The sequence below is a fragment of the Danio aesculapii genome, chromosome 5 (assembly GCF_903798145.1).
Source record: "Danio aesculapii chromosome 5, fDanAes4.1, whole genome shotgun sequence".
NCBI classification, from domain to species: Eukaryota; Metazoa; Chordata; class Actinopteri; order Cypriniformes; family Danionidae; genus Danio; species Danio aesculapii.
In genome coordinates this window covers 68,230,796-68,486,727 of record NC_079439.1, presented here as the reverse complement: position 1 = coordinate 68,486,727, position 255,932 = coordinate 68,230,796, and the positions used below count along the sequence as shown (strand labels likewise).

The 255,932-nt window shown below is 35.4% G+C and overlaps 8 protein-coding genes across 13 annotated transcripts; 7 read left to right on the top strand and 1 right to left on the bottom strand.

Annotated features, from left to right (window-relative positions):
- Positions 1–20,990: 20,990 nt before the first annotated feature.
- Positions 20,991–37,008, top strand: rsrc2 (arginine/serine-rich coiled-coil 2). The gene is made up of 10 exons (XM_056458779.1): positions 20,991–21,105; positions 21,556–21,682; positions 26,231–26,271; positions 28,700–28,875; positions 30,063–30,200; positions 30,286–30,402; positions 31,781–31,860; positions 33,031–33,284; positions 35,264–35,356; positions 36,669–37,008. The coding sequence occupies exons 1-10, from the start codon at positions 21,100–21,102 to the stop codon at positions 36,855–36,857; spliced, it is 1,221 nt and encodes a 406-aa protein (XP_056314754.1). The 5' UTR covers positions 20,991–21,099; the 3' UTR covers positions 36,858–37,008.
- Positions 37,009–39,918: 2,910 nt separating this feature from the next.
- si:ch211-110p13.9 (uncharacterized protein LOC562347 homolog) lies at positions 39,919–44,802 on the bottom strand. The gene is made up of 4 exons (XM_056458778.1): positions 44,530–44,802; positions 43,273–43,402; positions 43,039–43,172; positions 39,919–41,060 (listed from the first exon to the last, which is right to left on the bottom strand). Exons 1-4 carry the CDS (start codon positions 44,650–44,652, stop codon positions 40,317–40,319), a joined length of 1,131 nt encoding a protein of 376 aa, XP_056314753.1. The 5' UTR covers positions 44,653–44,802; the 3' UTR covers positions 39,919–40,316.
- A 390-nt stretch (positions 44,803–45,192) lies between these two features.
- On the top strand, positions 45,193–64,251 carry zcchc8 (zinc finger, CCHC domain containing 8). 2 transcript variants are annotated; one of them, XM_056458777.1, is made up of 14 exons: positions 45,193–45,388; positions 47,647–47,687; positions 47,784–47,858; positions 48,215–48,314; positions 48,419–48,496; positions 50,822–50,925; positions 51,057–51,122; positions 52,296–52,356; positions 52,487–52,611; positions 53,598–53,734; positions 55,335–55,444; positions 56,923–57,009; positions 59,090–59,204; positions 63,109–64,251. In XM_056458777.1, the coding sequence occupies exons 1-14, from the start codon at positions 45,212–45,214 to the stop codon at positions 63,906–63,908; spliced, it is 2,076 nt and encodes a 691-aa protein (XP_056314752.1). In that variant the 5' UTR covers positions 45,193–45,211; the 3' UTR covers positions 63,909–64,251. The 2 variants fall into 2 exon arrangements, with proteins under 2 accessions (XP_056314752.1, XP_056314751.1); XM_056458776.1 differs by having other exon boundaries at positions 59,087–59,204.
- A 3,320-nt stretch (positions 64,252–67,571) lies between these two features.
- Positions 67,572–141,701, top strand: clip1a (CAP-GLY domain containing linker protein 1a). 4 transcript variants are annotated; one of them, XM_056458771.1, is made up of 31 exons: positions 67,572–67,695; positions 77,312–77,543; positions 79,799–80,298; positions 82,971–83,095; positions 83,293–83,527; positions 84,197–84,394; positions 91,843–91,946; positions 93,317–93,377; positions 99,757–99,861; positions 105,056–105,946; positions 108,785–108,880; positions 111,903–111,960; positions 112,037–112,120; positions 112,222–112,378; positions 113,749–113,914; positions 115,272–115,487; positions 116,261–116,401; positions 118,704–118,789; positions 118,958–119,078; positions 120,569–120,621; positions 121,461–121,578; positions 123,279–123,364; positions 123,849–123,969; positions 125,760–125,812; positions 126,161–126,278; positions 128,610–128,662; positions 130,204–130,321; positions 130,401–130,548; positions 132,109–132,161; positions 134,352–134,482; positions 139,434–141,701. In XM_056458771.1, exons 2-31 carry the CDS (start codon positions 77,453–77,455, stop codon positions 139,660–139,662), a joined length of 4,716 nt encoding a protein of 1,571 aa, XP_056314746.1. In that variant the 5' UTR covers positions 67,572–67,695; positions 77,312–77,452; the 3' UTR covers positions 139,663–141,701. The 4 variants fall into 4 exon arrangements, with proteins under 4 accessions (XP_056314746.1, XP_056314748.1, XP_056314749.1 ...); XM_056458773.1 differs by having other exon boundaries at positions 67,572–67,824; XM_056458774.1 differs by having other exon boundaries at positions 67,572–67,828.
- A 3,993-nt stretch (positions 141,702–145,694) lies between these two features.
- On the top strand, positions 145,695–155,055 carry cdca5 (cell division cycle associated 5). 2 transcript variants are annotated; one of them, XM_056457101.1, is made up of 5 exons: positions 145,695–145,997; positions 146,169–146,245; positions 148,840–148,902; positions 149,376–149,876; positions 153,492–155,055. In XM_056457101.1, exons 1-5 carry the CDS (start codon positions 145,943–145,945, stop codon positions 153,570–153,572), a joined length of 777 nt encoding a protein of 258 aa, XP_056313076.1. In that variant the 5' UTR covers positions 145,695–145,942; the 3' UTR covers positions 153,573–155,055. The 2 variants fall into 2 exon arrangements, with proteins under 2 accessions (XP_056313076.1, XP_056313075.1); XM_056457100.1 differs by having other exon boundaries at positions 146,169–146,248.
- Positions 155,056–167,841: 12,786 nt separating this feature from the next.
- si:dkey-273o13.3 (uncharacterized) lies at positions 167,842–178,132 on the top strand. The gene is made up of 7 exons (XM_056457170.1): positions 167,842–167,938; positions 168,178–168,725; positions 169,808–169,836; positions 171,219–171,380; positions 171,488–171,554; positions 171,650–171,757; positions 177,257–178,132. Exons 1-7 carry the CDS (start codon positions 167,842–167,844, stop codon positions 178,019–178,021), a joined length of 1,776 nt encoding a protein of 591 aa, XP_056313145.1. The 3' UTR covers positions 178,022–178,132.
- A 7,899-nt stretch (positions 178,133–186,031) lies between these two features.
- Positions 186,032–200,641, top strand: rom1a (retinal outer segment membrane protein 1a). Its single transcript, XM_056457099.1, has 4 exons — positions 186,032–186,181; positions 190,840–191,270; positions 197,113–197,359; positions 200,429–200,641. The coding sequence occupies exons 1-4, from the start codon at positions 186,032–186,034 to the stop codon at positions 200,639–200,641; spliced, it is 1,041 nt and encodes a 346-aa protein (XP_056313074.1).
- A 7,924-nt stretch (positions 200,642–208,565) lies between these two features.
- On the top strand, positions 208,566–254,847 carry rps6ka4 (ribosomal protein S6 kinase, polypeptide 4). Its single transcript, XM_056458770.1, is given in 23 exon segments — positions 208,566–209,405; positions 213,758–213,829; positions 217,111–217,158; positions 217,161–217,177; positions 219,696–219,846; positions 221,955–221,974; positions 221,976–222,003; positions 222,006–222,070; positions 222,201–222,285; positions 222,288–222,307; positions 224,616–224,696; positions 227,922–227,937; positions 227,940–228,024; positions 228,166–228,316; positions 233,564–233,725; positions 235,802–235,927; positions 236,044–236,177; positions 238,359–238,452; positions 239,579–239,749; positions 242,721–242,918; positions 244,740–244,899; positions 247,001–247,164; positions 249,902–254,847. Coding segments are annotated over 23 exon segments (2,349 nt in total). The 5' UTR covers positions 208,566–209,314; the 3' UTR covers positions 250,112–254,847.
- The last annotated feature ends 1,085 nt before the right edge of the window (positions 254,848–255,932 follow it).

Below are 255,932 nucleotides of genomic sequence, written 5' to 3'. Positions count from 1 at the left end.
AATGATAAAAACTAGCCTAGAGCGCCATCTGCTGTTAAAAACTAGCCTAGAGCGCCGTCTACTGATTAAAAACTAGCCTAGAGCACCATCTACTGATAAAAACTAGCCTAGAGCGCCGTCTACTGATTAAAAACTAGCCTAGAGCACCATCTACTGATAAAAACTAGCCTAGAGCACCATCTGCTGATAAAAACTAGCCTAGAGCGCCGTCTGCTGATTAAAAACTAGCCTAGAGCACTGTCTGCTGTTAAAAACTAGCCTAGAGCGCCGTCTGCTGATTAAAAACTAGCCTAGAGCACCATCTACTGATAAAAACTAGCCTAGAGCACCATCTGCTGTTAAAAACTAGCCTAGAGCGCCGTCTGCTGATTAAAAACTAGCCTAGAGCACCATCTACTGATAAAAACTAGCCTAGAGCACCATCTGCTGATAAAAACTAGCCTAGAGCGCCATCTGCTGATTAAAAACTAGCCTAGAGCACCTTCTAATGATAAAAACTAGCCTAGAGCGCCATCTGCTGTTAAAAACTAGCCTAGAGCGCCGTCTACTGATTAAAAACTAGCCTAGAGCACCATCTACTGATAAAAACTAGCCTAGAGCGCCGTCTACTGATTAAAAACTAGCCTAGAGCACCATCTACTGATAAAAACTAGCCTAGAGCACCATCTGCTGATAAAAACTAGCCTAGAGCGCCGTCTGCTGATTAAAAACTAGCCTAGAGCACCATCTGCTGTTAAAAACTAGCCTAGAGCGCCGTCTACTGATTAAAAACTAGCCTAGAGCACCATCTACTGATTAAAAACTAGCCTAGAGCACCATCTACTGATAAAAACTAGCCTAGAGCACCATCTGCTGATAAAAACTAGCCTAGAGCGCCGTCTGCTGATAAAAACTAGCCTAGAGCGCCGTCTGCTGATTAAAAACTAGCCTAGAGCACCATCTGCTGATAAAAACTAGCCTAGAGCGCCATCTGCTGATTAAAAACTAGCCTAGAGCACCTTCTAATGATAAAAACTAGCCTAGAGCACCATCTGCTGTTTAAAATCTAGCCTAGAGCACCATCTGCTGATAAAAACTAGCCTAGAGCGCCATCTGCTGATTAAAAACTAGCCTAGAGCACCTTCTAATGATAAAAACTAGCCTAGAGCACCATATGCTGTTAAAAACTAGCCTAGAGCGCCGTCTGCTGATTAAAAACTAGCCTAGAGCACCATCTACTGATAAAAACTAGCCTAGAGCACCATCTGCTGATAAAAACTAGCCTAGAGCGCCGTCTGCTGATAAAAACTAGCCTAGAGCGCCGTCTGCTGATTAAAAACTAGCCTAGAGCACCATCTGCTGATAAAAACTAGCCTAGAGCGCCATCTGCTGATTAAAAACTAGCCTAGAGCACCTTCTAATGATAAAAACTAGCCTAGAGCACCATCTGCTGTTTAAAATCTAGCCTAGAGCACCATCTGCTGCTAAAAACTAGCCTACAGCGCCATCTGCTGATTAAAAACTAGCCTAGAGCACCGACTGCTGTTAAAAACTGGCCTAGAGCACCGTCTGCTGTAAAAAACTAGCCTAGAGCGCCATCCACTATTAAAAAAATAGCCCTAGAGTGCCGTCCGCTGTTAAACTCTAGCCTAGAGCACTGTCTGCTGTTAAAAATTGGCCTATAGCACCATCCCCTGTTAACTAGCCCTAAAGCATCATCTGCTGTTAAAAACTAGTCCAGAACGCAGGATGCTAATAATATCTAGCCCTAAAGCGCAGTCTGCTGTTAAAAACTAGCCTAGAGTGCTGTTTGCTAATAAAAGCTAGGCCTAGAGCACTGTCTGTTGTTAAAAGCTAGCCTCGAGCACCGTCTGCTGTTAAAAGCTAGCCCTAGATCACCATATGCTGATAAAAGCTAGAGCACTGTCAGCTGTTAAAAACTAGCCCTATGTGCTGTCTGCTTAAAAAAAAAAACTAGCCTAGAAAAATGTTTAACCCACAAAACTGAGCACATCATAAAATTAAAAATAATAATAAAGACCACAGGATCTTGAAAAGAAAATGATGTAATGTCTATTCATTGCAATGTGCTGAAAATCTTTATTGGCATGATTTCACAATGCGTGATGTCGTCAGTGTACAAAAATAAAATTGCTTGAAAGCAAGCACAGAGATACAGATCTTATTACACATCACAGGCCTTTTCCCCCAATTTCCTCGACGTGCACAAACCTCCTGACGCAATAGTTTCCTTCTAATAAAATCATTCGTGTGCAAATAAATAATATGAATGTAATAAATAAAATAAAACACAAATAAATAATGACTAAAAATAACCGAACCAACAAAATGGAATTTATAAATAGTAAAAGGCATCTGTAAATAGTGGAGCAGCAGTGTCATCATGCCTTGGTGTGTTTATTAATCCATAGTACGAAGAGCTCGAGCAGACTTCTCAACTTCTCTGCATTCCTGGATGCTTTTTTACTGCTGTGGAAGGCTGATTCGCAGATGTTTGTTGAATTACTGCTGCACTTTCTGTTCCTCCTCAGGTCCTCCACGTGCTGTCTGATGGAGAGCAGGGTTTTGTTCAGTTTTTCGTCCAGTCCGTCTAGATTGGTCGCCGCCTGCAGGTAAGAGCTGAATGTGGAGATGTGAGAGCAGTTCAGACGCTCGTGTTCCTTTGGCTCTTCAATGCACCCGAATGAATGAGCTCCTGTGTGATTCCTCAACACCAAAGCAGCTTCAGTCTTCTGGGAAAAACACAAGCAGATAGTCACGTTTTAGGACAACCGGAAAAAAGTTTGTTTTTGAATGTTTTCAAGACGCGTCGTCAGTCCGCCATGTTGGAAAGCAGAACGTAAATGGCGCCTATTGTGTTTAATATTGCCGCAAAAACCAACTTAAACCAGCCTAGGCTGGTTGGCTGGTTTTAGCTGGTTGACCAGCCTGGTTTTAGAGGGGTTTTGGCCATTTCCAGGCTGGTTTCCAGCCATTTCCAGCCTGGTCTTAGCTGGTCAGGCTGGAAAATGACCAGCTAAAACCAGCTTGACCACCTAGCCAGTCTGGGAGCCCAGCCAAAACCAGCTATATCCAGCTTAAACCATGCTGGTCAAGCTGGTTTTAGCTGGATTTAGCTGGTCATTTTCCAGCCTGACCAGCTAAGACCAGGCTGGAAATGGCTGAAAACCAGCCTGGAAATGGCCAAAACCCCTCTAAAACCAGGCTGGTCAACCAGCTAAAACCAGCCAACCAGCCTAGGCTGGTTTAAGCTGGATTTTTCAGCAGGGAAATGGTCAATTATTGTCATATTTTGAGTTTTACAACAACATTTAGTGATCTATAGAGTGCAAAGTTATAACTATCGAGCAAAAGAGAGAAAGAATTAATTGTCTGCAGGAACTAAAATGTGTTTTTGGTTGGTTGAAAATACAGCTGGGAAAAACAGCCTGGTTTTGGCTGGTCAATCAGGCTAGTTTTTGTTGGTTAGATTGGGAGACTATCTAATTTGACCAGCCAAATTGGATGGCTGGTCTTAATTGGTTTTAGCTAGCAATTTCAGCTGGTTTCCCTCCTAAGACCAACCTGTTATTGCTTAAAAGCCATCTAAAACTAGCCAACTACCTTAGGCTGGTTTAAGCTGTTTTTCCTTCTGTATTTTCACCAATTGGCCAACCACAAACACCTTTTGTTCCTCAGACAGCTGTTTTTTTGCTCGATAGATAACTTTGCAATCTATTGTACCCTAAATGTTTTAGTATATCTCAAAATATGGCAATAATTGATCATTTTCAGCAGCACAATAATACCCTAACCTGATTACACCAAGTAGGACATGTTCCTGGAACAACATTCCAATCAGCCAGTCAGAATTAAGGGATACTTTTACCGTTTATGTTAAGTTTAGGCTCACGGTCAGGTTTATGCACTTTTGCGTGATTGATATGCAACTATTATTCCCCTCTGATTTTGGAAAAATTCACAGTTATGGTTGGGTTTAGGGGTAGGGAACATTTAGTGTACTATAGTGTGCTAAGTTATAACTATTACTGTGTTTGTGGTTGGTTAATTAGTGAAAATGCAGCAGGGGAAAAACTGGTTTTGGCTGGTGAACCAGGCTAGTTTTTGCTGGTTAGGTTGGGAGACTAGCTAAAACTTGACCAGCCAAAGTGGTTTGGTGGTCTACGCTGGTTTTAACTGGCAATTACAGCAGGTCTCCCCCCTATGACCAGCATGGAAGTGCCCAAAACCCATCTAAAACCAGCCAACCACCTTAGGCTGGTTTAAGCCATTTTTTCCTTCTGTATTTTCACCAATTGCCCAACCACAAAAGTTGCTTTTTTTTCCTCTTTTGCTCGATAGTTATAACTTCGCAATTTATAGTACCCTAAATGTTTCAGTACGTCTCAAGAGATGACAATAATTGATCGTACAGTTTATGTTAAGTTTAGGCTTACAGTTATGCACTTCTAGATGATTGTCATCCAACTATTATTCCCCTCTGATTTTGGGAATAATTTACGGTTATGGTTGGGTTTAGGGGTAGAGAATAGGTATGGATTACATTTTCAAACAAAAATGATGTTCCAGGATCAACATAGATGTCAATCCAGGATCGCATTGTACTTTGCAAAATCATCCAGTGCCACCATTATATGCATTATTTACATTCTGCTCTCCAGTATGGTTCAGTTTATAGTGCTGGAAGGAAAAACAGCCTGAGCTGGTTATTGCTTGAAATAGGACTTTCAGTGGAAGAATCTTGATAACTTTCAGGTTTGTTCTTATAATTTCTGGTAAAGGAGGCAAAATATTAGGCTAATATCTTACATTATACTGCTCATACATATCTTTTACCATCCATTCAATTCAGTTTTGTCCAAATATTGCAACCTTTTCTGTATACAAAGTGCTATATATCAGTGTTTCTCAACCACATTCTTGGGGCACCACTAACTCTGCCCATTTTCTAAGTCTCCTTAACCAAACACACCTGATTCGGATCATCAGCTCATTAGCAGAGGCCAAAAGACCTGAAATGGGTGTGACAGACAACTGAGACATCCAAAACATGCAGTGCTGGTGTTCCTACTGGAACGTGGTTGAGAAACACTGCTCTAAATGAACCAGGTGAAGTGTTTGCAGACCCATGGCCATTTAAGAGTTTCAGACTCTTGTAAATGTTTCATGATCAAGAATAAAATTGGAAGTTCTATGAATGAAGATTTTAAATCATGTCTTCCCTAGAGATCTAGAAGGCACAGACGCAGCCTCTGCCCCACCATGTTGTCAGATCTAGTTATTGTAAGCATCACATCATAGCTAATTATTGCATTAATAAAGTAAACACGGCATTATTAAAGTGAGAAGAGAAGGTTTAGGGTTAGAGATTTCGTAATCTATTTACAAAATATAACGTTTAATCTTATTTGGTGCATATTTCAGGGATATACTTCAGTCATATCACGCAACACTGCTTCACCAGGACTTAAATGGACAGGAGGAAATCAAAACAGAAGCTTTCTGGTAATTCAAAGCTGAGGAGACCACATCCGGTAAGACTAACACAATGATCATAATGATATTATCTTTATGAAACTATCAAACTTATTAAAACAGTATTATCATAATAACCATATCAAAACTAGTATAAGCAATGCTACTTCATTTACGTATTTAGTATTGTTAGTTAACTACAATATTAACCATAAATATTAACCATTTAGAGCAGAAGTCATGCTAAAATTCATAAATATTGATTTAACATTCATTTCATGTACAGAATGAGTTGTCAGTCATCTTTGATACACCATTTGTTATTAATGGAAATGGATACAACAAATAATTAATTAACGTATTGCTGCATTAAAACAAAACTAGATGTATATATTTAATGTCTAGCCATTAATATAGTTGAGTTTTTAAATTAAACCCCAGACCTCATTAATTTGCAACCCCTAACTATGGACATGACAGTTTTTATTTCTGCATTTCACAACGCTGTTTTCTTACTCTCATGCTAGGATGATCTTTATCAAACCAACTAGATGCTGATTGCACAATAAGAATACAGTCAGCTAATAGACCAGAAACCAGTTTAAAAATATAAATATGAACCCACCAAATGTGTCAGTGCATCTTCACCCAACTCCGTCATTTTTCGTATAGCCAGAATATAAACAGATTCACTGGTTTGTAGTAAAGACAGCAGCAGGAGTAAACCTACAAATACAAGAGAAACATTGAATTTAAACACAAAAGTAAAAAGTGCTTGACCCTTGTGAGTGGATTTGATCGAAAATAAGAATATATTAAATCTTTAATCATCATTCGCTTCTACATGAGCTCTATAAATCTGTAAAGTTTGTACATCGTTGTCTTTTCCTATTACAATAAGAGTTAATAATATTCAGCCGCTACTAAATCATAAAGCAGACTCACCAGCAATGCAAAGATGTGTTCTGTTTGCCATGTTGAGACACTTTGTTGATGTGTGTACATGTGTTTAGCCATATTTAAGCTGTCAAATGCCTCATCAATTGCTTATCTTTAATCAGTATTTACTAATGGGGATTTTACAGTGCTGATTACAATTTTCCAATAACCCTGATTCATGAAGCCCCTAAACTGTAGTTAAATTTAGGAATTTGTTACACAGCTTAATAAGGTAGCAGTTAGAGTCAATACAATTTTAATACATAAAAATAAATAACTTAAATCTTGATTATAATTTATACTTTAGTTAAAAGTGTAGTATAAATATAGTTTATACTTTAGTGAAGCTTTAGTAAAATATGAATAAATGTTTGCATGTGTGTTTTTGTTGAGTATCATGTTTGATTTATTTTATATGGCGCAGAAAATATGATATTGTGAGCAGTGTTGGGTGTAGTTGCTTACAGAATAGGTAATTATTATTAAATGAGTAAATTATTCATTTATTGATTAAATTATTTGCTGAAAAAAAGTACAGTATAAGGGATTACTTTAAATTTTTAGGTAATTTATTCACAGTCGCTTATAATCTTGTCTTAAATACTGTACAAAATTCGACCGTTCTGTTTAAATCGGTTCAGAGAGAGTTTTATTTTTTGGTGTTACAAATATATTTTGCAAATATAAATCTATTTTTTAAACAAAAAACAATAAGACAATAGCACATGCTTAAGAAACGATGAGATGACTTAAAAATAAATGACAGTGTGTATGAAATATGGTGTCATTGCTTTGAATCTATTTGTGTCATTTTGTTTCATTTTTCTTAATGAAATGTGTTTAATATAGCTAAAGGGCCCCGCTTGACTCAGATTTAAGGAATTTAATTTCAATTGTCTATGCACTGAAAATTAAAGAAATTTTAAGTAGCACTGAGTCAAGTAATTATAGTACTAATTGTGTAATTACATTTATTTTCAGAGAAGAAAAGTTCTTTAAATAAAATTTTAATGAGATAATTAGTAGTAAAACTTTTTTCCAAGTAATTCTTTGACTCTCACTGATATAGTGAGTCTACAGTGGTGTGAAAATGTGTTTGGCTATTTGTTTTTGCATGTAATTAAATGTAGGAATTTATGTTACACTGATTAATTAGGTAATAATTAGAATCAATACAATTTTAATATACAAAACAAATAAATATTGAGTATAATTGTACAGGTAGTTTATTGTATATGAATAGAAAATCAGGTTTATACTTTAGTGAAGTTTTACCAAAAAATGAATAAATGCATGTGTGTTTTTAAGTATCATGTTTGATCCATTTTATATGGCACAGAAAATATGATATTGTGAGCAGTGTTGGGTGTAGTTGGTTACAGAGTAACTAATTATTGTTATTTAATTACTTTATTTGCTGAAAAAAGTACAGTATAAGGGATTACTTTTTAGGTAATTTGTTTACAGTTACTTATAATGTTCTTGCCTTACTGTACAAAATTCGACCGTTCTGTTTAAATCGGTTCAGAAAGGCAGAGTCATTTTATTTTTGGGTTATACAAATATGTTTTGCAAATATAATTCAATTTTTTTAAACTAAAAGCAATCAGACAATCGCACATGCTTAAACAATGAGTTGACTTAAAGTACAGTATATAGTGTGAAATGAAATGTGGTGTCATTGCCTTGAATCTTTTTGATGCATGTTTTGTTTCAGTTTTCCAAATGAAATGTTTTTAATATAGCTAATGACCCCTGTTTGACTTTTAATTTCTATTTTCTATGTGGTGAGAGTTACAAGGATTTATTGAGTCAAGTAATTCAATTACTTAAGTAATTATATTTATTTTCAGACAAGAAAAGTAATTTAAATTCAACATTAATGATGTAATTAGTCATTAATAACTTATTTGAAGTAGCTTACCCAGCTTTGAATGCTTCAAATTTATTTAGACGGAGAATAATTATTTGGTCCAGCTGCTGATATTAATATGGACCAGATAAAATACTGATAGCTTGTAAATCGCATATACATCAATGGGTTCTTTATGACTTTCACTGATATAGTGAGCATACAATGGCTTGAAAAATAATTTCTTTTTTTTTTTGCATGTTTGTCACACTTTAATGTTTCAGATCATCAAAAAATATTAGTCAAAGATAACACAAGTAAACACGTTATGCAGTTTTTTTATTATTAAGTTAAAACAAAATCTAAAACTAGATAGGATCTGTGTGAAAAACTGTTTCCCCCTAAACTCGTTAACCGGTCTGGCCATTCTCAGCAGCAACAATGGCAATCAAGCGTTTTCGATTACATGCAATGAGTCAGTTACAGCACTGTGGAGGACATTTGGTCGGCTCATCTTTGCAGAATTGTTGTAATTCAGCCACATTGAAGGGTTTTCAAGCATGAACCACCTTTTTAAGACCTTTTTTCACAATATCTCAATAGGATTGAGGTCAGGTCTTTGACTACGCCACTCTAAAGTCTTCATTTTGTTCATTTGTGTTATTTTTAGCCATTCATGAGTGGACTTGCTGGTGTGCTTTGGATCGTTGTTCAAAATTGACCAAAATTCAATGTCTAGCATGCGTCTAAGGACAGTGTTGTTTTGACGTCCAATAACAACATCAAATGATGTTGATGTTTGGTTGATTTTTAGGTTGTAAAGTGACCAAAATCCAGCGTCAAGCCAACATCTTCTCAAATACTGACATTTATTCGACAAGTATGGCAACCGAAATCCAACGTCTGATAGACAACATAGTGGTAACGTCTTTAGACATAGATATTTGGTTGATTTTTAGGTTGGACATTGGACATTGACATCAACTTGACATTGGGTTTAGACGTCAACCCAATTTACATTTTCAAACAAAATGCAGCGTCCCCATGATGTTGGGGTACAACGTCAATCTGACATCATGTTGATGTCCTGTGCCTGCTGGATAATTTATACATTCAAAGGATTAAGACACTGATTAAGAGATGAACAAATAAATAAACATTCCTAAAAAAGGGCATGATTTTAACAAAAATTGGACTGAAACTTGATCTAGTTAAGTCCGTTGCATAAATTTAACACCTATAGCTTTCCACATTGCATTGGTTAGTGTTTTCTTTTCTTTTTCTTTTCTTTTTGAATGGGAAAGCCTGCAGCACTGAGAATCTAAAGTATTTTGAACAGAATTTTATGCATTATTATCTTATATTAAATTATTTTATTCTTGTTTAATTATTTTATTCTTGTTTTTATTCTTGTAAAATATAGTGTGTGTGTGTGTGTCATTTTGGGATTTGTGAATGAATCCCATCACGGAGTTGCACAAAATCCCTTTCCAGAACATTATCTGTCACTGTTCCCAAGTGGTGTAATTACCATAATAATAACCAGAAAGACATCCTTTCCTGGAAAACTAAAAGCTTCACACATGCAATTACATTAAACACATGTAAAACATTAATACAAATGATTTTTCATTAGCATTTGTTCTGGCCAGAGGATTATGAAGCCATGTAAGATAAGGCTTGTTTATAATCTTTAAAATTATCTCTTTTTTTTCCCCAGACGTCAAACTTCATGAGAGTAATTAAAGATTAGAAAGCTTGATGATGTTGAACTTTAGGATTTATCTATTTGGATGTCCCACATTAAAAGCTAAAACCATGATGCAATAAGAAGAGTTTTTCCTCTTTAATATCTCTCCATCTTTGTTTATTCATCACATGTAGTCGTAGAATCCAGACTTTGCTGGTGGACTTTTTTTAATCTAATAATGAAGTCATAACGAGGAATAATGCATTTTATCTCAGCTAGGTGGTTTGCTGTGCATTATTATTTCGCTTAACTTGTTATAAATGCTAGTCATAATAAAGCCACAGCTCTGACTGCGGGCTTTCCTGACATGATTTTAGCTTTTTGCTCAATCTACTGACGTGATTTGACTCACAGCTGCAGAATTCAATCTTGTTGCCTTTAAAGTCTTATTTTACATCTCCCCTATAGAGTTAAACACTTCAGTTTTACCGTTTTTTAATATATTCAGCCCATCTCCAGGTCTGGCGGGAGCCCTTTTAGCTTAGCTTAGCATAGATCATTGAATCAGATTGGACCGTTAGCATCTCACTTTAAAAAAATCTGAAAATTATAATTATAAAAATGATAATAATCAATTTAAATGTAATAATAATGAATTTAAATGTAATTATAATCATTTAAAAATCCATGATGCGAATCTCTTATTTTACCACCACATCCATTGTGGTCCACATGAATTGAGATTTGGGTACAGTGAACTCATTGTCATGTTCAAGAAATCAGTCTGAGATGGTTCACGCTTTATGACATGGTGTTATCCTGCTGGAAGTAGCCATCAGAATATGGGTACACTGTGGTCATAAAGGGATGGAAATGGTCAGCAACAATACTCCGGTTGGCTGTGGTGTTCACTGGATGTGCAATTGGTACTAATGGGCCCAAAGTGTGGCAAGAAAATATCCCCCTCACCATTACACCACCAGCCTGAACTGTTGATACAAGGCAGGATGGATCCATGCTTTCATGTTGTTGATGCCAAATCTGACCCTACCATCCAAATGTTGCTGCAGAAATGGAGACTCATCAGACCAGGCAACGTTTTTCCAATCTTCTATTGTCCATTTTTAGTGAGCCTGTGTGAATTGTAGCCTCAGTTTCCTGTTCTTAGCTGACAGGAGTGACACCCGGTGTGGTCTTCTGCTGCTGTATCCCATCTGCCTCAAGGTTCAACATGTTATGCATTCTGATAACATTTATTAATATGAACTTTTTCAAAATTCTTTTTTTTTTTATGCAAAATTAGTTTAAACAACCCGTTATGCCTTAAACCACATAATTAAGAAACTTGAATATGCCTACTATAATAAAGAAACCCCACTCTAAAAGCAAAACTAAATAAATTGCTAAATACTCGACACACGAAAGTGTAAAGCCTGCAGCCCAGAAGGGTATAAAGAACAGACCCCAGTTTCCAAGTGCTAAATAATAAATTTCAGTGAGATGCTAATGGTCTAATCTGATTCAATGATTTATGCTAAACTAAGCTAAACGTGTTCCTTCCAGACCTGGAGACCGGCTGAACAGATTCAGAAATGGTAAAACTAAACTGCTCAGATATTTAAGCCCAGGGGTCCCGCCCTGTCAAATAAGCTGGAGATACGAGAACAGGTAAGTCTCGAAAGCTCCCCCTTTAGAAAAGGGAGGAAAAGGAGGAGATGGGGTGGAAGGGGGGATTCTTCCAAACGAAGATAGAACAGTAGGGAGAAAATGATCCATTTATAGCAGGGGTGTCCAAACTCGGTCCTGGAGGGCCGGTGTCCTGCAGATTTTAGCTCCAACTTGCCTCAACACACCTGCACGGATGTTTCTAGAAAGCCTAGTAAGTGCTTGATTAGCTAGCCCAGGTGTGTCTGATTGGGGTTGGAACTAAACTTTGCAGGACACCGGCCCTCCAGGACCGAGCTTGGACATGCCTGATTTATAGTAAACTAGGATCACTCTGATTGGATTATTACTGATTACAGATGAGCGGCCAGTCGTGCTCAATCATATCACGTGCTCCTCTCGAAATTAGTTTATGAAACTTCACTTAAATCTGTGGGAGCAATAAAAAAGGCCTATTTTCAAGAAGTTTTCTTTTTTCTTTTTCTTTCTTTCTTACATTTATTGTGTTCAATCCAATTAATTGGGAAAAACAATTAAGTTAACTTAATTGGTTTGAGTTGGGACAACATGAAGGTATTGTGTGGAACCCTGCATTTTTACAGTGTTCTTTCTTTTTTTCTTTCTATCTTCTGTTCGTGATGAGACAGAATGATTCCACTGTGTAGTCTATTGCAACAGCACAGGAAATCTCTCACAGAAATATCTGTGCATCATTGCAAAGTCTTGAACATCAGAACTGCACTCGATGACAGAATTGGTGATTTCCCTTCTGTCCGGTTATCTAGATCTGAGTATTACCCGGGGAAGACCTTTCTGATGATTACTTTACAGTGGAGACCTTTGCATTGAATTTTGCAATGTCCCTTTGTTGACATTTTTCAGATGATCACTCATTCTCTTATATGCTTTAAACTTCTATGCGTTTATTTACACATGTTTCTTAGCTGGCTGAATCTAATCACACACTAAAAAGGAACAAAAACACTACACTTTCTCAATAAAATGACATCAGTTATATTATTCATCCCACACAACTGATGTATTTATTATAAATATCTAAAAATTAGGTTGATAAAAAGTAATAAATGAGGTTGGGAATACTTTATATTTGGTGTTAGCAATAGAAGTATTTGTAGTTGATCCATCTGCTTTTTTTATGCTCTACACTTTTTAAGCGAGGTGTATTTAAAGGGATATTTCACCCAAAAGTAAAAATTGCTCAGTCATTTTCCACTAGTTATGATATTCTGAAGAATGTTGGAAAAAGCAGCTATTGACTTTCAATAACTTCATATAAATGATCAATATTATTACATTTTCAAAAACTGTCATTATTTTTGGTAATTTTTAAAAATATAATATTTATTTTTATAGTGTTTTTATTTTTTCAGTATTTTTTTCAATAACTTTCAGTATTTTTGTTGTTTTTTTATTATATAATATTTATTTTATAGTGTTTTTGTTATTTTTATCATATACTATTTATTTTATAGTGTTTTTGTTATTTTTCAGTTTTCTTTTCAATAACTTTCAGTATTTTTGTTATTTATTTATGATATAATATTTATTTTATAGTGTTTTTGTTATTTTTCAGTATTTTTTTTCAATAACTTTCAGTATTTTTGTTGTTTTTTTATTATATAATATTTATTTTATAGTGTTTATGTTATTTTTCAGTATTCTTTTCAATAACTTTCAGTATTTTTGATATTTTTTTATTATATAATATTTATTTTATAGTGTTTATGTTATTTTTCAGTATTATTTTTTTTAATAAATTTCAGTATTTGTTGTTATTTTTTATATAGTATTTATTTTTTAGTGTTCTTGTTATTTTTCGGTATTTTTGTCAATAACTTTCAGTATTGTTTGTTATCTTCATTTCTATAATTTATTTTATAGTGTTTTTGTTATTTTTCAGTTTTCTTTTCAATAACTTTCAGTATTTTTGTTGTTTTTTTATTATATAATATTTATTTTATAGTGTTTTTGTTATTTTTCAGTTTTCTTTTCAATAACTTTCAGTATTTTTGTTATTTATTTATGATATAATATTTATTTTATAGTGTTTTTGTTATTTTTCAGTATTTTTTTTCAATAACTTTCAGTATTTTTGTTGTTTTTTTATTATATAATATTTATTTTATAGTGTTTATGTTATTTTTCAGTATTCTTTTCAATAACTTTCAGTATTTTTGATATTTTTTTATTATATAATATTTATTTTATAGTGTTTATGTTATTTTTCAGTATTATTTTTTTTAATAAATTTCAGTATTTGTTGTTATTTTTTATATAGTATTTATTTTTTAGTGTTCTTGTTATTTTTCGGTATTTTTGTCAATAACTTTCAGTATTGTTTGTTATCTTCATTTCTATAATTTATTTTATAGTGTTTTTGTTACTTTTTAGTATTTTCAATAACTTTCAGTATTTTTTGTTATTTTTTATTATATAATATTTACTTTTATACTGTTTTTATTTTTCAGTATTTTTGTCAATAACTTTCAGTATTTTTTGTTATTTTAATATAACATTTATTTTATAGTGTTTTTTTTTTGTCTACAAATTTCTGTATTTTTTGTTACTGTTATTCATTATAAATATATCATTATAAATTTTTTATTATAAATGTTTAGTATTTTTGTTAATAACTTTCAATATTCTTTGTTATTTGTTTGATATATATATATATATATATATATATATATATATATATATATATATATATATATATATATATATATAAATATATATATATATATATATAAATATATATATATATAAATATATATATATATATATATATATATATATATATATATATATATATATATATATATATATATATATATATATATATATAAATATATATATATATAAATATATATATATATATATAAATATATATATATATATATATAAATATATATATATATATATATAAATATATATATATATATATATATATATATATATATATATATATATATATATATATATATATATATTATTTTATAGCGTTTTTGTTATTTTTCACTAACTTTCAGTTTTTTATTTTTAATATTATTTTTATTATTGTTTTACAGTAGTTCTTTTGTGTATATATATGTGTGTGTGTGTAGTATTTTGTTTCGTGCTATGGATGTCAGTGGTTGCTTTTTAACAACATTCTTTAGAATATCTTCATTTGTATTCAAGAGAAAAATAAAACTCATGAATATTTATGAGGAAATGGTGAGGGAATTTTAATTTTTGGGTGAACTACCTCTGAGTTTTATCCAAGAGATAAATAAAACTATGACATCATCATTTGTTTTTAACAAAGTCATCAATAAAAATGAAATGAAAAGCGCTGTACAGATGAACTTAAATTGAATTGGCTGTCTGAGATTGTTTGGTTGGTAACAGTGAGTTGATTAGTTATATTTTTTATTAAAAAGATCACTTGTTTGTACTTGTCTTGGATAAAACCAGGAAACCTCTTATGCCTCATATGGGCCTTTACGTTAAATTCATAGACCTGTTTCAACCATAGACTATATCAAAATAAATGAACTCAATGACTTGTACCAGTAATCCTCCTAAGAACATGCGTGCACCAGCCACGAAACGACACGAGATATGCTCTGTTTATTAGATGAAGATTAACGGTGCCAGGTGAAAGAGGATGGGTTTGAATATTTGGTTTTAATGTTTAAAAGAAATCAAAATGGAAAAGTACCTGAAACTACTCCAGCTGTTTTTATATAACAAACTTTATTCTTTGGCATCTGGAACTCCTAGAAGCGTCTATTTGTAAAGATAGAAGACTTTTTTTTACAACACTGACAACTTCTGTGGAAAAGACAAAAATAAATACGACCTTAATGGAAAGGAAATGTTATAAATAAAGTGCTGAATTAATAAGTATTTACAATTTAGTGGGAAAAACACTGCAGTGATTTTTTAAGGTAATTTCAAGCAAACTGAAAGTTTAATATTAGTTTTTTTTGTGTGTGAAGAACTTTGTTTCGGAACTCTTCATTGAATAATATAATAGCATGATTTATGTAAATTTATTAAAAACTGAGTTATGTTTTTGCAAATTAACTCATTATTGCATAATATAAAAGCATAATTTATGAAAACTAATAAGTAATCTGTACGTTTGTGCAAAAAATCTTTTCATTGCATAATATACAAGCAAGATTTATGAAAATAAATAAGAAATTTATCTGTTTGTGCATAAAACTCTTCATTGCATAATATAAAAGCATGATTTATGAAAATTTATTAAAATGAGTTATGTTTTTTGCAATTTAACTCATTATTGCATAATATACCAGCATGATTTATGGAAATCATTAAGAAATCTGTATGTTTGTGCACAAGAACTCTTCATTGCATAATAGAAAAGCATGATTTATGAAAATTATTTTAAAATTAGTTATGTTTTTGCGAATGAACTCATTCATTCATTTTCTTTTCGGCTTAGTCCCTTTATTAATCTGGGATTGCCACAGGGGAATGAACCGCCAACTTATCCAGCATTTGTTTTATGCAGCGGATGCCCTTTCAGCTGCAACCCATCACTGGGAAACACATACACACTTATTCACACACACATACACTACGGACAATTTAGCTTACCCAATAAACCTGTACCATATGTCTTTGGACTGTGGGGGAAACCGGAGCACCCGGAGGAAACCCACGCCAACGCAGGGAGAGCATGCAAACTCCACACAGAAACGTCAACTGACCCAGCCGAGGCTCGAACCAGCGACCTTCTTGCTGTGAGGCGACAGCACCACCTACTGCGCCACTGCGTCGCCCCTGCGAATGAATTTATTATTGCATAATATAAAAGCATGATTTTTGAACATTTATAAGAAATCTATAAAATAACTCTTCATTGTTCATAAATCATATTTTTGTATTACGCATTCATAAAATCTCAGTTATGATTTTGCGAATGAACTCTTTATTTGCAGTTTGTCAGTATGAGGTGGTTTAGGGTAGCTCATGACTGAACATTTGAAATGAACATTTAATTCCTTCATATAGCGTCTATAATGCTATTTGTTAAATGTTATAATGCAGTGCTGCTTTACAAAGTCGATAAAATCACTGAACTCACTGTTTCGATGTGCAAAAAACTGGAAGTAATCCACACATATTGCTTCCATCTGCTGCTCTCAGAAGATATCCTAACATGTTATCCATGTAATCAAAACTGTGGCTTCTCTTACATTCACTAGCATCTATATACTGATTAAACACACTCCATCCAGTGTCAAAACATGGGATTACAGGAGACATTCAGAGTACACACACATGCACACCCCTAACTAGGCATCACGGGCACACAGAATCAGTGAACAGTAACTAAGTATTTCCTACTTCACCACTGTGCTTAAGGTCGTATTTTAAATATCCATGTACTTTATCTCAATAAAATACTTTATTTTTGTATTTTAATAAACTTTTATTTTTGTTTCACAACATTTTACAACAAAATATTGTTCTTTTTACTTTACTTTATTTTTAGAGGTTAAAATGGTGACCTGGAGTTATTCAGAGTGATTCTCCGGTAATTGACTCACTGATTTAGATAATCCATTCAGAGTGAGTTTTAATAAATAACGCTTGACAATAACATTAAAAAACATTAAAAATTCAAATTCGAGTAGTTTAGTTAAATTCAAGAGTGTAAAGTAACAAGTTACAAATACTCAAATTACTTTAATTGGGTCGTTTTTCTCAGGAATTATTTTCTAAGGTGTTTTAAAAATGTGTGCTTTTACTTTCCCTTGAGTACATTTTTATTGCTGTATTGGTACTTTTACTCCATTACTTTCCTTCAGCCTGCAGTCACTACTTTATTTTTTCCTGTCAATGGGGATTGACTAAGAAGTCTTGTGATTTCTGTCCAATCAAATCGCATTATTCATTATACTGAACAACCTCAATACATGAGTGATTTAGAATTGCAGCAAACTGTTTGGAAGCATTAAAAGTGTCCAAGAAGATGTCTAAAATCTTGACACGCAATGACCCAGAGACTGTTTAGATGCATGTTATTGATGAGAATATGACGGATGTTTACTGCATGATGACCAAAATGGCCTTTACCACCCAGCAGGCACAAGGAGAGGGGTCTGGCTGCAGATTTGATGCACATGCAATCCGAGCTGCATCCAATGCTTTTTAATGTGCTCACCTAGCCCCAACCCCCTCACAGTGACGTCACTAGCTCTATGAGTGCATTGTGTGTGACATTGCATCTCTGAGCGATGCAATCTCAGCTTGCATCATAAAGGCTGCATTCAGATACTATTGGGCACAAGACGTCAAATTGACGTTGTACTCCAACGTTGTGCGGACATTGCATTTTGTTTGGAAATAAAAACTGGGTTGACATCAGAACCCAACGTCTGACCTAAAATCACATCAGAACCCCAATGTCCAAGTCCAATCTAAACTCGCATTAGAACCCGAATGTTCAACCTAAAATCAACCAAATATTAGCGTCTAATGATGTCACAGCTTGACATTGTGTGGATGTTACCCCTATGACATCTATTAGACATTGGATTTTGGTTGCCATACCTGATGAATAAATTTCAATGACGAATGATTTTGACGTCAATGTGATATCGGTTTAAGATGTTGGCTCGACGTTGGATTTGGGTCACTTTCTAACACAACCTAAATCCTTAGACACTAGCTAGACATTGAATTTTGATCAACCTAAATCTAACCTAATATTAACGTCTTATGCCGTTGTGTGCCTGCTGGGATATCACTAAATGCACTACAGAATGTTACGTTGACACACATCAACAAATTACATGTAAACACAGCTTTTTACATGTAAACATCAGCTTTTTACAGCGTAATACTCACTACTCTTCAGTACTTTTAAAAGGTCTACTTTTTACTTTTAGTAATATTTACAACAGATACTTTTACTCTATGTGCACTACATTTTTAGGCAAGTAATGGTACTTTTACTTGAGTATGATTTTTCAGTAGGCCTATTCTTTCCATTACTGTTCATATAATTAGCTCTATACTGTATAGTGAAAGTAATCATGACCTCCGTACTGAAGTGTTTTTCCAAACAGAAGTGCTCAAAACTGGCCACTTTGAAGGGTCCTTTGGAATGGAGGATTTTGAGGGATTTGCAAGGAATCACACCAATGTTCTGATCTCATTAGAGCAGGGGTTTCAAACTCAATTCCTGGAGGGCCGCAGCTCTGCACAGTTTTTATTTTCAACCCTGCTTCAACACACTTAAGCTGCGGTCACACTGGGCTTTTCCTCACTCACATAGACTTCCATTCATACGCACGCGAATGCGTCAGACCGGAAATGCAGGGTCATGCGTTAAGTTTCGCAGTTCGCTGCGGTGCAAAGTTCAAGCTTGGTGAACTCTGACCTGTGAAATCGCATCACTTGACTGCGTGAGACCAATCGAAGATCAAAACAGGACCTCTCTGGACAGAAATTTAAAATATGGAGCAATCGCTGGCTTTTTTAAAATGTCTAATCATCTTGTTTAATCCCGCCCCTTTTCGCAGCGCCACGCGACAGAATTTCGCACACACAAAGCCCAGTTTTACATGTAGGTTTCAGGTGTGTTTAATTAGAGTTGGAACTAAACTGTGCAGAGCTGCGGCCCTCCAGGAACTGAGTTTGACACCGGTGCTTTAGACCTGTGCTATGAAGGGATTAGGGCAGGCATGGGCAAACTTGATCCTCGAGGGCCGGTGTCCCTGCAGAGTTTTGCTCCAACACTAATCAAACATACCTGAACACCCTAACTAGTGTCTTTAAGATCACTAGAAAGCTACAAGCAGGTGTGTTTGATTAGGGTTGGAGCAAAACTATGCAGGGACACCGGCCCTCCAGGATCGAGTTTGCCCATCCCTGGATTAGGGCATAGAGATGAACCCTTCCAAATCATAACTTTTACTTCACTACTTTCCTTTAACCTGCAGTCACTATTATTATTATTTTGTCTATGGGGATAGGCCAAAGTAGAAAAATCAGTCCTGTGATTTCAATCAAGGGTTAAATGTAACACAGAGTTTTCCAAGATTTTCACCACAGTGTCGGCAGACGTCTTCATGCCAATTATTGAAAAACTTTGGTGAAATTTGGATGAGAAACACAGGAGAAACCATTTTTGTAGCACAAAAGTATTTTTTTTATTTAAGTCAATATTTTTTATTTTAAAGAAATCTGTGAAAGGATGTGTGTAAAATCGTATATTGTTGTGATTACCGTCTTCTAGGCTAAAAGATGAAACCATTTTGAAAGATGTAAAAAAACACAGTGACTGCCAGCCAGTTTTGAAGAAAACATGACACAGCGGGGTTAGTTGAATAATGGGATGTTACAATGAACCAATTAAACAAACACAATATATTTTTAATTTGAGTATAATGTTGAGAACTTTTTAAATAAAATTATTTTTAATAGAATTTCTTTTTTGATATCAAAAATATTTTATTGCCAATACTACAAATAAATGCATTGTATAATAATGCATAATAATCCAAATGTGTTTATCCAATAAATAAATAAACATACTGTACTATGTGGAATAAGAAAATAATAATAATAATAATAATAATAATATATATATATATATATATATATATATATATATATATATATATATATATATATATATATATATATATATATATATATATATATTATACTATTTAAAGTAAACTAAATTTAAATTAACTGTGTGTAATCTGCCTTTTAAAGCATGTGTTACAACTAACCCTCTGTCTGTTACAACTTGCTCCACATGTGGGGTAAATATTAACATTTTTACTCCTGGCACTTTGGCAACACTGCACAGAAACCATAAGTCCAGCGATCATACTTTCATTGCTCATTTGTTGGAGAGGGTTGTGTTTTGTTGGTAAAAAACAAATGGTTTGTCTAACCCCAATACTTTGTTTATTATTTGACCAAAACCAAAAAGTGTTACTTCGTGCCCCGCTCTCCCCTACCTAACAATCTCAAAACATGAGCACTTTATAAATGCAGCAAAGCATTTGGAAGCATTAAAAGATCAAAATCTTCACACGCAATGACTGATGCTCTTTATCCTGCATATCACTGATGAGAAGATGGCGGATGTCACCAAATAGGCTAATTTTAACTCATACTTTGTGTAATTTTATAACAGATACTTATATTCTACCTGCACTACATTTTTGGGTAAGTAAAAGGACTTTAATTTTGGTACTCTTTCCATCACTGAACAATGCATTGACATTGGTTTAATTTTAACCAAGCAGAGTGCGCAGGTGCGGCCGCCAGGGCAGCGCTGTTTCCTTCCAGTCATCGGCAGAAGCACATCCGGGTATTTCTGGTCCACCGCTAAAGAAGCGAATGATTGAAGACGCTTTAGGAGTGCGACCGCTAACTATAGATATACAGCTTGTTCTGTTATTTATTTGTTGACATGGCGGTAAGTACGCAAGTTTGACTATTACATTTGGCTATAACCATATTGGACAGAAGCACATTAATAACGCAAGAGTAATTGATTTGCTGCATTCTCTATTTGGAAAATGGCGGACAGCGTATTCTGAGCTGCCCAGTAAATAACTAAATCTTAAGATTCAAAACAATGCTGTTAACTAAAACGCCAAACTTCTGCTTTTACAATTACAGTGTATATTTGAGATGTCAAATAATACAGTTTTACTAGGATTTGTTGTCCACCATTGTTATTCATGCAAATGGGCGTCGATTAGCTCTTTCGCGGCTAACGTAAACTTAGACAAACCAGACTAACACTCCCAACTGAATGTTTATAAAAGGATTGATTTTGATCATTTGTATTTCGTAATCAAATGGTAACAAATCAATCAGGCTTAAATGTTATGTTTTGGCTGTGTGGCTTGCTTTCTATTAGGCAAATGATGCCGAGTTACACGACTCCTTTGGAAAATCGCAGCCAGGTGAAGATCGTAAAGCCTCCAGGAGCTCGAAGCATTGTTCACGGTCCAGATCACGCTCAACCGACCGAAAGCGCAAGTCAGGTAAACATTTATTACTTAATTTCATGTTAGAGCAACTCATGCGCTATAATAAACGTCTATTATAACAAATACAAACATGTTTAAAATGATAGTTCACCTAAACATGACAATTCAGTCATTTAATCATCAGCCACTTATTCCAAACCTGTTTGAGTTTCTTCTGTTGCACCCAGAGAAAGTATTTGTTCCTACTATTGATGTCAATGGCTGAATGTTTTGTGTTCCACAGAAGAGAGAAATTCATTAAAGTTTAGAACCACTGAAGTAAATTGCAAGTATTTTTTGGGTAAACTATTTTTTTAAATGGCCTCTGGTGTATCCATCTCTGTTGCCATACGTGTTGGAATTTAACTTAACAATTAAATTTCAAGTTTACTTAAAGAGTAAAACATAACGCAATAAAAAAAACCCCTCAATTTTCATATTTTTTTGTTTTGTTGTAGATAAACTTAAAAGCACAATCAAAAACAAGATTTTTGAAAGAATAAAAACTATCATTTGTTAGTATAAAGTAATTATTAAAAATTAAGTTGATATCAAGTAATTGGAAAATGTTTATTTAATGTTATTAAACATATATACATTTATACAGGGTTCATATGGGTGCTGGAAATCCTGGAAAATGCTTGATTTTTAATATGGTGTTTTCAAGGTTAGAAAAGTGCTTGGATTTTGGACAAAGTGCTTGAACCTGCATTGCATTGCTTTCATAATAATTCGTTATCTTACAGAGTAGTTTTTCTATTAGCTTAAAATGCATTTTGCATGTAACAAACCATTTGACAGGTGGGACATTTGCCATTAAGTTAAAACAGTACCTCAGTCCTAACCTAAAGTAATATTGACAATAATTAAAAGTAATATTGATGAAAGCTTTCAAACTGTAGTTTCCATATTTGGTGACTGATTTTTGAAACGGTTGACATACTTCATTAATTTGCAGAAGGAATACTCTCTGACTCATTTGATTTGCTACATGACTTTTGAATAGCGGTGGACATGAATGTTTGATACTACACCTAAACACAATCTGACTGTAAGCTCATTTTTTTGAGAAATCAACTTTAGGTAGAAAGAGACCAAACTTAAAAAGATACTTCATCCAATAACTGAAGTTTTTAGGTGAAATATTTTAATAAATCTCTGCTCCAAAGTATTCAACAATTTAAGTTGAAAGGTCATATTGTATTTTTTAAAATAGCACAATGGATTTAAATGTAGAAAAAGTACATACAGCAAATATAAATGTAATTTATCGTGGTTGTTAGGTGCTGAAAAAACATAAAAATGCACTTTGAAAGTGCTTGAAAAGTGCTGGAATTTGAAGATTTAAAAGGTGTAAGAACCCGTTTATATAATGTTATCAATATAAGTATTTTTAGTTTATCCAACTTTGTATGCTCCACACCAGGGGTGTCCAGACTCAGTCCTTGAAGGCTGGTGTCCAGGAGAGTTTAGCTCCAACCCTAATCAAACACACCTGAGCTAGCTCATCAAGCTCTTACTAGATATGCTAGAAACTTCCTGGCAGGTGTTGTATAGCAAGTTGGAGCTAAACTCAGCAGGACGCTGGCCCTCCAGGACCTAGTTTGGACACTCCTGCTCTACACTCTTAAGCAATATGTATTTAAAGAGAACGTTCACCCAAACATGCCAATTCTGTCATCATTTACTCATGTTCCACTTGTTGCAAACCGTTTTGAGTTTATTTCTTCTCTTGAACACAAAGGAAGATATTCTGAAGAATGTTGGATAAAACAGCTATTGACTTCCATAGGATTTTTGTTATTACTTTGGATGTCAGTTTCCAATATTCTTCATAATATCTTTGAGTTCAATAGAAGAAATAAATTCTATGGATGCTCTGATCAATCGGCTGGAGACTGATATTGGCTGATAACCACATTTCATGACTCTATTGGTACCTCTCCAAATCCTCATGAACCCTTCACAGGGGTTTGCTTATGAGTTTACAAGCAGAGGGAGACGCACGTCCGCACCCATATTACGTATTCGGTAGAGTTGTCGTGATACCATTAATTCATGTTACGATACTATACCAGCTGATGTATCGTGATGCCAAATAGTATTGCAATACTGTAATTCATAACTCAAATCCATGAAATAAAGAAAATTGTCAGAAATACTATATTTTATGTTATAATTGGCCTAATTGAATTGATGGTTTCCTTATTATTGAAAAAAAGTATTTGCATGTCACTTCACCTACAATGTATTCATTTTTTTTGCTTATTTTTTTAGATAACGGACCAACAAAAAATACCTTAAAATAAAGATACAAATTATACCAAATGACATTACTTACAAAAAGAGCATTTTTCCAACCAAATTAGGCTTTATGAAGTGGTCAAAAATTGTTTTGATGTTTCCTGTATCTATTGTTTTTTTTTTTTTTCCCCCAGTCTCATCAAGTAAGATTTGAGATTGGCGGTGGTTGTAGCTACTAAATCCTATTGGCAGGAGCAGAAATTAACTGATTCAGATTCGAACTGAAGCATCAGAAAACGTACAATAGGCTACCATAAAAGGCATGAATTCTACAGTTTTGCAACCTTAAAGGGCTCCACAGACTATTCAGATAAAATGGTCTATTGTTGCACAAACGTGTGAGCATTTTAGTGACTTTTCCACATGCAACATTATGTATTGTAGATAGACCATTAATGAAGATACTACCGTCTACAAACTACAATGGCACTGCCAATATTTTGGAGTCATAGTATCACAATACTCCCATTGTACCGGTAAATCCTGCATCCCTAGTATATGGGTATATGAGGGAAATGATGTGTTGGGGCATGAGCGATCGCTGTGCATGCGGCACAACAGCTAAATAAAATGTATACAGATGTGGTGGAATCTCTGTTTATACAGTTTATTTGTAGCTGTTTATATACAGCTCTTTGTAGCAGCCATTGAATATCCAGTGTTTTGAGTTGCAGTGAGGCGAACGAAGCTAGTCTCGCGCATAGTGGCTCCGTGACACTTGCAAATGAGATAAAATACCCTACAAATCTTGGCGACTAGAGTGAATGAGCAAAAGAACAGATCGAGAGAGGCACAGTGATGTTTTTAAGCATTACATTGGTTAGTTTAAATCAATAGAGCATTTTTAAATCTGTTTTATCTATTAATTTCTGTAAAGCTCCTTCTGACCATTACATGTCCTCACTAAATGGTTATAAGAGACGTGTTTAAGGGATTATATGCAGCATCCTTAATTTATTCACTTAGGGTAAGGAGAAGTCAACTTGGAATGCAAATGTGCTAGAGCTGCACGATTCTGGCTAAAATGAGAATCGCGATAGATTTTTGACTTAAAATAAAGATCACGATTTTCTCACGATTCTGTAGATGTAAAATACAAGTTAATATGAGTCTGCAATAATTGTATTTTTCTCAAACATGGTAAAACAACAATAATATTGTGTAGGCCTAGTGGTTTGTGTAAATAATTCTATTCTTCTTTATAATAATTCTGATGTTGAATTATGTTTGAGATATAGGCTTATGCTTGCAATCTGTCATTGACAACATTATTACACCATTTAATTCACTGGTAAAATCAACATTATATAGGCTAGAGTAGTTATACTGACACTGTAAACATTTATTTTCATGCACAACTGTGTGTTCGCTATGAAAGAAAAAAAACATAATGCTTGTCGCAATTATAACTCTAAAGTGCGATATGATCGTTTAAATGATGTGGACGCTTTCGGTTTCATTTTCACTGCTAAGTGCTGTTCATACCTCGCACGCGGCTCTCAAACGATCACTCTGTGCCACAAACTGAGTATTATTTACAACTGTATTACCTGTTACTTGCAGCCTATGCAGGTTCTGTTCACTAAAGTAGACGCGCCTATCATTAAGTAAGAGTAACAGCTCACGGTCAGCAGCTCACGTCATGTGTGATTTCCCGGCTGCGAATACAGCATTATATGAAGACAAAAATGACATTGTAGGTGAATTATACCCTATAAATACAGTATGTGACTCTTTCAACATCATTTGGAGGTGTCCATGTCACTGAGCTATGTATGTGAAACAATGAAAAGACTCGTGTAGCCTCCTTTGCTTCTCTCCTGAACTTGAAAATATGATTGGCAGAATCGTAGAAATGCTGGATTAAGATCGTCTAGGGGGTCGAATCGAGATCGCAATCTTTTTTTGATTAATTGTGCAGCTCTAAAATGTGCTTTATGCGTTATAAAGCTTGAAGCATCAGAATTGGTACTTTGTGTCGGCTGATGACTGTGACAAGAAATCTGTACTTGTTATCGGCTGCAGAAATCCTGATCAGAGCATCCTTAACGAGTTCATAAAAGTGTAGAACCATTGGAGTGCGAGTAAGCAATGAGAACATTCAAATGTTTTGGTGAACTATCGTTTAAAGGCTATATTACATCTTATCCTATATATCCCAAAGAAAATAGTTTGTCAGAACCTTTTTAAGTTTCAAATAATATGAATCTGCCAGTGTCCATTAAACATTTTTAATTGTGTTTTTTTTTGGTCATTTAGGAGACAAGAGGCACAAACGAAGCCACAGCAGAAGCAAAGAGGTAACTAATTTTAGCCCATTGATGTCATGTAGACCTAAATTAAACTGGTCACATCATCAGTAGTTATACAGCTGGCATTTCTAGCTTTAGTCCAGGGTAAGTATGAAGTTTAGACAAAAGAACGAAATGCCAGACTGAGAAAAAGAGCACTGAGATAATCACAAGTGCATGTAATCTTACATTCTTTGTAAATATTAATTACAGATGAAGAGAAATGTCTGTTTGGGAGATTTTTGAACGTCCTGTATTTTAGATCATATGATAACATTTCTATAATAAATTATACTCAGCGTGCTAATGCACGAAGAGACACTCTGAACAGAAGACGCTGCTGACAGATAGCAAAATTATATGCCTACTACCTGGACAGGTAACTATCTGCCATTTAAACTTTTTTTTTGCCTATAAAAAGATCTCTTTTTGTCTCACAACCCCAGTTACTGCCTTTTTTTGTAGTCACAAGCTCAGAATTGCTATTGAAAAGTTGAGTGGATATTCCCCATGTGAATGCATGCAGATGTGTACATTATTGAAATCATTTTTAAAGCCATTAAGCTGAATTTTATTTGTTCAAATTGGTTTCAAAGTCTTAAGGGCATTTTATGCTGTACATAGCCATGAGTTAATTTCAGATGGGAGAACATAAGAGTAAGCAGAAGGGGATCCTTCTTATAAATCATGCCACTTTGTTGTGTATGAACACAGCTTAAACATAGTGATAACACATTTGACTGTGATGATTGGAGTAAAAAATGAATTTAAAATAATGGACTCAATACAAACGTTAGTTCTTATTTGTTTAATGTATTATGAAGTTGATGAGAAATAAATGCTGGTAAACCTATTCTAAGAGACAGGGTGTCTGTGGAGTCTTAAATAAAAATTAAATTAGGCCTTAGTCTTAAATTGACTGAAACATAGAGTTGTAGTTGTTTATTTTAAACAGGTCTTAATTCGTCTTTTCCAGCCTCCATGTAAAGCAGTAGTTCTTAACTTGTCTTTTTCTTAAGTTATGCTGAAAAAAAGTTTCTGCATATAACTAGAGTTTGCTGGTGTTGACACATTTAAAACATGTGGCTAAGAATTAACTAAATTGTAATTTTATTAGGGCAAGTAGAAATCTTTTCTAATGGGATTTAATCGGATCCCGTATAAGTCTAAAATTCTTCATAGGTCTTATAAAGGTCTTAAATTTGACCTGATGAAACCTGCAGAAACCCTGAAGTCAAAGATTGGAAGTCATAATCTTCTCAGTGTTAAGGCATAATGTTTTGCTATTTAAATATTGCGCTTATTTGCCTGTACACACAAAATGTGGCAAGATTGCAAGAAAAAGAAAGAAGCTATATCATGTAAAATGCCCTTTAAAGTCATAATGAAACTGCATTTTCAACCCATTGTACTTGCAGCATAAAACACATTTCTAGAAAATATTTGAAGGAATTATATTTCTTTCTAATTTTGTTTGGAACTTAATGTATTTTCGTAGGTCATTTCATTTAAAACCTACATGAACACTGCAGTCACTACAAACAAGCAATCTTAGATCACCTGAAAAAGGTGGTCTCTCACCCCAAAGAGAGGATATTAATGATTAATTAGTGGTTAATTATTCATTTATAATGTGAAATGTTACACAAAAAACAGCAGTTTCTTAATCTACATGAATTATCGCAGTTTATTTTCACCTTAAAATATTGTTAACCTCTTCAACATGTAATGCAAGAATGGTAACTATTATAAATTAAATATACAAATAAAGTAACAGTCAGTTATAATCATACATGATACGCATGCTTTATAATGGCTATAATGAACTTATAAATACATCTTGATGGATTTTTCTGACTGTTATTTTGAATTCCCATCTTGAATGTACTCCATTTGCACAAGCTTGCTGAATTGACAGCACCTACAGTGCTTTTAGAAGGTATTTAGATTTTCTTTTTGTAGTTTGTACGCAAAAATGCCCTAGATGAAGCCACACTTTAGAGTTTGAGAGTTATTAGTTTTGATCAAAGATGAAATATTTCTTATATGCACAAGTGCAAGATGTAACCAAGTGAAAATGGGTTTTAATGTCAGTTTCATGTTGACTCGTTTATCTAGTAGAAAAACAATGCAAACAAGAAATCTAAAGGCCAATTCTAAGAAATGATGTGCTGCAGATTTTGAGTTGTTATAGACCAATGGTAGAGCTGCATTTTTTCATACTGATCTGGGTGTAAATGTGCTGGGTATACACACTCTATGCTTAATGGAAGTGTACATGCTGCACTCGGATGATGATGGTGGTGGAAGTTTGTAGTGAAAATAAAAAAAGTGTATTTCTTGTCAGATTTATTTTGGCAAGTTTGTTCTTAGACCATTTTACTAACTCTCTTTGTTGCACTATTTTCCTGAAAGAGACCAATTCTTCTTAAAACAGGCACGGAAGAAGGACTCTGAGAAAGCTCTGAAATGTCAGAGCGGATCAGAGGAGCGGCTGGAGTTTTCAGACAAAGGCCGAGAACGGTTGTCTGAAGACATGGAGGAGAGACACCGGCGAAAAGACAAGAAGACCTCCAGACCAAGGAGCCAGTCGAGATCGCGCTCTAAAGAAAAGTATTTGCATTTCACCTGGCTAATTTTGAATTGATTTAGCACAGGGCTGTTCAATATAATGATATACAGGTGAAGTCAAAATTATTAGACCTCCTGTGAATTTTTCAAATATTTCTCAAATGATGTTTAACAGAGCAAGGATTTTTTTTTCACAGTATTTGCTATAATATTTTTTCTTCTGGAGAAAGTCTTATTACTTTTATTTCAGCTAGATTAAAAGCAGTTTTAAATTTTTTAAAGCCATTTTAAGGTCAATATTATTAGCCCAATAAGGCAATATTGGTCTATAGAACAAACCACTTTAAGCGGATTACTAGTATCTTGAAAAATATCTAGTCAAATATTTACTGTCAACATGGCAAGGAGGAAATAAATAGTAATTAAAAATAAGTTATTAAAACTATTATGTTTAGAAATGCGTTGAAGAGAAAATCTTCTGCATTAAACAGAAATTGGGGGAAAAAATAAACAGGGGGGCTAATAATTCAGGGCGGCTAATCATTCTGACTTTAACTGTATATTGTACGGACTAAAGTCAATCGTTTCATATTATCGTTTATTTTGTGGTGTTACAAAATACATTGTTTACAGTAATACTTTTTTACAATTTATGAGAACAAAATTAAACGACTTAACGGGGATGCAGACAAACATGAATTATGAACAGTATCGTGAGAAAGTTGCAATCTTGAAAGCATAATCATTTTGTATTGTATTTAGCAGTATTTTTATGTTTTGTTATGGTCATGTGACCTACCTGCGTCAGTTGCGTGTATTCACACCCATTCATGAATTCGCTCGCAGGGCATCATGGGATAGCGCAGCATGCATGGGACGCGTAGTTCAGAATCTCGCCGAAAGTAATAAGTCATCCGGGTACTTCTCGCATACTGATTTTCGAATTCTATGAATTCGGACGTACTACTCTGCTAGCATACTGTATAGTATGGAAGTATGCGGTTTCGGACGCAGCCCAAGTTTGGGCATTCCTGACATATATTCATTGATTGCATGCACTGAAATGGTTCTATACCTTGACCTGTATCATTATCAGGATGTGAAATGACTTGTATCATATGAGACTTATGTCATATCACACAGCCCTAAATTAGCATAGTATAAATTCATGTAAAAAGTGAGTATGCTAAGGTTAAATGTGCTAAATGCGACCTCCTGTTTTACTGTAGGCGGCACCATAATAAAAACTGGGACAAAAAAAGATCTCGCTCGCGATCAAGAAGTCGTGAAAAGAAGAGACGGGCCAGGTCTCGGTCAAACTCCAGAAGCAAACACAGACATCGCAGCAGGAGCCGTAGCAAGAGCAGGTGCACTTAAATGTGTTTGTGTGTATTTTGCATAAAACTGAATGAATTTGTCGTTAAACTATGAGATGGTCCAATTGTGTCTTAGGGAAAAGAAGAAGAGGACAGAAAAATCACGGAAGAAGAGTCGTAGTCCGTCAATCAGCCCCGTGACCTTCAGGGGCAGAAACACAGCTATGGATGCTCAAGAAGCATTAGCCAGGAGGTCTGTATCTTAAGAATACTGTATTTTTGTATTACTTCTAGTGTCCTATAAATCAATCAATCAACCTTTTATTTTATTACTACAATTAAGGTTTGCCAAAGTGCTTTACACCAGTAAAAAACAATCATGCGACACAACTAGAAAGCAAACAATGACAAAAAGTTGAAAATAAATAGCATTGTTTAATTGGTCTGTATTATGATTGTTATGAAGTATGAAAAACTCTTATAACATTAATGCTGTTATTTGAAAACCTGTTAACCAAAAAAATGTATTCAATTGTATTGGTAGAAATGAAATGTTTTTTTATGTAAATAAGTTTTTTTTTTATAAGTAATTTACAAAAATGTTTGGGTAAAACAATCAAATGAATTTATAAAAGCAACATGTTTATTAGTATATAAATACGTGACGATGCGTATCACAGATATTGACCTTGTTTTATCCAAGAATGAGCTTACTGTATTTATAAGGTAAATTCACCAAAAATTTAATTTGTCGTATTCTACTACATCGCTTAATGATGTATTTGCATTTATGAAATCACACTTAAGCTGATGCATTTGGTTATTATTCAACATTTTTATAATTATCATTATTGTGTTACTAATGTATAACTAATAATAATAATATTATTAGTAAACTTTTTTTTTTGCATACAATATCGAGATATCATATCAGTATCTTGATGCGTATCAAATTTTGACATGAGTGTATTGTTACACCACAAGTGTTTGTAGTACAAAATGAATGAAAATGCACCTGTGTTAATTCCCAGTAAACTGACAAGCCATTATAAACTCACCATGTTTAAGTTTTGCCTTGTTCAAATAAGTGAGCAACGCTGCTCAATTCAGATCACATTTAAAGTGAATCACACACCAGACAAGAAGCACTGCTTTAAATTGCATTGTGCTCTGCCACGTTGTATTGTTTTTCTGTAAGTGGTAACATATTGGAAACTGTAAGGGTCTGTATGTGTTCATGTATGTTCATTTATTTATTTATATAATTGCAGACTTTACAGTAGGCTTTTTTACACTGTCATTGATCAGCAGTTATAATCAAATCATGTTCATAGAAAGGTTAAGAATAAACATTTATACACAAGTATTTGTGTATAAAGCATCTGTTTTGTGAGAAGTGCTTCTCATATGATATGTGAACGACCCGTACTGCGTTATTAAAAATGACGTCGTCTGAAACTTTGTCATACACCACGCCCACCAAAAGGGGTAGCTTGATAAAGGTGACCCGTACTGTACTCTACCTCTCAGTGGAAACGGGCCATTAAACCACTCCATGCATAAGGTTTATTGATGGTTCAGTTGCATTCTAATCGGCACTGTCTCTAAATAGATTCTCTTTGCACTTCTAGGTTGGAGAGAGCAAAGAAGCTTCAGGAACAGAAAGAGAAAGATATGTTGGAAAAATGGCAGCATCAAGAGAAAGCAGCAGGCAAGTAACCACCACAGAGAGTAGGGCCTGTCTGCGGACTGCAAGACGGGGCATAACATGATGGGGTGTAACTTGTAGAGGCGTAACTTGAAGTTATGGAGACCTACATGTCAAAACTATGTTGTCTGCAAGATGGCGCTGTGCCCATCATTTAATAACATCTACACCTACTCCACACCTAAACCCAACCATCACAGTTATTAACATCTATACCTTCCTCCAAACCATCACAGTTATTAACATCAACACCTTCCCTAAACCTAAACCCAACCATCACAGTTATTAACATCTACACCTTCCCTAAACCTAAACCCAACCATCACAGTTATTAACATCTACACCTTCCCCAAACCTAAACCCAACCATCACAGTTATTAACATCTACACCTTCCCCAAACCTAAACCCAGCCATCACAGTTATTAACATCTACACCTTCCCCAAACCTAAACCCAACCATCACCGTTATTAACATCTACACCTTCCTCAATCCTAAACCCAACCATCACAGTTATTAACATCTACACCTTCCCCAAACCTAAACCCAACCATCACAGTTATTAACATCTACACCTTCCCCAAACCTAAACCCAACCATCACAGTTATTAACATCTATACCTTCCTCCAAACTCAACCATTATCGTTATTAACGTCTAAGTCTTCCTTAATCCTAAACCTAACCATCACGGTTAGTAACATCTACACCTTCCTCAATCCTAAACGCAACTATCATCGTTATTAACATTGTCGCGAGTTGCGGAGGCGTTCATACTTGACGCCTTTGCCATTGTATTGTTATTTGCAACCACAGAGTAGGCTAACTGTTATGAAAAAACTGATGAAGTCAGCGAGTGGCATGGTGGAGTTGCTAAATGACTGAATATAATAATATATATCAAATGAATTGGTTGTGGGTAAATTTGGAGAAAATTCATGAAAACATTTGGTGAAATTATTCTCTGGCAAGTATTTCCGCCATCTTGCCAAAAACACCCTGTTGTGACATCTCGCATGGTTCAGTGGGATCTCGATAACTACAAGTTACGTCATATTACGCCCCTGTCTTGCAGTCTTACAGATGCACTTGACCACTGATCCTCTGGCTATTGCTTCAATATTTCCCCTGAATTAGCCAACCCATCTGATAGTTTTGCTGGTTGTCTGTTTACAGCTTCAACACCACAGAGTGATCCAGCAGCTGCAGCACCCAGTCCTGCCCTGAACGTGGCAGCGCTGCTGGCGTCCGGCACACAGGTCACACCACAGATTGCCATGGCCGCTCAGATGGCGGCGCTTCAGGCCAAAACGCTGGCAGAGACTGGCATCGCTGTGCCAAGCTACTACAATCCCTCAGCAGTAAACCCAATGAAGTTTGCAGAGCAGGAAAAGAAGAGGAAGATGTTGTGGCAGGGGAAGAAAGAAGGGGTACAGACAAGTCACTATTACATAAACTTTAAGTCTAATGGTATCACCATATACAGTTGAAGTAAGAATTAGTAGCCTCTTTTTTAAAATTTTATTTATTTATTTATTATTATTTTTTTTTTCTCAAACATTTTCCAAATGATGTTTAACAGAGCAAGGAAATTTTCACAGTATGTCTGATCATATTTTTTCTTCTGGAGAAAGTCTTATTTGTTTTATTTTGTCTAGAAAAAGACCATTTTAAGGTTAATATTATTAGCCGTTACCATGCCTAATTGCCATAACTTGCCTAGTTAAGCTTTTAATTGTCACTTTAAGCCGAATACTAGTATCTTGAATAATATCTAGTCAAATATTATGTGCTGTCATCATGGCAAAGATAAAATAAATCAGTTATTAGAAATGAGTTATTAAAACTATTATGTTTACAAATGTGTTGGGGAATTTGGGAAAAGTGTATTCAGGAGGGCTAATAATACTGACCTACCGCTTTTGTGCAGTTGGAGATTAAATATGGTCATTTTCCTGGCAGAAATTAGCCTCTGTTGATGCGGTTTTGTAGGCTTTGTATGTAAGTTTACTTGTGAGAATACACTTTTACTGTGAATCAGGCATTAGTGGTCATTAGGTGTCAAATATTATGTACTGTCATCATGACAAAGATAAATCAGTTATTAGAAATGAGTTATTAAAACTAATATGTTAAGAAATATGTTGGGGAATTTGGGAAAAATGTATTCAGGAGGGCTAATAATACTGACTTTAACTATATATTGTTTGGATAAAAAATACAAAACCAAAACATTCTAACATTAACATTTTTTTCTACCGCTTTTGTGCAGTTGGAGATTAAATATGGTCATTTTCCTGGCAGAAATTAGCCTCTGTTGATGCGTTTTTGTAGGCTTTGTATGTAATTTTACTTGTGAGAATACACTTTTACTGTGAATCAGGCATAAGTGGTCATTAGGTTATTCAGCTTTTTGATGCAGCATTTTAGACACCAGAAAAAGCTGCCTCTGATAGCCAATTGATTATCATTTTACAATCTCACGTGAATTAAGTCAAGTTAATCAGGGTGTCTGCTGGGTCAAAAACTAAATTTCAGGCCTTAAAGTCTCAAATTCACTTAAATATTGTCTTGGAGGTCTTAATTTTTTTTTTAACGGGTCTTAATTTTCCATTGTTTTTGTAAAGTTATCCAACCAACACGCATCCAATCACCAACAAATACATCTCAATAAAACGTTTAGCAAAACTCCATTCATAACTATTATAACTAAAAAAAATTTGTTATGTTGAAAAAAAAAATGTATGTAAACAACTAGGGTTTGCTTGTTTTGACACATTATTTAAAATCTGCTGCTAAGAAATAACTAATTATTTTAGTTTTTTGATGGGGCAAGTACGATTGTTTTCTCCTGGGCCAAAAAAAAATCTTAGCATTTAGCCCTATATAAGTTTGAAATGTCATTCGTGGTCTTAAAGCGTCTTCAATTTGACTTGGTGAATCCTGCAGAGACCATGTTTATTGTCATTCTGCTACATGTGTGGATGTACAGTGGAAAGAAATGTGTGTTGCAGGATCAATATGAACACATTGGATGTGTTAGCTACTTTGTACATAACATAGTGAATCAGTAATCTAACTACAATAACTATACATGCTATATACATAACCTAAGATGGACTGTACAATTACTTTTACATAAGACAGAGCAATATTGTGTCAGATAAGTGTTTATTTAAAGGTTGTAGAAAACAAGTAGTTCAACATGGTTTATGATAATGTATTTAGTATTTGAAAAATGTAAATTGTCTAGTGCATATGGAAAGTGAGTTTTTACTGGTGGTTTGTCAAGCCCACTCACCTGTGTGAGGCACACTCAGCATTGCACAATGTTTTGAGGATTTCCTGTGGTGTGTAGAGTGGGTTCTTATTTCAGAGGTGTCTTTACTAATAAAAGTCTCTGTTGTAGGACAACAAGTCACAGACGGCTGAGCTTTGGGAAAAGCTGAATTTTGGCAATAAAGACCAAAATGTGAAGTTCCGGAAACTTATGGGCATCAAAGTAAGCGTTCTCCTGTACTAAATACTCAAATATCATCACTATAAATTGTTCTTTGAACACTTATTAACCCTTGTGTACTGTTCAAATTGAGCCGCCTCTTATTTTGTTCATGGCTGTTTTTGCCCCATTGACTTCCATTATAATCACATTTTTTGATTGCAAAGCCATGACAGCATATAATCATGCATACTTCATTGTTGCTGGGTTTCCCTGTTGGAGGGTCAAATGTGTCATTTTCACTGTTGATCATCAGTTGGGAATATTAACTCTTTAGATAGGCCTGTGCAAAAAAATTTCTGGCTTTTTAATATAGAGAAAAAAGCAGATTATAGTGTGTGTGCATAAATACTCCTAGTATGTTCTGTGGGCTGAGCTGCATATTTAGATTTTCTCAGACATATCGAGATAAGTGTGTTAAGTACACACACACACACACACACACACACACTAAACTCCCTATAGAAGCCAAAAACTAAGCTTTTTTTGCACTGCAACTGATGATCAACAGTAAAAATGACACATTTGACTTCCCAACAGGGAAAACCACCAACAGTCAAGAATGCATGATTATATGCTGTCAAGTCTTTGCAATTGTTGGACTTTTCCTAGTCCTCCCAGGTTAAAACATCAGTCAGAGGCTTTAAATAAGTTCAGCGTCTGTGTCAGTTTAGCTCACGCACATTTCCTCTCCCCCCCAACACCACCCATATGTATCGCCGTCAGTTCAATCATCAGTTGTTAGGCAGAACAGCTAATCTGCACAGAAAAGGTTACACATACACGTAACAGAGCCCACGAGAGATTGAGCCTGCGCTCCTCCCGTCTGTGACTCTTCCCTTAAACGAGCACACTCTGGAAGAAGAGTTGTAACATTTTGCTGATAACAAGTACCAAGGAGTTAACTTCTTCTTAGTTATCAGTCATACAAAGGCACAGCTGTTATGGAGCAAGGTTATATGAGGATGAACACATCAGCAGAAGTCAATGTAATTAATTAAAAACAGAATTATACTATTAAAAAAATGTCTTTATAATGGAAGTCAATGGGGCAAAAATGGCGCCGAACATAACAAAAAGGTAGTCTATTTGCCCAGAGTGTATTGTTTGGTTAAAAAAAAGAAATTCAAAGCATTTCCCAAAATATGTGTCAAAATTAGATTTGTCACCAATACTCATTCTCAATAATCATTCTATCTGCTGAAACTCAGAGAATGTTGTTGCCAAATTGCCTTAAAAGTCCCCCCAGAGTGAACGAAAACCTCTCTTACAGCGCACATGGGTTAATGTAGATGTGTCTTCTGACCGACTGTAGGGTGAAGAAGAAGCTGCCACTTCAGCAGGGGTGACCGAGGACGGTCTGAAAACCTTGCAGCAGCAGGAGGAGATGTTTCGTAATCTGGACGTCCAGTATGAGATGGCCCGCTCGCAGACGCACACACAGAGGGGAATGGGCCTTGGCTTCTCCTCCTCGTTTTCTTCAAGGGGCATGGATGCCGTCTGACCGGTGTGTGTTTGTGCTTCTCGTTTCTGTAAAACTGGTGTGTGTACGTGCTTGTAGAGAATGCTGGTGCATTAGCTTGCATGTAATTCATCAGTTCTGTCGTTTTATTCATTTTTGAACATTCACGTGTAAATACAGTTTATTGCTCAAACATGTTGTCGCTTGGTCTCTGAATATATGGTGTTTAATAATGCACAACTTTTGTTTAGGTGTTTGGGGTGTGGGATTTGTATAAAACATGTCAATTCCTGATATTTCAATGAAAGCTTTGGGTACTCTAGATGCTAATTTGCTTTTAATAAAATTGTTACTACGTATATATATTGAGAGCACAGGATAGCATGGCAAAACGCCTCCTAAAAAAAGACCAACGCCATTTCATATTTAAACATTATCATTTATCATACAAAATGCATACCATCATGTTTTATTACATAAATAATAGTTCAGAAAAGGTTTAAAAGAACAATGCAGTGTGTTTTCCAGCACATCAACTATGCAAAAAAAGCTGGACTGTTATATACTGTAGTAGAATTAAACACACTCAGAGTTTAAAAAGATGGCTCATTAAAGACACACATGATTAGATTAAAGGCAAGGTGATAATTTGGCCCAAAATGTAATCAAGTATCTGCATGTAATTAAGGGTAAATTGATGTTTATAAGCAGAGTAATAATGTGAAACCCTGGATCTGTATTCATGCATGCAGAACGCGCGCACACACACACACATAAAGACGTTATGATTAGTCGTCCTGCGAAATTTGAATTATTTTTCATATATTTTTCCCAAATGCTGTTTAAAAAAACAAGAACATTTCCTTGTCTGTTTATATAATATTACATATTATATATATTTTTTCTTTTATATATTTTTCATTCTTTTTACATAATATATAATATAAAACTATATATTTAACCCCTTTCAAAGCAGGGGCCCGTTCACGGTCCGCTGGGGGCGTGGCTGGGCGTGTCTATATGATTTATGACCTTTGTTCCGTAAATATATACAACCTTGTGTCAAAACCTATGCATCGTTAGAAAGCTATAAACCTCGAGATTCATGTTCTGAGCTTGTTTTTCAAATCAATGTACCACAGAGGAAAGGGTTAAATGAAATCACGAAGCACCGCCCATTTAAACACGTGCAAAGTTCGCCGCAATACTTACGTTTTATCTCCTGTAGTTCTGATCAGCGAGGACGACTCTAAAAAACAACTACATCCCTGATGGTTTAAGGGTTCACTGTCCAAAATGCATCTCAGCTTTTGATCCAAAACAATGGAAAAATTTGGGAAAAACGAAAAATATAAAATATAAAAATATATTTTTAGGGTCAACATCATTCCCCCCCAACATTATTAGCCTTTTTTTTTTTTTTTTTTATACTTCGATTGGCTGCAGAACAAACCACTGTTGTACAATCATTTGCCTACATTAAAAAAAAGATTTTTGCTCATTGTTTAAACTAATTTAAAATGAGTTGAAACACAATTCTTGAGATTTATTTGAGGGACAACTTAATTGTTTTATGTTCGATCCACTTAAATAAGTTAAGTTAACTTAATCAATTTGTGTTGGGACGACATGAAGGTATTGTGTGCAACCCAGCATTTTTTACTGCAAAATTAACCTAACTTGCCTATTTAACCTAATAAACCTAGTGATTTATCCATTAAAATACAGTTTAAGCTGAATACTAATATCTTGTATAATTAATAGTAAAACATTATGTTCTGTCACCTTAACAAAGACAAAAAGAGATTAGTTATTGAAATTTCTTTAATAAAAAATGTTGAAAAAATCTCCATTTAACAGCACTTGGGAAATATTTTGAAAATAATTACAATTTCAAAGGAATTTAATAACATCTTAAATTTATTGATCTCGATTAAAACTCATTTGCTCTTCATAATTTTTTTTTTTGGACAAATTGTTATACTTGTGCCCTCAACAGCAAGTTTTGGAAAAGACATTTAAAACATTTGAGTGAGCTTTAATAATAAACTATTTGTAATTATTATCTTCATGACTATACACATGGTAAACTCCCCTCATGACATGCCAATCCACATTTAAAGGCATAGTTCACACACAGTGTTTGTTTTTTCTATGTTGAACACACAAAATTTTAAATCAGTAACAATCCAAAAAAAAACACAACATTGAAGTCAATGGTCTTTGGTTGTTGCTAGAAGGGATACAGCTGTGGCTGGAAGTTAATGAGAATTATTTATATTTATATTATTTATTAAATTACCCATTAATTGTATTAATGTCTACCCCCAACCCTCACGTTACCATTAAAAATGGTACACATACAGAGTATTATTCATATTAATAAATTATCCATGAAATTGTATTTAATTAAGGTCTACCTGCAGCCCAAACCCAACTATCAAAGCCCAAACCCAACTATCACAGTAATGTCTAAAGAGTGATTATACCAAGTTTTATTCATATTATCTATTAAATTACCCAATAAATTGTATATTATTAAGCCCTACCCCATCCCAAACATAAACCCAACCATCACAGCAATGTAAAACAGTATACAGAGAATTATTGATATAATTGATGAAATTACCCATTAAAATGTATTTTATTAAGGTCTACCCGCAGCCCAAACCTAAACGGAACCATCACAGTAATGTAAAAACAGTAATTATGCTGACTATTATTCATTAAATTGTATTTTACTAAGGTCTACCCGCAGCCCAAACCTAAACCCAACTATCACAGTAATGTAAAAACAGTAATTATACCAAGTTTAGTTGATATTATTTATGAAATTACCTATTGTATTTTATTAAGGTCTACCCTCAGCCCAAACCTTAACCCAACCATTACAGTAATGTAAACAGTAATTATACTGAGAATTATTGATATAATTGATGAAATTACCCATTAAATTGTATTTTATTAAGGTCTACCCGGAGCCCAAACATAAACCCAACTATCACAGTAATGTCTAAAGAGTGATTATACCAAGTTTTATTCATATTATTTATTTAATTACCCAATAAATTGAATTTTATTAAGCCCTACCCCATCCCAAACATAAACCCAACCATTACAGCAATGTAAACAGTAATTATACCAAGTTTAATTTTTATTATTTATGAAATTACCTATTAAATTGAATTTAAGGTCTACCCTCAGCCCAAACCTAAACCCAACCATTACAGTAATGTAAACAGTAATTATACAGAGAATTATTGATATAATTAATGAAATTACCTATTAAATTGTATTTTATTAAGGTCTACCCTCAGCCCAAACATAAACCCAACCATCACAGTAATGTAAAAATCTTCATTATTGTTGAACAGTGCTATGTTGATGTGACTATCCACAGCTGTATCCCATCTAGACTCTACAATGTCTTTAAAATGTCTTTCATTGGTGTTCATCAGCAGAAAGAGACAGGTTTGAGGTATTTTGACTTCAACTGTACACTTATTTGCATATCAGGCTGGAGTACAATACATGGGCGACTCCCGTGACCAGATTGTGATTGGCAAATTCAAGTATAAGCAGCAAAATGGGGTATTCGCTGTGTCTTTTCCAGTCCTCGGCCTCATCACTCAGACCCATCCAGTGTGCAAGAAGATTCCTCATTGCTTCTGGGAAAAGCTGGGATGCCAGTTCCTCTGGAGGAGGCAGGTTTGTGATATGTTCAATGTGCTGGGCCTTAAAGCCTTCCACCCGCTGGCTAATAGTGCTGTTTGCGGAGTTAAACTGCTGACCGAGCCAACCTGCGACAGCCTTCAACAGACTGCTGGAGTAAATGGAGAAGCTCTGAAGATGAGTCTGAAACAGAGCCATCACTGTATCTGTCAATATTTCCTCTTCAATCATCCCATTAATACTGTGTTCAATATACTCCAAGACCTTCATTGTAGTCTCCTCATCCATATTTGAACACGACTTCACTTTCTCTGCTAGATTGTGAAGCTTGTGTGTGAGTAAAGTGGACTGGTTTGGGTTTGCGTGCTCTGTTGAGGAACAGTAGTCGTGGTCTGTGGATGAGGATGTGTCTGGAGGAAAGTCTGTTTGCACTTGGTCATGGTGTAATGAACACATGTGGTTGTTTGACACTATTGTTGGTGGCTCTTGATCACTTTGGGGTTGATAATCGTGAGCACTGAGATGATAGCTCATGTTCAGGTTGTTGTCATTTATACGGGATTTCCAGAGATCCTTTTAAACAGAATTGTTCATGGATTAAAAAACGTAAACAATTTATTAGAATTTTTGAGGATACAAAGACAAATAGGTATTAAGGCCGTCAAACAATTAATCGCATCCAAAATAAAATTATGTTTACATATAAATTATATAGAATTTGTATTAGATCTAAATATTTAATTTATAAATTTAAATAAAGTTTCTAAAAAAAAAATAACTACACACACACACATATATATATATATATATACATACACATACACATATATATATATACATACACATATAGTGCATCCGGAAAGTATTCATAGCGCTTCACATTTGTTTATGTTACAGCCTTATTCCCAAATGGATTAAATTAATTAATTTCCTCTAAATGCTACACACAATACCCCATAATGACAATGTGAAAAAAGAGTTTTTGAAATTGTTGCAAATTTATTACAAATAAAAAACCTGAAAAATCACATGCACAGAAGTATTCACAGCCTTTGCCGTGAAGCTGTAAATTTAGCTCAGCTACATTCTGTTTCCACTGATTATTCTTGAGATGTTTCAGCAGCTTAATTGAAGTTCACCTGTGGTCAATTCAGTTGATTTGACATGATTTAAATAAAGGCATACAACTGTCTATATAAGGTCCCAGGGTTGACAGTGCATGTCAAAGCACAAACCAAGCATGAAGACAAAGGAATTGTCTGCAGACCTCTGAGACAGGATTGTCTCGAGGCACAAGGCTGGGGAAGGTTACAGAAACATTTCTGCTGCTCTGAACAGTTGCCTCCATCATCCGTAAGTGATGATGAAGGCCTTAGTCAGGGAGGTGATCAATAACCTGATGGTCACTCTGTCTGAGCTCCAGCGTTCTTCTGTGGAGAGAGGAGAACCTTACAGAAGGACAACCATCTGTGCAACAATCCACCAATCAGACCTGTATGGTAGAGTGGCCAGACGGAAGCCACTCCCCGCCTGGAATTTGCCAAAAGGCATCTGAAGGACTCTCAGACAGACTATAAGAAACTAAATTCTCTGGTCTGATGAGACTAAAATTGAACTCTTTGGAGTGAATGCCAGGCGTTACGTTTGGAGAGAAAAAAAAATCACCAGGATAATACCATCCCTACAGTTAAGCATGGTGGTGCCAGCATCATGCTGTGAGGATGTTTTTCAGCAGCAGGAACTGGAAGACTAGTCAGGATAGAGGGAAAGATGAATGCAGCAATGTACAGAGACATCCTGAATTAAAACCTGCTCTGTGAATGTCCTTGAGTGGCCCAGCCAGAGCCCAGATCCAAATCCTATTGAACATCTCTGAAGAGATCTGAAAATGGCTGTACACTGTCACTTTCCATCCAACCTGATAGAGCTTGAGAGGTACTGCAAAGAGGAATGGGCAAAAATTCACAAAGACAGGTGTGCCTAGCCTGTGGCATCATATTCAAAAAGACTTGAAGCTGTAATTGCTGCCAAAGGTGCATCAACAAAGTATTGAGCAAAGGCTGTGAATACTTCTGTACATGTGATTCTTCAGGTTTTTTATTTTTAATAAATTTGCAACAATTTCAAAAACTCTTTTTTCACATTGTCATTATGGGGGATTGTGTGTAGAATGTTGAGGAAATAAATTAATTTAATCCATTTTGGCTGTAACAAAAAAATGTGGAAAACTGAAGCGCTATGAATACTTTCCGGATGCACTGTATGTATGTATGTATGTATATATATATATATATATATATATATATATATATATATATATATATATATATATATATATATATATATATATATACACACACACACACACACACACATTTCTCTTTATAACAGTTATATTTATTTTTAACTTTTTTATTATATAGAAAAAGTCTTGAAGTTTGGTTTCTATGCTCACAGCTCTTAACTGCACCTTCGGTTCATTCTGGTTTCGATTTTGACTATTTCAAGACTAATAAATTGTTCAAACTTACGTCAAACTCATCATTTTTACCTGAAATGACTCCATAACTGAGAGCTGGTCTTGTCTGCCATACAGCTCAAAGGCCACTCGAAAAACTCCTTGAACACTGTAAAACCACAGGCTGTTGTGGGAGCAAGGAAGCCGCAGACCTTGAAATCTGCAGTCTAGACATCAATAAGGGGTATATTCATTTAATAATTACTAATTAATGAAAATGTTGTTAATCAGTTGCTTAACTCCAGAACAGATCTCCTCGTATTGTACCTGAAGAGAAAACCAGTTTAGTCGCCAGTCCTCGTTTAGCATATTTGGCGTGGTATCTGGGCTGGTTTTCACCACGAACATCAGTGTCGGAAAATAGATCAGCTCCAAGAAAGAGCGGGATCATCTGAGCCTACAAAATAAATAAAGAGTTGATTATATAATATAGATATCATATTAAATTGTGAAATCATCTGACCGTACAAAGTAAATCAGCATTGCACTGAAGATTTATTGAATGTGTTCTTTTTGAATGAACTGCTATAAAAATGTGTATACAGCAGAAATCTTCACTTTTTATAAAAAAAAAATTAAGAATATTCTGATTTTCCCTAAAAAAAAAGAAAGAAGACAAATTCTATCAAATCTGGCAACCTTTCATAGATTATTTTAAAGCCATAAATTCTACAGGAAAGAGTTCAAATGAAGGGGATAAGATTAATTTAGACTTAACCTGAAGGTCAGTATTTTATTTTTATTTATTCTTTTTTGTATTTATATTATTTACTTAAAATTTACTTATTGTATTTATCTATTATTATTTTACTTTTGCATGTATTGTTTGTGGTGGCATGGTGGCTGTTGCTTCACTGTCACTGTCATTTCACAGCTAGAAGGTCGCTGGTTTAAGTCACGGCTGGGTCAAGAGTTTCACAAACTCCTGTGTGGAGTTTGCATGTTCTCTCCATGTTGGCGTGGGTTTCCTCCGGTTTCCCCCACAAGTCCAAAGACATGCGCTAGAGGTGAATTGGGTAAGCTAAATTGTCCGTAGTGTGTATGCGCGTGAATAGGAGTGTATAGGTGTTTTCCAGTGACGGGTTGCAGCTGGAATTGCATCCGCTGCGTAAAACACGTGCTGGATAAGTTGGTTGTGGCAACCCCAGAAAAAAATAAAGGGACAAAGCCGAAAAGAATATATATATATATATATATATATATATATATATATATATATATATATATATATATATATATATATATATATATATATATATATATATATATATATGAATGAATAATATGCCTGACGAGATTTATTGGTGTATAAAGTATTGATAGACTGATATTATGGAGAATTTATATTGAGTGACAGTATAATGAATGTATTTTAGTCATAATTTTTACTCAGATAATAAAACAAACAGGACTCTTTCTAACAATGTATATGGGGAAACAATTGAAGCCATATAACATTTTAGTTTCATATTTGAGCCCTTATTTACGTCTTTAACCCATGTGTAATGCTAAAGTTACACTTACCTCATGTCTGCTTCCTTTAGTAACGTTAAACGAGTTATTATTTGTTAAATACAAGAATCTTATCCTCCTTTTGCCACTCTCCCAGTAGGACATATTGATGAGAGAAACTCCTCCAGACGACATGATGCGGTCAATAGTTCAGAAATTAAGGGTTTACTGAAAATATCTAACCAAACAGAGTCATCTTCAACGCGATAACAATACAGTCCCAAAGCCACCTCTAATTTAGCATTTCCAATCCGCCGTGCTATTTGAATGTTGGAGTTTATTTACTTCCTGTTTCTTCCCTATTAGCCAATCAGCGATCAACCCCCAAAACGATTGTTTCTAGAAGGGATACAGCTGCGGTAGGAAGTTAACAAGAAGTATATATCATTATTTCCTAAATTACGCATTAATTGTGTTTTAGTAACGTCTACCCCAACCACAACTCTAAATCTAACCATCAACCTAATGTAAAAACTGTAATTAAACCGAATATTATTCATATTATTTATTAGATTATCGATTAAATTGTATTTTATTAAGATCTAAACCTAAATCCAATCCTCACGGTAATGTAAAAATATTGTTTATTGTTGTACAGTGTCACAAAAATAATTCTATATTGACGTGAGTATCCGTAGCTGTATCCCATCTAGATTTTACACTTCGAACCGGACGCGCATTGTGTTCATCAAACATGGCTGCGGTGGAGTTCGGAGACACCGAATTATTCGAGCAGTTTGAAGATAAAGCTTCAGCTCGTATAACAGATGAAGGTGAGGATGAGGAGGGCGAGGGTTCAGACCGGCTTCATGAGCTTCGGCAGACATTAGGAGAGTGCGAAGAAACCATTGGCCGTCTGAACGCTGAGAATATCCTTATGTCTTATATCACGTACTGCCGCCGCTTTCACATTTTACACTGAAACACAACAGTAGACTGCTTTAGTCATTGCTCTTATTGGCGTTTCTGTCACTGCATTTCTGAATATGTTCATTAGTTGTTAAATGGCCGAGTTGAGAAATCAAATGTTAGATGTTTGTGTTGATCTACACTGTTTACTACACCGATTTCTGCAGGTTTGATTTGTAGTGGTACAAGATCCATATGTAAACACTGGAGCTTTCTTTGAATGTTAGGAAAATCATACCAAAAATCTAGATTTTAACATTATGCAAGTGACTCCAGACATCAAGAGAGATAATTGTAACGTTATGTGTATTATATTAAAAAATATATCAATGTAATATTGATTTTATTTGAATTCTTTGGCATTATCGAGGTCTGACACTGGACTAATCACACTCGTGCTAAATGCTGTTCAATGTTAGTATAAAATAAATGAGACCTATGACTTTAAGTCAATACAGTCTGATATATACAGGGTTCATACGGTCCTGAAAAAGTCATAAAATTACAAAAAGGCATTTTCCAGGCCTGGATTAAAAAATTAAAAAATTAAATAAAAAAAAAAGCAATAACTTAAAAAATCAAAAACAATTTTAGCTTTGCCTCTCTTTCACTCGCTTTTACTGTAATTCAAGATTTTTGAATGTCGTGTCCAGAAACAATATCTAAATTTGGAGGTAAGATACTGTAGGTGCTAAAGGCTAATTTATACTAATCTTTGGTCTTGTGAAAACACAAGCCAAAATTATAAAATTTTCACACAAACAGCAAGATGCTTTATAAAAACTCATTTATAGATATAAAAATAAATATAAACTGGCAACTGCATGGATTGTCTCATATTTTTTGATTTGCTGCGATTTGAACATGCATTTTTTCTTACTTACAATGTTTATGTAGACATTACATGAAACAAGAAACGCTATTTGGGCTTATTGGAACCTAATTGGAATTAAAAAATTAAGTATCATCTTTTGATACAATGTACTTTTAGAGAGAAATGATGTCCATATATGCGGACTCGTGGTTTGAATTTACATAAAACACTTTTTCCTGAATGTTTTTTAATGCATATTTAACATAGCATTTTTTTTTAACTTGCTTTGACTATCAGAGAGTAAAAACAATTTTTTTCCCATTTTTGGTCAGTTAAAAATTGGGTTTGGGACATTTCATATGCTGCAAAACAGTTGCAGGATGACAGTATGTCTGTAAAACCGTATGTCTATAAAACATTCAAAGTATTTTAAATAGCCACCTAAGGGCTAAAATATGCTGTGCACGTATGTGGACTCTTAAGCCCTAGGAGGTTATAGTTTTGGAAAAGTCATGGCATTTTAGTAGTAAAAATGTGTATGAATCCTGTATATATATTTTAGTATATGGTGTCAGCAGGTCTTGAAGTATGCAAGTATATAAAGTATAGTTCACCCAAAAATAAATAAATGTAAGGCATCAATTACTAATAAAATTTATTATTATTACTAATTTATTATTATTTATTAATTATTATTATTATTACTTATTGTTATTTATTAATACTAATTTATTATTATTATTATTGTTATTATTATTATTATTATTATTATTATTATTATTATTATTATTATTATTAATACTTATTAAATTAAAAAAATCCTAACCATTTAATCATACTCAAGAGTTTTTGTTAAATGCATTATGTATTAGTGCTGCACGATATTGGAAAAATCTAACATTGGAATAGTGTTGTATTTTGCGATGTATATTGCGATTATGAATACAGTTTCACCAGATGACTTAATATCTCTATTCGGAAAGAATTCATAATGTTAGCTCAATCGGTATGATTCTGCTGTGGGAGTGCATCTCCAGAAAATCTAATAAACAATCTAAATACAATCAAGAAAATGATACAACTGAAATAAAGTGATTTATTGTTTTCCAAGTCTAACAGTATTCATGTACACCAAATAAATGATACAAATAATTCAATAAAATTAGTCTTTGTTAATGTCACAAATGGTACAATTTCTTATGCATGAATGCTTGAAAATCCATCAAAAACATGATAAATGATAAATTAAAAAACAAACTTAACATTGCAAATCCTGCGATGTGACTATTGCGAATGATCACATCGCCATATCGATGCTGAATTGATATATTGTGCAGCCCTATTATGTATGTTGTCTTTGTCTTTACATTGAATGTCAGGTTTTGTACCTTAACTTTGATCCACATGAAGAACTGAAGAGAAAGTTAAACATATTAAGTCGTCCTACGTGAGTAAATCTTTATTCATTTAGTTTTTTTACACCTTGTTTCAAACTAAATTTGTTGTTGTTACACTGATTATCAATGGTAATTTCCCATGCCAGGGGGATAAAAATAGAAGACTCTAAAACCAGCGGGCCAGTTTGTCAGATCAATTATGGAAACAACATCATATCCAGGTAGATATACTCTGCATCACCATCGATTTTCATATTTAATAATTTAGTGTTGTCAAAAGTTTCATCACATCCAAAATAAAAGCTGGTATTTGATTTAGAATGTTTATTTATATTTATAAATTAAGCAGATATATCTAATATATATATATATATATATATATATATATATATATATATATATATATATATATATATATATATATATATATATTAGTGTTTAAGATTATATATAAAAATCAATAAATAATGTTATAACTGTTGTTTAAACATTAAGTTATGATTAATTGCCTCTTGTTACAGTTATGAAATAGTTATACTATATTTATTATTTAAAATGTGATTTTTGTATTGTTTAGGCAGTGCCGGAACGAAATCGAAGACTTCATCTTCTCTCTTGTCCAGAAACAGCTGTATAACAATGATCGAGAAGCCTCTACTCCTCATGTCGTCCCACATGTACATCTTTAATTTTACTGGACAGGAGATTTGTTGAAATGGTTTAAAATCAGCAAGCATTAATGCTGTTTCTTTGTTTGTTTGTTTTTTTGTCGTTTTTGTAGCCCTCAAGTTTTGTCATGGCAGAGAGCTATAAAGTGAAGACTTCCAGTGACTCCAAACTTATTAAAAATGCATTCAGTGTGAGTTTAAAAACCCAGCCGCATAACAAACATTGCGTCTCAATCACTTATAATTGCGTATGTTTTTCATATTTTATACGCTTTTCATAAACTTTCCGCCTAATTTCCAACACATGAAAACGTTTTTAAATTAATTCTTCTGTGAGTGAATTTGGAATCTTCTAAATGTGTGCCTGCATGCACAATGTTCATAATTTGCATAATACACGCCCAAACTAACTCCATATAAGGACTTTCTGCAGAGAAAGAGAAAGACAATTATGGCATTAAAACAAAACACAAAGAAAATCATCTTTAACGATAATAAACCTGAGTTTTGCTGTTGGAGGTGGAAGCCGGGAAAAAATGTGCCATTTAAAAAAACTTGCATGAATCAATAAGAAATTCTCTGGGCAAACTAAAGTGACTCAATAGCCATTGGTGACTTTCAGCAAAATAAATATTTGCTCTCTAATTATGGTGCATTTCCATTATCATATTGCGAGCACAGCATAATCAATTTATTCATATGAACGTGTATGTGACTGTGTCAGGAAAAGCGCACTATTAGAGCTCATGCCGCAATGTCTTTCATTTATTAGGGCTGCTAATATATCAAATATATCCAAATTATGGCTATTGCGATAATAATCATAATAATAATAAGCGATGATCATCTTCTCTCAGTTAAACAGAAATTAGGGGAAAAAATAAACAGGGGGGCTAAAAATTCGGACTTCAACTGTACATGCAATATTCATATCAAAGAAAGGTGCAATATATATATATATATATATATATATATATATATATATATATATATATATATATATATATATAATGTATATGTATGTATATATATATATATATATATATATATATATATATATATATATATATATATATATATATATATATATATATATATATATATATATATAATGTATATGTATATTTATTTGTGTATATATATGTATATTTATGTGTGTGTATATATATATATATATATATATATATATATATATATATATATATATATATATATATATATATATATTTGTATATATATATGTATGTGTATGTATATGTATATATGTTTATATATTCATATTTATGTTAATATTTTAGGTATGCATTATAATGAAAATTCCGGGCTGTAGTGCAATGTCGGCGCACTGACTGTTTATCTAAATTTGATTAATTACATGGTCAAACTTTCATTATATACCTGCATGCCCTATTCTGCTATTGGCTAGAATGTGAAACGCTAAACATTAATGACGGGAGTAGATACAAGAGAGGAAAAGAACAACAGCCAAAAAGAGCCAGAATATCTGCCCAAGTTTTCAATCATTCGAAGTGTCTAAAAGATCAGAAAGTTTTATTATATCAGAAAAATATTCATTACCTGTTTATTTTAGTTGGCAAATAAAAATAGCTTTACTCTGGGGAAATGTTATATCGCAAAGAATATCGCTATTGCAGTATTAAACAGCAATATGGCATAGGCATGGGACGATAACCGTTTTCAAGGTATACCGGTTTTAAAAATTGTCAAAATGTTCTGTAATACCTTTCCTCTAAGATTTTTTATTTACATTAAAAAAGTAAATAAATTTTAGGACAACAGTAGAAAAAAATATCCAAAGATTTAAATAGTAAAGAAATCTGTGTATTGGAAACCAATGAAGACAGCAGAAGTCAATGATTCATTTGAAATATTTAACCTGACTTGTTTACTGCTGCAAAATAAATCATAAATCTTTCAAAAAAATCAAACATATGGTGTTCAAAAGGGAAAAAAGTTTTAGTTTTTACCCAGATATTTAAAAGGAATATATTTTACAGCAGTAATCACAACACAGTGAAACCGTGATATTTTTATCCAAGGTTTTTATACCGTCAGAATCTTACACCAGCCCATGGCTAATATCGCATATGTTCCCAGTATTGTGCAGCCTTAACATACTTTTTTCATATAATTGAACATCTAATTATATAGTATTATACTTTTTTAACGAGTACTTTTTGGCCACCCTCTAAATAACATTGAATAATAGTGTTCTTCATAGATGTTTACAAGGCCCAGACATACATGCTAATTGCGTACGTGTTATATAAGTCATTCTTGAATTTTTTATTTTTTTCATACATTTTAGAGTATTTTTAGCACAAATGTTTTTGATGAATCATGACTTATTTGTGAAAAGGCACATTTTATATGCACATTTCACGCAAAAAATAGCACGTACATGTTTAGTGAATGAGACCCATTATTTGTATTCAGTTTCTTGACTGTTGACACTACTCTAAAATAAACCAGCACGTCTCGTTTTTGTTCTGCAGGTAATCGGGAGTGTTTTATACTTCACCGACTTCTGTGTTGATAAACTGGGTCAGCCGCTGATGAATGAAAACCCTCAACAGACCGAAGGATGGGAGGTTCCCAAGTATCCTAAACGTTGATACCCGGCTGTGCATCTACACACACTGCGTTCTTAATCATTTATAGTTTTGTGCTCTTTAAGTCTGTTTTACTCTCATCTCTGTGCATCACTGCTCCTGAATCATTATTGCAAAGATACCAGCAGGTCTTTGGTCAGATCATTGCTCTTGAAGGCCAGGATGTGGAGATAAAGCAGAAAAGGTATGGCAAGAATTTACGATAACACTTTAGTTTAAGTACCAATTCTCATTATTATTGAGACTAGTGGCTTATTTTTTGCCTAAAATTAAAATATTGGCTGTTTATTAGTACTTATAAAGTGTTTATTCAGCATTATCTTATTCTACATCCCTAATCAGACTTAATATAAACCCCCAACTACTCCCTTAACCCATTGACTTCCATTTATAACAATATTTTTTTATTGCAAAACCGTAACACCATATAATCATGTGTTCTTGATTGTTATTGGCTTTTCTTGTTGGAAGAGGTCATTTATTTTGATTATTTTTACTGTTGATCATCGGTTGGCAGCATTAAACCTTTAGATAGGCCTGTGCAAAAAAGTGTCCAGCTTTTATGTAGTAAAACAGCAGATTATAGCGTGTGCAGAAATACACTTCTGTGTTTACCGTTTTGAGAGCTGAGCTTCTTATTTAGATTTTCTCAGACATCTCAATGTAAGTGTGCAAAGGTCTCTCTAACACTTTCTCTCTCATACACATGCTATACTCCATATAAAAGCTGAAACTGAGCTTTTTTTTGCACCGTATCTGATGATCAACAGTATTACAAATTTTGCTTGTTTCCAACTTCTAACTAACAATGAAGAATTCATGATTAATCTAAATATGTGGTTATAATGGAAGTCAATGGGGCAAAAACAGCCCCGAACATAATGAAAGGATAGTCAATTTACCCAGTTTATAAAAATTTTAAAACATTTTCATAAAATATTTGTCAAAATAAGATTTGTCACCAAAATCATTGTATTTGCTTAAGTACAGAGAAAGTACTGGCAAAATGAAAACTCAAAATAACCCCAGAGTGGATAAAAACATCCTTAACAGCATGCAGGGGTTAATAACTAATAATAAGCAGCTAGTTATTAGTTTATTGAGGCAATAAACATGGCTGTTTTTATAGTTAATGGTTCATAAATAGTGAGAGCTGAACCTTTAAAATAAAGTGTGATCTCTAATTTACAATAGCAACTATTGGATATTGACGCTTTTCTGGTATTGCAAGAATAATACATGTCTATTTTTGTAGTTCTTACACCATTGTAATTCTTAATATTTATTTGCTTTTCTCGTATTATTTTTATTTAACTTTTTTCTAAGTTATTGAAATCTGCTAATGTTGTCTTTTCAGACCGAAACCTTGCTGTTTTAACTGCTGTTCTGAGGACCATCAACTACGAGACTGTCCGAAGGTCTTTCTCATTGCTTATAGAACTCATTTCTGTTTAAACAAGATCCATATTTATAAATGCATTCTTTTGATGGATATAAATCATCAGACTTTAAGTGTGTTTATATTTTTGCCTTTCACGTTTTATCAAGCCCAAAGATATGGCTCGCATTAATGAAAAGAGGAAGGAGTTTTCCCAGAACAATCAGAGCAACCAGCGCTACCATGCAGAAGAGGTGGAAGAGCGATTCGCAAAGTACAAACCCGGAATAATGAGGTCAGCCATATTGTGAACTATTATATTGTTTTATTTTGTTTTCATAATTTTTTTTCACGTCAAAAACCATCAGAATGTTAAATATTGTTTTTCATACATATATTTAGTATATGTCTCACTGTAAATACAGTCAAAGTCAGAGTTATTCACCCTCCTGTGTATTTTTTTCAGATATTTCCCAAATGATGTTTAACAGAGCAAGGAGTTTTTCACAGTATTTCCTATAATATTTTTTCTTCTAGAGAAAGTCTTATTTGTTTTATTTCGGCTAGAATAAAAGCGTTTTTTACATTTTTCAGAAACCATTTTAAGGTCAATATTATTAGCTCCCTTAAGCAATATTTTTTTTTCCCGATTGTCTACAGCAGGGGTCACCAATCTCGTTCCTGGAGGGCCGGTGTCCCTGCAGGGTTTAGCTCCAACTTGCCTCAACACACCTGCCTGGGTGTTTCAAGTATACCTATTAAGATCTTGATTAGCTCATTCAGGTGTGTTTGATTAGGGTTGGAGCTAAAATCTGCAGGACACCGGCCCTCCAGGAACAAGTTTGGTGACCCCTGGTCTACAGAATAAACCATTGTTATACAATGAGGTGCCTCATTAACCTAGTTAAGCCTTTAAATGTCACTTTAAGCTGAATACTAGTACCTTGAAAAATATCTAGTCAAATATTATGCACCATCATCATGGCAAAGGTAAAAGAAATCAGTTATTAGAAATTAGTTATCATATATATTTAGAAATCTTCTTTCTGTTAAATCGATATTAGGGAAAAAACATTCAGGAGGGCTAATAATACCGACTTCAACTGTATGTCAGATTGTGACTAGTAATACGCCTTTCTAATAGCATAATATGTTCAACTTTATAGGTGATTTTTGTCACTATTTACATTTTTTTGTAACCATGCATCAATCGAAAGCTTGTCTTTTAGTGTCATTGGAATTATAAAATTTTTATGCATTTTTAAAACATTTTGTTTTTAGTCAAGACCTTCTTGATGCTCTTGGTATGACTACAAACACTCTTCCTCCATTCATCTATCGCATGAGGGAGCTTGGCTACCCGCCGGGATGGCTCAAAGAGGCAGAACTGGAAAACTCAGGCCTGATGCTGTATGATGGTAAGAGTGAGTTTTGGGATTCACAAGGCCGGTGTTTCACCATTTAACAAAAAGTTTAGGTTAATACTGCATACCAGTTTGCCTACTTATAATATGTCCTAAAATACGTACTTTTTTGGTGAAGAAACTTTGAGTGTGTAACAAGAGAATTCACACTTTGCGATATGCTACCATAGTCCCTTTAAGGCAAGTCATTACACTCGGCAGCCATCTTTGAAATGCCACTTGGGCTCTCAAACATCAAATTCCCCACAATTGCTTGCCAAGCTAAGATAATTTTTTTAATTAGGAATCACCAAAAAATTCATTAGCAACTGCTTCTTTAGTTTCATTTCTAAACATTCGATCACACAAAATATGCAGAAGCTAACATGTAGTCTGAGCCTCTCCCTCTAAGAATCTTCCCATCTATAGTGATCGATGATTGGCTCCTGTATTAGAAGGCGGGGCTTCATTCACTATATTGACTGTTATACTTTTCCCCATTCAACTATATGAGTGACACGTCTTGTGTATTCTAGAGTCTTTGAAACGACTTCCTCGTTAAAGGGCCGGTATGTTCCTTAGTTGCAAGCCCTGTCAATCTTCTCAACACATCATCCTTATATCTTTCATATTTAACTACCTACCTTATTGGAGATTCTGCATCAGCTGGTTAATTTACCAGTCTTTAATGCAGAGAAATCTCCTCAGGTGTTTAGATAATTCTGCATTCAGAAGTTAATGTCCAAACACAGCTTTATATAAGTTCACATTGTTGTTGCAGATCAAATATAACACGGAAAATGTAATTTAAATATCTAGTTGGCTAGATATTCATTAATAGTCATTCAAACAACTTAACCAAAGCCGCTCTACTTGATGGTTGGGCTCTTGCGACCTCCATGTTTGTAGTTTGTTTACACTTTTTACCTGAGTATGTAGTTCTAATCGAATTTACGTCCAATGCGAGATGTATTGTGTGCAATATTAGAGTACGGATGGTTCCACACATTGAATTTCATCCAGAAATAGTAGACCATCCGGGAACCTTTGGCATACTCTTTTCAACATACTACGGTTTGGGACATACTAATTCTATTCTCGAATGCTATTTAGGACAGATAGTATGCGAATTGGGACACAGCATAAGACTTTATTGTAAGGATTTGCAAATTATTCAGATAAAGGTTTTCTTACAACAAGGTTCTGTCGTAGCTTGCTTCATATACATCATGGTTTCCGCTATATTCATTCTTCCATGGCGCACTACATCGCACTTCAGCAGCGTTTATTTAAGAGCGCACATTCGCACAAGAAGATCTGCGCTTGAGCAGCGTATATTTGAGGGGGCGTGCAGGAAGTTTTGTGCACGAGCAGAGGAAATTGGCGTGCAAGCAAAGAGATCTGCATCCTCATAGGCTATTACATAAATGCGATCTTGTAATACTGCGCTCATGACATTTGTCATTGAAATAACGCCACAGGTAGTTGATAGATCTGTGTAAAAAAGGCGCACAGCTGGAAGAAATCCTAGAGGAAACACTGTACATGATTACAAATGATGGTGTATTAAAAATAAAACTATATCACCATTGACTCTTTAACTCTTCTTTGCAAGGATCTAATGATGAAGATGAAAATAACCACAGCCAAAAGATATCCTATGATGTCTCAAAGCTGGTCGATTTTCCAGGGTTCAATGTCAACGCACCACCGAACATAAGAGACGTAAGTTTGCGATCAATCTCATTACGTATACACCAGGGATCACCAAATTTTGTACATGAGGTCTGGTGTCCTGCAGATTTTAGCTCCAACCCTAATCAAACACACCTGAACAATACCTAATAAGGTCTTACTAGGTATACTTGAAACATCCAGGCGGGTGTGTTGAGGCACGTTGGAGCTAAACCCTGCAGGGCACCAGACCTCCAGTAACGAGATTGGTGACCCCTGATATACACACACACAAATAAAAAGAAACTCCTTAAAGGTGCAGTATGTAAGTTTGTCACTCATTGGTTGAACTAGGTATTGCATGCCTGGTTCAAAACACACGCAAGCACAGGTTGCCAGATTGACGACATTAACAGTAGTGTGCCAGACTATTTAAGGCTGATTTAAGTAGGGTTCTATATAAAGGCACACGATAGAAGGAATATTTCCCATACTAAATAGAGTTTTTGTCTTAAACAATATCTGAAATTTATATTTTAGAAACGGCTTCTTTTTCTCGTAGCTGAACAGCAGTATAAACTGACAATAATCACCTCAGCTATGCCTCATGTGCTTTATTCAGCGTTAAATGTTAATAATGTGAGTCTGAATGCCATGTTACATGACATTTATTGCCATATTCTGAAGGCAGCAGCAGATATTTCACCTCAGATCTTGAAAATAAAATAAACCGCTTGAAATTGAACTTCAGAACCGTGAATCTGTACAAACGCATATCAGTTTTAATAAGGTTTAATATGTATTAAATAGATTATAAACCTTACCATTTCGTTGGAGTGCAGTAAGTGCACTATTCTGTGCTTCTCAATGGCTGTATTTACATTTCTGTGGTGATTCGTCTGGTGCAAACAGCCCAATTGCTTATCACTGCAAAACTCGTCCTGAAGCGTGTTGTTAGGACACGGGGTTACAATGTAACCTGCTCATCTAATGTTTACGTCCGTAATATTTATATTATCTGCTAATTAACAACCTCACGTGGAACTATGAATCTGCAGCTCATTTCGGAGTCTGCTACTGTCTACCAGAAATCGCATTTCGGTCGTAGACACACACTTTGAGAGCCTTCCTGACTGAATGAAATGCAAGGTTTTTCATCAAGGCAACCGAGGGTGCTGAAATATAATTGGCTAAACTGGCTTTGGGCGGGTTAAAAGAACCAAACCAAAGATATCCGTTTCAGCACATAACTCACATTTTCAAAGCAGAATATCTGACTTCAGCATTGTTTTTCAGATAAACAAGAATGTTCACTTAGCATGTTTCTTAAATATCTGCAAACATATTATTGTTTTTTTAATGCTTTAGATGAGTCAAAAACTTACATACAGCACATTTAAATAGATATATGTAAACATATCTGTATGCAAGATTATCTGAGCAAATATTTTTCTCTAATTAGGTTCGTAATTTATTTAAATCGATCATAACTTTGAACATTAAAAATTTGTTTGTTTCTTAATATCCAGGATTTCAGGTCCTTCGGCTCCATTCCAATGCAACCTCAACACTGGAAGCAAAACTTTGCAGCCTTTTTGAGCAATACTTTTCCAACGGTAAAAAAAATGGTATATTTCAGTCCAGAAATGCGGGTACATTTCAACTATATTTCATTTTTCTTGAACTGGAATTCTTGAATTCACATTAGAATTAAATCTGTATTAATTGCTGTATTAAATGATGTAAAATGCTGATAGGCAACATTTAGTTCTGTTACTCATTGTTTTTGTAATTATTGTTAAATGTTTTAAACCACGATAACAGATTTGATATTTTCTGCTTTAGCTCCCGATGCTAACCCCAAGTGAGATACCACATGGCAAATATAAAACTGAATTTTATGCATTTTTTGTAATGTGGTTTTCAGAAAGTGAATGAGAAATTCATCTATATATCACAATAACAGAGTTCACAAATCATTTATTTACTATCATTTCCATAACCATCAATTCAATCATTTTTCTTTGGCTTAGTTCCTTTATTTATCAGGGGTTGCCGGCAACTATTCTGGCATATGTTTTACACAGTGGCAGCAGCAACCCAGTACTAGGAAACACCCATACACTCTCACATTTACACACACCCACTCATACACTACGGCCAATTTAGTTTATTCAATTCACCTATAGCGCATGTGTTTGAACTGTGGGGGAAACCGGAGCACCCGGAGGAAACCCACGCCAACACATGGAGAACATGCAAACTCCAAACAGAAATGCCAGCTGGCCTAGCCAGACTCAAACCAGTGACCGTCTTGACCCCCTTTCCATAAACATTTTTTTACAAGTTAATCAGGGTTCGCAAAATCTGGTAGCCGGAAGTCCCAGAGCTACTGTTTTTTTTTTTTTTTTAGTCGGGCTACGAAAATCTATCTACACGTACACCAATTTCACTCGTTTTTGTCTTGCCATTCAGCGTGTGTTATTAAATTTTATAACACTTTCACCAGTACTTACTCCCTATTTGCGTCTAATAACCCAGTTTGTCAGGGGGGAATGAATGAAATGTTCACTCTTCAAAGTGAGTGAAAGATCCAGAAGGGCATCCTGCTGATTTGATTCAGGAGGGCACTTTATTGTCAGACAGCTCAACGGTTTGACTTTCATTCATGTCATTCATTTTAAAAAGCACCCGGTCCATTTCATTTGTATATGTTTTACTCGAACCCATTAACTCTACAGGTGCCTGATAGTTAGATTCGGAGCTAACATTAATCAGATTCACTCTAGTGAACACATAAAAATCGTCATCATAATTTACCTGAGTGCACGCCTCAATGTCTTCCCCTTCCCTTAATAGCAGTTTGAAAACCCCTAATCTAGATAACCCATCGGGCACGGTGTAGATGGATTTTAGTAGCCCGACTGAAAAAATTAATGATAGAAGTTAATGATAGAACAATAGTAACATGGCTCAGTGCCTTCCTGAGTTTCCCGCCAGAGGAAGTGACATCATTTGGAGCGAGTCACATGCTTTATCTTTCAGTGCTTTACAGCAGTGTTTCCCAACCCTGTTCCTGGAGGCAAACCAACAGTACATATTTTGGATGTCTCCCTTTTGTGACCCATTAACTTCAGGTGTTGGAGTCTCTTCTGATGTTATAAGTTGATTCAGGTGTGTTTGATTAGGGAGAGGTTGAAAATGTGTACTGTTGGTGTGCCTTCAGGAACAGGGTTGGGAAACACTGCTTTACAGATTATTCTGCCTTTTTTATAACCAATGTAACGGAGTTGACCAGAACATACACTAATTGTATTTTTGAAATTGATAAATAATACAAAAATATAGATGTTTCATCGATTAACTTAAAAACATTAACACAAAAAGATAAAAGTTTGACTGAATTATTTGATAGTTGCATGATAATTACAGCTAAATGTAAGATTCAGCAGGCAGACACAAAGTTAAAGTGGGAGTCTTTAAGATATTTTCCAGACCAAATGACAACATTATTTTTAGAGATAACTTAAATATAAACATAATTAGTTTTCTTATTCAAAACCACTTAAAGTTTTTGAATTAGTAATAAAATGTTTGATTCGCAGACATAAAATGTACCCGCAATTCTAGAATCATCCATATTTGTATATTTCCCTGGTGATATTATAACCTTGTGTATGCGAACGTGCACAGCAGGACAGCGGCAGCAGTAAGAGGCCTCATGAGTCTGATTCCACACCCCAGAAGACAAAGAAAAGGAAATCTGGTTCAGATCAGGCTCTCCACGCATCAGATATGGAGATCGAGTCAGGTACGCAACTCTGAACTTTTGAAATTAAATTTTCCATATCAGTGAGTATGTCAGCCGTGTTTTTTTTATGCTTTACTACACTGTTTCTCAACCACATTTCTGGAGGACCACCAGCACTGCATGTTTTGGATGTTTCCTTTGTCTCTCACAGCCATTACAGGTCTTTCAATCTCTGCTAATGAGCTGATGATCTGAATCAGGTGTGTTTGGTTAAGGAGACGTGAAAAATGCAGAGCTGGTGGTCCTCCATGAACGTGGTTGAGAACCACTGACTTTGTTTACATGGGCATCAGTAATCAAATTATTTGCCTTAATATAAATAAAAGACAATAACTTGATTAAGGTGTTTATATGAGCTGCTTTTTAAACGTTCCTTCCATGATCGCGTTTTACATGTTATAGCAAATAGTTTGATTAACGTCATTGCTATTCACGTTTCCTCCGGAGTTTCATGTAATTACAGGTGTTTCATTTTTTGACTTTAACTGCAGTCCGGCAGTTTCACTTTCATTCAGAAACATTTCATGCATGCCCCCGCGTGACAAACTGAGGTATTGGATGCACATATGAAGTAAGGACTGCTGGAAGAGTGTTGTTTTAATGACACACGTTTGATACAGGTGTCTGTGGTCCTTCACTGACTCAGTAGGTGCTGAGAATAGTGTCAAAAAGCTGTGTGTGTATGGAATATCCTTTCGCAAAATGCGCTGAAAAGTCCTACACGACAATAATAGTATGATTGCATTGTTTACATGTCTGTACTGCTCTTCAATAATGCCACTAAAGTTGGCATACTCCACATGTCTTAATCCGATTTCTGTTTAATTTATGACCTTAATCTGAATAAACTAATCAAAAATCGCTGTTTACATGGTAAACCCTTAATCGTGTTAAAATCGGATAATTGGTGTCCATGTAAACGTACTCACTGTTTTACCACCTGGTGTTGGATTTTGGGAAATGGCGTACATTGGATCTACACTCAAAATCAGAGTGGATTGTATATCATTCTGTGGCGGTGTTTGAATTCTGAGTGAACTACTGCATTTGCTATGTTTATGCTGGAGTGCATGGCTTGTTTCCACTGATTGGAAATTTCCGAAAGTATAGCAAACCATAGCGCTTTTTTTGAGATGTTTTTTTGTAGGGGGTACCTTACCACAGTACAGCCAAAATGACTTTTATTATCATGTCATTATTTTTTTTATTGTTATTTTCTATATATACATTGGAATCTAAACTTGGAAACAGTAAAAATCAAAATCGATGTTAAACCATGTTAAAGATTTTTAGCTAAACACACAAGACTGTCAACTTGATTAAAGGTCTCGAGAAGTGCTTTGAAATGTGCATTTTATTCAATGTTTGATGTAATCTCAACCGAAACACGAAGAAAGGGTGGGGCATACTGTAGCTCCTCCTCCTTTTTAAAAAAACAGCCAATAGCATTTTGCTTTATGGGAGCTCTGCCAGTGAGAGTGGTTGAGCTCAAGCGCATCAAATGAGAAGCGTTTTGAAGGGGGCGGGGAATGTCAGATGATAGTGAGCGTTTGATTGGTCAGAAGATTTGATGAGAAACTGAAGTATGATGTAAATAAAACTGATAGTCCATTTATGCGGAAGTGACAAACTGCAAGCTTCACATATTTATATCAGTTTATATCTTCTAAATGTGAATTTTGTCACTGTTTTGGAGCACACTAGATTATAGATATTCTTGAAAACTAACAATACTGATACTGACATCTAAAAAACTACTGATACTAAAATCTAAAACAAAATATTTTCATGGGTCTGTGTCTTCTGTCAACATGACTGGCAAAACAGCTGAATCTCAAATATTTGGTTCATTTTGTAAATAAATGTTGTCTGTATTAGTAATGGCTCATTAGCATACCGATGACAGACTCTTTGTGATGGAAGCTGCGACCATTTTTTCCCAACTTTTTTTTTCTACTATGAGCTGATTGGATGTAGTAAAGTAGGGATTTCATTCAGGAAAGATCGGGAAAAGGGTTTCGGGAGAGTTATTACCGCCTAAGTGGCTGATCACACCAGACGCGCTTAATGCGTTGAGAGTCGCCTTTTTCGAATGATTTACTAACGGCAGCAAGCGTTTTGCGTGCTGCTTATGCGCCCTGCGCGCCTCATGTTTTAACCGCCTGCTGCGCCTCACGTTTTTGTCCTTGCACGCCGTGCGCTCGCAGTTGAAAAAAGTCAACTCTGAGCGGAAAAGGCGCATTACGTCAGTCACGTCTTTTTCATTCTACAATCAAATGAAAGCAGAGGTGGGGTTTCTGTAGATGTGCCAGCAGTGTTTGTGTTGTCAAGACAACAACTGAGACTTTTGAAGATGAAGGAGAGATTTGTGGCAAAGAGCATAGAATCACCAAGAGGCGACACTCTGTTGCTATTTGGGAAACAGCCACTAGATGTCGCTAGTGTCACGTGGCAGCCATTTTGGAATGAAAATTGCAATAGAAAAACAGCATGGATAACTAACAATAGACAGAATGAATTAAAATACTGAGTTAAATATGAGTTAAAATGAGTACATCCCCTTTGAAAAGTAACATTTCAAAACAATATTCCAATGAAAACAGACAATTTCCAAAATGTTGACAAGACTAAGTTTAATAGATATGATATCTATAATATCTGTTTCACATATAACATAAAAGATTAACAAAATAACTTAATTACTTTTTTTGTTTGACTGAAATTAGTGTGAAGCAAAAATGAGTATACACAACAAAAACATTATTTGGTAGTTTGTATGGCTTCCATGATATTTAATGACAGCATTAATAATCATGACTAAAAATATATATAAAAATAAATAAATTAGGAGAAAGTAGCTTTTTAAGTAAAAACTTTATTAGTCTTTTTTAACAGACAACACTGGAAAAATACTATGTACTATTATAATATAACACTCCAACAAAAAGTACTGTTAATCTGCTATCAATATCCCATTTTGAAAGCCATGTTAATTTAATTAACGTGTCAGTACTTATGCATTATGCCAGTGCGTAAACTATTAAATTAAAGTAATTTCAACTTAAAGTGACAGTTTCAAGAAAACAAGTATGATTAATATATTAAACATTAGGTCGGTAAAATTAACTATTAAAAGTGCTGAAAATCACCAGTCTATGATTTTAAGTGTTGTATTGTTGAATTTCAGCTTTTATGCGCTTTTTAAATTAATAAATAAAAAACAAAGCAGCTGCTTGCCATTGTGACGGCAATAAGATCCAATGGACGGCCAATCGATTTCACTCCATGATGGCGGAATCGCTGGGCGCTGCTGTTGCAATGGAATGTTCTATTGAGTGTCGCCTCTTGGTCATTCTAAGCTTTTTGCTGTCCCTCAATTGACCACGCCCTTAATTATGCAGACTTAATATAACTTAATAAAAACGAAACTGATGAGTTATAAAAAAATTCGCCCCCTCACAGTTGTCATGAAGGCTAATATTAGCTATATACATCAAAACCATCTTATGTACCAGGCTGTAAACATGTTTTTATCAGCTGTAAAATTGGCCAATTTAGTATTGTAGTCAGTGAACATCGGGAGTTCCTGGAGCCAGCCCCTAAAGGCGAGTCGAGGAATTGCAGTTTCAGTTACGTCCGTATTGGCTTCACGAGGGAGAGCGGGAGGTTGCCGATTAGAAGTGACAAACAGTTTCACACACATTTTAGTAAGTGGTTGATGGAATGGGCCATAATCATGCATGGGTAAGTGCTGTGCACACCCTTCCCTTACCCCCTTCAAAAAAAGGGAGCTGATCAATGTTGCTTTGGTAGTAAAAAAATTGTGGAGGTAGTAAAGAAGGAAGTAAATTCAACTTTAGGATTCTTGATTAATTCTCTATTGTTAATTTTTGTCATTCTACAGATCCTGACATGCCTCAAATGAGATCGGATGGCTTCCAGTTTCACCCGCCTCTCCCTCCCGGCACTTCATCTTTGGGAACTCCTCTTCCTCTTCCACTGGGAACGCCTCCATCAACCCCTCCCATCCCTAAGGGAACTCCACCAGCAACTCCACCTACAAACGAAAATCCATCCACCCATGCCAGAGCTCAGACGGAGGGCGAAGAGTCTGAGGACGGGCTCACTTTGGAGGAACTAGAGGAGCAGCAGAGGCTTCTTTGGGCAGCCCTTGAGAAAGCAGACACCACAACCAACAGCGATTCTGAGACCCCCGTCCCGAGCTCCCCCAGTGTGGTCACTTCTCTTAAACTCGACACTGAAGACGAAGGAGAAAAGATGGAGGACTCCATCCATACGTTTGAAATCAAGAGCACGCCCTCTTCACCTGCTGTGAGTAATGTTTGTGAGGATGAGATGACGGATAAAACCACCAGTGATGAAAAACAGGAGATCGATTTGCAAGCGGAAATGAGCGATATTATTGTCCTGGATGAAGTTTATGGGGAGAACGGGAATCCTGATGCTTCAGGCGCTCCACAGAAAAATGTGCAAGAGTCCAGTTCTGAAGTGGCAGGTGATATTGAGGAAGGCGGTGTAAATAAAGTAACTTTCGTCCCACACCGTAGCAGATTTGCAGCTGGCATAATCCCCTTCGAGGACACTCCTGAGTTTACGGAGGTAGCTGAAGCGACAGGGGTTTACCTTAAAATTCGAGATTTACTAAAAGGCTCGCCAAGAAATCAAGCCAAAAGCAAGAAGTGATCTCGAGGTTGTCTGTTTTTACTTGCGCGTCTGTCGACAACATGCATTGTTTTCTCTAATCTTATCGCAGTCCTTTTGTATGTAGTTTTACTTTTGGGTGCTTTGTATCTTTTTACTGCTGTCGTGCGATTTTTAAAGGCGAAAAGGTTACGTTTGTTTTGTACATGAATATTAACGGATCGTGGGAATGCATTCTGTGTACAGGCGTTTTTTATTCTTCTTCCTCCTGTTCCATCTTCTGTTATTACAGTTTGCCTTCACTACTTTTCGTGGCATGTAATTAATTGTGAATATTTTTTCCATTCAGATTTCTTAAGACGAAATTAAAAAGTTTTAACTTGAACTTAGTTGTAAAATGTAATCGTTGCACTTCTGAGTCATTTTGGGGATTATTTGCTTTTATTTAAAGAGTTAGATTAGAGATTAGAGTTAGATTATTACTGTTATATTTCCTGTGATTAAAAAAACATTTAGCAGATCTGTCTGCACTGACATGTACAACAGAATATAATTTTCTTACCTCATAGTTTTTAATAGTGCATTGAAAGAGGAAGGCTATGGTGAAAGGCATCCTGCAGGGTTTATTCATTTAATAATTTTCCTTCGGCTTAGTCCCTTATTTATCAAGGGTCGCCACAGCGGAATGAACTGCCAACTATTCCAGCATATGTTTTACACCGCAGATGCCCTTCCAGCCGCAACCCAGTACTGGGAAACACCAATATTCACGCACACTACAGCCAATTTAGTTCCTCCAATTCATGTCTTTGGACTGTGGGGGAAAACGGAGCACCCGGAGGAAACCCACGCCAACGCGGGGAGAACATGCAAACTCCACACAGAAATGCCAACTGGCCCAGCTGGGGCTCGAACCGGCGACCTTCTTGCTTTGAGGCGACAGTGCTAACCACTGAGCCACCGTGCTGCCTCTGCAGGGTTTTAGTTTATAATCTGTTTGTCTGTGGTGAAATTTCATCAATCTTTAAAGAAAAGCAGTCTTTGCTGTTTGTTTGTTACACTATACTACACACAGGTTTATTATTGATTTGTTTGTTTGGAATATTAAATAGGGGGATCCACCATATGCATATTATGGTTGCTCAAGATTCTTCATAAAAATCACAGTTCATCCCTGGTAGTTTAGCTTAAAGGGAACCTATTGTGCAAAAAACACTTTTATAAGGGGATTAAACACGCTTATGAATGGCAACAGTGTGAATATAACCAGCTGCTAAAGGTAAAAATGTATTAATACATTTTTTATGATCACACTTGATATAAACGGTCTGCAGAAACACTTTGACATTCTCCCGTTGTACGTGTCATCAGAGGGGGAAAGCCCCGCCCATTAGTGACCATCTCTCCCTCATTAGCATAGAAAGTTAGTCTTGATTTTGAATTTGCCACTATGTTGACACATTTGTAGCCCCGCCCTCTTTTGAAAATAATCTTATTTGAATTTAAAGCAACAGTCATCAAAATGACACAATTTGAATCAAAGCCTAAATTGGCAGTTATAAAGAGTTATAAAACATTATTTCTGTAGTATTTTGCGCTGAAACTTCACATACACACACTAGGACATCAAAGACGTATTTCACATCTTATAAAAGGGACATAATAGGTCCTAAGCTAACCGTAGACAGAATATCTCGCAGTATTTGTATTATCCAAATACGTGGCAGAAATCCACCTTATGTTGTGTTGCCAACTGCCATAAAAAAAGAAGCACCATCATCATCAAGCTCCATCAATACTTGGAAATGGTGCAGTGGTTAAACATGTTTTACACCAAGGGAGTGCAGTCTTTGTCCTTGAGATTCTTCCTTTCTTCAAAGCTGCAATGAACAAAAATAATGGCTAAGGCAAACAATCCTTTTTTATTTCAAGATTAACCACATCCAAAATAAAAGATTGTATTGACAAAAATGTGTAATGTGTATATATATATATATATATATATATATATATATATATATATATATATATATATATATATATATATATATATATATATATAAATAAATAGTTATATATATATATATATAGTTATATATATAGTTATATATATTCATTTATACATATATACAACAGTTCTGTCTGATTCTCTAATCTGATTGGCTTGTAGCCGTGCAATATTCCTGTAAAAACAGCACTCATACAGCTCATAGAGTAACAGCAGATCTATGAACTCACTACCGTTTAAAAAATATTGCAGCTGTTGGACAACAATAATATACTTTTGAGGCTTTTTAGGATGTAGTTGTTTAGATTATAACTATGCAGTTTGTTTATAAGGATAGTGCCTATTTTAAAATTGTTATAATTTCTGAGAGACATCCATCAGCCTGTCATACTGAACAGAGCAAAGACGGTTGATGTTCCGTCACAAGATGGCAACAGAGACCGCGTAATAAGTCCTTAGAGGAGAAAACGTACATTTCAAACCACAGCTGAAGAAGTCATTACAGAACAGGTAAGTGACTTTCTAAGTCGACCTCTCTCCTGTGTTTGTTGTTATCGCAAAAACAACAGTATTCTGGTAGTTTGCTTTACCCTGGCTTCTTCGGGGTTAATTATTGTGATCTCCCGATTGCAACAGAAATGCTGGGAAATCTGTAGACTGAAAGCATTTCGTGCCGCTTAGTTTTAAAATCTTTAAATGTAAGCGTTTTGTCATCACTTTAGACATTACACTAGAGAATCATTCAAATACTAGCTCTAAAGTTCTGATATCAGCTGCAGATGTGAATGAATGGCAGAAGAAAGTAGTTCCTCTTACAAGAGGATTTTTAGACTATGTTTGATAATCTTTTTTATATACACGATTATCCTGTCAAACTAGTGTAAATGCAATGACACACAGTGTATCAGTGCGATATGGCTGTATATCGTCACTGGTCGGCAGGGGCGTAGCAACCGAGGGGTGGGGTGGGGATACGTCCCCCTCACTTTTAGAGGCAGACCATTTAGAAACAGGTGATTAATAATTATATGAACTTAACCTTTTGGATCTCATACAGCTTCGCTCTGGGAGGGAGGGTGGGGATTTTGACGTTTGCCGGAATCACGCACTTTCTGATGGATCCAGGGGGGTTGAATTCTGGGAGTTGGCCGGGAGATGGGTTTGAAATAAGGGAGACTCCCGGGAAAAACGGGAGTGTTGCTCATATATGATATTGCTCATGTATTACACATATACAAAACTGAAATGTTGACATATATGCAACAATATGTAAATATATTTTTACTATATATGTGTATATATATTTTATATATAGTAAATATATGTATATATATATATATATATATATATATATATATATATATATATATATATATATATATACACAATATGTATTAGATATGAGGATTTTATATATAAACAAACATTTTCACAAATATATACATGCATGTGTACATGTGTGCATAATATAAAAAGTACACATGTAAAAACTAATTTTGGATTAATCGTTTAGTTAACAATAAAGCATTCCAATTAGTAGTGACAGCAAGGGCAGTATTTTTATTAATTCCTTTATTTTTAATACTGAAGAAGGGAGCTCGAGCACGTTTGCTTTTCCATCTGCCCGCCTCTTAAGGCTTCCCGTTGGCCTGGGGCGGAGCTACGAGCGCCTACGTCATTACGCCACTCGTGTCACTACAGAAGTGGGTGCTTGAACGCACCAGGTTAAATCCTTCGCCAACGCGGGCGTCAAGCTAAGTAGATTGAAGAGAATTCAGCGCTGTTCATTTCTGACAGCAGTTCGCAGACTGGAGACCGCAGGTGAGCTCGCGATCTGCCGGTTAAAAGTGCTCGATTCACCGGGTGTCGTGGATCCATCGCCTTTTCCATCGGAAGTTGCTAAGTCAGAATTTCCCGTTAAAACAGGTTGCTTCTCGGCCTCGCTCAGCAGTAGGTAACCTTAAAGTCCTGCTTTAGTAGGTTTGCCATCAGCTGTTTTTCCTCTATACTCAAAGGCTGTGTGTTAAATGCGTTGTTTGTGTATGTGCCAAGACTAGCACTGCTGCTTTATTATCACTGACTGCGGCTCTCTATTTTGGTTCGGTTAGTCAAGATGTGACATTGCGGAAAGTCGTCATACTGACTGTAACTTCGTGAACTTTCTCCATGTCCAACTTGTGTTTACTTGAAGGAGAAAGTCCTGTGAGGACATTAAATACAGTTTAATCTTTATTACATACGTCATGTGTTGTTTTCTGAGACACTTTTTTGTGTTGTTGAACTTTTTATTAAGTATCTCTGATGAATAACTCTAAACCTGCTCAGTTTTATTTTGAGTCTGTCAAATAGTCGTCGACAAACCTCTAGTTTATGTATAGGTTTAGTAAATCGATATCCTGTTCTTCATATCGGGTAGTTGTTTTGGTTGGAAATCCTAAACCATGCTTAACTGGTCAAGCTGTAGCGCGCAAATCGGCTCAGATTTTGAAGCCCCCAGATGTGGCACCTGATTACATACAGGACTGCAGTATAAGTTTTATGCCAAAATAAAACAGCTCGTGTTTTTGATTGAAGCCTGTAAACTCTCAGCATGTTAAAATGGTCGTAGCTGGGTGGCTTTTGAAGATGTTAGTTGCTACTGTTGAAAAGACGTTTGTTAGTTTTTCTGCAGGTTTGTCTTGTTTGTGTCGGTCAGTTTGACAGAAAAATGTCACGTTGAGGAAAGTACATTTGTGTTTTGAATTGTTATCTTGTTTTAGTCACTAAAAGTTGTTTATAACTATATAGCTAAAAATAGTTTGCAGTGTACTTTCAATATTCATCTTGTAGTCTAAGCACTTTGGCTGTTTTTGAGGTGGGGTGGTTAAAGGTTAGTTCACTCAAATGAAAATTTGTATCTGCCTCTTCACATTGTCTATGTTCTAGAGTCTATTCCCAACTTCCTCTTGAAATACACAAAACATCAAGCAACCCAATAGTTATTAATACTATGAAAATTTGGCAGCAGTTTAGAACACATTTTGGTCTTCATAGTGCCAATTATTAATGCCAATTTATTCCCTGCTTCTATATTAGATCATATTTTTGGTACTTGGTCAATAAATGGTCTAACCACCTTGAACGATTTGTATGATAACAATGTTTTTTCCCTTCTTTTCACTCCTATCAACTAAATTTCACCTCCCTAATAACCATCTTTTCTGTTTCTTTCAAGTGAGACATTGTGTTCAAAAACTGTTCCCTCATTTTCCAAATCGGATATATATATATATATATATATATATATATATATATATATATATATATATATATATATATATATATATATATATATATATATATATATATATATAATCAAGGTTTCACGGTATTGAGATTACTGCTGTAAAATATACTCTTTTTAAAGATCTGGGTAAAAAACAAAACCCTTTTCCCCTTTGAGCACATTATATCATATAGCACATATTTTAATTTGGGAAATATTTATAATATTTTGGAACAGTAAAAATGTCAGGCTAAATAATTCAAATGAATTATTGACTTCTGCTTTCTTTTGTTAAAAAAAACACAGCTTTTTTTACAATTTAAAACCGCATCTTTGGATATATATTCTGCTGGAGATACTGTTGTCCTAAATAAAATGTAAATTAAAAAAAAATCGTACTCATAAAATTTAAACAGTTTTAAAACCTTGACGTTTCCAAACCGCGGTATACCTTGAACACGGTTATCTTCCCATGCCTAACCTCAATCCGAGTTAAAGACAGCTGATATCTACAATTTACGTTAGAATAACTTCTTTGCTTCCATCTCCAAATGGTTTACTTAAACAAACATGGGAGCAAGATCTGGATATTGAAATTTCTGAGGACCAATGGAAGGACATTCTCAGTTCAGTTCACTCTTCATCTATTTCTGCCAGGCATGCCCTATTACAATGTAAAGTACTTCATAGAACCCATTTCACTAATGCCAAACTTTCTAGAATATTTCCGGACAGAAGCGATGCCTGTAACAGATGTAAGCAGCTACCGGCCGATTATCTTCACATGCTTTGGTCCTGTTCAAAATTAACAAACTATTGGTCTAATATTTTTACAATTTTTTTTTTCACAAGCCCTTAATACAATCCTCACTCCTGACCCTCTGACTGCCCTTTTTGGTTATCTTCCACCCCAACTACACAAACATCAACACGCTGCATCCTTGCCTTTACCACCTTGCTCGGCACGCAGTTATCCTCAAATGGAAACATGTGTCCCCTCCATCATCAGAACACTGGATTAAAGAGGTTCTACATTGCATCTATCTTGATAAATTTAGACATTGTTTTAAAGGGTCACTGATCATCCTTTAACAAAACATTGAGTCCCATACTGTCTGTCATTAAGAACCTTAACTTTTTTTAGCATCTGCTGACTAGAATTTCAAAAGGGAGAAAGAGAGACTTTTAGTATTTTTAAAAATGTTTTTATTTTCTCCTACTATATTTACCAGGGCTGGAGTGGGACTCCTTTTCAGCCCTGGAGTTTCAAGCCTTAGACCGGGCCACCTCAGTTCACAACTGACTATATTAAAATAACGTAATTTCTAATTCATTTTCTAATGACATCTTTCTATCACATCTTTTTCAAGGAAACAGCTGCTTTAGAACTTCAAATGTTTTTTTTTTTCATAAATATGAGAACATTAAATCTAGCTAAATCTCCAACACTATTCTTTAAAACTTCACAATGTCCTTTCCTGCAATATCTGAATATATATTCTGTGCAAAATTCTTTATAGATGTCCAGTCCTTTGTAACGATGGTCACACAAAAAAATAAAATAAAATACAAATTCTTATTAAATGACAACTTATTGTTTACATTTTAGGACTTAAAAAAACAAAAACAAATGTTGCACACGTACTGTTTGCAAATCGTGCAAAAAAAAACAAATCGTGAATCACATTTTAGCCAGAATCGTGCGGAATCGTGCAGCCCTAAATGCTGCATCAGATTGGTCTGATTTGGATAAACAACCTATGCTTGCAGCAAACAAATGCTTGACACATAAAATTACATTTAATTGCACTTCGCTGCAATATAAATATTGCATATACTAGTATTCACAATTTTCTAAATAACCAAGAAAAATAACCAGACATTATTACGGGAATTCAGAAAATGTTGTGCACTCTATCAGTGCCCATACTGTATTTATATCTGTTATAAGCATTGTTTAAACAATACAGCTCATATTATCATGTACAAAATAGATTTAACATAAAAAATATTGTTGATTTTTGCCTGCACGAACACCAAACACTAAATTGAAATCGCTGAAGACACTAGATTTACAACTACACCGTTATGAAAATGAGTCAATGCTGAACTAACTTAAGCCAAATAATAACAATTATATAACAACTCTATCAATAATAATAACTAATAATAATAATAAATAATAAGAATAATAACTCTATCAGCGCCGATCACTCGACGCAGAAGTATAAACTGGGCTTTACTGGTGTTATTTGAAGTAAATGTGGTGTTATTTAAAGTAAAACCATGAATAGTTGTCATTAGAGAATGTAAAACTTTTATATTTGCACAATAATTCCCTCAAACGATAAATATAACGCATATTTACGTATAATATAATTTAAAGGACGTAGTTGCGTGCACTTATAAGCAAAGTATGAAAAGCATTTTTTTTTGCATTGTGATTATTCAATTTCTGTACCTGAGTCCTGTTAGACTCCCCAGAAAACTGTCAATTAAAGACCGATTCAAACTATTCAAAAAGTGAAACTGTATTCATATCGCATTATTTATTGCAGAAAAATAAAATCTCACAATATCAGATATCTTCAATATCGTGCAGCCCTATACAGGACACATTGCTTCTAAACGGCTCCTCATTTAATGAACCAGAAAGCGACACTTCCAATGTTGGTAAATTCATCAATTATTTACCAAATTGAGTTCCAGCTGTAAAGCTGCTCTGCAGAAGATAATAGTGTCATCATTCAGCTCAAATTAGTTCAGCGTTATTTAATATTAATATTCAATAGCTGTCTTGTGTTGCAAAGTTGATCAGTTGTGAAACAGCAGCTCAGCAGAAGGCAGTAATGTTATTATTCGGCTTAATGTAGTTCAGCATTGACTCATTTTCATAACGGTGTTGGTGTAACACTACGTACAGTCAAATCAACAATACTTTTTATATTAAATCTATTTTGTATATGATAATATGAGCTGTATTGTTAAAACAATGCTTAAAACAGATATAAATATGGGCACTGATAGAGTGCACAAAATTTTCTGAATTACCATAATACTGTCTGTTTATTTTTCTGAAATCTACATGATAGGATTGCAGAATATTTAGAAAATTATTGCGAATAATAGTATATGCAATATTTATATTGTAGTGAAGTGCGATTAAATGTAATTTAATAAATTTTATTATATGTTGTTTATCCAAATCTGACCAATCTGATGCAGCATTTACTATCTAGAGCTGAAAATAAATACTAATCGAGGGATAAAAAAAAGAGAGAGAAATAACAACAGCCAATAAGAATCCGAATTTTGAATAATTTGTGGTGTTTTATAATCATTTTTTGTTGTTGTTTTTTTTTTCAGATTTATTTAGCTCAGAACAATATCTAATTTAATAGGTTCTATATTCTATAAAATAGCCTTATTGCAATACTTAACAACAATATTGCATATTTTCTTAGTACATACAGGTAGTGGTGTAACGGTTGGGATAACATTATGGTTATTTAGTCATGGATCGGACCATTTTTCAGATCAGACAAAAAAGGTAGGAGACAAATGTAATTTGCTTTCTTTATACAAAAACAGTATGGTTTTAGCAAACAACTTAGAAGCTGTAATTGTATTAAAAATAATAAAATGAAGAAATAATCAGCTGAATAAAAAATAAATAGTAACATATTCAGTACTGTGAGCAATTCACTGTTACTATCACTGTTGCTGATAACGCTAAATGTAGAAAATTTGCACAACCCATATTTATTTTTAGTCTCATCTTAAATTAATGATTCAGTGATTCAGTCATAAAACTTCATGTTTCATTGCTGACAGTGTCATTTTTGAAGAATTATTCAGTGGCGTATTTTTGATGGCCACCTATTGGTTAAATAATGTGATAGCTGATTTTAATCTTTACCATAAACATCAGTGGTTTTATCTAAGCTATAAACCGTTTGTAACTTCATAACTAACTCAAAAGACTAAAGGCTGAATCTCTTTCTTGATTTTTGTGTTTTTCAAACATACATTTTAATGGAGCGATTCGAGGGATTAATAAACATGCAAATCCCCATCATTTATAATTGAATGTTGCGTGGGTGTTGAGATCCCGATCTTTTAATGATTAATCATGCCGCTTACACTGAATGCATTAATGTAGGCTAAACAAACAGTGACAGAAAACACCTTTAATAACCTAAGAAGCCCACCACATCCTAAAGAACTTACCACAATTTCTTCCGTCATCATTATATCTTACAGGAAAGCCTGAATGCTTTCATACATGTGATTTGAAATACGCGAGAGGCGATCTCTCTGTGATCTTTCCAAATTTAGGATTAATCTACAAGTAAAAAAATGCATTAGCCTAATCTACATCATGTGTTCCGAACTGTGTTGTTATCTGTATGAATCGCAGATCAACCATGATCCGTTACAGCCCTACATGCATGTATGTGGAGAACCTATGATAAATCTCTAAACTATTATTTTTGCAAAACACATTTCATGTTTCATTATGCTACATATCTGAAGAATTGAAACAGAATTTAACATTTGATTTGTTTAAAACCTTTTAAAGTTTGATTATTGGTTTTTATGCGCAGTATAACACGTTTTTTTTTACAGATTTGCAGTCCTTCCCAATATACCAGCAAGTTTATTAATCACGTTAGTGGATTCTTGCCAGTACATGTATGATGGATTAGGATTAGTGAATGTAGGATTAAGCTCTGTGCTAATTTGAGATCAGAGAAAAGGGTTTCTGGTCTCTGTTAAGGGTCAAATCCAATTAGTTTGCAAGTAACTTTTACTCTAATCTATTTATTTGGCCCCTGCACCCCAAGAAATATGGGAGTTGTGTGGGAAAAAAGGTCATGCGACTGAAACTTTTTTTATTGAGCTCTCAGTATGAGATGAAAATCTGGGTTTTGAAACCAAAACGGGTCATTTGTATGGTGGCTGAGAGAGCCCAAACTCACTGGAAGTTAAGAAAACACATGCAAATAGAAAAACATGAAAACGTAATCAATTTGATAATGCGCACAGACAAATTCTCACGACACATGCAAATACAGAAACGTGCTGCAAATAGTGCAGACCAGTACAGAAATGTGTTGGGGACCGATTAGAACCACTATTTTAGGGTTGTTGAAGGAGAATAGTCCAAAATGGAGTGTAAAAAGTGCTCAAAAGTGCTAGTCAAGTCAGCGCCGGTGGCCTTGTGGTTGATGCGTCGACACATAGTGCCGGGGAGCTCACGGCAACCCGGGTTCGATTCCCAGCTTGGGGTCCTTTGCCGACCCTTCCCCTGTCTCTCTCCCCACGCTTTCCTATATGTAAAAATCTCCACTGTCCTATCCCAATAAAGGTGAAAACCCCTAAAAAAAGTGCTAGTCAAGTGAAATAAGTGCCTACAACAGTTAAAATGATCAAGTTAGGACTGCATGAGACTGGGAAAATATGTGGTAATGCGATATTGCTGTTGAGTATTGAGATTGTGTAATGATTTTATATTATATTACATTATATGTGGACTGGGTATGAAAAAAAGATGATTTCATTTTTCAGCTCATTTTAATTTGACAAGAAGCTAAAATATGATTTGAGTTTTTCTTCTTGCCCATTTGAAATCTTTACAATAATGATGTATGAAAAAAAGTTTGTTAAAGAGTAGAAAATAATTGGTTCACATTTCTTGAATTTCCCAGATTTATTTTTAAATATCTGTTTGTTGGCGTTAACTAACTCAATTGGTGTCATTAATGCTTGTCAAAGTCAAGCACGAAAGCTAATTCTCCAGTTGGATGACTGCGCTACAGTTTAAAGTGGGAGACCGTGATCTCTAAAGTGCTGGTCAATGACTCACAAAACAATAGTACAACTGACTCAAAGCATCATTGCTTTATTTCAGCACAAGCTCATCGAATGAGTTTTATTTTCAGTGGTTAAATCCAAATAACCATTTAATTATACAGTTGAAGTCAAAATATGTTTTTTCTTTTATAAATATTTCCTAAATGATGTTTAACAGAGCAAGGACTTTTCCACAGTATTTCCTATAATATTTTTTCTTCTGGAGAAACTCTTGCTTGTTTTGTTTTTTCGGCTAGAATAAAAGCAGTTTTTATTTAAAAATTTTTTAAAACTATTTTAAGGTCAATATTATTAGCTTAAGCAATATTTTCTTTCTTTTTTTTTTTTACTTTTATTTTTATATATTTAAAGCATTTTACAGAACTAAACAGTCAGAGACAGCAGCAGTTAATTAAAAAACTAAACTAAACAGTAACTCTACCAGTAAATAAAAACAAATTACAAAAAGACACGTACATCATTTACACATTTCAATACAGCTTGTAATACTATGTCCTGTTGCCATGTTCAGATACATAATAATGGATGCCCCTCTTTAAAAATATCCAATTTCAATTGAAGTTGAGCAGTCATGTCTTCCATTTTATATATTCACTCAAGTTTTTCTATCCATTGTGCTATTGTTGGAGGGTCTGGCTTAATCCAATATATTGGTACAGTCTTTCTTGCGCTTAGTAAAAGTATATGTAGTAAATATCTCTGGTTTTTATTATATACATCTTGGGGTATTCCTTCGAGCAAGAAAAACAGGTAGATCTAACTGCATAATTTCCATTGTCTCAATCTTTACCCCTTGCCAAAATGCCGGTAACTTCTTCCCAAAATATATGTGTGTGATTACCTACATTCCCACTCCAGCTTTCCTCTGATTGTGGACTAACATATTTTGACATCCAATATTTTTTCCAGCTGTCTACAGCAGTGTTTCCCAACCCTGTTCCTGGAGGCACACCAACAGTACATATTTTGGATGTCTCCCTTTTCTGACCCATTAACTTCAGGTGTTGGAGTCTCTTCTAATGTTCTGATGAGGTGATTCAGGTGCGTTTGATTAGGGAGAGGTTAAAATGTGTACTGTTGGTGTGCCTTCAGGAACAGGGTTGGGAAACACTGGTCTACAGAACAAACCACTGTTATACAATGACTTGCCTAATTACCCTAACTTGCCTAATTAACCTAGTTAAGCCTTTAAATTTCACTTTAAGCTGAATACTAGTGTCTTGAAAAATATCTAGTCAAATATTGTTTACTGTCATCATGGCAAAGATAAAAGAAATCAGTTATTAGAGATGAGTTATTAAAACTATTATGTTTAGAAATGTGCTGAAAAATATTTCCGTTAAACAGAAATGGGGGAAAATATATACAGGGGGGCTAATAATACTGACTTCAACTGTATGTTATAGCCTTTATTTTAAAGGACTACTCGCTGTAAAAACTCAAGCATTCTGAATACATTAACAACTCCGTCACACAGCAGAAAACACTTGTCAGCACATCTATTACACATTGCTTATGTGTGCATTTTGAAATATGGTTTTACACTTTCAGCTACTAGAGCAACAAATGGTAACACTTTAGCTTAGGTCACAATTCATGCTATTAACTACTGGGTTATTACCTGCCTATTAGTTGATGCATCTCTTGAAGACAGCATGATGGGCACGATGAATATTTTAATCCTCGAGTTTTATATGAGAATTGTGTCCTCAATCAGGTGGAAAGGATTGTAAACGATCCAACTCATTTTTTGTTTCCTCATTACGAACTGCTTCCCTCTGGTAGAAGATATAGAGTCCCAAAGTGTAGGTTAAACCGTTATAAGAAATCCTTTGTACCTGTATCAGTGGGTTTATTTAATAAGAGTCTATCTTAATTACCATTATAAATTTTGTAGCTGTTGTATTTTGTATTATTTTTATGCTTGTTTTTAGTGAATGTCTGCAGCAATATGGCGATGCCCATAACAAATTTCCTGTCAAGGACAATAAAGTTTTACTACTACTACTACTACTAACAGTTCATTAATAGTAATAAAGTATGATCTTATTCTGCATTCCTAATACTACCCAAAACCTAAACCCAACCTCTACCTTACTAACTATTAATAAACCGCTAAATAGTAGGTTATTAAGCTACTAGTGTTGGTTTATAGTTTGTTAATTGTGACTTAAACTAAAGTGTTACCCAACAAACGAATGAAACAATGTTTATGTTGCATGAGCACAGTCATATACCAAAATGCTTACCAGTTTAGGTTTGGTGATCTACATCTCTCTCTTTTTTCTTCTCCAGAGTCATCGCTGCACAGCTTTATCCCTCCTTTATTTTTATTTATATAATTTTTGTTTCAACACTGCTGCTCCAACCTTGACAGTCAATGTTTGTTGGAGAGCAAAAGTGCAAGTATAGACTGACAGCGATTCTAGAGGAACAATGAGCACATCAAAGCCCAGTGGACTTAAAGCCCCCAGCAAAATTGGTAGACCCGCCAATGCTGGGCCCACGAAGACATCACCTTCTGCTGGTAAGACCTTCTTGTTTTACTAGATGTACAATATATAAGAATAATATTGTGAAATTTATAGTGGTAATAGTAGCTCACAGTTTTTAAAGGGGGTCTATTATGCAGAAATCACATTTATAAGGGGTTTAAACACATTTGTGTGGCAACAGTGTGTGAATATAACCAGCTTCTAATTTAAAAAAAATGTATTATACTTTTTATCATCACGCTTGATAAAGACTCAATTTGAAACAATTTGACTCAATCAGAAACTTTGACTCAATCAAAACCAATTTGATTGACGTTCTCCCTTTGTACGTGTCATCATAGGGGGAAAGCCCCACCCATTAGTCAACCTCTCTCATTAGCATAAACAGCCCTGAGTGAGAAGCAGCCATTTTGAATCTGCTGCCATGTTAATGCATATGCATTTTAGCCCTGCCCCTTTTCAAAATCTCATTTGAATATATAGCGACAGTCAATTGGACTTAAAATTGTAATGTATTTCTTTTAAAAGTCAATTATTTTGCAACACTGCTGCTAATATGGTAGTCTGGAATTCTAAACAAGGTCTATTTTTTTTTTTTTAGATTTTTCTTTTTTAATAATGGGTACATCTAAAGCAGAGGTGGGCCAACTACGGCCACTGAACACTTTCATCCAGCCCGTGAGGGAGTTTTTAAAATGCTGCTTCTGAGTAACGTTTTGGTTCAGAAAGTAAATTAATGCTGCAATTACAAGTGAACGCCATGTGATGGCAGTATTGCACGTGATACAGTTAGCGCAACCAGTAGAATTAGAACACTCTCTTGGATATTAAAATACACTCGACCGTTAGTGACTGAAAATGAGATGGGCAAAAAAAGAAAAATTTACTCTGAATGTCGTGTGTTTAAGGAAGAATGGACAACAAAATACTACTTCACCAATATCGGACAGAAAGCAGTATGTCTAATATGCCAAGAAAGTATTGCTGTTTTTGACTGCAACGTAAGGGGCTGATCACACCGAACGCACTTTATGCATTTGAGCCGCCTCTTTTGAATGGTTTACTAACGACTGCAAGGGTTTTGCGCGCTGCTTATGCACCTTGCGCGCCTTGCGTTTTTGCCGTAGCAGACTCCAGACTTTGACAAAGAGCGAAGAGAGGGGACCAGGCTCGTTGTTCACATTAACACACTCATAATAACATGACTTGGAATAACAAAGACTAAGATTCTTCCATCTTATCTCATAGTTTTATAATGATTGGTATGAGCATGTTTATAAAAGCTCAAATATAGTCGGCAAACATGGTTGGTAAAAAAGGTGCACAACCAACAGTATCTGGGGTTTTTTAAGTACAAGCGTGAAAGTGAAAGATTGAAGCAGTGCACTGACGCTGTGACGCGTTACCTGATAGATTCAAAAGACTGAAGAGTCGATAGAGAGAGACAGTTTAATTTAATATCACGTTTAACAACTATAGTGAGATGCGATCCAGCGATACATCCTTGATAAACTGTCCGACGTGCACTGCTCTCTGGAGCTCAGATGAGCGCATGACAGTGTGTGTGTGTCTGTGTGTGGTCACGTGATGTACGTTTTCAGCGGACGGAGGGATGTTCAGAAATGCTTGATAAAACGCCAGTGTGGATGTGGATCATTTTCGTTCCAAAATGGCATTTTAAAACTAAGACGTAGTGTAAACGGAGCCTAAGTGTGTATTTTTCGCGTGCGGGTTTGCGACGGGGGCGGGGCGGAGGACCGCCGACGCCTGCTCAGCGTCGTGATGTCAATCGACTATCCAACACAATCTCACGGCAATTCGTAACTTTTTGATTTAGTGGCTAATTCATACGAATTCGTACGATCTAATTCGTACAATTTAGTACGATTTGTTCATACCCCAATGACAGTTGGGTTTAGAGGCGGGGTTAGGTGCCACGCCTCCTTTTTGAAATAGTACAATTTTGTACGACTGAACTCGTTCGAATTCGTACGAATTAACCACTAAACTGACAAAACGTAAAATACTTACGTTTTCTCGTGAGATCAGGCTGGACTATCGGCGATGGACGATGGCATCGTCTATCGAACCAACCCTAATTCTGGGGACACAAAAGGCTTATCTTAAATCTTGAAAAAGGGGTAAAATAGGTGCCCTTTAAAAGTAAATGTACTAAGTGTATTATTTTTAAAAGTCACATTTTTGCAACACCGCTACTAACATGACAATCTCTAATTATGAACAAGGGCTGTTTTTATTTACAGATATTTCTTTTCCCCCATGACAGGTGCTTCTAAAGCAGCTCAAAGTGAGAAATCCTCAGCTGAAGCCCCAGATGCAGGAGAGCAGTTCAAAGTTGGGGATCGTGTCTGGGTGAACGGCAACAAACCTGGTGTTGTTCAGTTTTTAGGAGAGACGCAGTTTGCTCCAGGGCAATGGGCTGGCATTGTGCTGGATGAGCCGATCGGGAAAAATGACGGCTCTGTGTCAGGCGTGCGCTATTTTCAGTGTGAAGCATTAAGAGGTATTTTCACACGTCCCTCCAAGCTTTCAAGCACAGAAGGTGAAGCAGACGGTACGACAACAGCTCCTCCATCCCGTGCTGCGTCACCCACCCCATCCACCACATCAGTGTCTGCTTCGTCCAAAAAACCAGCATCACCTACTAAAACAGCAGCGCCCGCCTCAGATCTGGTGCGGTCCAAAAGTGAGTCGGTGTCCAATCTGTCTGAGAGCGGTTCTGTCAAGAAAGGTGAACGGGAGCTGAAGATCAACGATCGAGTGCTGGTGAGAGTGATTTGATCTTCATTAGTGCATCAGATAATTCAACATTCATTGCTTTAGGGGTGCTCAGTATGTCAGCCGCCATATTGATATTGGCCAATAAATGCTGTTTTTAGGCCCAATCCCAATTCTACCCCTTAGCCCTAGCCCCCTAAATTTGGCTATCTATAATCCATAATAATAACTCCTATATATAATTATCCCAAAACTTACATTCACATCTGTCACTCGAATACCCTTCACACATCATAACACTCGAATACCCTGTCACAAAAGCCTAGTCTCTGGGAATGAGCTTTTTACAGTGTCTGCTTTAACGTTAATGTTGTTTTCGTGTGTTTACGTAGATGAATATGGCCACGGTGTAAATACACAGTACAGTTACAAGCTTATTATATTATTAGGATAAGATAATATCCTTGCATTTGGTGGTTTCCTAAAGATAAATACCAAAAAAATAATGCAACTACAGCAGCCGGCTTCGGTATGATTTGAGCGTTTGACGATATATGATGACGTGTGCTGGTGTTGTAGTGCTGTCCCATTCCTTAGGCGTATGTTTGAAGCCCTTTCCCTTCACTCTCTGTTTTAAGGGCTAAGGGGAAGAGTAGGCGTAATTAAAATAGAACTGGGATTGGGCCTTAATGTTATCAGCAGCAGTTCAATAACTAAATTCGGCAATATCTTTACAGTTTCTGTAAACTTTAGTGTCCCCTTTTGGTTCTACTTGTCCTCTCTTCCCATTATTAATCAGATCAAAAACATGAGAAACAAATGAAAATTTTAATCTGTTGCCTAAGGGAATTTAAATTGAGATCCCAAGAAGCTTTTTTTTTTAATTAGAATATGTAAAAAGGTATACAAAGACAATGAAACCAACAAAAACAACAATTTAGTCAGGTACTGGCAGGTGCGTTTGTGTGGGTAGCTTGGTTTACAGATCAGACTACATGCATAAGGGACAATAGGGTATATGCTGAGCTAGTGTTGTTCCCATTCTGATAAACGTCCGGTGACCTGTTATTGTGAGTTTTTTTCTATTTTATACGGTTTCTTTTACAGCAGCGATGTTGTAATGTAATTCAAGCGTAAAAAGAGACAAAAAGCCGTTTACTCGCACGCGCCCGTCAGAATCGGCAGGCTAGCACCAAAGCTCCATTGAATATACTGGGGTAAAATAAATGCTCATATTATTAAGACATGGCGTGGAAAAATGTAATTTAATGCAGTGCTACTTGTACAATCCGAGACCCACTTTACATCGGATATCACTCAGCTAGTGGAGGTTGCTGATTTTTAAAGAAAACAGACCTTAAACTCGCGGATTTTGCATTGGCATACAATTCACCGGAAACGATTAACGCAGGTTACTGGCAAATTAAAAGTCCTATTAGCACGCTTCGGCATATACCCTATAACAGTCAATAAATGAAGCAAGTATCATAGATATAAATAAAACAAAAAGAAAGCAGACAGTGGTAAGGAGTGCTTGTAATGTATGATAGTAATACTGACAGTAAAAAGAAAGGACAACAGCTCACAACAATAATAACTCACAACAACAACAATAAAAAATCACAAGTACTACACCAACTACTACTACAGAAGTTACTAATATTACAACTACTACTGCTGCTACTACTGCCACAACCATGACTACTACTACGAGCTTTCTTTACCACCTGAATTCCATACAAAACGATAACCTTTCTATTTCCATTGGTACTAACAAACTTTAGTTAGATAGTTTCACTATTTATTTAGAGACTAGTAATGGTCCAACTACAGGATGCAGGATGAGCACCAACTTTGTATAACATTGTTATTCAAATATATTCATTATATATTATTCAAATAAGGCAGGGGTGTCCAAACCCTGTTCTGGAGAGTTCAGCTCCAAACCCAATTAAACACACCTGAACCCGCTAATCAAGCTCTTACTAGGTATACTAGACACTTCCTGGCAGGTGTGTTGAGGCAAAATGGAGCTAAACTCAGCAGGACACCGACCCTCCAGGACCAAGTTTGGACACCCTTCCATGTGGCTGTGATGATGAATTACATAACGATTTTACTGTTTTTACTTTATTACAAACATACACTGTTTTAAAAACGTTTTAAACTCTTTCTTGAGGTGCAGATGATCACAGAGAGCTGAACAGATCTTTTAATCCCAATTGCTTTGCGCTAGTTTGGACACCCCTGAAACAAGGGTAGTTTTTAGGACTTGGCATGTCTTAAAGTGCATTGTCTATTAAAACATTTCCATGCAGTGTTTGGAAGGTCTATAATTTACAGACCGCATTCTCCAAGTCATTTGTGCCTGAAGTGAAAGTAAAAACATCCCTGCGAAAATCCAAAGCCTATAGCCTTCTGAAAACAAGAACTGCCATTCGGTAATATTCAATCAAAGTCTGAACATTTGCTTTACGTTTGGTGTGGTGGTCCTGTCAGTTTGACCAGCCACAATATTCTAAACCACGCCCCTCTTACTGTTAATTTGCTATTAGGGAATGATCCACAAAAAGAAAGCCCCGCCCCCTACTCAATATTCCATTTCAGTTGAAAGTACATTAACATACTGAAATAAAAGTTTCTCTTAATGATTGGTAATTTAATTTCAGAAGACAATCACATATTGCTTAAGTTCTTTTCTCTACACATCTATATTATAGGTTGCTGGCTCAAAAGCTGGCGTGGTGCGTTTCTTAGGCGAAACCGATTTTGCCAAGGGTGAGTGGTGTGGAGTTGAGCTGGATGAGCCCTTGGGAAAGAACGATGGAGCTGTGGCTGGAACCAGGTATTGTGTCCTGTTCTTACATCATAATCTAAAGGTGAATTGTGCATGTATACCCCATTGTTCATAGACAGAGACGTTTCATTTTTCGTCAGCCAACTCAAGCGCTCCCAGCGAACTTTTTTCGTTGGCCGAAAAACACTAGCAGTGCTTATAGTTTAATGCACGGATTATACATGAATGCATTTGTTTATGTTCAGGTATTTCCAGTGTCAGCCCAAGTATGGTCTCTTTGCACCAGTGCACAAGGTGACCCGTATAGGTTTTCCCTCCACTACCCCAGCAAAGGCAAAAACCACGGCGCGGAAGACGACGACCACCACCACCACCGCCGCCACCCCGTCAGGACTGAAGCGCAGCCCGAGTGCCTCCTCCATCAGCTCCATGAGCTCTGTAGCCTCCTCTGCTAGTTGCAAGCCAAGCCGTACAGGACTGGTGAGTCCTCACATACATATTTTTTGGTTATTTGTTATGTCTGGATTCCAGGTTATATGGGTCTTCGAACGTATGTTGACGTATGTCTTTGTGGTTTCACAAAAACGTAGGCAGAAGTATGCATTTGATATGAGCCTGTGTTGAACAAAGGCGTGTTTGCTAACGGCTTTTGTATCTTGTTCAAATAGACTAAATGTTAAACTTGTTTTCAGTGAATATGTCAGATCTGGATAGTGGGGTCAAATATTTCATCATACTCCTTTGGGTTGAGTTGACATGTAAGGCTTCTTTTGAAGTCTTATTGGGCGTTCACACCGGACGGGCCTTATGTGAGTAAATCATGTGAGAATATCCCACTAATCAAGTGTAATTAGACTGTTGAACATTTTGAGCCCTATCATACACCCAGTCATTCATCCGCGTCTGATGTGAACGCACCATAACAGTTCTTAAGATTGTGTGAATTTTACACGCATGATAACTCTGTAAACATTTCACTTTTGGAAAAGAAATCTAACAGTAATGTGCATCTAAGTTAACTTTTTGAGTAAAGGTCATGTCTGAAAAGCCGATTATCATATTACTGAACATATGTTGTACTAGTAAAATCAGCCAGTGCGGTGTATTTGTGTGTAGTTTTGAAGATCCTAAATGAGTTTCTCTCTGAAGCTGACAGAGACGTCCACGAGGTATTCGAGGAAGATCTCGGGCACCACAGCACTTCAGGAGGCCTTGAAGGAGAAACAGCAGCACATCGAGCAGCTCCTGGCAGAGCGGGACCTGGAGAGAGCCGAGGTTGCCAAGGCAACAAACCATGTGGGCGAAGTGGAGCAGGAGCTTACACTACTAAGAGAAGGCCAGGAGCAGGTCAGGATTTTAATTTTTATTTAATTGAGAAAGAAAAAAGTTACAATAGACTGTCGAGTTCTAGAAGAATAATGCACAGCTGAGGTGGTAATGCAGGCACATTGTAAAGAAAGTTTGCTTTTAGTTTTCTATAACTAATCAGACAGTCATGATGCTTCAAGACATTTATATGTGTCTTTTTAAAAGGGTGTGCTGTAATCCAGAATCTGACAGATTGATTAGCTATAGAGCAGTCATCTGAAATGTTGTCACGCAGTGTTATGCCCATAGACTGTAAAAGATATGGACGTAGTATCCGTTACGTCACCCATAGGTTTCTAAAGAACCCAAAAGAAGCTACCATTAGGCGTGGCCAACTGTCACCATTTTGTTCGCGCATCATCAAACCAACCAGGGGATACCAAACAAGGGCAAAGAGGTGGAGAGTGAGCGGAGCTACAGACGCATGCTAGCATTTTGCTTAGATGGGCTTTCCTATGGGAGAAACGCTTAATACTTCATTACCTTCGACTCGTTTGTGTTCTGACCACATGTGCTTGGTTGTACACTAATTGTAAGAAATGATTCCAAGAGGAAACTGTGTTAAGCCACATAAAACAACACAAAAATACAACGTATATGTCGAGTTCAGCGGCTAATCAGCCGGAATCATCTGAGATGAAGTGATTGTGACCAGCGAGACCTAGCTGTTACTCAATTGGCCACGCCCTTAATTATGCAGAGGTAATATAACCTTATATAAAGGAAACGGATGAGATACAAATAAAATCACCCCCTCACAGTTGTCATGAAGGGTAATATTAACTATATGAACCAAAATCGTTCTTTGTACCAGACTGTAAACACCTTTTTTTCTGTTGTAAATTTGGCCATTCTAACAGTGGGGTCAATAGAAATCTGCTCTTATGTAGCCAGGACCAGCGAAATTTCGTTGAATTGTAGTTTCAGTTATCTCCGTATTTGCTTCACGAGGGAGAGCGGGAGGTTGCCGCTTGGTTATGTCTGGATTTCATCATTAGCCTTGCATTTACTAACACAGACTATATTTCATGTATTTGGAAGTAATTCATATTTTCCTCCTGAAGAAAAACATCATAAGAACAATGCTTGGTGGCTCAGTGTATTACAATAGTGTTTTTTTAAAGTCTAAACACTTTATTGACATAGTATACACAACCAAGCACATGTGGTCAGAACACAAACGAGTCGCAGGTAATGAAGTATTAAGCGTTTCTCCCAAAGAAAATCCTGTCTATGCAAAATGCTAGCAGGCATCTGTAGCTCCGCTCATGCTCCACCTCTTTGCCCTTATTTGGTTACCCCCGGTTGAAGCAATGACATGCAAACAAAATGGTGCCGTTTGGCCACGCCCACTTGTAGCTTCTTTTGCGCTGTTCGGAAACCTATGGGTGACGTCACTACGTCCATATCTTTTACAGTCTATGCTTGAAACATGCCAGAGAAGTTGACTGTTCATTCCACTGTGGCAACCCCTGATAAATCAGGGGCAGAAGGAAAATCAATGAATGTATATTAAATGATTATAAAATAGACCGTGAACTTGATCAAAAACAGTGTAATTCATATATTTATATTTTAGATGGGGAAATCTTGCATGTGTGCTCAATACCATGATCGTATTTTTCACAAATAAAGAAATACACTCCAAAAAAAGCAAGGAACAGTTATAATCAGTGGCTGCTTGCATAAAGCAATTAGACTGGTCTTACAGGTTAGTCATCTAATTAATTTTTTCTTGCATAAGCCAGTTACATAAAACACAGTCTGGTCTAATCTAAAAGTTAAAAGTAACACTGATTCCCTCCTGGTGAAATGTTCTTAGGTGCTTTTAAATGTGAATTTTTATTTGATGTTTGACGTAATCTCAGAGTGTAGCTATTCCCCTTTTTAAAAAAACAGCCAATAGTGTTTTGTTTTATTAGCGCTCTGCCAGTGAGAGTGGTTGAGCTCAAGCGCATCAAATGAGAAGCGTCTTGTAGGGGGCGGGGCTTGTCAGATACTGGAGAGCATTTGATTGGATGTGATTTGATGAGAAACTGTTGTGTGAGGTGACCGTGATAAAATCGATGATCCATTTAGGCGAAAGTGACAAACTGCAAGCTTCACATGTTTTTGTATCAGTTTTATAAATTCTAAACGTGAATGCTGTCACTGTTTTGGAGCACACTAGCTTATAGACTAACAATTGTTAAACTAATAATACTGATACTAACATCTAAAACACTATTTTAATTTCATGCGATCTTCAAGGCACAGTCTTAACAGTTTGTGGTAACTTTGGGTAACAATAGATACAGACAGTGTATAAAACAGAGGCTAATATATGAAGTTCAGATGCAAAAGCCGCTAAATGCCACTTCTGCCAAAATGAGATAATGACATTGAGTGAATGCTTTAGGCACGTACCACACCATCAACAAATAGATTTGCTTCAAATTATCTAAATCACAACGTCAGCACATTCAGAAATAACAGTTTGTTGGCAAAAGCCTCTAAACACCACTTGCCTTTGACAGCAAAAGCCGCTATATCCCGAGAACCAATCAGAAGGCGTGATTAGAATCATATGTTTTCAATGTAGCAGCGCGCTGATACGCCGGCTTTTATGGAGAGCATTTTATTCTCCTTTTGAGTTCGATTTTATTAGACTCAGTTTGATGAACTGGATGAGCCTGTCCGACTGTCAGTGAATGGCAAGTGAAATCGTCCCTTACCTCAAAACTCTGTGCATAATACTCTCAAAAAAATATTTTGTTTTGCTCGTTCAGACTACTTATTTAAAATGAGCTGAAACGACACAATTTTTGAGATTTCATTGGGACAACTTATTTTTTTTATGTTCAATCCACATAAATTTGTTAAGTGTTAAGTTAACTTGATCAATTTGTGTTGGGACAACATGAATGAATTGTGTGGAACCCTGCATTTTTTTACAGTGTAAGAAAAAGAAAACACAATGTACAGTCAGAAGTGTAGCACGCATTCACAACGATTTTTGCACACGACGCTACATTGAATGAGTCCGATTTACTATGCATTTAACGGCAACTGCGTTTCATGAAAGACAGAGTGAAGATGCCGTTCTTTTATCCCACATGGATGCTGTGAGGATAAACAAGAGACCAAGACCTTAAGTATGGTGAGGATGAATGAATGACAGCCTCTAAAATTATCTGAGAGACATTCCTTTATGCCCAGTTGGCCTACCTTGTGTTTTATTAGCTACCTTAAGCTATTTTTACAAGATAAATATAATTTATAAAACTATATATTATTTGTGTATTACTTCATAATACCTATATATCTGATAAGCTTTTTATATTAATGGACTATGCACAGATATTGATGTTTTATAAGGTTTTACACTACATTAATTGAATCTACCAAGCTTAGCTTACAATGTTTGCAGTGTTTACATTGCTCTACTTGCATTAAATCTAAATCCCAATGATCAGAAATGACGATTGTTAAGATTTTATTAATGTCAGTTTTAATGTTATTGATTTAATGCACTTGACCGATTTCATTCATTCATTTTTCTCCTGCTTTTTTTCTTCCGGAATGAACCGCCACTTACTTGCCAGATGTATTTTTAACCGTAGGTGGTTTTTGTAATGTGTGTTATGTTTAGTACAATAATTTGTAATTGCAACTTTAGTGATTTTTCAAGTAATTACACTGTCTTGTCCCAATAGGAGGATTTAGAGGTTTCTGCAAAAAAAGCACAAGTGGATTTACTTGGTTTTGACGCAAATGGAAAATCTACCTTGTTAAAAAACAAAGAATTGCCTAAAGTGACATTTTTTGAGGAAAAAAAGGTATTATTTACTAGCTAATAACCTTTTCATCATCTATAAAATGAAACTTCTGAACCTAATCAGAGAAGCCTGATAGAAAATGCTCATTTACAAGAAAAGAGGTCTGATGGATTTAGAGGGTTTTGCATCTGAACTCTTCATATGTTCTGCAGCACAGTTTATAAGTCACTGCTATATAGAGATTTTCTTTTATTAATGTTGTAACATTTGGCTTTTAAAAATATTCTAGCCTTGAGCTTTCTGTTGTCATACAGAACTGTGATGAACTAATGTAGAGGAAATATCTGTGCTCGGGCACTGTGGTTCTAATTAAAGCCTCACTTCCTCTCCATGTTACTTCTGCTTGACACTTTTTCTTTTAGTTGTGTGTAGTGTGTTTATAGTGGTTGCTTTGCCTTGCAGTCAGGGCGGGGACTGAGTCATTTTAACCTGCAATATTACTGTCACATTGTTATGGCCACAACATGTTAACGTGTGGTAATGTTGAAGTAACAACATCTTTATGACAGGGTTAAGTGATTCCATATTGAGGGAATGATTTAATTTCATGTGCCAAGGGTTTAAAAGGATACCAAAATTGAAAATCATTTCAATCATTTACTCCCCTTGTTTCAAATCTCAGAGTATCTTTTTCTCTGTTGAACACAAAATAAGATACAGCGGGGAAAATACGTATTGAACACGTCACCAATTTCTCAGAAAACACATTCCTAAAGGTGTCGTTTACTTGAAGTTTTCCCCGGATGTTGGTTACAACCAAAGAAATCCAGATATGTATACAAAACTAAACTAATTAGTTTACAAATTCAGTTATGTGTAATACAATAAAATGATGCAGTGACAAAGCATTGAACACATGAAGAAAGGGAGGTGTAGAAAGGCAGTGAAAGCCCAGACAGCAGCTGAAATCTCTCAGCAGTTCTTCAGCAACCCTCTGCCCTTCATCAGTGTAAATGAATATTAGCTGCTTCCAACATCTACATTAGCAGGATGATGAAGATGAATCCAGAGTGGACATTTGAGCAAGACAATGATCCAAAACACAGCCAATGAAACTCTCAAATTCTTTCAGAGAAAGAAGATCAAGCTGCTTGAATAGTCCAGCCAATCACCTGACTTGAATCCAAGTGAAGTGAAGTCATTTGTCTTATTTTCTTACTGACTGTGTACCTGTCTTTTTTGTAAAATTCAGTTTAAGATCAAGCGTAAAATAAAATGTTAGAGAAGAGCAAATAAGAAAAATAGTGTAAAATATGTAAATAAAAGGCTAAATTTATTCTTAAATTTATTATTTTATCATACACTTTAATTAAACTCTTTAAAGCTTGAAAATGTTGTTTAAAAATGGGCAAAAAGTGTCTCGATGGCCTTAAAAGTATGTGGTAGTTTTGCCAGTGCTATTGAAAAAGATTCATTGTCATGAAAGGAAAAATCTTTAATCTAATGACTTTTATTCAAAATGTTGACAGAGGTTTTGTGAAATAATACTAACAGCGGAGCATTTATTAAATGCATATTTCCTGTGGAGCGATCGATCTGAGGTATTTTATTTGATGGAAGATAAAAGCATGATTGGACAAGACCCTCAGCCTCCTACTTTTACCTAACCCCTGTGATATGAAGGACACCACATCTTCATTCCCTCCATTAGGTTACGAGGGTTGGTTACAAAAGTAGGTTGAACACACTCTGGGTCCCTGTACTGAACGGCCCAATTACAGCACTGCGTTTTGAGTTCAGGTGGTGCAAATACAGGCAAGCTGAAGCGTGTTGGGTAACATACATTCTGCCCATTTGGTAACCTTCCAGTGCACTTGAAGTCTAATTTAAGAGTCATCTAAACAAACTAGGTATGCATGTTTCTAGGTAAGCCTTCACAGGCAGCTGCATCAAGCCATTATGTGCAGTGTGGCAGTGGCCTGGACTTGGGACGTTGGGATGTGTAGTTTTTTTTTTTTTTGAGGCGTGCATCAGGGTACGTCGAAGGGTATGCTACTTTCAAAGGCTAGGCAAGGCAAGGCAGGGCAAGTTTATTTATATAGCACATTTCATACACAGTGGCAATTCAAAGTGCTTTACATAAACAGGAATAAAAGAAACAATTATAAGAGAAATAAAAACAAACAGAATAAAAATAAAATAAAATAAAAGCTGATAAAATGTGTTATAAAAGAGTTAAAAAGAAGAGAAAAACATAGTAGTTCGATCTGTCGGACGTAGCACAGTGCTCATTCAGTAAAGGCACAGCTAAACAGATGTGTTTTCAGTCTTGATTTGAATGTGCCTAATGTTGGAGCACATCTGATCATTTCTGGAAGCTGGTTCCAGCAGCGAGGGGCGTAGTAGCTGAAAGCCGATTCACCCTGCTTTGACTGAACTCTTGGAATTTCTAATCTATTTGATCCTAAAGATCTGAGTGATCTGTTAGGTTTGTATTCAGTGAGCATATCTGTAATGTATTGAGGTCCTAGGCCATTTAGTGATTTATAGACCAGTGATAATACTTTAAAATCTATTCTGAATGTAACTGGGAGCCAGTGTAAAGACCTGAGGACAGGTGTGATGTGCTCTGATTTCCTGGTTCTGGTCAGAATTCTGGCCGCAGCGTTCTGGATGAGCTGCAACTGTCTGACTGTCTTTTTGGGAAGGCCAGTGAGGAGGCCGTTACAGTAATCCACCCTGCTGCTGTTTCTCTAAGGCTTCACTGGAAACAAAGCATCTAATTCTTGCAATGTTTTTAAGATGATAGTATGCTGATTTACTAACTGCTTTGATATGACTATGTTGAACCTCAGATCATTTATTTGTAATTGTTTTATATTTGTTAATTTTGTTACATTTATTTTTGGGAATTTTCTTTCCTTCTTTCTTTTCTTTTCTTTTCTTTTCTTTCTTTCTTTCTTTCTTTCTTTCTTTCTTTCTTTCTTTCTTTCTTTCTTTCTTTCTTTCTTTCTTTCTTTCTTTCTTTCTTTCTTTCTTTCTTTCTTTCTTTCTTTCTTTCTTTCTTTCTTTCTTTCTTTCTTTCTTTTTCTTTCTTTCTTTCTTTCTTTTTCTTTCTGTCTTTTTCTTTCTTTTTCTTTCTGTCTTTTTCTTTCTTTTTCTTTCTTTCTTTCTTTCTTTCTTTCTTTCTTTCTTTCTTTCTTTCTTTCTTTCTTTCTTTCTTTCTTTATTTATTGAGTCTTTTTATTTATGTGTGTAAATATGCATTTATTCAGTTTTTATATTAATTTCAGTAATATTTTTGGATAATATGCAAAAGTTTATATGATTTATTTACAATACAGATTGTAATGTAATATTGACCGTCTTTTAGAAGATATACCATGTGAAAGATTTGCTTTGTTTACCAAACTTATTATTTGAAAGTTATTTTTTATTGTATTTTAAGATTTTAGTTAAGATGCTCTCAAAATTACTTGGCAAAAATCGCATATATATATATATAAATACACATACACATATAATGTATATGTATGTATGTGTATGTGTGTGTGTGTATGTATAATAAAATAAATGTGGTTAATTGTTAATACAGCTCTGCATATCACTGATACAACATGCATTATTTTCTATTAAATGTAGTTGTGTTGTATTGTTTTGTTCGTGCAGTATGTGTCGGAGGTCAACGACAAAATGGACCAGCTGCGAGCGTTGGTGGAGGCAGCAGACAGAGAGAAGGTTGAGCTGCTCAACCAGCTGGAGGAGGAGAAGAGGTGGAGTATCGTCTCATCCACTTCAAATCTAATCCTGATTAAAACCTCATCAAATCAATTAGAAATCATTTCTGTAATGTTGAGTTTGCATACAGACGACTTTAGACTTCAATATTTTTATGCGAGCACTTGCTGTTTCCGTCAAGCATTTCTTTATGCAATAATGCAAAATGCATATAAAAGTAAGTGGATGTAAACATAGTTGATGAGTACATGACGAAAGAGTTACGTTTTTATGGAAAATTATTTTTTGACTATTTAGTTTACTTGGCAGTAATTAAATTTTTGACCGGTTTGTTCTTTCTTTACTTTAATTTTTTCTTTCTTTCTTTCTTTCTTTCTTTAGTTTTCTGTACTGTTCTTTCTTTTTTTTTCTTTTTGTTCTTTCATTCTTTTCTTTCTTGTTCCTTTTTTCTAAAATATTTTTCTTTTCATTCTTTGTTTTTCTTTTTTCTTTTATTTCAATTGTTTTTTTTCTTTTTCTTTTGTTTCTTTGTTTCTTTCTTTCTCTCTTTTTTCTTAATTTTTTAGCTTTTTTCTTTTGTTTCTTTCTTATTCTTGTTTTTTCTCTTTTTTTCTATTTTTAATTCTTTTGTTTCTTTTTGTTCCTTTTTTCTTTCTTTCATTTTTTTTATTCTTTTTTCTTTCTTTGTTTTTTGTTTCTTTCTTTTCATTTTCTTTTTGTTCTTCTCTTTCTTTTTTTTCTTCATTTTTGTAATTTTTTTAAATTCTTTTTTGTTCTTTTCTCTTTCTTTTTTCTTTTTTTGTTATTTTCTTTCATTTGTTTTTTCTTTGTTCATTCTTTTTGTTCTCTTTTAATTTTTTAATTTTTATTCTTTTTTTGTTATTTTTCTCTTTCTCTTTTTTTAGTTATTTTCTTTCATTTGTTTTTGTTTTTTCATTCTTTTTGTTGTTTTTTTCTTTCTCTTTTTTTGTTCTTTCTTTGATTTTATTTTTTTCAATTTCTTTCTTTCTTTCTTTCTTTTTTTTACTTCATTTGTTACTTTTTTCTTTTTGTTTTCTTTTTTTCATATTTTTTTCTTTCTTTTGTTTTTCTCTTTGTTTTTTCTTTTCGTTCTTTCATTCTTTTTGTTCCTTTTCTTTTACTTTTTTTACAATTCTTTTTTCTTTAGTTTTTTCTTTTTCTTTCTTTTCTTCCTTTTATTCTTCATTTTTTTCTTTTCGTTCTTTTATTTTTTCTGTTCTTTTTTTCGTTTTTTACTTTCATTCATATTTTTCTTTTGTTCCTTTTAGTTTTTCCTTCCTTTCTTTCTTTTCCTGTAAAAACATTGCAGTTCGAGCGATGTAAGCATATGGATATAAATTACACGTGCAATCTGAAAATGATTAAGATTTATTGTCCCGAACAGGAAGGTGGAGGATCTGCAGTTTCGAGTGGAGGAGGCTTGCATTACCAAAGGAGATTTGGAGGTATTTACAGATTTTTGCTCTATTACAACATTTAGCCCTTAATCTGCAGTCATGCTAGATTTCACTCAATTGAATTTGCAGACAGGAGAGCAGAAATACAAGACGTTCATGCAAAGAAATGTTTCACTCTTCTGCATGTAAGAATTTAATGTTCTAAATATCACAGAATAAACTTTAAACATTTGCGATCTTTTCATGGTTCTTCAGAGAACACACAATTGAAGTAGTTTTGCATGTTCAAACGTCTAGTGCGACCGCAGCTTACTGTAAGTCAACTATAGTGTCACATGATCAGTGTGACATCATCCTTCAGAAATGATTGTGATAAACTAATGTTGTGTGTGTGGTTTATTTTATTGTTATTATTATTTTCAACCAGTGTTAAAAACTCTTGTGCTGCTACTTTTATATTTTGTGGAAACTCAATACCTTTCAAAAGTTTGGAGCAAAGCAATGTTTATGAGAAAATATAGACGAATTACTACTTTAAGTTATGAAGGACATCTTAATTTCATTAAAATTGTGACTAAAGACATCATCAAGGAAATACTATTGTTTTGAACTTTATATTCATTGAAAAATCCCGATAGAAATGAGCAACTGATGATAATAATATAATAATAAATCATAATTAATTACTGTGCTTCAAATGAGCAAATAAGAAGAGGATCATATGTCACGAAAGACTGATTACTGCTGAAAATGTAGCTTTGCTGAACATTCATGAATAAACTACATTTTTAAATCTAAAATTATTAGTGTTTTACTGCCCCCCACCCCACCCCCCCACTTCCATTATATTACTCTGGTGAGCACAAGATACAAAAAAAAAATCTTATTTAAATTATTATTATTATTATTTTATATTTGTTTATTGATTTTCAACATTTACAACGATCAAATAAATAAACAAAGCATATAGGATAGGAAAATAAAGCACACTCAAAGAAAATAAAAAGGGGCTAGATATACAGTTGAAGTCAGAATTATTCGCCCCTTTTGAATTATTATTATTTTTTTATATTTCCCAAATAATGTTAAACAGAGCAAAGAAATTTTCACAGTATGTCTGATATATTTTTTCTTCTGAAGAAAGTCTTATTCAAAATTAGCATTGTTGTAGTATGCCTGTATTCGTCATGAGTTTATGCACAATCTTTTACTTTCCGTTGTGACTTTAAATCTATAGTTTTGATTCAATAAACTTCTTTTAAATGGAGTTTGAGCCATTTTGCATTTCCCAAAAATATGTGCAACTCTTGTTTTTGGTGATTTTAAAAATGCAATAAAGCCCTTTGCTCAGTCATTACAGGTTGAGCTATATCAGGTATTTCTTATTTCTTAAACTTATTGTTTTTTTAAACATTAAAACACAATGACATACAATATACGAACAGTACTCACACAAGTACAATAATAATAGATAAATACAATGAATTAAAAAAAATAATAATACAGAAATAAACAGCAAAGAATAATTAAGAAATAAAAACAAAACACTGACCTTCGGTTTTAATCTAAATGACTCTAATCCTCTTCAATTAAAATTTTTCCTGTAGAATTTATGTCTTTTAAAATAATCTATGAAAGGTTGACAGATTTTTAGAAAGAGAATTGAGTGATATATTTTAGTCATGTTACACATAACACTCAAAATATAATACATATTATTGGCATCAGTGTATTAGAGCAATGTCCAAAGTTTACTTGTTTTTAAAAGCATATATTTACAAAAAAAGGTCTTGTTTTCTTCTTTTGGTGAATCGAGCACTCATGATGGGTTTATTGATTGTTTCCACATCTCATTATCATGCATTTGAGTTGCATTCATCTCCTGACCTACTTTTCCAAAAATAACTCTTAGACTGTTTTTATCCATTCAAAGAAACTTTGAGAATAATCATTTCAAGTTGCATCCTTGACTATGCATTTTAGTGCGCTACATACATTTCCTGAGGCTCTTTAAAACCAGAAGTGTGCCGTTTGTTAGGAACCATGCAGTTTTACAGGATTCTAACTCAAACCAGCTAATAATGTTTCTGTCCTCTGATCTTTGTAACCATACATTGCCTTCTAAAAGTATTCAGACTTCTTTCTTCCCATTTTTAAAGGCTTAGTTCATCCAAGAATTAAAATTCTGTCACTGTTTACCCCATCGTTGTTAAACACAAAGGAATATATACTGAAGAATTTTGACTTAATAGTATTTTTTTGTTTTTACTATGGATGTCAATGGCAGCTCAACATTCTGCAAAATATCTTGTTTTGTGTGTTGTTATAGTGAATTTCTGGCTGAACTATCCTTTAAATGTATTTTGAAGACTTATGAAGTGTTTATTTTCTTCTCATCTACACTCTTTTATCCAATACAGATTTGAAAGTATGAAAATATAGCTTGAAACACTGGAATGTCACATTGGCCTGGGCTTTCGAGCTGTGAAATATGAACCACACATTTCTACAGATCATTTAATCCTAAGTGACTTTGCATTCAAGGCGCACACATTTACATTTTATCTGTTCTGGCTTGTCATAGAAATTGTTCATGGCCATGCTTTACTGTTTCAGTTAGGGCAAAGGGGAAAAGTGATCCAAATAATATTGTTTTTCTAAATTGTTATTGTTGTGGTTTAATTTTTCTAGAAAATGTAGAAATATATACACTACCTGACTAAGGTTTTGTCGTCCATCCCAGTTGTAAGAGCAACAAATAATAACTTGCCTTCTAGTTGATCATTTGGAAAAGTGGCAGAAGATCGGTTCCTGATGAATCGTCTGTTGAACTGTATCTCAGTCATCACAAATACTGCAGAAGACCTACTGGAACCCACATGGACCCAAGATTCTCAGATAAATCAGTCAAGTTTGGTGAAGGAAAAGTCATGGTTTGGGGTTACATTCAGTATTGGGGTGTGCGAGAGATCTGCATAACATCAACAGCCTGAGGTATCAAGACATTTGTGCTGCCCATTACATTACAAACCACAGGAGAGGGCAAATTCTTCAGCAGGATAGCGCTGCTCATCATACTTCAGCCTCCACATCAAAGTTCCTGAAGTCAAAGAAGGTCAAGGTGCTCCAGGATTGGCCAGCCCAGTCACCAGACATGAACATTATTGAGCATGTCTGGGGTAAAATGGAGGTGGAGGCATTTAAGATGAATCTAAAGTATCTTGATGAACTCTGGGAGTCCTGCAAGAACGCTTTCTTTGCCATTCCAGATGACTTTATTATTAAGTGATTTGAGTCATTGCAGAGATGTATGGATGCAGTCCTCCAAGCTCATGGGAGTCATACACAATATTCATTCTTTTTCCACTGCAGCATGACTTTATATTCTATACTGGACATTATTTCTGTTAAGTGACAAGACTTTTGTCGAAGTCAGACCTTACTGTCTTAATTAAATAATTAAAAATCAAGGCATGATCGTATTATATTTTGGTAAAATAAGCGTAATCTAGAGGCCTTTGCCTTTCATATAAGCCACTTCTGATACAAAATGATCAACTAGAAGTCAAGTTATTATTTGTTGTTCCTAAAACTTGGATAGATGACAAAACTTTTGTCAGGTAGTGTATAATTCATTATAGTTAGCAGCTAGTTTCCATCCTAACATGTTGAAAATCTTTCCAAAAAATAAAAGCCAAACATGAATTAGGAGTCACATGGGTGTAATAATCATAAATACATGCAAATACATTTCCACTCACATTATTCACTTGAACCCTTTTTCCAAAACCACATCACACAAACATACTGTAAAAACTTCATTAATGTGACTTTTATTAATGAGGTTATTTGGCTTTTCATGCTTTAAAATGTGCATTAGCACAAATCCAGCTACTTCCCTTAGGGCAAATGGGCCTTAAGATTGATACATCACAGAATGTGAAACTATTAAAGGGTTTGAATACTTTCAGAATGCTCTGAATGTCAGCACACACTTGTGACATTTCCAGCAATGTAGAATTTTAATATGCAAATTTAGCAACATTTTTGAAGCCAATCATCAAGCTCTTGCAATGTACAACATGGTCTCAAACTTTACTCTCTTACTTTGGGGCGTAATTTCACTTGTATTTATGATCACACTTTATTTTGATGGTCCGTTTGTTTAATTTAAGTTACATTGCATCTACATGTCATTCTCATTAGCTTATAAATAGACTGTTAGGTTAGGGTTAGTGTTAGATGACATGTACTTGCTAAGTTTCTTATAGTCAGTTAAATGTCTGTTGAAGGAGCAGTATGAGCAGATATTAAGCAGAGAGTCTACTGATACTCAAATGGACCATCAAAATAAAGTGTGACCATATTTATTTATTTGTTTTTGTGCAGGTGCAAAAAAAGGCAGTAAGTTTAGTCTTGGTTGACTATTTTATATCACAGAACCTAATGTTACAAAAAGGAGGAGGAAATGATATTGTTTCGACCTGATTGGACAACTTTGATGCACGTTGCTGTATATCTACTTTTTTAAACATTGTTATACGTCTAAACTAAAGAGCTTAAACAATCTGCAAATGCATAAATGTAAGGGTGTGAAATCACTCTTAAAGGAACACTCCACTTAGTTTGAAAATAGGCTCATTTTACAACTCCTAAGCAGCTGAGTTTTACTATTTTTATTTTTTATTATTTTTTTTTAATTCATTCAGCCGATCTTTGAATCTGGTGGGAACACTTTTAGCTTAGCTTAGCTTAGCATAGATCATTGAATCGGATTAGACCATTAGCATCTCACTCAGAAATGACCAAAGACAGGGATCATTGGTGTCTTAAAGTTTAAAAAGTCTAATGTTTAAAAGGCCTTAAAGTCTTAATTCTTTGAAATGCTGTGTTGTAGGTCTTAAATCGTTTTAAACGGGTCTTAATTTTTCTTTATGTAAAGCTACCCAATCGATTTAACACGTATCCAATCACCAACAACACATCTCAATAAAACTTTTAACAAAACTATCCATAACTAATATTATAACAATCTGTTGTGTACACATTTAGTTTAAGAGTTTTAAGTTACTGTATGTTTAAAAAAAAAAAAAGGATGTAAACAAATAAGGTCGGCTTGATTTGACATTAATGGAAATATGTTGCTAAGAAATGACTGACTAATTCGATTTTTTTTTTTTTTTTTTTTTTTTTTTTTCCCTGCCGGCCCATTTTAAAATCCTTAGCATTTAGCTCTATAGAAGTCTGAAATGTTATACTTCATGGTCTTAAAAAGTCGTACATTGTCGGTGCCAATAGGCTAGTTGGTATTTGCACCGACATATAGCACCATGGTGCTCACGGCGACCCGAAATTGATTCCCGGCTCGAGGTGCTTTGCCGACCCCACCCCTCTCTCTGCTCCTAATGCTTTCCTGTCTGTAACCTCAACTGTCCTATCTTAATTAAAGGTAAAAAACCCCCTAAAAAAATCGTAAATTTTATTTGGTGAAATTTGCAGAAACCCTGCAAAGAGTTTTTATAATTTTACTATTTAAAGCTTGACTCTTCTGTAGTTACATCATATTCTGAGACTGACAGAAAATTAAAAGTTGACATTTTCTAGACCAATATGACTAGAAACTATATTCTCATTCTGGCGTAATAATCAAGGAACTTTGCTGCCGTACCATGACAGAAGCAGGCACAATGCTATTATGCAGATTCTAACTCTTGGTGCAAGTGTAGAGCTTGCACATTTGGTGCTGGGGATTATTTTAAGGCACTTAATATAATATTATCGAGAGAGATGCTAATGGTCTAATCTGATTCAATGATCTATGCTAAGCTAAGCTAAAAGCGCAAGACCTAGTGATCGGCTGAATGGATTTAAAAATGGTAAAACTCAACTTCTTACCTCTTGACTGTTCCTTTAAAAGTATTTTGAGGTATTTTGTAGGGAAAGAGATTATAAATCGATCTATTCAAACAAATCAATAATGTATAAAAGTTAATATTTTTTAGATCAGTACAGTCATGTTTTATTTGCTTTAGTTCTCGGTAATCAAGAATAAATCAGTTCTCAGATTTCTCCTATTGTTCCTCTTTCTCTCTTTATGTGGTCAGTATTTTTTAACCATTATTTTGTTACTGTTCCTAACCCTTATTCACATTTAATGCTGCATGGTGTCTGGTGTTTTTACTCGTTTGGCCATCGTCAGCATGTTTATACGCATTGACCCGGTGCTCTGCTACAAAATCCACACCTTTTTCCCCTCATTGACCTGACTAGCTTTTTATCACACCGTTTCCTTCTGCTTTTTTTTTATTTTTAATTCTGCGTTACGTTCTCACTCCTTCCCCTGCTCACCCCTCATCTCTCTGCATCAGGCTGGCATGTGATGGTGGCACTGGTTGTGTTTTTTCCTCTACCCTTTCTGTACTAACAGACGCAGACGCAGCTGGAGCATGCCCTCCTTAAGGAGCTTGAACAGAGTCTTCTCTTTGAAAAGACCAAAGCTGAGAAGCTCCAGAGGGAGTTAGAAGACTCTAGGGTAATGGATCTTCACCTGGGCTATGGGTCAAGGGTCACTGGAGACGTGCCACAACGCTTTTTTTAATGTCAGGGTGTTAATGGGGGGTCTTCACTGCATGGTTTTCAATTATTACAAATAATAACTCATTTGACGAATGATTACTAACACATACTAAATTGTGTCTTTATGTATCTTTAAATACGCATTACAAATTTCACACAGTCGATTTGTGTTGGGACAACATAAAGAAATTAAGTTAGCATATATTATTTTTTACAAATTTAAGTGGATTGAACATAAAACGATTAAGTTGTTTCAGCTCATTTTAATTAAATGGATTGAACAAACGGCAAACACCATTTTTTGAGTGCATACAGGTGTTGGAGAAGACATTTTTTTTATACCAGGGTTCCCACAATCATAGAAATTCTAAAACAAATAAATAAATAATGAGGTTTTGCTGTTTTTATATGAAAATGAGTTCAACTTCTGTAGGAAATGTGTTTGTTGTTGTACTTTTTTCCTCTTTATTTAAAAATTTCTGAATCTTCTTTTGTTTTTTTATGGAAAAGATGTGTGGGTGAACTATCCGTTTAAGGCCTTCCACGATTTAAGGGCTTAGTGATGGTTTGCTCATCTGTTTTTTTCCATTGAAGACAAAATAATAAGTGTAAAAGATTACCCATTGGTGGCCATTAATTTCCCTTGTATAAAATTAAAATTACTATGGTGGACAATGGCTACCAGCTTACAAATTTTCCTCAGAATATCTCCTTTTGGGTTTAATAAAAGAAAGAAACTCAAATAGTTGGAAGATGAGTAGATGATAACAGAATTAAAATGTTTGGGTGTATCCCTTTAAAATTTCTCAAAGTCTTGACTTTAAATGCACTGCCAAATATGAATATCGTTAATCAGTTTTTTTTTATTCCCAGAACAAAAATCTATACATGCTTAAATTAAGATTTATTTACTTGAGATGCAAAATAAAGCCTTTTTTTTGGTCATATTTTCTGAGAAACTAAACCATTTTACATTTATGCTAAATGCAAGGACAGATATGACTACTCAATTTTTTTGAGTGCAGATTACTTTTAGTGATGTGTGCTTGATGCTTGTTGTTGATTTAATCAAAATTTCACAACAGAAACCAAAACTTAAAAAAAAAAAAAAAAAAACTGAAAAACTTTACTAATAAATATAGCCAGACGGAATCTGCGGATGTTTTTTGCTATTTCTGCAGAGAATTTTGGTAAAAATCTGTGGATTTCTGCGGAATTATTTTGGGAGTATCATAACTAAATCCTTAATATCTGAAATAAAAAATAATGTCTTTTAAACTTTTATTTAATGTTTAAAATGCAAATCCAATTAGATTCACTTTATCTGGTAAACAAAGCAGGCCTTTCATATAATATATCTACTAAAAGACAGAAGATATTACTGTACAAACTGCATTGTACATAAATCAGATGAACATTTTCATATTAGTCAATAATATTACTGTACTTAAATTAAAAACTGAATAAATATAGATTTACACAAGTAAATAAACAGAATTAATGATGGGCTAAAAATCTGTGGAATTCTACGTGCGCAGATTATCCATTTTATGTAAAATTAAAATAAAACGTAGAGAGTGCCCACTCTGCTTTTTTTAGATTAATACAACTTTCTTTACTTGGTCTAAAAAAGGTCATTAAAATTAATTAATGCTTAAGTTTTAAAGCTTGACTGTATTTTTAATGATTCATAAAAGATAGTTCACCATCTTTGGTGACCACTGATGTAGTGACAAAGCTTTAAATCTATTATTACCGCAGTGTATAGAAGTGCCAGTTTTATACGTTTATGATAAAGACCTTGCATCCAGAAACCATTATAGTAGACTATAATCAATGTGGGAACCCTGTTAAAGGATCATTTTGTGATTGTTAAGCTATTATAGGTGGTTGCTAAAGTATTAACTGCTAGTACTTGCGAACATTTAAGGAAATAGGGCAGTGTTCTGTGTTGTTTCTAGGGCGTTGTGAAATATAATATACAATTAAACTATAAAATAGATGGGATTAATAGTTGTTCCCCTTTAGTAAAATTCATTATCCCACCCCAGTCAATCCTAGATTTCTAATTTTAGTGCTTTTTTTTTATAAAAAATTGAAATAACCATATTTAAATGAACCTTTTTAGTTTAACAATCCCAACAAGCATTTAAAAGATATGTAATAGATGTCTAAACATAGAAGTGTTGGCTAAAAGAGAGCTAAATTTGGACTGTCAGTCAAAATCTAATAGATTTCTAACAATAGTCCAAAAAAAAGTCTAGAAAGTCATTAAATAACAACGTTCACTTGTAGTCATTAGTCTCCGTGTGTTTGTTGACTAGTTCAATGGTTCTTGAGATCACAAAAAGATAGATTTTGCCATATTTTTGTGCATTTTCACAGTAAAATACAATAATTTAAACAAATTATGCCTTAGATTTTAAGAAAAGCTGTGTATATTTAAAATAAAATGTCCCTGTAAAATCCCGAAGGCACTGACTACTAGTATATTTATGGACTATTGTTAGATGTCTATTAGATTTTGCCTGACAGACTAAGTTTAGCTTTGTTTTAGCTACGACGACTATGTTTAGATGTCCATGAAACATTGTTTAAACAGCCCCTATTATGCATTATAAAAGATCATATTTTGGTTTTGGAGGTCTCCAACAACAGGCTGATCTGCATGCAAGGTCAAAAAACACTTTTACTGTCTTATAATCAACCCAGGCTCATTCTGAGAACGTAGTCCCGGGGACGTTTCTGGAGACCGCGAAATACGTCCCGGGAGGTACGTATTTTTGCAGTTTTTGTTTTCGCGAATCCGCGAGAGGCCGCTGTGCGCACTTTTTCCCCGCGCCGTTCTCGCGTAAACCCGCTAGAGGCCGCTGTAGAATGACCTTCTGCCTGTCTGTCTGGATGACAGGATGATTGGCCGGTCGCACGGTTGACCCACCCTCCTCCGTCCCTAAACCCAACCAACAACGATTCACAAAAGCCGTCGAGAAAAAGAAAAGCCCTCGTCTGATTTTTACCACGTTTTCGGATTTTGACCACATTCTCACCCTGTGACGAACTTGTTCGCTTCATTTTTTGGATTTTGTTTTTGTTTTCTTACCTGATTTCTGGAACCGCTCTTCCCTGGACTCGAACCCGGCCGTCGTCGTGGTCAGCCCCTCTCTGCGCCTCGAGTCCGCCAGAGTACACGAAGAGCTAACCGGACAAACTGGTTGCAGCGGGAAAGCCCTCCACACGGAGGCGAGCGCCCGGCAAGCGCCGAAAGGAACGGCGTCACACCGCCCCGCAGCGTTCGCTTAAAAAAATGAAATGCAGCCGTACCCCCGGCTACGTAATTCGCGGTCTCCAGAAACGTCCCCGGGACTACGTTCTCAGAATGAGCCTGGGTTGCTTATAATCTGCGTTTATTTTTATCTGATTAGCCCAACGACTCCTGTATGATTCGTTCAGCAACTCATTTGTTACCAAGCCAATGAACCAGTCTGTTGTGATTGATGGACTGGGTTCAGCGCCAGACAGAGAGAAACGCCCGGCACGGTTATGAAGTAGCGGAGTACGTGTGAGCCCAATGCAGGAATGCAATAAAGCAATGCAGTTAAACATCAGCATATTACTCTACTCTTAACCACAACCCCAAGTAATAACAATGACACACATTTAGTATTAATTCACACAATGGCAAAAGTAGAGCTATTTGAAAATTCACCACGCTGCAAGTGTGAGGAACAGCTGATGGTGACCATAGCAACAAAAAGCTGGCTATCGCAAACACAAAACGTATTTAAATCGGTAAAGGAAGAAGCAAGCGTCGGGTTTTCAACGTGGTTTTGGATGCAATATTTGGATAGCCCCATACATATTTAACCTGAGAGATACATAAGCACTGATCTGGTTTTCCGGTTTGGCGTCGACACGTGTAGCAGCATAGAAAGAGCGCTCCCATACACACTGGTATTAATCTTCCTTTTTACATCATATATGATAACCTAAATTATACTTAAATAACATGGAGGGGGACAAAAACAAAAAGGCTTAGACAAAACAACAATTGAAACCTGAAAAAAAGAGAAATCAGCAGATGAAAAATCCGAGACTGACAGGACCGCCTGTCAGCTAGCATTGCAGCAATGCATACGGACATCAGGGATTTCCTGATGGATATTAAAATGGGTTTAACCGCCTTATAAGATTCTCTCACAAAAGACGTGAAAACTAACCAACTTTAAACAAGAAGTCAATCAAAAACTAGATGGCCTTAACATGGACCTAAACGCAAAGGCAGAAAAGGTCAACGAAGCAGAGCAGTGAGTTGGAGAATTGGAGGAGAACGTTGCTGAGTTGAAAGAAATTCTCGATCAAACCAACCAAATTCAAAAAAACTTACAAGAGAAACTGACCTACAAGCACTGATCTATAATAGATACGTGATTACAAGCAGTACAAACATGCTATTAAATACATATTTTGCAAACTACAGAAAACGAGGCGACAATTTTAATCACACTTACATGTTATGATCCGGAGGAAGAAGAAACTGGTCCATGCGAACTGTAACAGTTACTGACAAAGTCCCATACATGATAGTCTCTGCTGCTCATTCCTTTAATTGCAAATGGCCGACGACTCTCGCGCTTTAGCGTAGATTGTTGTATCAAAAATCAGAAAAATGACAGGAACAAACACAGCATTGGTCGGCTATACTCTGGTGTTGTTGTGAAAATGAACTTTAACCCTCTATTCCCCGCAGTTGAGTCTCTCGTGATCCCCTGCGCTCCACTAGTGTCTGAAGGGAAAGGCACGTTCACGTTTTACCGGATCCGGCACTGCATATTTGATGTACCGTATCAACGTCGACACATTCAGGCAAAAGATTTGAACTCAACTCGATTTGTTTAGTCGACTATTTCGTTAAAGAATCAATTGTTTTAAACACAGTGCACTTTCAGATGTAAATCTGGATATTTCCATTCACCGAGTGCTGTGTTACACACTGCATGAAAGCTCATTTTCAAAAACTCATGATAGGGGCTCTTTAAACACAAAATTGCTTGGTGGGATGTCTTTTTAGCCTGAAAAGATGATCATATCCATATACGTTGTTCACACATCCATACAGCACATATAGTTTAGTCATTTATTTCTTCTTTCAGGTGGCTACAGTCTCAGAGAAGTCCCGCATCTTGGAGTTGGAGCGTGATCTTTCTTTGAGGGACAAGGAGTCGGCTGCTCTCCGCAAGTCATTGGAAGCGCTTTCAAGTCAGGATGGGGTTTGTGACTCTGCTGTGGCCGCTCTGCAGGAGCAGCTCAGTTTGATTCGTTCCCAGCAGGCTGAGCAAAGCCACAGTCACCAAGCAGAGCTGTCCTCCATGCGCGAGAAGCTTGAGGCGCAAGAAAAAGCACACAGCGAAGCCCTGATGCACCTCCAGTCCTCCTCAAGTCGCCTGTCTAAGGATAACGAGCAGCTTTTAGCTCAGCTTGCAAAATCTAAAGAAGAGAACTCTAATGTTGTTGAGCAGTGGAGCGATAAACTTAAATCTGTTGAGGCTTCGCACCAGCAAGTTTTGGAGGAGCTCAAAACCTCCCATGAAGCAAGCAAAACTGAATTGTCGGATGCTCTGGAACGGCTGAAATCAGCACATAAACTGGAGTTGGAGGAGCTCGCTAAGAAGCATTCTTCTGAAGCAGTGGGATGGATGGGTGAAGGTATGGAGCATAAAGCACAGCTTCTGAAAGTCACCGAAGAGAACGAACGGCAGGTTGAAATGCTCCGCAGCGGTCTGGAGAAGGCAGAGGAGCAGCACCTGGTGGAGCTGGAGGACGCCATAGGGAAGCTTCACGCCGCGGAGCTCAGGGTCAAAGAGCTGGAGGACACCGGAGTCAAGATAAACGAGCAGTTAAAGGAAAAGGTGCAAGAAGCTCTGGAGCAAAGTACAGCTCTTCAGTCTTTGCAGACACAGCAAAGTCAAGGGAACCAAGAGATGCAGAAGTTATTGAGCCAAGTGGAAGAGGCGAAAAGCAAAGCCAGATCTCAGGAAGAAAAGGTAAGTCTGTTTAACATGGACGACATAGAAGGGTTTGTCTGCTCTGCAAAGACTCTGAAATGAGACCTCCCTTATAAAGATAATTCGCCAAAACAGAAAGTTACCCAATTTATTCTCCCTCGAGTGTTTTTAAACCTTTAATAAGTTTATTTTTTCTGTTGAACACAAAAAATACATATGAAGAATGCTGGTTGCTGGACACCATCAACTTCCAAAACAGGGAAGAATATTACTATGGATGCCAATGGGTCTCACTATCTTCACTATAACAAGGCCGTATAAATGACGACATAATTTTCAGTTTTAGGTGAATTATCTCTTTAACTCTTATGCATCAATCTAAAATAAGTTACCCATAGGTCCTAAGAGGACAACAAAGTTGGCAGATGCCACTTTCACTGATATATTGTTTTTTGCAGACACCAGTCCTGTAAATAATGTATTCATTTAGACCGTTTTAACCCTTTATATTACAGTTTGTTTACGTATTGCCACTGCAGATTTTCTTTAGTGTTGCAGGAAAAAAAACATTTCTTGGTATATACATGCAAAACAAAAACTCTGACATTCATACCAACACAACCACATTAATCTAGTTAATTATTTCTCAATTCATCTTTATTTCTAGAGCGTTTTTACAATGTAGATTGTGTCAAAGCACCTTAACAGAGAAGTTCTAGTAAATTGAAACTGTCAGTCCAGTTTTCAGAGCTGAATCCAGGGGTTAATGCTAAGGATTTTTCCACTGGCCCAGTTGGCTTTTTGCGACTTGCCCTGCCAATATTTTCACTGGCCCCACAAAAAAAAGAAGTTAATAGCTTTTTTTTGGCCACATATTTTAAATAATGTGTCAAAAGCCAAACAACCATATACATAGACTTTTTATTCAGCATAACTTTTCTTTAAATACGACTGACAATTAAAGAAAAATTACAATTTAGATCTAACTAAATTTGAAAAAAAAAAAAAAAATATATATATATATATATATATATATATATATATATATATATATATATATATATATATATATATATATATATATATATATATATATATATATATATATATATATATATATATATATATATATATATATATATATATATATATATATATATATATTATAAGTAAAAAATGTGCACTTTAATTTTGACACCTAAAGACATAGTCACCAAATATAAATCAGAGAGGTAAGACTTTTTTCATTTATAGCCTCATTTCAGTTGTAAAAATCTAACTATTGAATTAGTCTATTTAAAAAAAGTTAAAATAACAGATGAAGCAAGACTGCAGTCAGATCATGAAGCAGATCAATGTTGATCATTCTGTCGAGGTGTCAGTGCAGAAATGAACAAAACAATAGGCCTAATACAAAATATTATAAGACTAAACTATGGAAAAAATATCCGATGGTAATTTCTGTCAATTTTCCTAACGGATAAACAGCACTCGTGAATATTTTAGCATGCTTTCTCTTTCATATTTGACATGAAATGCACATTTACCAGTAGGAATGACATCCCGCCCTACTCATCGTTCTCTCTTCATATAGCCATATATATTTCTAATACACAACCATATTACACTGTGATATAGCCTGGTTCGTTGGATCATTTTCTTTCTCACTACAATTGATCCGCTCCAGAATTCGTTGAAATCGAGCCGAGACCACCTCATTCAGGCGATCTCGCACTGATTGTTTTGGCGCGGTGTATTCACATACACCAAACGAACCGCGCTAACTGGGCAAACGAGACCGGTTCCGAAACAAACATCTAGGTGTGAAAGCACCCTAAGACTGTACTTGCATGCATTTGACACAGTCGCAGCCAAATTAAACTTTAGTTTGGGTCAGTAACAATCCTGTCTACTGTGCCAAGCGTCTCGCACACTGGCCCCGGGCCATCAGGCAGTTTTTATTGTCGAGCCCTGGAATCTAGTCTGCAGTGCTCAAAAGCGGAAAACAGGAAAAAGAGAAAATGGTGCGAAAAAGGACACGTTTTAAATGACTGATCAAATTTTGATGCCAAAGCAACAAAATATTTATTATTATTTTTTTGGTTAAATGTGACTAGGATTCAATATTAGAGTTTTAAATGGGTTTTAATGGGGACGTCTTTGTTTTTAAAGTCCACTTTCTAATTTTTGTACCTATTTATAAATCTATATATGAAAAAAAATGTATTCACAAATCTATGGAATATTAAAATATACCTACTTGGCTTATTTTTCATTAACCAAAATTATTTAAAAAAAAAATAGTACTATCATAGTTAAAATAGGTATAAAAAATATATCTGTTTTGTTTCAAAACAAATACCCATGCATAGCATCTGCAAATAAATAATAATTTATTAAATCAGAATCAAAAATTATTTTACTCCAGGTTTGGTCTTAAGAGTGAAAACTGAATCTATTCATTCATTCTTATTGTTGGATCATTTCATTTGTGCGTTATGCATACTTTAGTGCTGCATGACTATTTAAAGTGTTAGTGTAGTTGTGAAATAGCAGAGGCTGTCTTAATTAATTAAACTCATTTGTTGCATATTTAGTAAATGCACTTTAATGTTTGACGTTCACCATTCTTGTTATTAAAAGCAGTTATCAATAAAACAGAAGAGCACTTTATGATCATTTAACATTTCGTAAAGGAATAAACTAGTTATTATTGTCAAGTCATGCAGCCCTAGTGCATAATACATCCATGTAAACATTACCAGTGTTCTACCATCACCTTTCATTTAAGTTTCTGTCTTTTTGGGTTTGTGTGTGTAACCACTCATGTTTTTCCCCTGTCATTTCCCTCATTTATGGTGGTTCACCGTGTTTTAGGTCACTGAGTTGAATTCAGCACTAGAGGTTAAACAGCAGGAGTTGAGTGGCCTGTTGCAGGAAAAGAGCTCTTTGGAGCAAGAAGTTAGTGTGCTGGTAAGTTACTGTGATGGCAGCTTTATGGAAACCGTGAACTAGTTTAAAGTCTGCTTAAAATTACAATGTTTATTTTACAATGTTTATTCTGCATTGTTAATCTTAAGGTGAATAATTAATGAGTGCAAGTTAATCCACTAAAAATGGCTTGTTTGGTAATCTTCAATGAAAATCTGATTATTCCTTTCTTCTGTTGACGTCCAACTGAGGGTTTCCATGGCTTTTCCAGACTGCTTATTAATACTCTCCTCACCAGGAGGAAATAAAAAGAAAGAAAGCTCCGGCCCTGACTCAATATAGGTTTTCACAAGACATAATTGATGACGGAAGTGATTCTTCTACATAGAAATCGCTATCAGAACAACATGTTTCTGTTTTGTGTCGTTTATAATAGTTTAAATCAGCCAAAATAAGAAATACCAAACAGCTTTTATAGACTTCCAAAAGTTTTTGCTCATAAAGTGGGGAAAGTTCAAGAAACTGGCTGAAAAACGGAAGAAAAGGCAGCATGTAATAAACATTTATTCAATACATCCATGTGTACAAACTTTTCTTGAATGCATTAATTCGTTTGACAGCACCAATAAAGATTATATACAGGCCTAGCAATGTGTATAAATATGTTAATGTGTTCTATAAAAATCAGATACAAACACCACCTCACTTCTATAAAAACCAGGAGAATATAAATAACGTAGCCTGCCATGTAATCGCTGCAATGAAATCTTCATCCCGTTTTGCTGTAATCCAAGTCTTTGTTTGTTTCGGCGGAATAATCAACCGTAACGTGAACATCGAGATGCGCAGCAGTGGTGAATGTTTGTTGATGGTAAGTTCATCGACAATAAAAAAGAAATGCAAACCTTGCGACAAAACTAGACGTTATTATTGTGGAGTTTTTCCCCTGACAAAAATAAGTAAATAATTATGTAGACTATGCGTTCACGCTTTTGTATGCTTTTCATCTGTTATTTCGTGATGTCTGGAAAATATCCGAAGGGTGAAAAACTAGTAATTTATAATAACCATATTTTTGAACCACATAGTAAAGTGTATAATCCGTACAACTTTTGGTTAATGAATGCTACAGAATACTGTAGTATAAACTAACGTTACAGTATTTATTACAGTTTATTAGTGTAAACTGTGGTGCATCGTGACGGTGTATAATTATAGCGTAGAAAACTGAAGCCTATTGAATAATTTGTTTACTACCGTTGTGTTGTACCACAGCAATAATATAATTACTACGACAGTTTAAGTAATTATCTATAGTATGTTTCCAAACACTAGTATTTACTATAGTATTTTTCATGTAACATAATGGCTTGTACAGCATATACCACCTTGATGACAGGCATATATATATATATATATATATATATATATATATATATATATATATATATATATATATATATATATATATATATATATATATATATATATATATATATATATTAGATCAGTAGAAAACTCAGCCCTCCTCATGATATAAGGATCATGCCCAACTTTTGTGGTTATTTTCTATTTAAATCTCCATTGAAATATGGGTTAAATCACAAAAATACGGACTTTCCCCTCTACGGAGTTTCTTCTATGTCTCCCATTCAGTTTTTTACTACCTGCCCTCCTGAATTTCACACGTCACCAGAACCACGTGATTGCAAACAACCCATTCTGTTTCAGTTAGTAGTGCATCAACATTGATTCATTCATTCATTTTCCTCCGGCTTAGTCTCTATTTCAGAGGTCGCCACAGTGGAATGAACCGCCAACTATTCGAGCATACGTTTTATTCAGTAGATGCCCTTCCAGCCACAGCCCAGTACTGGGAAACACCTATACACACTCATTCACACACTCATACACTATGGCCAACTTGGTTAATTCAATTCACTTATAGAGTTTGGACTGTGGGGGAAACCGGAGCAGACGGAGGAAACCCATGCCAACACGAGGAATAAATAATGATAAATTGATCAGAAACCATTTAAACTTATTTGTCTCCACATTATGAGTGTATTTGATGTGCCAAAACTTTCTTTAGTTAAACAACTGAAAACTGAAGTGATTGCGTTTGGGAACAGAGATGAGGTTCTCAAGGTGAATGCGTACCTTGGCTCTAAGGGTCAAACAACAAAAAATAAGGTCAAGAATCTTGGTGTGACTCTGGAGTCAGATCTGAGTTTTAATAGTCATATCAAAGCAGTCAGTAAATCAGCATACTATCATCTCAAAAACATTGCAAGAATTAGATGCTTTGTTTCCAGTGAAGAAACTTGTTCATGCTTTTATCAGCAGCAGGGTGGATTACTGTAATGGCCTCCTCACTGGCCTTCCCAAAAAGACAGTCAGACAGTTGCAGCTCATCCAGAACGCTGCGGCCAGAATTCTGACCAGAACCAGGAAATCAGAGCACATCACACCTGTCCTCAGGTGTTTTCACTGGCTCCCAGTTACATTCAGAATAGATTTTAAAGTATTATTACTGCTCTATAAATCACTAAATGGCCTAGGACCTCAATACATTATAGATATGCTCACTGAATACAAACCTAACAGATCACTCAGATCTTTAGGATCAAATAGATTAGAAATCCCAAGAGTTCAGTCAAAGCAGGGTGAATCGGCTTTCAGCTACTGCGCCCCTCGCTGCTGGAATCAGCTTCCAGAAATGATCAGATGTGCTCCAACATTAGGCTCATTCAAATCAAGACTGAAAACACATCTGTTTAGCTGTGCCTTTACTGAATGAGCACTGTGCTACATCCGACAGATCGAACTACTATGTTTTTCTCTTCTTTTTAATTCTTTTATAACACATTTTATCAGCTTTTATTTTATTTTATTTTATTTTTTTTATTTTTACCATTTTTATTATTTGTTTTTATTTCTCTTATACTTGTTTCTTTTATTCCTGTTTATGTAAAGCACTTTGAATTGCCACTGTGTATGAAATGTGCTATATAAATAAACTTGCCTTGCCTTGATAACTCTGTTCACATTCTTCATTTTCTAGAAGCAGAATCTTGAAAAAACGACGAACGATCAAGCCAAATCATCTCAGACAAATCAAGGTATGTGTATGATTTACACTGATTGATCTGATGTTCAGAGCCTTGAAATATGACTATCAATATGAATCTTTCTCAGAGTTACAAGAGGAGCTCAGGAACAAGGAGGACAAATGCACATCACTTTCTGCTGAATTACAGGACACGAAGAGTCAACTTGCTGGTCAGTTTTTAGACAAATATGAATCATGGATGAAACAAAATGTTGTTGTTTTTTCTTTCTTTAAATGTATTTATGCATGCTTAATGCGTTTGTTTTTTAAGGTTTACAAAGAAGTTTAAAAGCAAGTGAGGAGCGGTGTGTGCTGCTGACCAAAGACAAGACTAAACTTGAGAATGACATTATGGACATGACGAAGTCGTCAGGAGACAGTTCGACACTCATAACAAAGCTGAATGAGGAAAACAAGCGGAAAGAGGGGTCTGTTTTAACATATTCATGACAAACCAAACAGAAAGTGTTAAGTGTAGTTTACAATAGCGGTGGAACATTACACTAAATTCATAGTTTGCATCATAACTGTTTTTAAGTCACGATTCAGTTCAGTGTCGAGAACGTTTAAATGAATAGTTTTTAATATTATTAACATTTGTTAAATTAACAGGTTAAATAAATTTTTTGTTAATATTTTTCTCAAACACAAAAATTGTGTACTTCTTTTTGGACCACTATAAGTTATTTTGTTAGATTAGCTCCAGATTTGGCTTGATACTGACTAATGTAATGTATATGCAGAAATATAATATTGTGTAGCTTCCTATAGAAAATATGAAGTTAAAAGAAATAGAATAATGGTATAAAAAATAGAATTAAGCATTTATAAAGTTGTCCAATACATAACAAAACTAAATCCTCGAATAAATGAAACAATATGAAAGTGTAAGTGAAAGTCAGTTCTCCTTTGAATGATATATAAATATGTTAAAATTAGAAAGTATAAACTTAGGATATTTCAGTAATAAAAAAAGCTGTTTTTAAAATATTTGCTTTATGGATGAAAACATTTGTCAGAATTAAGTTGTCAGCAAAACTGACTTTTTTTATTCCTGTGTTTTTTTCCAAAAGGCAAGGCAAGTTTATTTATTTTTTATTTCATTTATTTATTTTATTGTTTATTTATATATTAATTTTTTCAATTTAAACATTTATATGTTTATTTTATTAATTTTCTTATTCATATTTATATATTTTTATTTTAATGTTTATTTTATTATATTTTATTTATTTTATCATTAATTTATATATTTATTTTTATTTGTGTTTAACCATTTAGTTATATATTTATTTTATTTTTTTATTTTATATAATTATTTTATTTATTTTGTATTTTATTATTTATGTATTTATTTGATAAATTTATTTATTTATTATTTTATTATTTATATGTATATATATATATTTTTATTATATTTATTTTTATTTATTTTAATATTTATTTAAATTCTTTTTGTATTTCTTTTTTTATTTTTTGTATTTTTTATTTTTGTTTAAAAGCAAGATCAGAAAATATAAGATGTTAAAAATTATAGTGCAAATTATAGTATGCACTGAATATTTATTAAAAACACGCTACATTCAAATCAGAGTTTCCACATATGTATGTATGTATGTATGTATGTATGTATGTATGTATGTATGTATGTATGCCCCTTTTTTACATCATTGGCTTGATTGTGTTTGTGAGGCATGAATATTACACTATTAAATCATATTTGGTGTCTAAACTGCAAACACAAACTCGAGCTTTATTTCAGAAAGCGTGTTGACAAGCTAATCTGGCCTAATTTTAGGAGGCTCGAGGAACTTCAGAAGCAGCTTGAAGAGGAGAGGGAGAAAACCGCTCAGACTGAGGAGAAACTGTCTCACACACGAGTCCAGACTGAGAATGAAGCCAAAAGCCTCACGCAGAAACACCAGGCAGAGCTTGCCAACCTACAGGAGAAGATCAAACTGCTGGTGAGAACATCTGAATCTGTCCCATTCCGCCTTTTATCGTTACCAACCTGAAAAAAAGGCACTATTTTCTTCTGGTGTTGAAGAGTAACAAATTTAAAGGGATAGTTCACCCAAAATATCTTATTTAAAAATGTAAATAAAACAATGACTCGCTAATTACCCTCAAGTGTTTCTAAACCTTTGAGTTTATTTCTTCTGTTAAACACAAAAGAAGATATTTTGAAAAATGCTGAAATACTGCAACCTTTGACTTTTATAGTAGGAAAAATCAAATACAGTGGAAGTCAATAGTTACAGGATTTCAGCATTCTTCAAGAAATTAATTGTTATCATTTACTCACCCTTGTTTTTATGAGTTTTACTTTGAGTTTCTTTCTTCTGTTGAGCAACCAAAAGATGATATTTTGAAGAGTGCTGAAATCCTGTAACCATTTACTTCCATAGTAGGAAAAACCAAATACTGAGAAGTCAATGGTTACAGGTTTTCAGCATTCTTCAAAAAATTAATTGTCATCATTTACTAACCCTTTACTTATTGTTTTGAGTTTACTTTTAGTGTCTTTCTTCTGTTAAACACAAAAGAAGATATTTTGAAGAATGCTGAAATCCTGTAACCATTGACTTTAAAAGTTGGAAAAACCAAATACTGTGGAAGTCAATGGTTACAGGTTTACTTGTAACAACACAAACGAAGATATTTTAAAGAATGATCCTGTAACCACTGACTTCCATAGTAGGAAAAACCAAATACTGAGAAGTCAATGGTTACAGGTTTTCAGAATTCTTCAAAAATGAAATGTCATCATTTACTAACCCTTTACTTATTGTTTTGAGTTTACTTTTAGTGTCTTTTTTCTGTTAAACGCAAAAGAAGATATTTTGAAGAATGCTGAAATCCTGTAACCATTGACTTCAATAGTTTGAAAAACCAAATACTGTGGAAGTCAATGGTTACAGGTTTTCAGCATTCTTCAGAAAATGAATTGTCATCATTTACTAACCTTTTACTTGTATTTATGAGTTTTACTTCGCGTTTCTTTCTTCTGTTGAACAACACAAAAGAAGATATTTTGAAATATGATCCTGTAACCATTGACTTCCATAGTAGGAAGAACCAAATACTGTGTTTTTAGCATTCTTCAAATGATCTTCTACAGAAGAAAGAAACTCAAAGTAAAACTCATAAAAACAACTAAAGGGTTTGTACGAATGATGTACGAATGATTTGTACGAATGATGACGATTGATTTTTTTTTTTTTTTTTTTTTTTTGGGGGGGGGTCTACTATTCCTTTAAGTGTTCCTTTAAGGGGACTTTAAGATGAATTGAATATTGTCGTTTTCTTGTGTCTCTTCAGGAGAAGAGCATTGAAGACAATCAGGCTAAAACCAAAGACCTGCACGCTTCAGGAGAGAAAGCGCTTACAGATGCTGCAGAGCTCCATTCAAAAGAAAAGCAGGAATTGCATAGCAAGTATGAAAAAGTGCAGCAGGAGCTCAGTGCCTCTCAGGATGAAAGCCTGGAGCTGAGGAAACAGATTGAGGAGCTGATGACCTTCAAAGTAAAGACTGCGGTAAGACAACAATGCTTCCTTTGTAGAAGAGCTTTATTCATTCATGCACTAGGTTGTAAATGTAGTCAATATTTTTTTAGCCCTCCTGCATTATTAGCCCTCCGTATATATTTTTCCCCAATTTTTGTTTAACGTAAATATTTTTTTAACACATTTCTAATCATAATAGTTTTAATTACTCATTTCTAATAAATGATTTATTTTATCTTTGGCATGATGACAGTACATATTTGACTGGATATTTTTCAAGAGACTAGTATTTAGCTAAATGTGAGATTTAAAGGCTTAATTGGGTTAAGGTAGGGTCATTAGGCAAGCCATTATATTTCAGTGGTTTGTTTTGTAGTGAATTGATAAAAAATATTTCTTAAGGGGGCTAATAATATTAACCTTGAAATGGTTTTTAAGAAGTTAAACAGCTTTTATTCTCGTCGAAATAAAACAAATAAGACGTTTTCCAGAAGAAAAAATATTATAGGAAATACTGTGAAAAATTCCTTGCTCTGTTAAACATCATTTGGGAAATATTTGAAAAAGAAAACCAAATGACCAGGAGGGTGAATAATTTTGACTTTATCTGTGTTTAGATTTGCTTTAATTATTTATGTCCATGCTTTATTGTCTTTATTTCTTATTTTTTTAAACTGCATGAAGCTGAGAAAGAACAGAATCTATTAACTATACTGAGATTAATCCTGTTTGTCATTACAAGATCTAGATTTTAACTCCAGAGTTAACTGTGACCTCTAACACTGCTGTTAATTTGCATCTAGGCCTTAGAGAAAGCAGAAGAGGCTGCACGGGGCTCGCTGGAGAAACTGACCCAGGACAAGCTTCAGCTTCAGAAAGACAAGTCTGACACTGAGACTCAGGTGACGCAGCTCAAGAACACAGTGCAGGATATGCAGAGCAAGGTGAGAGCAGTGACCAGAATTATTCCAAAACCTTTCATCAATTTTTTAAAGCTTTCATTGTTCTGTTCATAAACGTAGAAATGACATTTAGTGATGGGTCGTTCTTGAACGATTTGTTCATTTTGAACGAATCTTTTATGTGACTCGAATGATGAATCATCTTCGGGAGTGATTCGTTCATTTGTGCACGTGCACATTAGTGCAGATGGAGCTGAATATTAGTTCCTGTTTCGAGTTTTCTGTCAGGTTTGAGTCGTTCGTTCATCACGTGAAAGACAGAAGACAATCATATGCATTTAGAACCGGAAAAAGATTTGATCCCTTCATTTCTCGAGTCCTTGGGTTTGAGTCATCTCTCTTTACATGCCGTCACGTGATGAACGAATGATTCAAAAACCAGGTCACTTGAAAAGTGAACTAATCATGGCTCCTTCTGACCGTGAACGAACCACTCAAATTTAAAGACCTGTCAGAAGAGGTGAGCTGACATAATCATAGACAAAAAGCCTGTTTTAGTAAGGAGGTTCAACCAACTCTGAGTTTAAACTTACAGAGAGATTAAAAACTCTGAACAACTGATCTAAGTTAGCTCAATCAAGTCTGAGTAGACTAATTCAGAGTTAAGCGTGCACACTGCAACTGTAAAAAGGCATTATCAATGGAGCGCTGATACTACGAGTCACCATGGCAACATCTGAAAAAGAGATCAGCATTTCTGTCTCCAGCTGAGCTTGATGTGCTCATGCTAAGTTATAGCAAATATGAGCATATGTTTAAAAAAGCAACACCACTGCATCCGTGAAACAGAGACGGTTAGCGTGGGAAAACATAGCTGCTCAAGTTAATGCTTAAGTTTACTTAAAATATTTAGATTATTTGAATGTTTTTTAAGTATAATAAAAAAAAAAGTCATGTAATGTGTGACGTTTATTGACTTTTCACTTGAAAAAGTGGGGAATTGGCTGTAATTTTGAAGGTATTTTAGATGTTATTGCATTAGATTACATAAAATAGGCTACTGCATAGTTTCTACAACAAGTTTGAATGCATAACACCTTAGCTTAATGTTCTGTGGAAATGTTTAAATTAAGGTTCCCACTTTTACACACACAGTTTAAGATAACATTTCTAAAATTGAGTTTTTAAAAGATTTAAAAGTGCACTTGTGTGTGTCTGCCTTTATTATTGATCAAGAGGTTGAGGTTGACATGACATTTAGAATGCAAGCAGGACTAAAAATAGCTTTTGGAAAGAGTAATAATCTTATTAATCTAGTAACAGTAGATATCCCTGTCGAAGGCCAGTGAATTTAAGATAATTATTATTAAAAAAGGACAAGCCATTTTGGGACGTGACTTTGTTCTTTGTGTGACTGAAATGTAGGCAATCAATGACTAAGTCTAAGGCGAGAAATACAGCTTCATCTTTAAAAAAGGGGTATATAAAACCTGCTCCTGACCAGGTTAGGTTCACAGAGTAAGTTACCACAGTAACTGGCTCGGAGTTAAAGTTACCTCTCTTTCAGAAACAGGCTTGACTTACCCTGCTTTTTTTGTGTTTGACAAACCTGCTATTTTGAAACGGAAAACCCAGAGTTTCTCTCATTTCAGGGTTAACATACTCTGAGTTTTCTCTTTCTAATGATATTCTAGTTATGACTTGTTTGTGGTGTGATCAATGTTAGGTGTAGTTGTACAGTAGATAAGTTTGGGAGCAACGTTTAACATTCATTCTCTTTTTGGCTTAGTCCCTTTATTAATCTGGGGTCCCCACAGCGGAATGAACCGCCAACTTATCCAGCATATGTTTTACGCAGCAGATGCCCTTCCAGCTGCGACCCATTACTGGGAAACATCCACACACACACTCACTCACACACATACACTACGGTAAATTTAGCTTACCCAATTCACCTATACCACATGTCTTTGGACTTGTGGAGGAAACCCACGCCAACACAGGGAGAACATGCAAACTCCACACAGAAATGCCAACTGACCAAGCCGAGGATAGAACCAGTGACCTTCTTGCTGTGAGGTGATCGTGCTACCCACTGCGCCATTGTGTTGCCGCAACTTGTAACATTTTAATTTATATTTTGCCAACGTAAATTAATTGAACAAAAAGATTTGTTCACCTCGCTGAACGAGACTCAAAGGTCCGAGTCAGTAAAATGATCCGAACTTCCCCTCACTAATGCTATTAAGATCATAAATCTGCCCCTCGTTTATAAATCAGCCTCAACGTTTGCAGAATTATTGATATTCACTATTGCTCATTGTTTTGTGTGTGTGTTTTGCAGCTGGATGCTCTAAAACAGCAGAACTCTCAGTATAAGGAGAGTCTGAGTACTGACGGTCAGAGGATCAGCAGCCTCAGTAAAGAGATGTGAGTGTCTGCACTGCTGTTCCTTATCATTACGAGCAACGTCTGTTTGGTGTAACTTCACGTGTGTAATTGAAGAAGTATTTGCTGGTTAAATAGATTACAGTAAAATCTAATTCCCATGGGGAGACTAATGAGCTCTTAATAGTTTGTGTTTTATGTGTGTTTCAGTGAGGATCTAAAACAAGCAGTCACTGAAAAATCCCAAGCAGTAGATGATTTGAAGAATGAGAAAGAAAAGCTTGTGGTGGATCTTGCCAACAGTCACAAAGACAGCAACATTATACTAAATGTATGTCAACCAAAGTCTTTTTCTTAATGTGTATATACATTGATCAGCACAAATGTGTACACCCCTCACAGATCTCTCTTTTGAATTGGTTTTCTATAGGATGCTTTACAATAATATAGTTGTGCTTTTACATTAGATTAGTCAGTACCAAAGCCAAAACTGGAACTTATGTAATGAAAAAAAACTTACTGCCATTTATTTATTCATTAATTTTCTTTTCGGCTTAGTCCCTTTATTCATCAGGGGTCACCATGAACCACCAGTTAATACCATAGTAAACCCAAATTAATATGTTAGGAAAAACCTATTGAATGAAACTTTAACAAACCAGAATAAACAAAAAATTGTTTGAAATTGTTCAATTCAATTCACCTTTATTTGTATAGCGCTTTTACAATGTAGATTGTGTCAAAGCAGCTTCACATAAAAGGTCACAGTAAATAGGAACAGTGTAGTTCAGTTTGTAGTGTTTAAGTTCAGTTCAGTTTATCTCAGTTCAGTGTGGTTTAATAATCACTACTGAGAGTCCAAACACTGAAGAGCAAATCCATCGATGTGCAGCTCTACAGATCCCGAACCATGCAAGCCAGTGGCGACAGCGGAGAGGGAAAAAAAACTTCACTAATTGGCGAAAGTGAAGAAAAAAAAAAAACCTTGGAAGAAACCAGGCTCAGTTGGACACGACCATTTTAATTTCTCCGCTCGCCAAACGTCTTGTGCAGAGCTGCAGTCTCAGCGGCGGAGGCTGGAAGCTGGCCTCAGCGAAGACTCGTCTGTCCCTGGAGCGTCACAGGAATCAGTCTCATGTTATCCACTCCTCCATGACCACCACAGTAGCTGCTCAGGATACGGCCTGGTCCAGGATTATGGAAACCTTGGGATCATCTCGTCGCTGGTCTTGGATCGAATCAGTGACTCTGCATAGTCTGAGGGCCTCAGGAAGAGTATCCCCAGGTGGAAATAGAGAATAAAGAGAATAATTAGCGTAGCTGCTGTTCATAGTGTATATAAACAAAATGCAGAAACCTGTGTGGAAGCCCGCTAAGTGGTGCACTGAGTGTATGCTTTACTAAACGGATAGGTCTTTAATCTAATTGTGTAGTTTGTACTTTTGTTTTTGCAATAATTTTTATTTAAATGTATTATCTTTCTATTTCTAAAGATGTTCTGTCTCCAAACGCTTATTTTAATGGATTTAACTCTTTAATAAAATAGTTTAGTTTAAATTCACCACAAATTATTTGGCTTTATTCACTGAGAAATGGATAAAAATATGAATTAAACACATTTATGCTGAGCACTGTATATATTGTGCACCAGAAATACATTATGCATGCCAGTCATGTTAAAATCATATTTAAAAAAAAAAATAATAATAATAAATAATGGACCATTGTAAGTAAATCTGAGAACTTTGTTAAACTGAATGTTATATTATGCTCATTTATGAACTGGATGTTTGTAAGAAGTTAATGATGTTTCTTCTGCAGCTCAAAAAGGAGTGTGACAGTCTAAATGAGCAACTGAAGGAGGCGAAAACAAGGTAAAAAAAAAAAAAAAGGCACAGGACATGTTTAGTAGAATGTCCAAGCTGCTCTTTTCCATACAACGAAAGCACAGAGTGAGCTGTAACTCAAACACGTTCAAACTCAAAAGTTGCCAGCATTAACATATTCAGAATATTTATTTTTAAATATTACACGCATAACTTCAAAAAAGAAAACAAGACAGAGAAAATCAGTCAGTAAATAAATACTATGGCTCACCTTGCCTACCTGAGAAAGAAATAAAATAAGGAACAAGATAATCGTAGAGACTATATGCTTTTGCATTATTTATTCTTTAATATATATCACAAATTCAAACCTTAATAAACAAACCATCTGATAAGACCTGAGAATATATTTAAGCCCATATATATATATATATATATATATATATATATATATATATATATATATATATATATATATATATTAAAAAGTATCCCCATCTTCTATGAAATATAACATCTTTGCTACAAGAAGCACGAGTTTATCACAGTCTAATGATACATATTTAGATGTAACCCTCTACCATAGTGTCTTTTACAATAGTTGTATTCATCATCCAGATGAGAAGACTAAATTTTCTTGCGCATAATGTGCTTACAGAAAGTGTCTTTTTATTTTTGTTTAATAATAATTTCAGGAATATTCTGTTTAAAAGTCTTCCAGAAAGCAGCTTTGTGAACTTTTTCTAAACCTTTATACCTTCATTTTATGGACAAATGAATGTTTTAGATAAGTTCAGATAAGAGTTGGACATCATGAGGGCAAATTAAGCGTGAATTAAATTTTTTTTTAGTGAACAATTCCATCATATCTCCTCTCTTCTTCACAGGGAAAGCAGTTTCCGAAGTGAATCTGAAAAGGAGAAAGCAGCACTTCAGCAGACACTGCAGACGCAGAGCGGCTTGGTCTCAGAAAAAGACACTGAATTAAACTCTCTGAGAAATGAGGTAACATCTTCATCTGTTTAAGTCCAATTCAACGAAAGTGAAAGTCAGACAACTATAAGTTAAAAGTAGGCCCACATATCTGCGGGCGCAGAAAGCTGCAGATTTTGAGTCTTATTTATTTACTTGTGTAAATGTGTGTCAATTTATATTTATTCTGTTTTTAAATTCATTTCAGTAATATTATTGACTAATATGAAAATGTTCATTTGATTTATTTACAATAGAGTTTGTAAAGTAATATCTTCTGTTCTTTAGTAGATATATTATATGAGATACTTGCTTTGTTTACCAAATAAGCAGATCTAATTGGATTTGCATTGTAAACATTAAGTAATGTTAAAAACTCATTATTTTTGTTAGGGTTGGGTTGATAGACTACGTCATCGTCCATCACTGATGACTGATAGATCCTCCGCCCCGCCCCCATCACAGCAGCAACCCGCGAAAAACACACAATTAGACCCCATTTTCACTAATAAATGTTTTAAAATGGCATTTTAGAATGAAAACGATCTACATCCACACTGTTTTACCTAGCATTTCTGAACAGCCCTCCATCCACACTATCTCGCTGAAAATGCACATCAACGTGACCACCCGTGCACACCCTGCCATGCGCTTCAGCAGTACATGCTTACATCTGAGCTCCAGGCAGTAAGTAAGGGGTGCTTTGAGCCCAAAACCCCAGAGAGCAGTGCACGTCGGACAGTTTATTAAGGATAAACGTCTCACTATAGCGTCAGTGCACTGCTTCAATCTTTCTCTTCCACACTTGTACTTAGTAATTTTAGTGAAAACCTCAGATACCTTTGGTTGGTTTCTGTTAGTTATGCACCTTTTTTTACCAACCAAGTTGGTCGACGCCATTATAACGACACAGATCACTCTACCTATTCATGCCAGAGTGCCGCGGGAAAAGTGATTGACAGGAGGTCATTTGTGTGTAACTTATCTAGATTCGTGATTTGGTTATGGGTAAAACAAAGACCATGCGGGTCAGGTAGTTGAAACGATAGGCTACAAATAATTAATTTGTTATGAATTGATTAATTATTTACGAACGAATTATTCACTGCTGCCTACAGTGACGTTGCCATCGTCCATAGCAGTGTTTCACATTAGACATCGTATGATGCCAAATTGGTCGACATCGCCCAACCCTAATTTTTATTTCATATATTAAGTGGTTAGCAATGCATATTACTAATTAAAAAAATACATTTTTGACATATTTACAGTTGGAAATTTAGTAATGACTTTAATGTTTCAAACATCTTTTGGCATAAAGGAAAAATCTAAAATTTTGACTCACATACAGTGTATTTTTGGTTATTGCTGAATATAATACCTGTGCCAAGTTTTGTTGTGCAGGGTCACATTTTGGCACATCCAAAATTGCATTGATAGTTGGTGCGAAACACTTGGTAAATATGATAAGTTTGATTTTAAATGTGCCGTTATATTTGTTATAGATAAGTATTTTAACTGTTTTTAACTACTTAAATATTACAATAATACTAGCAATAGACTGTTTACATGGGTGAAAAACGTATCTACTGAAACTATCAGTAAAACATACCTGGAAGATTCAGAGAATTTCTGTTTTCCCGCAATAAGATGAGATGCCAAAATGTTAAGCAAACCCTTGTGCGTAGATGATTAGGAGATGTTTCTGAATGCTTTCTCTGTACTCTTTGTAGCTGGATGCTCTAAAACAGCAGAACTCTCAGCATCAGGAGAGTCTGAGTTCTGACAGTCAGAGGATCAAGAGTCTCAGTAAAGAGATGTGAGTGATCTCCATTGTGAAATCTGAATATTTTCACCTTGATGTTTATTTGTATAGAGTTGTTTTGTTCATGTTTAATTTAGCTTAAATATATCTTACTTGACTTTTTTACTATTTAATTTTTTTGCTTTTTGCATTTGCACAATATTTGATAGTAAGGAATTACACAGATTATGCAATTTCATAACTATAATAATGATAATATACAATAATATACTAATCAATTCTTGATTTATATGTGTTATTTGTTAATATATATAAGTTTGTAAAACCTCCTTTGAGTCTCCTGAGAAATGAGGTCATTTTAAATGTCTATTTTGAGAAACTCCTCTGAAAGAGATGCATCTTATTTCATGCATATACAATACAGTATTGTCATTGGTTTATTGGTATTGTTTATTGGTAACATTTCACTGTCATTCATTTTTTAACACCAAAAAAGCATCGAATCGGTGTTCAAACAAATGTTGGTTATGCGTTTCAGTGAGGAATTGAAACAAGCCGCTGTCGAGAAATCCCAAGCAGTGGACGATCTGAAAAATGAGAAGGAAAAGCTAACCATGGATCTCGCCAACAGCCTCAAAGACAGCAACATACTACTAAACGTATGTTCAAATAAGATTTATGTAGTGTAGATTAGGAAGTTTGTCTTATGCAAAGTTTAGACTGCTTGATTTTAGCCCTGATTTTGACTCGCCGACAGGTTTTGTGAAATGGCAGACAAATGCCTGAATTCACAGGCAAATCGGTGCTCGTTCACGTGAGTGACAATCACACAGTATGAACTATCAAGGATGCAAAATGAGAGAATCGCTGATGAGTCGCTGACGCCCGTGAGATATTTGGCGTGCTAAATATCTGGAGCTGTCGGAGATTCAAAATCACGCCATGTGAAATGTGTTCTTATTGAAAATAACATCAGCGATCACCTACAGCCAATGAGAGAGCAGCATCCACTAGTGTGGGTATCTGCAGGCCAGCGGGATGTTAGGGAGAAGGTAAAAGTGCTCAATTACAGTGTATTTGGATCCAAGAAATGGAGGAAAATCTAGTGTAAATTTGGCAGGAGCACCCGTGTCTGTTTGACGTGTCGTCTAAGCAATATCACAATCAGGTCGAAAAGTAAATAAAAGTTAAGGAGAGATTGTTAATTCTCTTCAAAAGTCAGGTGAGCAATACAAGTTTCTAAAGCTAAAGCCTGCTTTTTCCATTACGTAGTTAATAACGAAAGATGTATTACGTGACCTCGTGTTGTTTTTGTGACCTCTCGCGTTTGTTTGGTTGTGAGACGTAGTTTGGACAAAGTTGTCTGTGATTCTTCCTATTTTAAAGTCATGCAGTGTGAACTCTCCTGTCGCTGATCCATCCTACAGTGTAAACAGCACAGACAGAATGCTACCCCTAGTCATGCAGTGTGAAAACATCTGTGACACGATTACTTTGAAAATCATGCAGTCTGAACTCGGCATAACAGAACTAATTAGTGTTAAGATCATTGAACATAATCTTTAAACCTGCTGTTTAGTACACAGTTTACAAAATTATTATTATTATTATTATTATATTTGAATATATATTATAAAACGATGTATAATATATATTCAATTGTGATACAAGTTGTTGTTGTTGTTGTTGTTGTTATTATGCTAATGATGATAATGATGATGATTATTATTATATTATTATGCTAATAATGATGATGATTATTATTATTATTATTATTATTATGCTAATGATTATGATGATGAATATTATTATTATTATGCTAATGATGATGAAGATGATGATTATTATTATTATTTATTAAATGTATAAAAAACTGTTCTTAAATTGATTATTGTTGTTGAATTATTTGCTGATCATTGAACAACCTTTAGACCTGCTGTTTAGTGCACTGTTTAAAATAAATATTATTATTTTTATTATAGTTGAATATATATTAAAATGATGCACAATATATATTCAAATATACTTATTATTATTATTATTATTTATTTATTAAATGTATTAAACTGTTCTTAAATTGATTATTGTTACGTTGTAACAATGATCAATTTAATAATTATTATTATTATTTATTAAATGTATTTAAAAATTATTTGCTGATTGTATAATATATATTCAAATATAATAATAATAATATTTATTGGTATTTATATATTATTATTATTATTATGCTAATAATAATGATGATAATAATTATTCTTAATAATTATTAGTATTATTAATAATAACAATATTATTTTTATTTATTTATTTTTTTTATTGTTCTTAAATTGATCATTGTTATGTGTTTTATGTATTTTATGTCTAAATTATTTGCTGAATTTGACATTTGTGAACATTCTGGTTTAGGAGTTAAAAGCCCTAAATTTTATTCTTTTATTTAATGCAGCTCAAAAAGGAGTGTGATAACCTCATCGATCAGCTGAAGGAGATGAAGAAGAGGTATGGGACAACAGACGAATGATTATGAATATGAAACCATATACACTAGTGTTTCCCAACCCCCTTCCTGAAGGCACAGCAACGGTACACATTTTCAACCTCTCCCTAATCAAACACCTGAATCAACTCATCAGAAGATTAGAAGAGACTCCAAAACCTGAAATGAATGGGTCCGATAAGGGAGACATCCAAAATATGTACTGTTGGTGTGCCTCCAGGAACTGGGCTGGGAAACACTGATATATATATATATATATACAGTAGATGCACTTTAAGTAATTGCCTCAGCTTTTTGTGTGCTGACCCTGCTCAACCCAAATGAACGAGTACTATCTGTCTTGTGTTCAGGGAAAGCACTTTAACAAGTGAATCCGAAAAGGAGAAAGCAGCACTTCAGCAATCTCTTCAAACCCAGAGTGCCTTGATCTCAGAAAAGGACAAAGAGTTAGACTCCATGAGAAACGAGGTAGTATGACTGCTCATGAAATTACTGTTCAGTAGAATTTTCAAAGGTCACACAGTTGGATTGAGTCTTAAAGTACGCATGGAATCATAAATAACCATATTGATTTTGTTAGTTCACATTGCTAGTTTTGTGGGGAACACCTCATCTGTGCATGTCATTAAGAACAAATAATTGTAAAAAAAACTAGATATTAAAGTTTGAGGACAAACTTTTTGGTGGCTTGAAAAGCCGAGTCTAAAAGTTTGAAGTCGTTTTACAGTGTAAATAACTGAAGCAGTTTTTATGAAGTTTGAAACAGTCGGCATAGATAAGTACATATATGTTAGCATGTTTCTAGGTTGTTGCTAGGCGGTTGCTAAAGTATTCTGAGTGGTTGCTAGGCAGTTGCTAACATAAACTAGCATGATTCTAGCATTAATTAGCATGTTACTAGCATGTTTCTAGCATGAATTAGCATGTAACTAGCATGATTCTACCATGAATTAGCATGATTCTAGCATGAATTAGCATGTAACTAGCATGATTCTAGCATGAATTAGCATGTTTCTAGCATAATTCTAGCATGAATTAGCATGTTACTAGCATGATTCTAGCATGAATTAGCATGTTGCTAGCATGATCCTAGCATGAATTAGCATGTTACTTGCATGTTTCTAGCATGAATTAGCATGTTACTAGCATGATCCTAGCATGAATTAGCACGTTACTTGCATGTTTCTAGCATGAATTAGCATGTTACTAGCATGATCCAAGCATGAATTAGCATGTTTCTAGCATGAATTAGCATGATTCTAGCATGGTTCTAGCATGAATTAGCAAGTAACTAGCATGATTCTAACATGAATTAGCTTGTAACTAGCATGATTCTAACATGAATTAGCATGTAACTAGCATGATTATAGCATGGATTAGCATGTTTCTAGCATGAATTAGCATGTTGTTAACATAATTCTAGCATGAATTAGCATGTTTCTAGCATAATTCTAGCATGAATTAGCATGTTACTAGCATGATTCTAGCACAAATTAGCATGTTATTAGCATAATCCTAGCATGAATTAGCATGTTACTAGCATGATCCTAGCATGAATTAGCATGTTACTTGCATGTTTCTACCATGAATTAGCATGTTACTAGCATGATCCTAGCATGAATTAGCATGTTTATAGCTTGAATTAGCATGTTACTAGCATGATCCTAGCATGAATTAGCATGTTACTTGCATGTTTCTAGCATGAATTAGCATGTTACTAGCATGATCCAAGCATGAATTAGCACGTTTCTAGCATGAATTAGCATGTTTATAGCTTGAATTAGCATGTTACTAGCATGATCCTAGCATGAATTAGCATGTTACTTGCATGATTATAGCATGAATTAGCATGTTGTTAGCATGATTCTAGCATGAATTAGCATGTTATTAGCGTATTTCTAGCATGAATTAGCATGTTATTAGCATGATTCTAGCATGAATTAGCATGTTTCTAGCATGTTATTAGCATGATTCTACCATGAATTAGCATGTTTCTAGCATGTTATTAGCATGATTCTAGCATGAATTATTATGTTATTAGCATGATTCTAGCATAAATTAGCACGTTTCTAGCATGAATTGGCACTTCCTGTTTGTTTTTAGTTAAATTTTTAGATTACGTCTGTTTGAGGTATTGGGGCGTAGCTAACATACTTAACCACGCCCCTTCAACTGTCAGTTTTGACAACAAGCAGCAATGGTGAGGACGGTTATGTTAGGTTGTAATAACTCTCCCCAAACCCTCAATCTCTCTGAACGAAATGCCTGCTTTACTACATCCAATAAGCTTGCAGTCGAAAACAAACAAGCCACGCCCACTGTTTTCTCATTTAATATTCCATTTCTTTTGGAACTGCATCACAATACGGGAAAAAATGGTCGCAACTTCTGGTTCATTCAGACTTTAATGAGTAGGGATGCACTGAATTTTTAGCCTCTGAAAATGAACAGCTGAAAATGACATGTTTGATTTTTGGCCAAAAGAGAGAATATGAGCTGAAAAAAAAGGTCATGCTATGCTGTTGTTAGCCCTCTTCATCCAGCCATAGACGCTCCATGCTGTGAATAATAATAATAATTCAGGGGGGCTAATAATTCTGACTTCCACTGTATGTATAACACACTTATGTATAGAAGTATTTTGAGAATAAATGTAGTGTTGTAATTACCATGACCTGTGTTCACTGTGTGATTGGGATTGAGCCATTATGGATTTCAATACAGACTTTTACCATGTTATTACATTTATAAAAGCTTAAAAGATGAATTCTTTTTCTTTTCTTTCCACTCTTAATGCAGCTCAAAAAGCAGCGTGAGAGCCTCAACAGTCAGTTGAAGAAGATAGAAATGAGGTAAGCAGCTACTGGAAATTTGATGCAATTTTCTACTGTATTTTACATAGAGGTAGTTTGTTGTTGCTGTAATAGAGACATTCTGACTGTACATCCCTGCATTAATAAATGTACAACGCATCCAACACGTTTTTCTTTATTTGTTTTTTGTAATTCGAGTTTTTCTGATGTACTTTGTTCAGTCTTGTTTACACATGCGGGTTACATGGAAATAGGAGTTGAACACCTCATGGTTTTTTCCTGGGAATAATATTTCTAAAGGAGCTGTTGACATGGAATTGAAAACAGATTTTGGTAAAAACAAGTCAGGTGATTGGCTGGGCCATTCTTCAGCTTGTTTTTCTTTCTCTGAAAGCATATGAGAGTTTCCTTGGCTGTATTTTGAATCATTGTCTTGCTGAAATGTCCACCCTGGTTCCATCTTCATCATCCTGATAATGTAGATGTTGGACTGAAGCAAGTAATATTCATTTATTCATCACACTGAGGAAGGGCAGAGGGTTATTCTCCATTTCCACCTGGGAATACTCTTCCCGGGGTCCTCAGAGTCACCGATTCGATCCAAGACCAGCGACGAGATGATCCCAAGGTTTCCATATCCTTGACCAGGCCGTATCCTGAGCAGCTACTGTGGTGATCATGGAGGAGTGGAGAACATGAGACTGATTCCTGTGACGCTCCAGAGACAGACGAGTCTTCGCTGAGTCTCCATCTGAGTCTGGTTTCTCTCAAGGTCCCCCCCCCCCCCCCCCCCTTCGCTGTCGCCTCTAGCTTGCATGGTTTGGGATCGGTAGAGCTACGCATCGTTGGATTTGCTCTTCAGTGTTTGGACTCTTAGTAGTGAATTGAGGGTTGCTGAAGATCTATTGAGAGATTTCAGCTGCTGTCTGGGCTTTTACTGCCTTTCTACACCTCCCTTTCTTCATGTGTTCAATACTTTTTTACCCTGTGTCAGTTTATTTTATTACACATAACGTCATTCATTCATTCATTCATTTTCTTTTCGTCCCTTTATTAATCTGGGGTCGCCACAGCGGAATGAACCGCCAACTCATCCAGCATTTTTGTTTTATGCAGCAGATGCCCTTCCAGCTGCAACCCATCACTGGGAAACACATACACACTCATTCACACACACATACACTACGGACAATTTAGCTTACCTAATTCACCTATACCACATGTCTTTGGACAGTGGGGGAAACCGGAGCACCTGGTGGAAACCCACGCAAAAGCAGGGAAAACATGCAAACTCCACAGAGAAACGCCAACTGACCCAGCCGAGGCTTGAACCAGCAACCTTCTTGCTGTGAGGCGACAGCACTACCTACTGCGCCACTGCGTTGCCCACATAACTTCATTTGTAAACTAATTAATTTTGTTTTAATTTGTGGATTCTTTGGTTGTTACAAATATCTGGTGACAATTTTAAGTCAACAGTACCTTTAGAAATATGTTTTCTGAGAAAAATGGTGACGTGCTCTATGCTTATTTTTCCCCGCTGTAACTAAACATGAACCTGCGGTCTGTCTTCTGCACAGGGAAAGCACTTTAACGAAAGAAACGGAGAAGGAGAAAGCAGCACTTCAGCAATCTCTTCAAACCCAGAGTGCCTTGGTCTCAGAAAAGGACAAAGAGTTGGACTCCATGAGAAACGAGGTAACGGTCGGTTTGGCTTTTTGAGTGTTTGTGCATGTTAGAATTTTTGCTCAGTTCTTTGTGTGTTTGTTGCGTGCAGATGGGTGGTCTGCGGGATCAGACACAGACGCTGCAGTCCAGTCTCAAATCTCAGAAGAGTGAGAATATTCAGCTTCAGGAGCGACTGAAGGGTCTGGAGAGGAGTTTAGCCGACACTCAGATCACCAGCACAGGAGATAACGCCTCAGGTACAGCACTACACATGAATTTATAGCTTATATTAAAGGGATAGTTCACCCAAAAATGAACATTTACTCATCATTTATTCACCAACAAGTGGTTCTGAACCAGTTTGAGTTTCTTTATTCTGCTGAACACAAAAGCAGATATTTTGAAGAATGGTAAAAACCCAGGAACTGACTTCCAGAGTAGGAAAAGAAATACTGTGGATGCCACTGGTCACAGGTTTTCAGCTTTCTTCAAATTATCTTTTTTTCCGTTCAACAGAAGAAAGAAACTCAGGTTTGGAACAAGTAAAGGATGTAAATTATTACAATTTTTGGGTGAACTCCTTTAAAGGGGTTTATATTAACCACTTAAACTCTAGTGCTATTTTAGGATTTCCACCTGGATTTTGCCTACCTAAATTTAAAAGCTTCCCAAATCCACATGCAGAGGTGTAAATGCAAAAAATTTGGTATCATTTTAAAGAAAACCCTTTGAATTTTCATAAAACACTATTGAAAGTGTTTAAAATAACTGTATATGTTGTCTGTGTTATAATAAACGCCTAAAAAAGAGGCGCTTTTTGTATTATTTTTTATAAACTCAAATTTGAAAGTGTACCTTTTAGGTTCTGTGTGGTCTAGTTTGCTGTTATTCATTTTGGTGATTCCTGCACATGTCTGTAATCATAGGAAAAAAAGAAAAATGTCTCTACCATAATTTATGTAAAAGTTATTGTATTCCAACTGATGAGAGGTGCTATACGAGCCACAGGGATCGATCATTGTTTTCATATTTCACTCAAACATAATTCACTGTGTTTGGACCACGTCAGACATATAAAAGGATTACTTATGCATATCACCTTAAAAACAGAGGAGAAATAGCCTTGAAGCGCACAGCATAAGATAAGAGATGACAGCTGTCTGTGCTATCTGGGGCTGCTTATTGATCATAAATGTATTGTTTTCACTTGTGCGCCATTAAAACACCGCGATTCATTCGACAACCGTTTGATATGAGAATATAATTCAGTAAAGAATGCTAGAACCGTATGAGCACTGGCAAGAGCTTTCATTTGAGCTATAACTTGTACATGTGTCATATATGAACCATATGAAAATGAACCAATGTTCAATACCCAGCTCGGGTATCCAAAATACTGTGTTCTTAAGTGTAAATAACTTTTGTATAGTAGACTAAAAACCAAAGTGATTCATATGTGCATAAAATATAGATTCTACACTTTCAAACGAAACCACTTAAGGGGGTCTGGTGCAGTGCTAGCCCTTTAAATCTTAAAGCGAAAGTTGATGACGCTACATCAGTTTAACTGGTTAAAAGGGTCCTTTAATAAGATTAAATGTGTTTACATATTTAAATGGTGTTATATGGAAGCCAATATTTTAAAAACATTGTCCTGACTATTTCATCAGGAGAACGCACAGTGCATTTATTTTTGTTCAAATCTTTGTGCTTGCATATAAGCAAGTGTCTCTTACCTTAAAACTCTTATCTTTTAGGTGTAATCCTAATTAATGTTTAATATGCGTGACATATTTGCTTGTTTCTGTGCCATCCAGATGATTCTGCCTTAAGAATGTGGAAGGAGGCGAAGGAGAATGCTGAGCATCAGGTACACAGAGTTTTTTCCCATCTGTAAACCTTTCCCCATTCATAAAAAGCCTCATTTACAGCGTCAGTGTAAAACCATAGACTGACTGTAAAATATATGGACGTAGCATCCGTGACGTCACCCATAGGTTTCTGAAGAGTGCAAAAGAAGCTACAAGTAGGCGCGGCCAACCGTCGCTATTTTGTTCGCGCGTCATCGCACTCACGGCGGGATACCAAACAAGGGCAAAGAGGCGGAGAGTGAGCGGAGCTACAGACACCTGCTGGCGCTTTGCTTAGACCTGGCAGACAGACTTTACTTTGGGAGAAACGCTTAATACTCTATTACCTGCGACTCGTTTGTGTTCTGACCACATGTGCTTGGCTGTACACTATATCAATAAAGTGTTTAGACTTTTAAAAACACTGTAGTAACACATTGAGCCACTAAGCATTGCTCTTATGACGTTTTTCTACAGGAGGAAAACGCGAATTACTTCCAAACACTTTAAATATAGTCTGTGTTAGTAAATGCAAGACTATTGATGAACTCCAGGCATAACACTATGATAACGCTTCAGATGACTGTTCTAGAGCCTACAGCTAATCAATCTGTCAGATTCTGGAGTGCTTTACGGGTCTAAAGAACATTATTAATGATAAATGATCTTAAATAAAACACACACACTTATAGAGATGGTGTATAAGTATATAACTTTACTCACATGGGAAACGGAGGCCACATGAATGGTTTGTGAGCACAATTAAGTGCACACAGCATCCCATATCATCTGATAATTGTAAGAAATAAGTCCAAAAGGCAGCTGACTGTGTAAAGCCACATAAAATAGAGCAAAAATACGATGAATATGCTGAGATCAGTGGCTAATCTGCCGGATTCAGCTGAGGTGAAGTGACGGCGACCAGCGAGACCTAGCTGTCACTCAATTGGCCACGCCCTTAATTATGCAAACTTAATATAACCTACTATAAAGGAAATGGATGAGTTATAAAAAAATTCACCCCCCTCACAGTTGTCATAGAGGGTAATAATAGCTATATGACCCATAATCGTTCTTTGTACCAGGCTGTAAACACCTTTTTTTCTGCTGTAAAATTGGCCATTCTAACAGTGGGCTCAATTGCAATTTGCTCTATTATGGAGCCAGGACTAGCGGAATTTTGATGAATTGCAGTTTCAGTTACTTCCGTGTTGGCTTCCCGAGGGAGAGCGGGAGGTTGCCGCTTGTGTAAAACACGCTTTGAAGAAATGTATTCTGTCGTCTTAAAATACATTACAAATTACAAAAAAAATTTTACTGTTTGTTTGTTTTTCCTGTGAACTGTGAAGTTTTTTTTGAGTATATAGTTATTCAACACTTAAAAATTAAAGATGTTGTAACTGAAATTATTATTCATAGTGAATTATACAATGCAGTTCAATGGCTACCAACACTGAGTAAAAAAAAACAACCTTTACAGGCCAAACTAATTTAATACCGTGTTTTATGCACCGACTGATAATTTTGTCTTGTATTTATCATCAGCATATGTATTGTCTAGAGTTATTAATGCCGACTGTACATAATGTGTAAAATAATTCCTTATATTCCGCTCATGTCTACTTATCTATGCATGAATTGCACATCCTCACTGGAAAAAACGAAAGTCTACTCAAATATTGCCTTGACAGGACGTTGTATGTAGTATACTTGTTCTTGCTGCTTGCAGTAGATCTACTGTGCTAACATGGTAACGCTGGTAATATAACACCCTTCACTGTCAACAAAATTTTACTGTCAGAACAGTTTGGTTATTTTATTGACTTGTGTTTTTCTTTTTAATTGGTATAATTTAAGTTGAGCTAACTTTAAAAAGTTTTAGTTATTACATTTTATTTAATAAATAATAAATGATTATTACGAAGCAGTTTCGGTTTTCAGCCAAGTGCATCCTGAATTTAAATGTTGGTGCATTCCTATTAATAAGTTGTGATTGTTCACATCATTATTATTATTATTATTATTATTATTATTATTATTATTATTAGATGTGATTATGTGATGCAGTGCCTTGACAATGCCATAGTTTAATCGTAAAGCAACTGGAATGAGGTTTTCTATTGGTTTAGGAGAGGATTTCGAATCATGGATTAAGAATTGCACTGTTTAAACACTTTAATGCTAATTACCTACTTTATTTTTTGGGGAAGGTTGAGTTCCTGAACTCGGTCATTGTGGAACTGCAACGGAAGAACGAAGACCTCAAATCTAAACTGGAGAAGATGGCCGAAGCGGCGCTCAATGGAAACGGTGCAGCTGAAATGGACAGCCGTAACAACAGGTGTTTGTCTGTTTGTTTTTATTTACTCCCATTCATTTTTATTTCACAAACCTTCTCTTAACATGTTTTATTAAACTTTCACATAAGTATTCTTGTAAGTCGGGTGTTGCTTGTTTCACATCTGTCAGTTTGAATGAGTTTCTTTCAGCTAGGGTTATGTACTATAGTCATTTATATCATTTATTGATCATTCTAATTGCTTGTAAACACTAGGGCTGCAACTAACAATTATTTGAATAATCGATTAATCTGACCATTATTTTTCTGATAAATTGAGGAAAAAAAAAAAAAAACATTACTTTCCAACCCTTTATTCAAAAACAGAAGTAAAATCTTTAGAAAGTGCACAAACATGTTGTCCTTGATCATGCCTGAGCTGTTATAATAATAATAAAATTAAAATAACTTAGTAGTTTTGTCCTGTTTTCAGTTCAGTTTCAGTTTCCTTTATTTTGTCATTCAAAACATCACAATAAAATTGTAATGCAGAACGAAATTACGTTGCAACAGACCCAACAAGAACATAAGAAACATCACTATACAAACATTATAAAATCCTAACATGATAGACAAGCTTTATAATTTCATAAAAATATAGTTATATAAGATAGAACCTGATTTAAAAAGAACTCTCAGTAGAGAGTAACTTAATACTAAAATACCTATTTCACCATTTGTTATAATAGTTATAATATTAATAATTTACGCTAGTTTAACTATTTATTGGTTTACTATTTTACACTAGCTATCAATAGTGTTTAAGAATAGATCTTATTCAAAAGTCTTATAATGCCAGGATAAAAACTATCACGAAACCGCACTGATTTGGTCCTCAGGCTTCTGTAACGCCTGCCTGATGGCATGAGCGTGAGCAGGCTATGGCCAGGGTGAGTTGGATCCCTTAAAATGCTATTTGCCCTAGACAGACAACGTCGTTGATAAAGTTCCTCGATAGATGTCAACTTGACTCCAACAGACCTTTCAGCTGACTTTATGATCCTCTTAATGGTGTTCTTGTCAGATACACTACTATTCTCATACCAAAGGGAGATGCCATTAGTGAGAACACTCTCAACAGCCCCTCTGTAAAAAGTTGTAAGAATTGATGGGCTGAGGTGTGCCCTTTTTAACCTTCTCAGAAAGTGCAGTTGTTGGTGCGCTTTCCTTGCAAGACAAGTGGTATGAAGAGACCAAGTCAAGTTCTCGGTAACGTGGACCCCCAGGAATTTAACCTGCTGTACAGTCTTCACCGCAATATTGTTGATATATACAGGGGAGTAAATGGGGCGTTTCTTCCTGAAGTCGATCTTTATCTTGGATATTTCAATCCAAATATCTAAAAAAAAATCTTAAATCCAGATACATACTAGACCAGGCATGGGCAAACTTGATCCTCGAGGGCTGGTGTACCTGCAGAGTTTTGCTCCAACACTAATCAAACACACCTGAACACCCTAATTAGTGTCTTTAAGATCACTAGAAAGCTACAAGCAGGTGTGTTTGATTAGGGTTGGAGCAAAACTATGCAGGGACCCGGCCCTCCAGGATCAAGTTTGCCCATCCCTGTACTAGACACATGAAATAGCATAAGAAATTGTCTTTTTTTCTGAAAAAAAATAAAGTTACACCTTAAAATAAAGTTAAATAAAGCTAAATTATTAGCCAATGGGGTAAGAAAATAATCTTAATGAGATGTAATCTCAAACAGAAGATTTAAAATTTTGTTTAGATATTTGGACTGGAAACGAGACGAAATGACTAAGTAAGAAAAGTGTAGCTGCATGACTACAGATGGAAAAATAAATGATCTAAAAAAGGCGAGTGAATAAAAACGTGTCTTTAGTCTTGCAATGGAAAGTGCACAGTAACTCTACCACCGCTGCTTTACTGCTGTTATTAACTTTTACACTGGTGAGTTTAAAAGATTCTATCTGCAACCGAGTGACTTTTGTTAGACGATCATTATTTTCGAACGTTCCCCCTTAATGCTTCCGTGGCGACGCGTCATGTTTGTCACGTGACACACCGCAGCCATAATAGCGCTGTATGACAGATGTTTCCCTTTTAATATGCTTTTCCGTTTTAGTTCAACGTGTTCACACGCTTGCTCATGTCATCATCTACCTGATATTCCAATTCACAAAAACATGTCAGTGAGTGTTTTTTGTTGTTTAAAAGATATATAGATGATCTTGATCAGGGGTCACCAAACTTGTTCCTGGAGGGCCGGTGTCCTGCAGATTTTAGCTCCAACCCTGATCAAACACACCTGAACAAGCTAATCAAGGTCTTACTAGGTATGCTTGAAACAAACAAGCAGGTGTGTTGAGGCAAGTTGGAGCTGAACCCTGCAGGGACACCGGCCCTCCAGGACCGTGATTGGTGACCCCTGATCTTGATCGTGGTCTATGACGTTAGATGGGCATCGCCATGTTTACTAGCATCCGGTCGTTTGCCTCATTCATAAAAGCAAAACATGCAGGATTCAGCACGTAAATTCATCAGTTACTCCCAAAATGCATGCAAGCAAGTGGCTGGCCAGCTGGGAGAAGAATAGATTGAACTTTATAGTTACTACCACTATGTGTGTCTGATGAAGACACACTGGTAAATTATATTTCAATGGATTGTTATACTTTCTTGTGTGTTTTACAAACTCTAAATGTATTGTTTCACCAGTACTTGTGTGTATTTAGATGTCTAAAACATAAAATAAGCATTGGGTGGTTAAAAACACTGCATAACTGTGATAGTGTGACACGTCTTTCTCTGGTTCAGTCCCAGCCAACGCACCAAAGCTTAGTTTGAATTTTTCACATCATGCTTGTCAAGCTGAATAACAAGTAAACATCAAGCACCAGGGACATTACAGTGGGATTATGTAGTGATTTACCCTGCTGTTGCTCCCTTCCCTGTCATGTATCTTTCCTCTCAGAGTTACCTCCGCTCGTATTTTTGCTCCATCCTGTCTGTGAGGCGCTGAACTAAAGTTTTATTCATAATCAAACGTCTCCGCGTCGCACGACACGACGAATCGATTATGAAATTCGTTGCCAACGTTTTAGTAATCGTTTTTAATCGATTCGTTGTTGCAGCCCTAATAAACACCAACGGTTTCAAACTATTTTATATAAAATACTTGCTTGGAGTAAATTAAAAAATAAATATATATATATATATATATATATATATATATATAATTTAAATAAATTAAAGTGCTGCAAAAAACAAATGAATATTTGATCATGTTTTTTGGCATAAAATAATAATCTATCATTTAGACTCATACAATGTATTTTTGGCTTTTACCACAAATATACCAGTGCAACATTAATCCGTTTATTATTATCATCATTATTATTATTATTATTATTATTTACAAAATTATGTTTAACAGGATTTTTCACAGTATGTCTGATAATATTTTTTCTTCTGGTGAAAGTCTTATTTGGTTTATTTTAGCTAGAATAAAAGCAGTTTTTAATTTTTTAAAGCCATTTTAAGGTTAATATTATCAGCCCCCTTAAGCAATATTATTTTGATTGTCTACAGAACAAACCATCTTTAAACAACGTCTTCCCCAATTACCCTAATGCCGAGTTCAGACTGCATGATTTTCAAAGTAATCGTGTCACAGATGTTTTCACACTGCATGAATCGCCGACTTTGTCCAAACCTCGTCTCACAAAAAAAAAAAAACACGTGAGAAGTGACGTAAAAACAACGCGAGGTCACGTAATACATCTTTCATTATTAACTACATAATGGAAAAAGAAGCCTTTAGTGGGGTAGAAAATGTACTTATTTTCCTCACCTGGGTTTTGATAAAAATGAACAGTTTCTCCTCAACTTATTTTATTTTTTGACCCGGTTGTGATATTGCTCAGATGACACGTTTTTCAAATTTCCACTAGTTTTTCCTCCATTTCTTGGGTCCAAATACACTGTAATTGAGCACTTTTAACTTCTCCCCCAAACTCCTGCTCGCCTGCAGATACCAATACTAGTGGATGCTGCTCTCTCATTGGCTGTAGGTGATCACCGATGTTATTTTCAATCAGAACACATTTCACATGGCGTGATTTTGAATCTCCGACAGCTCCAGATATTTAGCGCGCCAAATATCTCACGGGCGTCAGAGACTCATCAGCGATTCTCATTTCGCATCCTTGATAGTTTATACTGTGTGATTGTCACTCACTTGAATGAGCACCGATTTGCCTGTGATTTCAGGCATTTGTCTGCGATTTCACAAAACCTGTCGGCGAGTCAAAATCAGGGCTAAAATCAAGCAGTCCGAACTCTGCTTATCTTACCTAATTAACCTAGTTAAGCCTTCTAAATGTCGCTTTAAGCTGAATACTACAGGGTGGGCCTTTTATATGGAAACACCTTAAAAAATTAGAATGGTTGGTGATATTAACGTCCTGTTTGTGTCACATTAGTAAATGTGAGGGGGCTCATGAAAGAATAAAGTTACATTAAAACCAAGCACACCATTGTTTTTCTTGTGAAATTCCCATCAAGTTTGATGTGTCACATGACCCTCTTCCTATTGAAAAAACTAAAGTTGGATTCAAATGGCCGACTTCAAAATGGCCACCATGGTCATCACCCATCTTGAAAAGTTTGCCCCCTCACATATACTAATGTGCCACAAACAGGAAGTTAATATCACCGACCATTCCCATTTTATTAAGGTGTATCCATATAAATGGCCCACAAGTAAAATATGATATAATATAATATGATATAATACAGATATCAAGTAAAATATTACGTGCTGTCATCATGGCAGAGTTGAAATAAATCAGTTAGAAATGAGTTAATAAAACTATTATGTTTAGAAATGTGTTGAAAAATATGCAAAACAGGAGTGCTAATAATTCTGACCCCACCTGTATAAATAATAAGGATATTAAATACAAACCCCTTGTCTATTCTTACCTAGTCACACCGAGCCGGCGATTAAAAAGAAGCCTCCTCCCCGTCTCTTCTGTGACATTTGCGACTGCTTCGACCTGCACGACACCGAAGACTGTCCCACCCAGGACCAGATGGAGGATTCGCCGCCGCACACCGCCTACCACGGCAGTCCCAATGACGAAAGACCGTACTGTGACATCTGTGAGGTGTTCGGCCACTGGACAGACTCCTGCAACGACGATCAAACTTTCTAGGGTCGCTTCCATGATCCCGCAGCATTTACACATGCAATACTATGCCTTGAATCAAAGAGTGCACAAAAAGAGACTATTGTTAGTGGGGGTTTTTGGGTGTGGTTTTTCACTTCGCCATATAAGCCTAAACCTTTCGGTCACTTTAAAGCAAGCATCAGTGGGTGATTTTTACCTGCCTTTATTGCACCGAATGACTGTTAAGAGGAAAAGGGGGTTCATGCTGTAAAAATATTCATGTTTTTGACTTGTTTCTAGTCCAAATATCGAAAAATTCTTAAATTAAGAAGCAAAATTGTGTCAAAATCAAGCAAGTTTTTCCTTAAAACAAGCAAAATAATCTGCTAAAATAATATTGTTCTCAATTTGAAGTGGGATTATTTGATTTACCACACATTGGCAGATGATTTAGCATGTTTTAAGGGGGAAAAACTCATTATCATTAATAATTATTAATAATAATTGATCATTATCAAACTTAATTATCACTTAATATTTCAGAAAATATAGCTATATTTTGTTACATATCAAGAAAATGCTTCTTTATTTAACAAGTTTTAGATATTTTAACTAGAAACAAGACACTTTAGGTGGAAAAAAGTTTTTTTGCAGTGTATTTTCACTTGAAAAGTACCTTTGTGAATGCTCTTTTATTCTTTATATCAGTGTTTCTCAACCATGTTCCTGGAGGACCACCAGCACTGCATGTTTTGGATGTCTCCGTTGTCTCACACCCATTAAAGGTCCTCCAGTCTCAGCTAATGAGCTGATGATCTGAATCAGGTGTGTTTGGTTAAAGAGACATGGAAATATGCGCTGAGCTGGTAGTCTTTGAGGAACGTGGTTGAGAAACACTGCTTTATATGGTGGTTATAAGCTGAAAACGTCCCCTGTAGGCTTGATTTTGGATCTTTGGACTTCTGACCTCTAGTGGATTGGAGGATAGACTTCTCAAGCCCTTAAAAAAGCCTTTCATGCATCACAGTTTGGATACTGTAAGAAAGTATTAATATAAAGAGTAAGTTATTCTACGGTTGTGAAATTATCGTCATTTCTCAACAACAAGAAGCAAAACGTAATAATAAGCATATTTTAATCATTACCTGTTTAGAAATGTTGGCCCAAATGCAGAATTGCGGGACAAAAAGACCTCATCTTACTGTTATTGTTTGGAGATCTGGTATGTATGAAGTTGTTCAGTAATATTAATGTTTCAAAGGTTGTTTGTGAGGCATTTATTTGTATAAAGGTCAAATGGGGGTAAATCTTATGGAAATAAACTTCATCAAATCTTTTAAGTGCATAAAGAAAACACTTGTTGTATATTAATGCTAATGTGCTGCTCTATCAATGTGTATGGGCCTGAAGAGCATCCTTAACTGTGTCGGAAATGTACCAGGGCTATTTTGCTCTTCTCAAAGCCAGACATTGTTTTTGAACATGAAACTTTCTGATAAATGATGAAGCAGTGATTCACAATAAACTTGGTTTTCCAAAAAGGTTGTTATTAACAGTGTTTGCTTTCTTATTTCTAACCTGCTGTCTACAGTTAAAATTGTGAAGGAGAGAGATGTTTTTATTATTATTATTTCAGCCTACTCATCTGTTTAAGGACTTTATTGCACCGAATGACTGTTAAGAGGAAAAGGGGGTTCATGCTGTAAAAATGTTAATGTTTTTGACCTGTTTCTAGTCCAAATATCAAACAATTCTTAATCAAGAAGCTATATTTAATTAAAATCAAGCAAGTTTTTCCTTAAAACAAGCAAAATAATCTGCTAAAATAATATTGTTCCCAATTTGAAGTGGGATTGTTTGACTAGCCACACATTAGCAGATGGTTTAGCATGTTTAAAAGGAAAAACTCACTTGATTGTGACTTAATATTTCTGAATATATGACTATATTTTGTTACAAATCAAGAAAATGTTTCTTGATTTAAGAATCTTTTGATATTTTGACTGGAAACAAGACACTTTAAGTGAAAAACTTTCTGATAAATGATGAAGCAGTGATTCACAATAAACTTGGTTTTTCAATGAGGTTGTTATTAACAGTGTTTGCTTGTTTATAACCTGATGTCCACAGTTAAAATTGTGAAGGAGAGAGATGTGTTAAAATTATTATTTTTAGCCTATTAATTTGTTTGTTTCTGTTTCAAAAGAATAGTTCACTAATAAATTAAAAATGGTCAATTTCCTCATTCTCCGCTTGTTCAAAACCTATTTGAGTTTGGGTTTTTTTCTGCTGAACACAAAGAAATATACTGAAGAGTGTTGGAAAAACAGCCATTGACTTTCATAGTATTTTTGAGGGTTCCTACTATAGATGCTAATTCAATTCATGTTTATTTCTATAGCGCTTTTACAATGTAGATTGTGTCAAAGCAGTTTAACATAGAAGTTCTAGTAAATTGTGTCAGTCCAGTTTCCAGAGTTGAAGTTCAGTTCAATGTGGTTTAATTTTCACTGCTGAGAGCCCAAACACTGAAGGAAAAATCCATTGATGCGCAGCTCCACAAGTCCCAAACCAAGCAAGCCAGTGGTGACTGGCGAGGAACAAAACTTCACCAATTGACAAAAGTGAAGGAAAAATCCTTGAGAGAAACCAGGTTCAGTTGGGCATGACTATTTCTCCTCTGGCCAAACTTCTTGTGCAGAGCTGCAGTCTAGGTGCTGATGTATAAGAGTGTACAAAAAGTTTTGAATGTTTGAAACTTGCGAGTTCATCCTGAATGAGAATGTGCAAATCCTCTTTCACGAACAAATCCCGCTGGTTACGTGTGTGGTTATTTTTGAGACTGTCCTGGCAGAAGCAGGCAAACACGCTCCGTCTCTTTGCCCTTGTTTGGTAACCCCCGGTTGGTGCGATGACGCGCGAATAAAATGGCGACGGTTGGCCACGCCCACTGGTAGGTTATTTATTTATTTTTTTAAATTTTTATTATGATTACACAATATGAGCACAATATGAACAAGGAGACAAAAAGGGTTACATAAATAAAATTCCAGCAAATTAAACAAGTTTAAATGATTTACAGCAAGAAAGAGTTTTACATGCAATATAATAGTTAGAGTCTTTTAAAGAGAAAAATAAAAAGTAAGGGTGTTTCTTTGAAAATTTACATTTATGGATGTAAAATTTAGCCAAAAAAAAAAAAAAACAATAAATTAATACATTTACAATGAGAAGGATCTACATTCAGAGAGTAATCAAAGAATACAATTTTTGGTTAAATACAGAAGTTTGGAAATAAGAATTGTTTAATGAAATTGGAAAAGTCAACCCAAAACCCTTAAGAGTAAGAACACTCCCAAAATAAATGATTTAGTGTTTCATCATATTGAGTACAACATGAGCATTTAGGGGAAATATTGTTATTAAATTTAGCTAGTTTGGTAGTTATTGGGTGGCAATTCTAAATGATTTGGATTAAGACTTCGACAGCTTTATTAGATAAAAATATTTTTTTCCGAAGGAGCCAAAACTGTTCCCAATCTGTCACCAAATATATTATTCCAAAAACCTATGCAAGCAGGTAAAGAGATCCGAGAACTATTAATAACCAAGCGAACATCTTTGTTTGACATAGAACTGAGAAGAGTTTGGTCAACAAGGTTTGTGTTGTCAAAAATAAAAGAATCTAAAGAACCTTTGGGGCCAGATTTGACTAAAGGTATAACACAATCAGGGATTGCACTAAAAACTATGGCATATTCTTTGGGGGGAACAGGATAAGAAAACTGATGCATACATTTTTCATATGAAAAAGGGAGTCATCTGAGAGCTGACTAACTAAAAGAATATTTATAGTAAACCAGTTACAGGGTTCATATGGGTGCTGGAAATCCTGGAAAATGCTTGATTTTTAATATGGTGTTTTCAAGGTTAGAAAAGTGCTTGGATTTTGGACAAAGTGCTTGAACCTGCTTGAATTTGAAATTGCCTTGCTTTCATAATAACTCGTTATCTTACAGAGTAGTTTTTCTATTAGCTTAAAATGCATTTTGCACATAACGAAAACCATTTGACAGGTGGGACATTTACCATACAGTTAAAACAGTACCTCAGTCCTAACCTAAAGTAATATTGACAATAATCAAAAGTAATATTGATGAAAGCTTTCAAACTGTGGTTTCCATATTTGGTGACTGATTTTTGAAACAGTTGACATACTTCATTAATTTGCAGCAGGAATATTTTCTCACTCATAAGGATTTTATTTTTACATGAGTTTTGAATAGCGGTGGACATGAAAGTTTGGTACTACACCTAAACACAATCTGACTGTAAGCTCATTTTTTGAGAAATCAACTTTAGGTAGAAAGAGACCAAACTTAAAAAGATACTTCATCCAATAACTGAAGTTTTTCTTCTTTTAACGTTTTTGGGTGAAATATTTTAATAAATCTATGCTCCAAAGTATTCAACAATTTAAGCTAAAATGTCATGTTGTGTTTTTTAAAACAGCACAATGGATTTAAATGTGAAAAAGTACATACAGCAAATATAAATGTAATTTATCGTGGTTGTTAGGTGCTGAAAAAACATACAAATGCACCTTGGAAGTGCTTGAAAAGTCCTGGAATTTGAAGTTAGAAAAGGTGTAAGAACCCTGCAGCTATTTAAAAAAAAAGAGATTTATTTTTATATCTAATATTTTTGTTATTCCAAATAAAATAGGTTTGAGGAGAAAAAGTATAATTATATGTAAGGGACCAACATATTAAAGCCTGTTTATGAAACTAGATAAGTTTAATGGTATTTTAGAGATGTCAAAATACAGCACAACAAAAAATGTAAACCTCCAACTGAGCTAAAATATAGCTGTTAGGGTTCTTCATAAACCTATGAGTGTGGTCACGGATACTACATCCAAATCTTTTACAGTCTATGGCAGGGGTTTAAAAAATTTAGATTTTTTTTGGGCAAATGCATGTTTTTAAAGAGCCATTATATATGAAGCATCACATGTTGAGCAAGTCCATGTATTGATAAAGGACAAATTTCTTTCTTTTCACCACTCATGAACATTGTTTGAATTTGATGGCGCAAGGTTACCATCGAAATGTAAATTGAATGCCCTTTATTGGCATCGCGATTCAAGTTAGTCCACAGCGCCGCACACGCGCATTGGTTGAAACATCCTTTTATTCTTACTCATTTTGCTGTAAAATATACAATAAAAAGGCCATTTTAATTGTATTTTCAAGAGGAAACTGATTTTTGGAGACAGTTTACATTTTTTCTTGAAGGGAGACAGCTGGAGAGCCACATGTTTTCGGCCACATGTGGCTCTCGAGCCATAAGTTTCCTACCCCTGGTCTATCGTCTCAATCAATGACTAAAAATATACATTTGGGCTGTTGTTATTGTATTTTCATAGGTTCGACCAGCAGGTGTCGCCAGCATGTAGTGTTTCCGGTTAAGATTTTACCTTTTCCCCTATTATGTGTACTCAGTTATAAATAATACTGTTATTATTACTAGAATTGGTGCTTTATATTTTTGTGGAAACCAAAATATAGGCCTACATACATTTCAGGATTATTTGTTTAATAGACTACTACTTTCAATACACTGATATACTGCTCAAGAACTGTTCTTGAGGAGATATTACAATGATTTCGGTTATTTAAAATAATATTTATTCAAATGGGAGTTTATACATTGTAATACTTTGCGATGTTTGTACTGTAGGCCAATTTCTCCTTAAATAAATGCAGATTTGGTGTGCGAACAGGCTTTTTAAACAATCCAAAAACAGAAAACTACATATATTAAATTACAACAACGATGAAGTACATAACACAGTGAACTTACCTTACTTTAATGATATAACAATATATCCTTATTCAAGTACTACCACTTATTATATAATTGTGTAATTATACACTAAAAAGGGACACTTAAACAACTCAATGTAACTCCAAGTGTTCCCTTATTTTGTTATTGTATATATGTATAGCGCCCCTTAGAGGAAAATAAGTTTAATTCACCGGATGTTGCGTTAGCTCCACCCCGCCTCCGCCATGTTTGTTACTACAATGTGAAGGCGGGCGAATTTAAAAAGTAGAGTCTGTTTGTGTTTACCCAAAGCGGCTAAGTTTTATCTGTTTGTTGGTTATTACTCCATATAACAACGTGTAAACGAAACAAACGCACGGCTCTGATTGTTTGCGTCCTGCGATCGTCGCGTTGTAAACTTCTCGAGTGTTTATTGTGTTAGCTTGCTAGCTAGCAGCTGTCTGTTTTGTATTCTGGATCGGTGACGTTTTGCAAGATGAGCACCAAAACCCCACGATTAACGTCAAGGAAAAGCAGCGATCAAATCATAAGTGAGTGTTATTATTCTGAACAAAACACTTTCGTTTTGTAACCGGGTGTAATCTGCAGTTATCCTGTGCTAGTATAAGATGATTAATGAATGGGAATGAACGCTTTATAATGCTAGTGTGATCCGTTTTGTGTTTTTTTTCTTTCTAAACACAAATTTTGTTCGTACATAGAGTCAAATGGAAAGAGTCCAGCACGAAGGAGGTCCAGCAGATTGTCTGCAAATGATGAGAATCTGCCATCTAAAGAGGTGGTGAGTTTAGAAATTCACTGATGAAACATTGACACCTCAGGTGTTCACGTCTGTGTATGTAAAAATACAAACTGAGTGCTGTGAGTTGACAAAGTAAGGTTGTTTTTCACATCACATGTTTAAAAATTGTTGCTACCTTGTTATTTTTGCTCTCTGTTAATTCTGTGGTGCTAATTAATCTATAATGCCAATCTATATTTTAATGAAACTTTAAACATTTAGAAAGAAACGTATGACATAAGCTATACATTGAGAGAAATGTATTATATACATCATTAGCTTCTTTTAATATTAAAATGATCTTATCTGACAGTTGCTGCTGGTATTCAAGGTAGCCTGAGATCTTGTCATCATTAATTTATATATATTAATTCATTCATTCATTCATACACTCCCATTCACACACATACACTACGGACAATTGAGCTTACCCAATTCACATGTACTGCATGTCTTTGGACTTGTGGGTGAAACCGGAGCACCCGGAGGAAACCCACACCAACACGGGGAGAACATGCAAACTCCACACAGAAATACCAACCGACTCAGCCGAGGCTCGAACCAGCGACCTTCTTGCTGTGAGGCGATCGTACTACCCACAATGCCGTCCTAATATCATCTTGAAAGTTTGCTGTTTTCACATTGGTCATTGTATTGTTTTATTTTCTCATAAATCTGAAGAATTACCAACTCTGGCAGAGCATTAAAGGGGAGCTGTAACATATAGCTGCATATTTCAGATAAATCCACATCAAATCTTAGTATTAGCATACTTTTTTATTGTAACACAAGTTGAATGTACATCAGAAAAGTATATTTATGAATAATATTTAGCTTTTTTTTTTAGCTAAAGTCAAACGTACTATTAGTCATCAATGGATACATGTTAGAGCTGCACGATATTAGAAAAATCTGATACTGCTATATCAACTAACTTGTGAAACTGTATTTTTTTACATTTCAATATGTATCGTATGGAAAAAAAAAATATATATATATACTTTTTTTTCCTACGATACATATTGAAATGTAAAAAAATACAGTTTCACAAGTTAGTTGAATAGCAGTATTCGATGGTTTTCTAGGAAGACTATCATTATTCAGATACAGAAATTGAATAATCGCAATCCAAAAAATGCTTTTCCTACTTTGCTTTGTCTCATTTCTAGTCCAAATATCTCTTATCTAATTAGTGAAAATTGTTAACAGTTGTAAATTATTAATAAGTAGGTGTCATTAGGATTAAATTGGTTAAGTGTTTGTTGTTAATTATCATAAATGAGGTGCTTCAAAGTTAGGCATGGGACAGTATAAGTTTCTTAGATAAAAATATCACGGTATTGTGATTACTGTTTTAAAATATATTATTTTTAGATGTCCGGGTAAAAAAAACAACAACTTCTCCCCCATTGAATAAAATATATTTTATTTTAGGAAACATATTTTGTAACAGTAAACATGTCTCACTAAATAATTCAAATAAATCACTGACTTCTGCTGTCTTCATTAGTTTCAAAAATACAGGTTTCTTTACAACAAATAAAACAAAAAAAAACTGTAGGAGTGGGATAACAGAAAATTTCAGCGGTTTTAAAACCTTGATATTTCCAAACCACGGCAAACCTTGAAACTGGTTATTGCCCATCAGTGTTGCCAACTGTTTCCAATGAAAAGTAGCTAAAGCCTGCCCGAAGAGTAGCTGAATGTTGCCAGATGACGTCACACACTATTTTGCATATCAGTGACACCACCACATAGTATCTGACAAGCGTAAGCCCGTCATGTCTCTGCTCTTTGAGGCGCCGTGTATTATGTTATATTAAAACATTACATCCAGATGCACAATAAATAGGTTCTTATTAACATACTACTTTGCGTGATGGCGTCATTGCGTAATCGCAACTCAAAACTACATCTTTATGTATATACAAAATAATTAATGTTTTCTCAAATTGACTGGCCATCTCAGCAAAAACATTTGAAATATGTCTATTTAGATTTGTATGAAAAATAGAGTTGACTATTTGTAAAATTAACTTTTTGATAAGAATTTATTTTTTTTTTTTTAAATATAACACTTATAATGAACAGTTTCATTCTTTTAAACAATCACAGCTTGTGTACTTACTCTTTAACTTGTGGAATTAACACATTTGTAAAAGTGACAACAATTATAGCACTATTGGAATTTATTGCTACCTAAATTACCAGCAATAATACATGTTAACAAATATCAGTAAATTAACAGTTGAAAAACAATCTGAGCTAGCAATTTAACTTGAATGTGATATGTGTGCGTGTTGAGTAAACCCTGCGGCCACTGCTCTTTTGAGTCACTGTTTAAAAATTGCTAAAAGTAGCCAAATGAATGTTAAAAAGTGCTAAATTTGTTGCAAGATGCTTTTTGAAAATAAAGTTGCAAGGGTATTATGAAAAGTTGCTAATTCTAGAAACAAAGTTGCTAAGTTGGCAACACTGTTGACCATGCCTATTTCAAGTTACCACTTGTCAGCATTAATTATTCATGCATCATACAACAGTAAAACCCAGGTTAATTGATGTATAATATAATTGTATTACTCTTATTAAAGGCTCCACCAGTGGCCATGAAGCGGTCGATCACTGTTCGGAAAATTGCACCCAGGAAAACTCAGGTAATTTAACCAATTTAATGCTCATGTTTATTTTTTGGACCTTAAAGGGACAGTTCACCAAAAAATTTCAATTCTTCCATCGTTTACTCACCCTTCACTTGTTCACTTTGTGTTCATTTGAACACAAAAGAAGACGCAAGAATGCTGGTAGCTTCCACCCATTGACTTCCATAAACAAATTTCCTATGGAAGTCGATGAGTCTCAGAAACCAGCATTCTTCAAAATATCTGCTTTTGTGTTCAACAGGGAAAAAAAGAAACTAAAAACAGGTTTGAAACCATATGAGGGAGAGTAAATCATGAGGTCATGAACTATCCCTTTAACATGAACTCCTTTTCCTCTGTGTGGTCATGCATCTGCTGTCTATGTTTCATGCATGGTATGCTATTGGATGACTGGATTTCCTTCAGAATCAATAAGTTATCTAACTAATGATTTAAATTAATAATGATAATCATAAATCTCCTTCTAGGCCTTGTCTAACAGCAACAAGGAGAATGTGGAGAGAATATCTGAAGTGTCATCAAAGCGCTCCAAAGTCTTGACATCTTCGCCGGCCATATCAGCAGAGCCCAAGACATCTGCCCTGTCTCCAATCCTCCCGTCTTCATCTCCTCCTCCTCAGCCTGCAGAATCAGAACAGGACTCGGTTTGGTCGCAGAAAGTGCGGCGCTCCTATAGTCGCCTCAGTATGGGGGACAAATCCTTCGAAAGTCCCAAACCTGCCCGTTCCTCTTCTCCACGCAACAGAGAGTCCCTGTTTGGTTTCGAGCGTCTTCAGACTCCAGAGGTGATGCGGAAGACAGAAAGATCTCGAAGCGCTCCTCTGGGCTCCATGTCCCTCTCTGTGGGTTCTTTCAACATCTCTGCTGCTGATGAAAGCGCTTCTAACCCTCCAGAGGTTGATCCAAACATTCCTGGTGTGTGTCTGGGAAAAAAGACCACCAGGAGGAAGCGCGTTCAACAGATAAAGGTGAGAGCGAGTTGGGGAAAACAAACAAGTCTGTACAAGTTTTTTTTTCTGACATGCAATCAAAATATAAAAAGGTATTTGTGACTAGGGTTGCAAAATTTGGAGAATTTTCAAGGCTGGAAACTTCCCATGGGAATATAAAGTTGACGTCGAAATTATTAGCCCTGAATTTTTATTTTATTTATTTTTTTCACATTTTTCCCAAATGATGTTTAACAGCAAGGAATTTATTTACAGTATTTCCGGTAATATTTTTTCTTCTGCAAAAACTTTGATTTGTTGTACTTCGGCTAGAATAAAAGCAGTTTATTTTTTAAAAACCATTTTAAGGTCAATATTATTAGCCCCCTTAAACAATAGTTGTTTTTCGTATATTTGTCTACAGAACAAACCATTATTATAGGGGAATTACCAACTTACCGTGCATACTAGCTGCAAAAAAAGACCATAGAAAACTTATATTTTACCGTACACCACACTGCTTTTGATGCCAACCGCAGACGTCCTTGGCTAACAGCCATCAGTCGAGCTGAATGAAGTGAGGACCTATTTAAAAGTGCTAAACTCTGCAGTTCTCATGTTATATCAGGTAAATTCACACTATGCTGAATCATACACATTAATCGTTTTTGATTGCAGCAATGATTTCAGCAAAACAGTTACATATGGTAAATTGTAACAAACCGGTAATTCGCCTATATAATGACTTGCCTAATTACTTTAGTTAAGCCTTTAAATGTCACTTTAAGCTGAATACTAGTATCTTGAAAAATATCTAGCAAAATATTATGTACTGTCATCATGGCAAAGATTTAAAAAATCAGCAATTAAAAATCATTTATTAAAAATGTTATGTTTAGAAATCTTCTTTCTGTCAAACAGAAATTGGGGAAAAATATATACAGTGGGGGCTAATAATTTAAGAGGGCTATTAATTCTGGCTTCAACTGTATGGGAATTAACAGAAATAAACTGAATTTGATCGATTGAAGGTTAATCTATGACAGGGTGCTTAATTGTAATTGAAAAAATATCTTACTAAATAATTTTGGTTAAAACAACCAGCTGTAATGCAGTTATCTACCCTGCATATTCCTCAAATCACATGCACACAGCACTGCATGCACTAATATTTTCATGAATCCTGCACACAAAATAATGTTTAAAATGTCCAAAAAATAATTACTTAAAAAAAACAAAAAAAACATAGATTTTAGCTGGCAGAATTTATGTTCCTCTGTGTCGAGTTTCTTCGCTGGTGTTATGTCTGAACTCTACCTTAATGTACAAGTAGATAAAACTCGCTCATTCAGTGGTGGGAACCGACAGACGTGCAACAACATTAATCATAAGGTAAACACAAAACAACAGTTTCCATATGGAGCTCCTTCACAGGACTCGACACTTATAAACACTCGCTCCAACGGGTGTGCATGACTCACGGTCCCACCCACACTGGTCACAGCTACCAAGCACACCAATCACAGAGCTTGCGATACACATCAATGTGACATGTAGTTATATTTTCTGAAAGGTGCACGACAGTCACGGGGAGAGGTCTGCGAGGAAACGTAACTATTTTACGTTTGTCAGTTTAGTGGCTAATTCGTACAAATTCGAACAGGTTCAATCATATGAAATTATACGATTTTAAAAAAATAGGCATGGCACCAAACCCCACACCTAAATCCAACCGTCATTGGAGGATGAGCAAATTGTGCTAAATTATATGAATAAGATCGTACTAATTCATATGAATTACTAAATCGCCACTAAATCAAAAAGTTACGAATTGCAGTGAGATTGTGTTGGAATATCACATGAATATTCAAGCTAAATTTCTGCATTTTAAACCAAATACTACACCGATTATATTCAAGTAATATTAAGATTATCTTGGGAAGTGTGGGGAATTTTTTTATTTCAAAGCAAATGTAATGGAATATGTTTTCTAGAGGTGTGAACCTACTCTGGTCTCACGGTTTAGTTACGATTATCATACCATCGATTCGGTTCAATTCGCTATCACGGTGCATTGACAGTGCTTTCCATACACAGTTTTATATTTTCACAGCAGCAATTTTTGTATTAAAATGTATGAATATATTTATATACTATTTGTAATACAATTTTGTCTTTTAATACAAACAGTCAGATATATAAACTCTACCTTTAAACAACAAGAGCATTTATAGCAAATAAACCCCTTTGATTGGTCACGCGCTCAACAGAAAGGGCTGCGATTGGCTCTTAGGGGCTGGCGCTCTACACAGATGAGTGACACTGATAAACGGCAGCGGCGATCACAGCTGATCCATGATGGACATGGTGAGGAAAACTCTGCAGACATGCGCTCGTGTCTGTATCCCGAAGTATCGCTGTAACAGCCGAGAGGAGAGGAAAAGTCACGCTAGCAGGTCAAACGAGCCACAGTGAGAGAGAGAAATGGAGTTTACTTTCATTTTCTCAATCGCAGTGAAATAGGGGCTTCTGCTGTAAGTGTCAGTGAAAGACTGTCCAGCAAACACGCACGCAGTGAATTTGTGCACAGCTTCTGCGTTTTTTAAGTAGTTGGAGCACTGTAAATACTCACGCTCGCCTCCCTCGCCATAGTAAGCTACGGCGACACAGCGCATATGAGATGAATGATGTCAATACATAATAACTGGTTATGATTATAACTGAAACGATAACAAATTGTCCACGTCTGCATCGCGGTGCAGCGAAGAAACAATTAATTTTGACACCTGTTGTAAACCAATAAATGAGTGAATATAGAAAAGAGAACCCAGTCCAGAAGACTCGAAACAAGCAGAATTCCTTTATTGAGACGTGTTGGGTAATCTGCAGTCATACAGCGTCTTCAAGAAGTCCATGTGTCTGCAGAGCCTATTGGAAGTCTGCAGTCTGTGAGTTTTATCACAAGTCTGAATTAAGACAAAGGTTTCCTGTCTATATTGTCTTAGGAGGAGGGGAAATGGCTAAACAAAGCATGCAAATTCAGTATTAGAGTCAGCGGGGTAAATTGGCATATAGGTGTAGAAACTAGCCCAGCTACTGACCACACAAGTTAATTAACAAAATGGTTTCTGTAGCGTGAAAGCATGACCCAAAGACAAAGGCAGTCGTTAGCATTTGCATTACTCTGGCTTAGCCTGTAGTCAGAAAGACAAAGGTAAATGTCCCTCATGGCTGGGCTGTTAATAAAATTATGTAATCAAAAACCAAAGAATATAACTTTTCAGTTATATGTAGATTATTATTCATTTGAAACTAAATTATATAAATTTATATTCCCACACACCCCTAATGTTTTCTTTCTTTCAACAGTTTTGCTTTTGTGTTGCTTAATGAAAGAATTCAAATCAGTCAAAAATGTCATATTTAATATGCATTAGTTTGTGTGCATGTCAGCACACAATATGAACAATATGTATATGCAGTTTAAATCAATTCCTCTACATTTCTGAGTAATTTAAATTAATAAATGGGGAAAATATAAAAAAATACAAAAGATGGCAAACTTACTGATATTTTCAGAGTTTGGACTGGGCTTCATTATTAAACATGTCATGTTTATTACAGTTTTGTGTACTGTTTTCTTACTTTTTTTAGATGTCAGAGTTGGACGTTCTTGCTGCCCAGATGAACGCTGAGTTCGAGGAAGCTGAAAGTTTTGAACTGTTTGTTGAATGAAATTTCCGAAAAACCGTCATGTGCTCAGGACATTGTTCATTATTCTTCCTCTCTGCCAAGTCTTGACGATTTAACAAGCCTGTTTTAAGAGATCAAACTGTTTCAGTTCTGCTTAGATATGATTCATTTCACAACGATACAAGCATCATTCAGCCATTTCACTTCCTGAAAAAGAAAAACTTTTAATGTTTTACAGATCTAATGGATCAGTTTGGTTAAAATAATTCATCCAATGCATCTTTTTTTTAAACGTCTTCTGTTTCTCATATGTGCATATTGTTGAAGGATGATATGTGAATAAATAGCATTCTGGCAGAGTAAAGTTGTCAGATTTAAAAGCGTATGTTTTGGCGTATAGAAAGTTTTTGAGATATTTTTAAAAATGGCAGCAGAAGGGATGATCACACGATGTAAGTCTCTTTGCATATTCAATTGTCTAGATAAGTTATGTAGCTTAATATTTATATTTCAAAACATATTTACACTTGTGTGCTGTTGGGGATGTTTTCATTTACTGTGGGGTGATTCTGAGGCTTAATTTGCCCACATCTTCCTCTGTTTCACAATACACTGGGCAAATTGACTACACTTTCATTATGTTTGTGGCTGTTTGTGCCCCATTGACTTCTATTATAATAGCATTTTTTTGATTGCAACGCCATTACATCATATTATTATGCAGTATTTATTGTTGGTGGTTTACCGTGTTGGGAAGAGGTAAAATAGATTTTTTTACTGTTGCTTATCAGTTGAAGTGCAAATAAAAGCTTCATTTCTGCCTTTTAAATGGAGTATGGTTGGGTAACAGAGACCTTTGTGCACTTATCATGATATGTCAGAGAAACTCTAATCATTTCCGCTCTCAGAACAGCAAGTATATTCATGCACGCTCATAATTTGCTGTTATTCTCCATAGAACTCCCTATAAAAGCCAGGAACTTTTTTTGCACAGGCCTGTCTTAAGGGTTAATGCTGCCAACTGATGATCAACAGTAAAGCTTACACATTTTACCTCTTCCAAACAGAAAAACAGCAACAATCCAGAATGCATGATTATAAACTACCTGACAAAAGTTTTGTTGTTGGCCCCAGTTGTAAGTGTAACAAATTATAACTTGACTACTAGTTGATCTTTCAGATGAATCACCTGTTGAACTGCATCCCAATTATCACAAATACTGCAGAAGACCTACTGGAACCCACATGGACACAAGATTCTCACAGAAATCAGTCAAGTTTGGTGAAGTAACCCCAAACTATGATTTTTCCATTCAGTATGGGGGCGTGCGAGAGATTTTCAGAGTGGATGGCAACATCAACAGCCTGAGGTATCAAGACATTTGTGCTGCCCATTACATTACAAACCACAGGAGAGCAAATTCTTCAGCAGGATAGCGCTCCTCCTCATACTTTAGCCTCCACATCAAAGTTTCTGAAAGGATTGGCCAGCCCAGTCACCAGACATGAACATTATTGAGCGTTATTGAGGCATTGAAGATGAATCCAAAGAATGTTGTTATAATGGAAGTCAATGGGTCAAAAACAGACACCAACAAATCGAAAGGGTAGTTAATTTGATCATTACATAAGGGTTGGAAAAAAAAATAAGCTAGATATATTATTATTATTTAGATGCACACATACACTAAATAGGAATCCATCACCATGCCGAGTGTTTTTTTTTTATGATATCATTTGTGTATGTGGTAGTTTTACTCTGCTTCACCACTAGAGTGAGCACTTGATCTTCAACAATTTTGATAATTATTGTTTCCGGCTGATACATTTTTTTGATTTACGATCATTTAGGGTGTTTGCTCTGGCATGTGTTGGGGTTTCTTTACATCGATCATTTCAACACACAGGCCACCCATCAGTTATCTAATCTGGCTAAAAGTACAGTTGAATGAATCAGTTAATGTTAAGGATCTAGTTTTAAAAGTGAAATATGCTAATATGCTGCAGTTCTTTTGGTTGAGTTTTGCTGCCATCCTTATTAGTATTATTTTATTTTTTAATTGTATTTTGCCTCAGCTCATTTAGTCTTTTGTCTTGTACTAACTTTTGGGTTTATAAATAAACTACACCAAAAAAAACACTACCTTATCCTCTTAAGGCCCAAGGTGTTTTTTACATGCATTTTTAAATTTTAATTAAATTTTAATTCTCTATTCTGCTATTTGGGCTAATTAGAACTTAATTAGAATAAAAACCTAAGTATCATCTTTTGATGTGATGTACTTTTAGAGAAAAATTATGTTCATATATGTGGACTCGTAGTCCGAATTTACATAAAACACTTTTTCCTGAATTTTTTAATGCTTAAGACATTTTTTTTTACTTGCTTTGACTATCAGAGAGTAAAAAACTTCTTCTTCTTTTTTTTCATTTTGGACAGGTAAGAATAATGTTTAAAAATAATGTTCTATTATCCTTAAAACTGCTTGTGTAACTCATAAAATTAAGGTGGAACATGATTAACCTTGTTTAATAAGTTACATAATCTAAAAAGTTACATAATAAGTTAAATGTTCAGACACAGAGGCGTAGCAACCAGGGGGGACGGGGGGATACGTCCCCCTCACCTTTAGAGACAGACCATTTAGAAACAGGTGATTAATAATTATATGAACATATGATCTCATACAGGCGTCCCCCCCCACTTTTAAAATGTCCGCTACGCCCCTGTTCAGACATATTAGATTTAATTTAATTTGATTATAACACATGAGACTATAGCTAATATATATTAAAATTATAGCTCATACATTTGAGCATATCTACATATTTGTAATTGTAATGATTGAAAAAACAGCTGACATTTTTACAATATTTCAAAATATGTTGCATATGGGTGACGCGGCATGGTGGCTCAGTGGTGAGTGGTCACCTCACAGCAAGAAGGTCATATGGTTTGAGTCCCGGCTGGGTCAGTTGGTATTTCTGTGTGGAGTTTGCATGTTCTCCCCGTGTTGGCATGGGTTTCCTCCACAAGTCCAAACACGTGCGCTATAGGTAAATTGAATAAGCTAAACTGGCCGTAGTGTATGTGTGTGTGTGCGAATATGAAAGTGTATGGATGTTTTCCACAGACATGTGTTTGCAGCTGAAAAGTCGCTGCTAGTGTGAATGAGGCATCAGTAATGTTGGTACACTAAAATAAAGTGGTTAAATAAATTAAATATCCTAATATTCCTAAATAGATTGTAAAAAAATATTCAATAATTATTTATACTAAATGTTATGAAGGATTATATCGTGATATCAGCCCTAGTAAACTGTAAATAATGCTGGATTTCACACAATTCCTTCATGTTTGTCCTTTTTACAAATTTAAGTGGATTGAACATAAAACAATTAAGTTATCACACAAAAAAAACGTAAGAATTGGGTTGTTTCAACTCATTTTGCATTAGTTCGAACTAGCAGCAAAGTGGTGAGTGTAAGACTCTCTGTTGCTAGTACTTCTGGAAGTAGGCATATAACTGCAAATTAACATATAATTAACTTGATGTCAACATGTGTATTTTTTTTTAGTTGGCAAAGTTGGTGTGAATCCTCTCAAATCAGACTTTACCAAGCGACGAGATGAATTATTTGATATTTGTATTACACTAGGACAGAGAAATCCAATAAGGCTGTACAACGTGGCGGTACAGCAATAATCAATGCAGGGCGAACAGATCCTGAAGACATATTGGCAATGAATTCGGCTGCTGTAATGTCCTTGTGTGCATGCTGCTATTATATAATAAGAGGAAATTATCGTTCCTGTCTGGCTTTTCATTTGGGGCTGTGATTGGGTCTGTGTCCGTTTGTTCTTTTCCTGAAGGTTGAATTTCACTTGCAGTTTGACATTGATTACGGTTGGATGCCTGACCAGTGTTATATAATTTAGCATTGATTGTTTCTGGCACGGAATGGAACGAACAAACTGGAAACGCATCAAACCCGCAAACCCTGGAAATCTGCCCAGGGATTCGTATAGCTGTGGCAGGTGTTGTTTTAATTATATTCAAGCAAGAAACAAAACATGAAACACAAAAGGTACTATTGCCTATATGAATACATAAAAGCAGCCAGCTACCCCTGCTGAAAAATCCATCTTAAACGGGCCTAGGCTGGTTGGCTGGTTTTAGCTGGTTGACCAGCCTGGTTTTAGAGGGGTTTTGGCCATTTCCAGGCTGGTTTTTAGCCATTTCCAGCCTGGTCTTAGCTGGTCAGGCTGAAAAATGACCAGCTAAATCCAGCTAAAACCAGCTTGACCAGCCTGGTTTAAGCTGGACATAGCTGGTTTGGCTGGGCTCCCAGCCTGTCTAGGCTGGTCAAGCTGGTTTTAGCTGGTCATTTTCCAGCCTGACCAGCTAAGACCAGGCTGGAAATGGCTGGAAACCAGCCTGGAAACGGCCAAAACCCCTCTAAAACCAGGCTGGTCGACCAGCTTAAACCAGCCAACCAGCCTAGGCTGGTTTAAGCTGTTTTTTTTCAGTAGGGACATGAAAATAGATTTAGTTTACATTTTACACACACAAACAATAACTTGTAGAATTACTTCTCATTAATGTTTGAAAATTGCTATGCTTTGTCCTAATTCGCATACTATCCATCCTGAATAGTATTTGAAAATAGAAATAGTATGTCCCAAAATATATGTTGAAAGGAGTATGGTTCCCGGATGGTTTACTATTTCCTGTAAAAATTACAAGTGTAGAACCTTCGATGCCCTGAAGATTACAACCTTCGATGATCAAATCGCTAATACTGCGCAATACATTGCGATTTGGACGTGAATTTGATTAGAACTACAAACGCGGGTGAAAAGTGTAAACAAACTACAAACATGGCGGACACGCGAGACCAACCGTCCAGTAGAGATGCTTCGGTAAAGTTGTTTGAATGACTGTTAATCAATATCTAGCCAACTGCAACATATTTAAACCGCGTTTTCTGTTTTGTATTTGATCTACGACAACAATGTGAACTTATATCAAGATATGTTTGGATATTAACGTCTGAATGCATAATTATATAAAGACCTGAGGAGATTTCTCTGCATGGAAGACTTGCGAATGGCAGATTAGGTGCTGCTGCTTCTCCAAGGTAACTGTTAGGTAGTTAAATATGAAAGAAATGTGGAGGATGTGTCGAGTTGATTGACGGGATGTAACATAACGATCTGTTAATGAGGAGGTATGTCTCAAAGCTTGCATAACGTTTCTTTTCTGTTACACACTCAAAAGTATATACCTTTCTTTTACGAAAAAAAGTACATACTAGGGCGTAGTATAAGTATGCGAATTGGGACGCAGTACTATTAATTTGATAAAAATACAAAAAACTTACCTCAGATCTTAAACAACATTGCTGACTCTAAACAGGAAGCAGCCGGTTCGTCACTTTTTGGGGTCCCCAATACATTTCTGATGTGGTGTGCACTATTTTCAATACCTTTCTTCATTTGTATGTTGTTAAATGTGTTGTTAAATTGACGTTTTTTGAATTTGTTAATGTTTTTCTATATGCATGTGTTTTCTCGGTTACTATAAGTAACAATTAATTAAATATGAAATATTAAAAGACTGAAATAGCATTTTCTTGAAAAAGTTACTCCAATATTTTTTATTTACAACTTTAGAAATGTGTATTTGCAGGAAAGCACAGCACCCAAGTGCCTCATTTCAGCAGAAAACTATGAGGTTATTATATTTTGGGAACATATAGTCTTAAAATAAATGGCATAGTTAGGCACAGTGTACTGTACAGCAGAGCTTATATTTGTATGGACAATGTAAATCATAGCTAAATATTAAAAACTTTTTAACAACACAGCCTAATGAAACTTTAGAAAGTATCAGAAAGCTGCTCTGATGAATACACTGAAGAACTAGACAGGACATTCATTTTCTTTTTGGCTTAGTCCCTTTATTAATCTGGGGTCGTCACAGCGGAATGAACTGCCAACTTATCTAGCACATGCTTTACGCTGCGGATGCCCTTCCAGCTGCAACCCATTACTTGTAAACCAGTTGCAGGACATGTTTCAGTTATTATAGCATAGTTGAAGGAATATTCCAGCATCATGAAACTTTCAAGACTGCCAGAGGACTCCTCTGAGATGAACATATCTGTAGTTTTGTCCCCAGGCCTTCAAGGAAAGTGCTCAAGAAAAAGAAAATGGTAAAAATCAGAGTAATGATTTGAAGAGGTAGGATTTTTGCACTGTAAGCAAAGTCCATTTCATGTGAGCTGTATATTGTTTTAAAGATATTTGTGTAATAGAGTACAAAACATTATAAGTAGCATTGTATGGCTTGCCTTTTATTTCACCAGCATGGACATGCACACTCTGAGCTAGACTTTATTGTAGGGATGAAGGGGATGGTAAGGGAACAGTGGGATGAAGGGGAAGGGAAGTAAGAGGACAAACAGTAAACAGGTAGGAAGGTTGATTGGGCGTCCTACGAAGATGACTCAGAGTGGGGTACTATCTCTAATATTTTGGTCGAGTGAGACCCCCCGATTCAACATAAGAGGGAAGAGAGGGTTGTAGGGTTGTTAAGGAAATAGAGGGAGGGAGCGTGGGTTCGAGAGAACAAGAACAGCGCTAGAGGGCTGATCCGCCTTAAATAAGTGGTAATTGGTTAAGGAGACAAATTGAGGTGTGGTTCCGCTGCCGAACCTTTGTTAGCAAGTTAATTTAATTATATAAAATACTGTGCAAATAAAGTCAAATATTGTTTTTGTAGCCATATCGTATTGTCTGGAAGAGTGCAAATATCTAAATTATCTGAATAGTTTCTGGATACTGTAGTCACTGTCAGTTACTGTAAACACAAAGAGAAGTTTCTTACAGTTTGTGGAAAGGCATGACTGATTATTAGCATGTTGTCATCTAAGAAACAAAAAGATTCATGCAAAAGATCACATGATGCAAAAAGACTTTAAAATATATGGGCGACACGGTGGTTTAGTGGTTAGCACTGTCGCCTCACAGCAATAAGGTCGCTGATTCGAGTCCCGGCTGGGCTAGTTGGCATTTCTGTGTGGAGTTTGCATGTTCTCCCTGTGTTGGCATGGGTTGTTCCGCTTTCCCCATGGTCCAAAGACATGCGCTATAGGTGAATTGAATAAACTAAGTTGGCTGTAGTGTATGTGTGTGTGTGTGTGTGTGTGAGAGAATGAATGTGTATGGGTGTTTCCCAGTGCTGGGTTGCAGCTGGAAGGGCATCCGCTGTGTAAAACATATGCTGGACAAGTTGGTGATTCATTTTGCTGTGGCGACCCCTAATTAATAAAGAGACTAAGCTGAAAAGAAAATGAATGATTGAATAAATGAAAATATGTGCAACTGCTTAATAAATCCCAAAGGGACAGTTCACACAAAAATGAAAATCTACATTTTTCACACTGTAATCAGATTATAAACTTATGATTTTCTTTCTTCTGTTGAGCACAAATGAAGATATGCTGAAGAATACTGTAAAACAACAGCCATTGAAAACCATACTAGCAACAAAAATACTATGAAAGTCAATGGCTTTTTTCAACATTTTTCTGAATATCTTCTTTTGTATTCAACAGTAGAAAGAAACTCATACAAGTTTCGAACAAGTGAAAGTAAATTATGGTAAATTATGAGTTAAAAAATTATGAGTCTTTGTGTGATCTCTCTCATTGTTTCATAAGGCTTCATGATCAATATTTATGTCATCAGTGCTGTGATCAGCTGATGTTTCACATTGTTAAATGGTGGCATGAATGGTGAGGCCAAACATGTGCTTGTAAACGTGTATTACGCTAAATATTGTACATTCAGATTGATTCCCAATGACTCCACCCTGAATGAATCCTCATCCCTTGTACACTATCAATAGTGTTGACAGACCAAAGCCCATGAAGCAAAGAAATGTATTATTTGTGTTCATCAAAAAAACTAATAAATAAATAAGATGAAGACAAATAATATGCATGAAATCGTAAATAAATAAGTTGAAGACAAATACTATGCATGAAAAAAAGTTGAATAAGTAAGATTTCAGTTGATGTAATTTTAAGATATACACTGTAAAAAAATCCATAGTTTTAAGTTTTTTTCTGCTGGGGTGCTGTGAAAACCCCCCATAAAATAACAGCATAATTACAGAAATTTACCGTAAAAAATAACGGCCATTAAATTTGAGAAATTTATCAGAAAATTATGACCTTTAAATTTCAGAAACTTACTGTAAAATAATGGCCTTTAAATTACAAAAGTTTACCATAAAAAACAACAGTCATTAAATTTCAGAAATTTACCGTAAAATAATGACCTTTAAATTACAGAAATTTACTATAAAATAACGGCTGTTAAATTACAGAAATTTACTATAAAATAACGGCTGTTAAATTACAGAAATTTACTATAAAATAACGGCTGTTAAATTACAGAAATTTACCATAAAATAATGACCTTTAAATTACAGAAATTTACCGTTAAATAACGACCATTACATTTCTGAAATTTACCATAAAATAACTGCCATTAAGTTTTTTAAAATTAACTGTAACATAACAGGCATTAAATTACAGAAATTTACCATAAAATAACAACCATTAAATTACAGAAATTTACCGTTAAATAACGACCATTACATTTCAGAAATTTACTGTAAAATAACTGCCATTAAGTTTTATAACATTTACTGTAAAATAACGACCATTAAATTTCAGAAATTTACCATAAAATAGCGGCCATTAAATTTCAGAAATTAACCGTAAAATAACCCCCATTAAATTTCTGAAATTTATCATAAAATAACAGCAATTACATTTCAGAAATTTACGGTAAAATAGCAATCGTTAAATTACAGAAATTTACGATAAAATAATGGCCATTAAGTTAAAAAATTTATTTTATTATAAAATTACAGATTTTTTTACAGTGTAGGTCAATTTTTGGACAACATATGACAAGTTTTGGCTGATACCTACACTCAAAAAAGGATGTTTGATGTTTGTTTAAACTACTTATTTAAAATACTTGAGGGTTTTTTGGAACTACTTAACTGTTTTATGTTCAATCCACTTAAATTTGTAAACTAATAAGTTAACTTAATTCCTTTCTGTTGTCTCAACAAAATCGATTGTGTGGAACCCAGCATTTTTACAGTGTACTGTAAAAAGTGAAAACTTAAACAAATTACTTTAGCTTGTTACATCTACATGAATTAACTAGCTTCCACTTTATTCTCTTCATTCAAAAAACTTCATTCTTTTAGGTGTAAGATGTTAAAATCATTCATTTAAGTTGATCCAGTTAGGCTTTTGCTTTCTGTGTACTTACCGATAATTAAGTTTTGATATATTTACAGTTGGAAATGTACAAGATATCTTCATGAAACAAACTCAAACTTAGTTTTCTAATGACTTTTGGCATAAAGGAAAAACCAATCATTTTCACAAAAATATATCAATCCAACATAAGACAACAAACACCACCAGTAAATAAAAAGTTATCCACTATCATCCATGGAAAATAATCTCCCTTTCAAAAGCTGTTTTAGCTCTGAATTGATGTTGTTGCCATTGCCGCACAAATTTGCCACGGGCGCTTCAGACAATGAGATAGGAATTATTGACATCTGGTGCTCACACTGTGCTGATGGCTGTTGGAAAATCAGCCATGTCAAATAAAGGGGCCGGACGGACACGCACAGAAAAGCTGAAAATACCAGCGCTCTCATCATCATCATCACTCCTGAACCCTTCAAGCTTGCAGCTCTTGTCTGATTTGTTTTATAATACAGTTGGAGGTAAAGCGATTTTTAATCCTTTTAAGGTAAGATTTCGCAATATTACCTAGATATCTGGCAACAGATTTTATTTTATGGTAATTAAATATGCTAGAGAAATGTATTGCATGCATTAAGATGTTTATTTGACTATTAATTTGTCAATGAAGATTGATGGACATTGTAAAAAGCAATTACTCGACTTAAATAAGCGACTTTACTTAAAAAATTCAGTAAACCTGTTACTTTTAAAGCAGGTAGTTGTCTTTACTTAAGAAAAGCGAGTAAATCTGCCATCAGTTATTAAGTAAATATGTGCATAATTATAAAATTAAGTGTAAAAATGAGTGTAGTTAACTCAAAATATACTGAAAATGAATTCTACTCATTTGAAAAGAGTTATGAACTCCGTGTTGAAGGTAATGAGTTAATTAAATACCTCATTACTTTAACTTAAATGGAGTAAGTTCACAGTACTCTTATAGATTAGTTTAACTCAAATGGTTTGTAGCAGTCGGTTTCCTCAAACGGTTTGAGTTGCCTTAACTTATTGGGTTTTACAGTACTCAGTTGGTTTGAGTTCTCTTCATTTATTGGGTTTTACTGTGCACAAATTACTTCATTTACTCAAATGGATTAAGTTCACAGCATTCATTAAGTTTAGTTTTGGAACTTAAATGGTTTGTTTCAATCTGTTTCCTCAAATGGTTTGAATTACCTTAACTTTTTGGGTTTTACAGTAAAGTTACAACAGGTAAAGTCAAACAGTTGCATTCAAGGCAACTTGTTTACTGACTTTTTTTCATAACTAATTGCTTATTTTTTCATATTTTTCATATATCAAGTTATATATATATATATATACATACATACATACAAATATGTCAATCATAAATTTCGATATTTAACGGCATAGTTTACCAAAAAACTATAATGTGCTCAATTTTTACTCTTCTTTTTTTACCTTTCTGGAGATCGCGAATTATGTAGCCAGAGGAACGTTCATTCATTCATTCATTCATTCATTCATTCATTTTCTTTTCGGCTTAGTCCCTTTATTAATCTGGGGTCACCACAGCGGAATGAACTGCCAACTTATCCAGCACATGTTTCATGCAGCGGATGCCCTTCCAGCCACAACCCAGCACACATACATACACTATGGACAATTTAGCCTTCCCAATTGACCTGTACCGCATGTCTTTGGACTGTGGGGGAAACTGGAGCACCCAGAAGAAACCCACACAAACACAGGGAGAACATGCAAACTCCACACAGAAATGCCAATCAATCTGTGCTTTTGAAAACACTATCGGTTGGGTATAGGGAAGGAGGGTGGTTCAGTTGATCAGTTAGTCAGTTGACAGCAGCCTCTTGTGGATTTACATGAGAAGAGCAGGTGCATTTGGCACTCGCAAGAGAAATTTGAGATCTTAAAATGCGTACATAGAGGCCTCTGGCAGATTCGCGAAAACAAAAAAAACATAGCTCTTGGTATGTATTTAGCGCTCTCCATAAATGTATCTAAAAGTATGTAATCAGAATGAGCCTGGGTTGGGTTTCCATCTTACTTCAAAATATCTTCTTTTATGTTCATTAGAAAGAAAATCGTAAAAGTTTGAACCAAGTAAAGGGTGAGTAAATTTAAATTTTTGGGGCTGAACTATCCCTTTACATGTTATTAGTCAACCTTGCTTTTCCATGGGCACAACATTTGTAGATTTGTAATTGACAATGTATATGTGTAATATCTTTCTATTGTGTAATATCCATTACATTTTTTTGCAGAGGGTGATTTGTAGCTTGGAAATCAGCAAAAACTGCACACAACTGAATTTGATTGTGCTTTTGAGAAGAAGCTAGAATACAGGCTATGGCTCACCATCAAATACATCACCACAGTCAACACCATCATCATCCTCACAGTCAGCGCAGGCACTCGTCTCATCGCCACCACCACCATCATCATCACGACACACACCATCAGGAGGACCACGAGGAGAAGAGGTGATTCAGTTATATTACATTATATATTACTCAAGCCATGTGCATTTGAGGTATCATTCAGCACAAATGTTGTAAAAGGAGTTAAAGTAATTTTTTTCTTCACTTTTCATATAGCATCTCAGATGTCATCAGTGGTCATCATCATATTCAAGAACATTATAACCATCATCACTCCAAAGCTGACAGCCATCATCATCATCATCATCACCCCCATCAACAGCATCCACAACGTCAGGATAAACGACACACACCAAGAAAAAAATCTCACTCCAAAGCTTCAGTGACTTCTTCAAACTCTTCTGGGTCTTCCTCTAGTTCCTTGTCAAAGACTTCAAGCTCACCCAGTTCTGATTCCTCTTCTTCTGAATCCTCTTCCTCCTCCAGTTCCACTTCATCTTCCTCCTCTAAATCATATTTTTCCAATTCTAGCTTTTCGTCCTCCTCTTCCTCTGGTTCAGGATCTTCTTGGTCATCTGAAACCAGTCTCGAAAATGTGCCTTTGTCTTCTGGGTCCAAGCGAGATATTCGGCGTCCGCAACACTCACAGTCCTGTATGGATATCAGCAGAGGAAGGAAAGCCTTTGAGGATGATGAAGATGATGTAGATACAATGCCTTTACTGGAAGCTGATGCTGATGACCATCTCAAGAAGCCTACAAGCATGGAAAATAATATGACTGCCAATGAAAAAAGTGGAGGGACTCTGAAGAAGCTTTCTCAACTACAGAATGAAAAGGGGAATAAGGGGCAAAAACAGAGCCATGCTAAAGGAAATCCAAACATAAGAAAGACCAAATCTATGGAGGTTCTGTCAAGGCGACTAGATCATTCTGGTGTTGGAGAGTTGGATGAAAAGGAGCGGGAGAAAAGGAAACAAGAAGCTCATAAGACCTTTGTGAAGGAGAAGATGAAATTTTCAGCCTTCTTGAATGAAATCACAAGGCAGGTGCTTAGCCCATCAAGACTTACATCTCTTGGGGTAACAGATGTTCATAGGCCCTCGAGCCCTGGGCAAACTTCAACATCTCCAAAAGTATTGTCTCCAAAGCCTGAACATAAAAAAGAAAAGAAGTCAAAGATTACCAGAAGTCGTCCGGGAAGCAGTGCCAGCTCCAGAACATCGACTGCCCATTCCCATGTCAGCAAGCATTCACACATCAGTAGGCATTCTCACTCCAGCAAGCATTCCCACTCCAGTAAACACTCCCATTCCAAAAAGCACTCACATTCAAAAAAAAACTCCCACTCCAACAAGCACTGTTTTTCCGAACGGGACCTAATTCATCAGCAGCAGCACCAGTCTGCCTCCAGGCATCGTCACAGCAGTACAAAAAGTGATACAAGCAATGCTAGCTCTTCCTCAAAGGGTCTTTCATCTGGGACTGAACGTGGCTATAAAGGTCAGAAGAAGCACCAAACTTCCCCCAAAGAGCAGCATCTCAATTCATTTAATCGTCGACATTCACCCCACAAATCGTCTCCATCTCACTATCATCACAATGAAGATTGTCATAGCTCACCTTCATGTCCTTGTTCTCCAGAATCAGAAAACCATCACCATCATTCCCATCAAGAATCTCATCATCATCATTCCCATCCAGAATCTCATCATCATCATTCCCATCAAGAATCTCACCACCATCAAGCCCACCCAGACTCTCATCACCATCATGCCCATTCAGACTCTCATCACCATCATTCCCATCAAGACTCTCATCACCAGCATACCCATCCAGACACTCATCACCATCATTCCCATCCAGACTCTCATCACCCTCATACCCATCCAGATTCAGACCACCATCATTCCCATCCAGACTCCCAACACCATCGTTCCCATTCAAACACCCATCACCATCCTCCCCATCCAGACTCCCATCACCATCATTCCCATCCAGACTCCCATCACCATCATTCCCATCCAGACTCCCATCACCATCATTCCCATTCAGACTCTCATCACCATCACTCACCTTCATCACATCACCACCACGAAACTCATCATGACCCATCACCTCACTCTCATTCAGATCCCCATCATCATTTACATTCTCCATCACATTACCATCAGGGAGCTCAGCACAGCCCAACACACACCGCTAATTCAGAATTACACCATTATCATCAACACTCACCTTCACCTCCACGTCACCACCATGAAAGTCACCATACCTCAGCTTCACACCATAGTTCCACACATTCAGAAACTACCCACCATCATTCCCATCCAAAATCTCACCATTCTTATTCACCACCCCCTCCTCAACACCACCATAGAGAGTATGGAAGTATATCTCAACTCTCTACCAACTCAGAAACTCACCATCAGTCTGGTGTGAAATTGCAGCACCATCATTCTGATTACGACTCCACTTATCACAAATCTCAACACCATCACCATCATCATCCTCATCCTAATCCTAATAACTCATCCAACCCCGATTACAATCATCACACTTCCATTTCAGAACCCAAGCTCCATCATTTCCACAATGATTCCCCCTCTGAAACTCACCAACATCCTCATAGCACTTCACCAGAACACCATTACCATTCCTCTCATACAGACCCTCACCATCTTCACCACGTGTCTGACGGTTATTTAAAAAGCCATGCCCACCCTAATTCGCACCATCATTACGAAAATCATCCTAACACACACTTAGAATTCCAAGATCACAGCCCATCAAAGTCTAAAGGACAAGTTTCCCATTTGGAATTCCACCACAGTGATAATAATAATCCTCCAGAGTCTCACCATTTTCACTCAGAAAGTCACGATAAATCCCAATTGGATTCTGATCATTACCATAACCACAAATCTCAAGATTCTCACCATCATTCCTTTTCTCATCACCACTCCAGTACAGATTCTAACCATCCTCAACATCACAAGTATTCTGAAACTCATAATTCCCAATTAGAATCCCACCATCACAATTCCTACAATCACAACCCAGGACACCTTACCCATTTGGAGTTTCACCATCACCACAGTGATCATAAACCTTCGGAATCTCACCCTCAGTTTTTCCATTGGGGAAGTCCTCATGATAACCCTTCTGATGAATCTGATCATTACCATCACCACAAATCTCAGGAGTCCCACAATCATCCCCATTCCAATTCCCATCAAACTTCCAACATAGAGTCTAACCATCCAGAACACCACAAGCATTCAGAATCTCATCACCATTCCCTACCAGAGTCCCAACATCATCATCACGATGATGATCACCAAAGCCATCTTCGCCACTCTCCAGTTGGCCAGCGGTCTACTTCTCCACATTCTACCAAGTCAGATTCTTCCGCCAGCTCCACTATCCAGGATGATCAGTCCACAGTGAGCTACCAAGAGTCATCCTCATTCCCAAAGGTAAGTGGCTTTCAGTACAATGAAACTTTGGTCCAATCCCAGTACTTTTTTCCTCTTAAACCTACGCCTTCTCCTTGGCCCTTGAAACAGGAAAGTAACGGGTAGGGCTGAAAACATAGCAACATAGCAAAATATCTTTGGCCCAATTCTGGCCCACACAATCAGCTTTTGCTTGGCCCACATGCGGCAGTGAATTATGGTAAATGACTGGACCAAGTCTGGCTTCCAGACAAGAGCCAAACATGGACCATATTTAGGCCAAGTCCTAGCTAAGTTAACCTATCACTGAGCCTTGAACTGGGCCAGATATGAAGGTGTGCAACGAGTGCAATGAAATTGATAAACCCATTAATCATTGCGCTTTAGATGTGCTTTTTCTCAAAGCGACCTAATTGGTAGAATTTATCTTCTTTATTTAAAAACAATAAAATATATTTTAAATGTGGGTCAAGATAGGCCAATCTTACATGGCCCAAATATCAATTAGGCATGTTTTTGTTGTAGCTGGTGTGTTCAGGGAAATTTCTCATACCCCTTTATTTGAAGTGGGGTCCCAGAAAATGTTTGAAGGGCTATCTGGCTCTTCTCTTACACCTATGCCTCCAACCAATATAGAACCAAGACACCGCTACCCCTTCCAGTGGGGCCGCTGGCTGATACGAGCCCTATGAAATCATTTTCAATGAACGGTGTGGTGGAGTGTGTCGCGGACGACAGTGTAAGACTGGTGGGGTGTGGCATTGCAGATGAAAGTGAAGAGTGAGGTGGGGTGGTTTCTGGTGGACAGACGAAAGTGTAGACCGGGGAGTGGATTAGTTTCATGGACCAAAGTGAAGAACGGGAGGGGTGGATGGTGGTTCTGGTGGGCCCCTAATAGTATGTCTGGGGGCCCCAAAACGACATGGGCCCTTAGAATCTTCCTAACTTTTCTCCCCCTAGTGGCACCACTGATCCCTTCATGTGATTCTGGGAAACGGGAAGAAATGGGATTGTGTCTATTTACACTACTGATTTTAATTTTAAAAGATACATATAAAGGTTATATTATTGACCAAATCTTATGTGCTTTCATCTCTGCACAGGGAACCCACCCAGAATTGGAGAAGTTAATGTGAGTTCCTTGTTTACTTTCACGTTCTTTAGTTTGCATGCTCTTGGCAAAGGTGTTACCTTGCTTTTCTTTTGGATCTGGAAGGATTTTCAGCTTTATTAGGATTATTTAAAGCAAAACAGTTTGCTTTAAGAAATGCTCAGATATAATTGATCAGCTCTAAGCTATCTCTTTTGAAAACGCTATCAACCTTACAGTCAATAGCTATATTTCCATTCAAAGATGTGAATTAGTTTAAAGCGCAAACTGGAATATTGTTTAAAACATTTGTAAATAAAGCAGTTTCCATCCAATGAATCAAAGAGAACAAAAAGTCACTTCCTGATAAGCTGGCGGCAAATATATTTAAAAAAATTGAATTTGCTGCAGTGGAGAAGCTATTGTGGGCCTTTTTTATTGCACAACACATTTCTCGCACCTTTTCAATCTTTTCAATTTATTTCAGTGTAGTTCACACACACGGTTCCTTATTGGATAAAAATGCGTTTTTTTTCAACGTAGGCTCATTCTGAAAATGTAGCCCTATATACATTTCCATTTCCACATTAGCCAGAGGAATGCATGGCTGCATTTCATTTTTAAAACGAATGCTACGGGGCAGTATGACGCCGTTCCTGTTCGCGCTTACTAGCTGACTGCTTACCTCTGTATGGACCACTTTTCCGCTGTTACCAGTTTGTCCTATTAGCTGGCCATGTACGTCGGTAGACATGAGATGCAGAGTGGAGTTGACCATGACAACAGGGTTCGAGCCCGGTGAGGAACGGTTCTAGAAAGCAGGTAAGACAAAAAACAGAATCCAAAAAGTAAAATCAGCAAGTAAATAACTGGGTGAGATTGTGGTAAAATCTGTAAACGTGGTAAAAATCAGGCTGCCTTTTTTTCTGGATTGCTTTTTAAAACTGTCGGGAAGTGGGAGGGCAGGTAAATCTGTGCTTTTGAAAACACTATTGGTTGGGTTTAGAGAAGGAGGAAGGGAAAGTCGATCAGTCAGTCAGTCAAACAGTGAGTCGACAGCGGCCTCTGGTGGATTTACGTGAGAAGAGCAGGCGCGAATGGCACTCGCGAAAGAAATTTGAGATCTGAAAAATTGTACACAGCGGCCTCTAGTGCATGCGCGAAACCAAAAACTGCAAAGATTTTAGCTCCTGGGACGCATTTGGCAGTCTCCAAAACTGAATATAGAGGTACGTTTTCAGTCTGAGCCTGGGTTGGTTTTTTCACTTGCATTTTCAAAATATATGCACATCTTGACTTTCCATTAAGCACTTTTTATATGATATTCCAAAATTAGCATACAATTAGGTAGATGGAAACACACCTAATGTAGAAGCCTCAAGGAGAAGGGCTTGTTTGACTGTCAGTCTATTGGATCTGTCTAGGATGTTACAGGAGCAGAATGAGGTTCTCCACCACAGCTTGCTGCAGACCACTGTGCGCATGGAATGTATGGGAGCTGAGTTCAAAAGTGGTCACCAGCTCCTTGAGTCTGAGTTACAAAGAACTCGCATTGAGCTTACTAGCCTAATGGATCGGTTCACAAGGTGAGACGCAACTCTGAGCTGCTGTGTTATTTTATTGTATTAACACAATGCATGGGCATCAAATGCTGTTTTTAGGATTATTGTTTTCTGTTTTTCTTTTTCGTCAGACTTCATGACAACTATTCCTGCACACAACAAACCAACCACCTGCTGGAGAAAAAACTGCATTGTGTGGTAATGCCCAGTTTAACGCTTCCGTCTCTTGATTTACAAAAACCCAAACTATTTCAAATGCGACGTTATTGTTAATCTGTCTGTTTTTAATGAAGGCACAGAGTATGGATGGAGAGCGTGAGCGACTAAACCAGCGAATCTCAGAGCTAACAGAGCAACTGTCTACAGCAAAGACCACCATTCAGGGTTTAGAGACCATTCATGTGAGTTATAAATGATATTTATATGGTACATATACAACAGCAATGCCATGTCCTTAGATATGTAGATATTCCTTCATAGTGCTTATTTATTACCATTCAAATACATCATAGCTCAGTCAAAATATAATATGTGTATAAATATGAAATATATTTGAATATTCAGTATCTGGACCTATATATATATACACAGTTGAAGTCAGAGTTATTAGCCCCCCTGTTTATTTTCCCCAATTTCTGTTTAACGGAGAGAAGATTTTTCAGGACATTTCTAAACATAATAGTTTTAATAACTCATTTCTAATAACTGATTTATTTTATCCTTGTCATGATGACAGTAATTGATATTTGACTAGATATTTTTCAAGACACTTCTTTACAGCTTAAAGTGACATTTAAAGGCTTAACTAGGTTAATTAGGTTAACTAGGCAGGTTTGGGTAATTAGGCAAGTTATTGAATAATGATGGTTTGTTCTGTAGACTATTGAAAAAATATATAGCTTAAAGGGGCTAATAATTTTGACCTTAAAATGGTGTTTAAAAAATTTTAAACTGCTTTTATTCAAGCCGAAATAAAACAAATAAGACTTTCTCCAGAAGAAAAAATATTATCAGACATACTGTGAAAATTCCCTTGCTCTGTTAAACATCATTTGGGAAATTTATATAAAAAAAATTCAAAGAAATTCAAAGGGGGCTAATAATTCTGACTTCAACTATTTTATATATATATATATATATATATATGGAGATAAATAAAACACAATACAATACAATAAAATAAAAGGTACGTTGTGTGTAATCAAATTTTAGGCTGAATATGAATTCAGATCGTATTAATATCCTTTATATAGTATACATTCAATTTAATATTGATTTATTTTAATTGCCCACCATTCTAACACAAAAAGTTTTTAAAAATAATATAAACATTCTGTTGAGGAAATTTCATAGTAGGAAATTTGGACAAGGTCATGTCCACACATACTCGAGTTTTTCGTTTAAAAAAAAAAATCTCTGTTTACATGAAAGCGCAAAAATGCCAGAACATGCCAAAGCAACAGGAGGCGATATACTTCCTTCTGTAATGTTGGCCAATCAGAAGCCTCAAGAGTGGATTATTATCGGTTCCAGTTGGCTCAACAAGGAGCACCTGCCATTGCACAAACCCACATCTTGTAAACAACAGAGATTGTGGAGCACAATCTGAAAAACACAAAGGAAATGATGACACGGATAAGCCAAAAACTGCAGTTACACCGGCTATACGACTGCACAGACACCAGTGTTTTTAAAAATCTTCACCCTGAAAGAAGTTTTGGAAAACTTTGGTTTCAGTGACCCGATATAGCATTAGAACAAATGGCCAAAATGCATAGAAAAAGGCTGCTGTTGTTGACAGGGCCAAAAATCAATGTCAGTTGCATGCTACAGTCACAGAATGAAAGTGACAAGAAACCTACGTTTCCTTTAGTTCCCCAATAGTACTGTTTGCAGGGCCGCTGCTAGCCAAAAGGGTGCCCTATGCGAAATTTACTGTGGTGCCCTCACAGAGGAACAAAAACACACCAACATATGTATTTAAACATGTATTCATTTATTTATGTACATAAATATGCATATAAACACTCAAATTTATACTTAAACAATTAATTATTTACATTAAAAAATAATAGCGTACATCAAAATAGCCACTGACATGTCTTCTGCAGAGCATTCTCAATTTCAAACATTTACAAAAGGTAAGGAATAAAACCCTCTCGGTACCTGTAGAGATGGACAGCTGTTGGTGCCTCTGGAGCAGTGCTGGTCATGCCACCCCATCTTCTTTTGTGACAAATTTCAGCATTAAACCTCCATGTACAATACAAGAAACCAGTCATTTAAAGAAAAAAACTCAGGACATACCATTAAAACAATGGGCTAGCCCAGCACTCCTCCTAATGTGTCTAAACTACAACCAAAACGTGGGTTAACTTGCACTATAATCTACGGTGACAAACACCGACCCTTGCTGTCAGTATAAATCAAAGACATTTGCGGCTTTTAAGAATTAAAAAGTGTTTTAAATTGAGTGTATTTTTAAACAAAAACTTTAACATTCAGAAAAAAATAACCATTAATGAATTTATGCAATAAAAATGGTTTATGGCCTGAGGCTTACAGTAATTTGACTCATTTTATAATATCAGAAATCACAGAATCAGAATCAGAATCAGAATCGGTTTTATTGCCAAGTGTGCTTCACACACACAAGGAATTTGTTTTGGCTACAGAAGCTTCCAGTGTACATAAAGTGACAACACAAAATAATAACAAAACAAAAAAATAAAATAAAATAATAATAAAAAATGATGAACATTAAACAGATGCGGTTAGTGAAGAAACCTGGATGTTGAGTTGTATGTACAGATTGTTATAAATATACAGGTTATAAGGTGCTGTGTACAAGTGCGAATGTAGAAAGTATTGCATTGTATATTGATATAAGGTGCTGTGTACAAGTGCGTATGAGAAAGTATTGCACATATTTATTGCACAGTAGGGGAATATTTAACTGTTCATAAGGTAGACAGCCTGAGGAAAGAAACTTTTCCTGTGTCTGGCTGTTTTTGTGCTCGGTGCTCTGAAGCGCCGACCAGACGGTAACAGTTCGAACAGGTAGTGTGCTGGGTGTGAGGCGTCCAGAGTGATTTTGCGAGCCCTTTTACTCACTCTGGAAGAGTACAGTTCTTGAAGTGTAGGAAGGGTAGTGCCAGTGATTCGTTCAGCAGTCCGGACTATTCGCTGTAGTCTACGGAGGTCAGTTTTGGCAGCTGAGCCGAACCAGACGGTGATTGAAGTGCAGAGGATGGATTGGATGACAGCTGAGTAGAACTGTACGAGCAGCTCCTGTGGCAGGTTGAACTTCCTCAGCTGACGAAGGAAGTACAGTCTCTGCTGGGCTTTCTTCACAATAGAGTCTATATGAGTGTCCCACTTCAGATCCTGAGAGATGGTGGTGCCCAGGAACCTGAATGACTCTACTGCAGCCACAGTGATGTTCATGATGGTGAGTGGGGGGAGTGCAGGGGGGTTTCTCCTGAAGTCCACTATCATCTCCACTGTTTTGAGCGTGTTCAGCTCCAGGTTGTTGTATCTGCACCATAACGCCAGCCGCTCCACCTCCTGTCTGTATGCAGACTCGTCACCGTTCTGGATGAGGCCGATAACAGTAGTGTCTTCTGCAAACTTAATGAGTTTGATGGAGGGGTCTTTTGCAGTGCAGTTGTTATTTCATATTGTAATGTACAAAAATGAAAAACCAGCCTATTAAAACACACCAATACATCGATGTACAGACTAAAGAGACGTTATTGTCATTGCAGTGATACAAGCAATAACAACAGCAGCAATAAGAAATGTATAGAAATAGACAAAGCAATAAACAACTGCAAAGAATTACATAATATATAATTATATAATATAATATAATATAATATAATATAATAACTATAAAATAATAAATAATACATACAGTGAAATAATTGTGCAGTGCATGTGTATGTAGCTGGTGTACAAACAGAATTGTAAAGTATTCCACAAGTTAATAATAATAATTTAGTTTGTGTAATTATCAGCAACATGGGGAAGAGGGGCAAACGTGAAAAGTCATAGAACATGTCCTGTCATAGTGTAAAGCACAGTGCATAGCCGCAAAGCAAGAAACTGAACGTAAACAACAACAAATAAGGCAGATTTGGTGTTGTCGTTTAAACGTTAGCCTCACTAATTTACTTAAACAACCAAAAATATGTTTCTAGATTCATGGACATAAGTTACCTGAAAGTGATGCACGCGATTCATCATGTACTTTTTCCTCTTTTCGGCTCCAGACTGCTGTTGTCTTTTCCGGGGGATAGAGCTGCAACTTGCATCAATTATAATTATATGCTGCTAGCAGCCGCAAAGATAATTGGACCGGGCGATGCCGCGTGTACACGTCTATGTGCATACACGGGAAAAAATGAATTTTTAAAATGTGTTCAACAACATATTATCAATATATATTTTATTTACACTCAGTTTATGTTAATATTATTAAATAAAGGTTAATAATTTTTTTCTGAGCAACCGAGATGGTATCCCCCTCCAGAGTTGAGGCCCTACGAAGCCTGCGTACTCTGCGTATAGGGAGTGGCGGTACTGCTTGTTTGTTTCCATAGTTACTCACTGATAAGTTGATTATGTTCACCTGCTCCTGTTTGTCTTCGTTGTTATCTCTGTTTATGTTCGTTTTCCGTGTAAACGCAAGTGCAGGCGAGAGCGCAGAAACTCTATTGAAAATACTGGGGTTAAGTAAATTTACATATTTTAAAGACATGGCTGGGAAAAATTAAATTTAACAGAGAGCTTCTTGTCCGCCCTACTGAAAAAAACAGCTTAAACCAGCCTAGGTTGGTTGGCTGGTTTTAGCTGGTCGACCAGCCTGGTTTTAGAGGGGTTTTGGCCGTTTCCAGCCTGGTTTCCAGCCATTACCAGTCAGGCTGGGAGATGACCAGCTAAAACCAGCTTGACCAGCCTAGCCAGGCTGGGAGCCCAGCCAAAACCAGCTATGTCCAGCTTAAACCAGGCTGGTCAGGCTGGTTTTAGCTGGATTTAACTGGTTATTTTCCAGCCTGACCAGCTAAGACCAAGCTGGAAATGGCTGGAAACCAGCCTGGAAATGGCCAAAACCCCTCTAAAACCAGGCTGGTCAACCAGCTAAAACCAGTCAACCAGTCTAAGCTGGTTTAAGCTGGATTTTTCAGCAGGGCGGTCTAAGACTTAATTTCGTATATCAATCAGGCAGTGAAGATCACTAATTTTTAAAGAAATTAAATCTTAAACAAGGTGATTTTATAATGGCGTGACAGTCCACTGGATGTGCTTGGGGTGGCTGACTGAAAATTAAAGTCTGTGTGCATATATACAGTTGAAGTCAGAATTATTAGCCCTCCTTTGAATTTGTTTTAAAAATATTTCCCAAATGATGTTTAACAGAGCAAGGAAATTTTCACAGTATGTCTGATAATATTTTTTCTTCTGGAGAAAGCCTTGTTTGTTTTATTTAGGCTAGAATAAAAGCTTTTTAAACCATTTTAAGGTCAAAATTATTAGCCCCCTTTAAGCTGTATATTTTTTCGATAGTCTACAGAAGAAACCATCGTTATAAAATAACTTGACTAATTACTCTATCCTGCCTAGCTAACCTAATTAACCTAGTTAAGCCTTTAAATGTCACTTTAAGCTGTATAGAAGTGTCTTGAAAAATATCTAGTCAAATATTATTGACTGTCATCATGGCAAAGATAAAATAAATCAGTTATTAGAGAAGAGTTATTAAAACTATTATGTTTAGAAATGTGTTGAGAAAATCTCTCCGTTAAACAGAAATTAAGGAAAATAATAAACAGGGGGGCTAATAATTCTGACTTCAGGTGTACCTCATTTAATAAAGTTTCTACGTCCATCCATCATAGGCGACATCAGGGCTACAGTCTGACGATGCCAAAACTCCACTTCCAGTCGCACCACCTCCAGCTCAGTTCATGGACACCGACCACTATGACAAAGTCTCCATGCGCGCCGATGACGGCCAATCACTGGGAACACTTCCAGAGGAGGAGGAATCCGATTGGTCAGAAATGGGAGAAGAGGCAGTCCTGAGGAATTCACAGGGAAATCATGCAAACGCCTCGTATTTCCAGTGGCAGCAGAGGCAAGGCGGCTGGGAGGTGGTGAATCAGTACTCCAAGGGTATTGTGGATACGGAGAGTGAATCTGGTGGTGAGGAAAGCAAATGTCCTCCTCCTCACGGCCTACAGATACCACATCTCAAGTTCACCGTACATCCAGAAACCCTACCGGTTCCCATCACTGATGCCAGCCTGGCCCGCTTCAAGCAGAATCCAGATGGTCCAGCGTATGAGATCACTGAGGTGCGGAGTCTGGGATCGCCCATTCGTGTACTTTCTGCTAGTCTGGAGGAGATCCACTCGATTGGGCGTCTGGAGCAGCAGCAGCAGGATCATATTGTCCAGCTGAGGAGCAATAAATCCATGATGGATCTCCACCACTCTCAGGTTGGCACCAGACAGGTTTTGTACGAGGATGAGATTGTCAGTAATTGGAGAGAAGTGAACAGCCACGCTGCCGGGGAGGATATTAACGGGTTGGTTGGTCTAGAGTCTGCTCAGAAAATGCTCAACCACTTTATTCACGATGGGGAGAGCACTCACTTGTGATCAAATGGATTTTTACCCATGGGAAAATGTCATTTTAGCATTCAGGGTGGAAAATATTTGTCAAGTATGGACAAATCTAACATTGAATTGTTTTGTTATATTTAAATTATACTTTAAACACACATTTTTATGGGGCAGCACAGTGGCACAGTGGGTAGCACAATCGCCTCACCGCAGGAAGGTCACTGGTTCGAGCCCCGGCTGGGTCAGTTGGCGTTTCAGTTGCATGTTCTCCTCGTGTTGGCGTGGGATTCCTCCGGGTGCTCCGGTTTCCCCCACAAGTCCAAACACATGCACTATAGGTGAACTGAGTAAGCTAAATTGTCCGTAGTGTATGTGTGTGAATGAGTGTGTATGGATGTTTCCCAGTGATGGGTTGCAGCTGGAAGGGCATCCGCTGTGTAAAACATATGCTGGATAAGTTGGCGGTTCATTCTGCTGTGGTGACTCCAGATTAATAAAGGCTGAAAAGAAAATGAATGAATGAACACATTTTACACCCAATGGCTGTGTTTGTTCATGTTTGACCCAATGCTGGGTTATAAGTTAAAAATCCAGCATTTTTTAGAGTCCCTACTTGAGTTGTTGTTGTTTTTTCTAAATAAATTCTGATTTTATTTTAGTTCTAAGAGATTAGTTGGGACAAACCCAACATTGGGTTGAATTTTTTAGTTAAGTTTAAATTACAGTTTTACACAATGGTTGTGTTCGTCCATATTTGACCCAATGCTGGGTTATAAGTTAACAACCCAGCATTTTTTCGAGTTTATACTGGAGTTGTTGATTTGTTTTGTTTTTTAAAGTAAATTTTCATTTTATTTTAGTTTTAACAGGTTAGTTGAGACAAACCCAACCATTCGTTCATTCACTTTCATTTAGCTTAGTCTTTGATTCATCAGGGGTCGCCACAGCAGAATGAACCGTCAGCTATTCTGGCAATTATTCTGGCATTTGACCTCCAGCTGCAACTCAGTACTGGGAAACACCCATACAAACTCACATTCACACACATACACAGTTTATTCAATTCACCTATAGAGCATGCGTTTGGACTGTGGGGGAAACCGGACCACCCGGGGGAAACCCACACCAACACAGGGAAACATGCAAACCCCACACAGAAACGGCAACAGCCGGGACTCAAACCAGAAACCTTCTTGCTGTAAGGTGACAGTGTTAACCACTGAGCCACTGTGCAACGTGGGTTTAATTTTTCAACAAAATTTTCAATAAACTTTTTAAACCCAATGGTTGGGTTTGTCCATATTTGACCCAATGCTGGGTTATAAGTTAAAAACCCAGCATTTATTTGAGTTCAGACTGAATTTTTTTAAACAGTAACTTCTGAATTTATTTGAGTTTTAACAAGTTTGTTCACTTCAGAATTAAAACTCTCTAGTAAAATTCGTTCATCTTTGAAACACAAATTAAGATATTTTTAATAATAATTCGGTAACACTTTGCAATAACATGCACAAACAATGAACAATTCATTTATTACAGTATTATTCATCATTTGTTAATGTTTCTCAATAGAAATAAAGTCGTTCATTGAAATTATTACACGTTTTTGTAACCCAACGTTTGTCAAGTATGGACAAACCCAACATTGGGTTGAGTTTTCAATTAGATTTAAATTACACTTTTTAAACCCAATGGTTGGGTTTGTCCATATTTGACCCAATGATGGGTTATAAGTTAAAAACCCAGCATTTATTTGAGTTTAGACTGGATTTTTAAAAAGTAAATCCTCATATTATTTTAGTTCCAGCAGGTTAGTTCACTCCACAACGAAAACTCTAGTAAAACTTGTTCATATTTGAAACACAAATTAAGAGATTTTAAATAATCGTTTGGAAACACTTTACAATAACATGAAAAAACAACGAACAATACATTTATTACAGTATTTATTCATCATTTGTTAATGTTTCTTAATAGAAATGAAGTCGTTCATTGAAATTATTACATGTTTTTGTAACCCAACGTTTGTCTAGTGGTCAAATCCAATGTTGGGTTGAATATTTCAATCGGATTTAATTGACTCTTTTTTAACCCAACATTTGGGTTTGTCCATATTTGACTCAATGCTGGGTTATAAGTAAACAACCCAGAATTTTTTTGGTTTAGACTGGATTTGTTTGTTTTTTTACTCATTTTATTTTCGTTTTAACAGGTTAGTCCACTCCACAAGGAAAACTCTGTAGTAAATTTTGTTCACGTTTGGAATTTTTAGTAATTGGGTAGCACTTTACAATAACATGAACAAAAAACAACGAACAATACATTTATTACAGTATTTATTCATCATTTGTTAATGTTTCTTAATAGAAATAAAGTCGTTCATTGAAATTATTACATGTTTTTGTAACCCAATGTTTGTCAAGTGGTCAAATCCAATGTTGGGTTGAATATTTCAATCGAATTTAAATGACACTTTTTTAACCCAACATTTGGGTTTGCCCAAATTTGACTCAATGCTGGGTTATAAGTTAATAACCCAGAATTCTTTTTGTTTAGACTGGATTTGTTTGTTTTTTTACTCATTTTATTTTCGTTTTAACAGGTTAGTCCACTCCACAAGGAAAACTCTGGAGTAAATTTTGTTCACGTTTGGAATTTTTAGTAATTGGGTAGCACTTTACAATAACATGAACAAAAAAACAACGAACAATACATTTATTACAGTATTTATTCACCTTTGTTAACCTTAGTTAATGGAAATAAACTCATTCATTGTTAGTTCATGTAAACTCACAGTGCATTAACCAATGTTAACAAGCATGAATGTGGATTTTAATAATAGATTAGAAAATGTTGAACTATGATAAATAAATGCTGTACAAGTATAGTTCGTTCTTAGCTCATGTTAGTAAATACGCCAACTAACATTAACTAATGAAACCTTATTGTAAAGTGTGACCAATCATTGTATCGTGACAAGCCAACGAGGATATAGCTAGCAATTTTGACACTGTTTTAGAGTACGGTATATAAATATCTTGTTAGTAGTTAATCTTCGCTGTGGGTTTGTCTTTATTAAGATCATAGCAAAGTAAATAAGCGAGTATTAGCAATGGGATTCAAATGAGATTTTTTAGCCTAGTTGAAATAAATAAGGATTAACTGCATTCATTTTAATCTCTGCTTGCATCCTTTTAACCTTCAAATGAATTTCTAATGGATAAAACCGAAAGGCCCAGCCTGAATATCTTGTTTGAGTTGGAAACGTTTCTCATTAGAGAAGTGAAATGGATTGTAAATGTTTCACAAACACTTTAAAGTTGGTTCAGGGCTGAATATCTAATATTCCATCTTGATTTTCTCCTAGTTGTTGATGTGTTCGCCTATAGGAAGCCCAAGGCTCTTCTGACACAATCATGTTTAATGTAGAGATATTCTGGGCCCACAGGAGGATCTCATACGTTTCCTTCTTATTCTAGTTAAAGCAATACTTCTTGACTTTGGTGTATATAAAGAAGAAACGCTAGAAAAAGCTGCTCATTAGGAATTTATTTATTCAATATTAACTTTATAGCTCTAGTGCATGTGCTAATTATAATACCATTGGAGAAATATGAAAATATATAGAACAATGCTGAATGCTTAAAGGAGATGGTGCCATGATATGTTATACACATGGCCTTTTTATAATAAAAAATGAAAATAAATCATAAAAACATAGGTGATAGGAAGAAACGTTCACATATTTCATTATTTAAATTTTGTCATTAGAAACAATATGTAACATTTAATAGACGTCTGTATTTTCTTTCTGTATAGTATTTCTATTAGTTATATTAATGCGATATAATAGAAGATGAAACTCTTAATTTTGAGGATTCTTAGTGTTGTGTTACAATTCTTGTCATTTTGATTTGACATTAGTCTGTTGAAATAGTATGAAGTATTAATGTATCTTCATGTATAGCCTAGATGTTGATGTTTGTATCCATATTGTCTATAATTAATCGCATGTTATTCTAAATAAAAGTAGAAGAAATGTTAATGTTGAGGGCATTGATTTATTTTCTTTCAGCTTAGTCCCTTATTTATCAGGAGTCGCCACAGCGGAATGAACCACCAACTATTCTAGCATATGTTTTATGCAGTGGATGCCCTTCCAGCTGCAACCCAGTAACACCAAAACACACTCATTCACACACACACTCATCCACTAAGGCCAATTTAGTTTCCCCAATTCACTTATAATGCATGTGTTTGAACTTGTGGGGGAAACCAGAGCACCCGGAGGAAACCCACACCAACATGGGAAGAACATGCAAACTCCATACAGAAATGCCTACTGGCCCAGCCTGGACTCGAATATGCGACCTTCTTGCTGTGAGGCGACAGTGCTAACCACTGTGAGGACCCTTAAATTAAAACAAGACCACCTATTTGGACTAGAAACAAAAAAGCGCAGTGTATGAGTTTCTATATTCTCTTGAACACCAAAGAAGTTATTTTGAAGAATGCTAAAAACATCGACAATCGACTTTCATTGTAGGAAAAAAAGTCAAGAATTTCAACATTTTTCAAAGTATCTTTTTTGTGTCTGTTTTAAAACAAGTTACAAGAGTTCACACTTAGCTGATGATTGATTATAAAGCTTGTTTGGCATGCTGTCCCAGGAGAGAGCCCTGAGCTCATTAGATCCTCGAGCCCAGGGCTCCCTCCCGTTTGCAAGGCGAGAGGGGAGTTTGAGCTTAGGTAGATCTCGAGAACTCAGTGCTGTAGTAGCTAATGAACAGATAGTGATTGCTCTTAAGAGATAACTACTTACTAGGAGTATGTCTATGGTGCCTATTTGGATTGGTCAATTAACTTAAGCTGCTTGTTTTTGGATGGTTGGAGGAAACCGGAGGACCCGGGGGAAACCCACGTGAGCATGGGGAAAACGTGTAAACTTCGCACAAAAACATTGGCTGGCTTGGTAAGGACTAGAACCAGTGATGCTCTTGCTATGAGGCAACAGTGATAAGATAACCACTGGGCACCTGTTCCACCCATCTAGGAAAGGAGGAGGAGTAGGGGTGGAAGGGGGGATTCTTCAAAACGAAGATGGCTGTCATATGGAACTTAGGGTATTTCAGCCTGATCTCACGAGAAAACATAAGTATTTTACGTTTTGACAGTTTAGTGGCTAATTCGTACGAATTCGTACGAGTTCAGTCGTACGAAATTGTACGATTTTAAAAAGGAGGCGTGGCACCTAACCCCACTCCTAAACCCAACCGTCATTGGCGGATGAGCAAATCGTACTAAATTGTACGAATTAGATCGTACGAATTCGTACGAATTAGCCACTAAATCAAAAAGTTACGAATTGCCGTGAGATTGTGTTGGGTATTTATAGGGGCTTAGGAATCATCTGATTGGTGAATCATAAATTGAATAATGCAGGACCGGCTGCAAGCAATCATAAGCACGTGATCCTCTCGAAATTAGTTTATAAATAAACTTCACTTGAAACAAAACGCCTGGTGTGGAAGATCAAGAGAAGACTGAAGATAATGTGCAGGTTTACGGCAGACGGGATTCACACTCTCGTAAAGCCCACTGGCCAATCTTCTGCCTTACACTTGTTAGATTTTGCTGTATTTGGCTTAACCTTCTTGGGTGGCTCGCCAATGTATTAGATCACTCTAATACATAAAATAAGTAAGCTGACCAATATTCTTATGGGGAGAAGACTTTATTGAAGACAATCAATAGTGCAGTTCCTCAACAGTGATGTTAACCTGTTGGTCTTCAAGTAACTTAACCCAAATTACTGTCTGTGAGACAGTACTTTATACTATCAACAAACAAACCATTCTGTGTTTACGGGGCTCAGCAGGACCCTCTTATCAGATGTTTCAGCTGTTGTTTTGCTTATACCCACTGAGATTGTGAAAGGGTCACACCTATCGTAAAAGGGTCATTTAGTTCACACTTATCAGTTTGGGGGAGTTGAGGCACACGTCACCCCAACATACACAGAATTGATCACATAAGAGTTCATTCAATGTAAATGCACCTGAACCAAAATGCACACAATCTTTCACGCTACAACAACGCAGCAATTAGCAAGTCTTATAGAAAACCAGAAGTGGTGTCGACTCCGGTAAAAGTTTCCAGTTGGTTAAAGCAAATATTGACAATTCCAAATAGGTAATGTTTAACTTTATTCATTAGTCAAAACCAGTTCAAAGATTAAACACTGATTCAATATATACACTGATTCAAATAATCATATTGATAAAGTGATTTAGAAAAAGGATAAAGGTTGATCCTCGCTGGAACGGATTTGAAGACAGAAATCTACCCCATCAGTCCAAACAAAAGGAAGGCTTGAAACAAGTAAAGAATAATAACAATAATTCCTTACATTTATATAGCGCTCTTCTGGAAACTCAAAACACATTGGGAGGAGTCTCCTCATCAACCACCAGTGTGCAGCAACCACCTGGATGACGTGGCCATTTTGCGCCAGACCACACACCAGCTAAATGGTGGAGAGGAGACAGAGTGATGAAGCCAATTATGATATGGGGATGATGTGGGGAAATTTGGGCAGAATTAAACCCCTACTTATTTACAACGAGAGTCAGGACCTCAGTTTAACGTCTCATCCGAAAGACTGTGCTCACTGAGCAGTATAGAGTCCCCTTCACTATATTGGGGTGTTAGGTCCCACACAGACCGCAGGTTGAGCACCCCCTGCTGGCCTCACTAACACCACTTCCGGCTTCCTAGCTTTCCCGTGTGGTCTCCCATCCAGGTACTGACCAGGCGCAGCCCTGCTGAGCGACCATGTGAGAGTTGCAGAGAGCTAGCTACAGGTTAGCAGCTAGATGAGTAAATGATGACAGAATGCACTAAAATAAGGGATTCATTCGATTTACTACATTGTAAATTGTAAGTTGTTGCAAACAATTCTTATAGGCTGAATTTAAACAAATTGAGATGAACGTTACTAAATTTAATTTGTTTGTTTAAATTCAGCCCTTATAAATTGTTTGCAACAACTTCCCTGCTGAAAAATCCAGCTTAAACCAGCCTAGGTTGGTTGGCTGGTTTTAGCTGGTTGACCGGGCTGGTTTTAGAGGGGTTTTGGCCATTTCCAGGCTGGTTTCCAGCCATTTCCAGCTTGGTCTTAGCTGGTCAGGCTGGAAAATGACCAGCTAAATCCAGCTAAAAAGAGCCTGACCAGCCTGGTTTAAGCTGGACATAGCTGGTTTTGGCTGGGCTCCCAGCCTGGCCAGGATGGTCAAGCTGGTTTTAGCTGGTCATCACCCAGCCTGACCAGCTAAGACCAGGCTGCACGGTGGAAACCAATGGCCAAAACCCCTCTAAATCCAGGCTGGTCGACCAGCTAAAACCAGCCAAGCAGCCTAGGCTGGTTTAAGCTGGATTTTTCAGCAGGGTTAGCTTAAAAAATGTAGTAAATCCAATGAATCCCTTATTTCAGTGTATTCATTTAAAGTTAACTATCCCTTTAAGCACTATGGCTGCCATCTTTCTTCATGCACTTGCAATCTCTTCCTTGTCATTATTCATCATCTTTATCCTCATGTGACGCGAGAGATGCACCACTGGCTTTGCTGAGCAGACAGTGGCCTTGTTTCCCATTGGAGAGGGCCGTTGTAATAGGATAGTTTAGGGATTACAGGTAAGACGCCCAAGACCTCTAACTTTGTCCAAATCCAGTGTGTCTCACCCAAGCATGGGCATGGAGGTGCAAGGGCACTGAGTGGGCATCTCGGGGGGGATCACCACACAAAACATCCGGTCTGACCTTTGCTAACGGATTAATTGACGACGGCATATCGAATAGCGGCTGAATTGTTTGGATGAAACTGAATTTATTGAACAACTGAAGGATTACACCGAGTTCTTATCTACCTTTAATATTTCTGCAGCTTCAGCTCGAGTCGCAGGAACTTCTTCTCATTTTGAATAGTTTTTTTCTAACGCCCTTTCTTTGTTTTTTCGCTCAAGTTTACACCGTTATTATCTTTCACAATGGTTGTGGGTAAGATGAAGTTCACTTTTCAGAAAAGGGTGAAGTTGGCCCAGGGTTTATGGATGCTGTCGTGGTTGGCGACGGTGGGTGGAGCGATTACCTTCACTTTAGGATGCTTCCTAAAGACTGAGCTACGAAGAAGGGGAGAGGTATCCATAAAACACTCATATTTGTGTTTTATTTTATTTTGTTTTTTGCTAATTTAATGCATCATGTACAATATTCTAAACATTTCATGCAGTCCCATCTATTATTCCTTTATTTATTTTATATTTTATTTGATTATTTATTGATTGAAAATGTGTTTTATTTTATTTTTGCTAACAATTAAATGCATTCTGTGTAATATTCTAAATATTTCATGCAATCACAATTATTATTCCCTAATTATTTATTTTGTTGATTGAAATATATTTTATTTTATTATTTATAGATTGAAAATATATTTTATTTATTTTATTTTATTGTTGATTGATTGAAATATATTTAATTTTATTTGATTATTTATTGATTGAAAATATGTTTTATTTATTTTATTTGATTATTTATTGATTAAATATATTTTATTTGATTATTTATTTTATTTATTGATTGAAATATATTTTATTTTATTTAATTAATAATTTACTGATGGAAAATAGATTTTATTTGATTTTTTATTGATTGAAAACAGATTTTATTGTATATTTATATTATTATATATTTTATTGAAAATGTATTTATTTTTATTTATTGATTGAAAATATATTTTATTTATTTTATTTTATATTACTATTTATTGATGGAAACTAGATTTTATTCATTTAATTTTATTATATATTGATTAAAATATATTTTATTTTATTATTTATTATTATTTATTGATTGAAATATATTCTATTTTATTTATCTATTTTAATATATTCTATTTTATTTATTATTAATTACTGATTGAAAATATATCTTATTTTATTATCTATTAATTGGAATTTATTTTATATTATTATTTATTGATTGAAAATATATTTTATTTGATTATTTATTGATTTAAATATATATATATATTTATTTATTTTAATATTTATTGATTATTATTATAATCAATTATGATTCTTATTATTATTGAAAATATGTTTTATATATTTTATTTTATTATTTATTAATTGAAATTTTTTAATTTTATTTTTGCTAATTTAATGCATCATATGCAATATTCTAACTTTTTCATGCAATCAAATTTATTATATCTGAACTTCATAAGTGGCATTGACATTGAATCTTTAGCTAATAATTCCACTTTAAGTTATTTAACTTTATTTAAGGGAGATATTGTTTTGTGTGAAACATATTTTGGGGGCCCTTATGGCGCACGGGTTATAGAATCTCTTTTGCAATTTGCCAAATATCTTGATAAAAGTATGTTAAAGGGGTAGTTCACCCAAAAAGGAAATTTCTGTCATCATTTACTCACCTACTCTTCTTAGTTTAATTTCTTTCTTTAGCTAAACAAACAAACAAACACACGCACGCACGCACAATATTTTGAAAATGCTGGTATGTTTATTTTGAGTAGTATTCTTTTCTACCATGGAAGTTGATTATTGCCAGCAAGTAGCATTCTTCAAAATATCTTATTTTGTGTATAACAGAAGAAAGTAACTCATACATGTTAATAGCCACATGAGGGAGAGTAAATAATGAGGTAAGAATTTAATTTTTGGGTGAACAGTCCCTTTAAGGGCTCAAACGTTTCACAAGTGTCTGGCAGGGATTAACCCATGTGAATATAAATATTATCTAAGCCAGTCATAATAGGCTTAAGGAGCTGTCCTTTACAAGTGAGCTCCTCCACAGTCTATGGGTCATAGAAACAATGGCATCTGTCTTAAGCAGGCCAAGTATGATTATGCTGCATAGATTTTCACACCAGTGATTTTATATTCACATATACATTACATCAGTTTGAAGATTTTTTTAAAAATCAGTACGGTCTTCATTATAATTGAATTAATGACTACTCAAATATGAGAAGGAAAATATTACACTCAAATATATATATATATATATATAGAGAGAGAGAGAGAGAGAGAGAGAGAGTTCATTTGCAAAAACCTCTAAATGCCATCTGAAATGTTCTCCTAAAATGACCATTTTTGTCAGCCTCCTATGTTTATGTTCAGTTATTTCACTTTAAAGGCAGTGTAAATAACTTATTTGTCACTATAAAAGTAAAATTACTGAGCCTACACACAGGAGTCAGAGAAAAATTCAAATTTTAGAAGAAAATATCTGATGGCATTTAGAGGTTTTAGCATCTAAACTCTTCATATATATATATATATATATATATATATATATATATATATATATATATATATATATATATATATATATATATATATATATATATATATATATATATTTAAAATATATAATAATATATATTATAAAATATATATATATATAAATATATAATATATAAATATATAATATATATAATATATATAAAATTTATTATAAAAAAAAATATATATATATATATTTTATAATAATTATAATAATTTTTTTTCTTTTTGCTGCTTGTTCAAACTACTTATTTGAAATGAGCTGAAAAACACAAATCTGGATTTTTTTTTGGGGAAAACTTAATTTACTTAACAAGTTTTATGTTCAATTCACTTAAATTTGTTGTGTTAACTTAATGGTTTTGTGTTGGTACAATGTAAATTGATGGTGTGTGGAACTGTAAATTTTTTTACAGTGTAAGCATACTAGAAATGAACATGATTTACACAAATATATATGCAGTGCTTGGCTAATCTGTTAATTAAAAAAAAAATAGCTTTAGATCCAGGATTATTACAGTAAAAAAAAAAACATAATATTATTTTGTTGAAAATAAATTCAATATTTAGTTTAGGTAGTTTAAGTGAAACAATAATGTAATGTCAAATGCATAAAGCAGGTATATAGAAATCTGATACAAGAAAATATATGCAAATATATACAAATATGACATACAAGTTTAGATTTGGATTTTCCTTATATAAACGCAAATAAAAAAGTAGTGGTTTCTAAATTTACTTTGACTTGTATTTCATTGCAAATGACAATACAACAAACATTATTTAATGTGTTCCTCATGATTTTTATAGTTTTTTTTTTTTTCAAAATAAACACGTTTTCCAAGTTTAGTTCTTGCAACACATTTCAAAAAGTTGTCACAGTAATTCATTTACCACTTTGTAATGTCGCCATTCCTTTTCACAACACTTAAAAGACATTTAGGGACTGCAGACACCAAGTGATGAAGTGTAATTTTGTTCCATTCTTACTGCAAACAAGACTTAGGGTCAGAAACAGTATAGGGTCTTCGTTGTCGCATTTTTTGCTTCAAAATGTGCCACAAAATCTCTATTGGACACAGGTCGGGACTGCAGACAGGCCAGTCAAACACCTGAATCTTCTCCTTCTGCAGCCAGGACTTGGTAATGTCTGCTTAGTGTGGTTTTGCATTGTCTTGTTGAAATATTCATGGGCATTCAGGAAATGAAGGCAGCATTTTGTGCTCCAAAATCTCTATGTTCTTTTCAGCATTAATGGTGCCATCACAGAAGTGCAAGTTACCTTTACCAAAGGCACTGACACAACCCCATACCATGACAGACAGACCCTTGATTTTGGACTTGTTGCTACTGTCTGGATGATTCTTTTCTTCTTTGGTCCGGAGCACACACTGTCTATTTTCCCCCCAAAATACCTGAAATACTGATTCATCTAACCACAGTAGATGTTTCCACTGTGTGAAGGTCCATCCCAGATGCCTCCGAGCCTAGAGAAGTCGACGGCGCTTCTGGACACTGTTAACATATGGCTTCCTTTTGGCGCTGTACAGTTTTTCACTGGCATTTAGGGATGAAACTACGTATTGTGGTACCTGACAAAGGTTCCAAAAGTAGTCCTGAGCCCATGTGGTGATCTAGCTTATAGATGAATGAGGATTTTTGATGCAGTGAGGGATCGGAGATCACGGTTGTTCAGCTTAAGCTTGGCCCTTGTCTTTACACACTGAAATTCCTCCAGACTCCTTGAATCTTTAAAAATGTTATGCACTATTGTAGGTGAAATATCCAAATGTCTTTCTCTTTTTTTGAGGAACATTGTTTTTAATCATTTCAATAACTTTCTCACGTATTTGTTGTCAAACTGGCGATCCTCGGCCCATCTTTGCTCCTAAAGGAATAGACCTTTCTTCGATGCTGCTTTTGTACCAAATCATAGTTAAAATCTGACCTGTTGACATCACCTGTGTCAAATAACATCATTATTTAACCAATTTACCTGTTCGCTAGCTCTAAACTGCTCCTGTCCCAACTGTTTTTGGAATGTGTTGCAGGTCAGAATGTACTGTAATGTGTATTTATATATACATTGATGACAGGAAAGGATGTATATTTACAAATGAAACGAAGTTGACCAGACAAAACATGAAATATTTTGTGTTCATATTGTCTGCAATGAAATACAAGTGAAAGTAAATTTGGAAATCACTACTTTCTTTTTTTATTGCCGTTTTCCATACTGTCATACTGATTTGGGGTTGAAAGTAATACAGCCTCAACTCAACAAGTTCACAAAGTCTCTCTGTTAATATAACAGACACATATTTTACTCCTATATTATTGCATTAACTGAAAGTTTTCTAGTATCCTTAAAAGCTGAAAATAATTGTCTAAATTAATTTTTACTACAGTATGTTATGTTGAAAGATCAACTCTCAAAACGTCAGCAACTCGATGTCTGACATTAACATCCTCCTTTCCTTCAGGTAATGGACAACACAGACATCCATTGTGTGCCCAACACCTTGATGATTGTGGGTCTGGCTTCGATGGGCGGCAATTATTTTGCCAGTCGAATCTGCCAGGATGCCCTGGATGCCGGGCGTTTCCCACGGTGGAAGACCTACATGAAGCCCTTTTTTGGCTGCTCCATTTTCTTCACCTCCCTCATGCTAATTTCAGTCATCCTGAGTTACATCATGAAGGGCAGCCTGGAGACCTCGCTGAAAATCGGCCTGAAAAACGGCATCCGCTTCTACAAGGACACCGATATCCCAGGCCGCTGCTTCCAGAAGCAGACCATCGACCGGCTTCAGATGGAGTTCCAGTGCTGCGGAAACACTGACTACAGGGATTGGTTCGAGGTGCAGTGGATCAGCAACCGCTACCTGGATTTCAGCTCTAAGGAAGTTAAGGAGTGAGTAAAAGCGAACGTTATTCAAAAGGATAGCTCACCCTGAAAATGAAAATTCTGCCATCCTGTACACTGTTAACAATTTTTGCAGACTTTACAGTAACTTACAGTACTGGCAACAGTTCGCCAGTAACTTACTGTAAATCAATTACAGCAAAAATACTGTATTTACATTTACAACACCATTTATCTTGGTGTATATGTACATACACATATAAATGAAAATGTGAATGTACACATATACTACTGTATAGTATTGTATATATTTACTGTAAAATATACAGTAATTTCCACAATGGAACTTTAAAATACAGTAACATACTGCATAACTGTCCAACAGTGAAATTTAGTTCACATAAGATAAATTACAGCAAAAGTACTGTATTTACATTTACAACACTATTTACCTTGTTGTGTATGTATTTACAGTATTGTATATCTTTACTGTAAAATATAGTCATTTTCACAATGCAACTTTAAAATACAGTAAGATACTGCATAACTGTCCTACAATAGAATTTAGTTAATAATACAGTTCAGTTCGCCAGTAACTTACTGTAAATCATTTACAGCAAAAGTACTGTATTTACATTTACAACAATATTTATCTTGTCGTGTATTTATTCACAGTATTGTATATCTTTACTGTAAAATTTACAGTCATTTCCACAAAGCAACTTTAAAATACAGTAACATACTGCAGAACTGTCCTACAGTAAAATTCAGTTCACATAAGATAAATTACAGCAAAAGTATTGTATTTACACTTACAACCTTATTTACCTTGTTGTGTATGTATTTAAAGTATTGTATATCTTTACTGTAAAATATAGACATTTTCACAATGCAAATTTAAAATACAGTAAGATATGGCTAACTATCCTACAGTAAAATTGAGTTCATATTACAATTCATTTTGCCAGTAAGTTACTGTAAATCAATTACAGCAAAAATACTGTATTCACATTTACAGCACCATTTATCTTGCTGTATATCTATTTACAGTATTGTATATCTTTACTGCAAAATATAGTAAGTTTCACAATGCAACTTTAAAATACAGTAAGATACTGGATAACTGTCCTACAATAAAATTTAGTTAATAATACAGTTCAGTTTGCCAGTAACTTACTGTAAATCATTTACAGCAAAAGTACTGTATTTACATTTACAACACTATTTACCTTGTTGTGTATGGATTTACAGTATTGTATATCTTTACTGTAATTATATACAGTTATTTCCACAAAGCAACTTTAAAATACATTAACATACTGCATAACTGTCCTGCAGTAAAATTCTGTTCATATTACAGTTATACTATGTAATTTACAGTGTATGAGGTTCTTCTTCTGTTAAATACAATAGAAGTTGTACTGAAAAATGTTGTAAAAAAGCAGGCATTGCCTTTCATGGTATTTTTAGTTTCTACTATTTATGTCAATTGCTGTTTTTCCCTCAACATTTTTCAGTATATTCAGTTTTCTGTTCAACAGAAGAAGAAAATCATACAGGTTTAGAAGAGAAGTAAATGATGACAGTATCATTTACTCAGAGGTTATCAAACCTGCTCCTGGAGATCCAGGCTGCATCCAAAATCTCCCCCATACCCATATATAGTGCACTATTTGAGGAAACAGCCATTTGTAGTGGTGTCTGAAACATGAACCAGAGATCAAGTCATCTTTACACAGCTGATTTAAAGCGGCCCTAAAGCGTGTCTATTTTTCCACTTCAAGTTTGGTTTCTGTGCCACCTTTGCTGTGTAAGGCGCTGTTCCCATATCATGTCTACAAGCGCATGGAAAGCGAGAGGCGTCGCTTCCTTCAGAATTTTCAATGCACTTTGCACTCGGGCTTCGTTGATGTTTGTCATTGCCAGGGGACCATTAACCGTTTTCTCAGAGGATGACAAACATTGCTGCAGCTCTGATACAAGTTTTCTTTATGGAGAAAATTAAAAGCACTGCAGTGTTTGGGTGTTCTGTATTTGTTTGAGGTAATTAGTCTACTGAAATGTGTATATTCCATAGAAAAGTATGAAGCTGATCGGCCAGTTCTGGTCATGTGACTCACATTCTGAAAAGTTGAGAAGTTGAGAAAAGTTTTCAACTAGGTAAATACAAGAAATAACAAGGAAATAATGAACTTGCACGCACAAAAGACACGATATGTGAACAGCCCCTAAAGATGCATTTCCTTACCACTGGAAAACCTGTAACGCTAACTTGGCCACGTGAAGCACATCTGTGGCTTTTACACATAGTGGCTTTTCCTGCTATAAAGGCAGTGTTAGCATTAGCCGGTATACTTTTAAGGCTAATCATTTCAGGCTTGCCTTCAATAGGCTTTGACTCAACTGCTAGAATACCCTAATGCACCAAATTAATTCGCTTTTATTGCAAGATGAGCATCCACAGTGGAGTCCTATGTAGGTTTGTATATATTTATAATTATTTAATTGTTAAATTGACATTTGTATAGATGACAGTAATTAAAATACTTTGCTTCATTAATATTAAATAGTTCTTTTGACAATCCGCTTGTGTTAAATTATCACTATCACTTTGTCTGACCATGAAGTTTAAAATCTAATTCATCTGAGGAATTTATTAACCAGCAAAACACAAACAAAATGGCATCCCTTCATCCCTTCACTCCCTCCTTTACATGGGATATATTAGTGGACTAATGTAGGGAAAAGTGCATGCGGGTAAAGGAGAAGATTTCGGATGAAGCCCAGGTCTTTATAATCCCTGTTTATGGGATTAACCTGGATGTGTTTTTAGTGATCCTTTTACAAGTGATCAGACAAGATGCATTACATTACTATTAACATGCATTCATTCTACTGAGTACCTTACGTCATATACTCAGCATCACGTTCACTGCAGCACTCAGTGTGAAGCACAAGTACTACTGAATAAAGGAAAGTGAATGAAAACAATGTTGATGCAACTATGATGAGTTTTCTTGGAGCTTTGGTATGATCACAGTTGAGCCATTGAAGTCCCATGAAATGTTTTGACAATTTTTTTGGTTCCTTTTTTGGACCTTAAATGTCTCAGGACCCTTGCTGTCTATGGAGGATGAGAGAGCTCCTGGATTTCATCTAAAATATCTTCATTTGTATTTTAAAGAAAGACAAATATCTCAGGGGATTGAAATGACAAGGTGGAGTGATTAATAACAGAATTGTCCATTTTGGATAAACTAACCATTTGTCAAGTAGTCACTTTTGCTCAATACAGTGCAAATGGTATAAAGTAGGTTTATAAAGAAAATTGAAAAATCTGAAATGATTTCATCAGCATCAAACAACTTTAGTTTCTTAGGCACATTCAGTTTCGGAGAATGCTGCTTGTTGCTCTAGTTAGCTCAATCACCCGCTTTGAATGTTATTACTCAATTAAATGGGAATTATCAGTGGTTATCAGCTGATAGATGTGGGCCAGTGGGGGCCTTCTGCACCTACTAGTAGGCTAAAAAGGCTGTTATCATCCATCCACATGGTTAATCAGCTATACTAATAGAGAAGACTCCAGATCCAGATCTGTTTACAGTACTGTGATGGTTGGGTTTAGGGTTAAACATTAATAGAATACAATAATTGGGAAATTTAATAAATAATATAAATAATTTTTATTAACTTCCGACCGCAGCTGTATGTGATCTAAAGCTGATTAACCATGTGGATGGATGATAACAGCCTTCTGAACCTACTAGTAGGCGAAGAAGGCCCCTACTGGCCCATATCTAGTAGCTGATAACCACTGATAACGCCCATTCAATCGAGTGATAACATTTGAATCGGCTGGCTCAATGATGATTCAGTTCAGTTGCATATATGAATGTCTTTGTTAAAGGATGTGATTCACTGAAGACTTGCATGCTAACTCTAATGACCTGCATGCTGAATCTGCTTAAATATAACAACATTAATAAAGCTGAAATAAAGATAAACTTATAAGCAACATTCATTCATTCATTCATTTTATTTTTTAACTTAGTCCCTTTATTAATCTGGGGTCGCCACAGCGGAATGAACCGCCAACTTATCCAGCATATGTTTTACACAGTGGATGCCCTTCCAGCTGCAACCCAGTACTAGGAAACACCCATACACACTCATTCACATACACTACGGGCAATTTAGCCTACCCAATTCACCTGTACTACATGTCTTTGGACTGTGGGGGAAACCGGAGCACCCGGAGGAAACCCACGCGAACGCAGGGAGAACATGCAAACTCCACACAGAAACGCCAACTGACCCAGCCGAGGCTTGAACCAGCGACCTTCTTGCTGTGAGGCAACAGCACTACCTACTGCGCCAGCTTATAAGCAACAGTTTAGAGTAATATCTTAAAGGGATAGTTCACACAAAAATGAAAATGTACTCAGTTTACTCACCCTCATATGGTTCCAAACCTTTATGGGTTTCTTTATCCTGTTGAACACTAAAGCAGATATTTTGAAGAATGCTGAAAACCTGTAACCATAGTAGGAAAAACAAACACTATGGTTGGCAATGGTTACAGGTTTCCAGCATTCTTCAAATTATCTTTTGTTTTCGAAAGAACTCAAACAGGCTTAAAACAAGTGGAGGGAAAGTGAATGAATTTTCATTTTTGCTGTTATTGTTTATGAAAGGCCATTATAAATGTGTCATGAATATTTTTCTGATTAAGTTTTCAGTGGAATAAACTTTATTTATCATTAAAATGTGTCATTAAAAGTGTCGTTATGCTGTAAAATCTTTTTTAACAGCATCATTAATATTTAATGACATTTTAATTACAAATTCGGCTTGTTCTACTGTAGTTGAGGTGAAACAAAATATTAATTACAGTGGTATACAATTCATGACATATATACACTCACTGGCCACTTTATTAGGTACACCAGTCTGAGATGATTCGCTCTTTATGACATGGCGCGTTCCTCTGCTGAAAGTAGCCAACTGTGGTCCTAAAGGGATGGACATAGTCAGCAACAATATTCAGCTAGGCTGTGGCATTGACATGATGCTCAATTGGTACTAATAGGCCTAAAATGTGCCAAGAATATACACCATTACACCATCACCACCAGCCTAAATTGTTAATACAAGGCAGGATGGATCCATGCTTTCATGTTGTTGACGCCAAATTCTGACCCTACCATCCGAATGTCGCAGCAGAAATCGAGACTCATCAGACCAGGCAACATTTCTCCAATCTTCTATTGTCCAAATTTTGGTGAGACTGTGTGAATTGTAGGCTCAGTTTCCTGTTCTTAGCTGACAGGAGCAGCAGTCTGGCCATTCTCCTCTGACCTCTGGCATCAACAAGGGCATTTGTGCCCACAGAACTGTCGCTCACTGGATATTTCTTCTTTTTCTGACCATTCTCTGTAAACCCTAGAGAAGGTTGTGCATGAAAATCCCAGTAGATCAGCAGTTTCTGAAATACTCAGACCAGCCCGGCTGGCACCAACAACCATGCCACGTTCAAAGTCACTTAAATCCCCTTTGCTTCCCCATTCTGATGCTCGGTTTGAACTGCAGCAGATCGTCTTAACCATGTCTGCATGCCTAAATGCATTGAGTTGCTGTCATGTGATTGGTTGATTAGAAATTTGCGTTAAAGAGCAGTTGGACAGGTGTACCTAATAAAGTGGCCGGTGAGTGTAATGCTTCATTACAATCATGTTTATGACAGATTTATGACTAGTTTTGTTGTTTTGGTAATGTCAAGTTTTCATGACAAAGACAAAAACAGGTTGTGATATATATGTTTAAGGGTGAACTATTCCTTTAACAGTTCCCTTTAACACTCCTTTTGTCTCCATGCTCAATCCTCCAGCCGTATTAGGAGCAATGTGGACGGCCGCTATTTGGTGGACGGTGTGCCCTTCAGCTGCTGTAACCCCAGCTCTCCCAGACCCTGCATCCAGTACAAAATCACCAACGACTCTGCCCACTACAACTACGAGCACGAGACGGAGGAGCTCAACCTCTTCATCCACGGCTGCAGGGAAGCTCTGGTCAACTACTTCATGGGGCTGATGAACACCATCGGCGCTGTCGTTCTGTCCGTCTTTCTCATTCAGGTATGACATTATAAACACTTTGAAAAAAATGATAATGCCCAAAAACAGTATAAACAGTATATACAATATATACGGGCAGTTAGAATTATTAGCCCCCCTTTTTAATTTTAGTTTCTTTTTTAAATATTTCCCAAATTATGTTTAACAGAGCAAGGAAATTTTCACAGTATGTCTGATAATATTTTTTCTTCTGGAGAAAGTCTTATTTGTTTTATTTCGGCTAGAATAAAAGTAGTTTAATTGTTTAAACACCTTTTTACGGTCAAAATTATTAACCCCTTTAAGCTGTATATTTTTTCTATAATCTACAGAACAAACCATCATTATACAATAACTTGCCTAATTACCCTAACCTAGGGTGCGTTTCCCAAACAAGATGTAACTTACAGCTGAATCATCATAGTACGATGCATCGTTTGGGAAAAGAAAGATGTAGTGACGAGTGTTTCCCAAAACCCATAGTTTCTCTGTCGCAGATCCATCGTTTGAACCACCTTAGTTATAACGTAAAACGCCCATAATGATGCTCTAAACTGGAGTAGCTGGAGTAACAACTTCTTTAGAGAAGAACCCCATAATTTCTTTGTGCAAATTATATTGTTTTACACGCACACACATTTAAAAATAATCTAATATTAGTTTTGCTAAAAACATGCACTCGCTTTCCATATTAATTGAAATATATGTAAATGGCACATATAGGGCCTGTGTTTCCTTTACAAATATTATTGAGAACATTAAATATTCTATTATAAAACATAAAATCACTCACAAAGGCCAACACTTATTCTAATATCATATATAAATCATATAAATAAATATATAATGAGGCTATTTATTAAAAAAATTAATTTTATATTTATTAGTAAATAAAAAAATCCTACTTTAATGATAATATTAATAATATTAATCATGATGATGATGATGATGATGATGATTATTATTATTAAGTAGGATATTGTTTATTTATTTATATATTTTTTCTTGAAATGTTTACTTTTACATTTTGACACATGTAAACCACTGCAGAAATGTTTTAACCAACAGCCCCATGTCATCTACAGTACAGATACTTAATAAATCACCCACTATAAATGAAAAGCATTAACGTATGCTGTGTTTTTTGTTTTCACAAGCTTTGGAGACGTAACATAAATTCTGCTTTTAAATAGTAGCTCACCTATAACTTTCGTCATGAGGCTGTGTTCCAAATGACATCAATGTTTTCAAAGTGCACTTGGAAGGGAGCGCAATTGTAAACATGAAGAGAGCTAAAACGGAACTGAAAAATACTTTGAAAGCAAATTAAACCTAAAAGAGATGACTTTAATGCTTTTTATTTTTAATCATTCTAAGTTTAAATGTTAGAAGATTCTAAATGAATAGAACACAGCCAGGAACTATGTTTCTAACTACAGCTCCAGAGGTGAAGTTGCAAGTGCACAAGTTTGCGACACAGTTTGCGAATGTTCGTTGGAACAACGGATTTGGAAAACAGCAAATCAACAAACTATGTTTGTAACAACGCAACTTGCGTCCTTAGTTGGCTAACGATGGTTTTGGGAATTGTACACCGCCTAGTAAACCTAATGAACCCGGTTAAGTCTTTAAATGTCACTTTACGCTGTATAGAAGTGTCTTGAAAAATATCTAGTCAAATGTTATTTACTGTCATCATGACAAAGATAAAATAAATCAGTTATTAGAAATGAGTTATTAAAACTATTATGTTTAGAAATGTGTTGATAAAATCTGCTCTCCGTTAAACAGAAATTGGGGAAAATAAACAAGGGGGGCTAATAATTCAGGGGGACTAATAATTCTGACTTCAAGTGTACATACTGTATAAATATGAAAAATAACAGAGTAATAGTATTCACTCAAAAAGATGTTTGCTGCTTGTTCAAAATACGTGAGGACATGAGTTTTTTTACACAATTCTTGAGTTTTTTTGGGACAGCTTAATTGTCTATGTTCAATCCACTTAATTTTGTAAAAATTAATAAGTTTACTTAATTCCTTAATGTGGGTGACGCAATGGTGCAGTAGGTAGTGCTGTCGCCTCACAGCAAGAAGGTCACTGGTTCGAGCCTCTGCTGGGTCGGTTGGCGTTTCTGCGCGGAGTTTGCATGTTCTCCCCGCGTTCGCATGGGTTTCCTCCGGGTGCTCCGGTTTCCCCCGCAGTCCAAAGACATGCGCTATAGGTGAATTGGGTAGGCTAAATTGTCCTTAGGGTATGAGTGTGAGTGAGTGTGTATGGATGTTTCCCAGCGATGGGTTGTGGCTGGAAGGGCATCCGCTGCGTAAAACATGTTCTAGATAAGTTGGCGGTTCATTCCGCTGTGGCGACCCCGGATTAATAAAGGGACTTAACCGAAAAGAAAATGAATGAATGAATGAATTTCTTAATATATTGTCCAAACACAAAACAAATGTGTGGAACCCAGTAACTGTGTTTTATAACAGTAAATAACCATACAAATAAAAGGAAAGAAGTAAAGAAACATTGAGGGTTTTACACAATACTAATTGAACATATAAAATTCATTCATTCGAATCTGTGTAAACCCATCACTGGGAAACATCCACACACACATTTATTCACACTCGTACACTACGGCCAATTTAGTTTATTCAATTCACCTATACCACATGTTTTTGGACTTGTGGGGGAAAGTGGAGCCCCCAGAGGAAACCCACACCAACACAGGAAGAACATGCAAACTCCATACAGAAATGCCAACTGACCCAGCCAGGGCTCGAACCTTCTTGCTGTGAGGCGATCATGCCACCCACTGCGCCACTGTGCTGCCCTTTTCAAACAGTTAGAAAACAATATTTGTCGGGCATTTAGGGTTGAAACAGTATTTATTACAGTGTAAGATTGGTTATTTTATGGATGAGGCCTTGGGTGATTTCATTCTCACAGTATTATGTGTATATGTACACACATTTTCCCTATTTAGTTTCAGATAGTATATTATATATTAGGTATAAAGTATATTTACTTGTACTAACCAGCAATATCTACCCATTCTCTCACGCAACATCCCTTAAATCTTCATCCAGTGCTCGGTGTTGTCCAGCGTGCGCCTCCTGCAAACATCCATGGAGGCTGTAGCCGGACAAGAGAACGTGGAGATCGACACCGAAGGCTACTTGCTGGAGAAAGCCTTGAAGGAGACCATCATGGAGTACGTGGATCCTGTGATGAAGCTCCTTTTGCTGAATCAAGTCGGATCTTCTGAGGCTAAAGCAGAAGCAGGAGCCGCAACCAGCTAAAACCATCTTCATCCCACATCTGAAACCTTTCCAGCTGGAGGCTGAGAGTGCTGACAAATCATCATCAATCCAATCATTTATCTATTGGTATTTTTATATCTATATTCGATGATTGAATTGTCATAATTAGGGTAACAAATGGTAACACTTTGCTTGAATGGGGCGTTCATAAGACTGTAATGAAACCTTTATGATCATGATATGACACAAGTTAATGAGATGCATGCTTATGACAACTGTTATTAAGTGTTATTAAGCTCAATTTTGTCATTTTAAATGCAAAGATGACATTGTTTGCTATGACAACTCGACATATACATCACGTTTTTGCCATACTGTAAAAAATTACATGACAGAAAGTCATGCCAACAAATGTTTTTAAGTTACTTCAACATATTTTAATGAGTTAATCGGGTTTCAGTTAAACATTTTAGTTATAACTGATTCAAGTTAATATGTTTAGTCAGTTTTAAGTTGAGAAAAGCTCATTTGATTAAACTAAAAACAATCGTTTGTGGTAGAGAAGGAGCTGAGCCGAAAGGCAGAGCTCTTGATTTAATGGTCAATCTACGTTCCTACTCTCACCTATGGTCATGAGCTTTGGGTCATGACTGAGAGGACAAGATCTCAGATACAAGGGGCCAGATGAGTTTCCTTCGCAGGGTGGCAGGGCTCACACCTACAGAAAGGTTGGGGAGCTCTGTCACCCGGGAGGAGCTCGGAGTAGAGCTGCTGCTCCTCCACATCGAGAGAAGTCAGCTAAGGTGGCTCGGGGATCTGTTTCAGATGCCTCCTGGAAGCCTACCTAGAGAGGTGTTGCCCACCGGGAGGAGGCCTCGGGGAAGACACAGGACACGCTGGAGGGACTATGTCTCTCGGCTGGCCTGGGAACGCCTCAGGATCCCCCAGAGGAGATGGAGGAAACGTCTGGGGAGAGGGAAGTCTGGAGTTATCTCCTAAGACTGCTGCCCTGGTGAAAATGAAAATGAATGAATAAATGAATGATAAAAACAATAAGGCATGACAACTTGACAATACTAAGACAACATAACTTGAGACATAACAAATCTGTCTTAAACATGATTGTCATAAGGACATTATAATTGTGTCATGTGATCACGTTTTCAGTGAAATGTCTCATTAAAGGTGTCATTAGTTTGTCAAATCATTTTTAACAGCGTCATCAATATTTAATGACATTTTAATTACAAATTTGGCTTGAACCGCTGTAATTGAGGTAAAAGATATATATTAACTTTAGCTTTTACTACTTTACCAGCAAGACATCTCTTCCTTTTAAAATGGAAACACGTCTCTTCACCCTCTTTTGATGCATGGATAAAAGAAGTGCTTACTTGCATTTGATTGAATACGGTTAGACTATCACTTACTGGCTTTTTAAAGACCTTTGACAAGGTGTGTCGCCCCTTTTTAGATTATCTGATGGCTAACTCTCTTGATTATTAAGCTGAGCAATAATATATGAATACATATGTGTTATTTATTTTTTCTTTATTTTTTCCTTTCCCCCTTTTTAAAAAAACAATAATTGTATTTTTATTTATTATTTTTTTTAACTTATTAATTATGTTTTAGTTTTTCAATGGAAAGTAATAGACTGAGAGAGGGTAGTGTTTTTTTCGTGATAGTGTTAGCACCAACATGAAAGGATAATTCTAAAATGAATGTTTTGATTAATATTACAGATACACTGAAAAAAATGATTCAAAGATGATTCCTTGGATTTACTCTATTTTTTTAAGTTAAGTGGTTGTAAACAATTTATTTGGGCTGAATTTAAACAAACAAATTAAGTTGAACATTATTAAATTTAATTTGTTTGTTTAAATTCAACACAAATAAATTGTTTGCAACAGTTTTGCATGCAACACTTTTTTTCAGTGTAGAAAACCTAAAGAAATTTGAAATAAAAAAATATATTGATTATGCTGTTATAAAATTCATGAAACATTTATAATGGCTTCATGGCAGTCATGTGGATGACAGGTTTATGAAAGGCTTTGTTGTCTTGGTAATGTCAAGTTGTCATGACAAAGACAAAAACATGCTGTAATGTATTTGTTTATGTCAAATTGTCATAACAAACAATGTCATCTTTGCATTTAAAATGTTTTAAAGTGAATGACACTTAATGACAGTTGTTATAAGCATGCATAAAAATCTCATTAACATTCATATGTCATGATTATAAAGGTTTGGTCTAATGAACACCCATTGAAGTAAAGTGTTACCAAATAAATTAACATACATTAGCATTTCACCCGATTTCATTATTATTATTATTATTTTCAAACAAAATCTGTAAATTTCCTCAGCATTTATGATTAAATATGTGATATTACTAGCCTTCGGGTGAGTAAACGAATGTTCATTCCTGTGACGAGAAACTTGGAAATGATTAGCAACATCACTCTACAACATACCTGCCATACTCCCGTTTTTTCCCGGGAGTCTTCCGTATTTCAGACCCGCCACCCTCCCATTTTGTTATTTCTCCTGGAAAACTCCCGTAATTTCAATTCCTCAGCTTTTGGTACAGTCTATAACAGCCCCGGACTGCCGACTTTGGTGCAGTATCCGATCGCAGCGGCTGCCCCAATTCCGGTGCATAGTACAGTTACAATTACTTAACTGTGTTATCCCCCCCCCCACCCTCGGTCTCTGAGATTTTCAGAGAAAATGCTGGCAGGTATGCTTTACAAGTGGGTCAAAATGATTGCATCTAATATATATTTTAGCTACAGATAGTTTCTATTTAATTGGAAAACTATCAAGTGTTTAAAACATTCACTTGCATACTATTTAATTTTTTTCCTGATACAGAAAGTATAAGTATGCACTCCTTTTTGCAACATAGGCTCATTCTGAAAATGTAGGCCTATATACGTTTCTGAAGATCGCGAATTATGTAGCCAGAAGTACGTATGGCTGCGTTTCATTTTTAAAAACAAATGCTTCGGGGTGGTATGATGTCGTTCTTTTTCGCACTAACCAGCTGACCACTTACCTCCATATGGACAGCTTTTCCACTGTTACCAGTTTGTCTAGTTAGCTCACCATTTACGTCAGTAGACTTGACCCTAATGATGGGGTTTGAGTCCGGTGAGGAACGGTTCCAGAAAACAGGTAAAAATTAAATAAACAAGTAAATAACAGAATGAGAATGTGGTAAAATCTGAAAACGTGGTAAAAATCAGGCGAGGGCTTTTCTTTTTGGATTGCTTTTTAATTTGTCGGTTGAGTTTAGTGAAGTGGGCTGGCGGGTCTATCGGTGCTTTTGAAAATACTATTGGTTGGGTTTAGGGAAGGAGGAGTGTGGGTCAGTCGATCAGTCAGTCATTCAGTCAGTCGACAGTTGCCTCTGGGGGATTTACTTGAGAACAGCAGGCGTGACTGGCACTCAAGTGAAAAATTTGAGATCTGAAAAAGCGAACACAGCGGCCCCTGGTGGATTTGCAAAAACTGCAAATAAAACGTAGCTCCTGGGACAAATTGGCGCTCTCCAGAAATGTATACTGAGGTACGTTTTTAGAATGAACCTGGGTTGCCTTTTTTCACAAGTGTAAAATCTAAAACTTACACACTCATCATAAATTAGTTCAAACCATCCTCAATCTTTAAAAATTCGGTTATTTCAATAATAATAATAAAAATCAATCTGAAGTATCACAATTTCATAGTTTTCTCCAAGCATTAATTTTCTCATTCAGCGTTAACGGCATGTTGTAAACATAAATACGTACCTGTCATTAAGTCATCTTTGTTTTGCATTCAGCATGGAATTAAATGCATTGTAAGTGTTAAAAGATGGTGTAGATGATGCTCAATGCTCTGCTATGAAACACTGTACACGCAGAAATCTGTCAGGTCTAATAAAATCTGACATTTTGAACTGCTTTCTTGTGTAGTGATGTTTAATGTAAATACAGCGCTCAGCATAAATGTGTACACCCCTCACAGATCTCTCTTTTAAAGTCATATTTTCTATAGGATCTTATGCAATGTTATATTTGTGTATGTACTAGAGCTGCACTATATATTGTTTGGATTGCAATGTGATCATTTGCAATTGTCACATCGCAGGATATGCAATGTTGAGTCTGTATTATAATTTACCATTTGCATCTAATTTTGAGGCATGTGACAGGTGAAATTGTATTCATATTGCAATATACACTCACCGGACACTTTATTAGGTACACCTTACTTGTACCAGGTTGGCCCCTCTTTTGCCTTCAGAACTGCTTAATCCTTCATGGCATGGATTCAACAAGCCACTGGAAATATTCCTCAGAGATTTTGCTCCATATTGACATGATAGCATCACACAGTTGCTGCAGATTTGTCGGCTGCACATCCATGATGTGAATCTCCCGTTCCACCACATCCCAGAGGTGCTCTATAGGATTGAGCTCTGGTGACTGTGGAGGCCGTTTGACTACAGTGAACTCACTGTCATGTTCTATAAACCAGTCTGAGATGATTCATGCTTTATGACATGGTGTTATCCTGCTGGAATTAGCCGTCAGAATATGGGTACACTGTGGTCATTAAGGGATGGACATGGTCAGCAACAATACTCAGGTAGGCTGTGGCGTTGACATGATGCTCAATTGGTACTAATGGGCCCAAAGTGTGCAGAGAATATATCCCTCACACCATTACACCACCAGCATTTGCGCTCACAAAACTGCTGCTCACATGATATTTTCTCTTTTTCGGACCATTCTCTGTAAACCCTAGAGATGGTTGTGTGTGAAAATCCCAGTAGATCAGCAGTTTCTGAAATACTCAGACAAGCCTGTCTGGCACCAACAACCATGCCACGTTCAGAGTAACTTATATCACCTTTCTTCCCCATTCTGATGCCTCAGTTTGAACTGCAGCAGATCGTCTTGATCATGTCAACATGCCTAAATGCATTAAGCTACTGCCATGTGATTGGCTGATTAGAATTTGCGCTAATGAGCAGTCGGACAGGTGTACCTAATAAAGTGGCCGGTGAGTGTTTTTCTCGCAGAATAACAAAATGTTGCAATGTTACATTTTTAAAATATTGTCCACCCCTAGTACCAAAGCCAAAACTATAAATAAAAAATACTATTCCAAAAAATAGGACACCCAAAATAATATGTGGGGAAAAAATATAAAATAAAATTTTAATAAACAGGAAAAAAAACAACAAATAATACAAAATTTTGTTAAAATTTAAGTTTTTTACTTTTATTTTTTTCAATAACTCATTTAAATGTAATTGCTTTTTTATTATTCCTAAAGATGTTAGGCGACCCAAACTTTTATTTTAACGGATATAACTATTTGATTTAACAGTTTTGTTTAAATGCACCAAAATATATTGGCTTTATTCCCTAAGAAATGTGTACAAATATTAATATTGAGAAGGGGGTGTACTAATTTATGCTGTATATTCCTCCATGCATCTGTCTTTTTCTTTATTTCAATCTTTTACATCAGCATACAGGTGAACAGAACAAACAGATGAGCATTCAAACATATAAATAGCTGGATGTCAGAGACAGGTTCAGGATAATGCAGGATGATGATTGATGGCAGCATATACAGTGAAAGCCAGCATGTCTGCGTCCTTTATCCTTTAACCTGTACTAATCTGTTAATACACAAACTGCTGCACAAGCACTCACACTCACCCAATCCGATTACACAGTGTGTTCATACAAGAGGGAAGATGAATTTATGCATTCATGTCAAGCGCTCCATGTTGTCAATTATACTTTTAGCAGTCTAAATTATATAGATACTGTCATTCACAGTGTAACCCTCCTGTTAGAATTCTGTTGTCTTTCGGGGTCGAAAATGTTCACTAAACCGCTAAAATAAAGCAGCTAAATTTAAGTTCAATCCTCAAATGTATTTGTCATGAAGATACAACCTCATCTTCATCACAAACTCAGTGAATGTCAAGGTTTTCCTTTATCAGTGTGCAGTATATCAATGTTTAATCAGTGGACAACACTTAGTCCTTAATTTTGGGCAACACTCGTTTTTGACTAAAGTAAAGGGTAGCCTATATTTTTATATAATATATAATAAATTATATTCATTCAACAGGAGGGATACTGTCACGATCACCAGCGATCTAACCCTTATAGATTGCTGGAGAATATTCATTATCACCCGGACTACAATCCTGTCATGCACCACACACACCTGTTCAGGTTCTCCTTTGATTACACATACAGCTGGGAACTGGTCAAAGACTTATTACACAGAGTCTGTCATGATCACCAGCGATCTAACCTTTATAGATAGCTGGGGAACATTCATTATCACCTGAACTACAATCCTGTCATGCACCACACACACACACCTGTTCCGGTTCTCCCTTGATTACACATACAGCTGGAAGCTGATTAAAGGAGAGGGGTCTGGATGCAGACCTTGTGCAGTGTAATCCGAGCTGCATCCAATGCTTTTTAATGCGCTCACTAAACTCACCCCTAACCCTACCCGTCACAGTGACGTCACTCACTCCATTGAGTGTATTGTGTCTGACATTGCATCACTGAGAGATGCAATCTCAGCTTGCATATAAAGGCTGCATCCAGATACTATTGGATTAAAAACTGATTACAGTCTGTGTGTGTGGTGCATGACAGGATTTGTAGTCCAAATGGTGACAGGATTGTAGTCCGGGGTACACTGTGGTCATAAAGGGATGGACATGGTCAGCAACAATACTCAGGTAGGCTGTGGCGTTGACATGATGCTCAATTGGTACTAATGGGTCCAAAGAATCTATATTTTCTCTCTACCTAATAAATGTTAATTTAATTTTCTCTCTCCCTAATAAGTGGCTGGTGAGTGTATAAGGCATACCTGTTGTAACTTTCCATGTTGTCCCTTTATGACCAACAGAGCAGCTCTGAGATGTGGCATCATAGATGTGCAGGTGAACATGAACCAAAAGCTCTGAGAAATGTATTAGCACCTAACACTAGGCAGTGGTCTTTTCAGTGGTCCAACACTGTACAAGAAAGCTGTACCTAATAACACAGTAAAGCCGCCAGTGACTTCATCTGTAATTTCTGAGAGATTTGAGTTTAATAACAACAGAATTGCTAGTATTTAATACTTAAACACCATAGTACCAATAGTGGAACTCCAAACTTATCAAATTATATTTGAAACATCTGTTTTTATACACGTATTAATAGCCTATAATATATTTAAGCTTGTGGGTATGCTCTTGCTTTCAATTTAGGCTACCTTATAGTGTTAACTGCTATTATTAGTGGTAAAAACTAATAACAAAACAAGCAAACACGCCTTTTTATAAAAAATAACTATAGTATCTCTCAGCAAACAGGCTTAATCAAAACTGCAATGATAACAGGTCAAAATGGACCTTTAATAGGTTGAATTACACATGTAAATACAGCTTGCGAGCCAAAAAAGGGAGTGCAAGATAAAGCTCTGTTGTCGTTAGAGGGAGAGGCTGTTCTTTAGCCAGGGAGTTGGCAAGTTGGATTGCAGCAGCTTTTCTCTTTCGCCACTACACAGAGAACCAACTCAGCCAACCACACGTCTGAAACCCGATCCCAATAGCGGCACTTCGACTTACCGTAAGAAAGTCAGAATCACTTTAGCAAATCGGTTCCTTTGAACGGTTCAGTTGAATGAACCAGCTCACAAAACGTTTGAGTCGTATCTTAAATTCGCATTTACAAAATGCTTTTAATTACACAAAATAGCCAAATAGAAACAGTTACCTTTATGTTTTAAACTCCGCTCGACACATTTTGTAAACAAAACGCCAAGTTATCAATTCGAGTGATTTAAGAAGCGAGTCAACTCGTGCGAATCAACAAAAGAACCGGTTCAAGCACACAACTGGTTCGCGAATAGAAAGCGTCGGCTTCCGTAGCTGAAATGATCCTTACTACACTTTCTCCTAGGCATTTGTCTTACAGTTAATTTCATTTCCACAACAAACCCATTATTTAATCGAGTTAGACATAACTACAAACGGAAACACAGAGCAATGGACTGAAACACGACAGATTAGCTTGAGCGAATCCGCTGTTAGGGACATTTAACGTACGTTAATCTGTCATGGTTGGTAGTTAGCACGTACGCTATCAGGGTATAGCTCGTTAGCGCAGCAAATATCGCTTTATTTTGAAGTGTGTTTCAGGATAATTCAGCGATAGCGAGTTCAGCTACAATGTGAAAACTCGCACACGAAGGACTGCGATCTTCACAGCAGCCCGCATACGAGCTCACGACAGTTGTGTCGAAGTTGGAAATACGGAAATAACAGCCATTTATGGCCCACATTAATATCAATTAACTGCAAGTTCGTGTGTTGAATATTTCGTCTGTCGTCGCCTTGTTTTGAAAGTGTATGGCTGTTGCGCGCGCGCCTATCAAAAGTGGGGATAATATTTAGGTCGTGCGCGAAGATTAGTGTTCACAGCAGGATGTCAAAGGGATTTGTGAGCTGAAATAATAACAAAAACAAAAACATGTCATTCTCATTGTCATAAAGCAAAGTTTCGCTTCGTTACAGAAGCCCGACGTTTTCTGTGGGTAATATAGATGTTTGTGGGTTACAAGAGCAGGCTGTCAAAATCTCTATTCTGATCAAATACTCTAGAAATCAGACACATCATGTCAGGGGACAGTAGTGGTAGTAGTGGCGAGGACTCCGACCGAGAAACCCGCCGCAAAGTTTGCACCGTAAAACACGAGATCACTAATGGTAGGTGACTTCATCCTCAATCTCCAGAATAACCTGTTGTGTGTGTGTGTGTGTGAGAGAGATTGTTTTTCCGTGTTGGTGATGATGTTATGCTTTGATGTGTCATTAGCATTTGATCATTACCTTATTTAATGCCACTAAAGGTGCTCTAAAGAATTCAGGTAAAGTTTGTTTTATATTCCCACATTCAGATATTCACCTTAATAGTATAATTTCAGGAAAAAGTAAATAGTGAAATTCTATTAGCAGCCAATGATTATGGAAGTACAACAGGCAAGTAAATAGTGTTGATTTAAAGTCATACTTCAGACCGAAAATTTAAAGTACCATGGTAAACAGTGTCAACAAGTTGTTCACTGAAACAATTGTGCGAATTTAAAAACAACTCTACCTCAATCTCTAGAGAATAACATAAAAATGTTTATCATTGTATCACCATAACTCATTTCCAAAGATTCATTGTATAAGCAAATATTATATTGTGTGTAATGTTTTGTGTTAACCTGTTATTTCAGTCTTATTATTATTTTTTTAATTTAGGTGATCTTTTGTTGGTATCGATGTTTTTAATGAATGAATACCATAAAAATAGTTAATTCAGTCAATATTGTTTAATGAAGTTTGATTATACTCACACATTCTGAATTTCACCTTAATAATAACATTTCAGAAAAGTATTCCCTTGCTAATTCTAAGTAGTGAAATCATATAGGCAGTCAATGACTGTCAAAGTACAACCTTGTTTAGTCTAATAAATAGTGCTAGTGTTGTTTTTAAGTCATACTTGGGTGTGATTTCAGACCGAAAATTTAAAGTACCATGGTAAACAATATAGAGAGCATGTCAATAAATTGTTACTAAACTAATGTGCGAATTTAAAAACAACTTTACCTCAATTTCTAAAGAATAGCATACAAAGGTTTACCATTGTATCACAATAACTAATTTCCAAAGAATCATTGTATTAGCAAATATTAGTCTGTGTAATATTTTGTGTTTAAACCTGTTATTTCTTCAGTCTTATTTAGGAAAATTGTGGTGGTCTATTGGTTTTCATTAAATTAATACCATAAAAATAGTTAATTCAGTCCATATTGTTTTTATTAAGTTTTGTTTTATATTCACACAGTCAGAATTTTAGCTTAATAATACAATTTCAGAAAGTGGTCTTTTCTAATTCAAAATAGTGAAAACATATTAGCAGCTAACGACTAGCAAAGTACAACATTGTTCACAGTCAAATAAATAGTGCTAATGTTGTATTTAAGTCACACTTGGGTGTGATTTCAGACCGAAAATTTAAAGTACCATGGTAAACATATAGAGAGCATGTCAACAAGTTGTCACTAAACTAATGTGCGAATTTAACACCAACTTTACCTCAATCTCTAAACAATAGCATGCCAATGTTTACCATTGTATCACCATATCTAATTAAAAAAATAATAATTGTATGAGCAAATGTTATTCTATGTAATGTTTTGTGTTTAAACCTGTTATTTCTTCAATGTTATTTAAAAAAATTGTAATGGTCTATTGGTGATAATATCAAGTTTTTATTGAATGATTACCATAAAAATGGTTAATTCGGTCCATACTGTTTAATTATTGTATCAGTCTAGTTATATTTTTCCAAACTATGTAGTCTATTTCTCTCAGTGTTTAAATACGGTATTGTTATTTTTAGTTGTAATGTTTTTAAATGTCATGATAGATGATTTCTTTTTATTTTAATTATTTCAGTGCAATTTAAGCTTAATTAATTAATCGATTTATTTAATGTAACTTAAATAAAATAAAAATAATTTGTTAGTCATATAATAATTTATCAGCCATAAGGAGAATCTGAAGCACCTTACAATCAGTTTTATGAATTATTTGTTAACATATTATGTGTGTGTGTGTGTGTATATATGTGTGTATATATATATATATATATATATATATATATATATATATATATTATCTATACATACATACATACATACATACATACATACTACTACATGCATATATATATATATATATATATATATATATATATATATATATATATATATATATATATATATATATATATACATACATACATACATGGATATATACACACACACACAGTGCTCAGCATATATTTGTAGGGATGCAACGATTAACCGATTTCACTATTAACTGCGCTTTAATTCGTCACGGTTAATAAATCGTAAAGGCTTCTCTACACTGCGTTTCTGTATGCAACAAATTGCTGCAACTAACTAAGTTATGCCAACTGTGCGTTAGTTTAAAGTCTTGACCTTGTACACAGAGGCTAATATGCACGCACACTAGATTAATGACTGATTTTAACTATGGCTGAGGCTATTAACTAAGGGCTGTTCACATATCCCGTCTTTTGCGCGCACAGGTTTGTTATTCCAATGGAGGCGCGCGGATATCAGCAGTGATGTACATGTGGCGCGCAAGCCCGCTTTCCAGGTGCACCTAACTGAAAGAATGCCGCAAGCGCACCACGAGTCACATAACAAGAACTGACCGATTAGCTTCATACTTTGTATGGAATAAACACATTTTCTACTCCAAGGAGGAAAAAATACAAAAGGAAAATACCAAACAATTTTGTAAAATAGTTCAAAAGTGCCTTTCAGCCAGACGTTCAGCAGTCTTTCACTACATTTATTCTCATTAAAAGGGAAATACTTGGCTAACATCTAGCTTAGATTTACATTAGACAAATACTATTTATTTGTTTATTTATTTATTTATTGTTCTGTCATTTATTATCATTGTAAAATTATTACTTATGTTTAAATGCCAAAAACTTTTTTTCACTTGTTTTTAGTCAAAAAAGAGAATTTTTTTCAATTTATTATTATTTTTTTTGTGCTGTATTAATTGGTTACTGCGCAGCAATAAATAACACTTTAAAATATACGTTTTGAAATGAATGAATGCATAATAATCATGATAACCGTGAAACCATGATTATTCCTCAGACTATAATCGCACAACCAAAATCTATAATCGCTGCATCCCTATATATGAGTACACCCCCCACAAATCTCTCATTTAAATTAATTTCAATAGGATGCTTATAATATCATATTTGTGTCTATATATTAGTTTAGGTAGTACTGAAACCAAATCTGGAGCTTAATACAACAAAATAACTTACAATGATGGTTCAAAATTAGTAGCCCAAATTTATTTGTTATAGAATATATGAAGTATAAAATCTTAAATAAAAATATAAAAAATAGCAAAAATCAAGAGAAACAAAAATATCTAAAATTTTTTGTTGAAATTTTGTAGTTTGTAATTTTTTTCAGTATTTTGCATGAATTTGAATATTTTATCTTTCCATTTCTAAAGATGTTCTGTGATTAAAATATTATTTTAATACTAATTTTGTTCAATAGCACCAAGGTATATTATCCATATTTACTGAGAAATAGATAAAAATAGATACATTTTTAAAAATGCAGTTTACTCATATATGCTGAGCACTGAGTATATATACTGTATAATAAAATTTATTATATATTTATATATAAAAAACGATTATTAAATGTTAAAATTAATGTTAAAGGGATAGTTTAAAAGGAAACTTTTCTCTCGCCTCAAATGTTCAAAACATGTTTAAGTTTCTTTCCTTTGTTGAAAACAAAAGAATATTGTTTGAAGAATGTTGGAAACAGATTTTGTTTCTACTCTGGAAATGAATGGCTACCAGTTTCCAAATTTTTCTAAATTTTATGTATAACAAAAGAAACCACTTAATGTTAGTAAACTTTGAGTACATTTTCATTATTGAGTGAACTATTGCTTTAAGACTTTTTAAAGCTTTAGAAGTAATGTAAACAGTCCAGTTAATGATCAAAACAAGTTGTTAAATATGACCAAATTAACTTTTTCAAATGTTGATATTGTAGCATCTGTATGCATTGTGTAACTACTATATTTAAAGGGATAGTTCACCCGAAAATGAAAATCTGTCATCATTCTTTAACTTTAAGACTTTCTTTCTCCTATTGAACACAAAATAAGATGTTTTGAAGAAAGCTTGAAACCTGTAACCATTGACTTCCATAAAATTTGTTTTACCTACCTTAAGTCAATGGTTACAGGTGTTCAGCATTCTTCAAAACATCTTGTTTAGTTTTCAGCGGAAGAAAGGTTGTCATAAAGGTTTGGAACCACTTAAGCGAGAGTAAATAGTGAGTAAACTTTCATTTTGGGTGAACTGTCTCTTTAAATGTATTGAATATAGTGCTACTGAAGTAAGTGTGTGTAGAGAGAGTTAAAGTTTTAACTCAAATTATGATTTATTATAATTGTTCCTGTTTGTTCATTTCCAGCAAACCTCACAGGATACACTGAGAAAGTTGGCATGGAGAACTTTGAACTTCTCAAAGTGCTTGGCACAGGAGGTGAGAACTGAACTCTGTGTTCCTACATGTGGGTTTCTGGATCAAACTGGTTTGTCCTTCTTGTGAAGGTCACTGGAAATGTTTATCTTTTGACACAAGGGTTGAATGAAAGTTATCATACCAGTCATTGCCATAAGGTTATTATAAATGAGAAGATGTTGTTACATCAGGGAGCTCTGCAAAATATAGTATATGAATATGAGCTTATTTCAACGACTGAATTAAATCAATAAACTGGCTATTAGAGACATCAGGCTTAATATTAGTGCTGTCAATAAAGGTGAATTGCATCCATAATAAAAGGTTATATTTACATAATGTATAAATATATGTGTGTACTGTGCATAGACATCAGGACTGCAAGATATTGAAAAAATCTGATATGCGATATTTCACATGGCTTAATTAGCTCTATTTGGGAAAACCGTTCATTTGTATTGATCGGGTTTGATTTTGTAAGGGTGTGAGTCATGTATAGTAAAGACATTTTTAAGCAAGAATAATTAGATCAGAGCAAAGAAAAAGTAAAATAAAGCAAAAACAAGGTAAACAGTGCTTTATGGTTTTTCTGGAGAGTCAAACGTATTCAGGTACAAAAATTAAATAATGAAGTGTAAAATAACACTGTATAGACTGCAATGTATTAATAATTCAGGAAATTTATTCTTCATTAAAGTTACAAATGTTGTATTTTATTGTCCCTGAATGATTTTAAATCTCTTCAAAAACCTTTTTAACACATATAAATGATAAAGTTTCACTCTGTTATGGTTTACTTTGCAATGATTTCACAAATGTCATGTATTATCAATTGTTGATCAACTATGAACCAACTTAACATTGCATATCCTGCAATATGACTATTGCAGACACACATTGTGATATTTATGCTGTATATATTAACCGTATATTGTGCAGCCCTAATACACATAAACACATACATGTAAAAATGTTCATTTATATTTATAAATTTAAATATTTATATCTAACACGATATACATGAACACATATTTCAATATTTTGGTTTTGTATTCATATATATATATATATATATATTTATATTTATACATTTTTTTTGGACTCTGTGTTTGATTTTCATTTTTATATATACGATTATGCCGTCGAACTGTTGTATTAATGCAATTTCACGAGTAGCAGTGTGTGTGTGTGTGTGTGTGTGTTGTGTGTGTGTGCGTGTGCGTGTGCGTGTGCGTGTGCGTGTGCGTGTGCGTGTGTGTGTGTGTGTGTGTATATATATATATATATATATATATATATATATATATATATATATATATATATATACACACACACACAAACACACAGCCACATCATACTGCTACTCGTGAAATTGCATTAATACAACAGTTCGACGGCATAATCGTGTATATATAAAAATGAAAATCAAACACGGAGAGTCTAAAAATCCTTTTGTTAGAGGAACTTCCTTCTGCTGTTCATACACATCTGCAGCTGACTTCAGAACAGTAGAAACCGGTACTAATTCACCAATGTCACTTTAGAGCAAGTATTTGAATGATTCTTTAGCGTAATGTCTAATGTGATGACAAAACAGCTGATTTTGCTCACATTTTAAGATTATAAGGCTGAACGGCATGAAGTGTCATCAGTCTAGTGACATTTCCCAGCATCTCTCTGTTGCAATCAGGTCATCACAATAATTAACCCCGAAAAGCCAAAGCAAAGCAAACACTATCATATTACTATGGTATAAATACAGCACTATAAAATACAAAACGACTTAACGACTTAAAATGTCACTTAACTGATTTATAATGATTTGTTCAGCTGTAGTATGAAATTACACAAAGTTTTTCTCCTATTAGGGCTTTTTATGCAGTCCCTGTTGCCATCTTGTGGCAGAACGTCAACCGTCTTTGCTATGCTCAGTATGACAGGCTAATGGATACCGGCATGCTGTATCTCCAAAAATGTATAAATATTTAAAATAGGCACTATCCTTATAAATAAACTGCATAGTGAAAACATCAATATTTGTCAAACTAGTGAGTTTATTGATCCGCTGTTGCTTTATGTGGGTGGAGTAATACAGAAGGGTGAGGAGGCTCTACGAGTGCTGTTATTGCAGAATATCGCACTACTATCAGCCAATCAGATTCGAGATCCATATGTACACAGTATTTATAAACAGTGAGTACACATACATTATGTAAATACAAAGTTTTATTTTGCGTGCGATTAATTGTTTTTATCACAAATTAATCGTTTGACAGTGCTACCTAATATACATTTTTAATGTTGTCTTTTTAGCTAATTTAAAGTGGTAATTCACTCAAAATGAAAATTCACTGACTATTTACTCAACTCAATTGGTTCCAAATCTTTATAAGTTTTTTCCTCTGAACCTAAATACCTAGCTATTTTGAAGAAAACTGGAAATGGATAACCACTGACTTCCATAATATTTATTTTTTTCTACTATAAAAGATATTAGTTACCGGTTTCCAGTTTTCTTCAAAATATCTTTTTTTATGTTCAAGCAAGAAACTCGAACATGATTGTGACAAGTGAAGGGGAGTAAATGATGAGAGAATTTTCAGTTTTGAGTGAGCTATACCTTTCAATGGTATTGTTTTTCTTTCCTAGTTTAATAACTAGGAAACTTAATGTATATAACTTGCAAAAATTTGTATTGTAAGTATGTAAAAACTAGGCCCACAGGAATCTGCAAGCGCAGAAATTCCGCTGATTTTTAGCCCATGATTGAGTGTATGTATTTACTTGTAAATGTGTGTAATTTTATATTTATTCAGTTTTTAAATTCATTATACTAATAATATTGTGATATAATAATAGTAATATTAAAATGTTCATAGGATTTATTTACAGTACAGTTTGTAGAGTAATATTTTATAGCTTTTAGTAGATATATTATATAAGAGACTTGTTTTGTTTACAAATAAGTGGATCTAATTGAATTTGCATTGTAAACATTCAATAAAACGTAAAAATATATTATTTTATTAGCAATTAATAATTTTTAGTTATGATACTCCTAAAATTATTCCGCATTTATCCGCAGATTTTTTTTACCAAATTCTGCACAGAAATAGCAAAAATAGCAGGTTCTGTCTGGCCCTAGTAATAACCTAATGTAACTGTAATTAAGCCAGGTTCACATGAAGTGTAAAGAGTGTGTCAGTTTAGTATTTTCTTTGAGTACAAAAATGCAAGTGTTCTTTAAATGTCAAACTAAACCTTTAAATTGCTACATCTCTGCTTTTCCTTTTCTTTATCAGCTTACGGGAAAGTGTTTTTGGTCCGAAAAATCAGTGGCCATGATAAAGGCAACTCTACGCCATGAAGGTTTGTGCTATCCATCATCACATTTTTTTTTTGCTCATCCTCCAGTAGTAAACGTCACACATCAATGAATGCTGAACATAATTGAACGACGACTTAGTGGCTCAGTGGTTAGCACTGTCGCCTCACAACAAGAAAGTCGCTGGTTCGAGTCCCGACTGGGTCAGTTGGCGTTTCTGTGTGGAGTTTGCATGTTCTCCCGTGTTTGGCGTGGGCTTCCTCTTCGTGCTCCGGTTTCCCTCACAGTCCAAACACATGCGCTATAGGTGAATTGAATAAATTGGCCTAGTGAGTCTGTGTGAATGAGTGTGTATTGATGTTTTTCAGTACTGGGTTGCGGCTGGAAGAGCAGCCGCTGTGTAAAACATATGCTGGACTAGTTGGCGGTTCATTCTGCTGTGGCGACTCCTGATGATAAAGGGACTAAGCCGAAGGAAAAAGAATGAATAAACATAATGAAACATTTCTGCTGTCACAACTAAACCTAAAACCATAACCAACATTTTTGTAGCTAGAAATAAAATAATAATACATGAAATAAAGATGTTTGAGGTATTCTTTCTCTTTAAATGTGAATCAGGCCATACAATAAAACAACCCCAAAACTTCAAAACAATAAAACCTAATAAAATCAGTAAAACCATGATATAATTAGTGATGGGAATAACGGTGCTATAAATAAACGGTGCTCTAACAGCAATGCTAATGGCGATACTTTTTTTAGTAACGAGTAATCAAGTGAATTACTGTTTCCCACGTTACAACGCAGTTACAAATACTGACAATAAATGCATGTGACTATAATTAGGAACACTGAAGCGGTTTTCATGTGAGCAACGTCTTGCTCATTCATAAGACCTCTCTTTCTCTGGAGTGTGTGTGTGTTTTCGGGGCCCGTGGGCGGGACACATAACCAACCAGTGTTGATGATTGGTGTGTCTGTGAACGTGGTGTACCTGAGAATGTCATGATTGGCTTAGATAGAGTACATTACCATCATTGCCAATCAGAGGCAAGAGTAGGGCGAGTGTTCACACAAGCACACGTTCAGTCAGTCGCACACACCAACGACCAGGAGTCAGAACGATGGCAAATCCAACAAGATCAAAGGTAGCTTTTGCAAAATGGAAATATAAGTACTACTTTTCCCTCGTTGAGGTGAAAGGCACGAATGTTTATGTATCATGCAACTTATGCAGAAAGAGTCTCTCAGCATCGGTGACCAATAATTCTTATCTAATTAAGCACCTCACGTCATCACAAAATTGATGGCTACGCAAGTGATAACGTGAGCTCTGGTACCAAAGGAGGGAGACGAAGCCACGACGTCAAGCAAATAAAGCTTAATTTTTCTCCACCACAAACACTTACTCAGACAGAATTAAACTAAATAATATCTAGTTATATAGTTGAAGACATGCTGCTGATGTCTCTCACATTGTCCCACACAACATTAAATAGTGTAGATTAGTCTACAATGTTTTATATTTATTTTATAGTCATGTGACAAATTAGATTTGTTTTTAAAGTAACGCAATAGTTACTTTCCCTGGTAATTAGTTACTTTTATAATTATGTATAATTTTAAATTGAATAATTATGTACTATTTGTGAAAAGGAACTAGTAAATATAACTAATACTCTTTTTAAAGTTAATCTACCCAACACTTGATATTAATAAACAATGATGTAATAGTAAACAGTAATTAGACTGATATAAATTAATGATATAATATAATAATCAATGATATACAGTGCTCAGCATAATTAAGTGCACCCCATTTTGAAAATGAGGTATTTATCCATTTCTCAGTGAATATAGGCAATGTGTATTTGTGCATTTAAACAAAACAGATTTATTTAACGAATATATTTATTAAAATAATATTTTAATATTTTAGTCACCAAACATATTCAGAAATTGAAAGATAAAACAATTAAATTCAAGCTAAATATTGCAAAAAATAAAATAAAAATTACAACATACAAAATTTAAACTAAATATTTCAATTTTTTGCCTCTTTTTGCTTTTCCTTTTTTTTAAAATTTGTATTTAATATTTCTTTATAACATAAATTTGGCTGTACTAGTTTTTGGACCATTTATCGTAAGTATTTTGTTAGATAAGCTCCAGATTTGGCTTCAGTACTGACTAATGTAATGTATATACACAAATATAATATTGTATAGCTTCTTATTAAAAATATAAATTTAAACGATAGATTTGTGAGGAGTGTACTTAAATATGCTGAGCACTGTACAATAACATTCTTCATTGTCAGTGTTTTCTGACAAAAAAAAACTCTGCTGAAACTCATATAAACTGTCATTTTATAAATTGCATTGCATCCTATATAAATTAATTAGATAATTAAGATTTTTTTTTTTTTGTCGAAACCTAATATTAATAAGGCATACATATAAGGAAATCTGTACTATAGGGTATCACTTAAAAATCAAGTAGAGTTTTACTGAAAAGCCTTTGCTCTCATTTTTGAATGATTTCATGATTTCTCTGTAGGTGCTAAAGAAAGCAGCCATCGTTCAGAAGGCAAAGACTGCGGAGCACACCAGAACTGAGCGACAGGTATTGGAGCACATCCGCCAGTCACCCTTCCTGGTCACCCTCCATTACGCCTTTCAGACGCAAACCAAACTGCATCTCATACTAGGTAAGCACAGGACACAGATTCACTTATGCATGCTGATTATGATGATAGCTGTACCACACCCAATTATAATGTGAACCTTTGAAAAAAAAAGTATTTACTTAGGGGAAAAACGTATTATATACAGTTGAATCAGAATTATTAGCCCCCCTTTTGAATTTTTGTTTCTTTTTTAAATATTTCCCAAATGATGTTTAACAGAGCAAGGAAATTTTTACAGTATGTCTGATAATATTTTTTCTTCTGGAGAAAGTCTTATTTGTTTTATTTCGGCTAGAATAAAAGCTGTTTAGAATTTTTTAAACGCCATTTTAAGGACAAAATTATTAGCCCCTTTAAGCTAGTGTAATGACAATAAAGTTGAATCTAATCTAATCTAATCTATTTATTTTTTCGACTGACTACAGAACAAACTATCATTATACAATAACTTGCCTAATTGCCCTAACCTGCCTAGTTAACCTAATTAACCTATTTAAGTCTTTAAATGTCACTTTAAGCTGTATAGAAGTGTCTTGAAAAATATCTAGTCAAATATTATTTACTGTCATCATGGCAAAGATAAAATAAATTTGTTATTAGAAATGAGTTATTAAAACTATTATGTTTAGAAATGTGTTGAAAAAAATCTCTCCGTTAGACAGAAATTGGGGTAAAAAATAAACGGGGCTAATAATTCAGGGGGGCTAATAATTTTGCCTTCAACTGTATATAGTCAAGCCTGAAATTATTTACACCCCTGGCAAATTCTGACTTAAATTTTTGTTTAAATGTGTTTTTAAAAGCTAAAAAATATATATATTTTGACAATGATGACTCTTATACATCGCCTTATTGTCTTTTGAAGAAGCCTGTGTCGTTTCGGGTCAAAAGAACAACTTGCTTGTTGAATAAAAGTAACTTCAGTCAGGATTAGCCAGGCATACAATAATTTCGGGCTTTAATGTATGCATATGTGTGTGTATGCTATCTGACAAAAGTCTTGTCGCCGATCCCAGTCGTAAGAGCTACAAATGATAACTTCTAGTTGATGATTGGAAAAGTGGCAGAAGGTAGATTTTTTTTCAATAAATCATCTGTTGAACTGCATCCCAATCATCAAAAATACTGCAGAAGCCTAATGGAACCTGCATGGACCCAAGATTCTCACAGAAATCAGTCAAGTTTGGTGAAGGATAAATCCATTTGGGGTTCAGTAAGGAGGTGAGCGAGAAATCTGCAGAGTGGATGACAACATCAACAGCCTGAGGTATCAAGACATTTGTGCTGCCCATTACATTAAAAACCACAGGAGAGGGCAAATTCTTCAGCAGGATAGCGTTCCTCATACTTCAGCCTCCACATTAAAGTTCCTGAAAGCAAAGTAGGTCAAGGTGCTCCACAATTGGTCAGCCCAGTCACCAGACATTAACATTATTGAGAATGTCTGGGGTAAGATGGAGGAAGCATTGAAGATGAAACCAAAGAATCTTTATGAACTCTGGGAGTCCTGCAAGAATGCTTTCTTTGCCATTCCAGATGACTTTATTAATAAGTGATTTGAGTCATTGCAGAGATGTATGGATGCAGTCCTCCAAGCTCATGGGAATCATACACAATATTCATTCTTTCTCCACTGCACCATGACTTTATATTCTATACTGGACATTATTTCTGTTAAGTGACAAGACTTTAGTCTAAGCAAAGTCCGACGTTTACTATCCTAATTAAATAATTAAAAATCAAGATCATATTTAATTTGTTAAAATAAGCGTAATCTAGAGGCCTTTGCCTTTCATATAAGCCACTTCAGATACCAAATGATCAACTAGAAGACAAGTTATTATTTTTTCTGTTCCTAAAACGTGGATAGACCACAAGACTTGTCATGTAGTATATATGTATATATGTTTATGTGTGTATTTTTATTAACGAATTAATTAATTAGTAAAAATAACAATTGTCTAATTATGTATACTGTTATTGTGATGTAAATAACTACTTAAATAAAATTACTATTGTGATGTAAAATCCCCCATAATGCGAGACATTGGTCAGTTTCTAGCTCTTTGTTCTTTTAGTAAATACAGGGGTTTTTTGGATAATGGTTGAGTTTGTGTTTGTTTCGGAAGACTATGTAAGCGGTGGAGAGAGTGTTCACACACCTGTATCAGAGAGATCATTCTCAGAGGACGAGGTGAGGATCTATGTGGGGGAGATTATTCTGGCTCTGGAGCATCTGCACAAGGTACACCTGCCTGCTTTTTATTTATAAGTAGATATATATGCAAAGTTAGTGGAATAAGTTCATTTATGTGCTTAATTAAATATTGATAATGTGTGTGTTTGTAAAAGCCTACTTGGTTTTGTGTTTTCAGCTTGGCATTGTGTACCGAGACATTAAGCTGGAGAACATTTTATTGGACAGTGATGGCCATGTGGTTTTGACAGACTTTGGCCTGAGTAAGAGTTTCTGGAGGAGGAGGTAGGGAAATAAAAACTAGTAATACTTAATAAAATATATTTAGCAATGGCCAAAAGTGGTGTCAAAGTCTCTTTAAGGCAAGTCATTGCATTCGGCGACAATCTTTGAAACTCTTTTCAGGCGGTATGCTCCGGCATAAATGGGGAGGAACCAATTCTCCAAACTGTTTGCCAAGCTTACGATTACATTACATATTTGGAGCCACACATAAATTAAACAACAACTGTCTCATAAGTTTCATTTCAAAGGCCTTGTTTACACTAATGCGTTTTCGTTTTAAAAACAATAAGTTTTGCTACGGTTATGCCATCCGTCCACACTACGCTGGAGTTTTCGAGCGCCGAAAACAGAGCGCTTTGGAAACACTGAAAAGGCCATTTTCATTCTTAAAAACACTGCTGCTCCGTGTCATTGTGGATGGGGAAAAAACAGAGACATCTGAAAACGTAGGCGGGGCTGCAGACATTCGCCATTCTGATTGGGGCTTTTTCCTCAATATTAAGTAGCCTACACACAGTTCAGTCCTGCATTCGCTCCTTGTAAGTTCAGACTTCGCAAGTTTGATATGGAAAACAAACAAATCTTAACAATAAAAAGTCTTAACAATAAAATGAAAACATAATATAAGGAACTGCTATTTTCATTTTTTTTTTTTAATAGGATAGTGGAGGTTACAGACAGGAAAGTATTGGGAGCAGAGAGAGGGGAAGGGTCGGCAAAGGACATCGACCCGGGAATCGAACTCTGGTCGCCGTGAGCACCATGGTGTTATATGTCAGCGTACTTAACCACTGGGCTATTGTGCAGGACTGCTATTTTCATTTTGATATTAACAACTTACAACAGAAATTAACAACGGACAGCAGAAATGTTGAGGCGTTGTGCTGTATATACGAGCGTCATCTTCACTGCATGCGTATTCATAACAAAATGTAGCCTATAACATTACTGCCTCCTTTCATTCTCATTGAAAATATGAAACATACTTTCTCTTTTGCTGAATATCAGTTTTAATAATCAATAATGGCCATTATAAAAGTATAACGTACAATAAGTTTATATAATATAGGTAATAAAGGCAAACAATCAGTCAATATACAGAATGTATGTGGTTACATTAATTAACTTGTCTTTGTGCTCAGCCAAAACACGTTACCTGAGAACAAGTAATAGATTCAAAAGACCAAAGTCGAGGAATATGTCGTTAGATAAAGACAACCAGATGAATTAAATATCACGTTGAACAAATATAGTGAGATTTGGTCCAGCGGTAGATCCTGATGAACAGTCAGACGAGCACAGCTCTCATCTGGCTAGATATACTGTAGCACATGCCAGAGTGTGTGTGTGTGGTCACGTGATGTGCGTTTTCAGTGGTTTGGTGTTGTAGACGCAGAGTTGTTCAGAAACGCTGGGTGAAACGCTAGTGTGGACGCGGATCGTTTTCATTCTAAAATGCCATTTTTAAACGAAAACGCATTAGTGTAAACGGGGCCTAAAAGTTCGAATCACACAAATCTGCATTTTTTTAGGTTGCCCAGGCTAATGTGCATGAGCACTCGAAAGGAATGAGATCACGACACCAACCTCTTTTATGACCGTGTACACATTATCATTCTCTGGATAATGCTTCGTCAGATCGCGCTGGTCTTCAAAAGTAATCCACAACTTGGTCTTGATGGTGATTCTCCTCCAGAAATGACAGCGACTCTTTATTTACAAGTTTGTGGGCGTTTGAGTAGTTGCTGTTATGTGATGTGCGTTTGAAAGGATCGACTGTACCTCGTATTCGTTTCATACAGATTACAAAACAAAAAAACTTTTGTTTTCAAGTAAAGTTGGTTCATGTAAAAGCACAGATTTCAAGCTTTATGTGGATAAATTTCTTATGTCTGTAAAGCAAGTATTCTCTGAGATTCCAGTGCGTTTGTTGACCACAAAAACTGTTGTAAAAGCACACGTCTAATCCGAGCTTCTCCCCCGGAGAAACATCAGTCTATAGCGATTGATGATTGGCTACTTTACTAGTTGGTGGGGCTTATTTCGCCATATTGACCGTTACACTTTTCCCCATTCAAAACTATACGAGTAACATGTCTTGTGTATTCTATAGTCTTTGGAGGTATCCAGTCAAGAACAATTCTAAGGAGTTCTTTATTCTGACATTATATATTTATATTTAAGCTTGCAGAGACATTAAACAACTCCCATTGGTCAATGCTTTTGGCCATTTAGATTTTTTTTTTTTGCTTATTTCCATGTGGTGTTGTAATCCTTTGTGTGTTTCTCATGCTTTGTTTATGTGTAGAAAGAGAGGACTTATTCATTCTGTGGCACTATAGAGTACATGGCACCTGAGATTATCAGAGGGAAGTCTGGCCATGGCAAGGTGAGAAAATTAATCGATAAAAAACTATCAAAATCTAATGGGAAAAAATAGATGTGATTGCAAAAAGGATTATCAGTTTATTTGTGTATTCTGATTATAATATTAATAATTAATCTTAATTACAATTTAAATCTTAATGATTAAACACTGAGGAAATATACACCCACGTTTGCCCACATTACAGCCATAAGAAGATATTTCTCATATTACAATAATTGTTTTTTATTGGATTAATTTGATGAAACTATTCAATTTATTTTTTATTTTAAATGCATTAAAATGTATGTGCGAATGCATTTTTGCATCACTTTCTCCACATGATAAATTCCTGATTCTTTACATTATAATTTTAATCATAAACACCAGTATAAATACCTTTTGAGTTCTAAATATTTAACTAGCAACCTATCTAACAAATTTAAACGAAGACTACAGTGTATATAATCTAAATGTTAAAACTATAAAACAGTATAAATTCTGTACTAGGAAATGTGAACTCGTTGGAAACAAAGGAAATGCATCTCAATACATAACCTATTATAAAGTAATTTATTGCTTAGTACCAACGTACACTTCTTTTGTTCACAAAAAAAGCACATAATTATTAGTTTTTCATAATTATTAGTTTATTAGTTTTGTGGTGTTAGATTGAAAGTACAGAAGTACTGTACACCATGGTTGAAAGTTAACAAAAAAGACCCAGTTTTTAATCCTATTTAAATGCCAGATTTGAACAGGAATGTACCTCGTTTACCTGTGATCTGATCGACCAAAACGCATCTTATTACCTTTAATAAACATGACATCAGTCATGTTTACATCACTGATTCCCTGTCACATCCATGTTTACCATTCTTGCCGTTCCCATAGTAAGCTGAATAAACAAGCCTACTTACGGTGCATGATCAGAGGTTGGAAAATGACAAAAAAAAAAATATATATATATATTTATTGAATCAAAAAGGCGTATAAATTGCGCAATGACAAGACATAATATAGATCGCACCACAAAACACGTAGTAATGAAAGTAATGAGAGTAGAAAGTACAGATATTTGTGTAAAAATGTAAGGAGTAAAAGTAAAAAATTCTCAGAAAAATAAATAGTGGTGTAAAGTACTGCTACCAAAAGAATCTACTTAAGTACAGTAACAAAGTGTTTATACTTCGTTACTTCCCATATCTGGGATTAGGGATGTAAAATAAGATCATACTTTTACTACTGTTTACTACTTTAACATGCAGTATACTATAGTATATATGTATTACTTTTTGTGAATTGATGCTTAAACTAAAGTTTTACCATTCGATTATTTAAATATTTGCTAAAGCTTTATTTTAAGCTCTCCATGTTACACTTTCCATGCTCAAAATTGGAAAAATCTGACATTGCGATATTTTATTTTGCTGCAATTAATATTGTGATATGAATACGATTTCGGCAGATGACTTGAATAGCTCTGTTTGGAATAAAATCATTAACTTTGATTGGAATAATCTTGTAGAGGAGTGAATCAAAGAAATTGCAAGCATAAATAAATAAGTTAGAGCAAAGATAAAAGTGAAGTAAGTAGTCAGATATTCAGATACAGTAAAACGATACAATATTATCATGACATTTTGCCCCCAATAATGATAGATCACAAAATCAGTGATACATCACAAGAAAACCATCCACAATATGTCATGATATTTGTAAATGAAGAGAGAAAAATGCATCAAAATGTTATAAGATGTATTTCATTTATTGACAGCACATATATTTCTCAGAATGCAACATTGATTTACACTCACTGGACACTTATTAGGTACACCTTACTAGTACTGGGTTGGACCCCCTTTTGCCTTCAGAACTGCCTTAATCCTTCGTGGCATAGATTCAGTAGGTGCTGGAAATATTCCTCAGAGATTTTGCTCCATATTGACATGATAGCATCATACAGTTACTGCAGATTTGTCGGCTGCACATCCATGATGCGAATCTCTCGTTTCAACACATCCCAAAGGTGCTCTATTGGATTGGGATCTGGTGACTATGGAGGCCATTTTGAGTACAGTGAACTCATTGTCATGTTCAAGAAAACCAGTCTTGGAAACGTTTTCCAATCTTCTATTGTCCAATTTTGTTGATCCTGTGGTAACTGTAGCCTCAGTTTCCTGTTCTTAGCTGACATCTGCCTCAAGGTTGGACGTGTTGTGCGTTCAGAGACGATCTTCTGCATACCTCAGTTGTAACGAGTGGTTATTTGAGTTACTGTTGCCCTTTCTATCAGCTCAAACCAGTCTGGCCATTCTCGTCTGACCTTTGGCATCTACAAGGCATTTGCGCCACAGAACTGCCGCTCACTGGATATTTCCTCTTTGTCGGACCATTCTCTGTAAACCCTAGAGATAGTTCTGCATGAAAATCCCAGTAGATCAACAGTTTCTAAAATACTCAGACCAGCACGTCTAGCACCAACAACCATGCCACATTCAAAGTCACTTAAATCACCTTTCTTCCACATTCAGATGCTCAGTTTGAGCTGCAGCAGATCGTCTGACCATGTCTACATGCCTAAATGCATTGAGTTGTTGCCATGTGATTGGCTGATTGGAAATTTGCATTAACGAGCAGTTGGCAGGTGTACCTAATAAAGTGGCCGGTGAGTGTTTGTTCGATCCGCCATTCTGAGAAGCACCACCTCATGTATATCACTATTTTGCCCCCTATTATTAAATAATCAAATGTTATGTAAATGTAAACACTGTACCTTCTTCATTGCTTATCAACAATAATAATCCAAACTCCACATCGCAGATGCTGCGATGTGACTATTGCGAATGCACATATTGCGATATCGATGCTGAAACAATAAATTGTGCAGCCCTACTTTCTATATACTTACTATAGTAATTACCATTAATTATGCATAATAACATGCAACTTACCCTAAATCTAACCTGCATTCTAACCCTATAGTAAGTACATGTATCTATTTAATATTACTCAGTAGTTAAAGGAACGGTTTGTAACAAATATTTAAAGCAGAAACAATCGCACACTTTTACATCAAGTTTAACCATCCAAACACTTTTAGATTGAGTTTATCCAGCTAGTTTAGATGGTTTTATATCTCCCATATCTCAAAATTATACTTGTATAATTGAAAGCTTTTCTGCGATCCACAGGTTTGATTGATGTTTAATAAAGCACAGCATGTCTGACAGTGGTAATTGTGTGCAGGCAGTGGACTGGTGGAGTCTGGCATCCTGATGTTTGAGCTGTTGACAGGAGCATCTCCGTTCACTCTGGAGGGAGAGAGAAATTCCCAGAGCGAGGTGTCCAAGTGAGTCCTCCACGACTATAATGGTTTGCTCCACACGTCCATATACATCGTGTTCTCCCACGATGTTTAAAACCCCCCAGTGTTGTTTTGACGGCATCAAGTTATTTAGCCAGAATTAAATGAGCTTTCTGTCTCTGTCAGACGCATCCTTCGCTGTGAGCCTCCGTTTCCCTCCATCATCGGACCCTTGGCTCAAGATCTCCTGCGGAAGTTGATCGTGAAAGACCCTCATAAAAGACTGGGCTCCGGTCCTCGAGGAGCTGAGGAGATCAAGGGTCATCCTTTCTTTAAGGTTTTATTTTTTCAACAATCTCTGCTTGTTAATTTTATTCCTCACATTTTGACTGTGTTTTAGTGTAGTTTTATCAATCAGTACACAAAACATACAGATATAAATATATAACAGTAGATTTTTTTAACACATTTTTAGAAATAATTTAAACATATGCTAATAACTTATTTCTTTTGTGTATGACATGATGACAGTTACATAATACATAATAGATGGATAGATAGACCGGTAGATTGATTAATGGATGGATGGATGGATAGATATATTGATGGATAGACATAGATATATTAATGGATGGATGGATAGATATAGATGGATGGATGGATGGATAATGAATAGATGGATAGCTAAAGTAGATGAATGTATGGATAGATAGATAGATAGATGGATGGATGGATGGATGGATGGATGGATGGATGGATAGATAGATAGATAGATGGGTAAATGGATGGATGGATGGATGGATAGATGGATAGATAGATAGATGGATAGACATAGATAGATAATAGATGGAAGGAATTAAAGGATAGATGGGGTGCTAAAGTAGATGGATGGATGGATGGATGGATGGATGGATGGATGGATGAATGAATGGATAGATGGATGAATGGATAGATAAAATACATAGACACAGAGTAGATAGATTGCTATATAGAATGGATGGATGGATGGATTGATTAATGGATGAATGGATAAATATATACATGGATGGATGGATTAATGGATGAATGGATAAATATATAGATGGATGGATGGATAGATGAATGGATAGAAATATAGAAGGATTAATTGATAGATAGACAGATGGATGGATGGATTAAGGGATGCATGGATAGTTAAAGTACATAGACAGAGTAGATAACACAGAGTAGATAAACTATATATGATGGATTAATGGATGGATGGATGGAATGGATGAATGGATAGATATAGGTGGATTAATGGATCGATAAAGTAGATAGCGACAGATACAGTACATAGAGACAGATGGATGGATGGATAGATATAGTAGATGGACGGAGGGATGGATAGATATGGAATAAAATCACTGTCGTTAATATTTCGTGCGTAAATAAAATTCACGCATCCGTAATTATAAAATCGTAAAGGAAAACGGAGCGTACTCGTAATTTTACGGGGCTACAATTCCAAAATCTGCCGATTAGAACAGACACAGATACGACATTTTGTTTTTCTGTTTGTTTATGACTGATACATTTACGATGGGTGTACTTTACAAACACGAATTTACAGTTTCTCCACGGACACGATGTCCTGATACGAGTACGAATCAAACAGCGAGACTTCACTGTCAAAATTACGTCACCGCTTCCACAGGCATTAATAAACAAGCGAGAGTCATCGATCATAACGGAGCGCCTGCTGGACGTTCGAGCTTACACACACCGTCTCAGGTAAGATTTCTGTTATTCCTCTTTAAGAAATGTCCGTCATGAGCTGTAATAAAGGTTGAGACTCAATGAGGTCCTATTTCGCTGTGTTTCTTGGACATTTTACTGAATCAAAATAAGAACGGGCCGAGGATAGAGAGCTAGCATAATATCAGTTAACGTTACAGGCAGCGAGCGCAGAGTCTCTCAGTGAATCACTGAACGGTGTTCAACTATAACAGGACATCTGTTGATTAAGTCACCTTTTTTAAAGCCAGATCGAATATTGATCTATTATGTAATGAAGATATCAGCAAAAGTCAATTTAAATATTTGAGGTTTGTGCTCACCAGAAGTTTGTAACGTTAAACATATTTATGAGACTATGAATCAAATAATAAATGTTAAATATGTGACCCCGGACCACAAAACCAGACATGAGGGGCAATCATCTGACACAGACCTGTATGTCATCTGAAAGCTGAATAATTAAGCCCCTCATTGATGTATGGAGAGGAGATGACATGATCAGATATATATATATATATATATATATATATATATATATATATATATATATATATATATATATATATATATATATATATATATATATATATATATATTTAAATTTGTACAAAGTAAGGTATTAGTAACTATTGATATAAATGTTTATGTTATTTGTTATTATCTGTTTGTTATATTACTTGATTAAACTATTAGTTACATTATATTGTATTACTATATTTAATAAACTATTACCAATAAACATTATATTACCATTTAGCCGGTGTGTTTCTTTCCGTGTGTGTTTGTTCTATATTGGTGATTGTTTAATTACCACAATATATTTAGCTTATTCTGGTTTATTTAAAGTTAATTAATTGATAAGAGTAAACTTTTCTTTGTTTTATCTACCTATACTGGATGAATCTGTCTAATTTAATTTGTGTTCTCTGGTGATCTTAGAGTATTTGAGAGTTATTTAAACAGTTAAAATAGGTGACTTAATCAACATATGTCATGTTATAGTAAAGTGATTCACTGAGAGACTCTGCGCTCGCTGCCTGTAATGTTAACTGACATTATGCTAACTCTCTATCCTCGGCCCGTTCTTAATTTTGATTCTATGTGAAGCTGCTTTGACACAATCTACATTGTATAAGCGCTATACAAATAAAGGTGAATTGAATTGAATTGAATTGATTCTGTAAAATGTCCAAGAAACACAGCGAAATAGGACCTCATTGAGTCTCAACCTTTATTACAGCTCATGACGGACATTTCTTAACGAGGGAATAACAGAAATCTTACCTGAGACGGTGTGTGTAAGCTCGAACGTCCAGCAGGCGCGCCGTTATGATCGATGACTCTCGCTTGTTTATTAATGCCTGTGGAAGCGGTGACGTAATTTTGACAGTGAAGTGTCGCTGTTTGATTCGTACTCGTAATCAGGACTTCGTGTTTGTAAAGTACACCCATCGTAAAATTATCAGTCATAAACAAACAGAAAAACAAAATGTCGTATGTGTGTCTGTTCTAATCGCAGATTTTGGAATTGTAGCCTCGTAAAAATACGAGTACGCTCCGTTTTCCTTTACGATTTTATAATTACGGATGCGTGAATTTTATTTACGCACGAATTATTAACGACAGTGATTTTATTCCATAGATAGATGGATAAATACAAACTTTACTTATAGTTTCTGGCTAAATGAGACACAAATGCATTTCAGTGCATCACTACCTTTTAATCTTCTCTCCGTCCTCCTCTCATCTTGTCTATTTTCCTCTCTTGTAGATAAGTCTGCGACCTGTTTGACTTGCATAATGTGTTTTAAGTCGGAGAAATGTGGGACAGTCTTGTTTTTATTCATCAGGAATTGATAAGATCTTGAAAGCAGTTTTTATGAGACAGGTAGCTCTAGGGGAGGGCTTGAGAAAAGGCTTGCTTCAGTCAACTGCAGAGAAAAGTAATTTCAGGGACTGTGCAGGTAATTATTTTTTGATCAAAGATAATGCAAATAAACACGAGGAGATAAAAGATAAACTTTTAAAAGTTTTTTTTCTCACTTAAATAGTTTTTTCACAAAAATACTTGCTCTCTCTGACTCTCAGGAATGTTTGGCCGACAATTTTACCCGAAGTTTGAATTCAATAGCAACACCTCAGGGTTAATTCAGGTTTTTCAGGCTCTTCAGTATAGACGCTCCTATTATTCTTGTAATTTACATTGTGACAATGATCACAAAATATTCCACCCTTAAAGCAGGAAATCAAAGTGTAATAACTTGCTTTTCTCATGATGTGTCTGTTCTGCAGTTGTTGTATGTAAGGATGAACTACAGTAAGGTTTATTGCGTTTAGATCTGTAGATTTTGTCTTGTTTAGTCAAATAGTCTAAATAAGACTAATCAATTTTATGTAAATCAAATATTATGTAGTCTCTCCACACCAGCACCAGTGTGCAGCATCCACTTGGATGCCAGCAGCCACAGGACAGTGGCGCCAATTGGGGGAAAAAAAATAAACAGGGGTGGCTAATAATTCTGACTTCAACTGAGTGTGTGTGTGTGTGTGTGTGTATATATATATATATATACAGACGGCTCACCGGTCAGGTATACATCTGCACTAAAATATCAAGGTGAAAGTCATCATAGCTTGCATAGAACAGACCTAGCTCCCAACCCAACTTTGAGAACAGATTAACGGCGCAGCACGTAACCGCCAATAACGGCCCACCACTATAAATATATATATATATATATATATATATATTTTTTTTTTTTTATATATTTTTTTTTTATATATATAGATATATATATTTATAGTGGTGGGACATTATCGCCGGTTACGTGCTGCGTTAACGTGAGACTCTTATCGCACGATTAAAAAATATCGCCGTTAATCTGATCTCAAAGTTGGGTTGGGAGCTGGGTCTGTTCTATGCAAGCTATGATGACTTTCACCTTGATATTTTAGTGCGGATGTATACCTGACCGGTGAGCCGTCTGACAAAAAAGTGCCCTTCTGAATCAAATCAGCAGAATGCCTGACTTTAACTTCAGTTCGGCAGTTTCACTTTAACTCATGAACATGCAAGTTTCCCAACCCTGTTCCTGAAGGCACACCAACAGTACACATTTTCGACCTCTCCCTAATCAAACACACCTGAATCAACTCATCAGAAGATTAGAAGAGACTAAAAAATCTGAAGTTAATGGGTCAGATAAGGGAGACATTCAAAATATATACTGTTGGTGTGCCTCCAGGAACAGGGTTGGGAAACACTGCTGTAGACAGTCGGAATAAAAATTAGCTTAAAGGGGCTAGTAATTTTGACCTCAAAATGGTTCATAAGAAATTAAAAACTGCTTTTATTCTAGCCGAAATGAAACAAACAAGACTTTCTGACTTCAACTGTACATAATATTTCTAAAGTTTTTACAAAGTTTTGGACATTTGGGTATATTCAGTTTTATTACCATGGATAAAAATACACTTCCATAAGCAATTTTATAGAGTTCCTATCTCTTTATTGCATTTTACGCATTAATCAGGATTATTTGGATTGACTTTGTGTAGCAATTAGTTACATATAGTCATATATTCCATGAATATTAATTATTATTATTACATTATTACTTTTGAACAGCATTTCAATTCTTACATGCACAGAAAAATCTTAACAGCCCAACAAAAATCTTCATGTGATGTGCCGAACAAATGACACTTGATACTTTTTTGTTTACCTAATACAGTGACCTTCATACATATTTAAGTGGTTTAGGTGTCACAAAGGTTTTGGGGGTCAGATGATCACACGCCTCAACTGTGCTTGATCTCTCTTTAGGGTTTAAATTGGTCAGACTTGGCAGAGAAAAAAGTCCAGAGTCCCTTTCGCCCTGAACTGCGGGATGAGCTGGATGTGGGAAACTTTGCAGAGGAGTTTACAGGAATGGAGCCGGTTTATTCCCCTGCCAGCACACCGCCTAGTACAGACCGTCTGTTTCAGGTACTCCCACACAGAGAAACGCATATCCTTGTGTCCTTTTCATGAAGACAAATACATGCATACAAAACATTAAACCACATCTCCTGCCACAGCCCTCCATTATTAATATCAACAGATAGTGTAACTTCACACTTTCAAGGTACTGCTCTGTTACTGATCACTCCAGTGAGATACACCTCTGTCACGCACACACTGGTGCTTGAAATGTTTTTTCCAACCTCAAAGGTGGAAATTGTATGCATGTGTGTATGTTTGTGTGTGTCTGTATGAATGTTTGTGTTATTGTATTGTAATTTATTTATTTTTATTTTATGTTATTTTTACAATTTTTTTAAATTTATTTTATTTAATTAGATTTTTTATTAATTTTTAATTTTAATAAAATTTTTATTTAGATTTTTTTGTAAATTGTTAATTGATTTAAATTTTATTACATTTATTTTACATTTTTATTATTTTTTATATTATTTTTATTTCATTTTTAAAAATTTTTACATTTTTAAATTTAATTTTGTTTAATTTTTATTAATTTTTAATTTAATTAAATGTTTCATTTTAATAAATTTTTATTTAATTTTTATTTATTTTATTTTATTTTTAAACATTTTTTATTTAATTAAATTAAATTTTTAAAATAATTTTAAATAAATTTTTATAAATGTTTATTTTTATTTATTGTATTTTATTTATAATTATATACATTTTTTATTAAGTTTTTATGTATTTTATTTTTCATTTCTATGAGTTTTTTATTTAATGTAATTTTTAATTTTACAAAATTTATTTCATTTAGTTTAGTTTTTTTCTACTTTTATTTTATTTTTATTTATTTTATTTACACTATCATTACTAATTGAAATGACAAATCACACAGCACAAAAATAACATAACTAAAACATGAAAACAAACTTCACAATATTCAGAAGGCTTAAAAGCTAAAGAAAGAAGATGGCATTTCGCAAGGTTTTTTAAAAAGATGTCAAATTGGAGCTTGTCTAATGTGAGGTGCACCAAGACTCTATTTAGTTGAACAAAATAAAATAAAAACATATACAATAATTTGTGTATTATGTTATTTCTGCGACTGAATGTTGAACTTTCAGCATTAATACTCCAGTCTTTAGTGTCATATGATCTGAAATTCATTCTACAATGACGATATGTTGCTCAAGAAATCTTTAAGATTATTATCAATGTCGAAAAACGGATTTATGGTGTTTATTAATTGTGTGGAAACCATAACGTAGCATTCAAAGTTCAACATTTTTATTCTACAAGAACTCTAATCAATGTGACGTTAAAGTGAACCACAAAACAGAAAATTCTGTCATCATTTAATCACCTTTTACTTGTTTCAAACCTGGGAGTTTCTTCTGTTAAACACAAAAGAAGATATTTTGAAAAATGCTGGAAACCTATAACCATTGACGTCCATAGTATCTGTTTTTCCTATTGATTACCCTAAAAGTTTGGAAACACTTGAGAGATTAAATAGTGAGGAAATTTATATTTTTGAGTGAACTGTTTCTTTTAAAGTCATTATTAATGTGACAAATGATAAAATATTTAATTTAAAACATATATTTTTATTTTTGTTTATTCTACAGGGTGGGCCATTTATAAGGATACACCTAATAAACTTTTCAATTAGGGAATTTCACAAGAAAAGCAATGGTGTGCTTTGTTTTAAACGTACCTTTATTTTTTCATTAGTTATTTGCAAGCCCTCTCACATATACTAATGTGCCACAAATAGGACATTAATATCACCGACCATTCCCATTTCATTAAGGTGTATCCATATAATTGGCCCACCCTGTAGTATAATAAAATAAAGCTGACTGAGCACTAGGTCTGCTTGTTTATTTGAAAAATCATAATCATGATTATTTTTGGTCGTAATTGTAATCATAGTTATTTAAAATGATTATCAATGGGCCATGTCCAAAAAGTTTTGTTTGATCAAATAAATGCAGCCTTAGTAAGCTGAAGAGACTTTGACTGGATTGTCAAATTGGAGACTTTTTTTACTCTTGTCAAAGTAAACTCTGTTATTCTGTCTTCTCTTCCTCTCAGGGCTACTCTTTCGTAGCTCCTTCTATCTTGTTCAATAAGAATGTGGTGATGGCGGATGTTTTGGATGCTCATGTTAACGTTGACCGGCCTGGTTCTGCTACAGTCCAGCGCAGTGCAATGCTGAAGGTGAACAACTGTTCTGTAAAAAAAAAAATCTATATATATATGTGTGTATATATAATACATATTTTATAAAAGGAAAAAGGTGAAAGAGTGTTGTTTTTTTCTCTCTGTTTTTCCAGGAGTCTCAGTTTTTCCAGCACTATGAGCTGTGTCTGCAGGGGTCTCCACTGGGCGAGGGCAGTTTCTCAGTCTGCAGGAAGTGCAGACACAAGCAGAGTGGTCAGGAATACGCTGTGAAAATCGTTAGCCGGAGGTAGAGATATAAAACCAGATTATTATTATTTTTTTGCTTTATTAACTAGAACCAGCATGCACAGTTTCATTTTACAACAAAATCACTTCACATTCCTTAATACCATAGAGGGTACATTATTATCAATTTGCATACAAATATATTATCCTTTTGTTTTCAGATTTTGTTATCAACAAAAGTTATTAAATGCATTTTTAGTACAGAAAATACATGTAAACAAACATTTTACGGAAAAATGTTAAAGGAAAGCATACATTAATATATATATAAATATATATATATATATATATATATATATATATATATATATATATATATATATATATATATATATATATATATATATATATATATATATATGTATTAGCATATATAGAGATATGTATTAACTGTTTTAATTGCTTTTCTATTCCAGATTAGCTCAAACACATGAAAATGACATGCATGTCTTCACATAATTTCAAAGTCATTATTTGCGGTTTCCTACCTATAAGTTAAGGTAATTGGCTAATTATGAAAGACCTGTATAATGTAAAGCAATATACTGATGATATAACAGGGTAGTGCATTGAAATAAAGCAAACCAATCAGTAACGAATAATTTAATCTTCTCAGCTTGGTTTAATGGTATGTAGAGTTTTTGGTAACACTTTAGTTTAGGTCACAATTCATGCTAATAACAACTGGCTTATTACTTGCCTATTATTAAGATAGTAACTGTTCATTAGTAGTTAAAGTATGTTCTTATTCTGCATACCTGATCCTTCCCAAAACCTACACCCAACTTCTACCTTACCAACTATTAATAAACCGCTAATTAGTAGATTATTAAGATAGTAGTGTTTGTTAATACTGTGCAGTGTGACTTAAACTAATGTGTTACCCTACATTTTTTTAATAAAGTATGCTTCAACTGTCTAGTGCAGTAGGGGTGTTCGCTATTAAAAAAAAATAATGCTGTGTATATTCATTCATTCATTCATTTTCCTTCAGCTTATTCATCAGAGGTCACCACAGCGGAATGAACCGCCAACTTATCCAGCATATGTTTTACACAGTGGATGCTCTTCCAGCTTCAACTTAGTACTGGGAAACACCCATACACTCTCATATTCACACTCATACACTACAGCCAATTTAGTTTATTCAATTCACCTATAGCGCATGTCTTTGGACTGTGGGGGAAACCGGAGCTCCCAGAGGAAACCCATGCCAACATGGGAAGAACATGCAAACTCCACCCAACAATGCCAGCCGTAGGCTTGGGCGGTAATACGGTTATATGGTATACCGCGGCATCAAAAAATAGCAACGGTGTCAGTTTAAATACCGTTATACCGTCATAAATACAATGCACTTTTATAGGAGACAAGTATTAAATATTGTTTATTTAATGCCTAAAAATGCGTATGTTTGATTGTCATATACAGTATATATATATATATATATATATATATATATATATATATATATATATATATATATATATATATATATATATATATATATATTTTTTTTTTTTTTTTTTTTTTAATATTCTTTAAAGATTTGTCCAATTAGAAAACATTTTTGCTGAGTGTGTTTTGTACTGGTACCTTGCTGATTTAGGCCTGTTTTGAACTGCTGACTCGCAGAGGTTTTTTGCATTCTTCATATTCTGTCTGGTGGATGGTGCAATGAACATTTTCAAAAAGGGACTGTATATTCCCCCCAAATAGTTTCCTAGAGGCAGTGTTACTGTTAAATAGATATTACATTTCTAACCTTATTAGATGTGTTCATGTTAAGTTAGATGATATCTTTCAAAATGCTGTTTTTTTTCTCAGCTGTGTAGACTTCTAAGCTGCATATATTTCTGGTGTTTTTAAAATATTTATACAGACTGTTTAATATGGTTCTGTGGTAGGGTTGCCACAATACTGGAATTCAGTACCAATTGATACTGTAATTTTAAAAACGTTAATTTCCCGCTAACATTTGAGCACTGTTGAGCTCAACCGAAATGACTGTGATTGGCTGTGAAGGTCATCAGTTCACCAAACTCTCCGCAAACTCTCTCGATCAGCCGGTTTGTCTATAAGCTGACATACAAGCAATCTGCTGATGAATCGCAGCTTTAAAACGCTCTAGTGTCATAGTACACATCACAAATGCCTACTCATGGTCTTTTTGCTGTTGTAGGATGGAGGCCATGACTCAGAGAGAGATCGCAGCTCTACGCCAGTGTGAATCTCACCCGAACATTGTCACACTCCATGAGGTCTATACTGATCAGGTATGCCTTAAAGGGACACTCCACTTTCTTTTAAAAATAGGCTAATTTTACTCCCCTAGAGTTAAACAGTTGAGTTTCATTTTTTTTAAATCCTGTCTGTCGATTTCTGTGTCTGGCGGGAGCACTTTTAGCTTAGCTTAGCTTACCATAGATTTTACACAGTACATGAAAATAGTAGCCAGCTAGGTAACTTTCAACATGAACAGAACATGCTCCCTTTGCAAGCAGGTGACCACTTTGGCTATATTGGTAGAAGTTGGATGATTTTCAGATCTTTCCTCTACTGAAAAAAACAGCCTAGGCTGGTTAACTGGTTTTAGCTGGTTGACCAGCCTGGTTTTAGAGGGGTTTTGGCCACTTCCAGGATGGTTTCCAGCCATTTCCAGCCTGGTCTTAGCTGGTCAGGCTGGGAGATGACCAGCTAAAACCAGCTTAGCTAGACGGGTGCCCAGCCAAAACCAGCTATGTCCAGCTTAAACCAGGCTGGTCAAGCTGGTTTTAGCTGGTCATTTTCCAGCCTGACCAGCTAAGACCAGGCTAGAAATGCCTGGAAACCAGCATAGAAGTGGCCAAAACCCCTCTAAAACCAGGCTGGTCAACCAGCTAAAACCAGCCAACCTGCTTAGGCTGGTTTAAGCTGTTTTTTCAGTAGGGTCATAATAGCATTGCATCTGTTGTTCCATGTTACGGCAGCAAAGTGCCTTGATTATTACACCAGAATGAGAGTATAGTTTCTAGTCATATTGGCCTAGTAAACTTGTTAAATTTTCTGTCGTTTTTATTACACAAAGTAACTACAGAAGAGTCACGCTTTAAATAGGACAATTGTTGCAAAACGAGATGCTAATGGTCTAATCCGATTCAATGTTCTATGCTAAGCTAAGCTAAAAGTTCTCCTGCCAAACCCGGAGATTGTCTGAATGGATTCAAAAATTGTAAAACTATAGGGGAGTTGTAAATTGAGAATATTTAGAAAAAGCGGAGTGTTGCTAAACACTACACACACAGCTAGCTGTAAAAATAAAGACATTCTTCAGGTTATTTTCATAATCCATGTAGTTATTTTGCTTTTTTGCTACTGTTACCATTTTTGTCATTGCCATGTTCTGTGTTCTGTCTCTCCCAGTACCATACGTATCTGGTAATGGAGATGTTGCGTGGTGGAGAGCTGTTGGAGCGAATCAGGAAAAGGAAGATGTTTGCTGAATGGGAGGCCAGTCAGCTGATGAAGAGCCTGGTGTCTGCGGTCAGCTATATGCATGAGGCTGGAGTTGTGCACCGAGACCTCAAACCGGAGGTACAGAGACAGAATTAAATACATCGAATAGAGTTTTATTAAAGGGATAGTTCAAACAAACAATGAAAAAATCTTCACCATTTACTTAAATTCCAAACTTTTATGAATTTCTTTCTTCTGTTAAACACAAAACAAGATATTCTGAAGAATACTGGAAACCAGCAGCCATTGACTTCAATAGCAGGAACCAAAAAAGCTATGGAAGTCAATGGGTGCTGCTTTACAACTTTCTTTAAAGTGTTTGATTCTCAAATATCTGATAGAACACATGTTTAGTCTTTTAAACAGCCTAATAATGATCATATTATTTGTTATATGACACGTAAGGGGTTTCATTGTTGTTGCTAGAAGAGATACAACTGCGATCAAAAGTTAACGAGAAGTATTTACAGTGCATCCGGAAAGTTTTCATAGCGCTTCACTTTTTCAACATTTGTTTATGTTACAGCCTTTTTCCAAAATGAATTACACTCATTTATTTCCTCAAAACTCTACATGCAATCCCCCATAATGACAATGTGAAAAAAGAGTTTTTGAAATTGTTGCAAATTTATTACAAATACAAAACCTGAAAAATCTCATGTACAGACGTATTCACAGCCTTTACCGTAATGCTGTAAATTGAGCTAAGCTACATTCTGGTTCCACTGATCATTCTTGAGATGTTTCAGCAGCTTAATTGGAGTTCACCTGTGTGTAAATTCAGTTGATTGGACATGATTTGAAAAGGCATACACCTGTCTTTATAAGGTCCAAGGGTTGACAGTGCATGTCAAAGCACAAACAAAGCATGAAGACAAAGGATTGACAGGATTGTCTTGAGGCACAAGGCTGGGGAAGTTTACAGAAACATTTCTGCTGCTCTGAAAGTTCCAATGAGCACAGTGGCCTCCACCATCTGTAAGTGGGAGATGTTTTGAACCACCAGGACTCTTCCTAGAGCTGGCCGGCCATCTAAGCTGAGTGATCAGGGGAGAAGGGCCTTAAGTCAGGGAGGTGATCAATAACCCGATGGTCACTCTGTCTAAGCTCCAGCGTTCTTCTTTGAAGAGAGGAGAACCTTACAGAAGGACAACCATCTGTGCAGCAATCCACCAATCAGGCCTGCATGGTAGAGAGGCCAGACAGAAGCCACTCCCCGCCTGGAATTTGCCAAAAGGCATCTGAAGGACTCTCAGACCATAAGAAACTAAATTCTCTGCTCTGATGAGACTAAATTTGAACTCTTTGGAGTGAATGCCAGGCGTTACGTTTGGAGAAAACCAGGCACCACTCATCACCAGGCTAATACCATCCCTACAGTGGCAGCATCATGCTGTGGGGATGTTTTTTAGCAGCAGGAACTGGAAGACTAGTCAGGATAGAGGGAAAGATGAATGCAGCAATGTACAGAGACATCCTGAATTAAAACCTGATTCAGAGTGCTCTTGACCTCAGACTGGGGCGATGGTTCACCTTCCAGCAGGACAATGACCCAAAGAACACCACTAAAATATCAATGGAGTGGCTTCACAACAACTCGGTGAATGTCCTTGAGTGGCCCAGCCAGAGTCCAAACCTAAATCCTATTGAACATCTGAATAATCTAAATCCTATTGAGAGATCTGAAAATGGCTGTACACCATCGCTTCCCTTCCAACCTGATAGAGCTTGAGAGGTACTGCAAAGAGAAATGGGCAAAAAATCCCAAAGACAGGTGTGCCAAGCTTTTGGCATCATATTCAAAAAGACTTGAGGCTGTAATTTCTGCCAAAGGTGCATCAACAAAGTATTGAGCAAAGGCTGTGAATACTTATGAACGTGATTTTTCAGGTTTTTGTTTTTAATAAATTTGCAATAATTTCAAAGAATCTTTTTTCACATTGTCATTATGGGGTATTGTGTGTAGAATGTTGAGGAAATAAATGAATTTAATCCATTTTGGAATAAGGCTGTTACATAAAAAAATGTGAAAAAAGTAAAGCGCTATAAATGCTTTCCGGATAAACTGTATATTATTTATTAAATTACGCATTTATTGTAAACAAGACTTGAGCACCAAACTTGCTCTAGAAGCCCCAGAAGTCATTGCTGCTGAATAAAGCAGGTGAGAAGTGCATCATTTTACTGTATATAGATTTATTATTAAGGTTTGGAGATATAACTTATTTATCTCAGGAGTTACCCTAAATGTGACGGTGAACTGGCAAGACCGGTCTTCACAAGAACGCAAGTCCATTCTCTGCATTCTTAGAATTGAGAAACAGCCTAAATATCGCAATGTCAGATTTTTCAAATATTGTGCAGCCCTAATGTTTATTAATAAATCAATATTTTTCACACCAATTTGTCGATGTCTGAATAGAACTACAAACAGCTAAATGAACACAAATATGCTCAATGAAATAAACACAAATACAACGACTAAATGGGCATCTTCACTGCCTTTTTTAATCAATTCTCTGTCTAAATGTATAAAAGGATTCTGTCATGTGTTGAGAAAGGCATTATGCTCACATCTGTTGCTCCACTAAGTGGCCACGCTCTAGTCAGTTCTCTCATTCGGCTCTCCCGTCAGCTGTGTGATCATCACTCATAGTTTGCTTGATTTCACCCGGTGATATTATACATTCAGCATTCACTCTGTGCTCAGCTCTCCGTGTGCTGATTGGTCTCCGTGCTGAGAAATTTAAATGTGGCTTCTTACATGCAGGTAAAAGCACTGAGGAAAAGTGCACTAGACTGCCGACATTAATCTTCATCAGACAATTTTTATTCATTTATTTATTTTTTTTTTTTCAAAAATTAAATCTTTCAGTTATAGTTTAAAGCAGCTGCCTCATGATTCGATACCCATTGCCTGTTTCAATGCATCGTGATGCTTCATAATTGGATCAAAGATGCTCATGAAGTCAAACGACTGTAACGTAGAACCTCTTGTGGTTTATTATGTTAATACGTAGCGGTGTTTCTTTTTCACCTTCACCTGCAGAACGTGCTGTTCGCCGATGAGTCGGATGAGTCTGTGTTGAAGGTGATTGACTTTGGCTTTGCACGGTTGTTTCCGGCGGGGAGCGGGAGTGCCCCTCTGCAGACCCCCTGCTTTACGCTGCAGTACGCAGCGCCTGAGCTCTTTCACAGCTCGGGATATGACCAGGCGTGTGACCTCTGGAGCCTTGGGGTCATATTGGTAGGTGTAAGAGTGTGTGTACCAAGGTTATTTTAGTAAACGTTGACTAAAACTACTGGTCAGTTGACTAAAACTATTGGTCACCTGAGTAAAACTATTGATCAGTTGAGTAAAACTATTGATCAGTTGAGTAAAACTATTGATCAGTTGACAAACTATTGGTCAGTTGAGTAAAACTATTGATCAGTTGACAAACTATTGGTCAGTTGACTAAAACTATTGGTCAGTTGACTAAAACTATTGGTCAGTTGAGTAAAACTATTGATCAGTTGACAAACTATTGGTCAGTTGAGTAAAACTATTGATCAGTTGAGTAAAACTATTGATTAGTTGACAAACCATTGGTCAGTTGAGTAAAACTATTGATCAGTTGACAAACTATTGGTCAGTTGAGTAAAACTATTGGTCAGTTGAGTAAAACTATTGATTAGTTGACTAAAACTTGTGGTCCATTAACTACAACTATTTGTCTGTTGACTAAAACTCTTGGTCAGTTGACTAATACTTTTGGTCAGTTGATCGAAACTCTTGGTGATTTAACTGAAACCACTAGTCAGTTGACTAAAACTATTGGTCAGTTGATTTAAACTTTTGGCCAGTTGACTAAACTTGGTCAGTTAATTAAAACTATTGGTCAGTTGATTAAAACTATTGGTCAGTTGATTTAAAACCATTGGTCAGTTGATTAAAACTATTGGTCAGTTGATTAAAACCATTGGTCAGTTGATTAAAACCATTGGTCAGTTGATAAAAGCTATTGGTCAGTTGATTAAAACCATTGGTCAGGAGATTAAAGCTGTTGGTCAGTTGATTAAAACCATTGTTCAGTTGATTAAAGCTATTGGTCAATTGACTAAAGCTATTGGTCAGTTGACAAACTATTGGTCAGTTGACTAAAACTTTTGGTCAGTTGACTAAAACTGTTGGTCAGTTGAATAAACTTGGTATGTTAACTAAAACTAGTGGTCAGTTGACTAAAACTGATGGTCAGTTGATTAACTAGTGGTCAGTTGACTAAAACTGTTGGTCAGTTGATTAAAACCATTGGTCAGTTGATAAAAGCTATTGGTCAGTTGATTAAAACCATTGGTCAGTTGATTAAAGCTATTGGTCAATTGACTAAAGCTATTGGTCAGTTGACAAACTATTGGTCAGTTGACTAAAACTTTTGGTCAGTTGACTAAAACTGTTGGTCAGTTGAATAAACTTGGTATGTTAACTAAAACTAGTGGTCAGTTGACTAAAACTGATGGTCAGTTGATTAACTAGTGGTCAGTTGACTAAAACTGTTGGTCAGTTGATTAAAACTAGTGGTCAGTTGACTAAAACTATTGGTCAGTTACTGAAAAAAAAGAAATAATAAAAAACTAATTTATTTTAATTTATTTCATAAATTAATTAATTGTATTTTAGAAAAATAAAAAATAATAATTATAATTAGCAAAAATCATAAACATTTTCAGAATTAATAAACACTCATTCTGTGGCTGAATATGTGGACAAATGCAAGACTATAATCACCTTGGTATGTACAACTGTGCTGGAGAGTATTTTGTTTGTTTTCTTCAGCATTGGAGATCAGCATTGGGGAATGTTTTTGACAATTGTTTACTATATATATATATATATATATATATATATGTATATATATATATATATATATATATATATATATATGTATATATATATATATATATGTATATATATATATATATATATATATATATATATATATATATATATATATATATATATATATATATATATATATATATATATACTGACATATACTAATACAGGTAGTGTTGTTCTTCTTATTAGTACACCATGCTCTCTGGCCAAGTTCCATTCCAGAGTGAGAAAAAAGTAATGACATCGTCGCACGCTGCTGACATCATGCACAAGATCAAAGAGGGCGATTTCTCATTGGATGGAGAAGCCTGGAAGGGCGTGTCCGAAGAGGCCAAAGATCTAGTGAGAGGTACTGATAGTTTGCTTTGGTCACTGGTTTTTGCAGTGCTTATACTCTGAAATGTATCTGTTTTTAGATCATTGATATTAGATGAGTACATATATAAATGTAAAATAATATTTTTACAGGGTTTGGGAACCATAGTTTTTAAATGGTCATACTTCTAAGTTGGCCAAAGGCTGAATCAAATTGATTTTAAACATTTAGATCATTTGTTTTATTTTAAAGCTGCAAAGATCAGTCGATTCATCCGAGGTGTCAACTCATAGACAGATCAGCTGATCTTGTCCCTGTATCTGTGTTTGCACCTGCTAAACAGCGATGAAGTGCAGTGAAGTGATGACCTTCACAATCTATCACAGTCATTTCTGTTGAGCATGTGAATAAAATGGCAAATCAGCGCTGTTTATGAACGTGCTCAACAGCGCTTAAATGTTAGCAGGAAATGGATGTTTTTAAAATGTCAGTATCAAAAGGTACCGAAATTCAGTATCGTGACAACACTAATTAGTACTGATTTGTACCGATATGAATCGATAGTCGATACTTTTGACAACTTTAGCTGGAGATTATTATTATTGTTTTATTTCTTTGTTTTTTAGCTTATTTTACCTCCAGTACTTCCAAATCAGTTGGCGGTTTCTGTGATTTCCTGAATTTCCATTTAGCTCACATGAATGTGATTGATTTAAATTAGGGATGCTCGTTTCGGTTAATTTTGCCAACCGACAACCGCCGCTCGTTAACCGAATATTAACAGTTAACTGGTCAGATTAGTATTAAATTATTATTTAATTAAAAAATAATTGGTGTCTATTTTGTGTCTAACACATTAAAAATTACGTTTTAAAATACTGATTTATTTTAACATGTAAACAGCACACAGAACATACTAACAACAGCACGTCTTCAAGCACCTGCAGCGTTTTTAATGCTGGAAAAACAGAGATAAACTGTTAGCTGAGCATAGAAAAACAGAATAAACAAAGAAGCAAAAAAAAGAATAAAATAAATAGTCCTGCCCTAGATATTTTTCATAGATTACAAAAAACGAAAACACTGACTGAATCCTATTTAAGAACCGGCATATGCCTTTTGTTCAAACATATGTTTTTTTTCCTCCGTCAAATAAATATAGCAGGCGACCTCAAATTGCTTTCATTTGATTGAGGAATGAAAAAAAACAGGACTGACATAACACACTTTATCCACTCAGTGTTTACTTTTTCTACTGCGAGCACTCAGTGCGGTGAACTGATGACCTTTTCGACCAATCACAGTCGTTTCTGTTGAGCACGTTAATACAATGGCAAATCAGCAGTGTTTATGAACGCGCTCAACATCGCTTAAATGTTAGCGGGAAATGGATGTTTTTAAAATTTCAGTATCAAAAGTTATCGAAATTCAGTTTCGTTACAACACTAATTAGTACCGATAGTCGATACTTTTGACAACCCTAGCTGGATATTATTATTATTACTTTATTTTTAAATTTTTTTAGCTAATTTGACCTCCAGTACTTCCAAATCAGTATTCATGATTGGTTATTATTATTCTTCCATTTCCTGAATATCCATTTAGGTCAGATGAATGTGACTGATTTAAATCAGGCTTAAGATTGAGGATTTACTCAGGAAAGCCCTTGTTTTACTAGTTTATGAAGCCTTCTGCGAAACGGCTGGTGATCAGCAACAGTAACTGAATTGCAGTTTTTATGGTTTCAGGCCACTGAGACCTGTGAAATTTACTTGCGTTCACCCAACACTCCGAGTCTCTATTGATTACGACCCTGAAATAGCTGCAAAATCCTTTTTAATACTTTTATAGCTCTCTGAAGCTTTTTGATGAGTGATTCCTGACCCAGTCGTCGGGGACCCGCAGGCTCTCAAACACATTTCAGTCCAATTTCAGCACAAGTGCTTGTTATTATAGCTGTCATCTGATCATCTAGATTGAGATGGATGAGCTTCGGTGCCCTGGTGGAAGGAAAGAGTGCGATGGTCCCCGAGGACGGCTGGTTTAGTGGCTGAAGGATCCTTATGCTGGCAGCCTCCAAATTGGCTTCCAATGCTAGCTATCTGAAGTTTTATCTCCCTCTTCATGCTCGCAGGTTTGCTAACCGTGGATCCAGAGCGGCGGCTGAAGCTCTCGGCTCTGAAGGAGAACGCCTGGCTTCAGGGAGGCGGCGTCATGTCTTCGACCCCGCTCTGCACCCCTGATGTTCTGGAGTCCACCGGTCCCACCGTCCGCACCTATGTCAATGCCACCTACAAGGTCCAGTATCTGCATTTTACACCGTTTGTCTGCTATATTGAGTGTGTGCACTGCTTTTCTTGGACTTTTTATCTTTTTTCTAGTCTAAATATCTCAGAATTCTTTAATCAAGAAGCATTTTCTAGACAAGTAAAAATTTTGTTTTATTTTCACAAATAAGATGTCACAATTAAGTGAGTTTTTTTTCTTTAAAAAGCTAAATTATCTATCAATGGGGTAAGCAAAATAATCATATTTCAAAGGAAAAGCGATTGTTTTGCTGCCAGATTGTTTAGCTTGTTTAAAAGAAAAACTCACTCAATTTAAACCATTAACCAACGTTCAAAAAACCCTTATCAAAACCATTCTGCAGTGTTATTAGTGGCAAAGATGCGTTCTGTGTAAATGGCCCTTTACCTCTTACAAACTATAATATTACATTTAAAAGCCAAAAAGAATGATTGCATCAGGTGAATGAATACATTTTGCCAGTTCAAATACATCTTTCCTTGAATAAAATACTAAATAAATTGTATTAAAAGCACTTCATCACCTATGTGGAATTTGGTGTCAAATGCATCAATGCAGGAGCTGCTTTCAAAACCACAAGTTACGACTAAATACAGTAAAATATTGTAATAAGTGACTCTATCTACACTGGATGTGATGTGACATCTATTGAGCGACAAATCTTAATAATCTGATACATCTTTCTATTTATATTTATATATGTTCAGCCAAAAAGGACAAATTATTTCCTTTGTTTTTCACCAATTTTTAACACTTTACATTAAGATTGGATTAGTTAAAATAACCTCCTTGAGTGTCCAAATATGTGGACAGCACATTTTAGCTCTTAAGTGGCTATTTAAAATACTTTAAATGTTTTATATGTTGTTACAGACATACAGTGTCATCCTGCAAAGGTTTTGCAGCATATATAATGTCCCAAACACTATTTTTAACTGTCCAAAATGGGAAAAAAAATTGTTTTTACTCTCTGATAGTCAAAGCAAGTTAAAAAAAATAATTCTATGTTAAATATGCATTAAAAAACATTCAGGAAAAAGTGTTTTATGTAAATTCGGACCACGAGTCCACATATATGGACATAATTTTTCTCTAAAAGTACATCATATTAAAAGATGATACTTAGGTTTTATTCTAATTAGGTTCTAATAAGCCCAAAAAGCAAAGAGAAATAAAAAATGCATGTAAAAAAACACCTTGGGCCTGAAGAGGGTATACAATGTGTTAATTAACAAGTAAAGAGTCCAAAAACATGAATACCCAGCCTCGTTTGGAGAGTTAAAGTGGAAACCTCAGCTCCATCTTGCATGTTATTCATGTTTGCGGACCATTTACTAACATGATTTATTATTAACAAAGCATTAGGAACCTTATTGTAAAGTGTACACGGTTCTAACATTATCTAATGTGTTGCAAACATTTGTTCATCTCAACTAATGCATTAACATTATTACATGGCTGTCTGGAATACTTGATTCTGATTGGTCAGTTGAGATATTCCAAGGTGTTATTCTGAGATGACAACTGCTAAATAACGCAGACTCATCCGGGAACTTCGAATCACCTTGACTGTCATTGAATACGTTCAAATCCATATTCTTACATCTACATTCAAATGCATCTGCTTGTCTTTCACGCTGTGGTTTTGGTGTCGTCATGTGAATGAATAATCTGTAGGTCAGTACATGCTGTATTCAGTCCGTTTCGTTTCTATCAGCTTTGCATTTTTGACAGTTTGGCGCCATCTTGTGACTGAATAATGCACAGGTTAGTGTATACTCCATCAGCTGTTTTCTGTTTTTCTCTCAGCTTTGTGTTTCATTAAAGAATTAATAATTATTAAGGCTCAGCACAATGTTTTGTGTCCAATTTTTATGTTTTGTGGAAAATAGCCTTGTAATAAATTGGACTAAAGTATGGTTGTGTTCTCAGAATAAAGCCCTTCAGTCTTGTACAATGCTGATAAGCCTGTATGGGCTTTATTCTGTGATAACAACCTTCTGGATGTACTCTATTCAATTCAATTCAAGTTTATTCGTATTGCGCTTTTTATAATTATTATTGTTTCAAAGCAGCTTTAACCTTAATTTTAGCATATAGGTGATGTCTATGTGTACATGTTTAATGAAGTGTATTAGTCTATTAAGTGTATGTGTTGTCCTCGAAGTCCTCGATGGTTGGCATCATCTCTTCACGGGTCTCGGATCCCATCAATGCCGCAACACAGTCTCCAGTGGCGCCCCAGGTGGAAATAGAGAACAACGAAAAAATTTTGCATAGCTGCTGTTCATATTGTATTTGAACAAGAGATGCGAAAATAAAGTGCTATAAATGAAAATAGAAAACAAATGAAAATTGAAACAAACATATAAAACCTGTAAGTATTTCTAACGAGATGGCTGGTGCGTTAAAACAGTGTGTCTAACATGTGGGTTGTCAAACCCACTCACCCGCATGGAGCACATGCATCATACCATTATGTAATGCATTGTATATATCCTTAACTATACCTCGGACATTTTCACGAAGGCTATTCCAGAGTTTAGGAGCCATAAATGAGAAGGCTCAACCTCTTTTAGTAGACTTTGCTATTCTGGGTGCTACCAGAAGCCCTGAGTTTTGAGATCTTAAAGAGCTGGTTGGATACTTTATACCTAAGTTAATTAATAAAACTTTATTGTAAAACGTTACCAACTTTGTCTTAGTTATCTGTTTTGTTTCCCCACAGGCTTTTAACCGGGGGAAGCGTGAGGGTTTTTTCCTCAAAAGTGTCGACAACGCGCCACTAGCAAAACGCCGCAAGATGAAAATGACCAGTACTGGCGTAGAGACCAGACGTAGCTCATCTTCCTCCTCTTCCTCCTCGTCCTCATCCGCTTCCCATTCCAAGACGCAGAATTGCCAATCTCTGAATCCACACGAGGACCCCAAACTGTGACTCCCGCCTGACTGAAAAGCTGCTTTGATGCGGTGAGAGAATGTATCCCAAAAGCATTTGCAGGACCTGTAAAAACAAAGACTGAGCAAAACAACCTTGATACGACAACAAATTTATTGAAGTCTCCAAGATGAAAGCCCTGATCAACAGTCCGTCTTTTGGATTTCCAAATCATTTTGGAGGATTTTTAATCATGGTGGCTCTCTGTAAATACTATGCCAAGGAAATGATCTACATTATAAAAAAAAGTGTTTTCATTTTTATACATATATATACACACACAAATATATATATCATTTTAGACTGTAGAGATTTTAATGAATGTAAAAATGCTATATTATGTGGTGGGCATCCACATGCTTTTAGAGAGGTCTTGAACTGCAGAAACACGTGTAACTAAGATCAGGGAAAGCAGGGAAATGAGGGACTTGTGGGCAAAAAAGCCGCAAGAGAGCAAAGCCATATGTGAGAATTAAGAGTGGACGTCTATTTTAAAGATCCACCGAGCAAAGCTTTATGTGAATCGTGTACAGGCTATTTGCATATCACTACTTTCAGAACTTTTCTCGATGTTTGCATGGCTGTAGAATATTAAACCTTTACGATTTTCAGAGTTGAGCTGTTAAGTCAGACCTCACAGTCACCGAATCGGCGGTTACAATTCAAGACTTGAGGATATCGACACCTTTGGGTGAATCTCATAAGGAAATGTCAGGGGTATTTCTCCTCAAAATAAAAAAGCAAACAAAAACATAGCACAAACTCTCTTTTGACATTTAAAACTACTCTGTCTGCCTTTACTTAAGACACCCAGTGAAACATTAGCACTGAAAAGGCATAGACGATGCTATTTTTTTACTTACTGTGACTCTGACTCTGAAGAATTCATGCAAGTTGATTTACTAAAGTTGTAGGGATTTTTCAGGAGTGAGCAGTGGTCAGTTTGGTTTTTAGACCATTTTTAAAACCCCAAAAAGCTTGTCTTAACCCAATTGTGTCCTTAGTAGTTTACTGAGCCCTGATCATCATCATCACAATTAGCTGTTTTTTGAGACCTAATGAATGCTGCTTCATGCGCTGTGTTGGATTTTACGTAAGTAAGCTTCTACATCTTTGCTCTTTTTGCAAATTGTTAGAATTGTTGAGAACTTGCAGATCTTTTCTTTAGATTTTGATAGGATTACGCTTCTGTGCTAATTTACGGTTTAGCATTCTTGTTCCACTTGTACTTAGAATTGTATATTAATAAAAAAAAGATAAATGATATTTGCATATGAAAAAAGCCAAATTTATTGGCTTTTAACGGGTTAGTTTACAGAAAACTGTTATTAACTACTTATCTTTGTTCACCTTCGAAACACAAATTAAGATATTTTAGATGAAATCCTGGAGCTCTCTTATCCTACATAGACAGCAAGATGTCCAGAGATGTTTAAAGTCTAGAAATGAACCAAAAACATTGTCAAAATATTTCATGTTGTTCAACTGTAATCATACGAAGCTCCAAGAAAACCTTTGACTATGTTTACCTGTATCTTGTCTATAATTGTCGTATTGGCCATAGTAAATGCGAACCCTAATCTGATGTAAACAATATAGACCATTTTGAGGCATGTAAACAATATCAACAGTCCTAATGTATTTCCTGTTTTCTGTTTTTAATTTCTGTAGCTTTTGAGAATTCAAAAACGTAAACCTATTGATAAATATTGTCATGATAGCTGTTTTAATGTTAAATTATGATTGCATTACCTCTTATTACAGTTATTATAGTTTGACAACAAGCAGGAAATGTTCATGGGTCAATGACATCCTCACAGTGAAATGGTCTATAGGCAAAAAAGGTATTTTTGCCACAAAAGTGTTCTTTGAGCTTCGGATGATTACAATTGAACCACTAAAGTCACATTGAACGTTTTGAAAAAAATTTTTTTGTGACTTTAAACATCTCAGGTCCCTCGCTGTCTATGGAGACTAAGAGAGCTCCAGGATTTCATCTAAAATATCTTAATTTGTGTTCCTGAAGATGATAGTAAAGATGATAGGCCATAGTAAATGCGAACTCTAATCTGATGCAAACGATATAGGACAAAAAGTATGTTTACAGGTTTTTTTTTTTTTCGCCACAAAAGTGTTTTAGAGCTTCGCATGATTGCAGTTCAACCACTGAAGTCCCATTGAATGTTTTGAAAACATTTTTGGCTCCTTTTTTTTGGGACTTTAAACATCTCAGGTCCCACGCTGTCTATGGAAGCTGAGAAAGCTCCAGGATTTCATCTAAAATGTCTTAATTTGTCTTCCTGAAGATGATAGTAAAGACGATAGGCCATCATATATGGGAACTGTAATCTGATTTGAACGATATAGAACAAAAAAGTCATTTTTACAGGGTTTTTTTTTTATACAAAAGTGTTTTAGAGCTTCGTATGATTACAATTGAGCCACTGAAGTCCCATTGAATGTTTTGAAAACATTTTTGGCTCTTTTTTTGGAAATTTATCATCTCAGGACCCTCGCTGTCTATGGAGGCTGAGAGAGCTCCAGGATTTCATCTAAAATATCTTAGTTTGTCTTCCTGAAGATGATAGTAAAGTTGATAGGCCATAGTAAATGCGAACTCTAATCTGATGTAAACGATATTGGACAAAAATAATTTCTTCCAGGGTTTTTTTCCAGGTTCTTAGAGCTTTGTGTGATTGCAGTTAAACCACTGAAGTCACACTGAATGTTTCGAAAACATTTTTGGCTCCTTTTTTTTGGACTTCTCAGGTCCAACGCTGTCTATGGAGACAGAGAGCTCCTGGATTTCATCTAAAATATCTTAATTTGTGTTCCTGAAGATGATCGTAAAGATGATAGGCCATAGTAAATGCGAACTCTAATCTGATGTAAACGATATTGGACAAAAATAATTTCTTCCAGGGTTTTTTTTTTTTTAGCTACAAAAGGGTTCTTAGAGCTTTGTGTGATTGCAGTTAAACCACTGAAGTTACACTGAATGTTTTGAAAACATTTTTGGCTCCTTTTTTTGGACATCTCAGGACCCTCGCTGTCTATGGAGACTGAGAGAGCTCCAGGATTTCATCTAAAATATCTTAATTTATGTTCCTGAAGATGAAGTAAGATCTCGGGAGATTGAAACGTGAACACGACGGAGAGTAATAACATCAGAATTAAAATTGAGTGAACTAACCCTTTAACGACATTGCAAATCCACAAAATGAATTCTCTTTTGAGGCTTTTGAAGAGAAATATACCCAAGACATTCCTTCACAGTTTTCTGTGAGATTCACCAATGTTTTTCTGCCTTTGTGTTTTTATTGCTTGAATTGTGGAGATCACGTTATATATACAATCGCTAGTTTACTTGACTGAGATTTTGGATCACCACATGAGCCGATTAACTAAGCCTGGTTTGCCGTTATTTTTTCTCAGACTTTTATCGGTGTACTTGAAACCCGACATCCACTGCCTGTTCAACTCGACTGTAAGGGCTGAGCATCACCAGACAGCAATCAATCCCTCACATTCAAAGGGCTTTTGCTAATCATGCCTCCAAAACGCTGTAATCGAGTGTCCCTCTTGCACTGTGAGAGAGGATGGCAGTGGCATCCCTTCCTATTTTGCTCTTTTTGTTTTATATGAACATCTTCACAGCCATTAGTCTTGCAATATTTCGATGTTTTAGTGTCGAGTCTTTCTGCTGTACGTGCTGTGTTAAAATCGACCAAGCAACATTTAGCATTCAGACTGGGCGGTGGAGTTGACGGTTTTATTAAGACGCAAGCAGGTGTCGAGGTCCCAGTAAAACACCTCCGGCTATGTTATATAAACTTCGCTTTTACTTTTTAAGAGGTGTGACGCTGGGAGGTATGAACAATTTAATGGTCAGACTGATTTTTTTTTTATTGTTGGAATATTATAATCGTTTGTTTGTGCCAAAATAATCACTTAATGGAGGATATTATTGTCTGTAATACAGGTTTGCACATGAGATGCACTAGTTTTTGGTTTTTTAAATGCCTTTGTCGTTCACAAGCGATGCTCCGATCTGCTTTTCATCGATGAAATGGTTTCAGAACAAAATCTGAACCTCTGAGGGGGTATTGGATATTTTTGGATGTGATTAGCAGTTACGTCATACGGCTTTTTAAGGGATGATGTAACATTGAATACACTGATTTTACACTATCATTTTTAGGCAATTTTATTTTGTCGCACAAAATTTGTCATGTCAATGTGTTTTGGGCTTTAAAAACAGTAATTTTTTTTATTTATTTCTTTATACTTGCTCTTTGTATCTTTATTTACAGTGTTACGGCTTTCTGATTAACGTAGCTTAGTTTCGTTTGTCTCTCTATTGACTTTCGTCAGATAGAACAAGTCGTCCGCTCTTATATGATCGTGTGCACTGTGGAAGTTCTACAAAATGTACGTTATTTGATTACCGAATTTTAATAGATATTATTTGAATTTTACCGTTCAAGGGTGAGCTTGCTGTGTCTGAGTATGTTTTTGTTCAGTTTCTGATTTGCATGTTTTGTTTTGTTTTTTTTCCCCCAATCCTTCTTGATAAATGTCGTTCTGTCGAAAAAAAAAAAAAAAGTTTTGTAATTAAAAACAGCATCATAGAGCGGAAACGAAATACACTGTTAAACAAATGAATGAGGTGCATTGTTGTGCGTTAAGAACATTTGCTGAATCCAAAGCATAAAATATAAATGTCTGTTCCACTCTTTTTTTCCTTTCTCAAGTCTAATATGTGTTTCTTTGTTATGATGCAAATAGGGCTGCACGATGCTGGGAAAATAATGCAGTGTTGTTGTTGAGTAACAACGCATATAACAATATTTCTTACAATATAAGTAACTTTAAAGCAGACCAGTTATGCCCCTTTAAAATAAGTCTAAACAGAGTGTTTATGTAAAGTTTCCAGCCTGATCTCTTGAGGAAACGTAACTATTTTATGTTTCGTCAGTTTAGTGGTTAATTTATACGAGTTCAGTCGTACGAAAATATAGGATTTTAAAAAGGAGGCGTGGCATAACCCCCCCCTCCCAAATCCAACTGTCATTGAGGTATGAACAAATTATTCATACTAAATAGTACGAATGAGATCGTACAAATTCACATGAATTAGCCACTAAATGAAAAAGTTGTGAATTGCTGTACAGCATTTGTACAGTGTACACTCAAAAAATTATATTTGCTGTTTGTTAAACTACTTATTTAAAAAATAAACCCCACACAATTCTAGAAGTTTTTCTTGGGGCAACTCCATTGTTTTATGTTCAATCTACTTGAATTAGTAAAAAAATTCTAAGCTAACTTAATTTATTCATTTTGTCCCAAATCAAATCGGTTGTCTGGAGCCCAGCATTTTTTACTCAAAAAAGAATGTTTGCTGTTTGTTTAACTACTTATTTAAAAAAAAAAACACACACACACAATTCCTGATGTTTTTCTTGGGAAACTCCATTGTTTTATATGCAATCTACTTAAATTTGTAAAAAAAAAAATTGTAAGCTAACTTAAGTTATTCATTTTGTCCCAACTCAAATCGATTGTCTGGAGCCCAGTATTTTTTACTCAAAAAAGGATGTTTGCTGTTTGTTAAACTACTTATTTATAAATATAACACAACTCTTGAGGGTTTTTTTGGGGGAAAACTCAGTTGTTTTATGTTCAATCTACTCAAATTTGTAAAAACTACTAGGCTATCTTAAGATCTTCATGTTTTCTCAACATAAATTGATTGTGGAACCCAGCATTTGTACAGTGTACACTCAAAAGAAATGATGTTTGCTGTTTGTTAAACTAA

Coding starts and splice junctions, on each gene's coding strand:
- zcchc8 (XM_056458776.1), top strand. CDS start 45,212: ATGGCTGCGGTGGAGTTCGGAGACACCGAATTATTCGAGCAGTTTGAA. Junction 47,688..47,783: donor AACATATTAAGTCGTCCTAC/GTGAGTAAATCT, acceptor TTCCCATGCCAG/GGGGATAAAAATAGAAGACT. Junction 50,926..51,056: donor GAAGGATGGGAGGTTCCCAA/GTATCCTAAACG, acceptor ATTATTGCAAAG/ATACCAGCAGGTCTTTGGTC.
- rsrc2 (XM_056458779.1), top strand. Junction 26,272..28,699: donor GCCACAGCAGAAGCAAAGAG/GTAACTAATTTT, acceptor TTCTTAAAACAG/GCACGGAAGAAGGACTCTGA. Junction 30,201..30,285: donor AGGAGCCGTAGCAAGAGCAG/GTGCACTTAAAT, acceptor ATTGTGTCTTAG/GGAAAAGAAGAAGAGGACAG.
- cdca5 (XM_056457100.1), top strand. CDS start 145,943: ATGAGCACCAAAACCCCACGATTAACGTCAAGGAAAAGCAGCGATCAA. Junction 145,998..146,168: donor AAGCAGCGATCAAATCATAA/GTGAGTGTTATT, acceptor GTTCGTACATAG/AGTCAAATGGAAAGAGTCCA. Junction 146,249..148,839: donor ATCTGCCATCTAAAGAGGTG/GTGAGTTTAGAA, acceptor CTCTTATTAAAG/GCTCCACCAGTGGCCATGAA.
- si:dkey-273o13.3 (XM_056457170.1), top strand. CDS start 167,842: ATGATTCCCCCTCTGAAACTCACCAACATCCTCATAGCACTTCACCAG. Junction 171,555..171,649: donor AGAAAAAACTGCATTGTGTG/GTAATGCCCAGT, acceptor TTTTTAATGAAG/GCACAGAGTATGGATGGAGA. Junction 171,758..177,256: donor AGGGTTTAGAGACCATTCAT/GTGAGTTATAAA, acceptor CATCCATCATAG/GCGACATCAGGGCTACAGTC.
- clip1a (XM_056458771.1), top strand. CDS start 77,453: ATGAGCACATCAAAGCCCAGTGGACTTAAAGCCCCCAGCAAAATTGGT. Junction 83,528..84,196: donor AGCCAAGCCGTACAGGACTG/GTGAGTCCTCAC, acceptor TTCTCTCTGAAG/CTGACAGAGACGTCCACGAG. Junction 126,279..128,609: donor TAGACTCCATGAGAAACGAG/GTAGTATGACTG, acceptor CTCTTAATGCAG/CTCAAAAAGCAGCGTGAGAG.
- si:ch211-110p13.9 (XM_056458778.1), bottom strand. CDS start 44,652: ATGTCGTCTGGAGGAGTTTCTCTCATCAATATGTCCTACTGGGAGAGT. Junction 43,403..44,529: donor CTAAAGGAAGCAGACATGAG/GTAAGTGTAACT, acceptor TTTATTTTGTAG/GCTCAGATGATCCCGCTCTT. Junction 43,173..43,272: donor TAAACTGGTTTTCTCTTCAG/GTACAATACGAG, acceptor ATTGATGTCTAG/ACTGCAGATTTCAAGGTCTG.
- rom1a (XM_056457099.1), top strand. CDS start 186,032: ATGGTTGTGGGTAAGATGAAGTTCACTTTTCAGAAAAGGGTGAAGTTG. Junction 191,271..197,112: donor AGCTCTAAGGAAGTTAAGGA/GTGAGTAAAAGC, acceptor TCAATCCTCCAG/CCGTATTAGGAGCAATGTGG. Junction 197,360..200,428: donor TGTCCGTCTTTCTCATTCAG/GTATGACATTAT, acceptor ATCTTCATCCAG/TGCTCGGTGTTGTCCAGCGT.